Source organism: Ochotona curzoniae, unplaced genomic scaffold (genome assembly GCF_017591425.1).
Source record: "Ochotona curzoniae isolate NIBS_2020 unplaced genomic scaffold, NIBS_Ocur_1.0 contig_4797, whole genome shotgun sequence".
Lineage (NCBI taxonomy): Eukaryota > Metazoa > Chordata > Mammalia > Lagomorpha > Ochotonidae > Ochotona > Ochotona curzoniae.
This window is the reverse complement of record NW_024466390.1, coordinates 325,344-613,701: the sequence shown is the minus strand read 5'-3', so window position 1 is coordinate 613,701 and position 288,358 is coordinate 325,344. Positions and strand designations below refer to the sequence as shown.

Below are 288,358 nucleotides of genomic sequence, written 5' to 3'. Positions count from 1 at the left end.
AAAACAAAAACCCTATGATGTTGGATACTGGAGAATGTGAGCTGAAAAGAAAAGAAAATGAGTTGAGTGGGCTGCTATTGCTGCTGTAACAGATTCTTGCAATCTATTGACTTAAAAACCATAAGCATGTTACTTGATACTTCTGGAGGTCAGGTGTCTACAGCAGATCTCAGTGGATTCATTCAAGTTGTGGGCGGGGCCAAGTTTCTTTCTGGAATCTTTCAGGAAGGATGCACTTCCTGGCTCTGTCCAGCATAGAGTTCACCCACTTTCCTGGTCCATAGCACCCCTCTTCCTCCTAGGAGACCATGGGTCTTCTACTGAGTGTGTGCTGTTTCTCCTCTCTGCTTCTAAGGACTTCAGTAATTACCCTGGGTCCACCTACAGAATCCACGATACTCTTCTTGTTAAACATCAACTGGTGAGCAGTCTTCATCTGCAGACAGCATTCCTCCCCAACACATCGACATACCCACAAATTTGGTGCAATTAGGACTTTGGTGTCTTTGGGGGTTCACTATCCTGCCTCTGACAGGAGGAGTATAGCTTTTGGCAAGAACAGATCATGGAGTGAGTGGAAGACAAGGTCACTGAAAGGGTTAAGGTCAAGGAAATGCAAAGCCAGAATAGTGCAAGAAACATGTGCAAGAATATTGGAGTCTCTGGGAGATGGTGCGGTGGCACAGCAAGCTAATCCTTGGTCCTGTAGTGCAGGCATCCTTTATGGGCACCAGTTAGTGTGCCAGCTGCTCCACTTCTAATCCAGCTCCTTGCTTTGACCTGGGAAGGCAGTGGAGAATGATTCAATATCCTGGGCTCTGGCACCTGTGTGGGAGACCTAGAAGAAGCTCCTGGCTCCCAGCTGCAGATCATTTCCACTTCTGGCCATTGCAGCCATCTGGGTAGCAAACAAGCAGATGGGAGACTTTCTCTATCTCTCCTTGTCTCTCTGTGTAATCTGCCTTTTAAATAAAAATAAATAAATCTCTTTTTAAAAATATTGGAGTCACCAAGAATTACAATAGGAAGAGTATGAGAGAATAATAAGTAATCTGAAGTCAAGAGTCAAGAAATAGAAAGTTAGACCCAGGGCAGGGAGCAGTTATTATTTAATGAACTCTTGGGTGCCATTTGGTATTGGCAGTAAAAGAAGTTGAAATCAAGGTAGAAAACATTGGCCCAGTCCTGCCCCTATAAAAGAAGTTTCAAGGAAAGGAATAGAGATGATAGAATTTTCTCAAAACAGTTATCTCCTTGCAAGAATAACTTGAACTATAGGAACCATGAGGTATTGTACCATACTTTTCAACAAATTTAGGGATCAGCACAATAGCTTAATGTATTAATCCTCTACCTGCAGCACTGGTACCCCATATGGGTGCTGATTCAAATCCCAGCCCCTCTATTTCTCGTCCAGCTCTCTTACTGTTACCTGGGAAAGTAGTGGAGAATGGCCCAATGGGAGACCCAGAAGAAACTCCTGGCTCCTGGCTTCAGATCACCTCAACTCTGGCCATTGTGGTCATTTGAAGAGTAACCAATGGATGAAAGATCTTTTCTTCTGTCTCTCCTCTCTGTAAATCTGTCTTCCCAATAAAAATAAATAAATCTTTTTAAAAAAATGCTTAGGTTTCCATTGTCTTTGTGGATGCTTATAGCAACTATGTTATAGAAATGTGATTTTCCCATTTCCATAGACTGAAGAACCAAGAATTAGTTGGCAGTAGATAAGTGTAAATATCATCTCAATCCCCTGCTCATTCAGCTGCTCTGCAGAGTATCAAAGACATTGTAGGAAACACAATAAAGTATAACACAGACTATGAAAATCTCCAGTGGGAGACTAAACTCTTGGGTCAACAATTCTTTTGAAAATCTGATGCTTGGTAAGGATTTTTGTCCCCTTAAAAGGTCTGTAAAGGCATACATCAAATGGCACACGTGATTTCGCAACACCTCCAATCTCCCCTCAAGTCCCAAGGGATTTATCCATTCTTGGGAGTGAAACTCTTGTGCATCTGCCGAGATAAAACCACAGACAGCAGAACGCAGGTGGCAAGAGAGGGCCTTATTACACGTGCTGTGCAAATGACATGGGAAATCATAGCTATGAATCCAAAAGAGCCCTACCACCCTCACACTAGAGCAATCATGAAAACGGTGTGGAGCACATTGAAGAATGGAGAGGATGCTGTGAAAAAGAGAAGTGGTGAGGACAATTCAGGTAGAGAGAGGAAAAGGGACTGAGAACTTGGGAGCCATGTGTAGGAGACCATTAATAGACCAGATTGCCTGTGAGTTGGGGCCCAAAATAGCCTCCAAAATGTATTTTTAAAAGATAATCATGTCTCCAAGTAAAATGTTCCCCCCCCCCCGAAATTTATTAATATGGCAGATGGGTTTGTTAGGGGATGATGGTAAGTAAAAATAATTATTGTGATGAATTCAAAATTTCTACGTTTCTGGTAAACAGCTTAGAAAGGCGGCTCCATCTTCAACACACTAAAATAGGAAAAAGGTGTCTTGTCTATGAGAAGATTCTCATGCGATTGGACAGCAGAAATTGAATGTTAAATTTTTGCTATCTTTTATGAATCTTGATTTTCTTTTTTTTAAAAGATTTATTTTTATTATTTTTTTATTGGAAAGGCGGATATACAGAGAGGAGAGACAGAGAGGAAGATCTTCCGTCCGATGATTCACTCCCCAAGTGAGCGCAACGGCTGATGCTATGCCGATGTGAAGCCAGGAGCCTCTTCCGGGTCTCCCACGCGCGTGCAGGGTCCCAAAGCTTTGGGCCGTCCTCGACTGCCTTCCCGGGCCACAGGCAGGGAGCTGGAAGGGAAGCAGGGCCCATATGGGATAGAACCAGTGCTCATATGGGATCCCGGGCGTGCAAGGCGAGGACCTTAACCACTGCGCCATCGCGCCAGGTCCATGAATCTTGATTTTCAAAAAAAAAATGGGTCTATGAAGGATAAACAAAAGCATTTTTTTAATGACTGACATAAAAAATACTTCAAAAGCTGGTGTGGCAGCCCAAACCCAACCTCTGACACCCCCTCCCCCTGTATCCTCTCATTCTCTAGAAAATATGAGCCGCCACGGGGAAAGCAGTAAGTTAAAATGTCCAAGACGTTATGGCTGTTTTGACAGCATTAAAAGAGAGTCAAATGTTTTCAGAACGCTTGACATGAAATGGAAAACAGGTGAACGGTGATAAATCGTTCTGTCCACAGTCCTGAGTTGTCACACTGGCACCTGAATCTGAGACATTATAGGGAAAATCCTGCATACCACTCTTCAAAGGGCCGAACGCCATCCAAATGAGATCCAGGTTAGGAATGTGAGGACTGGAGACGTCCTCAATGTCAGATTTTCCTGGGCCAAATTCCCCTGGGCAATACCTTTGCAGAGAGTAATGAATATTGCAGAATCACGGGATGAGAGAAATGGAAGGGTTTTCACTGTCTGCATCTCTCATTCCTTCATTGATGTCTGGATTTCTCTCCCAACAGCCTTGCCCCTTCCTTTGAGAAGCCTACCTGGAAATTGTAGGCCGAGAAAGACTTACCAGTTGGATCCCCAGAGGGAAAAGACTGGCTACAACTGCCAATTTCCATGGCTTTCATACTCCCGGTGAGGTGGGCCCCAGCTGCCAAAGTAACACTACCATACAGTGGATAGCAACGGATACGACTCATGTCAGTAGTCTCAGATGGAGAGTAAGCATAAAACACAATGGAGGTTGGTGGTGTGGCACAGTGCATTACGCTACCATTCGCAATGCTAGAACCCTCTGTTCTGCATTCAGCTTGCTGCAAATGCATCTGGAAAAGTAGTGGATGGTGCTTTGCCCATCCCTGCCACCTGTGTCAGAGACCTGGAGAAAGTTCCTGGCTCCTTGCTTCAGCCTGGCTCCTTGCTCTAGCTGCTACAGCCACTTGGGGGAAAGCACAAGCAGATGGAAGATTTCTTGATCTCTCTTGCCCACTCTCTCTGCCTTTTGGAGAAATAAATCTTTCAATAATAATAATAATAATAAAACACAGTAAAATAAGTTGAGGTAGTAAATTTTAACATTTTACGTGTCTAGAAACAATTTAGCTTATAATATTTTAGGAGTAAGCATTTAATAATTGCTACACATAGTAAATAGGCTGCCATGAGCCAGTGTGTACTGGCTTCCAGATACCACTAACAGTGGTCTTGGAAAATGACCTTGGACCACTCCTCCCAAGTCCTGCACAGCGGTAACTCCTCCAGGTCACCACCCAAGCGTCCAACAACTTCTAAGCCTGGTGCCTCTTCCCGGATGCTCTCCCACTCCCATCTCTCTATAGTTCTTCCAACAAACACTATTCACAAAAACACAGGCCAGCTGGATTAATGACATAAACACAGAAAATAAAAGAACTATTCCAGAACAAGGAGAAACAGAGACAACTATTTTTTAAAACCGGAGCAGAAGGAGCTCATTAAAACTAACATGAGACCCAGAAATTAGGAAGCAAAACCAAAATCACAGGCTCCAGTGATTTACCTGTGCATAAGAAAATGTTTTGTTAAAAACACAGGAGAATGTACTCAATTGTGAGCCACATTCCACATAAAAACAACCAACAGCCAAAAGACAAATAAAACAATGCAAAAATGGCTCTAGGATATAAACAAACTGTCAGGACTATATATATATCGATAATTACCTGAATGAATATCTAAGATGTGCAGAATAAGATGGTGAAATACCCGTCTCACCCAGCATATTAATAAGTATTGAAATGTCTGGCAAAACCCTAGTGTTGGAGAAGGAATAGGAAACCACATCTGTGCCAGGTGAGGTCAATGTCTTGTGGTTGAGGAGAGAAAACCAAGATGAACTAAAATGCGTATGTCCTCTGAACCAGAAGTTCTGTGTTAGGTCTATTTAATGGAACAGGATTCTTGATTTCTTGTTTGTTTTGAAAGGCAAAGAGACAGACTGAGAAAGAAATCTCCCACCTGCTGGTTCACTTTGGCCAAACTGAAAAACAAGAACAACAACAGCAACAACAACAACAACAACAACAACAAAACCAGCAGGTTCCCTCTGCCCATCTATCTGCCTCTCACTATCTCTCCACCCTTCACATCAATTAATTAACTCAAAATGATATGTCCATAAACGTTTGAAGAGTCCTAACTTTTTCTGCAGGGAAAAAAAAAAGAAAGAAACTGATAGCAGCAGTTGGCTTTTCTGGAAGACAGAGTGGCAGCACAGGACCTGTGGTACTATGCAGTGGTTGTGAGCAAGGAGAGCAGTGCGGCTGGAGCAGCCGGGTGAGTGAGGGGCTAGAACAGAGTGTGGAGATTTCTTAGGCATGGGCTTGGGGAGGTGTGTGCCTGCCCAGGTTGAGACCTGTGGTGCTTGGGGGTTGAGGTTGGGCTACCGCTTAGGGGCAGTGCTTTTGCTGCGTGCACTGTGGGTTGGGGGGTGGAGCAAGGAGCTGGGGTGTGGCAGTTGAGGAGATGAAGGGAAAATCAATGATAAGAGAGAAAAGATCTGGGGTGGAACTGCGGTGCTGTCTGTTGGAATGGGAATAAGAGCTAAAAAAAAAAGTGAAGCCCGAGGAATTTGCTAATTCCTTAGCAGGACCACAAAGACAACAGGAATTTCTGGAGGCAGATTTGGGGTGGTTGCAGGGAAGGTTTTGTGAGAAAAGGAGTATCCAGCCTCTTGCTCAGGTCCATACTGTTCTCCCTTTACTCACTCCCACACAAGCTGCAGCTACACTCAGTCGCAGAATCAGCCACAATGCCCTTGCCCTTCCTGGCTGCCCAGAGAACTCCTCTTCATCCATTAAAGCCTGATGCTACAGCTCCAATGAACTGCTTGTTTTTCAACACCACACACAACCTGCTGGACAGCTTCACAGCCAACATCAGCTAGAACATGGCATGTGGCAAGCAAGTCATGGTCTTTTCCTTACTCAAAGGCTTCAGATTGTCCTCACTGAGCCAGGGGCAGTTGGTGCCAGGCTTTTGCCTGAAGGCCATGAACAGCATATCCAGTTACAGCTCAGAGGCACTTAAACACGAGGGCACTTGAAAAAAAAAAGGGGGGGGGTGATGAAACATAGAATTAAAAAACAAATTTATTTTGGTGCAAAAGAAGTTGAATTTCACACATGTAAGGCATCTCTCAATGTCGAGGGGGAAATGCATATTAAAAACCATACGTGAATTTCAAAATGTTTTACACCAAAATCACCTGGAGGGCTCAGGGGTATTTTTATTTGAAAGGCACCCTGACAGAGCAAGAGAAAGAAAGGGGAGAATCATCCATTTGCTGGTTTAGATCCAAAATGACTGTAACAGTTGGGGCTGGGTCAGCTAGAAACCAGGAGCCAGGAGCTGCATTCAAGCACTTAGGCCATCTTCTGCTCCTTTCCCAGGTGTGTAGGATGCTGAGCACCTTGAACTTCAATAAGCTGCAATAAGATGCAGCATAACCAGAGGTAGGTAGCTTCACTTGCTGCACCATAACGCCACCCCCTAAAGTTACCTATCCTGCCAGCTCTGGGACAGGAGGGTGGGGACACTGAGATTCCCTCTTCCCTGACTGATGTCCTTCACCCTCTTGTTCAGGTGCCAGCACCCGCACCGATGCTGCCATACCCAGGGGTGGTTATGCTGTGGGAACTGACAAATACATACACATTGGGGACAGACAGCAAATCCTGTAAGTAAACCACCCATTTGGAGAAATGTTAACAGATAAATCAGACTTCCTTTAATCTTCTTTATTTGGTCTCACTTTGAAAGTACACACACACAGGCACAGTTACTCTCACAGGCAAATTATCTAGGATGTAAATAATAAAGGGAGGTGTGGCACTGGTGATACTGGTGCTCCTAGGATGATGGGCATGAGCTCTCTGGTGCATCTGACAAAGCACCTTGCCCCGTCTTGCACAGGTGTATCCAGTTCAATGCAACCTGGACAAGCCTCCCTGCCTGCTTTTTGTTAACTTGATCAAGTTACAAGTTAGGACAAACACCTTACTCTTGCATTGCCATACCTGCAATGTCCCCAAATCCGGGAAGCCCAGGACCAATTTTCAGCAAAATACATATTCGTGCTCCCATCAGGCCCTTTTTCTGCCATATCCAAAATCAAGGAGAAATGAGTTTGGGTACCCCGAAGCAAAACCAGAAGGCTACCCGAGATGTTCCTAGATGCTCACAATGAGGAGATGAGCTGCTAGTCAGTCTCCAAGGCCACAAAGTCCAGGAGGAAACCTTTTGCCTTGGCCTTGGAGCATGGGGATGTCACCTCCCTGGTACGCAGGCCGTGTCCCTTACACATGGCATGGCTGCACTGGCAAGGCAGAGCTCGCGGTGGATGCAAATTCCATTGCAGAGGTTCTCCTAGCAACGTGGCAACAATAACAAACCCGCAGTAACCTTTTGTCGTGTGCTCTGCGAAGCAGCAGCATGGTCATTAGTCTCACCAGAAATTTCAAAGGCAATTCTGCAACAGGAGAGAGTGATTTGCCACTGGAGCCCCGACAGCAGAGGCCCCAGAGGCTCTGTGCTGGGCTGATACCTACCCACCAAGGCACCAGGTTTATCACTCCTTAAGAGCAGCACATACCCTAAGTGGGGACACAGGCTAGGGAAAGACAGGTGCTGGGAAGTTTCTGGTCCTAACCCTGGTTTAGGAACTACCTGTAGACCTTGGCCAACTCACTCACACTCTAAATTTTTCCTATGCTGCAACAAACTGCTTTTGGGGCTTATTAAAAATCCAGGTTCTTAGGACTCCACCTGATTTCTGAATCAGGAGCTTGTTCCAGAAATGTGGATTTAGCCACAGCAAAAGGACAAGCCTTCTGACTGATTCTGGAACCCTGCTGGATGATTCTGTCTCTCCAGCTTTGCTCACTTGGCAGCAGAGGATTCTGCGTCCCTGAGGACTGGCCTGTGTTGTGGATTGTGGGCAACGCCCTTTTCTCTAATAGATTTTATCTAGGACTAAACTAACCAATTATCTTTACTGTTTCTCATGGCTTTTCTCCTATTACACAAAAACAAAATCCCATCGGGGCAGGTGCCATGGCATAGTATGCTAAACCACTTCTTGTGGTGCCAGCACTGGGCACACGTTCATGTCCCAGATGCTCCACTTCTGATCTATTTCCCTCTAATGTGCCTGGGAAAGCGGAAGAGGATGGTCCAAGTCCTTGGGGCCCTGCACCTAAACGGAATCCTGGAGGAGGCTCTCGGCTCCTGGTTCCAGGTTGCAGATCAGCTCAGCTCTGGCCACTGCAGTCATTAGCGGAGTGAACCAACAAATGGAAGGTTTTTCTCCTTCTGTCTATAAGTCTTTCAAATAAAATAATTACACTGAAAAAAAAAACTATGTATCAAGGGGCCAATTCAATGGTTCAGTTGGCTAACCCCCCACCTGCAAGCTCTGGCATTACGTATGCGCACTGATTTGTGTCCTGGTTGCTCCACTTCCAATCCAGCTCCTGGCTTACAGTGCAAATAATCAATGGAGGATGACCCAAAGCTTTGGAACCTTGCACACAAATGGGAGACCTGGAAGCAGTGTCTGGCTCCTGGCTTCAGATCAGCTCAGCTCCTCCCATTGCAGCCACTTGGGGGTAAAACCAGCAGATGAGGATCTTTGTCTGTCCTTCTCTCTGTAAATCTGATCTGCCTTTCCAATAAAAATACATAAATTTAAGAAAAAGAATCTATGTATCTTCCCTATCAGGAGAACATTTTGCTTCTAATATGTCTATTTTGAGACAGTTAATTACCTACTTTATTCATGCATTTTTTTATTTTATTTGAAAGGCAGAGATAGAGAAAGGAAGACAAAGAGCCAGCATGATCTTCTGTCCACTGGTTCACTCCCCAGCAACAAGAGGGATTAGGCTGGGCTGAAGCCAGGTCCAGAAATTCAACCCAGGCCTCCAAAGCGGGTAAAAGGGACTCACGTATTTGAGCCGTCACCTATTATTTCTGCATCGGAAGAAAGCTGGGTCAGAAAGGGAAGATCGGGAACTTGAATTCCGGCCCTCGAATATAAACGTTTATACTCTACGCAGTGACCTGTCCACTGTGCCAAATGTCCTCTGCTATAGTTAGCATTCTTGCTTATTTATACACTTTACTGTGTGCATGTGTTTTTAAAGATTTATTTATTATTTTTTATTGGAAAGTCAGATATACAGAGAAGAGGAGAGATAGAGAGGATAGACCCTCTGTCCGTTGATAGACTCCCCAAGTGACCGCAACGGCCGGTGCTGCACTGATCTGAAGCCAGGAGCCAGGAACCTCCTCCAGGTCTCCCACATGGGTGTAGGATTCCAAGGCTTTGGGCCGTCCTCAACTGCTTTCCCAGGCCACAAGAGGGAGCTGAATGGGAAGTGGAGCTGCCAGGATTAGAACCGGTGCCCATATGGGATCCTAGCAGGTTCAGGGCAAGGACTTGAGCCGCTAGGCCACGGTACTGGGCCCCACTTTACTGTGTTTTAACATATAACATTAAATATTAGCATGTTAATATGTTTCAAACATTCTCAAATATAAATTAAAAGGCTCTAAAAGAAAAAAAAATTGAGATAAGATGAAGAATTAAATAGTTTTTACTTTATGTGCAAGACACAGGGAGATTGAGACAGGGATAGACAGAGATGACCCCTGCATTAACAAGGTCTGGATCAGAGAGAGAACTGGAATGTTAACCCACCTACTCCAATAGGGAACACAGCATTCCAAGTAACATCTCAATGGCTTCATTAAAAGCCTATCTGCAGGGGCCCGGCGGTGTGGCCTAGCGGCTAAAGTCCTTGCACGCACAGGAAACCCATATGGGCTCCAGTTCATGACCCTGCTGCCCCACTTCTCATCTGGCTCCCTGCTTGTGGCCTGGGAAAGCAGTCAAGGACGACCCAAAGCCTTGGGACCCTGCCCAGAAGAGGCTCCAGGCTCCTGGCTTCAGGTTAGCTCAGCTCCACCCCGTGCGGCCACTTGGGGAGTGAAGCAGCCTGGACGGAAGATCTTTCTCTGTGTCTCTCCTCCTCTCTGTATGTCTGACTTTCCAACAAAAATAAATAGAATCTTAAAAAAAAAAGCCATGTGCACTTTTAAGACTTTTATTGGTGAAAATCCTGGTTTAACACTTCATAGAACAGAAAGACCAAACACAACTTGCAGTGTTGATTATTTTTTTAATGCTTAGTTGTAATACTAGGGCAATTTAAAAAGTTCATAGAAATGTAATACAAAGATAATTTGTGCATGAATTCAAAAGTTTCTGAAAAAAATGCCTATTCTGAATTAACTGTGAACAGATACCATAATTTTTCTGTACCAAAATAAGTTTTATCTTTGAATTGTATTTCTATTTCATTAACCCTCTTTCTGAAAGCATTGATTTGTTTATTGAAAATAATTACAGAGAAAGGTGGGAGGGGACAGAGACAGAAAGATGTTTCATTTGATGGACACAATGGCCAGGGCTGGAGCAGAATAGCAAAACCAAGAGCCTGGAACTTCATCCAGGTCTCCCAAGAGGTGATGGGTTCCCCAGCACTGGCGCCGTCTTCGGCCGTTTTTCCAGCACGTTAGCAGGGAGCTGGCTCAGAGTAGAGCAATCAAGACAAACCAGTGTTCAGGTATAGGATGCAGGCTTCTGAAGTGGCTGTTTAACCCACTATACCACAATGTCAGCCCCTTGAGTTATTGTCAAGCATCCATTTCCAAAATGTTCTGTCCATAGTATGAATTCCTTTCCAAAGTGATTAATTTCCCACCCAATATAACACCATTTCCTCTTCACTTTACCTCCAATGGACACATTAAACATTTTTTAGATAGCCTGCTGAATGGTGTGTCTGCCACAGAGAAAGTCAGCAAATTTGGAACATTTTGTATTTATAAAATAATAATGAGTGTCTTTAGTTGAATAATGCCTCTAAGAGCTCTGCCGTGAGACAACTTACAACACTTTATGGCCATGGAGATCCTCATTGTCATTCCCCCATTTCATCAAGATTCTACTTTGATTTTTCTTTTAAGTAACCACATGAAGGGCGGCCTGTCATATTTTTGTGGATTTTCAATTCAACTGTTTTGTTACAGTGAGATGCCAGGGTTGCCTCTTTCTCTTCCTTGGGGCCTGTTCTTCGTGGATTCTGTCAAATGAGTCATTTTGAGTGGCTGTGCACGTACGAATGTCCCCTTCCCCCAACTCTTTCTTTTTAATTAAATAAGTCATTTTCTCTTAAGAATGTATCTTTTATCCATTCATCTTTCCCTTGGCAAGCCATAGTCAGGCATTACTTCCTGTAATTCACTATTGAAACAGGATCTATCAGTTCAGTTATGGGGTCGTGTTGGAAGAATCTCAAATTTCATCCAGTCAGCAGGAATTTACTCCTCAAACATCCCCTACATATAAGTTTACCAATACATTGCATATCTTCCAGAAGGATTTTTCATACTAAAGGAACCATTTTGATTTTTCATTACTGTTTCATGTAAGTTCTTTCAAGGAATTTTTTTTTTTTGCTGCAATAAATTTGCTACCAGATTAAAAAGATCTCAAGAATGGCTTCTATGTAGTTATGAGTATTTTGCAAGATGCTTTAAAATCTTAGGTGAGTAAGCATCACAAAATATGACACTTTATACCAGAGAAAGGCTCATGTTCATGTCTTGATTTCTTCATTTCAAATCCTGTTCTAATGCAGCAAAGCAATTCCTATGGAGAAGTTTTGTCTCATAGGTAGCAATAGTGGATATGAACAGGTAGAGTTTAAATAGATTTCTAAAACAGATTTGTATTAAAAAGGCAGATCAGATTTACAGAGAAAAGGCAAGACAGAAAGAAAATCCTTCCATCTGCTGGCTTACTTCCCAAATGGCCACAATGGCCAGAATTGAGCCAATCTAATACCAGGAGCCAAAAGTTTCTTCTGGGTCTCCCACGTGAATGTAGGGTCCCAAGCTTTTGGGTTGCCCTCTGCTGCTTTCCTAGACCACAAGCAGGGAGCTGGAAGAAAAGTGGAACAGCCTGGACAAGAACCAGTGCCCATGCGGGAGCCCAGCATGTACAAGGTGAGGGTTTAGCCATAAAGCCGTCGTGCTGAACCCAGCTAAAACATATTTTTTAAGAGAACTTTGTCAATCGCAAAAATTTGAAGTTGACAAGAGGATTGCAAAGATAGAACAAGAAATTCCTAGACACCCAGCATCACCCAGTTTCCCTGAATGTCAGCAAATACTCAAACAAAGTAACTGGCTGGGAACTACGCACTGCACTAGAAACTTTGTTTTGCTTCCCCAGTTTTCCCATGAACACCCTTTTTCTACTCCAGACCCAGTCCGGGATACTGTTACCAAATGATCACTCATCAATGACACATAACAGATTTTTGGATATCTGTTAAGACTGGAAGAATCAAGCAATTGTGGCACTGTGCCTCACCGAGAATGAGTGAGAGGCACATATTCCAAAATCCCTAAAGAATGGGTATATTCTCTTCTACTTGAGACGAGATGATCCAGCTTCCGCCTATGTAACCGCCACATGTGCAGTGAATACTGGGGAAACTGTTTCTTCTCATTTTACCTTTTTTTAAAAAGACAGAGCTATTGACATGTCAAGATACCCCAATTTTAGTCCTGTAGCAAATTCCATTCTCTGCTACAAAGTGGGTAATAGACTGCATCATTTCCTTCTCCCACAGTGGACACATCCTTCTCCAAAGCACAGCTCTACTCTGCAACCATACCCTTTGGGTGTCAGGAGAACACGTTCCATTCCTGCTAATATCATCAAGACCAGACAGTTGCAGTGTCAGTTTCTCTAGCCGAGTGGGACCACATTTTCCTGAATTATTGATAGCCAGGAAACAATTACTAAGCAGTCCCCTAATTAGTGGGCATGTGTGCATTTCCTCCAAGAACACTGCTGAAATCTCCACACTCTGTTAACACCATGGACTCTTCTGGCAGGGCAGCACTGGGAAAACTTTGGAAGGGTAGAAGGCATCCCCACAGAAGCTGCCGACTCCCCAGGATTTCAACACTGAAACTCGGAAAGTCCATGCATGAGAGATGCAACATTCTTTTACAGGAAGAGTAAATGAGGTTGAGGATGCTCTCCTGGGCTGCCCCTCCAGGGATCTTGCTTCCAACTCTTTCAGGAAGGCTCCCACACCAGTCCTGTGTAAGCACCTGCCACTCACCACTCAGAACTTAGCACAGTGAACGAAAGAGAATCAGCACAGCAGTGCTGGGGATGCTTCCAGAAGTTTGTGTGTGTGAAACTTCTTACAGAACTCACTTGTATTTTATGTCCATTTTGGTCATTTTCTTATGAACTTTGCAGCACCAATGCTTGTTTCACTTAAATCTTATCTTTTGGAGCCAGCAATGTGGCCTAGTGGGTTGAGCTGCCCATCTCACATCCCACATGAGCACCAGTTTTGAGTCCTGACTATTCCACTCTATCCCAGCTCCCTGCTAGTATGCCTGGGGAAACAGTGGAAAAAATTCCGTGTGTGGTATTGTAAACGCCTAGCTTTTGCCTGGTCCAGATCTGACTGTTAGGACCTTTGTGGAATAAACCAGAGGGTGGAAGATCTCCCTTTCTGCCTTGCTCTCTGTAACTCTTTCAAACACATAAATGAATCTTTTTAAAAATTGTATTTCTTTTAAAATTTATATTTTATGTATTAGTATAGATCTTGATTTTTATTATTTTAAAGATTTATTAATTTTTATTTGAAAGGCAGATTTTTACAGAAAGAAAGAAAGAGAGAGGCGGGGGGTAGGTCTTCCTTCTGCTGGTTCACTTCCAGAAGGCTGCAATGGCCAGAGCTGACCTGATCTGAAACCAGGAACCAGGAGCTTCTTCCAGGCCTCCCATGTGGGTACAGGGTCCCAAGACTTTGGGTCATCCTCCATTGTTTTTCCAGGTCATAAGCAGAGAGCTGTATGGGAAGTAGAACAACCTTGACATGAACTGGTGCCCATATGGAATGTCAGCACAAGAAAGTGGAGGATTAGCCAGTGAGCCACTGTACCAGCCCCAATTTTTAGTATTTTTAAAAATGTTTAATCATGAGAGGGGGGAAAGAGAGAGAAGAGTGACAGAGAGAGAGAGAGAGAGAGAGAGAGAGAGAGAAAGAGAGACTCCCACAGGTAGTTTCGAACATCCTCAGATATCTGCAAAATGACTAGGGCTTGGTTCAGGTCCACAGCTGGAGCTGGAAACTCAATTCAGGTCTCAATTCTGTGTGTGTGCAGGAACCCAGTTACTTGAGCCCTACCTACTGCTTCCCAAGGTCTGCCTCAGCAGGAAGCGGGAGTCAGCTGCTAGATGGGATAATGTCTTAACAGGTGTCTGATGTGCTAGGTGAGACACCCACACTGATATTTAAGCTGCTCTATGATAACCCCACAGCCTGTGCATACCATGATAATAGCTACCATCTGAGAATCGTTCGCTGAGTGTCTCTGCTGACTTAGGGTATTTATTCTACACAGGTGCTGTTCTAGATTTGAAGGTCATTAGCAATGATTATATCATGCTCCACTTCTAGACTTGGCTACAAATTACAGTGGCCATTTAACATAGTGTGAATCCCATGGTCTCATATTTGATTACCTAGATTTGAATTCCACTGTACCCCTGATTCCAGCTTCATGTTAGCACACACCCTGGGAGGCAGCAGATGATGGCTCAAGTCGCTGGGTCCCTGCCACCTACATAGGAGACCTGGATGGAGTCCCTAGTGTGCTGACTTTAGCCTGGCATACAGCCCCAGTAAAGCAGCTGTGGGCATTTGGGGGGTAAATCAGTGGGTGAGAGGCTGCTTTCTGTCCTTCTCTGTCTCTTTCCTTTAAAAAGCAGTAATAATTTAACTAAATAAAAATTAGAGTTTACAACTTAGCTAATATATCACCCCTATTTTCCAGTTGAGAAAACAGATTTGCATGACTCCTCAAAGTAGAAGTGAGGGAGTCAGGATCCTTAAGTAGCCCAACGATTGGCTCTCCAACCCATCTGCTCTTAAGCCTTGCCCTGTAGCACCCTTCACCCCACACCTTATCTCATTAGCACCTCCCTGCCAGGCAACAGTGGATCTGCTTCTCCATTTGTCTGGATGCCATCTCCCACATTTCTAAAGGACTGAGCGAGGGACCAGCTCCTTATTGCACAGGGGACCTGGAAGTCATGCCCATCATGATCACCCAGGCCCTGTTCAAAGGTGCCTCTCTTCAAAATTAGGGTTTTAAGGAATCAAAAGAGACCACATTCCATTCTTAATATGAAAATCTCAGGTTAAGCTTTTAAAATACTTCCATGCAGGCCCTGTGTGTCAGAGGCATATTTGAAGATAGGGTAACTACCTGGATTACCACAGCTGGAGTCTCTGGTGGGAAATGGAATGTTTTTATTGAAATTGTTCTTGTTTGGGTTTCAGGGGGAAAAAAAGAGAAAGAGAGCTAATCGACAATCTCGTGTCTGGTTTTAATCATAGCACAATCTTTATGAGAGAGGGGAAGGCTGAGAATTTTTTAATCTGATATTTCTCAAGAAAAATACATGTCCAGGAATGATACAAACTCATCAGCCTTGAAAGAAAGGCTAGGGGGGAGAGGAGAGGGAATCTTTCATATAAAAAAGACACAGGAAATTCCAAGGATGTTCCATAGGGAGAAGGGAACCACTCTATATTTCTGTTTGTTAAGTTTTTGCTGCTTTTTTTTCCCCAATGCAGTGTGAGGAGCTTTTTCTGTCCAACACCCAAAACTTGGCTTAGAAGAAATTGGACCATTCACCTTCTCTGATGGGAAAGCACAATTCACCAAATACATCAAAAGCTGCCACATGTACAATGACCCATCAACCCTCTGCAAAGTTATGTCCCTGCTCAATGTGTAGTTCCAGCTTAGAGCCCATGAGGCCATCTCTGAGAGCTATCACATGTCTGCAGGTGGCCTCAGAATGTCCATATTTCCATTTGATAGCTTAAGCACTAATTGGGTTGGGGAGCAGGAAGTCATTTGGTATGATGTCAGGGTTAGTATCCAGATTGAAAGGCATTGTCATTTCAGGTTTCACAACTCTGAGAATAGCTAAACTCTCAACCTTCCAATAAGCAGCAAAACTACAGATGTCTTCCTGGATGGCGATGTTTGGCACTGATGCACAGTGGGACACATTACTCATTGAACCTCAGCAGAGTTCAAGCACATTTCAAACCAGATGTGCTCACCTTAGTGTTCCTGCGAGTGTCCACGATTTCAGAATAAATCTGGTCTTCTTTTATACGCATCTGCATGAATTTTGGCTTTATTTTTTAACAGGCTTTATGATTCAACTACTGAAAGTGAAAACTAGTAGAGAAAAGAAAGGCCAATAGAAACTAAAACAGAAAAAATAATTTCTAAGGAATGAGATTTACAAAATGATGTACAACGGAGTTCCCTGATTGCCAAAGTGTTCAATCTCAAATTTGTTCAAAACTGCCTCGTTTAGTGCTTATTTGTGCTAGCTTTCATAGCGCAAACTAAATCACCAAGATCGAATGAGGTAAGCAGGCATCATTTTAAAGTTCATATTTGGATTGTGACAGCATTTCTTTTCTCATCCCTGTGGTCTTATCTCTTTCCAAAGCAAGAAATTGAACATTTTTGTGTGACTGAAATAGTCACATGTAAGAACCCATTAGGACTTAAAACTCCAACAACTTTGGCTTAAACTTTCAATTCCCTGAATCCACTGTGAAAAGAAAAAAGAAAGTTGGATAAGTTAAAATATCTAACATTGCCCAACTATGCTCCACTATTTCCCTGTGCTATAAATTATACATGTTTATAAGAATGGTAACAACTGCCTTTTCTCCAGTTTCTTAAGTTCCGTTGTCTACAGAAAGTGGGATATGCTCATCCATTATTTAAGTTGCTATTTCTATCACTGAATTGATACGTATTTCTACGCAAGCCAATGGACTGATGCACCCAGCAGACACACACACACTTCGATTTGATGTCCCACTTCATAATCTCTATTTACAATGTAAATAATCCTGTAAAAAAATAAACCTCAAATATCTTTAGCCAAAAGGATGTTCCCCTGTTTGGAAAGATTCTTGCCTTACTCTCGGTGTTCTCTGGAGCCTGCAGTGGAAAGGCATGGTTACTGCATCCTGTTTGCATCTAGACCGTCAAGCTATCCAGTTATAAAAAGTGGGAGCACTGGATGGGTACTTGGCCTGCCAGTTAACATGCCAGTTAAGATCCCTGCATCCCATGTCAGAGCACCTGGGTTTTATTCCTGCCTCTGGCTCCTGACTCCAGCTTCCTGCTAATTTAGACTCTGGGAGACAACGAGAGATGGCTCAAGCAGTTGTCTTCCTGCCACCCACTTGGGAGACCCAGACTGAGTTCCCAGCTCTCTGCTAAAGCCCCAGCCCACTCTGGCATGGCAGGAATTTGGAGAGTGAACCAGCAGATGGGAGCTCTCCATTTCTCTCAGCCTTTCAAGCAATAAAAGTTTATTGAATAACATACTGGGGATTTGCTCTTACCCTCTTTGTCAGTACAGTCTCACCTTTAGTAACTTTGGTTCCTGCTCCTGATTCCCCAGGTTTTCACCGACTTCCCAGGGTGAAAGGAGGAGATGGAGTGGAGGGGAATTGAAGGGCAGCCCTGGGCAGAACGGGAGGGCACACATTTGATATTTATGGGACAAGCATGCTGCTGTCCAGTGACACCCTCTAGCCTAACTTGTGCTGTAGGGCTGCTCAGACAAATTCAGCCAGGAGGAGAAATAAAATATATTCCAGTTGGAAAAGGAGGACAGCTGAGTTTTGTCCTGAATGAATTGGGTTAAAAAATATATTAAGTAATCTCCAAAAAAAAAGGCTGCTAATTACAAGTAGTAAATGACTTTGGGAAGATTATACCATAAAGCCAGTGTCATAGTACAGTGAGTTAGGCCACTGCCTACATCATCAACAACCCATACGAGATTGCCACTTCAAGTCCCAGCTGTGCTACTTCAATCCAGCTTTCTACCGATGTGCCTGGGAAGGCAACGAAAGACGGCCCAGGTATTTAGGCCCCTGCAAGGAGACTTGGATGGAGATTCTGGCTCCTGGGTTCAACTTGGCCTTGCCCTAGCTGACCTGTGTATTACTAACAAACAATTAGCTATTAAAATTTTTTAAATTCCCATTACAGTAGCATAAAGATGTGAAATACTTAAATCTAACAAAAATGTCTACAAGACCTTTACATTTACTTTATTTTTAAAAAATTATTTGTTTATTTTAAAGAGTTACACACAGAGAGAAAGAGTGTATGAGACAGACCTTCTTTCTTCTAGTTCACTTTTCAGATGCTCTTCATAGCTGGGACTGGGCCAGGCTGAAGCCAGGAGCCTGGAACTCTATTTACATCTCCCACTTGGTCCATCTTCTACCATTTTTCCCGATTCATTAACAGGAAGCAGGATCTGAAGTGGAGCAGCCCAGACTCAATCAGTTCCCATATGAGATGCTGGTGCCACAGGTAGCAGCTTAACCCTCTAAGCCACCCTCTAATGCCAGCCCAGAGACCTTTACATTTAAAACAAGAAAACACTGCTGATCTAAGTGGAAACCTTAAGCACTTGGTAATAATATCATTGAAATAAAATTACCATTAATGTTTGAGCTATACTTAACATATTAAGGATACTTCAAAAAGTTCATAGAAAAATATAGTTTAAAAGATAATGCAGACAGCATAATGAAGCAGGGCCACACAGAGTCTCAATTGAACTTTTCAAAGTTTATCTGATCATGGCCAGTACCATGGTGTTATCAGATTTGGCTTCTGCCTGCAACACTGGCATCTCGTATGGGAGCTGATTCATGGCCCAGCTGCTCTACTTCCAACCCAGCTCTCTGCTAATGGCCTGGGAAAGCAGTAGAGAATGCCCCAGAGCCTTGGACACCTGCACCCAAGTGGGAGGCCAGGGAAAAGCACCTGGCTTCAGTCTGGCACCACCTCCAACTGCTGCAGCTGTTTGAGAAGTGAACCAGTGGGTGGAAGAGATCTCGATCTCTCTCTCTCTCTCTCTCTCTCTCTCTCTCTCTCTCTCATTCTGGCTGGGCTCTCTTTCTCGTCTCCTCTCTCTTTCTTCCTCTTTCTCTTTCCTTCTCCTTTTTTTCTTCCTCTTTCTTTGTCTTTCTTTTTCCTTCTCTTTCTCATTTCTCCTTCTCTTTTTCCTTCTCCTCTTCCTCTTTTTCTTTCTCTATGTCCTTTTCCCACCAGAGTTGCAAGAAGTTGCAAAATACTTGAGCCGTCACCCCTGCGGCCCAGGGTCAGCAATGGGAGGAGGCTAGCACCAGGGCCTGGAGCAGAGAATCAACCCAGGATTTTGCTGGGATAGAAGGGCATCTTCACCACTGGGCTTAACACCCATTATTCAGCTCATGTCTGGTACAGGTGCAAAAATAACTCAGGGACAGAACACTTTCACTAATAGAGATAGAATAATTGAATACCCATTTGCAAAAGAATGAACTATACCTCAGTCTTGCACTGTTTATACCAGAATGTCTAGTACAAGAAGATATAAGCATCAAAACCAAACAATGGAATTTCTATACACACACTCTTTTTGGTCTCAGGCTAGGTGAAGAGCTCTTAAATACAGCACACACACACACACACACACACACACACACACACACACACACACACCCCAGGCAGGTGGAATATACACACACACACCAGGATTTTTTTTTTTCTTAACTTCTTTTACCAACTGCACAGGAAAGAATGGAATCAAACCAGTAAATTGAATTAACTGAAGGACCAGGTGACATATAAAAAAATGCAAATTACCAGGCCATCTCCTCAGAAACTATATCAGGTACCCTATTGGTGGAGCTCAGAAATGTATTTTTCTGAACAAGATTTCTCCTTCCGACCCCACCCCTGCACACACAGAGACAAAGAAGATTCCGATTCTATTCTGAAGTCAGAGAAACAGGTGACTGAAAAAATTATTATAATCCCATTCCCCCTTACTGAAAATTTTACTAAGGAAAAGAGCTGATCTTCTTCACACCAATGAGTTACAAGTGGAAATTTGTTTGGGTGCTCTAACAAAACTCTTTCTCTGACAAAAAGAAAAAAAAACAGTGCAAACATTGGCCATAGAAGTGTGAAGATATGATATCTAGAGCTGCAGCCCCTTTTTTTGTGGCTATAAGGAGTCACACTTAAGAGCTCCAGAGTAAAAAGATGATGTGTTGGTGCCACTGAATTGACCAAATTTGGCCCTGCTCTGCATCTGGGGTGTCTGTGTAAGAAGATAAGCCCCTTTTGTTCAGATGTGCTATTCCTCGCATCTGAAAACATCCCAATAAACACCTCACTTCATTCTCCACTGAGGTTCAAAGGAAGCAAATTTGCAAATTTGCAAAATCAGAACTAGTGAAATAGGAAACAGCAACACAGTTTGCAAACGCATCGTGGGAAGCCCTGAGAGCTATCTCTACTCCCCGGTCTTCTGAAATTTTGTTTAGTCTATTTAAAATGTGAGATCACAAGTATGCATGGGTCCTGTTCAGGAGGATCAGAAGAGGAAAGGTGAGAGAAGGAAAAATGTTCCTGCTTTCAATTCTGTGCCTGCAGGAGGAGAGGAATGGCACCTCTACATTGCCAGACTTAGTGTGATCTTGGGAAGTGGGCTGGGTTCATGATACTGCCCTAGGTCCCAGGGGAGAGGAATCATTGATTAATAGGCAGGTGGAATTTACAAAGAGCAAAGAGACTATGACCTCTATTTATGATCCTATGCCAACAACATACCTGTGCCCTTCCCCCTCCCCCCAGAGAATCTAGACTATTTTTTTAAAAAACATTTATTTTATCTATCTATGGGAAAGTCAGATATACAGAGGGGAGGAGGGTCAGAGAGAAAGATCTTTTGTCTGATGGTTCACTCCTGAAGTGACCACAACGGTTGGAGCTGAGCCAGTCCGAAGCCAGGAGCCAAGAGCCTCTTCGGCGTCTCTCACGCGGGTGCAGGGTCACAAGGCTTTGGGCCATCCTCAACTGCTTTCCTAGGCCAGAAGCAGGGAGCTGGATGGGAAGTGGGGCTGCTGGGCTTAGAACCAGTGCCCATATGGGATCCTGGCATCTGCAAAGTGGGGAGTTTAGCTGTTAAGCTACCACACCAGGTCCAATCTAAGGGTATAGATTAATCTTAATCTAAGGGTATAGATTAATCACAGCTTTTGTAGTTACTTCCTGCTGATTAAGGATGTAAAGCTTGCCTAGCCCAGGTCAAAACTCTTCCTCATCTAATGAATCCTTCTTATGAGCTAGAGAGCTTCCATTCACTATCAATTGCTACATCCCCTGAATCTTCATCATTATTCTGAGATGTTGTTGGCTTCTTTCCACGGGAGTCAGCAACGCAGGTGGTTTAATCAAACAGCCTGTGCACTACGGCCAGACAACACACCCACAGGTCCTGGACCCTGAAATCAGGGAAGCTGATGTGTCAGAATCCATCCTGAGATGAAAGAACATGCTGCTTGCCAATGCCAAAAGCCATTGGTGGGACTCTCCCTACAGCAGATGCTGTGGCCTGGCCTGGGGAGGCCTGTTAGATCTCAACTTCAACTCCAGATCTCATACACTTTGGCAGGTGCAGTGGTCCTGACCTGGGGAAGCCTGTGGCTGCATCTCTGCCCATATGAAAAAAAAAAACCTGAAGTGGCTCTCCTCCAACCCTCCAACCCCAGCAAGCAGGGGCGGCAACCCACTTGTCCCATTACCCTCTGGCAGATTCAATGTTAAAGAGTAGAAGCTATGCTGACACACTGGTATAGTTAAAACTGAGTTAGCATGAACCAATCCCAGACTCTCATCTAGCCACTGGCTGTTTCACCCCCAGAGATGTAACACTTGCTTCGGTACAAGGCAATCTAGGCAACCTAATACAGTTGGTATGCTCCCTGGGCTTAAAGCAAGAATATGAGTTAGCCTCATGGTTTTTATCTACTATGTGTCAATATTTACCTTTCTCACAATGCCTTTAAGGCATATCTACTGATGGCGCTATATCCAGACCTAAAGCATCTCTCTTGGGGTCAGTATGCAATCCAGGTCAGGTATGTGTGATCAAAGATACTTTTGAAGAAAGTTCAGAGGTGTGACCATTCTTGATTTTAATCTCAAAAAGTTAAAGTGGCACCATTGGGCTTCCTTGAGCTTTCTGTCATACTTCATTGTGGCTTGACTGTAGATGCAGCTACCCAGCTCGTGCTAGTGCTCCTGCACTAAACTCACCAAATCATGGAGTGGAAGCAGACTTCATCTCAGAACATTTCTATCAGGAACAAAATGCCAAAAGGAGTGGATAGAGATCTGCCCAGAGCGAAGGTAAAAGGCGCTTGTTGCTCACCGTTACAGCCACCGGCATTGCTTAGGCCTGAAGCAAGTCTCAAAAAAAGAAGATACAGAGGCAGGAAGTGAGGCTACAGAGCAAATAAACACAACTCTTTCTGTGCACCACCTTGGCTTAAATGAGGACAGCCTTTCCACGGTGAAGCCCCTCCAGTGACTCAAAGCCAGCACAGATGGGTTTGTCATCCTTCCCCACAGGTCAGGAAACATAGGCTTTGCAGGGCTGACAGCCTGGCTCATTCCAAAATCAACTGTCCTCCACTGAGAATACCCTGTCGGTTGTCAGAGAAGGCATGCCAAAGGAGAGAGAAGATCTCTCAAAGATAGAAAGCAGATCTTGCAAGATTGGAGGGCTTAGACCCATACCTCCTGTGGCTCTCAGAGACGTGAAGGGAGCCGGCAGCATATGGACCCCAGATGTTCGGAGCAACTTGCTCTCTCTCTCAGAAGAGTCTGCACTGGAACTTAGAGTAGGTCACAAGAGAAAGCACCTGTGTGCCCAGCCAGGAAGTGCAAGGAGCCGCTTCCTAAGCACAGAGTCAAGGGGCCAGCTTGAGTCTGGCATTCAAGATTTCCATTTTCTCCCCCCATGGTGGTGACACTCTTCCTGTCTCGTGATGAGGAGTAGGACTAAACAGCACAGGAGATGGAGAAGAGCTTTAGATCATGTAGCTCTTGACGTCCTTGTGGCAGAGACTTGGCAATAGGCTCACCCACGGACATTTTTGCAGTGAGGTGGGGCCATGTGACTGAGCCTGGACCAATGGAATGTAGGTAGAAGTGGTAGACATCACTTCTGGCATAAAGAACCTTGATCATTCTCCACCGTCTCAGTCTCCTGCCTGCTGGTCACACACATGAGGTCCAGCAGACAGCCCAGAAGCCCCAGGATATGCTGGCACCATCCACCGGAAAGAGGGATACTCCTGGAAGAGTTACACAGAGGACCACTTACCTAGAAGGATTCACCACCTTGGATTTTGCTTGGAGGAAAAAAGCTTGGGCTGTGCTAAGCCGTTCTAGACTTAGTTTAGGGTTAACTACTGACACCACTTGACACAGAATCTCAGTAAATCCTAGATGAAACACTGAGGGGCAGTTGGTCATGGGGAACGGGGATGACGGTATTTGGAGGAATGATACACCAGGATCTCCCATCCGTGCCACTCATGCCCTTGGTGAGCTCTTTGGGAGGCACCTCATTTGCCTCCCTTCCATCTGATCTAGTTTTTTTTTTAAGATTTATTTATTTTTGTTGGAAAGGCGGATATACAGAGAGGAGGCGAGACAGAGAGGAAGATCTTCTATCTGATGGTTCACTCCCCAAGTGGCTGCAATGGCTGGAGCTGAGCCAATCCGAAGCCAGGAGCCAGGAGCTCTTCTGGGTCTCTCATGCGGGTGCAGGGTCCCAAGGATTTGGGCCGTCCTCGAGTGCTTTCCCAGGCCACAAGCAGGGAGTTGGATGGGAAACCGGGCTTCTGGGATTAGAACCAGTGCGCATATGGGATCCCCGCAGGTGCAAGGCGAGGACTTAAACCACTACACTATCGCGCCTGGCCCTTCTGATCTAGTTTCTAAATAGTTAGACAAGGTTCCGAGGACTTAGTTTAGGCCTATCTCTTTTTTCATTTCAGAACCTACAGCCTCCAATACATTTCCAAACCCCAAGTTTACTGTCGTTTAATTCATCCATAGCTGATGGTTGCTAGGTGCAGAAAGAGTTGGTGAGTGTGCACCAGCTTATATTTTCATGATCGCAGTAATCAATGGGAACCTTTCCTCATTGTTGAAGTGTTTCATACAAAGAGCACTCACAGAGCTCTTATTCCTGAGATTGTGGTTATTTTAAATCAATATTTCCTGGTTTAAAAAAAAATGCTGCCACATGTTTACGTGTGAGTAAATTGATCTGAACAAATCTATGTCTGATGGTCAACATTTGCCTTGGTCTTTTTGGTGTTATTTTATTGTGAAAAAACTTAGCATACATTTACCATTTTAACCATTTTTAAATCTGCAAGTCAGTGACACTCATTCTGTTTGCCATGTGCAACCTTTGCTACTATTCCTAAAATCTTCACCCCCGACTGAAACGTTGTCAACCATTAAGCACTCTCCCTTTCACTTCCTCCTTTCCAGTGCCACTCATTCAATTTTTGTCTCTGTGAGTGCTTATTCTAGATAGTCTGTGCAAGCAGTCATAATAGATTTGCATTCTTGCAGCTGGTCTATCTTACTTAACATATTTATTCAAACTCCACCCAGGATCTATCAAAAGTTCTTCCTTTTCTCATTCCAGCTTCCATTTGCCCATGCCGCCTCATGTGTTAGAGGGTATTGGAGTTCCTGTGGGCATTTGAGGGTCCTGGTTGAAGGCAAATGAGGTTAGGAATACATTTCTTTGTGGTTTAGGGGCTTACATATATGTAGGATGTGGTTTCTCTTGAGTATAACTAGTTTAACACTATCATTTCAGCAGGAAATGCTTCTGACCAACCAAAGTGGACACTTGTTAATATTATGACTTGAAGGAGCTGCTGATAGGCACACTATCCAGCAAGAGAAATAACATCCGAAATTAAAGAACCGTGAACTAGTCAGTGAAAAATTATTTTTTTTAAGATTTATTTTATTGGAAAGTCAGATATACAGAGAGGAGGAGAGACAGAGAGGAAGATCTTCTGTTTGTTGATTCACTCCCCAAGTGGCTGCAATCGCCAGCGTTGTACCAATCCAAAGCCAGGAGCCAAGAGCCTCTTCTGGGTCTCCCACACAGGTGCAGGGTCCCAAAGCTTTGGGCCATCCTCAACTGATTTCCCAGGACACAGAGGCAGGGCATTGGATGGGAAGCGGGGTCACCAGGATTAGAACTGGTGCCCATATGAGATCCCAGTGCATGCAAGGAGAGGATTTAGCCACTATGCTACCATGCCAGGCCCATCAGTGATAAATTCTTACAAATGCCTGGTGTATAAAAGTGTAAGTGCAGAAAGCAAAAAGCTTTTCTATCAATACTAAACCCAAGCAGAAAGTTTCCCTTTATGTTTATATTTGATAATACAGCATAGACAGTTAGTAGTGCACCATGTACTTTCTCCTTAAAGAAAAAGATGTATATTGGTGAATTATTTGCTTATTCAAAAGTCAGTATCCTAATATGCCACCGATAAGGAGCCAACAACGTCTCCTCCTCTCACAGCCCCTTGGCCTCATAACAGCAGTGCATGCGATGCTCCCACAGTGGACTCAGTGGCCCCACAAAGATGTCCACATACTGATCCCTGGAACCTGTGATTGTTCCCATCTTAGTTCAAGCTACAGAGTGCCATGCATGGGCTGGATGCCTTACATTCAGGAGAGATTTGGTAGTCATGTTGCTGGTAGCTGCAGGCTTGAGACCAGAATGCAGTTAGATCTTAGGGAGGGATTTTTCTGGGCTGCATCCTTCAAATTTTTCCTTGCACGATCTAATTCCAACAAGGAAACAAGAGAACTTCTTGGAGATGCTTTGAAAGGGGCACAGATTTCCATCTGTGAGAGCTTTGCCCTCAGGATCTGATTTCTTTCCCCAAACCCCACTTCCTGCAGTCACCATGTTGGGCTTACAATTTCAACAGGTAAGCTTGGAGGATGAGGTCAGCAAAACAGCAGAAGAGGAGCTTCTGACCCTCCTCTAGGCACAAAGTCAAACATGAAGTCCACTCTGAATGAATGAGGGACATCCGTGGTCAACCTCAGCCTGTGGTCAGGAGCTAAAGTGATCCAGAGGATGGCAGAAACTAAGATGGGGGCACAAAAGGGGGCAGGGAACGTTGCTGCCCTATCACCTCATCCCTTAAGCTGGTACAGTGCCAGGAGGGCCACTCTCAGCCATAGATGACTCTCAGGGTGGGAAGAGGTAGTGTGGGGATGCTCAGAGGCTTTTCTTTGTTTTGATGTAGATCTCAGCTGCTGGAGCATCTGGAGGCAGAGCCACTGTGCCTCCTGCAGCTGGAGCCACCAGCTCCTCCTCCCTCTTGCGGACTGAGAGACGCTTTGCACTCCCCACACCTAGCCTGACGAAGCTGCTTGTGTTCCTAACTGGGCACTGACAAGTGCATGCCTGCACACCAACCACTGCCCATGTACCTCCAGTCTCACAGGACAAGGTTCCCACCTACTTTCATTGCATACACACAAAGAAGCGTTGTTTAACCCCAACCCCAACCATGGCTCTTTCACACCCACTGCTACCCCAGTGCCTGCAGCTACACCCCTGCTAGACCAGTTAATTGCTCCAGCTACATGTGTGCCCAGGTCTCCAGCAGATTCAATCCCTGAGTGTTTTTCTGGGACTGACACTTCTGGACATGGATCCAGATCTAGAGCCGCAGAGCCCCTCCTATAGGAGGAGGCCTTTCCCTATGCTTGTGCCAATCTGTGAAGATCAGCAGGTGTGGCTGCTGCTTCCAATGCAGACTGTGAGACAGGCTACAAGGAACATGAACATCAGGAAACCTGAGATGACCAGAAGAACTCAATGAATCCCTCGTACTGAAGAAGGGAACATCCATGAGTGGATACAGTGATGCAGCATGGTAAGGTGCTGCTTGTGACACCTGTAACCCATACGGGAGATCTGGTTCAAGTCCTGGCTGCTTACTTTATTTCCAGTTCAGGGTTTTGTTAATGCACTGAGAAGGCAGTGGGATATAGCCCAATACTTGGAACCCTGATGTTGGAGACAAGGTGCAGCCCTGGCTCCTGGCTTTTGCCTGACCCAGCATAGGTTATTGTGACTGGGAAATGAACCAGCAGATGAAAGTGCTCCCTCTCTCTGCCTTTCAAGCAGGTGAAAATAATTTCAGAATAACATTTTTAAATTGGGGACATATAAATTTCTATACAACGAATTCAATTATTTTGATGAATCTCAGAAACCTATATATAAACAACTCAAAAATCAGGAAAACTATATGTTGGTAAAATAAGAAGTTGAACTAAGAAATTGTAAAAGATTTGAACGAATTCTGGCTCTGAAGAATACAAGAATGCAAGAAAGATACAGTAGATAACTTCAACATCAGTCTTGATCAAGACAAAGAAAAAATAACTGGACTTGAACACAAATCATTTGAAACTGCACAAATGCAAGAAAAAAAAAGAATAAGAGTGGGAAAATACGTGAAATTTATGAGACACCATCAAGAGAATCAATATATTTATATACTTTCCGGAAGTAGAAGAAGGAAAAAGAGGGGCAGAGACAGAGAGAAAGAGAGAAAATATATATAAAGAAATAACAACTGAAAACTTTCTAAATCTTACAAGAGAAATCAACAACCACATTCATGAAGCTTAATGATCCTAAGAAGAGTTAACCAAAAAGATTACTGCAAGGGCCCAGAACAGCGGCCTAGCAGCTAGAGTCTTCGCCTTGAATGCACCAGGATCCCATACAGGTCCTGGTTCTAATCCCAGCATCCCGCTTCCTGTCCAACTCCCTGCTTGTGGCCTGAAAGCTCCTGGCTTCAGATTTGCTCAGCTCCAGCCATTGCGGCTACCTGGGGAATGAATCAATGGTCGGAAGATCTTCCTCTCTGTTTCTCCTCCTCTCTGTATATCTGCCTTTCCAATAAAAATAAATAAATCTTTAAAAAAAGATTACTGCAAGACACGTGACTATTTTTATTTATATGAAGGGAACAAATTTCATGTATTTCACTTACACAGTTTTAAGAGCAAGGTGATATTTTCTACAGTACCTTCTCTTTCTGTTCCTTCCTTTCTGATTTTTCTTTTCATTCTTACAATACCAAATAAATTTTCGATTGACTTGGTGATCACAAGCTTAACCTTCCACTGAATAAAAAACTGCAACAAATATTAAGTAGGGGAAAAAAGACTGTATCAAAGGCTATAAATGATAATCAAATCTCAAAATATCAATTTGCTCATATACATTACTTTTTTGTACTCTGTATGTTAGTTAACACGGAGAAGAGAAAACATTACTTTCATTTTGGGGCCTGGTTTATCTTACTAAGTGTAATGGCCTCCAACTGCATCCATTCTGTTGGATGTGGGAAATTGTCCCTGGGTTTCTGCCTGCTACCTGGTGGGCGTGGCCTAGAGCTCATCTGCCCTGGCCTAAGGTGTAACTTCCAACCCTGTATATGGAACATGGGCTCTGACATGATTAGAAGGACAACAGGATTAGGGGTGCCTTTTAGCTAATAACAGTGACATCATTGGGTGAAGGGACTACCTGAAAATGTGGTTCAACGCATAAATTCTCCACCTTTAAGCACTTGCATTCCAAAAGACCATTTGAGGAGTGGACCAGCAGATGGAAGAGAGTTCTCTCTTTGTCTCTGTGTAACTCTGCCTTTCAAACAAAAATAAATAATAATTTTTTAAAAAGTTTGTAAATGTGTAGTTATTGTATCTATTTGAGGTCATCTTATTAAATTAAAGGAGAGCTAAATGTAACTCTTTGCAAGCCTCATAATAAACACAAAGGAGAAATTTAGAAGAAGCTCAAAGGATGGAAAGAATCATTACAAATTATTGCTAAAGAAACCAAATACTGAAGGAAGAGAGAAAAAGAACAAAGCACATCCACAATGACCAAGTGCATGGTCGATGAGCAGTAATGGCTGGAAAGGAATCTTTTTTTCTAAGAAATGGGTCTTGAAGGTGGACTGAAATATTTGCCAAAGTATGTTGGAAAGAGATATGTTTCGTGCTAGGCTTGGTTATTCCATCTGTAAAGCGCAGAATAGGTGTCGTACAATTCTCAACAGCCCTAGCATCTTTGGCAGAGTGAATGAGCAGTGGCTTCTGATGGAAGACACCAGCTGCTTTTGTAGCTAAGAAAACGAAGCACTAACTTCCCCTCCTTAGCTGTGAGAATCCTAGCTGGCATCTTCCTCCAAAACCAGGCTATAGGATCCAACTTGAAGACCTGTTGCTTAGCAGAGCTGCCTTGATCACCTGTTGGATCAAGCGTTTCTGGGTTACTCACTGCAGCTTTCTACATCAGCATTTGCTCTATCTTCTGGTACTTCCATGCTATAAAGATGGCATATTTCCCGAAACCACATGAGCCAACCTCTGACAGCTTCAGGCTTCTCTTCAGCAATGCTTTCGATCTTCACAGGATTGAAGACAATTAGGACTTTGCCCCAGATTGGGCAAATGTGGCTGCTTCAATTTTTTCTCCAGACCACTAGAACTTTCTCCAAATTGGCCTTAGGTGGAGTGGAGCTTTTAATTTCCTTCAAGAGCTTTTCCTTTGCTTTCATAACTTGATTAACTAGTGCAAGAGACTTAGCTTAGGGCAGTCATTACTCAAAACCAAAACCCAAACAAGAAATACAACACAAGGCCTCCAGATCTTTCCAGTGGGAGGCATGGGTTGGATTTCTTTTCTCATCTTGTCCTTCGCTAGAGTGGGAATGCTGGTTGTCAGTTCTACAAGGCAATAGAAGAAAAGAGTCCTAATTTCCGATTCAAATGACTCCAAATACTGATTGGATGACTCTACAGACAGCTTGGGGATGTTTCAAGATATGTCCTCAAGGAATCAAGGAACAAGGCTGCAGAGGGAGGAGGAATTCAGGGTATACATTCCTACTTACAGTACGCATGAGTCAGCTTTATGTTCCTGCTATGAATCACCTGAAGCAGGCTACTTATGAACAAAAGAGATATTTTTGTTCATAGTTTGGGAAGTTCACTGTGGAAGTCTGGCAAGCCTCACTAGTTTGGTAATCTTGCAGAGTTCATTCAAAATAAGGAAAACAACTGGGCCCCAGCTGATCTTTGTAACCAACTCTTGCAAGAGCTCCTTTCCAATGCCCACTTCATGGACACTGTAACTCGATGAACTTTCCAACTCTTAGTCCTGTTAGTTTATGACTTTGGGATCGAAACTCCAGCCAGTGTGGGAACCATACCTTATGGGAACCATAGCACAGTGAACTCAGAATATACAGAATGTCTCCTCCAAGGATAATGGCAGGAGAGGGTCACCAATCAGAGAGACAAAAGAACCCCATGGGAAGGGTCCTGTGCATTTCCCTAAGCAGAGTGCAGATTCATGCAAGCCAAGTCTCTAAGGCGTGGGAGTCTAGGTCATGGGGAAAAGGAAGCTAGAAAGCAAACAGGGAGCCATATTTCACAGCTGGGTCACTAAGCATTTTCTGTAAAGTGATAAGTGGTATTTTTAAAAATTTATTAAGTGGTGTTTTTCTGAATTGAAGCACAATCACTCTTTTCAATTTAATTAATCCATTTGAGAGAGAAAGAAGGAAATATCTTTCATCTGCTGGTTCTCTCCTCAAATGCCTCCAACAGCCAGGACTGGATCAGGTCAAAGCCAGGGGTTGGAACTCCATCTGGATCTCCATGTAGGTGGGAGGGACCCACAGATTTGAGCCATCACCTGCTGCCTCCCAGGGAGTACTTCCTCAGGAAGATGGATTGGAAGTAGATCCAGGACTTGGATGCAGGGACTCCAATATGAGATGTGGACATCACAAGAAGCATCTTAATCACTGTGCCAGGAAACCCTCTCCACTAGCAAGTGTCTGAGACATTGTACATCACATGATCTATGTCTAGCAGCTCAAAGACACTCACACACAATGCATAAGTAAAAGTGTGTGCCTCTGTCCGAATAAAACTTTATTTATAAAAATAGCAAGGAGGTTAGAACAGGCAGCTAAGGCAGCAATGAGCTCATGAGAAGTTACTGGTGATCTGTTAGTGGAAGATGATGTCATAACAGCACAGGTATGCTACATAGTTGGAAAAGGAGTTGGGTCATAGGGTATGTCAAGAACTGTAGGAAGTGGAATCAGGGGTAATGAGGTAGCAGCAGGGAGGTTGTTACAGACATCTACCAACTCAGAGCTGGGGTTTGGGTGGAAAGAAAGCTCTGTGCAGTCCCATGACGGAGCTGGGCAGTAAACATAACCCTGAGTGCTCAGAATGAGGCCAAGCACATAGACAGGCACCGTGGTTAGCTATCGTCTCAGGCATGTCAGGGCCTGGCATGTCTGGTATAGCAAGATGGCACAGCACACTCCTGGAGGTCACAAGGGGCAGGGGCCTGGCAAACAGACAGCACCTGGTGCTCTCAGAGTCTGGCCAAGTCAGGACTCTTCCCAGAAAGCGAGGATGAACACCCATGAGCTGCTACACATCTTGGAAAATAGCCAAGACAGAACAAAGTCAGCCCTGGCCAGGGGCAGGCGCAGACCGTGCCAAGTGACCAGAGAAACCATGTGGATGGGCCAGATCACTTTTTAATGACATGGCTCTCCAGACAAGATGAAAACAGTGTGCTTTGGAAAGCACACTTGTGGAGTCAGCCTAAGAACAGAGCAGGTCAGGCTCTGGGTGGAAAGCCAGGGTCAGGAGTCGCATTTCAACTTGACCACCTTCCCCTTGGCCAGCCAGCCAGCCAGGGAAGGAGAGAAACAGGCAGGAGGCTGGCATGTTAGGGGAAAGCCACGGCTGTAGTGGAGTTGGAGATTCTGAATGGAAATGTGTGGCCTCACACTGAGGGTCTCATGACTTCTCTCTGGAAACATCGCATAAAGATGGTTGTTTTGTTCCTTGCTGTGTCTGATCGCAAAGCTTTTCCCTGCGGCTCCATGTACTGAGACAGTTGAGTGGAAGAGTAGCTGCCTCAGAACTTGCCACACTGAGGGTTGACAAAGAGGCAGTTGGCTCCCTAGTAACACTTCTCCTTGCTGAGATGTAAGCTCTCGCATTTGGCAGATCTGGAAAATGCTATTTTGATATGTGATGTGCTTTCTGGTGACTGTAATTCAGAAACAGACCATAAGGGAAGATATTCCTAATTGAGAAATGGAAATGTGATGCTGCCACTCGGGATTATTTATGTCCCTTGCAATCAGTCACATGATGTTAAGAAACATATTCAGAGTTGCTTCTAACATGATTTGGCGCAAGTGAGTCATTTCGCCATTTTCTTTTCATGTATTACAAGATTTCCCCCCTCATTTTCTTAAATGTACTTATCTGACAGAAAGACACAGAGGACGAGATTTATTTACTTGAAAGACAGAGTTACAGAAAGGGAAAGAGGAGAGACAAAGAGATCTTCCATGTGCTGGTTCACTCCCCAAATAGCCACAATGGCCAAGGATGGGCCACAGTCTGAAGCCAGGAGCCAGGAACTACTTCCAGATACACACACGGGTGCCAGTACCCAGGCACTTGGGCCACTGTCCACTGTTTCCTAGATACATTAGCGGGGAGCTGAATCAGAAGTGAAGCAACTTAGACTCAAGCCTCAGGATGCTTTACTCAGTAAGCCATGGCTCTGACCCTGACCATCAATATTTATAGAATTTAATTCTACTGAAGCAAAGTGCAACAGTAAAACCAAGCACTGCCCATCCTGTTAATATGTACAGCATTTCAAATTAATATGTACAATAAACCTGATATATTCCAGGACCGCAGCAAACCTTCGCGCTTTGTGAGAGCAGGCGGCAATCAGTCTCCCTTACCTGCTGCTAGGGAAAACACATCAAGTACATCCCAGGCATTCCAAGGTGGAAAGTTGCTGTTACATCTGCCATTTACATGCTATGGGCCCTGCCTTGGGTTGGAGGTGAAATGGCAAAGACCATCAGGTGTAAAAGTTAAATGTGGGTCTTCTTCCTTCTTATTGGTGCCATTGGTAAGAGGAACAGACTGGGGAAGAGCTGGTGAAGAGCTGGTGAATTTCAGTTGGGTAGAGGGGACCAGTAGTAAGGGGAAGGCAGGAAGGTGGTCAACTTGGTCGCCTTGCATTGCCCTCTGGTAAGAAGTTCCTTGTCTCTGACTATTTCCAGTTTGCTTGGTCTTGGAGGAGCTGGTGGGAGGCCCAGTGGGGTCAAGGCAGGCGATTGATTTATTATCACAGCTTCCCCCTGGAGACACAGGTCAGGCCCTCAAAGGTCATTTGCAGAGGGTGGGAAACCACAGGGCTGAGACATCACAGCTTCTAGCAGGTGGATGAGAATCGAACCTCACAACTGTTCCTCAGCCATTCTTGGCCAGTTGGCAGCTGAGGGAGAACTGAACCCAGAGACTCAGCATTGGGGAGCTGTTGGCTTTGCTGCCTGAGGAATCCTGAGAGGCTAAAACCACTGAGAACATCATCTGAGGGGAAGCACAGTGGTCTGTCCTGCACACAGTCAGGCCTGCTCTGCCATTGACAGGTCAATTTTCTGTTGGTAGAATAGCAAGCCAGGCAGCAGGTGAGGCAGTCTTCATTTCCCCGTATGTCCCTTGTCCATGTGCTTCTGCTTACTGTCAGACAGGTTGGAAGACCAAGGACCTCCTGCTCTGGACCACCTTCCCCCATCGAAATGCCTCCAAAGCTTAGCCCCAGGTGGGAATCTGCACAGTTCCCTTGGATCTTGATGGAAAAGTTTCAGTGGACATTCTCTCCTGACATCTTGGTCAATGTCCTTGTACACAGAGTAGCACAAAGGTCCCAGGTGCCTGTTTCAACACTGCAGGTGTTGGCGAACTGGCAGAAGAGAATGAATGAGGAGCATCCTTACATGTAGATGGTTAACTCACCACTGTTCTTGCCACATTGCATCCAAATCCCCTGAGGCATACTTGTTGTTGGCAGCCTTGGTGATAACACAGTAGCCATGTGCTGATACTAGGAACAGAGAGCTGTAGTTAGGTGAGATGCTAGCCCACCTATGTTAGTTCTAGTGGATGACATGCTTTGGGCCACACTAACCTACAGAAACAGTAAAAATGGAAATGACTCCAAAGTTGTCCTCCACATAAAGGCCATGTCTGCTCACCATGGACCACAGACACCACCTAGGAACCTCAGTCACTTCCTCCTATCAGTCTGTTCTCGTGCTGGCCTACTTTCCCGAGCCCCAGTTGACCCAGCCTAGTGGCTGCAGATGGGAGAAAGGAAGTGACTTCCTGTGATGAGAGGTTTTCCCCAGGGAGGTTCATGCAGCTGGCCACAGCCGGGGAGCCTGTCTGGGGCCCACACGTGCAGGATGTCACAATATGCCAAGATCAGCAGAGATAAGATCTCAGCATACAAAGTCTTCATCCTGAGGGCTGAGGAGGCGCAGCTGACAGCCCAAGCTGTGTGTCTGACTGCTTTGGCTGACAGAAGCCAACTGCACCTTGGATTAGAGACAGTTCAAGGCTACAGATTAAGGGCTCTGGGTCCTTCTGTTGATGGAACAGGAGTGGTACTCTCAATGGCTTGGGAAACAGAGCATGGTATTAATGAGCTCCAGGTGGCTAGAGTTGAGAGTTGTCACCACTGCCTGAGACCTCTCATCTTTGATTCACAAGCTACAGTGTTCACTTGTTGGGCCCCAAACACTCCCAGGTGCTCCGTTTTAATCTTTACAATTGGTGTAGGTGTCAAGCATAGAAATGTAATGCAATTAGATAAATAGCAGTTCCCAAAGGAAAGAAGAAAGCTTACTTGTAGTTTGGTATTTGAGAAACTGCTGCCTCTCATTGGCCACGACATTCAGTCTTCCCCTGACTCCTGTGTAGCTGTGGGGGAAGGGAGGACTCCCACTGAATGCTGTCTAAGCTCTCACAGCATCAATTTCAAGCTTCGTCCCAATAGTGGAAGGAGAAACATTTAACCCAATTGGAGAAATGTGAAGAAAACAACAACAACAACAAAACCCCTGCTCAGTTAGTGACCCACCCTGTGCTTTCTAATGTTTACAAATGGACTTCAAAGCTGCATTTTAAAAAATGGAATGGGGGCCCGACATGATAGCATAGCGGTTAAAGTCCTTACCCTGAACACTCCCGGGATCCCATATCGGCGCCAGTTCTAAAACTAGCAGCCCCGCTTCCCATCTAGCTCCCTGCTTGTGGTCTGGGAAAGCAGCTGAAGATGCCCCAAAGCCTTGGGATCCGGCACCTGCATGGGAGACCCAGAAGAGCTCTTGGCTCCTGGCTTCGGATAAGCCCAGCTCCAGCCGTTGCGGCCACTTGGGGAATGAACCATTGGACGGAAGATCTTTCTCTCTGTGTCTCCTCTCTGTACATCTGCCTTTCCAATAAAAATAAATAAATCTTTTAAACAAATGGAATGGGAGGATAAGTTTAGGGGACTTGTATTGGGCACAGCGGTTGAGATGGCATCTGGGACACCCATATTGTGTAGCAATGTGTCTGCACTGCAGTTCCGGCTGTGCTCCAAGCTACAGCTCCATGCTAATGTGCATCCTCAGAGCCAGCAGGTAATGGCTCAAGTTCTTTGATTACTGCACCCACATGGGAGGCCCACATTGAATTCCTGGACCCTGGGCTCAGCCTGGCATAGCCATGTCTGTTGCAGGCACTTGAATAATAACCCAGTGGTTGGGAGCTCTCTTTGTCTCTCTCTCTCTCCCTCTAAACAAAGCATATTTAAAATAAAATATAAGAAATACTTATTTTGGTGCAAAAGATTTTGAAACCCTGCATGATGTTTTTTAATATGCATTTTTCATAAATTTTATGGAGACTACTTGTATGTCTAAATTTTAAAAATGTGTGCATCAAAATAAGCATATCTCTTGTTTAAAATTTTTAAAAGATTTATTTATTTATTTTGAAAGTCAGATTTACAAAGAGAGAGAGGGAGAGAGAGAGAGATAGAAAGAGAGAGAGAGAGAGAGATATCCATCTGCTGAGTCACTCCCCAGAATGGCTGCAATGGCTGATGCTGGGTCAGGCCAAAGTCAGGAGCCAAGTGCTTCTTCTAGGTCTTCCACATGCATGGCAGGGCCTATTTGGCCTATCTTCAATTGCTTTTTCAACCCATTGCCAGGGACTTTGATGAGAAGTGGAGCAGCCAGGATGTGCCCTTATAGAGTGAACTTACCCACTAAACCACAATGCCAACCCCAAGCTTACATTTTGATTTTGTTTTCCATGAGATTTCTAAAATACGCTCATGCTTTTCCAGAAGGGAGCATGGTGATCTTCCTTGGCTATGGGCCAATGGAGGGCTGCCCAGGCACGATGGACAACAGCTGTCCCTTGTCCCAGTTGTCAACAGACCCTCCTTGCACACCCTCCATGTCCCCACACTGTGCCCTGCACCCCTGGTTGTGCGTGTGATTCTCTATACGCTTTCAAACACACTCTTGGCCTTCAGTGGGTGCTGTGCTGTCCACAAGAAGGACTGGGACAGTTGGGGGAGCTGATGACTATACCTTAACTTCCACCACAGATGTTTTCTGCATTTATTTCTCCCCAGGAGGACAAGAAATGCAAATAGTTCATTGGAGAACTTTCCATCCCTTGCTCTCCTATGCTAGTGTTGTGAAATGAGCCCAACATGGTTTGGGATCTTGTGAAGGGAGAAGACTTAGTTTGCATACTTCAAATTAAAGGGAAAAGCTCTAGAATATGTAGGAGGCAGGAGCTGGCATGTCACCCCAACAGCCACTGGCGTGTCACCCCAACAGCCACGACAGGCCCTCGGGGTGGGATCCAGGGAAAGCTTACTGGTTCTGACATTTAAAAAAAGTGGAAGAAGCAGTAAGAACACTTACCACACACACACACACACACCCCAAATATTAGAAAACATTGAGAAAATTGAAGTTGAGCATTGTTTCTATGCAGGTGCACTGAGGGTTCAAAATTCACAGCCTTTATCTCCACAGGGGGCCTGCTCTGGCCAGCTCTGGGTATCCAGAAAGAGGGGGGCATGTTGCTAATCAGTTTGCCTGCGGTTCCTGTCAGCCGCCTTCTACATCTGAATTGCTGGCACTCATTTCCTCAGTTAAGTTCAGCTTCCCCAAAACTCCTAGGCAAGCAGAAAACTCCGGAACACTGAAACCATGAATTCCCGGAGGAAACTGGACCACTGGAATCTTCCAGAAACCAATGATAACTGACCAAATTACAAGGCAGGCCAGGAGCTTCCTGGTGAGTGAGCATTGCTGAGGTCTTGGAATGTTTGCGTTTGACTGAGAACATTTGCATCTGGATTGAAAAAAGAAGGCTAAGGAACAGTCTCTGCTCTCCGTAGGAGGACAGCAAAGAGGGCCAGGGACTGTCCCCAGAGCTCAGAGGAGGGCTGAGGACTGCCAAGCAGGAGCCCAGGTTCTGCCCCTCAGCAGCAGCAGCAGCAGCAGCAGCAGCAACTAGTCCTGGCTTTTGCAATGACTTTTATGTGTGGCAGGCCATTCACAAGGCCACACTCACACTGTCTCCTCATCTGGTCCACAGCAGCTCTGTCTCACAGGGATTTTCAAGTGAGCTAGTAAAATTTCCTTGTTTTCCTAAAGTGGGTCAAAAAAGAACTGACTTCCTGTGACCCTAATTCAAGCCATGTGTGCATGGGGACGCTCAGCCCCTTGATTTTTTTTTTTTAACCTCCATGGGAGAGAGGGAGGGCTAAAGATGGTTTCAAGTGGCCTGGCAGCAGTTTGCCAGGCAGTTGTCCCCAGCCCACCTCATCTGTCTGCAATCCAAGCCTGGGGAATCAGGAACCACTGGTGGGCTTGGGCCCTGCTGTCTCTTACAGAGTGGTGATAAACACACATAAGGAGCAAAGTTCTGACTTGCCAGAATACTCATCCAGCACCCTTGGCCAATATATTATGGGTTCAAATCTGCCTGAAAGAAAAGGGAGAAGTAAGAAGCTGCAGGTAAATCCAAAAGGTCTGTTAGCTGCCATTTGGGAGAGAAACACGTTCCACTCATTGACACTGAACATCATTCTTACACAGGTGCACCAAGTGTTCAAAATTCCCAGCCTCCACCTCCAAACGAGGAGCAGAGTGCACTAGGAGATCAGGTCCCAAGCATTCTGCCTCCGGAAAGCATGTGACTAGCTTGCCACAGACATGCCACATGGAGCCTTTTCCACAGAAATATCCACAAATGCCACATTTCCTGTATGGCAGTTACAGAAAATGCTGCGTCAATCTTCCCACGTGATGCAAGGTGTTGGGCTAATGTCAGAAGTTTGCACATTGATTGGTGGGTTGCCTGTGATGCCAATAGGAGGAGCTGGCATTTACTGAGGGTTCACTCCAAGCCAGGCACTGAGCTCTAGGGCAGGAAGTTGGTGGGAGGGAGGGGGGCTTTTGTGTTACTCAGGAAACCCACATGGACCAGAGGAGCAGAGACAAAGAAGCTGAGTTGAGATAAAACATCTGGCCCACAGTCACATTACTCAGGGGCGCCAGGGATGGAATGTGAAGATGGGCAGTGTGACTTCAGGCTGGGCTTAGCCACATCCTGTCTTGTCCCATCTCAACTCTGGGCCTCCTCCGCTAGAGGAATGGAGGAGGAGCTTGACCTGGTCAGACTCCCACCTCATGGGTCATCTGTGCTTTAATTTTTAAGGTTTAATTTTTTTAAAAAAATTTATTCACAAGACAGAGTTAGAAAGAGAGAAATATCTTCCACCTGCTGCTTCACTCCCCAGATGTCCACAACAGCCAGGGCTGGGCCAGGTTACAGCCAGGAGCCAGTGATATCACCTGGGTCTCTCATGTGGGTGGCAGGGCCCCAAGCACTTGAGCTTTCACCTGCTGCCTTCCAAGGTGCTCATCAGCAGGAAGCTGGATCAAAAACAGCGCCAGACCTTCATCTCAAGCACTGTGATAGGAAATGTGAAGGCTTAACCACCCTGCCACGATGCCCGCCCTTCACTGGCCAATCCAACAGTCAGGGATTTGGAATTTTAGAGGCACAAAATGATTGAAGAGGGATCGGCAGAGCAGGGTCAGACACAAGGGGGTGGGCATTTGGCACAGCAGCTTCGGTAGCTGCTTGGGAATGCCCTTATCCCATACCAGAATCCTTGGTTGTGAGTTCTGGCTCTGGTTCCAATCCTGCTTCCTGCTCATGCACACCCTGGTCAGCAACAGATGATGGCCCCAGTGGCTGGGTCCTAGCCACCCAGCTGGGAGATCCCAGTGGAGTTATTCCACCTGGCCTGGTCCTAGCTGTTGCAAGCATTTGGAGAGTGAACCAGCAGACGGAAGATCACTCACTGTAATCTGCCTTTCAAAGAAACCAAATAAAAATAAAATCTTTTTTTTTTCTGAAGAGAAAGAAAAAAACAGCGGGGTTCACACTGTGCCCATGGCTTGGGCAGCTTGTTTGCAAATCAGCATTGACCAGCTGCTGCTCTGTGTTTCATCTGAGCAGTCACACAGATGAGCTGGGGCTCATAGGGCTTTGCAAGAGAGAGCTGTGTCTCATTGGTGGCCAATGATACTCTCTCCAGACCCTGGCCAGAGTGTGTGGGTGGCCACCCGCCATGACCACAATTACAAATCCCAGCTCCAGGCGAAGCAAAAATACAGTAGAAGATTGATGGGGCTCTGTGCGTGAGCAGGCATGTGTGCCTGTATACATGCATGTGTGTTTGTGTCTATGATCATATTCCTGTGTGTACGTACACACATGCGTATAAGCTTGGGTGAGAGTATATGTGTGCACACACATGTCTGACATTTGTGTGCATATGAACCTGTGTGAGTGTGTGTATGTGCACCCATGAACCTGTATGTGTGTATGTGTGCATGTGTGCATGTTTGTGTATATAAGTGGTTAGCATCATTCCCAAGGTCCTTGGGAGGATTTTGGCTGGGAGCCTCAGCCAGCGGGCAGCATAGAGCCCTCCACCACATCCTGCCTCCCACTTCCTCCTCTCCTTTCCCAGCTGGAGTGGCCCAGATGGGAAGTCTCTCACGACCCCGTGGCTTGGCCCAGAGGAAGCCTGAACTTGACACAGCTGGCTTTCCTGAGGCCTGCTAAGAGCATTTGTCCCTGAGTCGGGCTTCTCTGCTGCCCTATTTTTAGCCTCTTACTGTAGATATTCTAAGGGCATGAAGCTGCTCCAAGCCAGGGCTGAGGCCAGTAGCTGTTGCGTGTGTGGGGGCACAACTGAGCAGGGCGTCCAGTCATGGGCACACACACTTGACTTTCAAATGCAAAGGCAGGGGAATCAACTGCCTTCCACAACGCCTGCCCAGCAAAAGTGTTCTGACTTTGCCCTCTGCCTTTGAAGCCAACAGAGGATGGTGGCCTGGGAATCTGAACACATAGGACAGGCAGTGCAGTGGGACAATCAGGTCCACAGGCTGCAGCCTCCACTGTCGTCACACTCCCGGCCAGGCATGGCCAAGAGTCCCTTCCCCGACCAATCCTGCACCCTTACCTTTCCTGACAGCCCCTGCTGCTCCGCATCAGGCTTTGGTGTTTTTCTTGTTGTTGTTGTTGTTGTTTTTGTTTGTTTGTTTTTGTTTTTTGTGCTGTTGCTTCTGTGGGAAAGCTCTGGCTCACCTGCTCTGTAATCCTGGAGGTCTGTCTGGGTTAAGGAGTGGGCATTGTGGCCTGGTAGGTTAAGCCACTACCTAGGATGCCTGCACACTCTGCCCGAGGGCCTGGTTCAAATCCCAGCTTTCTCACTTCTAGTTCAGCTTTCTGCTAACATATTCCCTGGGCGGCAGCAGCTGGTAGCACAGGGGCTTGGGTCTCTGTCTCTCACCTGAATGAAGTTCCCAGCTACTGGCTTTGGCCTGACACAGCCTTGACTGTTGTAGGCATTTGGAAAGTAAACCAGCAGATGGAAGTTCTCTCACTCTTTCCCTTTCTCTCTTTCTTGCTATTTTCTGCTTCTGTTGTTCTTTCAAATAAATGAAAATAAATAAATAAGCAGTTTATAAAAGATCTAGTTTTAGAGACTGACGCTGTGGCATATTAGTGCAAACTTGCAGCGTTGGCATCCCATATGAGCGCCTGTTCGTGTCCTGGCTGCTGCACTTCCCATCCAGCTCCCTCCTTATGGCCTGGGAAAGCAGAGGAGGATGACCGAAGGCCCTGGGACCCTGCACCCACGTGGGAGACCCAGAAGAAGCTCCTGGTTCCTGACTTCAGATCAGGTTAGCACTAGCCCTTTCGGCTGTTTGGGGACTGAACCAGCTGATGGGAGATACCTCTGCCGCGTGCACATGCTATTTTCTGTTTCTGTTGTTCTTTCTCATAGATAAAAATTAATAAATAAGCAGTCAGTTTTATAAAGATCTAGTTCAAGTGTTACCCAAGCATTTACTGTCTTAAAATGGTTGGCATGTAACTGCCTCCCCCAGAAAAGAGAAAAATTGAAGTACTTGATCTCTATCTTGCCCATCTTTATGCTGCAGGTGGGTCAGGAAGCAGGTGTGTGAGGTGGAGGCTCAGACACCAGACTGAGGGTGCTGTTGGGGCCAGCCTGTCATGGGTGCACATATAATGTGTGTTCAGAAAAGGCTGAGATGACTGAATGAACGAATGACATGTAACAAAGAGATATTATCATTGGAGGGCAGTAGCCACACCTGGAAAATGAGCTAACTCATGTTCCTGATTGTCTTTGTTTTTGTAACTTGCTGTTTTAGTGAGCCTTGTCCAATCAAATCCACTTACATTTTTAAGCTTTATTTATCTTTTCCTTGAAAGGCAGTGTCAACACAGAGAGAAAGAGAGACAGAGACAGAGAGAGCTTCCATCCTCTGTTTCATCCCACAAATGACTGCAATGGCTGGAGCTAGGTTAAGTCCAAAGTGAGGAGCCAGGTGCTTCTTCCAAATCTTCCATGTGGGTGCAGGAACTCAAACACTTGGTCCATTCTTTACTGTTTTCCCAGACTATTAACAGAGAGCTGGATGGGAAGTAGAACAGCCAGGACTAGACTGGCACCCATATGGAATGCTGACACCACAGGGAAGATTACCTTGATGTGCCACTGCCCCAATCCCTAAACATTCCCTATTAATTCAAGATATGAGGGTATCCTGCCCCTGAGTCAGTTGTCTGGGCCAAATGCTACACGAGTGAATGAGAAACACGATCGCAGAGCGCTGAGCTGTACCTTCTCGGATGTGTCGTCAGCATCAGTCCTGATCAGCCAGAATGTTTCATGTGAAGTTAGCAGAGTGGACAATAGACTTTGAAAAATGATAGCCAGAGCACACAAGCGGGGAGTGGCTTTTGCACAATTTAGATGGTTACCAATCACTCAGAAAAGGCATCCCATGGAGGTTAGCACAGCTGGCCAGTGCTGAGTCACCCCTACCCTGGACAGGCTGGAGGAGGATGCAGCCAGGTCAGCAGAGGCAGGAACAGGCAGGAGTCGTTTAGGCCTTCAGTTGCCCTGTGACCCCTTCCACCCGACCCCTGCCACCTGTGGACACTGCACAGCAAGAACCTTTCTCAAGGTGAGAACATTTTCTCTTTCTTTCTCCAGGGTGCTATGTGGAATTCTTTGTTTTTTGATCAGCCTCCATGGGTAACTGGACATACCTGCTCACCTCACTGCTCTTGGATTCTGGTTGCTTGGTGGACACTACACTCTGCATCCCATAGGGAAGGAGTGTGCTAGGTCTAGGTAACCCAGGACTCTACCCCATGTGACCAGGGTGTCCTTGTGTCCTGAACTTGACTCATACCTGGAACGAGGCAGACGTGACATACACAGCACATGGCAGGTCTCTGGCAGTCTGTGCGGGAGATCAGGCCCTTGCGAGGGGCTCCAATACAGCAACTGCACCTGCCTGAACATGCAGGGCTAGATGGACCTCTGGAAGTGACATGGTGCCAGGTCTGGTTCTGTCGTCAACCAGGCTTCTCTAGCCAGAGAGCTTGCACATACCAAGGAGAATTCTATCTAAGAAGACCCCTAGCCAGCCCGAAGGACAGAATCAGTCACTTCTGGAGTTTAATACCCACATGCTGGGAGCTAACTCTGGATCCACAAGTAAGGGTCTGGAATGGGGTGGGGCAGGGAGCTGGGGTGCACTAACCCACTATACCCCACCCTGGAGCAAGCACCATCACAGTCATATGATCTTTGAGGCCACAGAACATGTCTTTTACCTCAAACTTGGCATGGTCTTGCATACTAAATGCCTATTGAAAGAAAGAGTGAGAAAGAGACAGGAAGAGAGGAAGAGAGGAAAGGAGAAGGATGAGAGAGAAGAAAAACAGGAAGAAAGAAAAGAGAGAAGGATGTAGGAAGCAGTTGGAGGGAAGGGAAGGAGGATTGGGTGAGAGACAGAAAGGGAGCAAAAAGTAGGAGAGAACAAAGGAAAGGGAGGAGGGAAGGAAGGAAGAAAGAAGGAGGGTAGGGGAAGGAGGAAAGTAAAGGAGGATTGAGGGAAGAAGGGAGGAAGAAAGGAAAGAAGCAGGCACTAAGGAAGGAGGGGAGAGTGAAGGAAAGGAAGGAGGGAAGAAAGGGGTGGGAGGAAGGTGGGGGAAGGAAATAGGCTGAAAGAAAAAGAGGAAGAGAGGGAAGGAGGAAGGAGGCAGTAAGAAAGGGAAGAAGGAATGAAGAAAGGGAAAGAGGGAGAAAGAAAAGAAGGAACAAATCAATCAATAAATTTAGGGATAGAGCAGATTTTCCATAATGGACTTTAGGGTTCTATGTCAGCATGACTGGGGCCAGGCCACAGTTATAGCTGCAGATGGCATCTTTCATGTGTCTTTTAAGGACCGGTATGGCTCTGCCAAGCAGGCACCCCACCCTAACTCACGCTCTGTTACATCATCCAAGCCACCAGTGTGGCTGTGGAGATGACAGAACCCATAATGCCACGTCCAAAGGCTCCAAGTGGAATCCCACATGTGTTTGACAAGTCTAACATCAAGATGATGGAGTGACTTGTCCATAAGTTTGACCACAGGGCAAACGTAGTGAATTATGACTTCAGAGCTGGGTAAGACTTCTCATTAGCCTTCATTCTACTACACAGAATCCCTGGCACCTCAGACCACTCCATACTGAATGTAAGTCAGTCTTAGAATTCAAGCTGGCCTGACGTCTGCTTCAAAAATCCAAGCAAACAAGCATGGACCTCAGTCCAGATAAAATGAATGCAAGCCATCAAGTGTGACTGGTAGAGGTAATGCTCTCTTCTAGTTTTCTCCAAATCCTTGCCTTGCCTTTTTGCTCCTGTCACTAGAAAACTCACACATGCTGGAAGAGCTAGCGGCAAGCTTTCCAAATACTTAGGCAGTAAGAAAAGAGGTTCATGTTGCAAGTTGCATGAAAGAGAGGTGCTCCCCCTGTCCATGCCAACCCCTTTAGCCTGGAGCTCAAGCCCCTGGCGCGCCTGGGCAGCACCTGTCCCTGTCGCTCTTGTTATCCATCTATGCATTTGTCTGCCTCATTAGAGACATAAATTCCTTGAAGCCAAGATTCACATCTGTGGGGAAAGCATTTGGCGCAGTGGTGAAGGGACCAAAACCCTTTTTCGAGTGCAAAAACCCTACATGCTATACCAAAGTGTTTGGGTTTGCATTCTGGCCTTGTTTCCTATTTCTGCTTGCTAAAGGCAGTAGGTGATGGCTCAGGTTCTTGGGTCCCTGTCACCCACATAGGAGACTCAGAATGAGGATTTGGTCTGACCCAGGCTTTCAGAGAATGAACCAGTGGGATGAGAGATCCTTCTCTCTTACAGAATTGCTTGTCTTGTTCACCTCTGATGCCCATCAGGGAACACACATTCAATCAATACTCAATACTCAATGAACCAGTACTGAATGATGAGTTCAAGGTAGCCTTGGGGTGATCAGTGCAGGCAATCCACTTGTGCATATCCCTTGGCCTGCTTTTCCCAGAACCCTCTGCTCTTACCCATTCTAATACTCTCTTCCAACTGCCCCCATCAAAGGATGCTCCCGGGAGAATCTGGATTGGAATCTGTGATTGATTTTTGTAAATTGCATATATCTCAAAGGCTCAGCAACAGAAAGAGAGATGAGAGACCTTCAACCTGCTGGGTGACTCCATAAAGGGCAGCAGTAGCCAACACTGGGCCAGGTCACAGCCAGAAGCCCAGAACTCCATCCAGGCTTCACAGGTGGGACTCAATCCCAGACCCTCCAATCTGGAATGAGTGTAAGCTAAACAGCAACCTAGCTGCGATGGCCTCAGTGACTTCCCTTAAACAGAAGACCAAACAGTCTCCAGCCTCATTCCAGCACCAAACAGTCCCCTAGCTCCCCTCCCACTGAAAAGAAAACATTAAGAATGTCTGCAGAAACAACAGGCAAGCATGAAGGAAGCTTGCTGAGAACAGCACGTCCTAGCCCACAGATGAGGGCAGTGATGTCCAGGCTCAGCAGCCCAGAGGGGAGCCCACCAGGGCAGATGGCACCCTGCAGGTGACATCCTTTACCTCCACTTGTTCTTCAGCACACGTATACTTCCCACTAACAGGGCATTCGGCCTCTGACTTTGCCTTCACAATCTAAAATTGTTCATAATATAACAACATTCCAGGGCAGGCATTGTGGCACAGCAAGTGAAGCCCCTGCGTGAGATGTCTGTATCTTATACCAGAATGCTTGGAAGTCCAGGCTCCTCCACTTTCCATCCGACTTCCTACTAATGTGCCTGGGAAGTAGCAGGTGATGATGAACCAAGTCTCTGTCACCCATGTAGGGGGGACCCACATGGAGGTCCTGGCCCAGTGCTGGTGGTTATAGGCATTCAGAAGTGTGTAGGTTCCTCATGTACATAATCTAGGACCTCCTGTAGGCTTGCTAATAAACAAGACAGTGAGGTCACTGGTTTTATGCATGCATTGCGGTCTAGAAAAAGAAAGTCAACTGTAAACAAGAGGGTAAGTGATAAAGCATTACGATGAGGTGCGTGCTAGGAAGAAAGCAGGCAGATGGGTGAGCTAGCGTAGAGTGAATGGTAAGGAAAAGGTCTCCTGGAGATGTTTATAATTACAAATAACTTAGGCAAACCTGCATGCCTCAGCAATGCCCCGTTCAACTGGCCAGGAGTCAGCACACCATAGTTCACCATAGAAGCCAGAGGGAGCACCCTTCTTAGAACTCAGTCCATCAATCCAGTGTGTGCCCAGAGTCTTTTCCAGGATGTTCCAGCATGCAGGGATAGGCAGTAGTTCAGCAGGGGCTCATGCCATTGTTGCCTTCTTCTGAGAAGCCACATGCAGATAATAGTTTTAAGCACTTGATGTCCAACCGTCCTACAACTGTAAAACACCAGCAGAGCAATCAAGGGACCCAGACAAGCTTTCTTTTAGTGGTTTGACCTTTGTTCTGGCCAACATAGCAACATTGGGGGAAATAATAAAACAGAAAGAAAGCATGGGAAACATGTTCTTGACTAAGTGGTGTATTAGAGAACAGGCACGGGGAAAGGGCAATGGTTTTGCCTGTAATGAAGATGGAATACATGGGATAATCTTAATAACATCCCTGGCTTTGCCTACCTTTAGTCTAGGCAGGAAATTCAAGGATAATATAACACTGTGCCATGTAACTAATGCTGTTGGAATAAAAGCATGCTCAGGATGACTTTTTTTTTAAAAAAAAAGATTTATTTATTTTTATTGGAAAGGCAGATTTACAGAGAGGAGAGACAGAGAGAAAGATTTTCCATCTATCTTCTGATTCACTTTCCAAGTGGCCACAATGACTGGAGTTGAACCGATCTGAAGCCAGGAGCCAGGAGCTTCTTCCGGGTCTCCCATGAGGGTACAGGTTCCCAAGGCTTTGGGCCGTCCTCGACTGCATTCCCAGGTTACAAGCAGGGAGCTGGAAGGCAAGTAGAACAGCTGTGACAGGAACTGGTGCCCATATAGGATCCCGGTGCGTGTAAGGGGAGGGTTTAACCACTAGGCTATTGTGCCAGACCCTTAGGGATGACTTCTGGCTTTGAACTTGGAGTTTCTGTTTCACTGGCTTCCAAAAAATAACTCCCCCCCCCCGCCCACCCTCCCTACAGCTCTTCATTTTCAGTCCTTGGAGCTGCATAAATATGATATATACAACCTGGCCTCAAATTTAAAAGCTGCAGGACATGGAATATGCTAAAAAAATCTGGATCCCAGATCTGCTTTGAATGCCACAATGTTGGTTTTTAGAGCACATTGGGAGCAAGTCACAGGTGGGTCTCGTCATCAGCTGTGTGTGAGCTCGGTGGAGAACTTGAGCTCTCAGACTACAAGGAAGATCGCAGCAGTACCTGCCCAGGGGGCTCTTGTGAGGGTAAAACATGAGACCACACATCGGCAGCACAGACACGGACTTCTCTCTTTGCCCGACCTCTCACTGAGTCAAGCTTTCTTGATTCTGGATAGAAAACGACACAATTGGGAACCCCATGTTCACGCTTGATGGATGAGCTGAACACGGGCTCCCCACCACCTCTTATGGTTTGGGGCCCTGTGCTGTTTCCTGGAGGTGAGTTGTGATCTGTAGCGACAGAGGGTCTTGGGTACTGGTTTGGGCAGCTCTGGACAGCCTGCTGGTGTGGAAGACTCAGACCCACAGTGACGCAGTCTGAAGAGGTCGCAGGTGTCTGCCCTGGAGGAGACGCTTCTGAACAGCCAACCAGCAATGTGATGCTGCTTTGGCTTGGCCAGGGGCTTTTGATCACAAAACCTCTGTCCCTAAAAATGTGCAGGGAACTCTGGGCTAGAGAAGGGTTAAAGGGAGGTCATGTGACCTCCTGGGTTCTTTTCCAGGCTGTGAAAGCAGCAACTTAGGCGGACACAGAAATGCAACATTTTGCTACAGGTATTGAGGGCAGAATAGCCATAGGCAGGTGTAGTGTGTAGCACAGGCCATAATGCGCACACACATACACAGAAAGGTTGTGCTAGTGTGTGAATTTCAACCTGGCATTACAAACAAAAATACCCACACTTGGGTGTATCAGGTTTTATTATCGGATTTTATGGGCTCCCTGTAGGCATCAGAGGCCACATGAAATCAAATGGAGATCTTGGACATGAGGTTATATTTTCACTTTTTACCTTTCTCTCATGTGAGTTTGACATTGAACTCAAGTCTTTTGACCTGACCGTGTGTGTGTGTGTGTGTGTGTGTGTGTGTTTCCCCCTTTTCCTCCAACTCACCTGCAAACCTCAACTGGTTGTTTCAAAGACTCTGGGTCAACTGCTTTTAACAGCTAAACGTTCAAGCAGCGGAGAGCATAAACAGGAAGCTGGTGTTTAGCTGGGAGTTCCCAGGAACTTTATACCACTGACCACAGAAGCCAAGACAGAAAGGAAATAGGAAAAACATTGTAAATACCTGGGTGACTAATGACTTTATGCTGCTCAGTTGGCTTTTCGGAATATGGAAAGGGAAGTCCCTGCCAGGCAGTGCAAAACCATACAAATGCTCCAGGACCGCCCGCTCGTGGATCAGCAGGACAGGGGTGTACACCGCGCGCAGTCGGTCGGTCGGTTTTCCGGAGTGTTCTTTCCTACTGTCCCTCTCTCCAAGAGCTTGTCCGTATTTGCATGCAAAGTGCACACATCCCAGCCCTGTGATTGTTGCAGGCCTGGCCAGCTTTGCTCTTTCGCTGGCTCATACAGACCGCGCCTAAGAGGATTTGCAATGGGGTTGGGCGCATTTGCACCACCTCGCCGCCACCGCTGGTCCCCAGGGGCCGCATTGTGCTCGGAGGGGCCGCCGCGGGGGCTGGGGCAGGCCTTTCTCTGCGGGCCCGTATCCCCCCCCCCCTTGGCCTCCTCCCCCACCGCCACGCGGGCTGCTCGCTTGCTCTGCTCCCTTGCTCTCCCCCGCTGCCCGGCGCATTTCCAATGCAAGGGAGCGCGCAGGGCTCGGGGCTGGCCATCTGCACCGCAAGATTGACAGCGAGCCCGCAAGGTCAGCTGCCTCAACAGCAGGCCACCCAGGCCTCGCGAGCAAAAACAGGGACATCTGCTCCCCTTCATTTCCAGCACCGGGTCTGATTTCACCCAAGCCCCCCTCGCCGCCCGCCCTGCGCCGGCTCCGGGGTGGGTAGCGGCTTGAGGAGGTGCCTCGTAACACAGAACCCTTCGCGCCAACCCGCCCCCCGCCATCCCGTCACCCCAGTCCCCGACTCCCAGGAGGCATGCAGCTGAGCCTGGAAGTGGGAAGGCGGGTGCGGAAAGCCGGGCTCCTCCACGTGATCCGGGGACGTCACATCGGGAGGGGCGGGTCGGCGCGGCGGCCTCAGGCGTCAGGCTGCGTTCACGTCCGCCCTGGCGCTGGCCAAGGAGGACGAGACCTGGAGGGACTGGGGTTTGGGTAGCAGGACCCTCGCCTCACCTCTAGGCAGGTGGTTTTAGGGGCTCCAGGCGGGAGAGCACAGGTGAATGCTCAGCCTGAACGAGCCCCCCACCCCTCCCCGGCTCTGAGCTTCCTGGTACACAGGCAGGTCCACAAGCTTGGTGGCTAAGACGGCCATACACAGCCTGCCTGGGATGTTGAATGGCCGGATTATTGCCCTCCCTGTCCTTTCACTCTGGTGCCCAGGGCTGAGACAAATGTCCCGCTGTGGAGTGCCCACCCCTGGATCTCGTGCAGACACAGGCTGCTCCTTAGTCAACCCTTTGGTGCTCGGCTCCAGCACCGTGTTGGAGTGGGGGAGGTGGGTAGTGAAGAGTTAGCCCTGAGCCCAGCTGTTCCCTTTGTTTCTCAAGACCTCGCAGACGTTAACCTGCGCCTGCAGCTGGGGAGCGGTTACCCGTTCCCGATACTCCCCACCCTCTCTCTTCCTGCCCCAGAGTCAGACAGGGGACTAGAGGGTGACTCAGAGAGGAGATCCCGGGCTGGAGACCAAGACCGTGGATGAGAGATTAAAAAAAAATCCATGCATATTTTGCAAATGTCTACATTGGAGGAATCTTCCAAATGTTCATGGGAAAACACTTTTTTTATGGGGGAAAAAACCTGCATGGATTTCAAAAAAATATTTTTTTTTTTTCCCAAAGGAACTTAATTACAGATGTCTACAGATACCACAAGAGAATCCAGAACTTAGCCTCTGGGGCTGGAGGTGTGTGAATGCGGAGGCTGGAAGAGGGTCCACCCAGATCCCTCTGTACCTCCTGCTCCCGTGTCTGGCTGCGTGGGAGAAGTCACTTCTCCAGCCTTTGCACAAGTCAAGGTTTTCCTGCAAAGGATCCTGTGGTTCTTCAGTCTCACCACAGGCAAAGTGCATCAGGGCCACTTTCTTGAAGCCGACTCTCCAGCTGTTTGTGGATGGATATGACTTTTTCTGCGTGTCTGTTGGACTGCTGGAAAATCAGCCTCACAACCCCACCCACCCCTTTTCTGAGGGACAGTCTCATCTGGGTTCCAGGAGGGACTGCCTGGCAAGCAGTGGATTAGAATGGGGTATTTGGAGGTAATCTGCAGTTTGGAGATTTAGAAACCGTCATCCATGCGATGAGTGTGAGGCAGGTGCTTCTGGTGAAAAAAGGGAGGGAGGAACACCAAGAGAAGCAAGTGTCTTAACCGAAGGAGCCTGCAAGGGGTCCTGCTTCAGTGTCAGCACACGGTGTGTCCTGGGAGCTGCTTGCAGGACAGGGACAAAGATACATGAAAACGTCACTGCACCCATTCTCCTGTTCCCTCAGTTCCTTCCAGGCTCCAAGAGGTAGAAGGAGCTGGCAAGGGAGAACCCAGCAAGATGAATTTGCCAGAAGGTAAGGGGGCTCCTTGCCTTTGGTTTCTTTGTGGCAGTGTGACCCTGGGGAGGGAAGGGACATTCCAAGAGCCCCCGGACCACCTGAAAGCATAGAGTGGCACGCCTTGTGCTTACTGATGATAGAGTTCACTGGTTTCAGGCTTCCCCAGGGATTTTAGAATGTCCCCTCCCTTCCCAAGGTTTCTCATCTTCATCTTCCACCTTCTCTGAAAAAAAAAATTAAGTCTGTCACACGCTGCCACAGAGAAACTAAAAGCAGGAAGCTGGATTGGAAGTGGAGTGGTGGGGACTCAAACTGGGCTTCTTAGGGGATGCTGGCACCACAGACAACAGCTTAAATAGCTGCACCACAAAGCCAATCGTAAGATTTTAGACTGCTCTTACAGGAGTTATGGAGTCTCCGCATGGGTATGCATTTCATCTGAATGCTAATAACTTCAGTTAGAATTTAAACAAACTCCAAATAGACTAGCTGAACTGATTGAGACTGGTGGTTAGTGGACAGGGACCACAGAGGGTTCTGGCCCGAGGCAGGTCAGTGCTGTCTGCTTGTGAGGTGAGTGCACTTAAACATCTCTAGTCAAAACGACAATGAGGCACCCTGAATCTGAGTGTGTGGAAGTGATTCTCCCATGTGTATCACATGAGCAAAAGTGTTACACTTCAACTCTGTCTTCCCCTTCGGATACTCACGGGGCAGTTTGCTAGATGAGATGTTGGGACTCAGTCTGTATTGAGATAGGATCTCAGATGTGCTCACTGCTCACCTGCGCCTTGAGCCATGATGTGGGAGAGGAAAAAAACGTCGCTTTCAAACCTTGGTGGTGGCATGTCCCAAATAATGCTTGCTACTAGCATTTGGCCATCATGGCTGGTGGATCAGCTGTTGGCTGGGGATTAGAAAGGCAAAAGATGAGGCCTCTGAAACAATAGCCAGTCTAAAACCCAGGCTGTGCGTTGGGCAACCCCACACTCCACCTGAGTGTTCGGGCAGCTCAGCTACTGAGGTGTGCTCTGGGAGCTTCCTATGGGAGTAAGTGCAGAGGACTTTGACACTTCTGTCTGGCTCCTGAGGTCTTCCTGGAGCATGTCAAGGCCATGGGGGCAGTGGGAGCATTCATGACAAATCTCAGGTTTATGGGGGCATTAGAAGCAGATTTCAAGCATCACGAAGCCAAAGTACAAATGCATAATTTCCTTCCTTTCTGCACTCCATAACTCCTGGCCAGATCATCCTGAAACATCTTTTATATAAGAGCTCAAGCAGCTCAGAAAAAGCCAGGGATCACTGGCCAAAGGTCGTGGCCAATTCTGTAAGTCATCCTTGCATGAGTCTTTGATCCATCTGGGCTGCATCTTCCTTGTCTCACACTCCTTCTTGTTGAATCATGTTTCCTAATGGATGTTTGCACTCCAGACTTTGTCCCTGGCTCTGCTGGTTTGTAACAGGGCGTAAAGGGACCCCCAGGCAAAGGCCAGGTTTTAGGACTTATTGATGCTTTAAAAGCTCTCATTTCACCTCTCTGTCTCGGCCAATTTTCCATATGCGAGCAAGCTCAGTCCCTTTGTGCTATGCACGTCTTTCCATGGTTTTGGGGTGGTGCAACCCACAGTCTAGGGAGTGACACATCCTGTGGGTTTCCCTCTCCCCTCACTTTGCCCAGCATGGACTGTGGTGACCACAGTGAAACAGGACCAGCCTCGTTGGATCCCGTCACAGTGGGACCCAGCCTGGAATGTACAGTGCAAATCCAGCAGTTAGATCCAAGATTCGGTCCTGGGCTTTCCTTTACTACCTTCAACCTGCCTCTGTTTTTATTTTTGCCAACCTGTATTTTTTTTAACTTCCTCCTATTTTTCTAATGTATTCATTTTTTAAGATTTTTTATTTGTATTGGATAGTCAGATATATAGAGAGGAAGAGAGACAGAGAGGAAGATCTTCAGTCCAATGATTCACTCCCAAGCACCCGCAATGGCTGGAGCTGAGCCAATCCAAAGCCAGGAGCCCGGAGTCTCTTCAGGTCTCCCATGCAGGTGCAGGGTTCCAGAGCTTTGGGTCATCCTTGACTGCTTTCCCAGGCCACAAACAGGGAGCTGGGTGGGATGCAGGGCTGCCAGCGTGATAGCTCAAGTAACTAGTGTTCCACCTGCAAGTGCCTTCATCCCATGCAGGTACCAGTGTGTGCCCTGACTACTCCACTTCCCATATCCAACTCCCTACTTATGGCCTTGGAAAGCAGTGGAGGATGGCCCAAAGCCTTTGGCTCCTGCACTTACATAGGAGATCTGGAGGAAGCTCCTGGCTCCTGACTCTTGGCTTCAGATCAGTTTGACTCTGACTATTGTGGCCATTTGGGGAGTGAACCAGCATATGGAAGATCTTTCTATAATGAAATATGGAATAATTCTGTCTATAAATCTTCCTTTCCATTAAAGTAAATACTCCCAGTGTCCAAAAATCACATATGATGTTCTTCATGGAAAAAAAAAAACTTTTGAAAATGATAGTTTTTAAATGGAATGGTACAAGGCCAGCATTGTGGTATCATGGGTTTAGCTGGTTTGGGTCACAGCTGCTCTACTTTGATTTGGCTCTGTACTAATGCACCTGGGAAAAGAGCAGAAACTTGGCCAAGTGTTTTGGTCCCTGCCACCCTTGTGGGGGATGGGGATAGAGTTCCAGGTTCGTGGCTTCCAACTGGCCCATCCCTGTGCATTGTGGCCATTTGGGGAGTGAACAAATGAATAGAAGATATTCTCTCTTTCTCTCTCTTTCTTTATGTGTACCCCTCTTGGCAACTCTGCCTATCAAATAAATAAATCTTTATATACATATATGTGTATATATGTATATATGTTCACAGTGTAAAACTTGATCTTCAGTTAGAGAATGTTTATTGAATTTATTTTATCACTAAAAAATTTCTGAACTAATATAAAAAATGACTATTTTCTTGATGTTAAAGTGATATGAGAAAGTTAAAAATGTTGAAAGTCAAAGAATCTGCCATAAACCTGCAGTTCCTTTGTGGCCTGGTAACCTTATCTTGTTATCTCCTTCTAACATATTATATAGTTGATTCTGCCTTAAGTAGGTCAAGGGCCGCACTGTGAGGACTAAGCTTATGTTGGAAACTTGCAAAGTGGTAGAGGATAATCAGGGAAGTGTTATGAAAATTATTACACATCTCAAAGACAGCAACTGAAAGTCAGCACCAAGCAATACATGGGGAATCCTAGGATGAGCTGAAACCGGTAATGAAATCATCTGGTTTGGGGACTGACCCACCCAGGACAGGCTGATTCTCTAAGAGAGCAGCTGTTTGCAGAAAAGTAGGCTGGGAACCACCTACAATCTACCTTGGACTTTAGCTCCCAAAACCCGTAACAGTGCAGGGCAGAACTGAAAGGAATGGCCACAAGCATCCCACTTTGTGGGGAAAGGCAGAAATAGCTGGTAGGAAGGAGGTAAGGTTTTGAAAGAGCAAAGATCAATACACAGCAAGCTAGACTCAAGAGCCACTGTGTTGGAAGGGAGCAGCCTACTGTTCCTGCAGGAGAGAAGAAAGTGGTGCTGCTGGTCACTGGAGGACAGTCCTACCCGAGGAGTGCCTCAACTGAGAGACATCTTTTTACCCAAGGTTGTGCTTTCTTGCTTCTAGGGTCCTACCACCTCAAGGTACAATGGCCTGGGGCATGCCACGATATCAGTGGGTTGGTAACAAGAAGTCTAGAGTAGAGAAATGTACATGGACCCATAGGAGGGTGTATAAAGGAATGAAGATCTTCACACTATGTAAGAACACCAACAGGAGAGAGTTACTAAACATGCAGCTAGATAACATAACTAAGCATGGAAGGCAGCCAGACCCTGTTACCCACACTCCCAGTGTTGGAGTAAAGGTGTAAGAATAGAATAGCACAGCAGTGGGGCATGGATGGAGGCCTCACATGAACCAATAAGCACGGTCTCCCATATCCCAAAGTGCATATGTGTGCACACACACACACACACACACAAAGAAAGAGGGAATGAGTGAGAATTTACCATCTACTGGTTCACTTCTCAAATGATTGCAACCACCAAGGCTGTGCCAGGCTGAAACCAGAAACTAGGGACTCCCATCTAGGTCTCCCACATGGATGGCAGGGACCCAGGTCATTGAGTCATCCTCTGATGCTGTGCAAGGTGTATTAGGGAGCTGAGTCAGAAGAAGCAAAGGAGCCACAACTAAAACCAGTGCTCTAATTTGGGATACTGCAATACAAAGCTGCAACTTAACTCAGCACACTGCAATGCCAACAACTCTGTGAACTTTTTGAAATACCCCTGCAGCTTTAAATCCACATTTGTGGGTCCATGTAACATCACATCAGGGCAAAGGGACCATTGTTCAATGGTTGTTGGTGTGAGCACATGACCATGACTTCTGCTGAGTCTGTCCCAGGCCATGCCCACTATGCAGCTACGGGCCAGACAGAGCAAGGGTATTGGAGGGGGCTCTTGAGAGCTGAGCTGACTCTGCATGGTCAAGACACCACTCTAGAAGATAACAGGGAACTTTTACTATGGTACTGCAGCTTCAGTGGGAAGAATACAGGAGTCTTGGAACCAAGATGTGGATTTAAGAGTGGGTTGGTCAAGTGACCTTCTTGGAGAACCCACCAAACATTGATCTCAGTGGGTTTTGAGATCCTTGTTTGTGACAAGAGGTAGGAAGTGCTACTTCTCACACAGCAGCAGCTTCTATGGAACTCCTAAGGAACAGTTCATGGGTGCTCCTTGCACCTGGAGCCAGTAGGAAGAAACAGGAGCCATTGACTCAGAATGAGGAGGGGTTGCTACGATACACCCCAATTTTGCAAGAAATCAGATTGAAAAGGGAATAGCAGCCAGGGACTCAGACCCAAGTGGGAGAAGAGTTAGGCTGTGACCACAGTAGAGGTGCTAGGAGCAGAAAGAGTGTTTGCTGAGAGGGAAGAGTCTACAGGAGATTTGGGAGGAGACAGCAACAGTTCTAGGATCTGTACTCTTTCTTCCAAACTCCCTCCTCCAAGTTCTCACTAGGAACACAGACTCACTCAGTATCTTGCAGGAGCCTTCCCCAAAGTGCAGAGAGCTGGATGGACATGCCGTAAGGAATAGAATGTAGTGGATGCTGCAGGCACTTCCCAGAGTCCAGCTCAGCAATAAAGAGCTTATTTCCCAGAGGCTGGGAGTGCTGTGAGCCTGCATTGTCTGCCTCACTTGAAGTACGGGGCCTGAGGGGTTCCAGGGAGCCCACTTCCTGCCAGGACCAACCTGGACTGCACAATAGATTGAGCAAAAAATGTAAGAATCAGACCCCTTTTCTCTAATTTGGAGCAATTTTATAAAGCTACCCTAGATCCAGAGGTCTATGTGGCTTGGCATGTTTTTTAAAAGATTTACTTATTTAAAAGATTTACGCAGACAGAGGGAATGAGAGAGAAAGAGAGAGAGCTTCCATTTATTGCTTCACTATTCAGATGATCACCACAGTGTGTGTTGGATCAGATTGAACCCAGGAACCTCTCATGAGTCTCTCAAGTGAGTGGCAGGGGCCCAAACCCTAGGGTCACCATCCACTGCTCTCCCCAGGCACTTAGCAGGAGCTAGATTGGAAGCGGAGCAGCCAGGCCTCGAACTGGTACCCATATAGGATGCCAGCATTGCAGGCGACAGCTTAGTAGCTATATCACAATGCTGGCCCCTGGAAGATGTTTGTACAAGGATTGTAGCCTGTCTTAATTTCTCTTTCCTTTCCCAGAAATTGATCCCAAGAGCACTGCTTTACAGACTATTCCCCTAGGAATGTGACCTGCAACAGCCAGTAATTCTTGGGATTATTACCCAATGAGACTATCTGCATTCATAAGGGAAACACCTTGTTCAAAAAAGCAGTCAGTTTCATGAGAAACCTCTTTCTAATTGTCAGTCTGTTCTGATCACAGAGGCAGTTAGGCAGCCAGGTGGGCCCCTTTCAAGAAACTGAATGCATTCAGTTTCAGTACATCTTGCTTCGAGTGCTGAATTTCCACCCTGATCCCTTCTCTCAGCCGGGAGTTTAGCACTGGGCACAGAATGTCCCCCATAGCCTCAACACAGGGTCAGAAGCTTTGTGAGAATCGGAACCTTCAAACACTGAGCTCCACATTGCTGGGGTTCCAGGCCCTCTTTGCGTAGCTGCTTGTTCACTCTCCAAACGGCCACAATGACCAGGGCTGCATCAGGCTGATTGCAGAAGCCAGAAACTCAGTCCATGTGCCCTGCTTAGGTGACAGAAACCTGAGCACTTGGTCATCTTCTGCTGCTTTCCCAGATGCGTTAGTAGAGAGCTGGGTAGAAGTGAAATAGCCAGGTTTGAACTGGTGTTCATATGGGATGCCAGAGTCATAGGCAATTTTTAGCTCACTGGGCCACAATGTTGGCCACCAAACTCTAAGAAATTTTTGTTGACTTAGGGCCTCATCTATAGCAATGATTGTCTAATCTCTGTGGAGGTTTGAGGAGCTTGACAAAGATTAGAAGTGGGAGTTGGTACATCCTCCGATGTTGTTTATTGGCTCAGATTCCACATATACCTGACATTTGGAAATACCAAGAACTCGAGTTTTCTGTCCCACCATTTTCAAGTTCAGACCTTGCTTCAGCAGTAGGAAGCAAGTCTTCATCAGGGGTTGGGGTGGCAAAGTGGTTCTTTGGAGTTTTCTCCTGTTCAAAATTTACTGATCTGAGGAAGCATCTTCCAGAAGTTTGCAAAACCTCTCCAGGTGAATAATGTCATAGAAGTCAGGAGTGCACACCTTGTCATTGACTTGAGTGAAGATTTTAGGATTTGGGACTGGCAGGCTTGGCCACTTCTTTGCACAACTATGTTCTGCATCAGAGTGTTTGATTCAACTTCTTGCCTTCACTTTTGACCCAGCTCCTTTCCATTGTCTCTGAGAAAACAGTGGAAGATGGCCCAGGTTGTAGGTCCCTGCCACCCATGTGGGAAACCCTGATGGCATTCTAGGCTCCAGGCTTCAGCCAGCCAAACCTCAGTCATTGCAGCCATTCGGGGAAGGAAACGGGGAGTTAAAGATCTCTTTCTCTCTTATGTCACTCTGTTTCTCAAATAAATAAATAAATAAAAATAATAAAGGAACTGAAAACTAATTTCCTTTTTCACATGATCCTTTTGAGGTTAAGTGAACCAGTTTGTTGCCTTTAGAGCAAGTGCCCTGGGTCTTTGCTTGCAAGAACAGAGCTGAGCTGCTAATTCAGGGTACAATGTTGTCACAGCACATGGTCACCCAGGACCATTTTGGTCATTTTCATCCTCATTCCTAAGCTCTACCTTTTTATAATATGGGGGTTCAGACAATCTTATTAGTCCCAGTAGGCCTGGTTGCAGGGAGAAATCCGTCTTTCTCCCCAGCTCTAAGATGCAGAGCCCCTGAGAACCATGCTTCCGCAATGAAGATGGAGATGGAGAGATGTGGGTGGACAGATGTGGTCCAGAGAGGCGGGGAGCACCGAGCAGTCAGCTGAGTGATGAAGCCGCAGGGCTGCCAGGGCTTGAGTCAGCACCAGTGATGTCCAAGCCTGGGAGTGTCCCCAGGGAGGTGAGGTCAGCTCCCTCAGACGCCCACACAGTAGAATCAGCCAGCACTGAGGGCGTCGTTCTGGGAGGAGACCGAACCCAATCCTCATCTATATTTGTTGTGATGTTAGCTAACGTGCCAGAGGACTTTGCATCCTCCCTGCCCTGGGCACTGTTAGCGCTGGTAATCCGTCTGCTGCAGCCGTGACATACCTGAGTTTGCTTCTTGCAAACTTCCAGGGCCTGGGAAGTCCCAGAATGTGGTGCTGGCATCTGACCAGGATTTCTTGCAGAGTCATAGAACCCTGAACAGTATCACATGTCGAGGAAGCACACATGGCAGACAGGGAATTCAACGTGAACTCATGATATCAGGGAAGGGGAACCAACTGGTTCCCATGATCCTAGATCTTAACCCAGCTCAAATCTTAAGATTGTTGTTATGGCAGTTGCCTTTTCTTTCTTTCTTTAATTTTTAAAAATTTACTTATTTAATGGCAAAATTACACAGAGAGAGCATTATTTTTTATCTGCTGGTTCATTCTCAAATGGCCACAACACCAAGGGCTAGGTCAGTCCAAAGCCAGGACCCAGGAGCTTCTGCCAGACCTCCTTCCTACGTGGGTGCAGGGGCCCAAGCATTTGAGCCATGTCCTGCTGCTTTCTCAGGCCATAAACAGGGAGCTTGATCAGAAGTAGAGCAGCCTGGATTTGAACTGGCTTCCATGTAAGATGCCAGTGCTGCAGGCCTCCCTTTACTTGCTACACCACAGCACTGGCCAAAGCAGTTGCCTTTCAATAGGAGCTATAAACCATAGCACCTGACTGTACTTCTAGCTCTGATTAGTCACCAGCTGGCCAACATCTGCCTCCTTGGACCAGGTTTGACTCCTCATATGTTTACAGGAGGAATAAGTTCATCGCCCCAAAATGAAATCACCACCTGAAGTTTCAGGCTTCTTCCCAGGAGACTCCAGAGCGACTCTGTGCTATCAGGATCTCATCTTTCTCATCATTTGGTCCTTGGCTGCCAGGACGATATCCAGATAGGGCTGACCCTCATTCATTCTTGGCTGAGTCAACGAAAGCTACGGCCGACTCAGTTAGCATTTGGGGACGGCACATGTGAGGCTTTGAGCATGCCACGGAGCTGAGGGTTGGCCAGGCAGCAGATCAAGGTTGAAGATGTGGAGAAAGTGACAGGGTATGGGGGAGGAGAGAATGATGTATAACCAGAGCAGTTCAGTGAAACACGGTTCAGGCTGATCCCCTGGGAGTGCAGGGTAGGGGCCAGGGGTTGCAATCTGGAGCCTCCCTAGCCCATCTGCACACCTCATGCTAACAATGGTGTCATTTGCCATCTGCTCCCCTCCCTGCCCTTATCTCTGTCACCTATGTTCTCCTTCCACCCCAGTGACCCAGGCCCTTCTGCTCCGGGGAAGCTCATCTGTTTTCTAACCTCTCACTCCCTGCCCCCTCCCAAGGACTAGCTGGAACCCGCCTGGCTGCTCCAGCCACACTAGTCCAGCACTGAGAATATGTGTCCCTGGAAACATAAAAGGTTTTGCTCAGATCCAGAGGGTCTAGACAGCTTTCTCAGATCTCTACATCTCTCTTCCACCCACATCTGAGACTTCATCCAGCGTGTATGTGAAAACCTGGGAAAATCAGACTGAGTTGATGTGGATGTCCATGGAGGAATAAAATGCAAGGGAAGGATCTAGGGTCAACCATCGTGGACGTCTGTGCAGACTGGAGGTGGAGAGTTCACACCATTTCATATCCATTTCCACCTCCCCCACGACTGCGGGGTGTGTCAAGGGAGTGTGCCGTGTAACATCATCACTGTTTACAGATGCTGTAAACATCTATAGGGGGATCTAGAGGTTGGGTAATCTTCATCACACTGTCAGGGTTGTCTGTTTGATGCCTATTTGAATTAAAATCTCTTCAGGACTGTGTTTTCTGCTTTGGGTCCCAGCAGAAGAAGGATGAAGGGAAGCAGCCAGGGATGACATGGTGTGCTTCACAGCTGATTTCTAATGGTGATGTCACCTGCTCCAAGACACCCTGTGGGACCCTCAGCTACCCTGGCATCTCACACCATGTAGTTCGCGTTGCCATCCCCAACTCCTACAGAGTTAGGGAGCATGCCTTCATCACAGGTTTCTGGGATCTGACTCAGGCACTTACAAATCCTGGACACAGGGGCAGCTATTGTGGCCCAGTAGATTGAGACGCCACTTGTGATAATGGCAGCATCCCATTTGGATGCTACCTCAAGTCCTTGCTGTTGTTTCCCATCCAGTTCCTTGCTATTGTTCCTGGGAAGGCAGGAGATGATGGCTCAAGTCTTTAGGTCCCTTACTACTGAAATGGAATGATCTGAAATGAGTTCCTGGCTCCTTGTGTCAGCTTGGCTCAGCCCTGGCAATTCAAGACATTTGGGGAATGAACCAGCAGGTAGAATATCTGTCTGTCTTTCTTCCTCTCATTCTGTCATTCTGCTTTTCAAATATATATATATATATACATATATTTAACATACATATATTATATATAAAATATATTTCAAATATATATATATTTCATTGCATTTTATGATACAGTTTCATGGGCTCTGGGATTCCCCCAACCCCTCTCCATGTCCTACCCTCCTCCTTGTTACAGTATTACAGTTCAAATCCAGTCATGATTTTATATATATATGCATATATATATATATTTTTTTTTTTTAAATGCTGCCTAGATGGGGCCAACAGGCTAATCATCCACTTGTAGCACTAACATCCAACATGAGCATCATTTTGTGTACTAGCAGTTTCACTTTTGGTCCAGTTCTCCACTAATGGCTTGGAAAAGCAGCAGAGGATGGACCAAAGCCTTGGGACCCTGCACCCAGCTCTTGGCTTCTGGCTTTGGATCAGCCCAGCCCTGGCCATTGCGGTCATTTGGGCAGTGAACCAGTAGATGGAAGATCTCTCTATATCTTTCCCCCTCTTGATATAATTCTGAATTCCAAGCAAGATAAATAAATCTTCAAAAAAAAAAAAGTACTGCCTAAATATACAAATGAATAGACTGATACATGAATGGTGCTTCTGTGTTAAAATCTTGATGAAGACATGTTACATCCCTCTTGTCTATGATAAATAAGCAAACCAGATTAATCTTGCCAATAACTATCACCAAACAAGATTAAATACTTGCAGGAGCAAATTTGAAGCTGCAGGTAAAATTGCGGTTCTCAGATTTTCTGAGTTCTTGTAAACTTAGAATCAATAAGGAGTTAGCTGTGTTCATGGCAGCCAGCCCTTCTACAGAGCTGCAACATTAATTAGGCCCAGACTTTCCCTAAGAGTTAGAAAGGAAGACACATGCCAAGCCTAAATAAAAATGGTACAGAACAAATACCTGTTGCACCAGTGATGGTACCTTGGGTGTTTCTTGAGGTATTTTCTCCTCCCTACTGGAGTGTTCATCTCTGAGGCAATACGCCATGGTAATAGATCCCACCAACCACATGTTACCAGCTCAAATACGTACACTATATGTATGACACATGAAGACCGAAAAATGGATCCTTTTTCAGCCAAAAGATCAGTGGGAGAATGACTGCTGAGTGGAGGGCCAGAATGTGCTACCTGTCAGGTGAATTAACCTTTGAAGGCAGATTGTCAACTCTTCAATAAAAGATGCAAATATGCCAAGGAGGTGGGTACTACATCTGTGCAGCCCACTCAGAGGATGAGACTCTTTTTTTTTTAAAGATTTATTTTTATTATTACTTTTTTTTATTGGAAAGGCGGATATACAGAGAGGAGAGACAGAGAGGAAGATCTTCCGTCCGATGATTCACTCCCCAAGTGAGTGCAACGGCCGATGCTATGCCAGTCCGAAGCCAGGAGCCTCTTCTGGGTCTCCCACACGGGTGCAGGGTCCCAAAGCTTTGGGGCGTCCTCGAGACTGCTTTCCTGGGCCACAGGCAGGGAGCTGGAAGGGAAGTGGGGCTGCCGGGGATAGAACCGGCGTCCATATGGGATCCCGGCGTGCAAGGTGAGGACCTTAACCACCTGCGCCACTGCGCCGGGCACGAGCATGAGACTCTTAAAGAAACTCACTCCAGGGCGCGACGTGGTAACCTAGCGGTTGAAGTCCTCGTCTTGCATGCACCGGTGTCCCATTTGGACGCCGGTTCTAATCCTGGCAGCTCCACTTCTCATTTGGCTCCCTACTTGTGGCCTGGGAAAACAGTTAAGGACAGTGACTCAAAGCTTTGGAACCCTGTACCCATGTGAGAGACCCAGAAGAGGCTCCAGACTCCTGGCTTCGGAATTGCTCAGCTTCAGCCGTTGCGGCCACTTGGAGAGTGAATCAGCGAATGGAAGATCTTTCTCTCTGTCTCTCCTTCTCTCTGTATATATGACTTTCCAATAAAATAAAGTAAAATAAATCTGTTTTTATTGTATAACTTTTATTTTTTGTATTTTTCACATATTTGATTAGGGTGCAAAGGGTAAAGAGCTTTGGGAAAGTGGATGAGACCTTTGTTTTGATATTTCTCTTTTTTCCTTCCTGTATCTGCGGGGAGGGGAGAGATAAGGGGAGAAGCCACACCTAGCCTCCCAGCCATCCCAGGGTCCCTGATGTGGGACATGTTCTGAGGGTCCTGCTGACATAGTTTTGATAGTTCAACAGTTCTGTGTTGTTGCTGATCTCACCACTCCAATCGCGACGAAATCTCTTCAGAATCCACTGGCTCACACAGTCCACCTGAGAGTCTCCATTTGCCCAGGTATTCACTTCTAACTCTTGGCTGGGGTAGTTGATGGATTTGTTCTGTCCTCCATCCTCTGCTATGGTACCAGTTGTCCTCTGTAGGCTACAGTGTACTGCCATGTCCTCCATGTGCACCTGAATATGCTGTCCACTGCTCCATCTAAGCCGCTGAGGAGGCCCAGATTTGATATACGCATTCCTCGGGCAGACCATGGAACTTGCAATTTTCTCTATAGTTGGAGTTCTGAGTCCAGCTATTATGTTGGGGGGATTCCCAAAGAAACTTTATCTGAGGTGATCCCAGATCTGATTTTTGTGAGTGCATGCCAATACAGGGTCCAGCACAGTCCATCACCAAAATCAGTCTACACACACTGTTAGTTGCAATTGCTGGGTTAGTTGTCTCCAACCCTGTCTTCTACACAAACAAATGGGTGTTGGAGTCCAGCCCGATACTGCCCACCACCACACTTAGCCCCCATGCAAACCTGTGGGAGTTGTTGCCTAGTCAGAGCAACCTGCATTGACGCCCACCAGGCCTGCCTCCTGCCCTGGGTCTCGTGCTTGCCAGTATCTACAGCAGACTGGTCCTGTCTATCCCACAACTCATTCAGCTCTCATACATGTCAATGAGCACTGAAGCCTAGTTCCACCCAACTAGCCCCACTATTCAGCCCACACATGTGCTGATGGGTGCTACTCTCTGTCTAGCCATTCCTGCCCTAGTTCTGGTCCTCATTCTCACCAGTTAGAGTGGCAGCACAAGAGGGAGGTGCCCACTGTTTCCCTACTGGGCTCACTCCCCCTCCTGGATCTTGTACTCTCCACGTGTTACTGTAATTTAGCTTGACAGAGTTTCCCCCCAAACAACCCCCACCCCCCCGGCTTATGCAGATACCAGTAGGTATAGTTCGACCAGCCTGGCTTGTCTCCAATCAGCTATATGCAAGCCTACAGATGTTGTAGCCCTGCCTGGTCTGGTCTGACCCCAATCCCAGCTCTCACCCTCACCAGTGGGAATACTGGCCCAGCATCCCCCCTGCATCCGCCCTACTGGACTTTCCCACTCTGCCCTGGGCCTCATGCATGCTGGTTGAGTACTGCGGCCCAGTCTGGTGTGGCCCACCTCACCTTGGCATTTGCCAGTGGATTCTGTAGACTGGCCTGGCCCAGCCCAACCCCTAGTTCCAGCACATGCTGGTGGGGACTACAGTCTAGCCAGCCCAGCCAGCCCCCAGTCCCGGCCTTAGTGTGAACTGGCTGGTATTGTGGCCTGAACCGACATGACCCACTCACCAATCTGGCTCTCAGGTTTGCCAGTGGGTGATATGAACTGGCCCAGCCTGGTTTGCCCCAAGACCTGAGCCAAAGGTAAGTCCATGGGTACTATAACCTGTCCTGGTCTAGGCTGCTCCCTTTCTTGGTTGTTGTGCTCACCTGTAGGGGCTGTATCCTGACAGAGGAGTTGCCAAACTCCTCTATCAGAACCTCTCCTAATACCAGATCTTGCTCACACCGGTGGGTCCATGGGCCAGCCCTACTTAGTCTACTTCCTGTCCTAGCAGGAACAGTGGCCCTTATTGATAGCCCTCAGCCAGTCTTAAAAAGAGAAAGAAAGGAAGGAAGAAAGAAAGAAAGAAAGAAAGAAAGAAAGAAAGAAAGAAAGAAAGAAAGAAAGAAAGAAAGAAAGAAAGAAAGAAAGAAAAAAAAAAAAAAAAGAAAGACACCCTAACTAGGTCAGACTTTGCCAAGGGAGGGACAATGGAGCCTAAAGCATGCATTTCCCATTGATTTCTATGCTGGGCTTGAACCTCTAGAAACAGATCTAAACTCTACACAAAACTGCACGTGCATAGAACCCAGAGAAGATGGTAATTTGTTATTTCTTTACATTTTTAAAATGTCTGAGTTGAAGAGCATGTTGTATGCCTTGCCGTGACACCTCCCAACCCCTCATCCTCCCAGGGTTCAACAGTAGGTAATACCCCCAACCCCAGGAATGACTGCACAAGTAAAATGCCACTCGGCAGTCTCAGCAGCCCAAGAGCTACTGTGTCAGTGGTGGCACACGTGGCTTTTGCAGTGACTTGGCTGCCCTGTAAGGAGCCTGGAGCCCCTGGCCCAGAACCGAGTCTGTGTGCACAGGGAGCAACACACACAGGACAGGTTTTTGGTGACTGGCCCAAACTGAGTCCTCCTGTGGTTGGGCTGGCTATAGGGGGGAGACTTTGTAAGAGTTAGGAGTTCTGGACAAATCAGTAATTCCATGTCCTTAAAGAGAATCCCTGATGGATTCATAGGCAAGTCTGATTCTGTAACATCAATTTATTTTTACATTTATGCTTTCTTTACAAATTATTTATTCATAAAGTAGAATTAAAAGGAAGAGATGAAGAACAAAGAGAGAAATATTCCACCTGCTGGGTCACTCCCCAAAAGGTCACAAGAGCCAAGAGTGACTAGGTTGAAGCCAGGAGCCAGGAGCTTCATTCAGGTCTTTCACATGGGTGAGTAAAGTGGCCCAAGCCCTTGAATCACGCTTCACTGCTTTCCTGAACACATCAGCAGGAAACTGGATGGAAGCAGAGCAACTGGGGCTCCAGCTGGAGCTCATTCAGGTTTCTGATAGTGAGGATAATGGCTTGTAGAACATTTTGCACCACAACACGGAGGAGTAAGTTTTATTTTATTTTAAGGGAAGACTCACATTCATACCAAACTCTATGATCGCGCAGCTATAAAGAGAGGCTTGCAAAATTCATTTGATATTCTTTCCGCGTTAAGTGGAGGGCTGACATTTGACTAGGCAATCAGAAGGCACAGTTCCCGTTAAGCCCCCAACTCCTTCCTCTGGCCACAGAGCCGCCTCTTCCTGGGCCCCAGGTACTTGGGTGCCTCAGACTAGACAGGTGCAGGCTCCAGGGCCTGCTTGCCTCCGACATCATGAAAGCCATCCCTGGATAACACAAGGAAAAATATGCACATAGAATTTGAGCTAATCTGGGAAGTTCTAAATTTAGCCTGGAGTTTTCTTCCAAGAGTTTGTTTGTAAATTGGTTTTGTGGAGCTGGAGAAAACATTTTCCCATAAAAACGTTGTAATAAACTTGACCGGGTAGAGTTAACACAAAAATGAACTATTCCCCTTGGACCCAAACATTTATCCTGGCTGTCACTCTTTATTTTTTTCCTAGGTTTTTTTTTTTTTTTTCCAAGCAACATCATGGGTTCAATGGACTTTTGTAGACTGGTCTGGGAGCTAGATCACCATGTGCAGTGGTTTGTCTAGGAAGTTAGTCCCACGCTGCACCCCCAATGCACACTGAGAAAAATTCCAGAAGTATAAAAGGGGAAAGCCTTTATGTGCAAGGGACATCCATGAGTGGGGCATTCATGTTTTGGTGAAGGGCCAACACTCAGTTTAGAAATCATTTGCAGCTGTAGGAGGCAAAAGGTGAACATGGTGGAGTTTGGAGGCAGGAAGTTGAATGAGAATACATGTTTGGGTGAAACAAAACAGAGAATGTAAGTCCAAGGAGACAAGGATCCCAGAACTAATACCACTGGAGGGCTTTCACATCCCAGTCCCAAACAAGGGGATGCTGGGATTAGCTCAGAAAAGCAATGACTTGGGATGTTGCGCCCCCTGTCCAGCATCACCAATGCCACGACCCCAAAGAGAATACAACTGTGGACTGTAAGCTTTCCTTCTTCTAAGCTATCTCCTCCCATTGTTTTTGTCCCCAAATGGCAGGTGAGAGCACTGTTTGCAGCCAGAACAAGGGATGTGATGGGATGAGGGCTGGATTACCCATGACTGAGAAAACACAGAAGGATTCCATATTAGAGATTGTCAAGGGCAGAGATCTTTGGGGTGGGGGTGGGGGCAGAAGGGGAAGAGAGATAGAGAATGAACTATGATTTCTGTCAGGGGGAAGCAAAATAGAAGGCAGGAGGAAGGCAGCAAGGGATGTATCAAAGGACATTTTCAGGAAGAAAAAAAGCAGTCAAACATTGGTACTGTCAGTCAAACACGGGCAAGGGTAGGGGGATGGATCGTGGGCAGAAAGCTCAGAGTGAGTTCCTCAACAGCAACAGCAGTTGTGGGAATGCCCAGAGAATGCCCCCACCCCCAGATTGCCAAAAAAGGAGCTAATGTTACTATATCCACTACCACAGGACTAGGAAGGTCCCCAAGGCCCTTGAAATTGTCCAAGAGTCTACTGAGCTTGGGTACCTCGATGGTCTTGGGTCGGCATCCCCAACACTAGTCCTAGCCCCAAGGAGCCCTGCTGGCCACCTTGGGGTCCAAATCACGTTTTAGTTTGAAGAAATAAAGAGGAATTCAAACTCTGTCTCTTGTTATCACAGGTGTCCTCTCATTTGCTGCCATTGGAACAAAATGCAAATGGCAGAGATATTTTCAGAGTGGGTTAGAAAGCATTTTGGGGGAGTCAGCTAATGCAAAGTTTCCACATGATAATTTACTTTTCCATTCAACCAAAATACGAAAGTAGTGATGGACAGGGATGCTGTTGGAAAAGAGAAGCAATAATTTGATATTAGGAAAATCAAATGAGTAAAATGGGGCTAGATCCAGGGTCTGTGGATCATCCCACTCATCTATACCTGGCATTCCTCAGCATCTGTAGGCCTGGGAATTAGCTCAATACCCAGTGCTTGCAACTAAGTTATATTCAGGAGGCATTCCAATCAGATGAGCTTGCTGCCCATCTGAACTGCTGGGAAATCCTAGCCACTGGGCCACCTGCCACTGCAGCAGTGCCTCTGTGCCACCGTGTCATCTAAGCTGGTGATGTTGGGCAAGTGTGGCTTGGACTATGTGGATCATAAAAATATATCAGTGCCTGGAAAGTTTAGCATGGAGAGTTTGGGCTCAGGTGAACCCTATGCCTGGGAGAAAGGCTGCATAACTTTTCACTGGTTCTCTTGTGACCCAACTCAGTTCAGAATGCAATTTGTTAGCTGGATAAACGGAACTGCATCCACTCTCCTGCCAAACATTGCTAGAACTTAGTTGTGTTCATGAATGTATATGATCAGGGTAATTTTTTTTCTTTTACATAATACTGATTTAGATATTCTGGGAAGCAAATCGTTCTGGATCTGAGAATGGATGCTGAAACAGTTGCACATTATTGATTTGAGAAGCAAGACAGAGAAGTATGGAAGAGAGAGCGAGTTAGAGAGAGATCTCCCATCTGTTGATTCATTCCTCCGAATGCTGGCAACAGCCAGGAGTGATTCAGGCCAAAGCTGAGAGCTTGGGACTCAAGTCATGAGTGGCAGGAATCCAAACACCTGAACTGAATGTTTCAGGGTCCATGTCTGCAGGAAGTGGAGTCAGGATCTGGAGCCAGAACTTGAATCCAGTCATTTGGATGTGGGAAGCAAGTGTCTTAACAAGAGTCGACTTATTGGCTGGCACAATAACTCAGTTGGCTCACCCTCTACCTGTCATCAATGGCATCCCATATGGGCACCAGTTAATGTCCCAGATGCTCCACTTCCCATACAGCTCCCTGTTTGGGGCCTGAGAAAGCAGCAGAAGATGGCCCAGTGCCTTGGGACACTGCACTTGTGTGAGAGACCCAGAAGAAGCTCATGGTCCCTGGCTTTAGATCAGCTCAACTTTGGCCATTGTGGCCCTGTGGGCTGTAGATCAGCAGATGGAAGATCTTTCTCTCTTTCTCACTATAAATCTACCTTTCCAATAAAAAGAAATCAATCTTTAAAAAAAAAAAAGAGTTGACTAGTTGGCAAAATAACCTGCTCCACTATTGTTTTTATGTAAGTTGAATTCATGAAAAAGGGGTGGAAGCTCCCACATAGTTGAAACAAAAATTGGACTGAAACCAGAGTGGTGAGTTAAACTGTGATGACTGTGGCCCTGTGAACTGAAAGTTAGACTTCTAATCCATACACAAGAACAGGACAATGTCATCAAGTTCTCTGAAGAGGTTTCTTAACCTCCAGTTTGATTCTTCAAGGGCCACTGGTCCAGGCAAAGAAATCCAGAATGTCTCCTCTGATGGTCCCCATGGATATTTGTGACTCTCTGTATGGTCCAGCACCACTGCGAGTAAAGCAGAAATCCAGTTTTGCATCTCATGTGTATGCGTGGGATTTACATTTATTTATTTAACTTTATCTTAAAAGGCGTACTCATTTGAAAGGCAGAGAGAGGGGGAAAAGACAGAGAATCTTCAATCTGCTGGTTCACTCCCAAAAGGATGCAATGGCTAGGCCTATGCCAGGTTATAGCCAGGATCCCAAAACTCCATCCAGGTCTTCTACAGGGGTAGTAAGGTCCCAGGCACCTGGACCATCTTCCACTGCCTATCCAGGTGCTCTAACAGGGAGCAGGATCAGAAGAAGAGCAGCTAGGACTCAAACCAGCACTCTAATAGTGGATAGCAGTCTAATGTACTATGCTGCGACACTGGCCCTCGGAACATCTCCTATCTCCAAATTATGATATGCAATCAAGGTTTAATTTGCACTTATTTATTTTCATTGTACTTGATAGATAAACAATACTCTTCCACCTGCTGGCTTACTCCAAAATACATGCAACAGCCAGAGGAGGAACCAGGAACTCAATACAGTTAGCAATTTTCTCCCTTAGTATCATAAAACAGTGAGCCTTTCCCTTTCACTTTGAAGTTTTTGCATGTTGAATCAAGAATCCTCTATGAAGGGACACTGGGTCCTTCCTATTTTTCACCAGTGTAAACAACATTGCAGCACATACCTTGTGCACACATCTTTCACACTCGGGTAGTTTTCTCTTCAGGGTAGTCAATCAATTTTTTCATAAGTGCCCCAAATTGGCCAGATTTTGAAATGTTTTGCCAAGGGTGGTTGTATCTGGAGAGTCATGATTCATGAGTCTGGGACCAACATCTTTCCTAGCTACTGAGCTATGGGAGTTCTCACAAGAACTGAAGACTGATCAGGGCTTGAACTACATAGAAGCCAGTCCTGGCAGATTGAAGAAATTATATGTAGGGAAAGATTGACTGATTGCCTATCAACATCTACATGTTCATCTACAACTCATCCATCATTCAGCTATCCATCCACCTACCCATCTATCCACCTGACCATCCAACCACCAATCCATCCATCTGCATTCACTTATCTGTCTGTAACCCATTCACCATCCACCCACCCAGCTACCATCCATCTACCCATCCATTCAAATCATCTGTACTTTTATCCACCCATTTACCATCCAGACATCCAGAAAATTATCTACCCTGACACCTCTCTTTACATCACCTATCCACCATTCAGCTGCCTGTTCTATGACACTACTCAGGAAAGCTGTTGTTCTGAGCATTATGCCCCTACCCCATAGGAGACCATTATACCTGTAGGCCATGTTGAGGGATTCAAACTTTATCACGAAGGATATCTATTGTTTTGTTTTTGTTTTCTAGTCTCAAAAGCATTGTATTTAAAAAGCATTAAGCATTAAGTTGAGTTTGTCTAAGTCAAAATGTTTGACGTTTGATAAAAGACAGGTGGCAAGCGTAGGAACACACCATTCACAACCATCTGGCTTAAGGAGAGGAATTTATTCCTGAGAGTTATATGTAGCCAAACCTTTGGAATCAACTGTGTTTCATGGAGGGAAATGTTGTTCAAACCTAGTTAGCAAACAGCTTGGGATCTACAAAGTTTGGGTGCAGCTGACTTATGTTTGTAATGCTAGAAAAATAAGCCTTCTTTTATAGTCATTCCTCAGTTAACTTGGCCTCAGAACTTCCTCACCTTGGTCTCCATACAGGTAGTTTCCTTTTCCCAAATGATTCTTCTTCCTTGTAGCCTGTCGAATTCAGGCCAATATTTAAGGCTCAGTTATGCCATTGGCCCTGAGAAACCATTTGATAGGTTAGCTCAAATGGTGGTATGTTATGTGCTCCTCTGGCATAGTGCATCTTTCTATTCTTTACTTAAAATACTTCCAGAAAATTCAAAGACCACCGCCATATGACTGGACAGATCAGGCCTTCTGAAGAAGCGTCATGGTCAATGCCATAGTCTAATTTCCCTGAAGTTAAGCAGTACACAGCCTGTGCAGCTATGTATTTCCACTATGATTGTTCTATTTTTTTAAAATTATGTTTATTTGAAAGGAAGATTTACAGAGAGAAGGAGAGATAGAGAGAGAGAAATCTTTTGTTTGCTGATTTACTCCCCAAGAGGCTGCAAATGGCCAGAGTTGAGCCAATCAAAGCCAGCAGCTAGGAGCTTCTTCCAGTTCTTGCATGTGGGTGAAGGGAACCAAGGGACTTCAGGCATCCTCCACTGCTTTCCCAGATTATAAGCAGGGATCTGAATGGGAAGTGGAGCACCCGGGACATGAACCGGTACCCATATAGGATGTTGATGATGACAGGTGAAAGGTTAGCCAATTGAGCCATCACAATGGGTCCTATCCCTGACCTTTACGACCTAGCAATCTTCATCTAACCACTCACCAGGGACAAGTCTCAGAACTGATGAGCAGCTAGGACCATTGTAGGGGGTCAGCCACCTGTTGTCAGGGAGTGAAAGCAGTAAGCTTTCTCTCCATGTGACTCAGGAAGAATCAGACATCAAAAATTTCATGCATCAAGGTAAGCCAACATCGCTGTGCCTTCCAGGCCTCCTCACCTGCAAGGGAGTCTGGGTAAAGAAGTTTCTTTATCGAGCCCATTGCTGGTGTTGGGAATGTGGGGAGGCCAAGACAGCAAGCAGTCCTGTCACAGGCTGGAAGAGAAGGCTCAGCTAACGCTAAAATGAGGGCACATGAATTGCCTTCTGCCCACTCAGCCCAGAACATCAACATGCCAATGCAGACCAACATATTTAGGGGTAGGAGGATGAGAAGGAATCTTGTCCTGTTTTCTGCAACAAAGATACATTGCTGAATAAAGAGACACCATTTCACATCTTTTCTCCCCAAGGATACACATGAGTTTTGAGACTTTTTCCACATTGTTGAGTATGGTCACCTCTGTAATGCTGACCCGAAAGCAGGAAGTCCTCATCCTGCCCCCATTACAGCTGTGGAGCAGAGTACCAGTATTTTGTGTGCAGAGACTGCTACAGACCATGAGCTACGGAAGCAGAGGAGATAGCGTGTCTCTTCACAAAGGAAGCTAAGAATTTACAAACAGTCGTATCCTGCTTCCTCTTCCCCTACCCAAGCATGTTACTGCCATAGTTTCAAAATGCTAAAAACTAAAAATCATAACAAATATATACCCTGCCCCGCCCCCTCCACACACATGTAGAATGCTCATGGAAAGAGAAAAGAACATGAGTTCGAGGATATTTCTGGACAGGCTCTCACAGGTTTGGAGGAAGTGGTGAGATGATGGTACCGGCTTTAGATGGCAGGTGGAAGCATTGAGGTATGCATTAGGTGAAGTTCCAAAAGAATGGACTCTAATGAATGCAAACTGACAGAAGGCTGGTAGAACCAAGTAACACAATCTTGCGAGATTGTTCATCACTGTTTGTTTGCTCTACTGCATGAAATAGCCAACATCAAGTCCCTTTCTTTTCTCCCCATGTCTTAAAACACCTTAGCAACAGGCTAATTAAATGATTCTGAGCAAATTGAAGATTAAGAGGAAGAGTCTATGGTGACAAACCCTTGGTAGCAAACATGCTCAAGGCGGGTGATCAAACATGTTTTGAGTTTTCCAGATAACTGAGGAATAATTTCTTCCAGTTGAAATTAAATGTTACAACCCAACAGAACTCAACCTGATCAAAAGGTCATTTGTTGAATGAGAAACTTGTTTGCAACAGGATCATCTTCAACTCATGGTTTCTCCATTCTGCTTCTCTTTTACATTCTTTTAACAAGAAACAAACAACTTTACTATGGTCATGGGCTCCTGAATACTCTAAGATGGAACTTTGATACATGTCTGGCTTTAGGACTCCTCCACAGGTGCCACAGCCAAGAGCACCAATGATGACACTTTTTGTGAGTGCAGTGAATACTACATTAATGAAAATAGCCCAGCTGATGTGTACACAAATGCTAATGGGATTCAATGAAACTTAGAGCCACTTAGATTCTCCGTAGACACCAACTGGCATTCTCCATGGTGAAACAACAAGACTCAGTTCAAGAGTTTCAGATAATTAGGTAGATGTGTTGGGAAGAAGGAAGAATTCTTACTGTTTTGGACACCCAGATATGAATTACACACCTCCAAAAATATCTAGGTTCTATAACCATTTGGAATGATCCATCACATATTGGGCACAATGTATGCAGTCCGGTGAAGTCCTCCCATGTGCCCTCTCCTCAGCTGGCAAACAACAGCGGGTGTTGCACCAGCTCTCAACCTTCTGCACCTCTTCGGTACTCTTGGTACTCTACACCCAGAAGAACTGTTCTCTCACAGTCACACATTAGTGAGCTCCTCAGGGTCTAACCTATCTGTCCTTCTTGTCCCAGGAAGAAGCCCTGCACACCTGGCTTAAAAGATCGAGCAGGCATGCTCCATACATTTGACTCTGCGCATAATTCTTATCTATCACTCTCAAAAATAGGTCCCTCAGAGGCTGTGAGGAATCCTGATGTGATTTAAAGATGGCTTAATTCCCCTCAACCTTTTAAACTCACAGATGCACAAGACAAAGTACTATTGATAAAATGATCAGCTTACTAAATGATAAAAACCCTATTTCTTTGGCAGATATATTTGTGTGCAATGGGTAAGCCAATACACACAGTTTTATTGATCTGTGAAATATTAGCCTTTGAGGAGCAATCAGTTCATCAGATTTTAACAATGCACTTTGGGCCACTATGGTAGCTATTGTAACTTTGCATGTCTGACAAAATGATCTGGCTCCTGGCTTTGGCCTGGCCTGGACCTGGCTGTTACGAACATTTGGGGAGTGAACAGGTGAATGGCATTTCTCTCTTTCAATCCATTCTCTTCTTTTCAAGTAGATGAAAGCAAACACCAGAAAACACTAAAAGAAAAAAGATGAGGTAAGAGTAGAATCCTGCTTCCTGGCACCTTGTGAACTGTAAACATAGCTGCCATGCCCACCCTCGCACACAGTAGAGAGTTCTACAGTCTCCTTGCTTGTAAAACAGAAGCTCAATTCATGTGCTGTCTGCCCCACAGCACTGTGGGAGCAAAGAAAACAGGGTGATAATGTAATTACATTCAGGTGCCTTGTCAGCAAAGGGCAGGGTCCCAGAAGCACTATGACAGTTTTTGTTAAGGTTGCTTCATGACTGGCATCTGCATTCTCCTGTGTCTGATGCACTTGGGGACCTGCTGCTCTTCTTTGGCTTCTAGCCAGATAAAGGAGAGATGGAGGTACTCACCTCTCTCATTGTCCTCTCTTAGGCCTAGCTCCAGAAGGCAGGGTTGCTACCGCCTTGACTGGCAAGCCTAGCTTACTACCCTGGCCTCTCCTTGCCTTTGCATCATGAGCCAGAGACCTAGGCAGACAAAATATCTCTTTTGCCCCTTTCCCACCTCCTCTTTCTCTGGCATGCATGATTGGAGCAGTTAATTTTAACCAATTCTGGAGTGAGCAGGAACCTGAGGGTTCATATCTAAGTGAGGAATGACTTTTGTGGGACTGCCATGGACAAGGTCACTGTACTTGCAGATAAGCTTAGGGCTGAAACTGAGCAGTTTGGAGTGAGGAATGGGAGGAACTTTAAGGGTCAGACCGAGGTACCAGCCCATGAAAGGCCTGAGCTTGAGGAATTAGCAACGACTGCCACTGAATACCATTCATAGGCACACACTAAAGCTAGAGCTAGGGGCCTGCTTGGCAGAGCTGCATCACAGTACCCACCAGTGAGAGTCGGTACAGAGAACAGGTAATGGGAGGCTGGCCGTGACACTAACCAGCATGTGAGTGAATCAGGTCTGGGGACAGAATCTGTGGGAATGTATGTGTTCTCACCCCTGTGAAATAGCAATTTCCATTGGCATGTGCAAGGCTGGAAACAAGCCTGGTTGGGAAGCTAAGTGGATGTACCAGCTAGGTTGGGGTTCCCTCTGGTGAGCACAAGAGCTGGAATGAGGGCAGTGGGCTGGGCTGGACGTGGCTGCAATCTCCCTCAGCATGGGTGTGGACTTGGTCTGGGGAACAACAGACTGGGCTAGACTTCAGTACCTACTGGTACTTGTGAAAGCCAGTGTGGTTGTGGAATGGGCTGGGCTAGGTCTCGGCTCCCACTAAATCATATGAGAGATGTGTCTGGGTGTGGACCAAATGTGCCTGGGCTGCAATACCCAACAGTATGAACTAGAATGGATGTGGGTCATTTGGGAAAGGTCACTGTTCCTGTCAGGACAAGAAGTAGACAAAGTCAACCTGGTCTAAGGGCCCACTGGTGTCCGCAAGATCTGCCACTTGGAGGAGATCTGATAGAGGAGCTTGGGGAGCTCCTTTGTTAGGACACAGTCCCTGCAAGAACCAAGGCAAGGAGCAGCCCAGGCCAGTCCAGGTTACAGTACCTGCCTGCTTACATATGGGTCAGGTCTGAGGGTGAACCAAGCTGGACCAGTTCATAACATCCACTGGAGGATGTGAAAACCAAGATGGTTGCAGGACAGGCCTGGTCAAACCACAACACCAGCCAGTTTACATTAGGGTTGGGATTGGGGGACTGGTTGGGCTGGGCTAGGCGGGAGCACCAACCAGTAGAAGCTGGAAATGCAGACAGGTTGGACCCAGCCAGGTGGATGTTAAGGTGAGGTAGAGCCATGTCAGCCTGGGGACAGTGGGTGCTGGGTGTGTGAACCCGGGGAGCAAGGGGTCCAGCGGGGCCTAGGTTACCCCGCCTGGGTCCTTGGGCCTGCATGTACGGTGGGTTCCGGGCCCATGAGCCCCAAGGATGGGTGGTGGGAGGAGTTCTTTGGCCCACCTGTGAGAACTCGTCCTCCTTAGTGGAAAAGGCAGGGTAGTGAACAGCTGGCCCAGATCCACATAGAAGATATGGCTCCCTACTGGGCTTACAGAGGACCCTAGCACCATAGCAGAGGAAGGAGAACAGAACAAATTGGACAACTAACCCAGCCAAATGATGACAGCAAATATCAGGTGAAGGCAGACTCTGAGGTAGACTGTAACAGCCAATGGATAATGAATGAATCCTTATCCGTGGATCAGCAATATCGACAGCGTTTCAGAAGTATTGAAATTGCTTGGTCAGAACCCTTGGAACATGCACCACATTGGGATGCTGGGTTGATATCAGGTGGCTGTTCCCCAGCCTTGCGTACTAGGATGGTTGGGAAGCTGGGTATGGCTTCTTCCCTTATCTCTCTCCCTCCCCCCAGAAACAAAAAGAAGAAATAGAAAAATTGGAAACAATGATCACACCCACTTTCCCCTAATCCTTGATCCTTCCCACCCTGATCAACTATGTAAACATTATTTAAATTTTTTTTAAGTTTAACGAATTCAATTCTAAAGAAGATCTTTTGAAAAGAATTATTCAAGAGTCACAGTGGTAGTGAGAGAGGATGAGAGAGAGAAAATCCTCCATCCAGTGGTCCACTTCCCAAATGCTCACAATAGGTGAGACTAAAGCGAGCAGCCAGAAACTCCATCTGGGGTCTCTAAATGAATGAGAGAAACCCAAGTGCTTAGGTCTTTACCTGCTGCCCTCCGGACACATTAGCCGGGAGCTGGATCAGAAGTGGAAGACCCCGGATTTGAACAAATGCTTTGATATGGGGATATGGCTATCTTGCCCATGCTCCTGCCCCCATACATACACACAAGTCAGATTTTTAAACCTCACCCTTTCTTCTCCAACCCCTCCAAGCTCGTTCTAAATGGGCTCAGTCTCCATATACTTTTGCAATTCAAATATTCTCAAGTGGGCGCCGGTAAGACCATGCAAACAGACTGCTGACATGTGGCCTGCTGTTGCTGTTCTCCTTTCCCGTAAGGGTTTCAGCGCGCTGCTGCTGTAATCATTCCCAGCTGGCATAGGGACCCGGCTCTGGAAGAGGAAGAAGCCAGAAATACGGCCTCACTTTCCAGCTGCGTGTAATTACGCTATCCCCACATCACAGGAAATGAACAATCATTTAGTCTTGACAGGTACATCCAGAAACTCACTCTCTTCCTTCTTTTCAACCTGCAAAAGCCTGGGGCCTGCTGAAGTGAGCTGATCGTCTTCAAGTAGGCCTCTGCCGGCGTGATGAGAACACTCAGAAGAAACACTGCCAATGGTCTGAGAAGCTGGGGAAAGGGGCTGGGGGGAACCATCTCCAATCCTTTCTACACTGGAGCAGATGCCACTTAGTGGGCCCCTGTGAGCTGGTGGGGTCAAATGTAGGGTGCCAGAGGTCCTGTTTGGGGACCTGTAGCTTAGCAAATGCATTTCAGGGTGAGCTAAAACAAATGTTGAATGTGCTAGGGGAGGGGGGGTTCTGTTTGTTTTAACACCCCCTCAGCCTAATGGATGTTCTCTGAACTGAAAATATTTCCATTTTCTGAATGTCTCTTTTCCCAAACCAGGATGTAAATGACACAAAATCCTGCTCCATTGGTCCTAAGGTTTGTAACTCACCAGGCACTCCCAGAGGTATTCTCCTGACTTGTTGCCACTGCTCTGTAATGGGGAGTGACAAGATAGACACAGGACATGGGGAGGCTGCCCAGGCAGCCTGAGTCACTGCACCCAAGTGGGAACGGCTGTACGGACAGCTGGTCCACCAGCTCCTGAGCCAAGGCTGTTTAGTCTATGTGGTTGAGGATTTGAAAAACAGCAACTTCTGTAGCTTAGCTCACTCTGTCCCTGGAACGGTGCATTTGTGGGTGTCAGTCTTTATCTCTGAAACAGAATCCAACTTTTCTTCTTTCCCACCTCCTCCTGTTTCAGAAGAAAAGAAAAAAAATGGAAGACTAAATGTGGAGCACATGTGCTTCTGAGGGATAGGGGAAATGAGAATTGTCCTTGGCTTGCTCTCTCCCTCTCCTTGACCCCAGCTCCGGCTAGCACTGGATTAACTCACAGCATTCAGAGTCCACCCTGCATCTTTCCTTGCTGCTTTCACTTCTGTGGCTTCTCTACATCTTCATGCTTTTCTGGTCTGTGAAAAATTTACTTCTGCAGAAAAGAATTTTTCAGGCAGAGAAGCAGGTGAGCGGGGAGAGTGGATATCTATGCAAGGGGCCCTGGCTCCTTCCACCATCTCGCCTCCTCGACCACAGTGAGCAGCCGTGACTCACGGGTGAGCTCATACATTCCCAAGCACCGTTTATAGGGGAATCAGGAGGCTGAGCTATTTGCAGGTGTCCTACATACTGAACGTTCTAATCTGAACTCACCTCTGCATTTGTGCTGGCATCTTTTGAAGTCAGGACTTCATGGGGTGAAAGAGAAGACTGCGACTTCATTATTATTATAGTTGGTTTCCTTTGCTGAATTAGCGTTTATATTTTCCCAGTAGAAACCCCCAAATTGAAAATATAGAGGTGTCAGCTAGCACCACTTTAGTTAAGGTTGTGTCAACATTTCCTATAAACCTTGTTTTTCTAGGGTTTATAACTAGACCATAAAAACTTGCTGCGTTCTGAAACTTGGCATCACAAACTTGGATTTTTGCAGAATTTGAAGAGGGGAAAAATAAGTTCAGCTGCTTTTGACATGCGCTGGTGCAAAAAGGGAAATGATTCTAAGGGTGCCTTTTCTGTTAGAAAGTCAGAGAGAGACAATTGTCAGTACAGGCTAATGGTGCTTGTTAATTTGGGGGGAATATGTTAATGACAAGGGCATTAAGCCCAAACCCACTAACCGTATATCTGTGGTGACCAGTTTTTGTAAAGCAGTTCACTGTGCATAATAATGTGATTTGAAAAGTCGGCTACACACATCTTCCCATAGCCAACCAGCCACACCTCAAGGGAGCCATTGTGACACCGGGGCAATGGGCTGATTCAAAACCAGAGCCTCACTCAGGGGAGCAGCCCTGCAGCTTCACAATCCATATCTTGCAAAGCTGCTCAGGATCCAGTGCCAACACCCTCTCTGGCTGTCACTGACTCACTCTGTCACCCATGGCTGAGTCAGTCCTCCTGTCTGGGACCATGAGACTATTCATCTCAGAGGGCTCTTGTGAGGAACCACTGACATTGTTATGCAGGTAACGTACCTCTATGACCCACAGGGCCAGCCCCTGCATCTGGTATCCATGGATACCTGTCCTGTATTGTTGATCATGTCATTGTGTACTCCCTCTTTCAGTTGGTTCATGGGAAAGGCCCTGGGCTTCCCCATGTGACAAGTCACAGCCATGTGACTCACAACCCTCCCTACCTCCGCCCTGGCCACCATTTCCTGTCCCCACAACTCTGCCCTTACCTGTTGCAGATCCCTAGTCATCTTGCAGAATGGAAAATGTTCCAGAGTCAGGGCTGCTGGTTCCCCACAAATACTAGTCCAGACTGATCCCAGATGACACCTGCTCTGCCACCTCTGCACCCCACCCCCACCACCTCCTGCAGCACAATGTCAAGTCCCTGGCTCATGACAGGGCTGTAATGGTTTTTGGTGCCTTCTTCAGGTTTTCTCAGAGATGGCCCCCACTTACTCACTGAGTCTGTCTGCCTTGTTCCCTTATGCTGTGTCCATTTGGGCACAAGCAATGTGTATGCATCATGGGGAATGCTCTGGCTGGAACAGTTGTCAGAATAAATGCAAGGTGGTAAGGGCCAGCTGCATGGGCCTGTGTCCTACGAGTCACACAGGGACCCTGTGTGCTTGGAAGGGACCCTACTTGGTTTTATCACTCTACTTTTGCTGTGTGGAATTTCTCAATAGCTTACAAATCAGGGACCCTCTACTTGCACTGAGTCTCATAGATGACACAGTCCAATCTGGCCCTGGGGACTTTAACCTGCAGTGCTGGAGCCAGTCTCTGTGTCACAGATATGACTGAGCACTTAGCACATACTGAGCACCACGAGGGCACCAGGGACCACATCAGAGAGCAAGATCAAGACATCCCTACCTCTGGGGAGAGGCTGGTGGGTGAGCATCATCAGTGATGGGTTGTACAATGAAAGGCAGTGTGGAACAAGAGGCTGAGAGGGTTGGGAGGTGCAGCTTCCTTTGGGAAGCAGGGGATGTGACCCAGTCTGGAGGAGCTGGAGGAAGGACATCCCCTGCCAGCACCCATGAGGGGCATGCTGGGGCCATGTGACATGCAACTGCAGGAGGTGAGGCGAGGGCAGTGGAAAGGGCTAAAGCCTGAGTGGATCAGAGAAGGCAGATTCTGCAGGCAACAAGAGATTTCTCTGCCGAAGTATGAGTAGGAGCACACCAGCAGACCAGTTCACAACACAGAAGAGTGGCAGGATCCATTCCAGAAGGCTTAATGTGACGGGTGTGAAAGGAAAGATCAGAAGATGACACTCCATCCCATCCCTGACCCCAATTTCTGTACAAGTTATGGACCTGCCTTCTGCCTTAGCCCCAGCTCACGGCTTCCCACTTCCTTTTGACAGCCTTGTGGCATGGTGACCTCAGTAGACTAAGAGACAGCTGGCTACCCAGGCCTGGCAAACATCTCCTGGGCTGCACATGGATTGGAAAAGGATTATTATTTGAGAGACAGATCAGATAAATACACAGAACTCCCATCCACTGACTTGCATCCTTCCCCACCAAATGCCCTCCACAGCCAGGGTGGGCCAAGCCAAAGCCGGGAGCTGAGGATTCCAGCTGGTTCTCCCACATGGCTGACAGCAGGCCAAGGTGTACACTGGCAGGAAGCTGGGAAGTGGGAAATGGGATGCTGAGACTCAAATGAGGTGTTCTGACTCAGGAGGCAGGTGTCCCAAACAGAGGCTGAACCACTGTGTCCATAGAAATGTTCGATTGTTGAAAGCCAGCATTGCGGAGAAGGGCCGGGTTCTCGCCTCCTGAGACCCTCACAGCCCCACACTCAGTGCAGCTGCATCTGTGTTCCTTGGCTGACCCGGGAGCCTGCACACCAATGAGCCCCTGAGGACGTTAGCTGAGTTAGTAAAACACCTTCGCAGGCAGTAAAAGGCGTCTCCCTCTGAGGTAAGCAGGCTCACTTGGTGGGAAAATGGAACACATGGTGCCTACAGCTACAGGCAGACCTAGGCTCAAGGATGGAATCCTAGATCAGGGGCACAACTAGCTGGCCCATGCGGGTTGCAGATGAAGAAACATGGAGGAAGGTGGACCTTTTTCAATTTCATTGTCACAAAACCTTCCCTGTCAATCTCAGATGGAATTCAGGATCAAACCAGAAAATTGGGAAAGTGCTTTGCACTGTCCAAGATCAAGGTTGGTATTGTTACCCAACCAAACAGCACTCTCCTTCATCATTCTCAAATCCCACGTTGACTTCAATGCTACCATGCTGCTGTTCAAATGATGGTGCCTAGGGGCTGGCATTGTGACAAACTGGGTTACACCACAGCCTTATGGCCATTGATTTGAGTCCCAGCTGCTCCACTTCTGATCCAGCTCCATGCTCTTGCATCTGGGAAAGTAGCCTATGGCCCAAGTGCTTGGACCCTGCACCCATGTAGGCAACTTGGATGAAGCTCCTGGCTTCATTCAGCTCAGCCTAGCCCTGGCCACTGAGGCCAGTTGGTGGACTCTCTCTCTCCCCTCTCTCTAACTCAACCTGTTAAATAAATAAAATAAATCTTTAAAACAAAATTTTAAAAGGTCACATCAAGTAATCTGCCCAGACTTTTACAATCATTCTCCTAGGGGCTGTTGGGACTCATGGCTGCTGGTATTTTCTGCTCTCTGCCAGGCAGACTGGATGGTATAGTCCACTCCACAGAGCCTTGTGACCTTGGCCTCTCAGAGCTTCCAATTCTTTATCTCCACAGACTCTGGTTGACGCACAACGCCTCAGGCAATTTTCCACAAGTTGGACCATCCAGTGATGCACCTATCTTTGGAGTTACAATCTTAAACATTTGAGCAAGATGCTCTGCCCCCTGGAAATTCCAATCTCCAAGTGCGGTTTACGCAAAGATGCTTTCGGGGCCTCCCCACCTTCTGCTTCTCATGGTTTTGTAGAACAAGACAGCCAGGTTGCTGGGCCTGATGGTGCGTCAAGGTCTTTCCGTGATTATCCGTGAAGAACAGTGTGCCATGGGTCACCGCCGTCCTTGGCAGCAATGAAGAGAAGCTAATGAATTCCATAGATGAGAAACAAACGCAAGGAGAGAGGCAAAAGCACTGGTTAAAACCTGAATAAACAATGGCACAGAAATGACCCCTAGGAAAGCTTTTATGGGGTCCTGTTGTGTAATGCTGGCTGGCCTACTAACTAGCATGTTTCCAAATAACTCAGACACAGCTGATGTTTCCCTGGATGGTGGGGGTGCTCTCAGGCGTCTGCTTTGGAACCTACCTGCGAGCTCATAATCACCAGCTCTCCTGGTCTGGCATCACTGGAACAGGGGAGCTGTGTGATCACAGAGAAGACACCTGCCTGCTCGCCAGCTGAGAGGGAGAATTGTAAGGCTCCTGAGAAGCTGAGAAGGCTTTCAGGTTGTCAGAATAGCAAGAGTGAGATGCAGAGAGGTGAGTTGTGGAAAGCACGGTCCATGGAGCCATCAGCTACTGCACACATGACACATGGCTACAGGGTCCTGAGGCCTCCCCTAAGGAGGGAGGTGCTCTGGTGTGCATCAGAGCGGACTGTACATATGGGCTGCTGCTGCATGCCAGAGCCAGGCCCCAGGCATGGCATGGCTACTCACTCTGTGCCCAGGAGGAATGTTAGACACTTGTGCCTGGGTTATTCTATGGAATGTTCCAGAAACTCTGCAGCTCAGTGTAAGACCTGCCCTTGGAACAGCTGCATTTAACTTTAGCTGGATCCTCATCCCCTGCCTTGTTGATTTCAGTGCCCTTTGACTACAGATAGAAGCAACAGAATGAACTCTGAAAGTACACCACTTGTCACATTATTTCTTGGTGCTTTTTGATGAAGACTGGGGTGGGGGAGTTTGGGACCGTGTTGTGTCCTGTCCCTCTGAGGTTTCCGCTCTGGGAAGAATTGTGCCTACCTTGAGTGATCGGGATACCTATTTATATAACTGGCAAAATTATTGGAATTTTCTTTTTTACGTCTGCATGCCACAGAGGTCAGAACCAACCTGTCCATTCTCAGCAAATGCACAGGAATTTCCACAAATCTTAATTTTACATCAAATTTACTCATGGGACGATGTTATTTTCTTATTTCTTTATTCTCTTGCTTCATGTTAAAAAAATACTTGCAATTACTTTCTTTTCTTGCATTCCACATCCTCATGTATTTTGTAGGACACTTCACATGCTTTGAAATATGGTAGGGTAGAAAGAAACTGGTTGCTGTTTTGCTGTTTAAGGCTCCTTAGGGCAATGTGAGGATCCTTCAAAAAGCTCATGGAAATAAAATTCCAAGATAAGTTTATTTTGGTGCCAGCAGAATTTTTAAATACATTCGTATGAATGGTTGTGAAAAGTTTATAGAAAATATCTATGATGAAAAATATGCGTAGATTTCCAAAATAATTTTTTTTTGCACCAAGATAAATTTATCTTCAGTTCCATTTTCCATAAATGTCCTGAAGCGTCCTGTGGGGAGTTGTACAGTTTTGGCCCTCCTCCTTCCCATCTCTCCTGCTTTGCTCTGCTGCCTGGCCCTCAACCATAATCCTGACCACATTTTGTTCCAAGATATGCTTGGCAAGGGAAGAGAAAGTCTTGCCTGCCCACAAGCAGCGCCCCAGGAACAGAGCCCTGCTGAAAAGACCACTCTTCATTGTCAAGTAGAATGGTTGGTCCTTTCTCTTAGTCCATTGCCACTTGTGGATAACTTTCCTATTCCCATTTAAGTCTTTTATAAATTGCATGTCAATTTTATGAGTGTAGTCTACAACCAAGGGAACAAAGAATAGTGAGTTTGTGAAGTCTGTTCTTGGGTCACTCCTTAGAAGGTCTTAGTCTTATGCCTCCAACCATTAACAAACAGACATTTGAAAGGTAACCTGTGTCATATGAATGCAGCAGAAAGTGCCCAAAGAATGCTTAGAAACTGATTTCAATACAGGCAAAATCTACCTCCTGATGTCATGCATATTCAAAATATATAAATTAAATACACATCTATAAATATTTAATCAGTTAGGTCAACCAATTCAGACAGAGTGTCCACAAAAAGAACATCCCTTCTAAAATGAATGGGCTTCTTCACTAAACAACTCAATCTGCTAGTTACTAGAAAGTGAATACATTTGACCACTGCAACATGAAGGAAGAATCCAGAGCATTTGATATGGGGACGAGCGAAGATTCATGTGAAATTCAAAGAATGAGCAGACGTCTTATTTAGAATGATTGATGGGCTCTGCTGAGGTGTCAAGTGAGAGGAACATATGCCGCCTGCCTTCTGTGCTTTGACTGCCAGATGGTGCCTACCTACGCCCCACCCGGGTCCTGAACTCTCTTGTTCCCACTCATGCTGACCCCTATCCTATTCCAAATACTCTCCAGATCCTCTCACCCATTCCCCACGGAAGCTGCGGAGAGGGGGGCCAGGAGGTAAGAGGCTAGAGTATGAAGAGTGGGTGTGTGTTGATTTTGCACATTATTGGGTAAAATCAAATACCTAAATTAGAATGACTTGTCTTCTAGGGCACTTTCTGGCAGCATCCAAATATCACGTACCTGCCTCTCCTATTGGAAGCTTGTGTTCTCGCTCCACTGCCAGGGCAATTCCAAGAACATGGCAGCTGGTTGGTACATATGTGTTGTGTGAGTGAATCAAGAAATAAGCGAATGCATGATGTACTCACAGACTAAGCCAGCCAAAAACAAGGAAGCAAAGTGAGTTTGATGTCACTTATCTCCAGGAGTCCAGGTTTCCTCTTTGTGCCGACGAGTCACCTCTAATAGGCATTTTGGAGCATTTGCTGAGGGGGTCCCATCCACCTTCTAATATTGTTACTTCTAAAGTAGGCCATTCTCTCTTCCAGGAGAGCTGTGCCAACACTCACTACCTCCTGGCCTTCTGATATAGCTCCTATATCAAACCCGACCCCCAGTGAAATTGGGGTCACATTCGTCACCATTTTGCCTTTCCAGAATTACAACTGATCTGATTATATAGGCCAGACTCTCTTCATGGTATACAGCCTCCTTGGAATCAAATTCTACCAGTTCTTATAAAGGAATGTTTTAGTGCCATATTCCCAAAGCAGTCTAGAAACAAAGTCTAAAGGTACAAGACAATCACTTAAAGGACTTAGTCTGGTGCAACTGTTATTAGGATTCCTATGCTATGTTTTCCTTACACATCTGTTTACACAACTTCATGTGTGTATTCCATATACAGAAAATTTCAGACCCTGAGGTTTTGTCATTTCAGAAACCACACTACTTAGCAGAAAGGATTTAGTGTAAGGGTGGGCCTAATAGGTATTGGAAGTCGGAACACACATGAGAGAAATCTTGCAATGACACAGGCACCATGAGCACAGGGTGTTGTACCCTCTCAGGCTGGGATGCAAAGGCCGGAATGGGGCCATGACGTCCTAGAAACCTATGGGTGGAGGGTTGTTGCAGTACTCAGGAGAGGGGCCCTTACCTGCGCCCTCTTACTGCCACTGTGTGGAGAATGTGATGAGGCTGGATGTGGGATTGGCTAAGAAGCTGGAGGTTCGAAACCAATTGCATTGCCAAGTGTGAAGGATTGTGTTGGCATAACCTTGACCAGAAAGGAATCAGCCATCACAGGCGTGTCCCTTGTCCCTCTGGTACTCTCCATCCCTGCCTTTGTGAGGTACACAGGTAGCTTTGTGAAAAGCAGAATTTCTCCAACTTCCAGGTCAGTCCCAGGAGCAAGGTGGCTCCCAAGAGCATGACCCACAGTTTACTAACCGACCCAGGGCTTTGGTTTCATGTTGCACCTTCCTATACAACCTCTGTTCTTAGTGAATACATCCTGAGTCTGTTCCAAAGCAACCTGAGGCAGGATTGCTACTTGCCTTTGAGTTTATATTCTTGACACTTTATTTTTAACATTAAACCTTGACTTTTATAGTCGATCGTTCAAGATATTAATGGTCTGGGATCAGAAGTGTGTAAGGGATTCCTTAATGTATTTGGATAAGGACAATTTTGGGGATTTGTTTTTTGTTTTTCAAAGAGAGAGAGAGAGAGAGAGAGAGAGAGAGAGAGAGAACCTTTATCAGCCATCAAGGGCTGGAACAAAGCCAAAGCTGGGAATTCCATAGTGAGTGGCAGGCACCCAAGTACTTGAGAAATTATCACTGCCTCCCAGGGTTTACATTAGCAGGAACTGAAGGCAGAGATCAAACACCCAGGCACGCTGATTTAGCCAGCACAGCATTTAGCCAGCATCTTAGCTGCTGTGTCAAGCTCCTGCTTATGAATGGGAAACACTTGAAAGAAAGTCCTGTGTGGACGACTTTATTGAGGGAACATAGTGGAAGACATAAGGTGGGAAAACAGGCACGTTTGGTGTATGGATGCATATACATGTTATGTAAATATCATTTTGACAAAGGTAACCTTTCTCTATAAATTTTATTCTTTGTGATAGATAATATGAGAACGAAAATTTGTGGAAAATGTAATTAACAGACAAAGTTTAAAGGCTGGAGTTGTGGCATATTAGGTAAAGCTACTGCCTGCAGTGCCACCAACCCCATATGATCACTAGTTCATGTCCTGGCTGCTTCACTTTCAATCCAGCCCCTTATTTATGCACCTGGGAAAGCAGTGGAGGATGGCCCTAGAGCTTGAGCCCTTGCCATTTGCATGGGAGAATTGGAAGAAGCTCTTGGTTCCTGACTTCCTGTTAGCGTGGCTTTTACAATTGTGGCCACCTGAGGAATAAATCGGTGATTACAAGATCTCTCTGTCTCTATCTGGAGCTCTTCTCTGTTTCTAACTCTAACTTTGACTTGCAAATATATAAGTAAATCAGAGCCAATGCTGTGGTGCAGTGGGTAAAGGTACCGCTTTTAGCACTGGCATCCCATATGGCAGCTGGTTCAAGTCCCAGCTGCTCTGTTTCCAATCCAGCTCCCTGGTAATGCATCTGGGAAAGCAGTGGAGGATGGCCTACGTGCTGGGACACCTGGTCTGGAGCTCCTGGCTTCAGACTGGTGTGGCCATTTGTGAGTGAATCAGCAAATAGAAGATTTTTTTTTCTCTGCCATACTGCCTTTCAAATAAGTCAATAAAATCTTTTTGTAAAAATAAATATTAAGGAAAAGTTTGATGCAAACATTTGAAATCCATGTATAGTTTTTCATGATATGCATGTTCTATGAACCTTTGAAGTCCCTATGTATTAACCATACAATAAAAATTTTTTTATTCCTTGGTGCCTTTATATTGTTATGTATATTAATAAATTCATAAATCAGGAAAAAGAACCTCTTTGGCTCACATTGTGTGAGTCAAAAGATGAGCTTAGACACAGACCCCCATTCTGGCTGTATATGCACATATCCACATGTCTCCACAAGTGGATTTGTAGTCGCAAACCATTCCTTCGAGGCCTGGATTTGGTTAATAGATGACTATTTCCACTTCCTTTAATGAACTTTAAGAAGACAGATTTCATGTAGCAGTTTGTTCTATTAAATCCAAGTCATCTCCTCTTGGCTCCCAAATTTATGGCCTCTAATTTCAGCACACCTCATATTTATCTCAACCATGAAAACCAGGGCATGCTGCTCAGGGTGACACATGATGTGTTGCATGGCTCTTTTCTTTCTTCTAGTCCCCTGGCCCCGAGGTGTTTGGAGACCTCGGTGGCGTGCTGGCTTTCCAAGGGAGTGGGAGGAGCAGAGGAGTGAAGTCAGCGAGCTACCTCTCTGCAGCTTCCGTGTGGCCCACAGGCTCTTTGCAGTGTGGGGCGAGTGTTGGGACAGTGAGGAGCAGTCCTCCTCATTTGTGCTCCTTCATTTGGTCACAGATCCGTTTGCCAGCAGCAGAGCACTCCCCACCCCGCCATGGGAGTGGCGGGGACATGTCTGGGGCTGGTATTGGTCTTCAGGGCTGAGGACCTCATGCCTGGAAAATCAATCAATCAAAGGAGAGATGCATTTGCAGCTAACTTGAAAGAACAGTCTCAATGGTGCAAAGACATGGCTGTGAGGAAAGAAGGAGGAGTGGGAGTATAGAGAATGAGGTTTACTAAGAAGCACCGAGAAAAGCCAGGAGCATGCTCTGGAGCTGGGCCAGGAGAAAAGTTGATTTGGGGGGCCATGGGGGCAGAGCTGAGGTGGTGGAGGAATTTCAATGGAAACCCTTCATTGTGCTTCTTAAATAAGAGGATACATTTCAGTGCCACTCTTGGTGACCATGTGGCCTCCAGAGGACAAACAAACCATACACAAGGGACTGAACATGTGCATTGAGAACACAATAAAGGTTTCAAATGTAAATAATAATATTCACATATTATTATGTAAATAACAATTTATAATGTAAACAATACACTTTCCATGCAAATAACAATAATAGTAAACAGAATCTCTAAAATGTTGAGGAAAGTGGAATGGTAGGAGGGAGCTTCAACAAAGTTCATGGGAAATGTGCATTATGAAAGAGTTGTTCATGGGTTTCCAAGACTTTTGGCATCAAAATTAGCTTGGCTTTCAATTACTTCCCCTCCACAGACTTTCTGATGTCCTCTTGAACATAGCGAGCTTTGAATAGCAAAGGGTATCACTATCAGTAGCATCCAGCATGTTGGACAAGGCAGACGCAGGAGGGATAACAGAGCTCCAATCTCAAGGCTAGGTTAGCTCCCAGGGGATTCTAGGGCACTGGCTAAGCTGATAAGCAAATCGACCAAACAAGGTTCTGCAAACATGTCTGGCAAAGATCCCAGGCAGCCCTGGGCTGCTCTTCTTCCCAGATGTCTCCAAAGCTGAAGCAGAGCCTGCTTTTTTTCCAGTCACTCTCTCTAGTCAACACTAACAGAATAATCCAACCAGAGCCCACCAGACCTTACAAATGGCTGCACCCAGCCCTTTCCTCCTTTACATTGAAGACCTCAACTCTTGTTCCTTGGTTAAAGATGAGAACCACAGAGGGTTGTCACACCCCTGGGTCTAATGGCTTTGCTAGTAACTAGACCCCATTCTGATCAGGAGTGTCCCATGGTGCTGAATAAGATTGGGCTGGGGTTTAACCCCTGGATCTGCGGGTGGTGACCTTGGAATAGGTCTTGGGCACATGACTTACTCTTTGTAGTCTCCCGTTTCTTCATCCACATAGTAGGACGCCTCAATGAAGCATGCCACTCTCAGGCAGAGGAATCACCCCATAAGAAAGCTCAGCATCTGGGTGCAGCTGTTACTGTGAGTCTTCTGAAGAGGAGTTGGGGAGCTGGAGGAGGAGGTAATGGAGGACAGTGCTGACCATGGCAGAGGAAGTGGGAAGGAGAAGATAAAATCCTGGTTTGGGATGAGGCCAAGTGTGCTACCTCTGCTTTGTGGAACTGAGCTCTTGATAGTTACAGCAAGCTTGGGTCATTCAGCTTCAGGATGCCCCCACCATGGCCAGCCAGGAGCTTATAGGCATTGTCTGATTTAAAAGCCTCCCCTTCCGCACCCCAGATGTACTCTCAGCTAAAGTGCTGAGGCCTGCAGAAGGGCAAGTAACAAGGAACTGCTCAGTTCAGTGTCAAATCTCAGGTCTATATGAAGTGTCTAACCCTCTACTAACTCCCATGATTACAGAGAATAAATGCTGCAGCTTAGAGGGCTCAGGAAAGCTTATTTGTACTGGTGTTGCAGCTAGAGAGGGGCTATTCCACTCCACCTGATGGGCACCAACTGGGAAGGCCCACCCTGCAACACATTCTTCTGTGTTCACAATAGATATCCGGAATTATACTGGCCCCAGCCCATCTTACTGGCTACTTCCTTTCCCCACCTGCTTCTGATCGGTAGAGGTCACAGCTGTTGCACCTGTTTCCTGCCCCTCTGACCTGGGGGAACCAGCAGTCTCCATCAGTTCACCCATGGCTTCCTTCCTCAGCTCCTCCTTCTCCTTGTGGCCCTTCAATCAGCACAGCTCTTAAACCCAAGATCCAGCTTCTCCCAGGCACCAGCCATGACACCAGATTCTGTCCCAGGCTCTTGGAAGGAACTTCAGATCCACATCGTTTACCCTGTAAAGAGAGGAGTTTCCAGTCACTCGGGACACAGCAGTTGACCTTCAGACATTAGAATTTGGTCATCGACGAGAGCGTAACCGTGGGTGCTTGTGCTAGGAAGCCTCGGCATTCGTGGGACGTGACCTGCCCTAGGAGTGTCTGGAGAAACAAGACCTCACACATCTGTAATTGAACAAGAGTAACACGATGTCGAGCTTTGCACGCACAGCGGCTGACGCAGTGCTTGGGAGAAAGTCTTCCTAATTGGCTGATTAGAAAAGGGCACCACCAAGGGGTTTTAATGACTTCACATCAGGTGACACTGTGTTCCAACCAGCTCTGCTAATGACTTCCCAGGTGTCCTGTTCCATGCCAGCACATGTCATGTTCTGTCCTCTTGGACAGATGAGGGAAATGAGCAAAGATGAAGTGCTTCCCAGGGCTACAGTGTTTAAGTGTGGGAATTTGAACCTGGCCATCTAGTTCAGAATTTCCTGGCTTCAAAGAAAAGTTTCATTCAAATATCTTACCCTTGTAGTTATTTTTTTAAAGACTTATTTATTTTTATTGGAAAGTCAGATATACAGAGAGGAGGAGAGACAGAGAGGAAGATCTTCCGACCGATGATTCACTCCCCAAGTGGCCACACGGCTGAAGCTGAGTCAGTTCGAAGCCAGGAGCCAGGTCTCCCATACAGGGGCAGGGTCCCAAGGCTTTGGGCTGTCCTCGACTGCTTTCCAAGACCACAGGCAGGAAGCTGGAATGGAAGTGGAGCTGCTCGGAATAGAACCAGCATCCATATGGGAACCCAGCACATGAAAGAAAAGGACTTTAGCTGCTAAGCTACTGCATCAGGCCCACTTGTAGTTATTTTTTAAGTGTAAGCTTGACTGGCATGGAGTTCTCTAAGAGTGAGGCATTTATAAGAGGTGGCACATTTTTTCATCACATTTACTGATGGTTTTCTTTTTCTTCTTCTTCTTCTTTTTAAATTTTATTTATTTAATTTGAAAGTCACAGTTACACAGGGAAAAGGAGAAACAGCGACAGAAGTCTTCCATCTGCTGATTCACTGCCAAGATGGTCATAGTAGTCAGAGCTGGGCCAGGTCAAAGCCACAAGTCAAGTCTTGTCTTACGAGTTCCTCACATGGGTTCAGAGGCCCAACCATTTGGGCTGTCTTCCACTGCTTTCCCAGGCCTATTATCAGGAAGCCAGATTGGAAGTAGAAAGCCAGAACACACAGGTGGTGGCCGTACTTGCCACCCCACAGCACTTGTCCCGTTATCAATGGTTTTCAATGCTGAAAGAATATGAAAAAAAAAATCAGAAATATGGGGAAGGAAGCTTTTTTGGATAACTTAATTTAGATTTAGTTCATGTATATGAGGAAAAAGTTCAATAGTTTCAGCTTTTCTACATCTTATCCAAGTTTGAGTATCTCTATAGAAAAATCTAGAATTTTCTACTCCCAGCTCACTAGACCTCTCAGCTGCTGGATCTTATTTTTTTTAAAATCCATTTTCAGAAATAGGCCACTATCAACAAAATACTCCAAGAACTGAGTTCCTTTTTAAAATTTGCTTGTGGAGCGACTCATAATGGCTGCCCTGAGTTGGTATAATTTTGATCCGATTTTCCCTAAGTGAGTAATATTTAAGGGGGGGGGAAACCATAAAGTTCTCTCTCCATTTTGTCCTTGGCACTGTGTTTCCCAAGTCAGGGAAGTGGGCATGTGTGCTCCATGAGTCACTAAAAGCATTGGCACTGGGGGAAAGTATCAAGAACCCTCCATGGTCTCTGAAATTTCTGGTCACATAGTTTGACTATCAATAAAAATGTATATTTTATGAGTACAATTAATGAAAAAGTTTGGGTTTTTTTTTTTTTTTGTATACCTACTCAATATGGAGTTTTCTATAGACACAGGTCGCCAAGATAGTCTGCCCCTGGAGTTATTCAGTAAATTATTAAGCGAGAACATGGATTAGGAGTGCTCAGCTAAATGCTCTATAAGGTCAATTACGTTCCAACACCTATTGAACTTCATTTAGAGCAAGACCTGACCAGCCTAGATGACAGGAATGAATCCAACCTCAGAATGGGGTGAGCGCTTGGTGCAAGAGTTCAGAAGCTGTTGGGGACCCTTGCATGTCATATCACAGTGACTGTGTTTAAATCTCAGCTCTTCTTCTGACTAATGTGCAACACCCTGGGTGACAGCAGGAGGTGGCTCAAGTATTCAAGTACTCGGCTCTCTGCCACCCATTTGGGAGACCCAGATTGAAATCTAGGGTCCTGGCTTAGGCTCGGCCACACCTCAGCTTTGGTAAGCATTTGTGATCTAAATCAGTAAAGATCCTTTCTGCCTTTCAAATAAATAAAAATAAATTTTAAAAGCTGCGTAAGACACAATTATGGATCTCTACAATATGCAGCAAACTAGAGGGCTATCATTCCACAGAACCCAGGAATAATCTCAGAAATATGAATTCTTGCAATAGACTCCATAATCCCATGGCAGAGTTATAAATCAATCACAGGACACATCCCACAATCTCTGAGTTAGCCTTGAAGAATAGCAAAGTCTGGGATAACGCCTCTCTCTATCTCTCTTTACTTGCATTTTATTTACTTGCATTTCTTTCCTAAATGAGGCACCCATGTGTGGACTTTGAGTTACCAAGCTAGGAGGATCATGTTTATAGCCATTAATTGTCACATATGTCACAGCAATGGAAAAAAAAATCCAGACTTGGAACCAAAGCTCTGCTTCTATCTGTCCACATTTTCCCATTGTTCATTTTAAAATTAGGGTAGATTCATGCATACATTTTTGAATCTTTATTCTCAGTAACAAATGACCACATCCCTCATAATTCATCCCAACACAACAGCTCTTGGGGACACCTCTTTCAAGAACAGCTTCTCTGGAGATTTCAACTCCAAAGAGTGTCCAGGTTAAGCTAAAAGGACACACTAAGTAAATAATGCCACTGTAGGACACTAAGAAGGGACTAACCCAAAGCAAAGCAAAGGACTCCCTTCGCTCTCTACCCAAGCAGCTGTGCATGCTCTCATTGCATTTGATGCTTACAAGCCTGGGTCATGACGTCAGGCAGGATGAGTAGAAGCCCACGTGTTGGGTTTTTCCTTTGCGGACACCGCTCCTGAAATGTGAGTAGCACAGGTGTGGCAGCTTCACTGGCAGCCTCTTGGGTCTTCATTCTGTGCCAGCCTTAGTGAGTCATGGAGCATTTTCCTGCCTTCACTAAAAGAACAAAATCTGTTCTATGGGGCACAGGTGACAAGTGAGATACCTCAGGGGAGAGATTTATCCCCACACCTAAATACAGAGCTGGATGCAGCAGGATTTCTGTTGTCTCTTCTGACTTTTCTCTAGGCCCCAGGCAGCCTCACATCACCCTCCTTCTTTCCTCTCCAGGTCTTCTCTAAGTCACACTTTCTCGATTCCAGGCAGCTTGTCTCACCAGGCTTCCTTTTCTGTCCTGTGCCAAGCTACTGAGCCTTGGCCCATAAAGTCCTCAGCCTGCCATCTCCCAACCCCATCATTTCTCTCTGCAAGATCCTGCCTTTGGAAGCAGCAAGCAGTCAGAAAGAACCAACAATTTCTCCTATGAACAAATGGCATTTTCCTGATTCTCATGTAGGTGTCATTTTTCTGACCCCTATCAAAAGGTATCTCTTTCACAGAAGGGGTCTTGCCTTCTGACAGTCAAACATGATCTGTGTGGGTCTATGTATGTGAAGGGTTGATGTCCTAGTCTGTTTTTGTTGCTACTAACGCGATATTGCACACCAGGTATCTTGTAGAGAAAAGAGACAAGTTGGTGCTCACAAGGCTGTAAGTCTCACCCCATAATGTTTTCCTCTTTGGTAGAGTCCTCAAAGACAGCAGTTGGCATATGGGGAGGATGTGCGAGTGCTACCCTACTTTGCCTTTGTAATAGACCCATTCTCAGGATAACCCATCAACCCATTAGCCCAGGCCCCTTTTAAGGGTGCCACCTGTTCCTACCTCTTAACTCCCAGCACGGGAATTACGTTTCAACGCGAGTGTCCTAAGAATCAAACCCTATTTAAAGCATAACCAAGAGAGGTTTGCATTGCCATTCTCTGCCTGGAGGGATTGACGCAACCAAACCTCACTTGTGTGTCTAAATACAGACGTGTGGGCAATTAGAGGGGATTAAGTTCTTACTCTGTTTCCCCAAGGACAGACCAAAGTGAGATTTCATGGGCTTAGAGTAAAGAAAACAGGAGTTTTCTCACCTAAATAGCACAAGCATGCGAATGAAGACTTTGTGCAAGCTCCCTAATTCTTTCCTGTCACATGAAAGCAGCACAACTTTTGCCTCTTCTCCTGCCCCTTCTACACTTGCCCCATCAGTGGGTCTTTCCTACCCTGCCTCCTACATACAAAAACACGGGAAAGATGTGTTAAAATTGTCTCGTGGCCAACACAGTCAAAGTGAGTGATTGATGGTTTTAAAAACCTATTTCTTGCAACAATTTTCTGCTCAAAAAGCCAGTTCCACTAGCTCAGCTCTGTCTCGAAGCACTTTCCATGGTAATATTGAATATCGCCATTCCCTTCCTCGGAACCTCATTTTTTACTTGATTTTATTGGCGCTGCTCTATTGGAATGTGTATGGCTTGAGCCCCCATGGAGAACTGAGCAGGTGTGAGTAAAGCAAAACATCTTTTGTTAATAGAACTACACCCTGGGAGTTCATGAAGACACTGTAATTTCAATTGCTTTTATGAAAATTCTGTGAATTCCCTTGTTGTAGATTTTGAACAGAGCTTGGGAAACCAGCGGTCTTTAATAGAAACCAAAGATATGGTTATTTCTATGGCTGAGATAAATGTCCTGCTTGCTTTCCTTGAAGAAACAAATCCACATATTTAATTAGAACGTGTATGCTATGGAAAATCATATTAAATGAGAGCTTAGTCCTGCTAGCTGACAAGGCAATCTCACTGTAAACAGCCTATGTGGAAAGATAATGTGGGGGTTCCCTGGTAGCCTCTTCCATCCACCTTCATTTGGATTCACAATGACTTCACAGCAGCACTGCCTGCCCCTGCACACACTTTCCTTTAAAATTAAGAAAATGGGCACAGAGTTCTCAGATCTGTCACCTTGAGAACTGATGGATGGATTCTCAGTCTCTAGACCTCTTGGATCAGCTGCCACAGAGAATTGAGGGGTGAGGTTAAAAGCAGATTTTTCCCCTGGTCTGGGGCCAGATGTGCATGGCTCAGTGCTCTCCCAAGCTGGAAGGAAAAAGGTAAACTCGATATATTACAAAATTGCATGTGTCATTAAAAAGATGTCAGAAGGCTTTATTTAAAACTTTATTTTCTCAGGTTGTGTTGCCCAAGTGGATCTTGGCATAGAGGAGTTCGACTTCAGAAATTCCGAGTCATAGAATGCGTTTCTCATAGCTGAGACTATTGTATTTGGTCAGATGCCACTAACACCTTCCCCCTACTCCCACCCCACCCGCTTGCTTACTGCAATGACTGAATTCCTACTAACAGTTTCATTTGGGTCTCTCTTGCCCATCAGGGTCTACTCTTGACAGGATCACTTATCTGGACCAGAAAAATGTAGAATGCACCATGGCCCAGGACCTCAGGGTGTCTGCGAAGAGGTCGTGGGAGTGAACTTGTTCACCATTTCAGGACCATTTGCAGAAGAATCCCCCAGTGGTCTGTTCCAGTGAACTTACCATCTGCCTTGTACTTGGCTGGAAACCTGGATAACTGAAGGTCAAGCTTTCCTTGGTGGAGAAATCTAGGATCTTGATAGAGGAGTCCGGAAAACCCACATGATCCATGCCTCTCTGGAGTTTTCAAACCTAATGTACTCTCCTGGAAAACACCTGTTCCACCTGCAATTAAGATGTTTTCACATCCCCTCACTTCAGGATGATCATTCTGAGAGAAGAAAGATGTGTTTCTGTTTGTTTTTTTTTTAAGAGCGAGAATTTTTATAGCTTCCATTTATTGGTTTAGTTCTCAAATGCCCTTATCACCCTCAGGTTGGCCAAGGCTGAAGCCAGAAACCCAGAACTCCATCCACATTTTCCACATTGTGGACATGCTACCAGACACTTGAGTCATCACTGCTGCCTCCCAGGGTATACAGCAGCAGAAAGCTGGGTCAGAGATGGAGTTGGGAATCCAACCCAGGCTCTCTGATATGATATGTGGGAGTCCGTAGAGGCGTTTTACCCATGGTTCCAAACACCCATCCTAAAAAGGAACCTTTTAAACTCTTTATGTTCCTGGCTCCTGAATGGGGAGACACCACAGGGCTTTTGGTGTGTTTTGCCCTAATGTCTCCATCACACGCGTGTGTGTCATTGCTGTCCTTTCATTAAATGCATCAGTCCAGATGGACTCAAAGAGGCTCCTGTGCAGCCCCATAAACATTTCTCAAAGTAGTCCTGATGGGCAGAAACAAAGTCCAGGCTTCCAAGAAGTTACCTCAGGACACAGAGACAGAGCCGATGTAGTCACATCTGTCCCCAGACACCTTGTTTTATTTCCACAGCTACATTACCTCAGCCTTTGCAGAGTCACCACAAGCAGTGCTGGAATTTAATTTCAGTCCCCTTGGCTGTAGTGAGAACATGTGCTAAGAAATAACAAGTGGGAAGAAAAAAAAAAAAAGGAGTGGTGCTTCATGATCAGCCATGACAGAGATCAAGAGGGGAGCAGGTGTGCCCAGTTGCTCTCACAAGGGCTATCGTCCTGCCACCAAGGGTGACTCTAGGTTGCTTATTATTGAACCATATTAAGAAGATGATGTGAACTCTAGGAAGGGATATGTAGTGACTCGGGAAGGAGAAATAGCCAGAAGCTTTTCACAGCCCAAGCTGTATGTATCATACAACTTTCCTGAGTCACCTGCTCACCTTCTGCTCAAACCCAACTCAACTGATGTAAGTATAGGAAGGCAAGGAACAGCAAGGCATCAGGAGTTACAAAGCCTGAGGACAAGGTGCAGGGTTGCCCTGAATGAGTCTGATGCCCTGAATGAGGTCAATTGCATTCTAAAGTCTCACTCCTCAGTGCTAAAGGAGATTAGCTGGCTCCCCCTTCCATTGCTGTCCCAGGTACATTAGCAGGGAGCTGCATAAAATAATAGAGTAGCTAGAATCAAACTGCATTCATACAGGATACTAGAGTTATAGGTATACCACTACCCCAGCCCCGGTGGCTCCTCCTTCCATGGATGGAGCCTTCCTGGATATTCTGACACAGCTGCACAGCTCAGGACAGTCCACTCAACTGTTTCTCCCACTCCGGACAGCTTGTGGGAATGGGCTAGCAAGGACCTGATAAGTTCCATCTGGGGAGGCAGCAAGGAGCCATGGTGTTGGCTTCACTTTGTACCCAGACTGACTGTGTCCCTCAGGTGTGGGACACAGCATACAGAATCAGCTGAATACCATGAGGAGTGAGACTGGTGGTCTGCCACTGTGTTCCCACCATACCCTTCCAACTCATGCCTCTTTATTGCTAATCACAAACATTCTAGATTTAATTAGTTCAAAAGTAAAAGGATACTTCACAAAGTTAATGGAAAAATGGAATTAGAAGTTTTAATCTAGTTGCCACCCCCCCCCAAAAAAAACCCCTAGAATTTATGTGTACTGGTAGAGTCTTTTCAAGTTTCAAGAAAAATGTGCATCATGGGATAAATCATGCATGGATTTTTAAAAAGATTTATTTATTTTTATTGGAAAGCCAGATTATAGTGAGAAGGAAAGGCAAGAAAGATCTGCCATCTGCTAGTTTACTCCCCAAATGGCTTCAACGGCTGGAGCTGAGCCGACACAAAGCCAGGAACTTGGAGCTTCTTCCAGGTCTTCCACACACAGGAAAGGCTTTTTAGCCCATCCTCCGTTGCTTCTCCAGCCCATGCACAGGAAGCTGGATCAAAGTGGAGCATCTAGGACATGAACCAGCACCCTCCTGGAATGCCAGCATTGCAGATGGACGATTAGCCAATTAAACCACCATGCTGCCACCAATTATGCATAAATTTCACCAAAAGAAAATCAGATTTTTTTGCACCAAAATAAACATCTTCAAATTCCATTTTTCATGAGCTTTTTGAAGTACCTGGGAACATGAACACAGTTGTTTAATAAAAGGATAGGCACACATGCCTAATTATCATACCACAAAGCTGAGATTACTGTAGTTAGAGTAAGATTTACTCATGGCTGCTTGGTGTTCACAGTTCTTGAAAATAATTGAATCAGTTATCATCCAGGTATTTAAACTTCTAGATAGTAAATAACAAAACTTCAGCAAGTGATCCCCTCATGTTAATGGTGAGATGAATGTTTTTCAGTGTTCAGTGTTAAAAAAAAAAAACAGGGTCCTTGGCCACACATGGACTGGGAATCATGACTGCTCAGTCTAGGTGAAGCTCAGGAGTGTGTGCTGTTTGGTGATCTATACCAGATTATTCTGATGTTTGTGTGGGAGGGTCATAGCCAAGGAGTCTAATCTGAAGGAGTCTAATCTGAACAACTCCGCTCTGCCAGTTCCCACCACCTAATTAGAGCTTCACTAGTTCTTCTTTCATAGTCAGCCAAAACAGTCTTCCTGACTCCCAGCTGCAAATTTAGTGAATCTGGACTTCTTTTTATAAATTTTATTTAGTTATCCTCACTCATTTGAAAGGTAGAGCAGGAACAGATGGAAAGAATGACAGAGAGAGAGCCTTTTATCCACTGGTTCACTCCTCAGATGCTCTCAATAGTTAGAGCCGAACCATCCAGAAGCTGGAACCTGGAACTCCATTCAATTCTTCCATATAGGTGGCAGGAGTTCAAATACTAGAGTGATGGCTCTGCAACAACCCCCTCCAGGATGGATGGTATCTGGAAGCTGGGTCAGAACATAGACCCTAGATTTCATATCATCAAATGTCATCCCATGTGACCTAAGCATCATCACCCCTGAGCCAAACTTCCAGTGCTTTCTGTGCCATCCCTTACCACTCTCACCTAACTGCAGAGTTACAATGGGCAGCCTGAAGGTTCCTCTCTGCTCCATTTGGGCTTATACTCCCTGACAGTTCCTTTCAGTAGATTCTCTGTGGTCCCACTGGGGGATTGCGGGTTCACTTCTCCTAGGTCCCTCACATGTCCTAGACAACAGAAGTAAAGGCTTCTCCCTCCTGGCATCTCCTGAGTGATTTCTACAGGGGGATACACCCCAGGCTTGGGGACAGGGTGGCTGTAGGGGCTTAGTGTCCAGATCGCATCCCCTGGGCTGCTCCCTTGCTTGGGAGCAATTAGTGCCTCTTCTTCCCAAGAATTCTTGTGTCTGTCCCATTGCTTTGATTTTGTCTGTACCCACCTGTTTCTTGGGATCAATGTTTCCTCCTTTCTCTGGCTCCTGAGCCTTGAGATCAGCCCTAATACTCCCACTGTCCAGCTGCAGAAGTCAGCCGCAATCCTTTAATTCTTTTGATGTTGGAAACAGCTGGAAACAGGCTGAGGGTAACCAAAGCAGGGGGAGCTGTGGGTTTTAGGTATGCAGTCTGCCCAACCATGAGGACCCTCAGCCTCACAGACCAAGACCTGGGCCAGTCTCCCTGGGTGCTCAGTGTCCCCGCTCACCACCCCAGCTGCTGGGAACCTCTCCAGAGCTCACCCTCGTTGGCCCTGCTGGTTTCAGCTCCTTCCACTCCTGGGGAGAGAAGGAAATTGGAGCTCTGCTAATGACAGATTTGTGCTGCTCCCCGCCCTTCTACCCCACCTCCTCAACCAAGCCAATAAAGCTCCCTTTGCATTTTAGAGAAATAAAAGAAAATTTCTTCCAGCATCAACATCTTCAGGTTTCAATCCAAATTAATTTTTTTAAAAAAGCAAACAAACAGAGGAAAAACAGACTACATTTGCTTCCTCCTGGGAGCCAGGGCTATTACGAAAGATTGTTCCACGCAACAGTCCCAGGAGCCATGAGCCTGGATGCATAGCACAGCGCAGGATCTGACCCTTCTGTGCCTCAAATGCTTCAAGGACTGCGGTATGGAGTCGGCACATCAATCCACAAAGTGCACCTGGAACAATGTCCAGGAGGGTTTGCCACTCACCCCAAGTCACCTAAGGACGCAGCCTCACTGCCTCCATTTCCTGACCCCTTGTATATATTTTCTAGTTCCTTCGGTAGCTGCTCTGTTCAATGCAAATTCTAAATTTTTTCTTCCAGCAGTCAAAGGCGACTTGTTTCTTAGTGAGCTGCTTTGTGATTTAAGAAAAAAGAAATATATATATTAACCCCACTTGGGGCAGGTACTTAACCTGCTTGGATATGGTTCCTAGCTCCAACTTTCTGTTAGTGCAGACCTGGGAGACAGCAGTGATGGGTCAAGTAATCAGATTTCTGCCGCTACCGTGGGAGAACCAAATTAAGTTTGCAGCTCCCAGCTTTAGCCCTGGTTCAGCCCCAGTCTTTGCAAGCATTTGGGGAAACTATCCGTGAATTTGTACTCTCTATCTCTCTTTTTCCATATATCTCTCTGCCTCTGCGATGAATAAACAGTGAAAAATTAACTCCACTGTGATTATATTAACTAACCTAAAATGCAAGCTGATTCATACACAAGAGGGAATGATATGCCAGTTAGACTGGGAAATTGCTTCTCTTTGGCAAGACTCAGGGTTATAGCAGTGCAAACATGAGAATCTTCATCAACCAGAGAAAAAGAAGCTAAGCCTCATGAGCCAGGCTACTACCATCCACAAACTGCATTTTAAAGAGTGACTGTACACTGGGGGCCTCTGGCGCACTCTCCTCTGAGAAGGGGAGCCCAGGTGTGTGGCCATCACCTCCCACACATGGCATGCCTCTGGCATCCACTGCACAGCAGCCCCCACCTTCCCCTGCCCACTTGGTTCCCACGTCAAAGCTGCCAGCACTGCTGTGCTATGGCTCCACTGTGGCATTTTCTAGCCAGCGGAGCCGCCTAACTAGGCTCTGGAGGTTAATGTCCCAGGAATCCAGTTTTATTTTTACGCTGCTCTGGTTACAAAGCTGCATAGTTTTGAGTGGCCTGTTCCAATCTCACTTCCTCTCTTCCCTTAAACTTGGTTACTTTTGTACACAGTTTGTTCAGGTTTTTTTTTTTTTTTCAGAGTACAGATTTGGTAGGAAAACACATACCAAGTTAGAGCACAAATGCCCATATTATTATCATTGCCCTGAACATACATTTTGGCGTATCTGCATAGTCTTTGTCAATGAACTTCAGGTCCTTCCTTGCTTTAAATCTTGAAGTGACCACAAAGAAAACTTAGATATGTTAAACTAGGCTTGGCCCAAACCAGTTTCTGTACATAGTAGATGATAACATTTGGCCCAAATCAGCATCTGTACATAGTGAACTGTGCCTTAGCCTCCTAAGTACACAAATCTTACCGAAGAATACACCCTTATAGCCAAGCAACGGAGCTTCAGCCAAGTACAGGCTGGCAATTGACAATCCCATGCTTAAACTCTAGCCAATCAGGTGGCTCCTATATGTCACTTCTGCTTCTCTGGCTACACATGGAAGTTATACACATGGTATGGTGGGGCCTGTTGAACCATCTTTGGTTTGGAAATCTGTCCCAATGGGGAACCTTCCTTCTGGTTCAAGTGAACTTTGGTAACTGGTCTCAGTTTTTCTTTTGACAGGTGTTGATTTGTTTGGAAATGGGGCAGTGTTGTAATGCCCTTTCACCCTAGGTAAGGTTGACCCAATGTTGACCTGGTTCTAAGATCAATTGAAGATATCATCTAGACTTCAGATTCTGAGTTACACATTGATCTTGCATTTGAACCATCTTATTTTCGTAACCTAGTTGTTCTCTATCACTTTCCCACACACATTTTTCCTTCCTTTTTCCACTCTTAAAGAGAAAGACTGATATTATTGAACCCAATTTCTTGAAAAATAAATTAATGAAAAAGAGATACCATAATATGACTTTAGAGAGATCACTTGATTGTTCGTTTATGTAAATATTTCACTTGTAACTCATAAAGTGTATATTATTTTGTCATGTGATATATGATCAATTTGTTCCCAAATCGTGACAACAGCAAATAAAAAGTTGTTCATTTAGAATATGTCACTTGGTATGAATTACATACAGCTTGAAATTCTTATTCTGCTGTTTGTTTTACATACACCGTTTTCTTCACATGTTATTTTTAAAATCACAATCATGTTTACTTACTTAGCAGGCCATATTTTTTGTGTGGTTAGTACATGCCAAATACTCTTCTAAGGCTTTTGGTGGTGTTATGCTCATTGTTTAGGGAAGGAAACTGAGGTACGGAGGGCTAATGTCTCAAGAGCCATGGAGCAAGGTTGTGGAAAGAGCCCTGAGGACAAAAATTGCCATCCCTCAGGACCACTGTGCTTCCCAAGGAGGAGAGACATAGTCCTACTGTGAGAAATAGTCCCACTGTGCACTGCACAGCTGAGGAAACAGGCTTGGGATGAACAGGATCACAGTCACAAAGCAGAAGAACTGAGGCTTTAACACACACACACACACACACACACACACACACACACGTGCACACACGCACCCTCTGACTTTACATTTTCCCGTCATTGCAGGCATCTAGGACTCATTAGATCTCCTTATCTCTTGAATGCTTGTGAGGCTTCGGAGGAAGGGGGAGAAAAACCTCAGTACTTTTCATTTATTTATTACGTACTATTCATAAAGTAATAATAATTGTACTGACAATATTATTATCTCTATTTGCAGCTAATATCTTATGATATATGGTTAATATTATTTATTATTCATTGACTACTTTGGGATTAGTCTATTTACCACTGGCTTCTTTTTTTTTTAAGATTTATTTATTTATTTTTATTGGAAAAGTGGATATACAGAGAGAAGAGGAGAGACAGAGAGGAAGATCTTCTGTCCGATGATTCATTCCTCAAGTGAACGCAACGGCTGGAGCTGAGCCAATCTGAAGCCAGAAGCCAGGAGCTCTTCCAGGTCTCCCATGCAGGTGCAGTGTCCCAAGGATTTGGGCCATCATCAACTGCTGCACCAAGCCACAAGCAGGGAGCTGGGTGGGAAGCAGGGCCACCGGGATTAGAACCAGCGACCATATGGGATCCTGGCGTGTGCAAACGAAGACTCTAACCACTACACTAACATGCCAGGCCCGATCATTGGTTTCTAAAGAGGATCCTGAAATAAGCATCAAGGAAGAAGTTTTTAATGAAAAGATATTAATTTACAAGACTTCTCAAGGAAATTCTGAGACCCGTGAGTACCTTTTGTTTCTCTTTACATTTTAAAACTCTCCTGAATGAGCTTAGCACAAGATTGACCATTCCTGATGGCTTTAAAGTTTCTTCCAATTTCTCTTTAAAATTCTCCATGGAGATAAAGAAAAATAAAGATTAAAAAAGTAGAAATGAAATCTGAAGAGTCCACGTACAAAAAGCCAGCCTGATTCTCCAGTGCCCGTGCCATTCAAAGGGGCGTACAGAGGAGCACATTTTTTCAATTAGAAACCACACACTCCACAGCCTGAATCAAAACACAACAGATGCCCCTGAGGAGATGGAACCTACTTCTGAGTCACCCCTTCTCCTCCTGTGACACACCTGGTCTGTGCTAACCAGAAAAACAGATGAATGCTCAACTTCTGCCTTCCACCCACTGATCGGCATCTCCTTTTGTGGTTTTCTCCATCTCTCTTTCACCATTCCTCTCTGACCAGAGTGGGGGTATGGCAGAAGCTGGGGTGGAGATATCGGGGTGGGGAGTGTTGGAGAAGCCATTACTGGCTCTCCGGATGAAACCACTGCAGACAAAAGGACCCATTGTTCTCTGCAGGACATCTAACCCTCCAGTCCTTGAGATCTGCGTGTGCCGAGTGACTCTGAACACTGGTTGAACTGGGATCTACCTGCCAACTGTGTCCTCCTGGGTGGAGTGCAGGGGTGTGCTTGCATCTGTCCCTTAGGAGCTATGAGCTGAACCCTGTCCAGAAGCAGCCATGAGGTGCCACATTTGGAAAATCAGGGAAGCTTATGCCTGGCTGCTCTGAGCAGATGTCGAGCAAACCACCAGGGAAGGCCAGGGCTTGGCTTCAAGGTATAACAATGCTGTGAGATTGCTCAAACTTCAGGGTTCCCCAGGGGTTGTGGCAAAGGGCAGGGGAAAGGGGGATGGAAGTTCAGCAGTACCTGCATGTCTATAAGGCTTTTTCCTTCCCTCTCATCCATAGCTCTTACTATAAGCACCATGTCTACATAACAGCAGCAAGAGCATACTTCAGGCGGGGCGTCTCAGAACACCCCATGAATCCAATAGATCAAACTAACACCTATTCTAGGTACACTTCGAATCCAGAAAGAAAAGGCAAATAGAAAGTCTCTAGATATAGTTTTTGTTTCCTAATGTATAGATTTCTTTTTTTTAAGATTTATTTATTTATTTATTTATTTTATTGGAAAAGCAGATATACAGAGAGGAGGAGAGACAGAGAGGAAGATCTTCCGTCCGATGATTCACTCCCCAAGTGGCCACATGGCCGATGCTATGCCGATCCAAAGCCAGGAGCCTCTTCCGGGTCTCCCACACGAGTGCAGGGTCCCAAAGCTTTGGGCCATCCTCGACTGCTTTCCCAGGCCACAGGCAGGGAGCTGGATGGGAAGCGGGGCTGTTGGGATTAGAATCGGCGCCCATATGGGATCCCGGTGTGCAAGGCAAGGACCTTAACCGCTGCGCCACCGCACCGGGCCCCTAATGTATAGATTTCAATGGTAACTTAAAAGAACACCAAGTCTAGATATTTTGTGATTCTTTTTCTTTCTTTCTTTCTTTCTTTCTTTCTTTCTTTCTTTCTTTCTTTCTTTCTTTCTTTCTTTCTTTCTTTCTTTCTTTCTTTCTCTTTCTTTCTCTTTCTCTCTTTCTTTCTCTCTTTCTTTCTCTCTTTCTCTCTTTCTTTCTCTTTCTCTTTCTCTCTTTCTTTCTCTCTTTCTCTCTTTCTTTCTCTCTTTCTCTCTTTCTTTCTCTCTTTCTCTCTTTCTTTCTTTCTTTCTTTCTTTCTTTCTTTCTTTCTTTCTTTCTTTCTTTCTTTCTTTCTTTCCTTCTTTCTTTCTTTCTTTCTTTCTAAGGAGAGACAGAGGGAAAGATCTTACATCTGCTGTTTCACTCCCCAAATGGCCAAAAATGACCAGAGCTGAGCCAGAGCTGACTCAATCTCAGGCCAGGAGTCAGGAATTTATTCTGGGTCTCCCACACGGGTGCAGGGTCACAAGGATTTGGCCCATCCTCCACTGCTTTCCCAGGACACAAGCAGGGAGCTGGATGGGAAGTGGAGAACAGGCACCTATATGGGTGCTGGCACTTAGAGGTGGACGATCAGCCAGTTGAGATAACACACCAGCCCCTATTACGTGATTCTTGAAATCCATTGCTCAATACTTTTTCTATAGAGACTGCCCCAATTGTCCTATCTCCAGCAATATTTCAGAGTACAAAGTTCAGCAAAGGAGACAGTGCGAGAAATTCCCATTCGTCCACACGGGAAGGTAAGCTATTGCTGCTTTCATTGTGTATCTTGGCCTGCTAATGATGGTGAACATTTCCTCATAGCTGTCTATTAATTGTACATCTCTCTTACGTGGATTTCAAAGCGAAGAAGGAAATTCCATGCCAGGTTTCCAGAAATTTCAACACCGTGAGATTCGTCTCAATGTGTGAGAGAGCTTTTCAGTTCCATGGGAGACGCTTCCAAGTTTGAAAACTGGGCAAAGTCATCGGGACTGGGTTTTTTTTTTTTTTTTTTTTTTTGCCTCGGTGTGGAAAGGTTAAAGTAAAGCAGATGTGAAACTCCAATCTCTTTTCTCATACTGTAGCATTTGTCAACCAAGGTTAACTCTTGAATGTCCTTTATAACAATGATGAAGAAACCATTTCATAGTCACGGAACTCACTTTTCATGTGCTTTTATTCAGAAAACAAACATCCAACATAAATAACGCAAGCATGAATGTGCCCAAAATGGCCCCACGGGCCTGCTGCCCTCAGCTTTGCACTGGCTCTGCCTTCCTCCCTGTCTCCCAGGGCTCTGGAGGGAGGTGTTTCCCAAACTTCCATCCCCAGCCCCGTTTAGTTCCCCTCTTGTGTCCTTCCTGGGTGTTATGTGCCAGGAGTGAGATTAACCTACCCAGAGGCGGTTTTCTAGCTCTTTCGATTTCACTTGGGCTGTGACGTTCCCCTGGGATCTCGGCTCGGTTCAGCCTTGGCCTCCCACAGAATGACTGGTCACATCGAGGTCAGAGAGAGAAAATGGGCGTTTTTACAGCTCCCAGATCACGGTCTGCTTATTGTCCTGGTGTGTTGGGTTAACTTGTTCTCCGTGGTTCCTTTGCTTACCATCAGGGGCATCCAACAGACAGATGATTCTGTCCCAGGACTTGTTTTTCTAGCCTGGTCTCTTGAAAACTCGGAACATTGTAGGTTTCAAATTCCTCCATAGCAAGGTAATAGTCTGCCTCTCTCTCTTTCTCTTTTTTTCTTCCTTTTATAAGAGTTTGTTTATCTATTTATTGAACAACTAAAAACACATCAAATTTTTACATTTGCTGCATAGCGACTCAAAATGCCCACAATCCTAGAGACTGGGCTATGCCAAAGTCAGGAGCCGGAAACCCACCTTGGATCTCCCATGTGGGTGGCAGTAACCTAAGTGCTCAAGCCATCACCACTGTGCTCCCAGCATCTGTGTTGGCAGGAACCCGGAGTCAGGAGTTAGAGTTGGGTATTGAATCCAGGCACTGCAATGTGGAGTATAGGCCTTTTTAATTAATCAATTTGAAAGACAGTGTTACATACTGGGAAGGAGAGAGGAAGAGAAAGAGAGAGATTTTTCCCATCTCTTTGCTCATTCCCTGAATGGTCACAACAGCTGAGCTGGGATCAGGCTGAGGCCAGGAGTCTAAGGACATGGACCATCTTCTGCTGCTTTCCCAGGTACACTAGCAGGGCGCTGAATTGAAAGTGGAGCATTCAGGACTCGAAATGGTGTTCGCAGGAGATGTTGGTGTCCTAGGTAGGTGCTTAATGCACTATGCCACAACACTGGCTACAAGAGATATCATCTTCACCACAATACTGAATGCTCACACCAGCTCTCCTCTTTAAGGGAGATATTTGCCACAGCCTGCACTCTTCCCCAGTGCCTTAATTCTCTCTATGTCTTCCACCTCTTTCCTTGCTAGCTCCCATGCATACTCTGGCCCTGGCTGATCTCTCTTCTCATGCTACCTTCACTTCTACCTCTATGGGGTAGAACCTTTTTGATCTTCAATTGTACCTCTCTTCTCTGTGGCCTCTTCAGGCTGCCCTTGAGCCCTCACTGCCAAGTTAACCACTGAATTCCCCATCCTTACTCTTGGAATGCAGACAGCTGCTTGCATTCACCAGCTGTACAATGAGAGACACTCCAGAGGAGTGTTCTCTATCACAATCATATTCATTGTTCAGGCAGCATGGAAAGCCTAGCTCGTGGAAAATGCCAGGCTAGCAGGTTGAGCAGGGAATGATGGGAGGATGGAGGAGGTGCTCTGCCTGGGCTGGGCTACTTGGAGTCAATGATTCCTTTGATCCAAGGTTGAGGAAAGGGCAGAGGAATTAGCTCATAAGTTGAACGGAAGTGGATTTTAGGGAAGCAAAGCATGATTTGAAAAGGCACCTGAAGCGTAGAGGGTGTCAGGATGACAATCAACTTCACAGACTACAGAGAAGGGTGCTTTCACCCCTGCATTCAGGAACATAATTGTAGAAAAGAGAAAGAGGCAAGAATCATTTCAACTCACTTCTTTTTTTCAAAACCATGATTTCTTGTGATTCCAATTGAAATTGCAGAATTAATGAATTACCACAATTCAAACAACTGTATCTTAGAGGAAAGATTTATGTTTTTACTTTTAGTTGCGTGTTGTCACAGGCATAAGGAACCTCACAATGAGGGATTTTGGAAGCAATAGTTTGGAAGGGCTGATGGAAGCCAGAACATGATGCAGGCCATTTTTAACATCAATTCTTTCATGCAGCTTTGTTTTCCTGGCCAGAAATGTAAAAAAAAATTAAAGAAAAAGACCTCACAGTTGTAGCAAATAAACTTGAATAGGGACAGGAAAAGCTAGCTCCCTTCTTAAGGGTAAAATAAGGACCTATTTTATCCAGGATGTTTCACAATTATTTTCTGGAAGTTGCAACTCAGTCACTTCTGATTCCCCAAATCTTCTCTTGGGGATCATCTGGCAAAGATAAAATAGAAGTGAGCGAAAGTTTCCTCCCAAACTTCCAAATGGAATTTTCTGCCACAATGTCAGGAACACATTACCTGAATTTATCTTGCAGGCAGACTAGATGATATTTTACATTTTCCTCTCCCTGGAATTATTTTCAAGAATTAAATCAAAAAAAGAAGAAACCAATTGTTAACAACAATTTAGCTCTCCCTGGAGCTGGGATTTTGGTTCTAACTCCCTGACGTATACTGACAAGCATTAATATTGTTGTTTGTCTCTGAAATGTTCAGGTTCCTTATTGAAAATTCCAAAACACCTGCCAAATATGCCAAGTGCCATGGAAAGGAAATTAGGCTTGAAAGTCTGAGGTAATTGGTAGTTTCCTTGATGTTCTGAAAATGAGATTGCTCTATTCTTCAGCCAAGTACCTCTCCTTTTGGTAACAAGAGACTTCAGGATGGAACATGTAAGGACTTTGTCAGGGGTGTCCCAGTGCTCATAAAGTAAAGTAAATACTCTAGAATTTTCACAGTACTTCCTACCTTCTTAATGGCGTGAATAATTCTCATAAATTGTTGGCTGGACAGGATTTTGGATGCTCAGAGGTGGATAACAGATCATGTTTTTCCTGCCAAATTCTCCCTATGAATCCCATGTTGCTGGAGCACCATTAAGAGCCAATTCTTATCGATTCCTTTTTAGTTCATTTGCACAGAAGAATTTTGACAGAACTTCAAAGACATTATGAGGGTTAGTTGCAGGCCCAAGGACTTGGAAAAGCAATTCTTGTTCTTCTAGACCAATGTTAACCACAGTTATGTAGAAACTCATGCTGCAGCCAAAAGCTTGGAAGCAATTGTAGTAGGCATCCAGCTGACTTGTAAGAAAGGCAGTGTTTTGATCTTTTGCAAAAGCTGAAGTATGAGATCATCAGGTTAAGACATTTTCATGCCTATGGAAGCTGACAAAGAAAATGTTATGGGGATAGCACTGTGATGTAGAGAGCTAAGCTTCTGTGTGTGGTCCTGGCTGCTCCACTTTCTGATCCAGTAACCTGCTAATGGCATTGGAAGGCAGCAGAAGATGGCCCAAGTGCTTGGGCTCCTGCACTCACATGGGAGACCCAGAAGAAGCTCCTGGCTTCCAGCTTTGGACCAACCCAGCTCCGACTGTTGTGACTACTTGGAGAGTGAATCAGCAGATGGAAGATTTTCTCTCTCTCTCTTACAAATGAATAAGCCTTTTTAAAAAAGAACATTTCAGGAATGACTCCTAGTGTCTTCTTAGATGCATTGTTCTTTTTTGTTTGGTTGTTTTAATTTTTTTCCCTTGTATCTTATTTTTAACTTTCTGATCTAATTCCATAGACTCTGGGATTTCCCTTTCCTCCTCCCCAAACTTCTTCCCCCCAACTGTTATCCCACATATTATAACAATAGCATAGACCTCCACAAGCAGTCATAAGTCCATCATTTAGGGTATCCTGATATTGTGGGTACAGACAATGGCAAACACTCCAGCATCTTATTGCCAAGATATATCCAACTACTTCATTTGGAGTCCATCTTTGATTTGAAAGTAGAGTTGCACACAGCATTGTGTCTTCACATCTGGATATGATAGTCTCTATTACACAGCTACTATATGTTCCCTTAAATGAAAAACCATAAAACAAAATCAACAATAGGAATTAGGTTTTAAAAAAAATACAATACCTTGGAGTTGCTACTGTATGATATATGAGTCAGTGAAGAATTTAGTAAGAGAAAAGAAACTATTTTGAAAAAATGAAAAGAAAAACAAAAATATCAAAAGCCATGAACTGCAGCAAAACCGGTATTGAAAGGGCAGTTAATTTTGTATTTTGCATGAAGTTTGCCTTATATCACAGAGAATATATGGTATTTGTCCAGAATGTATTGTTCTTTAGTGCTTCACTATTGCAAAGTTTTGTCCTCCAGGGATTAAAGAGGCTCCTTCATAGAAGATCTTTACAACCATTATGGTTTCTTCTCAACACATCCATGTTCTATTTAATACTACATTCTGGGGAGAATTATACTCTGCAGTAACATCTAGCCATGTGAAAGTAGGTTGGTGTGAACTTGATTTAAATGTTGCTGAAACTGAGTGGGTCTCTATGGTTCCTCTGATCAGTGATTTTAAACACAGAACACTCTGAGTGGTTTTAACTCCTGAAGTCCAAAACATATCTGGATCAAACCTTGATGTGTAAGTATGTCTCATCAGACTGGTGTTTTGATGGCCTCACTGAGAAAAAAAATACATATTTTGAGTATTTCTGTATTTATTTGAAAGGCAGATTGAGAAAGAGTGAGAAAAGAGACTCTTTCATGATTTAGTTCATTCCTCAAATGCCCCAACAGCCATATCTGGGCCAGGACAAAGCCAGAAACTCCACTAGGTCTTCCACAGCAGTGAAAGGAGCCCAAATATTTCAGACATTTTTCTCTACCTTCCAGGGCATATTACAGGAAGCTGCATCGGGAGCTGAGCAGCCAGGACTTGAACCAATGATTCAACATGAGATGGTGGTCCCTCAAGCGGTGGATCAATCTACTGCCCACAGTGCCAGTTCTCCATTTTTTTCTTTAACGAGCAGTGTTTTTAAGAGTGCCAAGCTAAATTCAAAGAATCTTGAGGGATATTGATTGGTGGCAGTGGGCAGATCAGTGTCTGCCTTCCCCTCTTTCTTGGGATGAACAGTGGTCTGCTCCATACGTACATTGACATAGGCAGCATAAAGCATGCCACCCTTTAATGAAATACAGATGAAGTTTAAGCTATTTTTTGTGTGGGTTTTTTTATGTGTGTGATTTTCTGATTTCTTACACATGTTGGACTGAACTCTTAAATCAGATAATGCAAAGACGTTTGCAGGAGAAGCAGTTGTTCCTCCAGTCACCTGCAAATTCATCTCTCTAGTGCAGATCAAGTTGTTCAGCCACTCTACCTTTCATGCACCTAAAAATATTCATACTAATGTCAGTCTACACCAACATCAAAAATATAGTTATTTTATAAAATAGTATCATATTGCATTTTCTGCAACTTGCTTTAGCATTTGATTCAGTTGGTTCACACAGACATGTTATTACTCATTTTGATTTTGAAGAACATCATAAATAGATACTGACTAAATTTGTATTAAGATATCTTAGAAAAAGAATTTTTTATCCTACTATACTTCTGCCCAATGTAATGGACTAAATTTTCACTTATTGAGTTTTTTTATATCCTTCAAGGGATAATTACGCATATATTATATACATTAATTTTCTGCTAATTTTTTCTTTCTAAGACGATCTTTTATTTGAAAGCCAGAATTTTGGAAAGGGAGAGACAGAGATTTGGCTCACCCCCCAGATGGCAGCAGTGGCCAGCACTAAAGCCAGGCTGACACCAGGGGCCAGGAGTTTCATTCAGGGCTCCCATATGGGCGACAGAGACACAAACACTTGGGCCACACTGCACTGCTTTTCCCAGGCCATTACCAGGGAGCTGAATTGGAAATGAAGCAGCTGGGACATGAACTGGTACCTAAATGGGACCTAAGCATCACAGGCTATGGCTTTACCTGATATGCTACAAATGGGCCCTATGGTGCATTTTATAATTTTGGTGCTGTTGTGAAAAGCACTTCTGCATCTCTAACTGGTTAACAGGATTACGGTGCCTTGGATTATTGGCCATTATCTACTAACTGTTAAGAGGATGAATTACTCACACTTGCTAGCTGTCATTTGTCAGACCTTCAGAGATGAAGTCTGCTTCCTCTCTCCATGGTGGAGTAACCTTGTGACTTTTGCAGCCAGTCAATGTGAGTGGACAACACATGAATACATCCAAGCAGATGTTTTCAACTCACGTGTGTGCTTTCACCGGGCCTCTGGAACTTCCGCCTCTTGCTTGAGACAGGGGCTGCCCCTTCAGCCCAGACACTGAAAGAATGCTTGGGAAGCAGATTTGTATGTCAGAACAATGCAGCCAGGTGTCAAGAATAAAGGGGAGTATTTCTTATTAACTTGCCAGTTTTGTGGATGTTGACAGAAGACACTTGCATCAGATACCAAAGATTTCATTACAGCAGAAGCAGCAGCCAGAATGCTGGTGTGTTTGTCAGTGCCTGCTGTTGTGAAGGGACCTAGGTGGGTGCTGATCTAAATATGTTGCATTACAGAAAAGAAGCCCTGAGCTTGAAATCCTGTCATCTTATTGGAAGCAGTGAGCAAGCCTGCTGTTTGGCTCTGCAGTAGAAATCACCTGCTCCCACTAAGTGATTGCCTTGAACCACAGCCCAAAATTCAGGCTCAGTGGGAAAGGAGAAGCTCTTGTAGGCTTGGAATGACCAACAAGACAGGTAAGAACAGTAGAGACCCATTGGGGAGCATCTCCCATGCTGAACCTCAGGCCTCGGGTCATACCATTGGCTGTTCCAAGCCTCTGTGATATCGAAGTTGTTTTCTTGAGCAATGAAGTTGCACAAAGAACACTCACTGAGGGTGCAACAGAAGTAATTGCCTGCTGTGTTGGCATCCCATATGAGCAATAGTTCCAGTCCTGACTGCTCAACTTCTGATCCAGCTTCCCACTAATGCACCTGGGAAAGCAGCAAAGGATGGTCCAAGGGCCTGGGCTCCTGCAACCACATGGGAGACCCAGATAAGAGTTATAGGTTCCTGGCTCTTACCTATTACAGCTATTTGGAGAGTGAACTAGAAATGAAATATATTACTCTATCTTTCATTATGCCTTTCAACTAAATAAATAAACCTGTATAAAACTAATGCTATTTCGAGATGATGCCATGTTGTAGCAAGCTAAGCCTGTGCCTGTAGCACCAGCACCCCAAATGGGTACCAATTGAAGTCCCAGAGACCCCACTTCCAATTCAGTTCCCTGCTTGTGGCCTGGGAAGGCAGTGAGGGATGGCCCAAATCCTTGGGCCCGTGCACCCACGTGGGAGACCTGGAGGAAGCTCCTGGTTCCAAACTTTGGATCTGCTCAGCTCTAGCTGTTGTGGCCATTTGGAGAGTGAACAAATGAATGGAAGCTGCTCTTTCTCTTTCCCCTCTCTCTCTATAATTCCATCTTTCCAATAAAAATAAATGTCAAAAAATAGTAATACTTTCTACAAATAAAGTGAATGGCCTCTTGATCCCAGCCTTTATATCTTATTTTTTATTTCATTTTACCCTAAGCATTCTACTACATCTCCTAAAATGATTTCAAGTAATAATTATTTTTAAAAATATCAGTTATGCAGTCGACCTTCTGGTATTCTGCTTGTGATGCCTGGGCTGGAGATCCGCCAGATACAATTTTGTCTGATGCCTTGGCTGTCTGGTAGCCTCTGCTGATGGGAGACAGGGCTATTCCTTGCTATCTATGTCGGGCGGGGGGGAGAGGTGGGGTGTTTCCTGTGAGCTTTCCATTCTGAGTGTCACCTCTCTCATGATGCCACGTGCCTCATTGCATTCTCCACCTCTACCCAGGGTTCTGTACTGCATTTCCAAGAGAGTCCTCCCCCAGCTTCCCAATATTAGGATGTGCAGCCTTCCCCTCTTCTCTCCTGCCCACCAGTCACAAGGTATAGCTGCTCTCTGTCATTGCCATCACTGGGATCCCAAGTTTTCTGGGCTGTGGCATCACAATTGTTCTTTTATTGAATGTTCTCTGTTCCCTCTCCAAAGGCCCACAAAGGGCCATGTGGAAGCTAGGAAGCCAGAACTCCAGCTGGGACTCCCACTTAGGTAGCAGGAGCCCAAGCACTTGAGCCGACATGCTGCCTCCCATGGTGCATTAGCAGAAAATCAGATGAGAAGCAGAAGTGCTCGGGCTCCAACAAGCATTCTGATGTGGGATGAGTATGCTCCAAGTGGGGGCTTATCCTGTTGTGCCACAACACCTGTCTTGAAAAATCACTAAAAGTTCATGTTTTACTTATGGCTTTCTCTTACCCAGCCATACCTTGTTCACAGCAAGTGAGTGACTGGCAAGTGTTGAATGAATAAGCACCTAAGAAAAGACTTCTTTATATATTTACGTATATGTGTATATTGTCCTGCCTTCAAATAAATCTATATGTGTATATACAAATTCAATAAATTCAAATGAATGTGTATGTATGTCTGTGTGTGTGTTTGTGTATACAAGGGTTGGGAGATGAAGAGAAGGAGAGAGTAAGAGCACCAGCCTGGAGCTCTATCCAGGTCTCCCACATGAGTGGGAGGGGTCTCCACTTGGAGCATCCTCCACTGCCTTCCCAGGTGCATTTTCAGGAAGCAGTGGAACAGCTGGGACCGGAACTGGCACTCCAATACAGGATGCCCATGTCACAAGTTGTAGCTTAATCCACCGTGCCACAACGCTGAATCCAACAAGCCTGCTTTTTTGAAAACAGCACTGATTCTGTCACAGGAGCTTCTAAATTCACACATGAAAAATACTTGCAAGTAACAAGAGCACACGGCAACAGCTCCATTTCCGATCAAACTGTATTTTGTAAGCCCGTGTGTTCATTTCAAAACTCTGACATCTTTAAAGATTCTGTCTCCTTAAATGCCTCTTTATGGAGCTTTAGAATTCCCCACTTAGTTAACAGGAATATTCACTTTGGAACACTGAAAGAGTTACTGCCTCAGGTTTTGTGATAGACATTATATCAGTATTATTTCCTTTTCCAGAAAATTAAAGACAAATTAGTGGGAGTTCTGCATCACAGAGCTTAATTCATGAAACTACTGTCAGGAGAATGCTCTTTATTGAAGTAGAAATATTTTCCAGGGTTTCAGGCTTCTTAGGCCTTACTCCTGCCAATCCCAAGTTTGCACTGGAGATCAAAGCTCGTCATGCCACCCTTGATGTCTCCAGCTAAGACATCCTCAGCTACTCCCCCAGGACTTAGTTTTGCTCAAATCCTTCATCCCTCCCTTCAAAACAGCTATTAGTCTGTGCTTACCTTTATAAGCACAAGACATTTTGCTTCTTTGTGAGTGTGTGTGTGTGTGTTTCACAAAGAGAGAACAGAGAATGTGAGACAGAGATCTTCGTTCCACTGCTTCATTCTCCACATTGTCTCAATAGCCAGGACTGGACCAGGTCCAAGCCAGAAGCCATGAAGTCAAACCAGGTCTCCCACACGGATGATATGTGAACTACCTCTATTGCTTCCCAGGGTATGACCAGTCAGGAATTTGGTCTCGGAAGCTGGAACCAGGGGTGGAACCCAGTGCTCCAGTGCAAGACTCAGGAGTCTTAACGGGCATCTTAACCACCAGGCCCAACACGTACACTATGTGTGTTCTTATTGTGTGTGGTTAGGGAAGCAATGATTAGGCATTTATGATCACAACTATCAAAAATCTTTTTCTTACATCCTCGTGGGATGTTTGGAGTAGCAATGTAAAGTGTGATAATAGGAATTACTTTACTATTTTTAAACCTTCAATACTACCCCAGTGTTGGTAGCTCTCATTTCTATTGTAAGTAATGATTTTATATATGTGTGTGTGTATATGCAAAACAGTTTCAGAATGGTTGAATGGTATTTCTTGAGAAACATTATACCATATTATACAGTTTAAAAGTGACTGAATATCCGTCCTGCCAGTTCATTTCCATTTATTTAGCCCATGTGAGTTCAGGTATAGATCTCTACCTACACGTGTGCACACATGCGTGTGTGTGCGTGACTGTGTGTAACTCCTGCTAATGGCAAAAATCTGTACAGAGTTTATAAGATCACACTATTTTGATCACAGTCATGCGATTTTAGAAGGAAATGGGGGAGTACAGAATTGCAGTTTGATTATACTGAGTTTATATATGTTATTAGCTCATATTTTATCTTAGTTTTTATTTCTACATATAAATGCTTCTTACCACAAATTTTCTTGGATGATGACTTAATGACAGGACATAAGAAATACATATATGTAGGAAAGCAGCAGCAGATACAAGTATCTATTTCAGAGAGTTAAAAATGACAATTTGGGGAAACCTGTTTTTCTTTTGAATTCAGTTTATTAAGAAGTTGAGGGACTGATGGCAATGGCTCAATTGGCTAATCCTCCCATTGCAAATGCTGGCATCCTGTTTGTGTCCTGGCAGCTCCACTTCCCATCTGGTTCCCTGCTTGTGGCCTGGGAAAGCAGTTGAGGACAGCCCAAGCCTTGGGACCCTGCAGCCATGTAGCTATTTACCTATATACCCTGTGCCTAAGGAGGAGACCCAGGTGAAGCTCCTGGCTCTTGGCTTCAGAATGGCTCATCTCTGGCCATTGCAGCCATTTGGGGAGCGGAGCAGTGGACAGATCTTTATCTTTCAGTCTCTCCTTCACTCTCTGTGAAATCTGTGTTTCAATTAAAAATAAATATCAAAAAAATGGTTGATACTGTCTTTGCCAAAAAAAAGTGTAACCCAAAGGAAGAAATAAATATTGAATTAATATTCACAGAAAGTTACTTAGGATATCTCTCTGGTTTTAAGATAGAAATTGACACTTTAAAGTTTAAAGTTTTTTTTTTAATACAAAATCTTAGATTTGATGAGAATTGCTGACTCTGGAAGTGGTCCTGAATGGAAAAGATGGGTGTGTGTGTGTGTGAAAATACAGTAAGAATAATGGAGCAACTTCCACAATTGTCTCAGTTCCCCAACCTCTTTACTGTTTTGAAAATCAGGTTTTACAGGTATGTTTCCTATCTTGCTTTCTGGCTCAAGAACATTTATCATTTTCTGAGTTTACCAGAAACTGGGGTGTGCTGAGGGCTCATTTACTTCTTACAAAATGTCGCTAACTCATTCCTGTCCTCTTAAATTTAAAACAGCTGCTACCCATTGGCAGGGACTAACTCTTCACCCCAGACTTGCAGGATTCCTGTACTACACTATTGCCAATAATCATCTCTGTCTATCAAGCTGACAAGGGGACCATGTGCTTCCATGCACATATTTCCTCTGTCCACATTGGCAGAGCTAATGCTTCCATGTTATTAATAAAACTCATGAGTGAATTAAAATATCAACCAATTGTTAGTACTAGCTAAAGCAAAAACATTTCGTTCTGCTCAAACTCTCATGTCATTTCTACATTATGGAGGTTGTATATTTTAGCGTCATCTTTGAATTACACTATTATATTTACAGAGAGAAGATAGTAGAATGGTGCAAACTAAATCTAAGAGGCAAAGAAAATTTGGAAAAAAACATTCTTTTTTCTTTAGAAATTTATTTATTTTTATTGGAAAGTCAGATATAAAGAGAGAGAAGGAGAGACAGAGAGGAAGGTCATCCATCCGATGACTTCCTCTCCAAGTGACCGCAATAGCCGGAGCTGAGCTGCTCTGAAGCCAGGAGCCATGAGCTCTTCTGCCTCTCCCATACAGGTGCAGGGTCCTAAGGTTTTGGGCCATCCTCATCTGTTTTGCCAGGCTACAAGAAGGGAGTTGGATGGGAAGCAGGGCTGCCGGGATTAGAACCGGCGACCATGGGATCCTGGAGTGTGCAAGGCGAGGACTGTAGCCACTAGGCCATCGTGCTGGGGCCAAAAAAAGTGTAACCCTTCTAACTTGAAGTTGGATTATGGTTTTGTTTTCAGATTGTGTTTTCACAACTTGGAATTTGCAATCTTCTCAATAATTATGCCTAAAGAAGGCAGCAATTCCAACTTTTTCAAGAAATGCTTCTCTATCTATATATGAATTTTGATGCACTACTAAATCCCTGGATTTTCAAAGATACAATATTTCTCCCATTTTATCTTCTTTTAGCATTGTTTTCTTACCAAAAATGAATATCATTGCTTTTGTTTCTCTTATATGTTCCTTCAGAACAACTGTTCCGTTTCTATCGAGACAGATTCATCTGCTCTCTGAAATACTAAAGATTATCTCCACGCCTAAAATAAATCACTGAGACAGTAAAGAATGTAAAAGGTACTTCATGTTCCACCGAGAAGGATCCAAACCATTCTCCTCCATGGTGGATTCATGGTTTCCTGCCTGATAAGATCTCATCCTGTGCAGGACTTCATCTTTGAAGAAAGCAAAGAACATACTTTCTCAGGGGAATGCTAGTATCATAATTCAAAAAGACAAATATACCAAGAAGTGCTGCTCCTACTCACCTGAGTCTCTGACTAGCAATATTCTGTTATTGTGTAGAAGAGAGAAAAAGTAATTGCTGAATCATTGAAAAGTTTCATTCCTATGAACAAAATTACAATGCCCTATAATTCATTTCGAATTCCTTTTAGTGATGAAAATTAACTTTGCAGCTTAATTTGACATTTTATAGTGTGAAAAAGATTTTTAAAAAATAAGCCCCTTGGTAGTGGGAAGAACATTTCCAGTCTCTTGCCAGACATCCCAATTGAATGGAGTTTTTTTTTTTTTTTTGACATCATTTGTGTTTCCATTGCCAGCTCTCCTTATCTCTTTCATGAACAGAGCCTAACTTTCAAGATCTGGGGTTTGGATTTGTTTTATCTCAAAGTGTATGCGTGAATTTTTTGTTGGTCCTCCTGCAGTGCAGAATTCAAAATGACTTTTTGCAAAGAATAGATTGTATTCCATACAGTAAAAGAGTATTCCACATATTGAACATTGGGAACCAAATAGGGGAATACATTTCTAAAACCTGAACACTTTGGCCAGTGCTCAGCTTATCATGGTATCCTCTCTTCTGTTCTTTGGAAATGAATTGAGAAGCTCCAATGCACTGGAAACGTCACAGGGCCCAGCACATGATCTCTGCCTATGGGCTTCATGATTTGGTAGAAGGGTCACCTAACAACAAAGTAAGTTTCGATGTTAAATGCTAGATGCTAAATTCTCCTCCTGAGGACTTGCATGGCGCTGGGATCAGGGGCTAATGAGAAGACGTAGCAGAGAATGTGATGTCTGTTTCCAAACTGTAAGAAAGCATGGAAAGATGAATAGAAAGTGGGGGAAATGTACCCCTGGCAGAAAGACTTCCTCTAGAGGAATGGGCGTAGAGAGCTTGGCAGATATCTATAACTGAGATTGTCTGAAGGACTTAGCCTTGGTACTGGCAGAGGAGGCAGAGGAGGGCTGGATGGGAGGCAGATTTCTTATGTCACATTAAGGTGTTAATGCTCCGGTCTGCTGGCAAGAAGGTTTAGGCAGAGAAATGACATAATCTGCTTTAAGATTATGAAAAAGAAAAGTCTCTGAGGCTCTGAGATATGCCTGTGGCAAGTCCTATGCAGTATGGCTTGGGTGGGGGGCGGTGGCGGGGAACTGTGAATGAGGAAGCAAAGGGAAACAGGCCAGGACGAAGGCAAACTGGGCTCAGTGTCAGTGTATCAGAGGTTACAACTGGTTATGCTGAATGTTCTGGAACTGGAAGCGAGGACTTCTCTCACCTACACTGGGAAGTCCCTGGCCCTGAGCTGTCTCCCAACAAAATGGGCAGTCCTGGATAAGTGGACTCCTGCAAGTGAAGGCAATTCATGGAGAACACAACTATGAATCACCAGTACAAATCCAGAAGCTGCATTTGGCAACTGGCTCCAGAAAACAGACCTGAGCAGTACACCCAGAATCCATCACCCAAAAGTCAACCTGAGTTAAGGACCCACAAGTGTGTGCAACATCTGCCATTGGAAGGAGACCTGATAAAGGAACTTGGGGAAATTCTTCGTCAGGATGCAGTCCTTGCAGGCGAGCACAAGAACCAATGCAAGGAGCAACCCAGGCTAGGCCAGGTTACAGTACCCACCAGCATACATGTGGGCAGGGCTGGAGGCAGGCTGGGCAAGGCAAGTTCATAAGCTCTACTGAAAGATCTGAGAGCCAGGACAGGTTACAGGAAGGACCAGGTCAGGCCACAACATCAGCCGTTTCATACTAGGGCTAGAACAGGGGATTGGCTGGGTCAGACTAGGCTGCAGCACCCACCAATATGAGCTGAAACTGGGCACAGGTTTGACAAGCCAGGTTGCATTACCCATTGGTGGATGTCAAGGTTAGGCTAGCCAGTCTGGAGAAGGTGGGTACTGGGTTCTGAGCTGTGTGGGAGGGGATCTGGTGGGGCCTGGGTTGCCTGGACCAGATCCATGGCCATCCTACCTGGTGGATTCCATGAGCCCCAGTGGCAGAGGGTCTTTTGGGGCCCAGATCACCAGGCCCATGTCCTTATCCTTTAATTTTGGTGGGTGCCAGATCCGTGAGCCCCAAGGGAGGGGCATCCAGTGGGGCCTGGGTCAGTGTCCTCAGGCTACAAGCATGATGGGTGTCAGGTCTGTGGGCTTCAGGGGTGGGGACCTCAGTGGGACCCTGGTCATGGATCCTAGGACCCACCTGTACAATGGGTGCTGGGTCTGTGAACCCTGGGGGAGGGTGTCAGGCTGGGCCTGGGATGCCTGGCCCGGGTGCTTGGGCCCATGTGCATACCACATCTGTGTTCCTTGGTTTCAGGGGCCTGGTGAGGCCTGAGCTTCCTGGCCCCAGTCCTTGACTTTACCAGCAGTGTGTACCAGGTCCATGAGCCCCGGGGGCCAGGGACTAGAGGAGCCTGGATCACCTGGCTATGGTTCTTGGGCCCACCTTTGAGAACTGGTCCTCCTCAGTGAAAAGATGGTGTAGTAGATCCACATGGAGAATATGACAGACAATTGAGACCTACAGAGGACACCTGCTTCCATGACAGAAGAAGGAGGGCAGAACAAATTGGACAATTACATCAACTAAACAATGACAGCAAATATCTGGGCGAATGGAGATTCTAAGGTGGACTGTCAGCCAATGGACATTGAAAGGGTTCCCTCATCCTTGGATTGATGAAATCAACAACATTTCAGAACTATCAAAATCACCTGAGCAGCACCCTCAGAGCATGTGCCACATCAAGACCCTATGTTGATATCAGGTGATTGTTCCCCATCCCCGGGCTTTGGGGCAATTTGGAGGCTGGGTGTGGCTTCTCATCTTGTGCCCACCTCCCCCCAGAAACAGGAAGGAGAGAGAGAAAATTTGAAAACAGTGATCACACCCACTTTTCTCTAACCCTTGATCCTTCCCATCCTGGTCAACTATGTCATATCATCTAAAATAAAAGAAAGAATCTGTCAGGCAGGTTTTGTGATTTTAAAATTTTGTTGGCTTCATTTTTAGGCTACAGTGGACTACTGTAAGAAAGCTAGTGTTGAGCAAGCAAAGATCAGTTAGGGAGCAATCAGGTGAGATTGAGAGCATAACAATTACATAAGAAGCCAATGGGGGGAAGAAATACTCTTCACAATTACAGACAAAACACAGTCTTTTCCCAAGTTGCTGCAATTAAGAAAAGGAAAGAACTTCAACCCTTATCTCATGTTACACCAAAACTTAACATAAAATGGATCACAGCCTGAAATACAAAGCAAAAGTTCTCTCATTCCTAAAAGAAATTGGGGGAGAAATGTTTGTGACCTGAGGTTAGCCCAAGTTTCCTGAGGACATCAGGGAATTTACAATAAGAAGGGCTGAAAAGTCCACAATGCCCAGTGTTGATGAGGATGTGGAGGAACTACAGCTGTCCTGTTTTACTGATGAGAATGCAAACGTGTACAGCAACTTGGCAAAAATTTCCACACAAACTTGGTCACGGTGTGGCTTCTCACAAAGCAAAGGATGCACTGTGAAACCCTCCCCATTCCAAGACACGTACCCAAGAGCTATGAAAACATAAAAATGTACCCCAGAGTTTACCATTGGCTATAACTGACAAAAAAGTGGCAACAACTCAAGTGTTTGCCAAAGGTGAACAGAAAAATACATTCTGACAGAGCCATCCCATGGCGTACTACTCAGCAATGCAGTATTTTAGTTACTGCACTTAACATGACTGCCAAGATATTCTGTTAAATGAGGTGATACCAGGTGCAAAAGGAGGTAGGATTATGTGAATCTGTGTCAATGATGATCAAAGCATCAAAGATAACAAAAGCTGGGAGAAACATTTTGGAATATTCTACAATCTACATTATCATTATACCATAAATATATGGATACATAATTGCACATTTATCATCTGTGTATTTTACTGTGTGTAAAGCACTCTCTCTCTTTTTTTTTTTTATAGATTTCATGTGTTCACAGACTTTCTTTTTTTTTTTAAGGATTTATTTTTATTTTTATTGGAAATGCGGATATACAGAGAGGAGAGACAGAGAGGAAGATCTTCCACCCGATGATTCACTCCCCAAGTGAGCGCAACGGCTGGATGCTATGCCGATCCAAAGCCAGGAGCCTCTTTTGGGTCTCCCACGTGGGTACAGAGTCCCAAAGCTTTGGGCTGTCCTCGACTGCTTTCCCAGGCCACAGGAAGGGAGCTGGATGGGAAGCGGGGCTGTTGGAATTAGAACTGGCGCCCATATGGGATCCCAGGCGTGCAAGGGGAGGACCTTAACCACTGCGCCACTGTGCAGGGCCCAAGCGCTCTCTTAAAAAGTGAAACATAAGGTGGCTCTGTCATGCAATGGATAGCACATTGGACTTCTAGTGACGACAAAAAGTGAAACATAAAAATAAATGAGAGGCCCAGTAATGGCTACTGGTGTTTATTTCCTTCAGTTCTGCTTTATTAAGAAAAGTTCTTTGGTATGAACTTCAGTTATTATGCTATTAAATGAGTCCTGACAGCATACCATGCTCTATAATTTTCATAAGTGGTCATGTTTTATTTCAAATGAAATTGGCACTTCAGCAAACAATGGGTCCATCACCAAGTCCATTTTAAGGAACTGGTCCACCTTTTTTTGACAAAGATAATATTTTTAAATGTCACTAAGCAATAAGTGCTGCTTAGTGAAAGAAGCCAGTCTCCAAAATACAAACATCATATTTTCTCTGATATGTGATAAAACACCAAAAATGTGTAAAAATGGCATTGATGTTTTATGAATTATATATTACTTATAGTCCTTGTTCATATTCCTGCAGAACAGAGCTCTCTCTACATTTTACTTGAACATTGCTGTTGGTGATACACCTGTTGCTCATAAAGTAAATCATAAGTATGTTGTTGCAAAAATTGAAGGGGAAAAAAAGCAGGGAAGGAAGAAAAGTGGAGGTTGAGGGAGGGAGGTACGCTTACATTAGAATCCTATCTATAAAATACATGAAATCTGATCTCTATATAGTAACAATATTTTTTAAAATAAAGAATATTTTTTTCAAAGATGTAGAGCCAGAAAAAGTAATTTATAACAGAAAATCCAAAGTAGCTTAGGGTAAAGATGATCGTGTCTTCACCTGGATAGTGTGTGTGTGTGTGTGTGTGTGTGTGTGTGTCTGTGTGTCTGTCTGGGGGGGAAACGTAGTAAAGGCTCACTTAGATAGATAAAGAAGACATCAACATCATAAAATGAAAAAGCGTTTTACTTCTTGAAACAAGAAGCTTCTGGCAGCATGAAAAATGTCCAGCAAGGAGAATGACATTTTTCTCAACTGTCAATCTCACAGCAACATCTCATTCTCCCTTGTCATCCCTTCGCAAAGCCCCACCAGGAGTCAGAAGTACAAACATCCCTCTAGATGAAAGTCTCCTTGACTATTTTTCAGTTGACATTATCCCCCTTTATTTTTTCTGTTTCTTTTTGTCATATTTTTTTTAAATTTCATTTATTTATTTTATTATTCCATAATACAGTTCCATAGGCTCCAGGATTTCCCTACCCCTCTGCATCTCTCCACCTTCATGCTAATTTTCCCCATGTCATACCCCATATATAGTCCTTCACAATCAGTCATAAGTCCATCATTCTGCTCTTTAAGTGTATCCTAATATTGCTGGCATGGACAATGATGGAAAGTCCAGGATCCTATTGTCAAGATACATTCAACAGTTTCATTGTAAATCTATCTTTGATTTGGAATTAGAGATGCACACTGCATTTATTTTCACATCCATATGTGATAGTCTCTACTACACATTTACTATACCTCCCCTTAAATGAAAAGCCATAAAACAAAATCAGCAGCAGAGAGAAAAATAGAAAATTTACAACAACATGAAGTTAAGTAACATGCTACTGAATGACCAGTGTGTATCCTCCCTTTCTTTGAAGTTACAATCCAACAACCGGTACAACAATGCAAGTCATTACACTGCTCAAACAAAATCATTCAGGCACTGACAACAGCAGGCACTGACTCCTCACAGTCCTGGGGACTGGAAGGCCTAAGGCTAAAGCATCAACAGGGTCAGTGTCTGATGAAGACCTGCTTTCTGGGCTATTAGATGATGCTCTCCTGCAGTGGCAAAGCAGCTCTGTGGAGCCTCTTGGATAACAAAGACCATCAATCCCATCCATGAAGACGCCAGCCTCCTGATTTGATCATCACTCCAAGACCCCTCCTTCTCACACCATCACACAACATGGAGCTGAGGGACATCGACCCAAACACTGAGACCCATGTAGATTGGGAATTTACAGACAAAAATAATGTTCAAATAACTAATTCCCCCATATAACTGTTTTCACCACAGAGACCTTTTGTTCCATGATCTCAACTTGCTTATGTTGAAAAGGTATAAAAGGCACTGTCTAAGGACACATGGTCAACCAGGCTCACCTGCATGATTGCACGTACCATAGAGCTTTTGGTGTGTCGTAGCTATTATCACTTAGGTTTGTGCATGTACACTTGATATTCACACAATGATAAAACCACCCAACAACATATTTCTCAGCACATGATCCTCTGATGAAGTAGTGTATGTCTTTCTTTTCTGCTTCCCATTCCCTCCCCTGGGATTCTACTTATACCCAGAAACAATGAGGGAAAGTCAGCCACCTCCAGCACTCATCTGCAGTCACTCTTGGTTGCCCCTGCCCTTAGGCCCATGGAGTCAACTCACAGATGTGAAGCCTCATCTCTCTAAGTCTGACTCAGCAGCAGAATGGCCTGGGATCCCTGCTTCCCTGGGCACACACACTCCTGAGGAACCAGTGGCAACACGCATAGTGTGTGTGAACACTCCTTGTCAGCCCACCTTCACCCACTGTCAGTCCCTCCTTCACCAGTGCAGTGGTTTCTGAAGTGTAGATCCTAGGCCAGCCAAGTCACCTAACAGTTTTTTTGTTGTTGTTTTGTTTTTGGCTTCAAGTGTGTCAGGTAACTCTTGTTTGAGAATCCTTTTTCTAGATTTAACAGCAATCAATGATAATGCAGATATTGGGAATCTATGTCTTGTAAAAACATGTTAGTGCATGTGATAGACACTTTACTGTGTAAACTCATTGAGATCTTGAGTGGGGGCATCAGCATCTATTGCACAGCATGCTAAGCCTCTGCCTATGATACCAGCATTCCATATACATACGGCTCCAGTCCTGGTTGCTCCACTACTGATCTAGCTCCCTGTTGATGAGCCTGGGAAAGCAGTAAAAGATGGTACAAATGGTTGGACCCCTGCACCTACCCTGGAGCCCTGGAAGAAGTTCTGGGTTCCAAGCTTTGGCCTGGCACAGCCTGGCCATTGCAGCTACCTGGGAAGTTAACCAGCAGATGAACAATTATCTCGTTTTCTCTCTTCCTCTCTTTGTGACTCTGCCTTTCAAATAAATAAATGAATCTTTAAAAAAACTATCATAAATCCAAGTGTCTTCATGGGTAGGGAGGCAAGTTTGGTGACACCCAGATTGGGTTACAGAAACATGAGAAACAACTGTGTCCCCAAATTGGGCAGCCTTGATGCAATGATGAATGCCACAGTGAATTTTCTCAGAACCTCCAGTTCTTGAATAAGAAAATTAGCTGTTTTCATGTATTCTTCAATTTAAAGAATAATCAATTTGAAATCAAATCACACACACACAGACACACTCACGACAAAGAGATAGATATCTGGCCCATCAATCAAGTCCCCACACGGGAGCCCCTGCATTCCATATTTGAGTGCCTGGTTCAAGTCCCAGCTCTGCTCCTGTGGATGTGCATCCTGGGAGGCAGCAGGTATTGCTCCAAATTCTCAGCTCTCCCCCACTATATGGGAGACCTGGATGCAGGTCCTGGCACTTACTTTTCACTTGGCCCAGTCCTGACTGTTTTGGATATTTTGGGAGTAAATCAGCACATAGAAGAACTCTCTCATTCTGTCCTTCTGTCTCCCTGTGACTTCCAAAGAAAATGAAACAAACAAACAAAAATTGTAACTTGGAACAAACCAAACACTTCTGAAAGCAGGGTGCCATTTCTAATCTAAAACTTCAATAAAATTAGACCAGTTTGTAAAAATAGCTTTTAAAAGTTTACTTTTGGGCCTCGCACAGTAGCCTAGCAGCTAAAGTCCTCTCCTTGCACATGCCAGGATCCCACGTAGGCACCGTTTCCAATCCCGGCTGCCCCACTTCCCATCCACTCCCTGCTTATGGCCTGAGAAAGCAGTTGAGGATGGCCTAAAGCCTTGGGACCCTGCCCCCGTGTGGGATACCCAGAAGAAGCTCCTGGCTTTGGATCAGCTCTGACCATTGTGGCCACTTGGGGAGTGAATCTGTCTCTCCTCCTCTCTGTATATCTGACTTTCCAATAAAAAAGTAATAACTCTTTTAAAAATTTACTTTGGCCAAAATTTAACTGTTTTAAAATGACTGGAACATGGTGGAATGAATGCATAATAAGAATTTGTCAAGCAAGGAATACAGGCTACATTAATTACCAAGGAAACCATCCCAGACCTTTACAACCAGATAGAACTGAATTAGGATAGAACCCAGAGAAGTTGTGACTTAGTTTCCCCAGGTCATCAGGGCTTTGGGGACAAAGTCGTTGGTGACAGCAGTGAGGTTTTTTGGCTTCTAGGTTCCAACACTCATCACCCCATCATGCAGAGGAACATTCCTTCTTCTACTGAATTCAAGACATTTTTCAAATACCCTTTACATGCCAGGAACTGCACTGGGTGCTGAAGACACAAAGTTGAGTAAACCAATGTTTCTGTTTCAAATTACTCCAGCTTAGCAGGGGAGAAGAAGGTACAAGCAATGACACATACCATGTGCGATTCAATCCAAGATGCCATCAAATGCAAACATACCATAACTTACATTAGTTTCTCAACTTTAAGGTATATTCTTTTTTCACATACATTTAAATATTTTAAAAAGTGGTAAAAGACATACATACATATTGGATCCTCTGTGGGGACATAGTGATGATCCAGTTACCTGATTTCAGCAGGGAGACATAGTGAAGAAGTTAAGGCTGAAACTCAAGTAAGGCTATTTTCAGTGAGTCAGCTAGCTGAGTCTTCTGGGGTTGCCATAACAATACATATAAACCCAACAGATTTACTTTCTCTCAGTTTCTGGAGGCTGGGAAGTCCATTACCAAGGTCCAGCCAATCTGGTTCCTATAAGGGCTTTTTTAGCTGGTTTGTAGACTGCTGCCTTTTCCCTGTGTCCTCACAAGGCAGGGGCAGAAAGTTTGGGAATCTCTCGTTCCTTCTAGGAGGACACAGCCTATTGCATGAAGGTCACATGCTCCCCATCTCATTTATCTTCACTTTTCCAAAGAGCCCCTATCTTCAAGTGCAGCCAAATCTGGGAGAAAGTGAGTTCAGTCCATGAGTGTGACCCAGGTGGGGCAAGTAGCTCAAGTTTATGCATTCTGTCTCATCCATGACCTAAGGTAGTTATAGTAGCTGTCCACACAGGGTTGCTATGAAGTTCAGTGTTGAGCAGTACTTTGGATCTGGACTTGACAAATGAGTCTTCTTAAGATTATTGAAGCAAGTTGCCAGGAAGACTGGAATACTTGAAGGCCTTGAAGATCAGTTCCTGGGACATTTTGTTTTTCTGCTCCATTGTACTATGGAGGTTCCTCTTTTCCTTTGGGGAGCTGCAGCTCTTTTTGACACGTTCTTTTTATTTTTTCTGCATTTCCTCCTCAATCCCCTAATCCCAAAGACACCTTTGTTCCTACAGCTTTATTCTCAAAGCTTGTACCTGGCCTGTACTTGATCAGGAACCCAAGGAACCATGACCTAAGTTCCTTGTCTCCACATCCCTTCTGCCCCATCTTGTTGTTGGGGCAACCTTTGTCCAACATCTTGTGTTTAAGAGAATTCATTGCCACCTTCACAGTGAGATTCCATACAAATAAGTCTTCAGATGGCCTGCTCTCATGTCTCAGAATTCCCAGAGAAAATTCACCCATCTAGCATACCTGCTAGCTTGACCCCTTTGACATCTGCTGAAGTCATGGAACTTGCAGGAATGCACACAGGCTATGTTGCATTATCATCCAAAAGGATTTACTCCTAAAGAACTCTTTTTCTTAGTATTATTGCTATTGATATAAAGCCCTGTTTTTAAAAAGTAATTAAGCACCTTGGCTAAGAATCCACTGTTTGAGTTCATTCATCCAGGCATGCCTCCTCCGAAATTTACTTTAGGGTAGGGTATGCGACTACAAGTTGAGGATTCAAGTATGGTCCCTCAGCAACACTCTCTCCTACTGTGGCAGCACTTACACATGGAAAGAGAAAAGAGCAGCTTGGGCAAGGCTTCTTAGAGCAGGTTCTGCTACACAAGGATCAGAAAGAAGGGGAGGGGCCTGGCACAGTGTCCTAGTGACTGAAGTCCTCACCCTTAACGTGCTGGGATCCTATATGGGCGCTGATTCTAATCCCAGCAGCCCCTCTTCCCAAGGCTTTGGGCCCATGTGAGAGACCCTGAAAAGTTCCTGGCTCCTGGCTTCGGATCGGCTCAGCTCCAGCTGTTACAGTCACTTGGGGAGTGAATCATTGGACTGAAGATTTTCCTCTTTGTATAACTGTCTTTCCAATACAAGTAAATAAATCTTAAAAAAAAATAGTGTAGCACATTAAGCCTTTGCTTGAGACATTTGCCCCCTTCCAGGGTTTCAGTCCCAGCTACTCCATTCCCCAGCCGGCTCCCTGCAAATGTACCCAAGAAGCATCATAAGATAATTCAAGTGCTTGGGTTCCTACTATCTACATGAGAGACCAGGATGAGTTCCTGATTCCCAGCTTTGGTATGGCCCAGACATAGCTGCTGTGGTCATTTGTATAAATCCGTTTAATAAAAAGGATGGGAAGAATGAGCTAAGTCATTGGATGGGGGAAAAGAAGTGATAATATGAGAAACAAAACACTTTGCACATGGTGTGACTACAGGTGTGTAACACAGTGCCCACCACAGCCCTTTAATCTCTGTCACAGGTCTTCCTCCCACAAAAATCCCGCATCTCTGCTCCACTGTAAGAACAAACCCACACATTCCTTGTTACTCTGCTTAGCTTAGCTCTTTTTTTTTTTTTTAATTTCATTTTATGACACAGTTTCATTGGCCCTGGGACTCCCCTAACCCATCCCCAAATCCTCCCACCATATTGATTTCCTCCATATTGTTACAATAGTACAGCTCATAACCAGTCTTGATTCCTTCATTGCAGGCATGGACCATGTAGAGTCCAGCATCTTATTGTCCAGATAAATTCAACAGTTTCATTGGGAGACCATCCTTGTTCTGAAAGTAGAGCTGACAGAATATCATCCCCTCCAATGAAAAGACACTACACAACTTCAACAACAGGAAGAAACATGAAAATTAATGACATCATGAAGTTAATCAACATGGTATTGAGTGACCAATATGTTAGAAGATGCAAGTTCTTAATCACATCCTGTAGCTACTTCATTGACAGTCTCATTGTTGATAAGAAGCTTTATAATGGGTTTTCTGTATTCTGTATACCTTCTTTTCTTGATGTATTCCTCAGTTAACTCTGACGTTGGCTAGGTCTTTTGCTCCTTTGCAGGAGAGTCTTTAGTAATATTCATTGTGCCTCTGACTCTTCTTTTGCTTGTGGTCATTGTAGTTCAAGTTAGCAGCTTCTTCTTAGGGCAGGTTTTTAAGATGTATCACCCACAGGTCTACCATTCGATTTTATTCATTGTGGGTTATATCCAGTTCTTCATTTGTCATCACTTGTGCCATTCCTTCCAATGAGTTTTACGCCTGGATTCTTGTGCTAGACTTCTACCTTGGTCTCCGTAGTCCCAGCTCCTGGCTCACCACTCTCCATCTCCTGTGATCTCATGCTGTGGCAGCACAGTTGTCTGTATAACCTTTCTCCCACTTCCAGTTTGCACAGTTCCCAGGATTAGGGAGACACCAGATATCCTAAATATATTGGTGGTACTGAACTTTCCAGAATCTGCTGGCCATTAGGTCTGAGGGCAACCTGGATCTATTTTGACCTAAAGGATGCCAAAGTTGGTATTGTTCTCCTTGTGAGACCAATGCAATGCACTGAGCTGGACATGAGTTTGTTCCCAGCTCAGCCCATGTGCAGCTCATTGTTGCCCTTCCAGTCCCACAGCCTTTGCCACACTGTACAAAATGACACCTGATGTGGCACTGCTAGAGTCTGGGATCTGCTGACCATATGGCCCAGGGGTTAACCGGACCTATTTTGGGTAGAATATGTAGGATGCACGTTGGTGCATTGCTCTGAACTACAAATGAATTCGCTCCCAGCTTAGTGCATGCACAGTCCCATCCCACAGCTTCTGCCTCCCTACACAAAATGCAGCCTGTGGTTGGGGGGAGGGGGGTCTGGGCTGTAAAATCCATCCTGTTCCTGCAATGCCTCTTTGGGGTATACTGCTCTGTCTATGCTCCTGGTCAAATCAAACAAATCAGCAGGATGAGCAGTTCTTTGCCTGGGTTCATTTGCTGAGTTCCTGGTGAACTCCTTTTCCCACCTGGCTGCTGGTCAAGCTCCAGCAGGAGTTTAGTTCACTGCTCACTGACTTCCACTGGGGTATCTGGTCACCACTGTCTGCTGCTTTCCCACCTCAGTCAGTTTCTAAGTGCCTTCTGTTGTTTACCTGTCCTCTCCTATTTCCTGGAATGTGCCCTCTCTGCTTCACCCTGGCTAATGATTCTCCATCTGCTTAAACATGTCCTTACCCTATTCTGCCATCTTGAGTTTCCATGTCTTCTGCTTCAAAAACTTCAATACACCTGGGTCTGGCTTGATGGCTCATGGCTAACTCCTCTCCTTGCATCAGCCGGGATCCCATATAGGCACTGGTTTGTGTCCAGGATCGCTCAGCTCTGACTTTTGCAGCCACTTGGGGGAGTAAATCAGCAAATGGAAGACCTTTCTCTGTCTTTTTTCTCTCTGTAAATCTGCTTTTACAATAATAATAATAATAATAATAAAAGTAAATTAAAAAAAAAAACTAACCCTTGAGTAGACCTGTTGTATGTTTCTTGGATGCTCTGCTCCAGGTGTGGGTTTAAATGTGGGCTATTCTCCTAGGTGTTTATGAAATTTCACTTTAAAAAGATTCCAGGGACTGGTATAATGGCTCAACTGGCTAATCCTCCCCTTGCAAATGTCAGCATCTCATAGGGTCACTGGTTTGTATCCCAGCTGTTACACTTCCTATCCAGCTCCCTGCTTGTGGCCTGGAAAAGCACCGAACATGACCCAAGTCCTTGGGAACCTGCTTCTGTGAGCGAGACCCAGAGGAAGCTTATGGCTTTAGATCAGCTCAGTTTTGGCCAATGCAGCCATTTGGGGGGCATAAACAACAAAGTACCAAGTTAAAGGGCTCTTAAAATTGTAATATCACTGTTTTTTTTAAGTGTTTATCTAAAAGTGCTAATTTTCCAAATACATGCTGTACAAGTACAAAAACCTGGTGAACAACACAAACTTTACAATCACTGGATGGTTATGACTAAAGCATTAAACCAAATACTATGCCAATCAGAACCCTGAAGGCATTACTTTCCCTTGAAAGAAGTTTATTTTTAACCAGCTTAGATCTCAAAGCTGAAGCTCTCAGCTCCTGTCATCTTTTCCTATGAAAATGAGCTCAGACCATTGTTTCCCATTTCATCTTTTTAGCGACAGTGGTCTGGCAAAAACCCTGCTTTAGTTATTCATCCTTGGTTCTGTGAGGATTTTACGTGGGATCCTTGCTATTGCCTCCTTACAGCTTCTTTGTTTTTTGTTTTCCAAGTTCTGTTATTCTCATTCTTTCATTTTAATGAACTTGTTGAATATACGTGCCCGGGACCACTGCTGCACCGCACACTATTTTCCTAATGTGTGCAGCAAACAGTGCGAGAATCCCACACACCGGAAGTAACAGTGAGCAGTGGTTTCCAGAACCCAACGGGACACTTTGGGACCACTGCCAGGCCGGAGGCGGAAGGGCGGAGCCCAGGGGGCGGACCCCAGGCCGGTGTGGGCGGGTCCCAGGCCGGACTGGGAGGAGTCCATGGGCGGGGCCGTGCCCGGGCGGGCAGGACCATGGGCGGGGCCTCGCAGGGCTGGGAAGGGAAGTGGGCGGTGCCCTGTCCCGACAGGACCGGGGGAGTGGGCGGGGCCGCGGTTAGCTGGGGGCGGGGCGAGGCTTCCTGAGGAAGCCTTTCTCTGCGGCCTGAGGCGCCCGGAGACACCTGATGGAGGGCAAATGGCCGTCTCCAGGCGTGGAGTTGGAAGGAACATGTTCCCTGGGCGGGGAGGGGGGTCAGACCTTGTCTGGAAAGACGACTTCACCAGTTCGGTGTCCTACTCCAGTCCCCAGAGTGATATCTTTCTTACTCGTTTAAACTCCCGAAGGGGGAGTGGGTGGGTGGATTCCATTCCCTTCGGGACGCTTCTGGGGTACAGTTCGCGAAGCGCCCCCATCCGAACCCACGGCGCCCTGTGCGCCTGCGCGGAGCGCCGCTGGGGGCGTGGCCGCGGGGCTCAGGCTGCCCCGCCCTCACGCCGGCCCCATGGCGTCATCCCGCCGTGACGCTCGCGCTGTGGGACAACTGTAAGTGGTGAGGCTGCTCCAGCTTCCAGGGCCGCTGCAGTGCCGGTGCTGGTGGTGGTGGCGGCGGCGGTGGCGGTGTCCACGGCCGTGGGGGACTTTGAGCGGGGGACGGCCGGGGAAGGCCGCCCGACGTGGCCGGCACTGGCAGGCAGGTGCCCGCCCGCCCGCTCGGAGCCGGAGCGCGCCCTCCTGGTGGCGGGAGGTAGCGGGGTTCGGGGAGACGAGGCAGCCGCACCCCGCGTGGCAGGACCGCTCGGGAGCCAGCCAAGGGGGGGGAAAGTTCAAGTGCAAAGTCCTCCCTGACCCCGCCCTTACTTGGTTAAGGGCCTTGGGTGGCTTCTTTTCCCCTTCCACTACCCCCGGGGGCCTTGTAGCTGGAGGTGCTAACTCCCTGTGGAGGGCTCTTTCAGAGAATAGGGGGATCCTGTGTCTGGGAGCCAGCAGGTGACCAGATAGTGGACACCCCGACACCCTCCTGCTGCCTCAGTTTCCTTTTTGTGCCTACTGGAGGCCGAGTGACCTCTGAACTCATCTCTGGTTACCTCAGAACCGGAGACATACTGAGAGTGGCATAGAACTTGTCAACTTGGCAGAGACCCTTTATAAAGAAACCTGTATCCCTAGGGCCGTGCAGGTCTGTGGCCAGCGGCCTGTTCAGTTGGGCCTTCCACTTCCCCCTCCCGTCTGGTCATGGACTTGAGCTGGATGACTGCCATGGACTGCGCTGGAGCAGCTGTGGATTGATGACTGGGTCATTTTCACAGTGTTCTGGTCCCTCACCACCCCACCACCCCCTCACCTTGTCTGGGGTTCGCAGACAAAGCTGTTGGCACACCTGAAACCAGCATGTTCTACTCAGCACAGATGCACACCATGGGTCTTAGGACTTGTGGCCGTGTCAGCGACATGGTCATGCCACCTGGCTGGTTAAATGTCCTGGCTAACTCAGTATGTTACCGATGATTCTTCCCAACTATGGCTCACACTTGTCAGGAACTATGAACAGGAGAACATTGTGCATGCTACAAGAAACTGTGTTAAGACAAGCGACTTAAGAGGTCCCATTTCTGTCCATTTGTTCAAGGGTGAATATCCTGTCATCCTGGGGGGGAGTCATCTTATGAAGAAGAGGCTTTGAGAGTTTTGTTCTTCCATGCACTAGCTTTGTGTGCCTTTGGCCGAGCTCTGAAATAGGAGTTGCTGTATTCCACTGTGGTTTTTACAAGGGTCAGATGAGCTAGATCTCAAGGGTGAAAATAAAATGTGATGGTATTAGTGAGGGAGTTGTGTGGGTCCCAGATGAGATGAGATGTGTGTGTGTGTTCAGGAGTCATATTCTGAGTCAGAACTAGAAATAGAGCCATGGGGAAGACAGCCTGTAACCTAGCGGGGCTCATGTTACAGGTAGGGAGACAGGTCACCGTGTGCAAATGCATAATAACATGGCTTCGCATAGTGACAAGTGCAGTAACCTAAAGGAAGATCAGCAGACAGTGGACATACAGGGAAAGCTTTTTCTAATAGGAGCCGGTTAGGATTGGCTGCCATGCGTAAGGAATTCTTTTGAACACTTGAGTTCCCCACCCCCCCCCCAACCTTCTGAAATAAATATCCCTATCTTTATTTTTCATAGTTAGGCTTTGCTTCAAGTTGCCCTGGTGAAGAGTGGAAGAGATGTAGAATTCATTCCAGGCAGAGACCAGATGAACTAGAGGGGGCATCTTGGCAGGCTCGGGTAGAGGAAGATGTGACTCTTAAGAAAGCTGGCTCTGAGGGAATGGAGATGGGTCTAAGCTGTGTTATGTGGAAATTCACTGCAGAGTCCTTGGGTGCAGTGCTGAGTGAAAAGGAGGTGAAGTGGCAGGTGATGGCCCAGGATAGGAGAGATGACCACCAAAGGTGGGGTTCATGATAAGGTTTTGGAGGTGATACTGACAGGACTTGTTGAGGAAAAGGGACAGCTTCCCCCTGGAATGACCTGAGGAGTGATGGTGCTTACTGAAGTGGAAGGATACCGAGAATGTGAATTGTGAGCCAGATGCTGGATCCAGTTTTGGACAAGTTTTAGCTAACCTGCTCAACACAGGACAGTATTCCTAATGCCAGTCATGATGAGAAATACTGTGTAGGCATAAATGGTTTCAGGCAGAGTTTTAGGTTAGTTTTATATCCATTCATCCATGTTTGCCTCATGATAACTGTATGTGGCAGGAACCTTGATGGTCTCCATTTGCCAAAGGGGGAAACCGAAACAGAGAGGTTGGAAATGGTTTGCCTAGGGTCCCCCAGCTTGTGAGGGGTGGAGCTGGGAATGACACTGAAGTGGTCTGCCTTTGTTGTCCATGCACTTGAACTCTGAGGCTGCCTCTAAATGGACATGTTGGGGAGACAAGAGTGTGAATGGGAATCTCAAAAGAGCGGCCCAGGTTAGAGATAGAAATCTGTGTGTGGAGAAAGCTGTCTTTTGTTCCTCATAAAAACCTTTTCAGTTACTGGAGCTGTGTGTACTGATCTTCCTTATGTGGCCACCAACGTAAGATCTTTCCCTCTGGTCTCTGTGCTGCGAGTTGCCTCTCATCCCTGTCTCGTGCCTGCCACGTAGTAGAGGTTAGGGATGACTGTATGTGCAGGGCATTCAGATAGGTTTTGGAAGTTCCAAGATGAATAAAACATAGCTCTCTCCCTGGATGTGCTGCATGTGAGGAAAAAAACCCGTGGGAATAATGCTAGAGTGGACAGCATGCATAAATAGATGCTAATGAGTTTGTGCTGTTCAGTTGCACCTCCTCCGCCCCGGCCCAAGACTTGAGAGGTGATAGGGCATGACATGGGTGAAGGGACCAGAGTGCCTAGGCCAGTGTGGGATGAATCTCCCGCCCCCAAGAGTCGTTTCCACAATAGAATTGTGATTGTGCATGTTTTACTACATTTGTATGAGTTTTCTTTGGCATCGTACCATTTTCACCAAAATGAAATAAATTCTCATATTTGACTCTCCTTGTGGAGTGATGAGTTTTTCCAGTTCTATTACCTCGGTGTTGACAGGGCTCACTGGTGAAATAAGAGAGTTGGCTTGAAACATTGCAGCTTACATCATAAAAGGTGCTGGAGGGGCTGTGTGCAGTGGTTGGACAGGTTTCTACCAATGTAAGTGGCTCACACCGAAGTCCTATGATTTTTAAGAAGTTGAGTATCTCTACTGATCATTTAAAGTTTAGTATTTTCTTCTTGGTCATGGAATATTTGGCAGTATGTAGCATAAGTGGAATTAGAGATTACATCTCTTATGTTTGGAACACTGTAGAACATAAACACTTGAAAAGCACGCATAAGAATAAACGATCTGATTTCTGTCTCAGAGCACAGCATAATTTGAACACAGTCATCACTATTTTATTATCTAACATGGGTATTCCAAATTTGAGCTATTAAACGATTATATGAAAATTTTAAAAGATTTAGTTATTTTTTATTGGAAAGGTGGATATACAGAGAGGAGGAGGAAAGACAGAGAGGAAAATCTATCCAATGGTTCACTCCCCAAGCTGCCCCAACGGCTGGAGCTGAGCCAATCCGAAGCCAGGAGCCAGGAGCTTCCTCCAGGTCTCCCACATGGGTGCAGGGTCCCAAGGCTTTGGGCTGGACTCGACTGCTTTCCCAGGACACAGGCAGGGGGCTGTATGGGAAATGGGGCCGGCGGGATTAGAACCGGTGCCCATATGGGATCCTGACATGTTCAAGGCGAGGACTTTAACTGCTAACCTATTGCGCTGGGCCCAGGATTATATAAAATTTATCATTATAGATTTTATGGTTCACTTCAGAGTTTTTCCTTAACAGTCGATATACGTTATATTCTGTTTTGCTTTTTAAGCTTTCAATGGGAGAGTTGATTTGTGTGACCAAGTTCCTCATCCCTCTGAACAGAACCCTCCCCACATTTCAACTTAGAAAAGTGACATCTCATTCTATAGCACACATAATTTTAATTCTGCTGTTGCAACTTCTCCATAATTAAGGGACTTGAGATGGTTAAAATGTCTTAATATGATGCACATACAGTTAATGCCTCTAAGAACTCCAGATACCCATGTACGGTAGTAAAAAATATGAGTATGTATTAAATGGTTCAGACTTTTTTCCCCACCCAGTCTCAGCCAAGATCAAGTGGCTGATTGATTGTATGAACTTCGGTGGAGCAGATGGGCATTATAGTCCCATTTGAAGACCATAGTGAATAGAACATTGTAATTAATGAACAAAGTACAGATTACTTTAAAATTTTGTATTTTTGCTAGCAAGTTTTAAAGCTGATGTAAATATGTGCAAAATATGTCTGATGAAAAGCAAGATAGCGCAGTGACATGCCTACAAGGCATTTCAATATAATTCTTAAAATTTCACTCCTGGCTATTAACTCTTATTTTTGCTCATTACCTCCAACTAATGTGTATTGCAGTAGGAGCTCGGTGTAAGTTTATTTTACATTGTGACTGTCCAAATGTGCTTCATTCATATAATGTTTGATTCATTTCATATTTAGTTGCTTAGAAATTAAAAACCTTAGGCTTAATTTTTTTTTTTTTTTGGCTTCCTGTAAACACAAGTGGCTAGTAATTTCAAAGAGTAGACTAAGCTTTAGTGACAGGTTAACCAAATTGTCACTTCAGTGGAACAACGCCAATAAGTCTTAGGAAGGATGAAGCACAAACAACATGTTGATGAAGGGATAATTTACTATAGCTATAGTTCTTCCTAAATTCGTATCATCTTAGAGCATCCCGTTTTTTTGGTTCCCATTGTAGAACTTCTGTTTTCAAGCTCTGTCATAAGCCACCAGTGTGTAGGAAGAAAAGAAAATGAGTTAAATACTATAGAATACTATAGTATAGTATGGGTCTAGCCCAGTAGATCACAACCTGGGACAGTCTTCTTCTAATCCACCTTGGGGGACATTAGGTCCTACCCACCCCATGGACGTTAGGCTGTCACGACTGTGTGTTGTCATGACTGTGGCCTTGCTTCTGGCTTCCAGTTGGTTGATGCTGAAACTATTACTGAACATTCCCTCTACACAAGACACCCTCCAGACACAGAAGGTTACCCAAGCCATCATAATTATTAGTTTTAGAAGTGATACAATTCTGGCGTATACAGGTTTGCACTATAAATTTCCTTGATTTTTGTACATATTGAATTATCTATGTCACTGTTACATGGTCCTTTGTATGTTTAAACTGTCCTGTTCATAGGACCAGCATAGTATGGTGGGTTAAACTGCAGCTTGTAGCTTTCACATCCAACATTAAAGTGCCAGCTCAGAGTCCTGACTGCTTTGCTTCCAACCCATCTTCCTGTTCATGGACCTGGCAGAGCGGTGGGGGATGGCCCAAAGACACGGGTACCCATCACTGATTTGAGAGACCCTGATGGAGTTCCTGCTTCATGGGCTTGAGCCTGTCCCACACCTGGCTCTTGTGGCCATTTGGGGATTGAATCAGTTGGGTGAATGGACAGATGGACTGACTGACTTACTGACTTTCTTTCTCACTCTTTCTTCCCTCTTTATCGGTTCCTGTCTGTCTATCTATCTATCTTTCTCTGTCCCTTTGCCTTTCAAATAAATGAATCTTTAAAAAAAAAAAACATTTTCACATTGGCTTTCACCTGTGGCTATAATGAAATAGTTATCCATTCTACTTTACCTATAAGGCCAATGGTTTAAAGAGAGTAAACAGCCTCCTCAAGGCATCTAAGCTCATGGTGTATTTAGGCTGTTTCTGTGGAGCTATGCTGCCTTTCTGGGTGTTCTTTGTTAATCTGTAATGTTTTTAATTTCTGGATTCATTCACCATACATAAACCTGGTCCATCTAAGCAGTCATATTGATACTCAGTCTATCATTTGAACACCATTTGAATTCCTTAGTAATTGTGTGGTTTTAAAATTCTGCTCTGAGTTGAGAGTAGAGACTTCACTGGGTTTTAGAATGTGTTAGTATTATTCTAAAATGTGTTTCTCTTTTAAAATGTGACTTCGCTTTGTCAGTCTGATAAAGGGGTATTCATGTTTGAGATTGGACTCTTATTTATACTCATTTTCTAATTTGAATAACTATTAGTTTCCTTAGACATCTTTTAAGTCAAATTTTGGGCTATTTCACTTATTCCTCTGTGCCAACACAAATTTCAAAATAGTGTTATAGTCAGTTTTTATTTTCCTCCTAAGATATTTAGGGTGTAATGTTACTTTAAATGAGCCTATCTTTTTTTGTGACATAGTAAGAACTGCCGATACTCCCTTTTATTGTGGATTGGGAAACTTAAGTTATGAATTTACCAGAATAAGTCAGTTTCAAGCATAGGTTTCTGCATTTGGGCTTTCAGATTGGACAGCATCAAGGCAGACTGTTTTCTCCATGACGTTAGTAAGGGAGCACTGCTTTCATCTGTGACTCTGGCATCCCATGCGGGGAGTGCTGATGGGATGTCTGACTGCTTTACTTGTGATCCCACATTCCTGCTGATGTGTCTAGGAAGTCACTGGAAAGTGGTCCACGTCATTGCGAGCCCAGCATGGAGTGTCCACACTCTGGCTTTGGCCTGGCCCAGATGTGGCCTTGGTGGCCAGTGGCGGAGCGAATCAATGGATAAATGCTCTCTCTTTCTTTAGGTCTTCTGCTGCTCTGCCTTTCAAATAAATCAATAAATCTTCAGCTATATTTTGTTTGAAGGTTATCTGATTATAGTCAATTCGTGGTATAAGTTTTAGTGGTTGTGGTTGGAAATGTTTTTTTTTTAAAAAAATTCATTTATTTTTTATAGGAAAGGCAGATTTACAGATTTACAGATTTCCATCTGCTGATTCACTCCTCAAATGGCTATGGTGGCCAGAAATGGGCTGATCTGAAGCCAGGAGCCTCTTCTGGGTCTCCGCGATATAGGGTACCAAAGCTTTGGGTCATCTTCTACTGTTCTCCCAGGCCATAAGCAGGGAGCTGGATGGGAAATTGAAAAACCAGGACACAAACAGGCGCCCATATGAGATCTTGGCGCATGCAAGGTGAGGATTTAGCCACTGAGCCATCGTGCCAGGCCCAGTAGTTGGAAATTTTAATTTGTGTAATGCATAAATGGCTGTTTTTGTTCCACTCATAGTCTCAAACTATGCACTGGGGATGGAGAGAGAAAACAATACCTTTTGCTGGCACTGTTGTATACTGGGCAAGAATGATTAGAATCATACTTAAAAGGAGAAAGATTCTCAAAGTTTCGTAAGAACAGATTGTCATGACAAATTTTTTTTTCCCTTACTTCCATGCAGAAAAATGTTAATGTCTGAGTTACCAGAATAGTTGCTGTCTTACTGGGGGAAGAAACCACCACTCAAGTGCAGCTGATGCAAAGCTAAGGAAGGCTATATTTTCAGAGTGTATCCCTCCACAGGCAGAGGAAGAGAAAGAAAGATCTTCTATGCATTGGCTCACTCCCCAAATAACTGTAATATCCAATGTTGGGCTGGTCCAAAGCTGGTAGCCAGAAGCTTCTTCTCCATCTCCCATGCAAGGACTCGAATCATCTTCTGCTGCTTTCCCAGGCCACAAGCAGGGAACTGATTGGAAGTGGAGCAGGCGAGACAGGAACCAGTGTACCTATGGGATGCTGGAACTGCAGGTGGACAATTAGATTGCTACCCCACTGTGCTGACCGCAGAGATGTTTTCATACAGGGCTTTGAGGAAGCATGGGGTTTTGAATTGGCTGATTTTCAGAAATAAAGACAACGTGAAGTTGGACCGACTTTAAACTTGGTGTCTGGGGGCTGCCTGGCATCGAGGGGTGAAGAAGCCGAGGTGGGATGGTGCCAGTTGGCTGACTGACTCGCCCCAGTGCTTGAGTGGGAATGCTGAGAGGATGTTAAGGCCCGAGTGACTGGGAACAGATTGAAAAGCAGTTGTGTGCTTACTGGTTGCCAGCTGGGACACAGCCAGAGTGCAGTCTCTTCCTTTCTTGAAGTTGGAGAAAGAGTGCTGCTGTTTCTCTGTGTTTACATCAGACATGTTTGCATGAGTTGCTGCGCTAATAAACCTGCTTTTGATTTTTGCTTTTCCTCCAAAACTCTAAACAATGAATGCAGCAAATAACACTTCTTTCTCTGAGCGATCCCAGTATTGTGTTTGTGTCCCAGCCGGCCTCAGGGATTATTTTTGTGTGTAGTTAAAAGGTCATAGGTTATTTATGAAGATAATACTTCAGAAGTTAGGAGAGAGCTGTAGTACTTTTAAGTCTATTTTCCTCTCGGAGTGTGTTGTATCAAGTGTCTGCCAGAATTAATCTTGATAGACGCCAGATTATAGATCTAGAAGTTTGGTGTTTTTGCTGTCACTAGAGATGCATCTAGACACCATTACTTTTTGAAAGTCGACTAGCAATTATTCTCAACTATCACAGAAGATGTAATGATTACATTGCATGTCTTTTATGTGACAAGGTAAGGCTGAATCATTCTAATAACCGTGAATCATTTTTCCACAATTACGGTATCATAGCACTGTTAATAGGAAGTATTTCAGTTTCATGTTTATTTGGAATATTTTTAGTTCTCAGAAATAAATAAAGACTCACTATCTTTAACTACTTATTGAAACTGTGATGCATATTTTTCTCAATTGATATCTCACAGTAGTTTAAAAAATATTTTGTAAGGGAGAGGCACAGAGAGACAGGCAGGCAGACAAGGAGAGCGCTCACCAGCTGGTTCACTGCTCTAAGGCCTGCGGCAGCTGGGGCTGGGCTAAGAAGGAAGCTGAGAGATGAGAGCTCTGTCCACAGCTTTCTCGAGGGTGGCAGAGGCTCAGGTGCTTGCACCATCCTCTGCTGCTTGCCATTTGCTAGAAGCTGGAATTGCAGGCAGAGTCGGGGCTGGACTTGGAAGGCAGCACTCGGTAAGGGATGAGGATGTTCTAAGCCGCAGTTGAACTGCTGCACACAGTGTCCCCCTCTGCTTTCTTTCCAGACAGATGGTTCTGAAGTGGGAAGAAGGTGCCCATTCATCTCTGATAGGCACATGACCTCTGTAGAGAAACTCTGGTCACTTTTAAAACACTTTTCCGTTAAAAAATGGCTTGCCACCAAAGATGGCTTCCCACTCCAACCTTAACTGGTTTTCAGAGAGTTCATGGAAAATGAGTGTTATGGAAAAAGTATGCATTAATTTAAAGGGCTTTTTTTTCCCACCAAACCAAATTTATCTGTTAATTCTATTTTCCTTGAATTATTTGGAGTACTTCATATGTTCTTTTTATGAAAACGTGTGTTTCAGCTTGTGCAGTTTGAAATGAATTAAGAAATTTTTACTTGTTTCTGTGAATGTAGTTTCACAGATTTACAGTAAAATTTGTGGCCTGATATTTTTGGGTAATATCCATTTTCTTCATTGTTTTTGAATTCCAGTAGTTTCAGAATTATTGTTATATCACATTCAGTTATGCTGCATTTTACTTAACATGTCTTTATTGTAGTGATTAGGGACTGAGCCCCCTAGCACTCCCATATTGAGGCACTGGCTCACCATGTGACAAGTTTGGATATTGGGTGCATAAGGATGTATGTAAGCTTTGGTGGGGTCCTGGTCCTGGGACCCTGGGAGGAGAGGAGGGGCCTCCAGAGCTCCCTGTCTACACGACACTGCACAGTGGGAGTGTCCATAAGCCAGGAAGGGTCCCACACCAGAACTTAACTATCCTAGCAGCTTCCAGAACTAGGAGGGAGTCCCAGTCACATTTTTTTTTTTACCACAGCCTGAACTGAGTGACATATTATCACTGAGATGACCTTCACGTTTTCTTTCTGTAGATAGTTTTTTACTTTTTATAGCAACTAATTCTTGAAAAGAAAAACAGAGATTTATGTTTACTCGAAAGGCAGAATGCTGGGCTTGTTCAAAGCTGGGAGCTAGAAGCTTCTTTGAAGTCTCTCACATGGGTACAGGGGCCTAAGGGCTTGGGCCATCTTCGACTGCATTCCAAGATCATTAGCAGGGAACTGGATTGCAAGTGGAGCAGCCTTGACTCAAACCGGTGCCTGTATAGGATGCTGACGCACGGGTGTTTAGGCATAACCTGCGATGCCATGGTGCCAGCTCTGTAACAATTATTGCTTATGCTGAAGTGTCTTAAATAGGACTCTCTAGTTTGGAATAGTTCTATTTTATTACTGGTAGTAATGACAAAAACCAGTATGGATGAGAGCTATAATTATAGCAATGGCAGGCAACAATGATGATTCTAACCATAAAGATAACTGTGAGAATGATGACAACAGTCGTAACGGTAAGAAGGGCACATTTTGTGTCCACTGTTGGGCAGAGTCTGCACATCCTAAGTGGATCCTTACAGCAGCCTTGAGAGGCAAGTAATACTGCCCTTTCTGCTTTAGAGAAGAAGTAGGAAGCCCCAGGATGTTGAATATCTTCTTTGTGGTCACACTGTAAATTCATGGGAAGATCTGGCACCCAGTAGGGAGGTCTTTCTGACTGTAGGATCTGCTGTGGACTGGATTCCACATGAATCTTACTTGGTGAAGACCCAGTCTTCAGTGGGAAGTACTTAGAGACTGCGGCTTGCACAGATACCAGGATTGATGGGATTATGTGGGTGGTGCCCTTGGGGTGGGATTAGTACTTTTGGAGCAGGAGACACCAGGGAGCCCACCTGAGGACAGTGGCTGTTCACAAGCCAGAAAAAGGGCCTCAGCAGACACTGACCCTGCTGGCCCTCCAATCCTGGCCTTGCCAGGCTCCAGCACTGTGAGTGAATATGTCACCCAGTTAGATGTCTGTGATTGTGGTGTTCTGAAATGACTGCGACATGCCCTCAGTGCTGTGCTACATGTACAGACTTGGTTCAGATCATCACTGAGTAGCCAACCAAACTGTGAAGATAGGCCAAAAGAAGTAGAATCAGCAGAGAGTTAGGATGGCGGTACCATGCTACTGAGGGCTCAGGAGTTCTGCATGGATTTGCACTTCAGCAGTCCTCTGTTGGCATGGGCATTGTTGCACAGTAGTTAAGTTACCCTTTGGGACAGCAGTGCCCCATATCAGAGAGGCCTGGGTTGGAGTTTCATTCCTCTTCTGATGCCAGCTTCCCGCTAATACACACCCAGGTGAGTTGCCTCACAGGCAGTGTCGCAGGTACCAATGTGGGAAACCTGGATTCATTTCTGGGTTCCCAGCTTCACCTGGATCCACGATGGCTGTTACTGGCTTTTGGGAGGAGTAAACCAGCACATGGGAGATCTTGATCTAGCTATGTGCTTCTTTTGATCCTTTTTGCCTTTCAAGAGTAAAAGAAAAGTGCGGGGGGTGGGCGGCGGATGGAGAGAAAAAAGAAGAAAGTAGTAAGTGATTGGAGAGTGGGCAGTAATATCAGCCAGAAGAAGTTTTTTTTTTTCCAAGAAATTTTTCTGTGAAGGGGAAAGGCTAATGAGGTGGTGGTAGGAGAAAGAAAGTCTGGGAAAGTTTGCTAGCTTTATGTGCTCGCTTGTCATATGATAAGAGAGATTTAGCACTTTTATTCATGGGGCAAAGTGTGATGAGGAGAGTGGGGCCTGGATAAATGAGGATGTTAAATCCCCAACAAGTACATGGCTTCAGTTCCAGAAGCTGGGTTGAAGGTTAGCATTGGACGGGTAGAGGGACAGCCTTTGTATTGCCAGGAAGTGGGTAAGAATCTGTGTGTGGTTGCAGATCAGTGAGGGCAGGGAAGCTGAGGCAGTCTGAGTTAATCACCTGTACTTGGTTTCTGTGGAGGAGATGTACTTGCCAAGCAAAGTGGGGTTAAGCCTCTGGAAGTGGAAGAGTCTGAAGTCCAGGAGAGGGAGATGAGTAGGAACCCAAGAAGTGCCTGAAGGACAGCCAAATAAAGTGCCTACCGAGATGAGAGACCCTGCATTTGCAGAGTCCCTGATCCTCTATGAGGCTTGCTGTAATATTGGTCTCTAGCCTGAGTATCAGAGTAAAGAAGCAGGTTATTAGATTGGCTTAGAGGTGTGTGTGTGTGTGTAGTAGGACAAGCCAGCAAGGATCACATGAGATTTACTCATTCAGTCAGTCAGGAAGTATTTGCTGAGCATTTGTCCTCTAGACACAGTTCTAGGTGTTGGGGCTATGGTCAACACAAAGTCCTTGCCTTTGTAGCATGATCCTTACGGGGAGATATGAAGCACGCACATGTGTGCATACACGGACACACCATTACAGATGGTCAGGAAGTGTCCAAAAGGCAGAATGCAAGGAATGGAGTGAGGCAGATGCTGCTTCACATCACGTGGGGTCAGAGAAGAAGCTCCTGGAGTAGTGACCTGCGTGAGAAGGAGACCTGACTGTCGTGAGACTCAGTAATGCACTTATCTGGAGGAGGGCCCCCATCCAGGATGACAGGGAGCAGGTGCCTGTGCAGGACCCTGGGGAGCGAGTGAGCAGGACAGTGGCCCTCATTACCAGGTCGGGGTTTTAGCAAAGTGTCAGAGGAGAGCCATTAGGATGTTGGCCGTGTCAGGGTTTTTCTGGGAGACATGATGGAACATGTGAGTTGATCTACTTAGAGAACAGGAAGCACAGTCCGCCATCTGTAGGCAGCAGGTTGGAGTTTAAATTTCTACCGGCCCGAGTGCTCTATTTGAAGAATCCTGGTGCTGCTCCTTTAAGCAGATGCCCAGCTCCACAATAGGCATTCTTCTCCATGGATCAACTCCTGACCCTAACCCTTGGCTGGCGCCGCACCCTTTCCTGTTTTTGACTGGGATCCTCACCCACTTCATTATTCATTCTCCCATTTTGCCCTCCCTTTGTCTTTCTGAGCTGATGCACGTATTGTCTTCCTGGCCCAGACTTCCTCTCCATCTAGGCCAGCAGGCCTTTATGCCACTGTCTGACTTCAGGCTTAAGAGAGTTTACATTGGGAACCCTATGTGTAAACCAGGTGAAAATGCAGGAAACAGAGGCCTGGGGTGCAGTGATCTGTCTGCTTGGGGTTGTCCTTTGACCCACAGAACAATCCCAAGACACCTCCAGAAATAAACAAACCTTAGCCTCCTAGTTTGCATGTGTGGTGCCTCTTCCTGCAGTTGGCCATCCCTCGATCAGCCCATGCTCGGCCTGTGCCTTCCTAGTCCTTGGAGCCTGCTCCAGTTATAAAGGGTAGTGCTGAGGGCACGCAGGCCCAAGCAGTAGCATGGTGCATGTCCCTAAGTGTGTGTTTGTGCATCTCCCTAAGTCAGTGTACACACTGACTGTTGTGTACTCCGCTCAGCTGAAACTTGCACAGGAAAAACTGACCTAGTTCTACTTAGAGGCCATGGATTCTGTCTGTCTCTCAGCAAGATCTTTCATTGGTCCAAAATAAGGATCAATAAAAGAAAAGGAGACCAGTGAGCCATACAAGCATTTATGTGAGATTCTTAAGAAATGGGATGTTGGGATGGGCTACTTAGGGGTAAGCTTCAGTATTCTGAGTGAGTGAATGGACCATTTTGTTGTGTAATTGTGAAACAGTGTTTTCTGGTCACAGGTACAGAATAGTTTCAGCGTTCAACGTGGGAGCCCTCTTAGGTGTTGTCCCATTGCTACTGTCAGTTATGTGGCCTCTATGAATGAATAGAGACAGCAAGCAGCAAGCTTTCTTTGCATTCTCCCAACTTGCCAGTCTGTCAATCCACTCATGCTCTTCTAGCTATAAAATGGGGCTACCAGCACATGATGTTTGTCTACTGTAAGTAGGTGCACTAAGGTGAAGGGTACCAAATGGCAGAAAATACCTATGAATCTTGCATCTCATAATGGACTTGTATTTGGAGTTTATGTGGAACACTTAACAATTCTGTAACAAAAGGGACAAACGTCTAGTTACAAGTGGATAAAGGAGGACACACATATCATTTATTGTGTAAGATTCCAGTTAAGATGTGTGCCTGTCACTCCGAAATGCCTGGATTTGATACTGACCTCTAGCTTCCAGATCCATCTCCCTGTCCAGGCAGGCCCTGGGAGGCAGCGGTGATGGCTCAAGTCATTGGGTTCCTGTCCACTTAGATGGAAAACTCAGACTGAGTTCCCAGCTTCAGCATCAGCCCTAGCTCCCTTTGGGGTTTTGGGGAGGAAACTAGTGAATGCTGGCTTGCTCTGTGTCTGACTGATTCATTCATTCTTTCTCTTTCTCTTTCCCTTGCTTCTTAAGTGAATACATTTTAACTATTTTTTTAATGAACAAAATTTATGAATGGACATTTCTTCCAACAGGATTCATAGATAACCAACAAGTACTTGAAAAGATGTTCAGTGACGTAACAACTCTCTCGTAAGCTGCCACTAGCAATTCTATTCCTAGGTGTCTACCTAAGATGAAGATATATGCCCTCACAAGATTTGTACATAAATGTTCACAGTGGTATGATTCAGCAGTGAAGAAAAAAGCAGTGTTTTATCAACTGATAAATGGGTATACACAAAATCTGGTATGTCCATACGATAGAATATTATTGTATGGTTCAGCATTGAAAAGGAATGAAGTAATGACACCTGCTACGACTACAATGTGGATGGATTTTAAAATATTTAATGCTGAGTAGCAAGACACCAAAGTCCATATAGTGTGTGGTTCTAGCCATACAAATTGTCCAGAATAGGTCATTGCATTGGGACAGGAAGTCAGGTGCTATAAAGGAAGGCTGGGAGGAGGGAGGTGGAGAGTAACTTGTGACAGGTGGGGAATTTCTTTTGTGGATGGTTAGAATGTTCTAAAGTCATGTGCGTTGTAAGGGTTGCATAGCTCTGAATAAAGCCTCGAGAGTAGTTTTCTGAGGGAGCTCTTTATTTTATATTCTGTCCAGCCAGCTGATGTTTTTTTTTTTTTAAAGATTTATTTTTATTATTTTTTTATTGGAAAGGCGGATATACAGAGAGGAGATACAGAGAGGAAGATCTTCCGTCCAATGATTCACTCCCCAAGTGAGCCGCAACGGGTCGATACTATGCCGATCCGAAGCCAGGAGCCTCTTCCGGGTCTCCCACGCGGGTGCAGGGTCCCAAAGCTTTGGGCCGTCCTCCACTGCTTTCCCGGGCCACAGGCAGGGAGCTGGAAGGGAAGCGGGGCTGCCGGGATTAGAACCGGCGCCCATATGGGATCCCGGGCGTGCAAGGCGAGGACTTAACCACTTGCGCCACCGCGCCGGGCCCAAGCTGATGTTTTTAATGCTTACTTAGACTTACCGTAAACTGTCTTTCCTTATAGCATATCCTATGTGTTTTTAACTTGCTCTGACATAGGAATTATATCACTGGACATCTTTTCATGTACTTGTTGGTTATCTATGAATCCTCTTGGGATTCATAGCTGTTATATATTGGGTACTCAAAAAGAAGGTATTGGAATGAGGATCGTATCTCAATAAAGCTCCCAAAAATGAACAAATGAGGTAATATATAGAAATAGCCTTAAAATTATTTTAGAAAAATACTATATTTATTTTAGTTTGAGTGGATTGACTTTAAATAGCAGGGTGACTTAGAGATAATTTTCTTTGCTTATATGCCTGCTGTCTTTATGCCCTGACTCAACTTTATAAGACCATAACTCAGCAATATAAAATATTGAGAATATTGATGGGTAAAATGAAAACTGCTTGGTCTACTTTCCTCTTTTAATAGGATTCTCTAAATCAGTTAATTAACAATAAGTAGAATATGCCATTATGGAATTAAGTTTCGGAATAATCCAATTTTATAGCTGGAAGAAACTTGAGACATCGTCTCTTCTAGAGAAATCATCTCTTCTAGGCTCTCATACTTTGTTTTGTGAGAAGTCAGCTCTGTGGAGAACAAAGATATCTTTGTGAGTCAGTTCTAGAACTGATCCAATGTTCTTTTTGTTAACTACACAGCCAGCTGAAGGCTCTAGGAGATCTCTGTTTTCTTCTTATCTTTTTTTAGAGAGTAGTCCAGTTTGTTTTCTCAATTTTTAAAAAAAATTATTTATTGTAAAGTCAGATATACAGAGAGGAGGAGAGGCAGATAGGAAGATATTACCCCCACTGAGTCATTCCCCCAAAACACTCTAGCAATGGCTGGAGCTGCTCCAATCCAAAGCCAGGAGCCAGGGGTTCTTCCGAGTCTCCCATGTGGGTGGAAGGACCCAAGGCTTTGGGCCATTCTTGACTGCTTTCCCAGACCACAGGCAGGGAGCTGGATGGAAAGTGGAGCAGCAGGGACATGAACCCGCACCCATATATGATCTTGGTGCATGCAAAGAAGATGTTAGCCACTCACACTAGGCCCTATTATTTTTCTCCAGTTTTTGGAAACTTGTAGCTTCCTTCCATCTTCTAAGCTGACAGTGGCTTACCCGTTCTGGGGCCTCTCTCTGGTTCTGATTCTTTTACCTTTCTTCCTCCCTGTAAAGGAGTTTTGGGATTACTTTGGATCCATTGACTGTTCTCTCTGTTAGCCCCATCTATGGGCGACCTTACTTTTATCTGCAACTTTAACTGCCACTTGCTATGCAGCATAGCACTGTCAGAGATCCCAGAGGTTGGGCTATGGGTCTCCATGGAAAGGCTCAGTGTTCTGCCCACCACAGTCTGTTACTTGCACACAGAGATTCGTGTCGGGTCTGTGCTTGATTTAGCCAGTGAGGTTGCTTCCTGCAGCTCCAGCAACCCATATGGACAACAGTTTAAGCCCCGGCTGCTCCACTTTCAGTTCAGCTTCCTGCTGTTGTGTCTGGGAAAGGGAAAGCAGCGGAAGATGGTTCAAATCCAGCTCTGGCCATTTGAGCAGTGACCTGGTGGATGGATTTCTTTTTTAAACTCTGCCTTTCAGTGGAAAATGGTTCAAATCCTTGGGACTATGCACCTATGTGGGAGAACTGGAAGAAGCCCCTGCCTCCTGGCTCTGGACTGGTCCACCTCTGGCCATTGTGACCATTTGGGTAATGACTGAGTGGATTTCATTCTGTGACTCTGCCTTTCAAATAGATAGATCCATACATACATACATAAGTAAATCCTTTTCTTTTAATTGAAAAGATTTGTTTCTAAATAGTTGAGATAAATGGTCCAAACCACAACATTAATAAATGAAAGTTCTGATACTGTAGCTTAGGGCTATATTTTGTATGCATATGTTTCAGGTGACATGATCTTTTCTATAAATGGCATTTGTTCTTGGTCTGGAAAAGTAGGATAATGAACATTATTCAAGTAGTGCATTTCTCTTTTATATTCTGTTGCACAAGGAGTCTTGAACAAGTTCATGCATTGTTTGTGTTATGAAAGAAGCTGGATGAATCACAAATTGTTGTGCACCAAAATAGTTATTTTCTTACAAACTTTTTGAAATATCCTTGTATTTAAGGTATACCTGGTGTTTTTATATGTATGTTAAAATGATTATTTTTGAAATGGTTACTGTGATGAAGCAATTGAATGTATTCATCTCTTTTTGTATCAAGAGCATTTAAAATCTACCATTAGCCAGGATCTTGAGTACAACGCAATATTGTCGTCCTCATGTTGCACTGTAGACTTTTTTTATGCTGCATGTCTACAACTTGTGCATTCTAACCTCTGTCTCCTCATTATCTCTGAGCTGCTGTTAACCACCATTTTGTTCTCTTGGTGTTTTACCTTGTTTTCTGTTTAGAGCATATATATATGAGCTTATGAAGTTATGGTTGTATCTGTGGCTTATTTCCCTAAGCACAATGTTCTCTAGGTTTACCCATGTTGTGGCAAGTGGCAGGCTCCTTTTTTAAACTGAATCATTCCATTGTACATCTGCATGCACATGCTTGCGAACACACACGTGCGCCCATACACATGTGCACACACCATCTTTTCTATATTCATTCCTCTGTCAACACATGATTGTTTTCATATCTTGGCTATTATGAGTAGTACTGCTGAGAGTGTACAAATACAGATACCTTTAGGAGGTAGGCATTTCATTTCTTTGGATATATACCCACAAGAGGGATCCTTGGGTGACATGATTTGAATGTGTTCCCTAAAGTGTATGTGCTGGAAGCTTAATCGAATTCATCTGTTAAGTGTTTCTTGATGGCTTTGGGAGCAGGGATTAGGGTTCATATGTTAATGGTAGTAGCAGGGTAGCACCCTCCTGGTGATGTGACTTGATGGGAAGAGGATAGGAGATCCCAGATAGGGTGTTTGCTCTGTCTCATCGTACAGTGCTCTCCATTGTGTGAGGGAGCAGCACAGGGCCCCTGCAAGATGCAGAAAACCAAGACCCTGGGCGACATGTTGATTCTTGAAGGAGCTCTGTGCTGTTTGCTGTGAGGGTTGTACCAGTAGACATTTCAACAGCAGTGCACAGGAGCTCCCTTTTCTCTCCGTCCCTGACTACCCGTGTTGTCTTTTATACAGCTCGCTCTTACCCAAGTGAAATCACAAAAATAGGCTAATTATTATGTAACAGCAAAAAAGCATAGTAGAGCGATAATATTGATTAATGCGAGGAAGTGTTGATTTCTCATTAAGACTTCCATTTCTCTTTCTTAGTTCCCTCTTATTCCTTCCTTATCCAGGCTAAAAAACCTCACTGAAAATTAGTATTCCATTCCTTCCATTTCTTTTCGTCTTGATGGTTTGCCCCATCTGTCACAACCTTAGGACTGGCTCATGTGCAAGATTTTAAACCTTACTGATAGGCTCAGTGCTGATCAGCGGCCCTTGCTGTCTGCTACCTTTCTCTCTCACTCTCCAGATACCCCTCTTTTTTCTCAGATCTCTGCCATCTCGGCCATTTCCTGTGCAGTTGACTGCAGCCAGCCATGCTTTCTTTGGGCAGCATCTCCCTTTCTTGGTTTTCCCTTTTCCCGTGCTGGTCAACCCCTTTTCTGTTTTGTGTTGATTCTGTCTGTTTTACCTGACTTCTGGAAGGGAGGTTTAGACCTCAGGGTTCAGTCCTTTTTCATTTTACTCAGCACCTTTGGTTTTGAATGCAATCTCTGCATCTAGGTGTCTCATGTCATCTTCAGTGCTGCTGGCACCTGGGGTTGGCCAGCTTTTGTTGTGGAGGGGGTGCCTTGTGCATCATGAAATGTTCAGGAGCATCTCTGGCCTCTACCCACTAGGTGCCAGTAGAACTCTCTCTCTCTCTCCCCCAATTGTGATAACCAAATATCTTCAGATATTGCCAAAATCCTGGGGAGCAACATCACCTGCAGTTGAGGACCCCTTATCTAGCCTACAGCTCTCCTCTGAGGATCAAGGGATAACAAACAACCTTTTCACATCTCCTCCTTAACATCTCAGGCATTGTCCCTTTAACTGGCCAAAAGAGGCTCTGCTTCTTTCTACCTCCTCACACACTCTTCTTGCAGCTCCCCTCACTTTAGATTGTTGTAGAGATGCTGCAGCTTGTGTTCAGAGTGAACCAAGGAACTACTGGTGAGTTTAGGGCCACAACCAAATCAGATTATTCACTGAGGCTAGACTAAGACTTGGAAGGGTGAAGTTGGGAAGGGCTACTGTGGTCATCCCACAGAGGCAGCTTGGATTAGCGTGGGAACAGGGAGGCTGCCAAGAACTGATGTCCTGGGTTCAGTTTTCACCATGAATATTCCGGAGATGAGGAATGGATTTCTATGTCCTAAAATTGATATCCTAGTGTGCTTTGCTTTTCAGGTATTTTTAAGACCTGTCGGAATAGGATTTTGGTAAATCAGAGTGAGACGAGAATAGCTTCAGCCCAGGAGGTTCCTGGTATGTTTTATGAGAGACCCAACAGGAGATAAGCAAGACAACTGGTATAGATAGGCCCACCTCCCAGTCTTCTCTAGGGCTGGGTCTCTCATTACAAAATAGATACGTGTGGCAGGGTAGAGTGAATAAATGGAAGCTGGGAGGCTGCTTTTCATTAACATTAGCAGCAGGGCATTTTGAGTTGTGAGGCCCTTGTCCAAAGCAAGGTGGCTATTGGTTTTTGGGTGTGTGCTATTGCTCTGCAGATGGTAGGATACTTGGGGTCCCTCGTCCCTCACAGAGTGACAGTACTGTGTTTACTTATTGTGACATGCATGGGAAATCCTCCCCTTCCCCCATTTCCAAGCCCCCTGTGAGAATTCCACATATTAAGCTGCTCACCATTGAATTAAGTTCCCCCCACTCGTTGGCCAATTCAGAACTTTCCTTTTACCATATCAAGTCAGAAAAAGGCTGTGGCATGCTAGGCCCTTAAAGAGAACACTAGTTTTGAGGACTTAGAAGGAATCCATCTGCATCTTCATGTTAACATTGAATTCCATTGCTGATGTATCCCGTGGGTGTCTTGTGTTTATGACATATGTCTCAGAAGATTCTGGACCCATGCACAGAAGGCATGGATGTCCCAGGGCCATCTCTGAGCACTATAAAACACACAGGCTCCAACTACCTTCCTTCTAGCCTTGTTATGTAAGGGAACTTGAATAAACCCCATGTGGCTGAGGGAACCTTCCTGGGCTGTGCCTTAGCAAAAAGGATTGGAGAAAGGCCTGGAACAGAGATTCACTGGCAGTATGTTATGTGTGTTTTTATACATATCATGCTTTTACCAGCATGATGATGTAATGGCTCAGGAGCTAAATCTTTTTCTAAAAAAGGATTTATTTATTTATTGAGAAAAAGTTATAGAGCGAGAGAGCAGTAGCCAGTGCTGGACCAGGCTGAAGTGCTCAGGTTATCTGCTGCTTTTCCCAGACCGTTAGCAGGGAGGCAGATTGGAAATGGAACAGCTCAGTCAGGACCTGGTGGCCATGTGAGATGCCAGCATTATGTGCAGTGGCATTACCTGCTGTTCCACAGCACTAGCCTAAAACTAAATGTTCTTAAATCATGTTTTTGAAAAGTGGCAGAAAATGCTACAGTGTTTGTCAGATTTGTGAAGTTTATCAAGCTCACTGTTTGATTAGTGAAAAACTCATCAAGGAAAAGACCGAGTTTTGAATATCCAAAATTTCAGAACTTTCACAATAGAAAAACAACACAACAGTTTGGGGAAAATGCTCATGTCAAGTGTGCCTATAGATTAATATCTGGAATGCTTTAAAGATTTCTCTAAAAGTTAACGAGGCAAAATATGAAGATGTAGTATGTAAGTGGTTGGAGTATTTTGTCAGCTAACAAGTAATACAGTTAGCAATAACAATGTGGAAACCTGTCTATTGATAATCAGAGAGAAGCTTTTTAAGCCAACGTGAAGTAACCCTTTCTAGTCTCCAGCAAGTACTGAAAATAAGGATTGTGGAGAGGTTGTCAGTCCTGGGCTGCCCATTCATTTTATGTACTGTCAACAGCCGCTCTTAGCAACTGCCTTTCCCTGAGCCTCCTGGATGGCTTCAGCTGCTTAGGTCTTATCCTCTCTTCTTTTTCTTTTCTTGCTTTTTTTTAAATTGTTATTAATATAAAGACAATCTACAATAGACAACACATGGAAACAACCCAGGTGCCTGTCAAAAGATGAGCGGATAAAGAAACTGTGGTGCATCTACTCCATGGAATACTACTGACCCATTAAAATGAATAAAATTCCTACCATTAGCAACCAAATGGTCCCAACTTGAGACCATTATACTCAGTGAAATAAGTTAATCCCAAGAGGACAAATATCATATGTTCTCTCTGATATAACGCAACCTTCATGCAAAATACAAAATCAGTAACCCTTTCAGTACTGTTTGTGCTACATCTCAGAGGGTTGGATATTTTTGTTTTCAATTTCACTCAAACAAAATTTTTGTGTTTTCTTATTAATTTCTTATTAATTTTCTCACAAACTCTTATGTCACACAGTAGCATCATTTGCCCTAGGAAGGTCTTCAATTTTCTTTTTTTCTTGTCACCATGTCTTATTATTATTATTGTTATTATCATTTTATGATACAGTTCCATAATCTTCTGGGATTTCCCTTATCCCCTCCCCAATTCCACCACCCAAACCTAGTTCCTCTATATCATCACTAAAGTATAGTTCTTCATACACATGTCCATCATATGTCCATCATTGTGGGCATGAACAATAACAGTCCAGCATCCTATTGTCAAGATAAACAGTTTCATTGGGAGTCCATCTTTGGTCTGGAAGTAGAGATGCATACTGCACTGTATCCTCACTGTATCTGGACATGACAGTCTTCATTATGCAGTTACCATACATCCACTAAAATGAAAAGCCACAATACAAAATCAACACAGGAAAAAAACAGAAATTTACACTGTCATGAAATTAAACAACATGCTACTAAATATGGTAGTTTCCATTACATGGTTACTATACATCCCCTTAAATGAAAAGCCAAAACATCAACAAAAGAAAGAAGAAAGAAATTAAGGACACCTTGGAGTTAAACAACATGTTACTGAATAACTAATGTGTCACAGAAGAAATGAAAAAGAAAATTTAAAAACTGGAGAATCAAGATGGCGGCATAGGGTAAAGACACGTTTAACACAGAGAGAAACATTTAATCAGGGTGAGGCAGAGAGGACACATTCCAGGAAATAGGAGAGGACAGAACAACAGCAGAGGGGTACCTGGAGACTGACAGACACAGGAAAGGAGCCTCTAAAGCAGGTGCAGGGTCCCAAAGCTTTGAGCCATCCTCGATTGCTTTCCCGGGCCACAGGCAGGGAGCTGGATGGGAAGTGGGTCCGCCGGGATTAGAACTGGCTCTCACATGGGATCCCTGGCGTGCAAGGCGAGGACCTTAACCACTACACCATCGCGCTGGGCCCTCATTTTCTTTTTATGTTCTCAGGTGCTTGAGTGAACTCTACTGTCATTTCCTTACTTCAGTAGAACATTCTTCTACATGGGTCTTCCATGCTGTTACAAAAATGATAATGAATATTATTAGCCCAGCAATATAATTATATACATATTATTTCATAGAATTGCTCTTTAATCAGTTAAGAAGCCAGAGGAGAAGAAATAGGCCATTGCAGGGTCATTTGTCAGTGTGTACCCACTGACCTTGCCTTGCACTTGGAAGCCCTTTCTGGCATCGGTTGCTTACAGCCTACTGAATATCTTTTATTACATTTCTGTAAGGCAGATTTTCTAGCAGCAGATTATCTCGACTTTTGTGCGTCTGAGAATGTCTTGGTTTCACCTTCAGTTTTTTTGTTTTGTTTTAGTGCTTTATTTATTTGTTATATATACTTTTGAAAGGCAGAGAGAAGATAGAGAGAGAGAGAGAGAATTCACGCGATTTCCTGTATCCATTGAAGTACAGTCAGGACTGGGCCAGACCCAACAAGCTGGCAGCCAAGAACTCAATTTGATTCCCTTTTGTGGGTAGCAGGGACCCAACTACCTGAGCAGGTAGGGATTTGAATCCTGTTATACCCTCTCAGGCTATAGACAGCCTGACTGGCATCTTAACTGCTAGGCCAACACCCACCCCTAAAATATATGGGTTTTTTTTTTGTGTGTGTGTGTGTATACCACCTTTTAATAGCATTAGGACCAGGGCTGTCTGATGTTTTATTTCATTGAGCACCATTTAAGGGCACTTTCCTTAAAGCAGACTCCCTCATAGAAAAGGGAATACAAAGAAGAGTGTGACCCATCTCTTATCCAAGCTGAGGTTCAGAACCATGGGGGTTATATAGTGTGATTCTGGTGTGAGAATCTGGAGTTCTGATCTTTATAAACAATAACATCCGTGCTTTCTAAAATCAAACCTTTGTACTCACTTTGCTGTCACCAGGAGTAGCTTCCTTCCAGTGGTGCCTCCTTGCTCCTTCCCAGTCCTTTACCTGGTGTGTTAGTCTGGATTCTTAGAACAAACTGGTAGGAGGATTCAGTCTCCCACCCTCCTCTCTCTCACTCATCTGGAGAAGTTTAGGAATTGGCTCACATGATTGGATAAGCTCCATCACATCTGCTTATTAAAAGTCAGCCTATTGTAAATCTTGATCATACCCCTGGAGACCTCCATGTAACAGTAGATTTCTGTTGGACCAGATAGCTGGGCAGCATCCTCTAGTAAGGATGACACATAAATTTAACCTAAAATCACACCTAAATTGGTGATTTATTTATTGTCAAAATTGTGGGGTTTTTTTTAAGAATAATGAGAAGTGAGTTATAACATTGTAATTGTAAACATTATTCAGTAGAATTATGTGCTGTAGTTACAAACATTATAAAATAGAATGTGTACAGTTGTCTGAAAGGATACTTTTCTTATATTGGTGAACTTATGAGATAACCCTATTAGGAAGTTATCTTAAAGATAATTTTATTTCAAAAAGTAATAACATTTATCCATTTTCATTCAAGCAAAAATAAAGGCTGTCCTGTGTTGAGTTTTTCAACATTTAAAGAAAAAAAAAAAAAAACAGAACTTCCAGTAAAAGTTCATGTAGATTACTTAATCTTATAGCCATAGTTTATATATAGTAGAGTGGGACTCTGTATTTTTCTGGAAAAATACATTTTTAAAATGTAGCTGTATTATTTTGAAATTGTTTCTCAAGATGGTAGAATTTTTTCAGCAATCATTATTCTATGTAAGTCCTAATTTTTTAATATGAGAAGAAAATCACTACAAGTATTGAAATATAGTTGGTGAGTTCAAAGCAGATTTCAAATGGAAGTTATTCTATCATCTGACATTTTAATAATCTACTGTGTACATATCCCAACCTTTTACAAGTACTGCCTTTCCCCCCTCTATTTAAAAGACCATTGTTCAAAAAAATCTTAACGCGACCAAGCCTGTCAAGTAAGTTTTGCCTGATGTACATTCATACACTTACCCCATGTAGATGCTGCTAAATTGTATATTGTTTTATTTTGTTTCATCCTGGGCCACAGTCTGAACCTACCTAAATAAAAAGGTAGGTTCTTCATGAAAAGAAAATCAAGCCCTCTGTTACTGTGCTATGGCATTCTCTGGCTGCTGTGAGATGGTACTGTAGACCAGTCGACTTCAGCAGCAGACGCGTATTTCTCACAGCTTCAGCAGTTGGGAATCCAGTCAGGGGGCTGACGTGGTCTTCTCAATACGTCTTCATGTGACTTGTGTGTACTGGGAGAGAGAGCATTGGGATGGGTAGCTGATGGTTAGCCTCACTAAGACGCACATTACCCACATCAGAGTACCTGGCCTCAATTCTGGACTTTGGCTCCTGACTCCAGCTACCTGCTGATGCAGACTCTGGCAGGCAGTGGGGATGGCATGAGGAATTGAATTCCTGCCACTCCTATAGGATGCCTGAATTGCATCCCACTTCTGGCTTCCACCTAAGCCTGACCTGGCCCAGACAAGCCATTGCAGGCATGTAAGGAGGGAAACAGTTGGGAACTTCTTCCCCTAGTTGGTTTCTGTGACTGCCTTATCTGCTCACTGAAATATAGTAACTCCAGAATCCATACTCATGTTTTTTTTGGCTATACTGAGGGATCCATGCCTGCAGGAAGTACAGATTAACAGAAAAGCATGGTATTGTTCCTAGCTGAGGTGGAGGAAAAAAATGCTGCTTTGCCTTCTTCTAGCTCCCATGCTATAAGCAACTGACCTCTTTGCATTTAGAGAATGCCATGTTTTTTAATTTCTGTGCTCATTGAGAGTGACTGTGTTGCTTGGAATGACTGTCACACAGTCCCGAGGTATCAGAGGGGCTGTACGGGCCTCTCAGAGACAAAGCATGTTGGAGAAGCTGCATCGCAAGTTGGGCCACAGCAATGCTGGCTGTGAGCTCACTGTTGGTGACTCAGCAGTGTATGTAAACAGCAACACGGGACAGAAAGTTGGCCCCCTGAAGAAGGTGTGGACAGCAGCAGCTCTCCAAGGAACCAAACTGCATTTTCCGCACGCACAACCTGTCAGTATCAGTTGCTTCAATGTTCATGGTGGTTTTTACAGAACCTGACCACAGTGGATAATGTGCTTCCGCTATATTTTTATATTTATTTTTTTATTTGTTCACTGAGTTTAATTGGCAATGACAGTGATTTTAGGTGTTTTGTGTTTTCCAGAATGGACTTCCAAAATCTTCGCTTTAATTTCACGAATTAGATGAATTCATAAAACCATTGTTGGGAGTCACTTGACTGTTGTATTCTCATGCATGTGCTGATACTGATTAAAGCTGCAGTCATTTACCTGTGAGTTTCCTCTGCACATGCAACCAAACGAAGTGATAGCTATCCCCTTACTTTACACTTTGGCTGCACAAATAAGATCATTTAGAATCAGAACTGATAAATACTTGCCGACTTGATCTAGATGAGAAGTCAGGCTTTATGGAATAGATAAAACACCTTCTCTGCTTTTGTTAAATTGGTGTCTTCAAGATAGTCCTATGCAGTGGCCCCACTGGAGACTGAGGGTCTGAGTTGTCGTCTGCTGCTCCTGGAAAAGTAGGTGCTGTTTGCACGTGCGGTATTAGTTAAGAGCACACAACAGTGGGTCGATGCTTGTGCAGCTGATAGCTGGCTGCATGGCACATGTGTGATACACACAGTTCAAGGCGAGCATGATGCAGCGTGACAGGAAATTGCAGTTACATTCAAACTTGTTTTAATGCTACAAAGAAATTACCACAAGATGCAACGTGCAGCACAATTGATAGAACAGGTGGGACTCTGGGAAATGGGCAGAAGTGGATGAGTCTCGGCCAGCTGACACACACAGATGTCTTACATATGCTTTGAGAAAGCTCCTAACTGCAAGTTTCCCCACCTCAGAGACGGCACTCTCAAGGTGATTCACTTGTTTGTGACAACTTAGTCATCTCCACAAGATCATATACATGGAAAAGATGGTGAAGCATTGCTCTTAACTGGTGTTACTCATTGTGCCTTCTTTCTTTCTGTTCTTCCTTCCTTTCTTTTCTTTTCTTTGCTTTTTCTTCTTTCTTTCCTTTCCCTTTTTCCTTTCTTCCTCCCTTCCCTTCTCTTCCCTTCTCTTCCCTTCCCTTCCCTTCCCTTCCCTTCCCTTCCCTTCCCTTCCCTTCCCTTCCCTTCCCTTCCCTTTCTTTCCTGCCTTACTTCCTTCTTTCCTTCCTTTTCTGAAACATTTTCTATTTATCTTACAATTTCAAGTAGCTTTTATCTGCTTTCAGTTTTAGACATATAATGACTGATAAAATTATTCCCTTAAATTCCATTTTTTGTTGTGTAGAAAATGAAAGTTGAAAAATGAGGGTAGGTTTATATATACAATCTGATAAAATGGATTATCCAAATTTAATTATAATACTATTTTCTGTTTTATTACAGAATTCATTAAAAAGATCCATCCTGTGTCTTATGACCCCACCTCTGGGAGCCTTGGAAGATAAGTAAGTAATATTTATTTTTTGTGAGAGAGATTTCAGAAACATTAATTTAATCTCAGAGGTTTGTAGCAAAGTTTGTGAAACACCAGTTTTGCTGTTCTCTTCAGCAAAATGTTAGTACCATATTTCCTTGGATCTTGATTTGGCATTTCTCTAATACCCATATTTTTTTATTTTCCAGAATATTTTAAATTTATTCTCTGTAATAGTTACAGTATGAATATTGAGAATAAGATACAGGAGTGTGACATACACTGAAACCTAAGGCATTTAAAGAACTCATTCAATGCAAGGTGATGTCCTAGATGGCACTCAGAAGCTAAAAAAAGGGGGGGGGACCTTTGGTAAAGCAGATCACATTTAAATGAAACCTGTATCTAATAGTCACATATCAATTCTATTTTATTAGTTAGGACAAATACACTATGGTTGCATAAGATAGTAACTTGGGGAAACCTGGGTGAAGTACATGAAGTACTATCTTTGTAACAGTTTTGTAAATCTAATGTTATTACAAATGAATGTTTATTTAAAACAAGAAGTCAAGTTATTGACTTGAAAATTATGTTTTAGAAGTAGCTTCCCTCTTTAGCGGTTTGAAAAAAAGTCAAAATTATCTACCAAAAATACAGATTCCATGAAATAGAAAATAAAGGAAATGAGTGACTGTACATTTTGTTTTTCAGTTTGTATTATAGGATTTCAATTTTTGAATGTTGGCATGAAAGATTCCCTTATGGTACTTGTGGGTTCTTTGTTTTGTGTAGTACTTTGTGGTAATGCAAGCAAGTCCCTCTAAGTGGTTCCAGGTATACCATTTTTTCCTTTCTCTGTAGTGCGTTATTTAGAGACGAAAAGGACAGTGAAATGACTAAGTTTTTGGAGAGCCTGTTGGTGTAGTTTTGTTCAGCTGCACCCACTTGAGATTCTAGGTCAAGTGCCCAACACAATTGACCTATTGTCAGAGAGTAGGAATAAAGGAGAACATAACTCTTATACAGCCAATTCTGAAGTTGAGCTAAAATAATACAGAATTGATTGCTGTCAGATAATGGAGATTCTCAGTTTCTAAAAGGGACTGTAGCTGGAGAGCTCTCTTCTGTTTCTATAAATATTGAAAGACCATAGATGAGAACTCTGTAGTTTGCTGCGACTGTTATGTAACTTTTCATTAATAAAACAGCCAGGCCTGTCTTATAAATAAATGACTTTCTACCTTTCTTGCCAACCTTAATGATTGCAGTTCAGTTTCATAAGGAAGAATCCAGCTATGTTACATGTGCGGGGCATAGACATGCAAAACAACAGGCCCATGCCTGCATGACTATTGCAGGATCATTGTCAGGCTTGAAGATCTCCATTTTACTTGCTAATTTCTACTCAGAATCAGTGCTGCCAGTCTCCTGTTAACGGGAGTTACATCCTTGACTCTTACTTGTGTAACATGATTGTACCAACCTTGGAAGGGAAATGTAGAGAAAGGGAGGACATTAATTTTTTAGGTCAAGTTTAAATTTCATTGATTAGAGCAAGCAAACTAAACCTTTTATTATCCTGTTATCAATGAGGATTAAAAGTGTTGCTTTTAGGGTCATGGTTACCATTCAGCTGCTACTAGGGTAATTGGGAGTAGCTAATACCATATTGAGCACTTCTGTATGCCAGGCATTTTACACTTATCTCATTTGGCCTTCACAGACACTTGTGAGACAGGTTGGCATGCCCTTTACAGGTGAGGCCGGGGCAATAGCAGGTGTGTACAAGGCTCAGCCTAAGACTGGGGCAGAGACAACAAGTGCTGACTGCAAGTGCTAAGAATCCTTAGGTCCATCATGTGGGCAGCTTCCAGGGAGCGCTGGCACGTTCCCAGGGACATGTGGTCAGCCTCACTTGCTAGGTATATGCGATCACACTGCATGGCTGAGAGCCGATTTCCCCAGAGGAAACCAGCTTTTACCTGGCTCACTGCATGGTCCCTAACCTGTCAGGAGTTCTCTGCCACCTGATTCATAGCAGAACACTCACTCATTGTATGCTTCATTGATCATAGGCCAAGAGTTGTTGGCAGCTCCAGGGAACAGGCTCTCAGCCTGCCTCCTGGTTAGTGTTAGACAACTCTAAGTTCTTAGCTGATGTGAGAGCTTGGATCCAGAAACCAGGACACCTGCCAAGAGCTGGGTAGTTGTGCCGCTGACAGGCGAAATGTGACTCTTTAGACTCAGTGCCTGCTGGCCAGGAGTCAGGAACAGAGTAGGCGAGCAACTCTGAAAGGTGGATTTTGAAGAGGTTTATGGTGGTTGGCTATGGCTCCAGAGTTTATAAATACCGCCATTCCAACTGCTTCTTGAAGACGCATCATAAAAATACATAGTCTCCTTTCCCAGAGTTGACATTCCTAGGGGTCAGTCCTTGGCCTTCTGTATCTGCTCTGTGAACCCATCATCTGTCTTGCAAAATCCATTGCTTTACCTCAGTCTCTTGTGAGCCCTTACATCATTTCAGCAGTTCTATCAGAAAGCCTTACACCATTCTGGGCTTGAAATAGACTGTTATAATCATCTCTCCAGGCCTGTCCCCGCCCCCTTGTTCTGGTATACCCAGTTGCTCAGGATAAAACCTAGAAGTCATCCTCCACTTTTCTCTTTTATCCTCAATATCTGACAGCCAGTGCATCTGTAAGATTGATAACTCTTCCTTGCAAAATGTACCCCAAGTCACCCCTTGCTAATCCCTTACTCCTGACCATCACTGCCCTAGTGGAAGTCTCCGTGGTGAAGCCACCTAGATGATAGTCTTCCAACTATCCTTCTGTGTCTCCTCCTTGCTCCTCTCAAATCAGTTCTATAAGTAAGTACTTTTAATCTAATATATTCACTTAGGAGAGAGAGAGAACGAGATTGAGTCCTAGTTCAGTGCTCAAAAGCCTTTAATAGCCTGGGCCGGCCCAGCCTAAAGCTGAGAGCTGGGAAATGAGTCCTTGCCTTCCATGGACGTGACAGGCGCTCAGTGATGGGAGCCATCACCTGCTGTCTTGCAAGGTCTGTTTTGAAAGGAATCTGGAGTCAGGAGCTAGAAACAGGGCTCAGGCATCCTAACTGTCCAGGTAGACACCCATTCCTTATGTCTTTTTTTTTTTTTTCTTTCAAATGTTATATGCCATTCTTCTGTCTTACTTATTCTGCTTTAATGGACAGTTGCTTTCACTGTGATATTGCAAGTCCGTTTTTTCTTCTTTTTAAGATTTATTATTTTCTTTGGAAATGCAGATTTACACAGAGAAGGAAAGAGAGAGAGAGGGGATCTTCCACCCACTGGTTTACTCCCCAAATGGTCGTAATGTCCAGCATTTAGCTGATACAAAGCCAGGAGCCAGGGGCTTCTTTTGGGTCTACTATGCAGATGCAGGGTCCCAAGACTTTGGGCTGTCCCTTGATGCTTTCCCATAAACAGGAAGCTGGATGGGAAGCGGAGCAGCTGGGACATAAACTGGTGCCCATATGGGATGCTGGCATTTGCAGGGGGAAGACTAGCCAATTGAGTTATTGCACTAGCCTTGCAAGTCCATTTTATAATCAGCTAATTCCACACCCCCCTCCCCCGCCGAAATCCTCACTCTCATTAGTTCAATGTCCAACCTGGTACAGAGGTCAGTTTCAGAAAGCAGAAGAGTACACATCTCAGCTCCTCTGGCATGGACAGTGGTTGGAAGGCTCCCTAGAAATATTGTTGCCTTAGCATTGCTGGTGTCTGTAACATGGGCTGCTGTCAGGTGTACAAGTGCCTGGTGATTCAGAGCTACTGAAGGATATAACCTAGAATCTGTGGGTGAAAAGTCCTGAGAGGGACCGAATGCTGCTTGGCTCAACCAACACTGAGTCAAACACTTTGGCAAGGATTCTGTGGGCACGGAAGCAGCTGCCAAGTTTGGACAAGAGTTCCTCATCACGGACAGCTTACACATGAGTGCTCACTGCATACCAACATGCTGCGGATCGAAGATGGTCCACGGTAGAGGGCGAACACGGCGGTTCCCAAGGACTTCCTGATTCTAAGGTTTCCCCACGTTTGGAAACTTCTTGGTGCAGGTGTGTATCTCTACAGAGCTCTCCTCTGTGTTCTCCCCTCTGAGCAGTGTTGTGATGTTTCTCCAAGCACCTCCAGGTGTGGGCTTTACACAACTGAGAGCTGACTTGGAATCTCATTTCCACTTCCATCAGCCAGGTCCTCATCTGAGGAATCAGCTGTGAAACTGTTGCTTTTATCGATCTCACTTCTGTTTTTGTTTTCACATTTTCTTTTGTCTGAAAGAAATAGCACATATATGGAAAATCCCTTCTCGAGTTTAGTTCCTAAACCCAGCATTCTCTAAATCATGGAATAAAAGAGTTGGTGCTAGTTGGAAACAGCTTGCGATCAGAATTGCTGGAAATGGAAACTGTGCTCCTTGGTACTTTAGGGCCAGCGACTCCTGGAGAAGTCAGGAGTGTGTTTGAGAGCAAAGCAGTTGTCATTGTCTCTTCTCTCAGACAAGGTGAAAGTATGATTAACATAACAGAACTGTTAGGTAAGCCATGCTGTAGATAGACCTGTCCTGCAAATTCACATTGCTTGTAACTGCTGAGCTGAGCTACCTAGAATTGCTGGTGCAGGAAAGGATCTTCTGGCCTGGTTTAAGGTCCTTCTATGTAATTGCTTCCAGAAGCTGGCACCTGCATCACAGAATAATACAAGTTATGCTGACATCAGGTTCTTCAGTATTGGCCTAGCCCAGTGTGTGGTGGTGGAGCTGGCCACCCATGTGATCTCCGCATCCTGGTGGGCACAGCCAATCCTCCAAGTCTGTGCAAGATTGGCACCAGAACTGGCCCTCCTCCCCTTAAGACCCAAATCCTGAGATGCTTCCATATGCCTGGGATAAATGGCATGGGGTTTGCCTATAAGTCATGTTCACCCTCACCCTGTACACTTTGAATCCTCTTTAGTTTACTTGCAGTACCTAATACATTGTCAGTGTTATCGAACCACTGTCATATTATAGTGTTTAGGGAGGAAGGATGAGAAAAATGTCCATAGAAGTTCAGTACAGAGTCATTTTATTTTGCAGGTATTTTTATTGTACAGTCAGTTGAATGTTGGCCTGTGCAGAAGTTACAACTGTGGAGGGCCAACCGCCCAGTGAATGTCCCTTGGTTCACTCCCTGCAGTCAACAAGCCTAAGAAAGGCTTGAAATCCTTGACACACCTTGTGTCATCTCTGTTCCTGAATCTTCTCTGGGTTCCCGACTTTGCTCCCCTTGCTCGTCCTCCTTTCTGTAGAGACCAAAGGGATTGGTTATTACCTCGACTTCACCTGCACACACTACTGCTCTGCCCTATGGCCTGTGGTCTGGATCATCTCCTGGGCTGCTTCTGTCTTGACTCAGACCAGCGATCCAGGTACCAGGAGGGCCAGAGAACATACACACACTGGTGCCTCTGGCTAGAAGACCAGGGCCCTCACGGCACACGGGCCAGTGTCCGTGATCTCATGCTCACACAGCTGGGACTACTTTGTCCACCTGGCCTTAGCAGAGAGCTCCTGTGTCTACAGGCTTTCTAAAGCCAATGAACTGAACTAACAAATGAAGAGGGGATAAACTACATTCTCAAACGTAGTGCACAGAACCAGTAATTGGAAATAAAATGAAGGTGGTGTTTAATCTGCAAGCAGCACATGTTCAGTTATCTGGCTCACTACTACTAGTTATCTACACTAGTCATCCATTTGATTTCCTTCCTGGTAACAGCAGACATGCGCATAGCACTTGCACATTCTGCATGCCCAATGGGCTTCAGCTCATTTAAACCGTAACAATAATCTTGTGAGGTGTACACTAACTTTAGTCATACACCTCAAGTTACACAGCTTGTTGATATTCAAGTCCAGGTGCATAATAACTACTTGTTAATTTGATCCTCGGACTCTCAGTTCCAAGAAGCCTGGTTTCTTAGTGCACTGTAGGAAAATGGATATAAATTCAGAAGCCAGTGTGCTGATCCAGGATTCCCACTCGTAATGTTTCTCTCCCGGTGAAATAATTACTGAGGAAAACAGAGATATATGTGCAGCAATTTGAAGAGAAAAATTATTGAAAACAATGCAACCAGTGGGTAATAGAGGAGCCCAGGGCACTCTCTCTGTCTTGAATGTGTGTGCAGCAACCTGGATCTAGCTCTACATTTTGTTGCAGAAGCTCTGTGGCAGAGTCCAGGGGTCCATGTTTTTACCAAGTTCCCAGGTAACTCTCAGGTTGCTGATGCATGGAGCCCGCAATTGCAAGGGGTGCCAATACACTTGTGCTCTATGTTAAGAAGAGATCGGGGGCAAGGTAGCAGGGGGCCTGAGGTGCCATGCTTACTCCTTCATGTTCAGATGAGCGCCTATGCATAGCAGACCTCTGAGGAGACCTGCCAGATGTAAACAGGACTTGGTTACTTTCCGACTGATGGATTAACAAGTGACATGTGTTTTCATTGTTATGTGTCTGACATTTTTTCAGTTCTCCACACTGAGCCTGGGTAGTTCTGTAGCTAGCACTTTGATTGTTGAAACTTTTGGATAACTGTGGATTCAAACTTGACTCATGACAGTCCAATCTCGGAGGAAGCATTTCCTTCCTGTTACCCTCAGACAGGTTTTTTGTTCAAATCCACCATTTTCCAGTTATGGTTTGGTGGGGACTTAGGCTATGGTAGCTACCCCTACATAGATAAATAAGTACTAGTATTTTTAACAATCAGAGTAGTAAAAGAGTTAAACATTGCGGGTTAGCTGGGGAAAATCCTGCTTGTCATTATTTATTGAAATTAACAGCGCAGGTTGTTTTACATGGAAAAATCAGTTTCTTTGTGTTTTGCTCCGTAAAAAGCTAAATATGAGAGAAGTGTTCTCCTGCCTTCTCTTTTCTCAAAGAGGTATGCTCAACAAATTATAGGGAGAGATCAGATCTGCGTTCAGCCCCTAAGGATTACAACTTGGTTCTAAAGCGAGGTGCTTGATTCTCACTGCGGAGCAGCCAGGAGTGCAACAGAGAGACCTAAACAGGAATGTCTGAATCATTTAAGGCATACAGTTTTGTTTTGTTTTGTTTTTGTTTTTCAAGTGTTGGAAATTAATCCTGTGAAATACTGAGATGTAAGTTTATGTAGAGCTTTCAAAGTTGAATTAAATAATGTATACATTGCTCATCATTATTTTTTATAACCCATGTTGGCATTTCATTGTTATCAGTATTTAGAGCATGGCCATGTAAATGTTCCTAGACAAGGGATTGCATTTATCTGACCATGGAGGAGTTACAGGAGCTAGAATTACCATCAAGCCATGAGCATTTCTGAACCTAGGTGAGCAAACAGGAAATAGCTGGGTTTGTTTGTTTTTACATTGGAGCAAGCAGGACAAGGATTCTCTTAGACAAGGGAAATAGGCAGAGGGAGCCCTCACACTATCCCGGGTTCCTGCTTGAAGGCGTTTTCAGACTAACGCAAGCTTGGGGAACACAACAGGAGTCTGCCCGTCTGCCCAAGTAGATAGCAGTAAAAATTGAGGAAGTTGTGAAGAGGCAGGGCTTTCTTGAGTCAGGATTTCCTGAAATCTACAGCAGGCTGTCCAGGAAGGCAGCAGAAGGAAGGCCCAACTGTGCAGGCACAGGGGACTGCTCCTGAGAAAAGAAGCATTTTCAGCCTGATGTAAGATTGGGATAAAAGAAGCCCCTAAAAGAAACCAGAAAACAGCGAGTATCAAATTGATTCACAAGGAACTCAACAGCCTCCCAGAAGATACCCAATGCTCTTGAAACAAATACAACAAAATCTGGCACTCAGATGCATGGAACTTACAGTGAAGCAGACACACACATCGTCAGAATAAAAATGGTAGGGAGAAAAATGTCAGCCCATGGAAATAGACCCTAAAGTGACAGAAGAAATGGCGCTACCAGACAAGCATGTGGAAACCGCTTTCAAAAACTGATTCATACACAAGCGTACAAGGAGAGAAACAAAAAAGGAGATATGAAAAATAAAATGTGAGAGCATCTCAAATACAGAAACTAAAATAAAAGTTTTATTAGATGTTCTAATTGCAGATTAGATCTTCGAGGAGAAAAGAGCAGTGAGGATAATGAAGAATTGAAGATAATGAAAATTTGAAACAAATTTCATACGTAAGTGTATATATGCAAACACATGTACCTACATGAATCACCTGTACTTTACCATCAGTAAACAACTGGTCATTGAAATCTAAACTTTTAGGCAAATATGAAGAACCTAGAAAAGGAATACAAGAAGGAAAATAGAACAGTATCAGAGGACATTCACTGCCCAATTTTCGGACTTCCTGCACAGCTGCTGTAATCAAGGCAATCTTGGCATCGAGACGCACAAATTGATGAGATTAATGATTGGAAGTATCCCCATAAATGTGTTATCCTTGATTTTCAAAAGTGGTGCTAAGACAATTGAATGGGGGGAAAAGATCGTCTTTGGGGGATGTGCTGCGTAATACAAGTAAAGCTACCGCTGGAGAGCCAGCATCCCATTTGGTTTGAGTCCCTGCTGTTCTTCTGTCTATCCAGCACCCTGCTTATGGCCTAGGAAGGAAGTAGAGGATGGCCTAAGTCCTTGGGCCCCTGCTCCCATGTGGGAGATCCAGAACAAGCTCCTGGCACCTGGCTTCAGACTGGCCCAGCTCTGGCCGTTTTGACCATTTTGGGAGTGAACCGGAGCATGGAAGATTTTTCTGTGTCTTCTTCCTGTAACCACTCTGAAGCACTGGCTTTTAAAGAAAAAGAAAGGGATATATCAAAACAAAACAAAAGACCACTTTTTTTTTAAAGCACTAGGACATACATTGTGATGTAGCAGCTGAGGCTGCTGTGTCTATTGCTGACACTAACATCCCATATAGGTACTGGCTCTGGCTTTGGCCTGGCCCAGTCCCAGTTTTTGCAGCCATTTCAGAAGGGAACAAGCAGAAGTAAGATCCTGTGCTCTCTTTCTGTGTATGTATATGTCTTTCCATTGCTCTCGCTCTAACTCTGCCTTTCAAATAACTCTTTAAGACGTGCACAAAACAATAATGCAAAGGCAGTACAGCTAGTACAGCCATGGAAAATGTGTTTAACGTCTCTGGATTAGATGTTAGAAAACTGCACATTAATACTGTATCAGTGTTATAGCTAGATACTGTTGATAGGGTAGGCAAACTTAAAAATTATGAAAGAATAAATTCTGGCTGAGACTTGGACCACTTGGAACTTTCTGATATTGCCAATAGAAATGTAAAATGATAACCCCCTCCCTTCTTTTTTTTTTTGAAAAGAAAGAATATGAGTATGGGATTTTCTCTTGGAGTTAAGTATACTGCCATGAGGCCTGCCAGTATTTCTGACAGTTTACTTATAAGAACACATGTGCCCACAAACCTGTACGTGCGTGTTCTCAGCAGCACTATTTGGTCATAGCCTTCAGCTGGAAAGAAATGTCATTCACTGGTGAATGGGCTGACACTGGTATGTCACTGTGATAGACTACCAGGCAGTGGCCAAAGGACATGGGATATTGATGGATTTGCCCAACTTGGACAAGCCACAGAAAGACACCCAGTAAAGCTAGCCAGCCCCAAAGCAGTACAGATCCTGACAACACCTAAAGTTCTGGCATGTTGTATCAGAAATGCCAAGAAAGACAAAAAGTAGGTGAGTTGTTGCCTGTGGCATAGGGTGGGCTGTGATTAACCTTAATGTAGTGCAAGGAAGCTTTCTTGTATGAGGTATGTGTGATACACCTTGATTTAAGTAGGTGATTGTATGGTTTATAAATTGCATCAAACCCATTGAGAGTACATTTAAAATATATGCTTCTAGGCCCAGCACGGTGGCCTACTGGCTAAAGTCCTTGCATTGAAAGTGCTGGGATCCCATATGGGTGCGGCGGCCCCACTGCCCATCCAGCTCCCTGCTTGTGGTCTGGGAAAGCAATCGAGGACAGCCCAAAGCCTTGGGACCCTGCACCCAAGTGGGAGACCCGGAAGAAGTTCCTGGATCCTGGCTTCAGGTCGGTGCATCACCAGCTGTTGTGATTGCTTGGGGAGTGAATCATTGGAAGGAAGATCTTCCTCTCCATCTCTCCTCCTCTCTATATATCCGACTCTGCAATAAAAATAAAACAAATCTTTTAAATATATATATGTATATATATATATGCTTCTTATTCTTTTTAAAATATACTTCAATAACTTAAAAAAATCTCCAGAAACTTCAAAAGATACTGTCACCGCAAAAGATTAATTTCTCTGCAGCACTAGAATACCTTTGTGTAAGGTTAAAACAGTCCGTCTAGAACATCCATTTGGGTAAATGAAGGTGTGTAATAATAAGATGCTGAGTTTGCCCTCCTCAAACAAGGAAGAAATAGGCGGTATATTTTCTTGCCTGTGATTGGATGGGTTGGAAAGGGACCAGTCCATCCTCAGATCGCATTGATGCATCTTTCCAGTTTCTGTGTTTGCTGTTTGCTGGTGTTCTTGTTTCCTAAGTACCCACCTGGAAACCTCATTTGAATCAGCATCTCCTGCAGAAGGCTGTGGTGCAGTGACTAGCAGGTGGTGGAGAGTCATGTAGATCAGGTCACCCGTGAAAGACAAGCAGTTGGCTGGAGACTCTTCTCTTTCTGTTGGCTGGAGGTTGTGCTGGTTCAAGCAGCCACACGAGGTCAAGAGCTGCGAGCCATGTATACGGAGGAAGTCCAGGCCAGCCTGGGTGCCTGCGTGACCTTGTGAGGTTCCCTTTTCATGTCACCAGGTATTGCGAAATGGAAAAGAATAATACGTGTCTCATTTTTAGTTCTGTGTTTTTGAGTCTCTTCATTATTGTACAGAGTTTATATGCTGACATAAAATGAGAAACATTTAAGATGTTTGTATTTTTCTCTACAGTTTGGTTGTATCCTATGGCTATTGGTATGTATTCTGAATCATAGCAGTTGTTAAAATGGTGTTACGATTGTATGCCAAGTGTTCATCTTGACCAGGAGTGATTTAGGAGAACATCAGCAGAATCCCCAAGTTACTCTTACACTTTTGGTACAAATGATTAATGAATTGATTATGGCTTTGTTTTTTTAATGGACTCGTTTATAATCTACTTAATCTACTTGAAGTCTGCTAGGGAATTTTAAAACATTTTTTGAAGGGCGACAGTATTGTGGCATAGTCAGTTGAGCTACTCACATGGGCACCTGTTTCTGTCTCGGCTGCTGGACTTACCATCCAGCATCTTGCCAGTGAGCTTGGGAAAGCAGTAGAGGACAGTCCATGGACTTAGGTACCTGCACCAATGAAAGGGAGACCCAGAAAAGGCTCCTGGCTATGGCTTGGCCTAGTCCCAAATGGCCTGCCAGTGTGGCCATTTGGGAGATAAACCAGTGGGTGGAAGTTCTCTTTCTGTGTCTCCTTCCCCCCACCCCCCATAGTGCTTTTTAATAAATAAATACTAAATTTTTTTTTAAGTCTTACGTCCTACAACTGCTTCTCATTGCTTTCTTGACTGGTTGCCATGTTAGATTTTAAAAAGATAATTTTTTTTTCCCCTTATTGCCCACTTCCAGATTTTTTATTATTACACCAGGGAGAGACTTGAAATTAAAATATAAATTTTTGTATCTGATGTGTGCTGCAACAAAGCATATAAGGTCCAGAATATGTGTGGGATTATGGAGTGATTGGCTTTTAGGGCAGAATTTTGGGGCCCAACCCTGTGAGGCAGTAAATGTGTAATGGGGTTTTCTGGGGTGTCACTGTCACGTTACCATGTCAGGGACACAGTCAGGTTTGTTCAGTGCCTGACCTCTTGTTTCTTGGAGTCTGTGTTATTCCAATCCTGAGTGTGCCTAGACCCCCACCCCCTCAAGGGTGCCTCAGTTCCGTGCCCCGTCTGATGAAGGGCCTGACTGGGGTGCTCCCAGTGTTTACAGCAGGCACAGGAAGTCCAGTGAGGGAAGCCAGCCTTAGCAGGTCGCGCCCACCCCTGGCTTGGAAATAGCAGGAAAGGACAGTCCCACACAGTTGTTAGGGCTGATCTCCCTCGGGACACAATGCTGTTGCTAAGTCATTTGTCAAGATAGAAAGCTCTTTTTCTCCCCTCTTTGGCAGATAATTATGCAGCCTGATGACCAAGATGTAGGGTGGGATTCAAGGGACAGCATAGCCCCTAGTGGGGTGGGGCTTTGGACATGTGATCCTAGCTGGAGAGACATGGAGGCCTGTCTTCTAGCTTTGGTTCTTTTTCTGTGTGATCACAGCCAACCATTCACCTGAGCTGGGTCTCAGACGGAGCTGTTAAGTGAGGTGGACAGTTCTCTCTTCCTCTCCTCCCTCCCCTCCCCTTTCTCTTACCTTCCCTTTTCTTTCTTTCTTTCTTTTTTTTTTTTTAAGAAACATTGAATTTATTTTTATTGGAAGGGCAGATTTACAGAGAGAATGAAACACAGACAGAAAGATCCACTGGTTCACTCCCCAACTGGTTGCAATGGCCAGAGTTGAGCTGATCCAAAGCCAGGAACCAGAAGCCTCTTTGTGTCTCCCATGCAGGTGCAGGGTCTCAAGGCTTTCAGCCATCCTCTACTGCTTTCCCAGGCCCCAAGCAGGGAGCTGGATGGGAAGTGGAGCAGCCAGGACACAAACCAGTGCCCACATGGGATCCCTGTGGATGCAAGGCAAGGACTTCAGCCACTAGGCTACTGCACTGGGCTCAGGATCCTCTCTAACTTAAAAATCTCATGACTGACCAGGACAGCTAGGGGAGGTTTTCACTTGACGGCATCTTTATTTTTAATTTTGTTCAGCCAAGAAGTCGGCTTAATATCATCTTAGACTGTCAAGAGGAAGAAGTCATCTGTCTTGCTCCTTTACATAAGGAGGATTAGGAGAGGGGATCCTATGTGGCTTGTGTGTGTATTTATGCTCTGACCTCATATTAGGTAAGTGACATGCCTTGACGGATTGTCCCATTTGCAGCACCTGGAAGCAATCTGGTGCTAGCGTGACTCAGAGGAATGAAAATGTTCACTCACTGTTTTTGCTTTCCCCCTGAGAAAACTAAGGACGACACATTTATCTAGGTTTCCAGAGGTTCGTCACCGTTCTCCCCCACCCTGGGGACACAGATGGGCCTTGAGCTGGAACAAACTGCAGTCTCACGCATGGTCACAATCCAGCACCCACAGCACCGGGGAGGGAAGAAAGAGATTTGCTCAGGCCCATGCTGCCCACCCGAAGAAGTAAGGCTGCTGCTACGGAGAGCATCCAGAATTCAACGCGGGGATGATACCTTGTGATATAACACCATCTCCCATCAATTTACAGAAAACATTTTTCTTGAACTTTAAATATACCTTAAAGATACCCCCCTACCAATCCTGGGCTCCCACACCAACATCTTCTTTGAGGTGAGGGTTTCCTGTTCAATCCTGTGTCCTACCTTTGGACTAAGTGGCTGCTTTCCTTATATTTGATTTGTTGTGATGCCTTTGATTTAGAAGTAAACCCACTTGGCACTTGGAGGTTGTCCAGGAAGGAGCTGACCTCGGGCAGGGAGGAAGGCATGTGTGTCACCCAGGCGCCTCAGCCCCAGGGGACTGCTGCTCTCAGGGAGTTACTAAGAGCTTTTAGGGACTGCTTGCCCACCCCCCCCACCTTTATTGGTTAAAATGGAGATGGTCTAAAGGAAAAAAAGGATGAAAAAGTTAGAGTTCCAGCTGTGAACTGGAAGGGGAAGTTAGACTTTCAAAGCTGTACTGATAGGGTCCGGAGAAGAAGTTAGGAAGAACTTGGAAGGAGAGGTTTTTAATTACAGCAGCTCTCAAGACATTTAAAATTGTAAGAGTGATTTAGAAATATGCAACCCATTGGTCTTTAGGACAGTCAGTAATTCAACTTTCTAGGTGTGGTTTATTCCATGTAAACATGTAACAAAATTAAGGGGAAAAGGTAAAATCTTTTTTTGTTGTTGTTGTTATAAAGCTGTTTTGATTTATGGCTTCCTGGGCTTTGGAAGTCTCCTTGTGCTTTGATTAAATACAGTGAATGCTTTTACAACTTAATAAAAGCTCGGGGCAGAGACTTTGCTTTGGGCACCGTCAGGGATTTTTTAAGTAGCGATTAGTGATGTCACAAGGCTGATGATTGAAAGTAGTTTGTAACAGAAGGCCTTAATGACGCTACTAAAGAAAGACAACCGGGTTTGGGAAATTTGGGATATGTTAACTACTAAGTAAACATTTTCTACTGAAATCAACTATGGACCTGAGATAACTTATTATGGTGCTATTTTATGTAGATGACATTTAAAAATTACATGTAGAGGATTGAATACTTTCCTTTAAAAGAAAATAAAGCAACAAAAGCAACATAGCTTAGACTGCAGTCCTACAGGTGCCTGTCTCCTTCACTGCCTCCCCTAGAAGGCCAGAGATCGGAGAGTGCCCTGCTCAGCTTCCAGGAGTGCAGGATATGACAGGTCAGACTTGACTCATTCCAGTAGGGCGACAGGTAGTCTCGGACATGTCCTTGTATTTCATGTTCGAAGCTCATGTCTGCATTTTTGCCCATAATTGGAGGCCTCTTAAAGGATAAAAGACCTAAACCGAAAGAGGCCGGATTTTGCTAAAGAAGACATCAGCTGCTGGAGGCAACCTAGAAAGCCTGAAAGTTACGTTTCCTTTGCTATTTTTGGAGTTGTACTGTTGGTTGTACCAAGCACTGTGGGATTACTCCTTAAAGAAGACTGCATGCGTTGGAGATGGTATTTTGCTGAAAAGAGACAGCTCATTGGGTGGGACTGTTCCCTCTTCCAGATGGTTCTAAAGCTAAGCTGATGATTTGCCTTACCTTTGCCAGCTCTGTATTTGTTTTCATTCATTATTTTTTTTTAACAAACTGATTTTATCTTGATGTTATACCAATGGAAATAATTAAATATTATTTTAGAGTGATTTGCTAAACCTATCCCATTGGAAATGTCGTGGTTTTCTCTGTCACGTTTTGTGACACCCAGCTATGTCCTCCCCATCTGAGTGTGTGTGTGTGTGTGTGTGTGTGTGTGTGTGTGTGTGTGTGTGTGTGTGTGTGATGTGTTAACTAATATCCCTGAAGCCTTTCCCCTCTCCCACAGACAGATATGGTAAGAATGCTTTATTCCTTGAGACCCTGGTCAGAGATCTCTAAAGGAGGCGCCGACAGTCTGCACACATCACACCCGCATCTGCTTTCCCAATTCACAAGTAGGAACATTTGAACTCACTTAAAAAAAAAAAAAAAGGAGGGAAATGTTGGCCAAGAATTAAATGCTCCAAACTTCTGGCTTAGAATCAGTGTTGGGGGGAAACTTTTCCATAGAGTTAGATAGAAGATGGAGTCAGAATTTCTGATGTTCGCCTGTTATTTCTTGTGGAAGGAATGCTTTCCCTAAAGACTGGCTAGGAACAAGAGGTGGAAACCAGGGCAGGGAGACCTTTCTGTTTGGTCAGCTTTATAGGAGCTGTGCTTCCCTCCTGATGGGGAGGTGAGTCTGCCAACTCCTCTTCCTCCAGCACCTCCCCTTCCAGCCCCTGCCTGTTTCTTTGGAATTTCCACTTGGGACTTTGTTGGATAAGGCTGTGATGCAGCACACATGTGGCCGTCAGAGAGGCTAACGCTGTGTCTGGAACAGCACGATGTTATCATGGCATTATGAATTGATGCTGTGCTCACTGTGTGTGTGTGTGTGTGTGTGTGTGAGCTGGCGCCATATAAGGCTGTCCCTTTTCCTGTCTCCCATCCCTGTCGGCTCTTGGCCTGTCTTCACAGAAGCGGGCAGCAGCGGGACTGCATTTATCACAGGCCATAGGAGGAGGCACAGACCATGGAAAGGGTTACTATTCCCATTTCCTGTGCAACTCCCTCTGATCTCACAGAACTGTAATTCCTTCCTTGATGTTAAACATTCCCGGGCTCCTCCAACCTCTTGGCCTGCGTTCACAGGCCAGATCTGTCCCAGGTGAAACTGGAGGCCAACCTGCTGATTTTAAGAGGCGAAACTGCTCTTTCCTTCATGAGGTAGGCTAAATGCTCGTTCTTTGGCAATCCCAGGAGACATCCTTTTTGTTTAAAACATGGAAACAAACAAAAATGATGTCTTAGTTTTAAAATTAAAAATTTAGCAGCCAAGGATATCGTCAGATGAATTGTGTAGATTTTTGTTTTGTTTTCCTGATTCCTAGTTTAATGAACTAATGTTTAAGTGAAATCCAATTGACCTTTTAATGATAACATTCTTTCTTCTTTTTAAAAACACACTTGAAAAATGGATTTTGACTTCAAAAGGATGCATTTTGATGCTGCAGTCTCCCCTTTAGCCCATTTAATCAGTAGACCATTTTTGTTTCAGCAGACCATTTTAAGATGCCTCACATAGAAAGGAGTTAAGCTGAAGCCGTGCAGGTTTTCTTCGCTCATTGTCAATTTAGAACCTTCTCATTGAGCACAAGGAGAAATTATTTTATCTCCTTTTTTTTTTTCTGGTTTTAAAAGCATGTAACAGCTCATTGTTATTCCATAGTTAAAACATAATACTTTTTTTGTAGTAGGCAGAAAGATGTTCAGCTTTGCCTTTCAGTGTTACGCGTCAGAAGATGTATTCGACTCTGAAGCCTACACGTGAGTCAGCAGCTGTTCATGAACTGACAGGGACAGAGCGCACCTGTGCCAACAGTGCCACCCTCTGAGGCCAGCAGTTCTGTGCACATGCAGCTGTTAGGCGACACATTGGCTCATCTTACTTATATGTTGGCATGTCCTCACCCAGCAACTTGGGAACATGAAATTTCAGTGACAGAAATGAAACTGTCCCTTTGAAAGAGTTTTAGTAGGTAGACTATTTGCATTGCTCTATGCAGCGAGGAAAAAAAAATGATGCACCTTCATCATGTGGTTTCACCTAGAGGTAGGCAGGTAAATATTTACGTTGTTTTTGTCTGAATCTGTTTTGGAGAGTCAGTAATATTACTCACCTGCATAAATCCCCCAGTGCGTAATAGAGAGCCAATTCGACAGGCAGCCTCCCATCATGGGTCACAGAATGAGTGAATGAGATTGCCAAGTGACTTTGTAGTCTTTTGACTGTTCCATCAGCATGTGATTGTAAACATGTCTGAAAATATTGTCCTCATCCTTCCTGTTAGTTTGTGATGATAGATGCTTGTAGAAGTCCACTTGTCATTCAACAGTTAGTTCCCTCACAATACTCTCTTCCTGAGTCCCTAGGTGAGCTATACCTGTGACACTGCTTTGCTATAGAAAAAAAAAATTGGTATAATTGTCAATTCCTTAAATTTTAGAGTCTATTTAAACAATTCTGTATAGAGTCTGTTTAAATGATTCCTTAAGCAAATAAGCAATTCATTGTCCTAGTAGCAGAGGAACACATTTTCTTCCATGGATTATTTTGACAAAGCAGAGAACAGGTATATCAGTCAACAAATATTTATAGAGTGCTTATTTAGGCAGTGTTGTGCCTCAAATCATGAATTCGCCAAACATGTATACAGTTTTTTTTTTCCTGCCAGTGAAGTCTCCTAGACTCTCAACAAATAGGAAATATGTCCTAGTTAAGTTAAATGATAACTTAACACATATTTAATGTGATAATGTGCTCAATGAAAGACATGAACAAGAATCAAGGTATGGGACCAGCGTTGTGGCTTAGCAAGTACAGCTGCTGTCTGCGATGCAGCCATGGCATAGGGGAGCTGGATGGTGTCCCAGCTGTTCCACTTCCAATCTAACTCCCTATTACAGACCATTGAAAAGCTGTGGAAGATGGCCGAAGTCTTTGGGTTCCTTCCATTCACGTGGGAAATCTGGAAGAAGCTCCTAGTTCCTGGCTTGTGCCTGGCTCATACTTGGCCATGTGGCTATCTGGCAAGTGAGCTAACAAATGGAAGACATCTCTCGCTCTCTCTTTCTGTCTCTCTTTCCTTATCTCTGGTGTTTTTAAAAATAAATGAAAAGAATCAAGTTGGCTAGCAGAGAGATGCATTGTTTTGCCTCAAGTTAGAGTGGTGACAGATTTCATGGAGGAAGCTTGCAAAGGGGGCATTAACTGTGTGGTCGTAGTTTGGATATGGAGGAGGGAAGAGGCTATCTGACATTGACAACTAAGGGCAGTGCTCACCTCACTTGCTGTTCCCAGCAGCAACATCAAGCCTCACCACAGAGTGGAGTCTTCTTCCATCCATCATTATCTGGCTCCTGTATTGTCCTGATGTGGAATTCAGGAAAGCCTCCACCCAGGATGCATCACCGCTCTTGGAGCTGCCGTAAGGACCACTTGGGTAGGAGATTCTCCCTGCTTTCTGGAGCCAGACACAATTCCAGCCGAGTGGCAGATAAGAAGATACTGAGAAGTTCTCATCCGTGCCTACAGTTTGGACATGAAGACCCTGTCTGGTCCCCATGGCAGGTTTAATAGCCATATTTGCAGATTTGCTAATTTTTTTGCACAAAGTTGTCATGATGTTTAATTTGAATTTTTGTAAAGGTCCATTTTATTTTTATTTGAAAGGCAGAGTTACAGAAAGGGAGAGTGAGAACTCTTCTGTCCAGTGGTTCATTCCCCAAATGGCTGCCATGGCATGAGCTGGGCTGGTCTAAAGCCAGGAGCTGGGAGTTTCTTCTGGATCTCTTACCTGGGTGCAGGGCCCAAGAACCTGGGCCATATTCTGCTGTTTTCCCAGGTCATAGCAGGGAGCATGATTGGAAGTGGAGTTACATGAACTCAAATCAGCACCTACATGGGATACTGATACCACAGGTAGAAGCTTAGCTTGCTATTGTTGCAGCACTGACCCCTATAATGAAATTTAAAGCATGAGTTTATGTTGGTGCAACACCAAACTTGAAAACATGCACAGTTTGCTCATAATAATATTTTCCAAAACAAACTCATATTTTCAGTTCCACTTTTGCTCGTAGATTTTGTGATATCCTTGGGTTATAGGTTACCATAATAGCAGTTTATTGCAGTCACTATAGACACCATAAATGCACAGCAGTTTTTCATTAGCTTCTTAATGCTCTTTCATAATAAAGCAAGTATTAATATTTTAATTCTGTTTTTTGGTTTATAAAGCCAGTTAGCACTTGAGTAGGACATATATTGAAACCTTTGTTTTTACTTACTCAAAGAAAACAAATCAGTGCATTTAATTTTAGAGTCAAGCTCTTGTATCTAGCTGTATTATTCTATAGGGAAAGGAAAACTAACAACGCTATGAAACCATGTTTTCTAACATGTATTTCTAATATTGCCATATCCAAAATACAGTAAGAATCTCTTACTTTTTTATTATTAGTATTTATTTATTGGAAAGGCGGATATACAGAGAGACAGAGAGGAAGATCTTCCGTCCGATGATTCACTCCCCAAGTGAGCAAGCACAACGGCCGATACTATGCCGATCCAAAGCCAGGAGCCTCTTCCGGGTCTCCCACGCGGGTGCAGGGTCCCAAAGCTTTGGGCCGTCCTCGACCGCTTTCCCAGGCCACAGGCAGGGAGCTGGAAGGGAAGCGGGGCTGCCGGGATTAGAACCAGCGCCCATATGGGATCCGGGGTGTGCAAGGTGAGAACCTTAACCACTGCGCCACCGTGCCGGGCCCAAGAATCTCTTACTTTTAACCAGTTTTTCTTTTTTGCCTATTGCAGATTTATATGGCCTTGTGCAAGTCTGCAAATCCGTGTTATTTGTTCAGCTCTGTGAATTGCCTCCCAGAAAACAGTGAACGGGGGGGGGGGGGCTATAATCGACTTGCTTCCTATACTGTGTTTTCATAAAGACCTAGAGTTTTTCAGTTTTTTACTAGCTGATTCACAAGGAAAAGATCTGGTGCTGAGCTATCTTTAGTTTTAGGAAAGGTGGCAATAGTCACAGTTTTATGTGTTGCTATTGTGTTTAACCCACTGTGTCCCCAAATTACTTGAATTTACACGCATCCACCCCTGCATTCCTTTGTTCACACTTCCTTCCTTTCTCCCGTTCTTTTTAAAGAACATTTATTCAAATTTCCTGTAGAGTAAATTTCAGAAATTGCCACTGTGAAGTTCTCATTTGGGCATGCTCAAGCATACACATTTGATTTATTTAAGGTCTGCTTTTTTCCCCCTTAATCTGCCTGTTTTTTCCCCCTTAATCTCTGTTTTCTTTGGTATCATTTGTTACTGGTCACTTGAATGTCAAGTTTGTTAGCAAAGGAGGTCAAGACGCTCCTCTGTAAGGGGGTTTGAGATGATGTCAGAGTCTCTGAGTCTTCTGTCTTCTGAAGCCAGGAGTTAACCTCTGCAGGAAGAGATGGGTGGATTGGAGGAGAAATGACACGCTACTTTTCTGCTAAGAAGACTACTATTTTGCATGAGTTTTTCCATTAGTATGAACCCATTTTGTAGCTGAACAAGCAAAGGGCAACTTAAAAGATCTCTTAGTTGAGAGAGTCCCATATTTTTCTAAGTACTCCTTTATCCGTTTTTTGTTTGTTTGCTTAATCTTTAATTCTCTTAAAATTCATTTGAAAGGAAGAAACAGGTAGATGATGAAGAGAAAATACTTCCATCCACTGACTCACTCCCCAAATGCACCATTTACTGACGTTGGGCCAGGACAAGGCAACAAGCTGGGCACTCAGCCTAGAGCTTTGCCCTAGGATCTGTATCAGCAGGAAGCTGGACTGGAGCTGGTACCAGGAATTGGCTTCATGTGCTCTGATGAGAGTTGTGGTTTGTTAACCACCTGAATCCATGACTGTTCCTCTCATCTAGTGTTTTTGAACTCAATTTGTGTAGATAATACTAAAATTTTCAAGCCATGTTATTCATAAATAAATCCACCATAAGAAGTAAAAGAAATCTCACTAGATAAAACTGATATCCCTTGTCCTCTCTGCCACCATGGCATGTCTTGCATGTATTTCTAATATTGCCATATCCAAAATACAGTACATATGTCATCATATAATCACTGTATAGTTGGTTCAAATGCAGTTTAAGCAAATAAATGAATGAAATTGTAGGAGTTACACTTCACAATTTCAAGATGTACTCTGGATGATAGTGATCAGGAAAACTTGGCAATGCTTTAAGGATAGCCACATTTATCAGTGGGATGGAATTGAGTGTCCAAAAGTAAACCTTGTAATTTCTCATTCATTGATTTTTGGAAGAGCTGGGAATAAGATACTTAAATAGAAAGAAGATTATCTTTGCAACAAATTGTGCTGAGATAATTCGATATTCACATACAGAAATCAACCACATGTGATAATGAACTCAAAATGTGTTACAAACTGCAACTTATGAGTTGAAACTATGAAACTTAAAAAAAAAGTAGAAAACTCAGTAATGTTGGTTTAGATAGAGAATAGATAGGATACCAAAAGCATAATCCATAAAAAATTGGTAAAGTTGACTTTATTAAATTTAAGCATTTAGGCTTTTTAAAAATGTATTTAATTTTTTATTTGAAAGACAGAATGGAGACGATTGGCCAGCCTCATCAAAGCGTGGCCTAGCGCTCCATTCAGGACATCAGCTGCTGCCTTTCTAAGCGCATTAGCAGGATGTTGGACTGGAGGCTGTGCAGCCCAGCACTCTCATATGAGAAATGGACATCAAGTGACAATTTAAGCTGCTGTTCCACAATGCTTGCGCCCAGATTGTATGCTTTAATGGACCTTGTTAAGAAATTTGAAAAGGGCCCGGTGTAGTAGTCTAGTGGTAAAAGTCCTCGCCTTGAATGCACCAGGATCCCATTTGGGTGCCGGTTCTAATCCCAGTGACCCTGCTTGCCATCCAGCTCCCTGCTTGTTGCCTGGGAAAGCAGTAGAGGACAACCCAAAGCCTTGGGACCCTATACCTATGTGGGAGACCTGGAAGAAGCTCCTGACTTCTGGCTTCAGATTGGTTCAGCTCCAGTCATTGCAGCCACTTGGGGAGTGAACCAGCAGATGGAAGATCTTCCTCTCTGTCTCTCCTCCTCTCTGTATATCTACGTTTCTAATAAAATAAATAAATAAATAGGGCCCAGCACGATGACCTAGTGGCTGAAGTCCTTGCCTTTAAGGCACCAGGATCCCATATGGTCACCGGTTCTAATCCTGGCAGCTCCACTTCCCATTCAGCTCCCAGCTTGTAGCCTGGGAAAGCAGTTGAGGATAGGCCAAATAGTTGGGACTCTGTTACCCACGAGAGACCTGGAGGAAGTTCCTGGGCTCCTGGCTTCGGATCGGCACAGCACCGACCGTTCCAGTCACTTGGGTAGTGAATCATTGAATGTAAGATCTTTCTGTCTCTCCTCCTCTGTATATCTGTCTTTCCAATTAAAAAAAAAATAAATCTTTTAAAAAAATTAAATTTTAAAAAAATTAAAAAGACAAGCTGCAGTCTTGGAGAATACATTTGCAAATCACATTTGATAAAGGACTTGTAACTGGAACATACAAAGAACTTTAACTCCATCATGTGGCAAGAAATCCTGCTGAAAACTGAGTGAAAAAAACTAAATTTCATAAACAGCAAGGCATGTGAATATGTGAAAATGTGGCTGACATTCTAATACAGGAGACAGATTGTATTACCCACTGAGACAGTTGTAATGAAGAAGACAGCATAGTGTCTAGGATGTGGAGCTATTAACTTTCAAGCATAGATGATAGCAATAGAAAGTGATAATAATAGCTGCTGTGTGTATGTGTGTGCAGGAAGGTACTTTAGGGAATTGTTCCTGCAGTTGGGGAGATGTGGAGAATCTCATGGAAGAGACCAATTGGCTGTCGACTGAGTAACGAGTTGTGGTTTGAGGCCAAAACCAATGTTCTAGAAAAACAGGCGGAACCTATGCTGCAGGTGAAGCCCAGGGCATCTCCTGGGAGGTTGTTCTTTTGTGTGCTTGGGCCTTCAACTAGTGGAATAAAGTCCACTCCCCCAGGAAGTGACCCTCTGCATTACCTAATGTCTGGGGATGGAAGCACAGATCTCTAAAAGTCTCTGATGGACATAGCCAAAAAAAAGTTTCACCAAAAAGCTGAATACTTGCTCCCAACGATATTGATACTATTTTTATAGGTTTTTAAAATTGATATTGACATTATTTTTTTCAATGCATCCTTAAAACTAACAACTCCCTATCTTAGAACCTATCCAAGAGAAATGAAAACACATATCCACACACACAGACAATTGTCTGTGATTGTTCATGACACCCTTGCTTGTGACAGAAGACACAGTCTGTCTTTCAACTACTAACTGGGTAAAGGGAGTGTGGTAATGTCTAAGAATGTCATGCATCAGTCAAAAAGAAAGAGCCTAGTGGTACTTACCTTGGGACAGCACCAGAAATACTATCATCTGTGAAGTGAGCCAGACTCGAGACAATAAGAAGATTTCTCTTTCATCGAAATGTTTAGAAAAGAGAAGCTAACTCAACTGGGTATTTGCAGGCAGGAACAGCGATTAAGTGCATATGAAGTTAAGTAATGTTAAAAAAATCTTTTATTTCTTTTATTTACTTGAGAGGTAGAGTGAGGGCATGTATACAGTTGTGCGCTCTCATCTGTTGTTTCACTCCCCAAATACCTACCTAGAGCAGCCAGGGTTAGAGCAAGGCCAATGCTGGGAGCTGCAAAGTCCACCTGGCTAACTCACACATGGGTGGCAGGCATCCAGTTCCCTGCACCTTCACCTGCATCATCCTAGGGTCTGCATGGACAGGAGGCTGGAGTTAGGAGCCAGAACCCAGTATTGAACCCATTCCTTCCAGTGTGGGGCAGGAGCAACTTAGCCAGCACCCACCCTGGACTCAGGTTTGAAGAGTGATGGAAATATTCTAGAGCTGGATTGTAGTGATGATTGCACACCTGCATGAAGTCACCAAAACAAATGTTATGTATAAAAAATTTATCTTAATGTTGTGGGAAAAGAACAAGTGAATTAGAAAAACCTGGGACACAATGGAGTAAGGATAAGTCATCTTAGGAAAGCCCTCATATTTTGCTTGAGGTAGGTCATGAATTTTGCTTGAAGTTCTCTAAGGAGATCCCTCCTGAGATGAGCTGTGCTTTCCAGTATTCATAAGATCAAAATTTATCTTCACTTTTCAAAAGAAAATTGTAGCCTTTTACTTACAGTGGGATGGCAGCCACCCTGTCCGCAACAGTATCTTCACAGTGAGTAGCTGAGTACTCTTCTGCAGAGCTGTCTCCTAGGGCTCCCTTCACTGTCATGACTGGATAGCCACAGGATTGAATGAACACAATCCTGCTGAGTGAACAGGGAACAGCAAGGGCAGGGAAAGGTTGAGTCCCTCAATTACACTCCTGGCTAATGACTCAATCCAGTGAGTGACTGGACTAGATAGACTAGCAGTCCTGCAGAAGCTCTGGATGAAAATGAGTAGCAGTAAACTTAGCAAGTACCTGGACTCCAGTTATGCTCTTATATGTTTGTGATGGAGGCGTTAGATGAGCACCAGGCAGCCCAGTTTAGAGACAGTTGGCACCATCTTGGACAGGTTGGGGAGTCTGAGAAATACAGAAGGACTTAGATGGGACCACTGCCGCTTGTTAGTGGACCTGTGGGCTGATGCGTCAAGATTCTGCCTGAAGAATCATCCTGGCTTTTCTGCAAAGTCTTGGCCGATGGATCATTCAAGGTCAAAAGAGATTAGCTTGAAATGATGGGTTTTTTCCTTGTGTATAAATTTTCATTGTTTATAAATTTTCTCAAAATTTATGACACATGGCTTGTCATAAAATATTTCTAAATTCAATTTATGTGTCAAATATAAATCACATAGACTTAAAGTGTATTTCCTCTAGTTCCTTTTTAGAGATTTGTTTTTTATTACTGTGTAATGAAGTTTCTAATTTTCATCTATTAACATTACAGTAAACATCCAGGTGCCAGGCATTTATAAAAAAGGATATTATACACTTACATACACATGTATTTGGCTTATCACTGTATCAACAGTGTTTACCTGTTCCGTGCTGTGTCATCTCAGTACGTCGGCATTTTTTATGTTGCATTGGGAAATTTCGGTTCTAGCTGCTGAAAATGTTTTAATTCTGTGTTTGTGATCCTACTGTTGCTTCTTGAGAGACATCTTAAAGAACCAGTTGTCAGATGAACCACAGGACAGCCTGAGCATGAATGCTTGAACTCAATTGTATATGTTCATTAGTTTATATAACAAGAAGAAAATGATTGGTTAGAACTCCATAACTTTGCCGAAGTTCATTATGTCTGGGAAATGGTTTATTTTCTAATAATACAGCGAAAATGGGCCTTTGCGTCACTAGGAAATGATTTTACCTTGCAATGAACCTTGTAAAGTATTTCTACAAAATGAGTACGTTTAGGAGTCTGCTTATAGTTAGAATGTAGAAGTGAATGACGAGATATTCTGCAACATCTCAAAAAATAAAACAGCTAAATTTAAAAATCATTATAATAACAGTATATTGCTTTATTATACTTTAATATTATACTTTACAGTATAATATTACAGTATTATACTTTGTAATGGAAAACAAGTCTTTGACATTGCTTCTCTAGGTTGAGAATTTGGGCAAGTCGCGACTAAGTGATTTTTCTGTTTTTGTTGCTTTAACTGATATACCTGGATCACATTCACCAGGTGTGTGGACTACTACACAACCCACACAGGTCTGATGCCTGGGGAGACATGGAGGACTGGGTACGCATGACTTTCAGGCCTCCAAAATTTCTGCTCCAGACAGACTTCTAAGAAACAGGAGGTGAATGTTGTCAGTGTCTTTGGATTCAAGCCCACACAATGGCACCTCGCCATTTCCACCACACCCTGTCGAAGCTGTCCCAGAGCCCTCTCTGTTTCAGTGAGAGGGGACATAGCCACAGCCTGTCAGTGGGAGAGAGTCCAAGAATTTGTGGACATCTTTAATCCTCCAGCCCATCATAACCCTCTGGATGCAAATGATTTAAATTCCTACTTTTTCAGAACACCTTGTCTTAAACCTCAGGCTTCCAATCCAGTATCTTGTCATGTAAATCAGTCCGAGACACACAAGAAGCTCTTCAGCTCTGTGAGCAGGCATGTTGTTTGACACCAAGAAGCAGGCAGGTGTAGCACCCTCGCATCCCACAGTGTTGAACCCCGTGATTTGTTCCCCAGACTGTTCAGACTGAAATCCTGAGATTGCTACTTCCCTTGTTAGCATAGGAGTCTCCCCAGCACCAGGCTTCACCCTCTGGTGGGCAACCCATTCTCGTTGTGCTTTTTCTCAAGCAGCTGGTCTTGTTGGCCCCAGGTCCCTGTCTGCCTGTAGAAGTTTAAACTCCAAGAGCTCCTTTCCATTTGGTACTATTTCTGTCCCTGTCCATCCCAGCTGACAAGATGCTTTTAGCAGTTTGTGGGCTTCGTGTGTAAGGAATCATTAACGCACTCCACTAGGGAAGGGGACACATCCACATTGATTTTTCTTAGTGTCCTATCTGCAGAGAATGAGCATGAAAACCTGTTTTGTTTTTGTAAAGAACATAGCCTGGCTCCTTTATATTTGCTCTAAATTCATCTGATCTGATCAGGAACTAGTGTTTTGTTTATCATTCTCTGTGCATAACTTATCCTGTGTGGCTGAAGAAGCCACACCTGGAGCCTTCTGCCTGGGTGTCTGCTTAGTCAGATGTGCTCCATTGGGTGTATTTCCCGTTTTGGGAAAGGGTCAGTGTTGCAGACCTTCCAGCACACTGTGAGAGTGATGGTCATTTCTCCATCCTTTGCTAATGATTTCTCTAATGTCACTCAAGCCTTTCACTAATGGTCCTCTCCTGAGCGTCTTAGCTCCTGGTCACCACCTGCCTCCAAAGCCAAGCTGTGCATCTTTAAGATTTTGCTGCAGAGCTTCACTTGCATGTACCAAATTCTGTGAGTTCTCTGAATCTGTTGTTTACAGTGATTTGAGGAGATGATCAGTAGCTGTTTTATTAATCTGCACAGTTTGGTGCAGACAGACTCAGAGAGTGGTTATCCTTCTTGTTTATAGGCAGAGGCCACTTTGTGGTGGTCAGCTGCAGAGTGGGCTTTCCTCACACTCTGGACACCATGACAGAGGGGCCTCACAGGGAACTGTCAGCCAGAGAACCTACGGGGAACTTCTCCAGTATGATATTCTGCATTAGATAGGCTGGGATGACAGTGGTACACTAGATAGGACAGGAGTGAAGTAAGGCACCCAACAGCATAATAGTCAACCTAATCCCTGACATGGCTCCCGAATGCCTCATGAGCAGGTGATTGACGCAGCACAGATATGCTCGACAAAGGGATAGTTCATGTCCTGGGAAGGTAGCAGAGGGATACTATGAGATTTCCATCATGTTGCTCAGAACACACCATGTAAAACGTAGGAATGGGTTATTTCTAGAATTTCCCATTTGTTGTTTGTGAGTTATTGGTAGTGAGGGGTTAAATGAAACTGTGGACAACAAAACTGCAATTCGGAAGGAACTAGTCACGCTACTTAATATGAGACGTCCTCTTCAAGTAGAAACCTATAATTGGAAAGAAATCTCATGTAAGCACTAATCAGTAAGGAAACTGGCCTTGAAATCAACAAATGATAAAGGAATTTCCTGAACCCAAAAGACCTGATATTTCATATGAACTCTGTAACAGTGCTTTAAAATATTTGAAGCAAAAAAAAAAGACAAAACACAAAGAAGGAATGGATAATTTTAACATTCCTTATAGATACTTCAGCAACTTTTGCTCAGCATTTGTTAGAGTGAGTCAAACAGGTTCTAATGGCCCAAGTGTTGCTTCAAGGGAACAGGGTGAACCATCACATAGACTTGCTCATGTATGTGATCAAGTATAACTTAAAGAATGGGTGCTTCTGCTTGCTTTGCTTGCTTCTGAAGGGTCTTTGTCTACGTGGGTAAATTGTACTCCAACTACATTGACGGTACTATACATGAATATAGTAATATTTAAGTATGTACAAATACTGTTTGTATATAATGCTTTCCTTTGCCTTGCTGTATTTTATGCTTAAAGAAATTCCAAGGAGTGTTCACCTTGACAGATTTTATAGTTGTGTATATTGGGTGCAGTAGGGGAAGGAATATATTTTTGTAAGAGATGGCATTAGCTTCATGTATGTTATGCATTTCGCTCAGAAGTTAGGTTTAAGAAAAAAAAAGGCACCAGAATAAAGCACTTCAGACAGAACAAAGTTTTTAAAATCGTTCTTACTCTCTGATTTTAGTGATGTGTGACTCATAAAAATAATTAACAACAGGGAAAGCTTGTTTATCTAATGTATTTGCATAGCCAAAACACCTCATTTAGTGTCACATCATGGACAATGCCCTTTTGTGTGTCTTATGTTTATTTTTGTTTGAAACAATGATGTAATTGACTTAATTTGTTCATCAACCTTTAAACTATCAGTAGATTTTTTTACACAGTAACAAAATGAGTGTTGTTTTAGCCTTATGATTTTTTTTTAATGTTCAGTTGGTGATTTACCTACACGATTAGAAGTATTCTGCCACACTAAATCAAAGAAATTAAGGGTTACTTGCTCAGTTTATCTCTTCGTTAAACATTATGTGAAGACTCCCAGAAAAGTCGTAGCCTTTCATACTTATAAGTGAAATTCTAAAGCATATTTTAATTATTCCCTGATTTCACTGCACCAGGATGCCAGCCTGCACAAAAATTTGTGATGCGGATATCTGTGAAAGCAAAGAGTACCAGGCAAACTGAATTTCTGGAAATGAAAGTGCCCCTTGAAGTGAGACTGTGGCAGAAGGTATTTGCATGGCACAGGTGTTAGCTGAGGATCAAGCTTGCTCTATTTTAGAGAAAGAACTACTGAAATTTCAATGATCCCATAGTCTAGCCTGATGAGGGCCATCAGACATGCAGCTGTCTTCTCCTGTGGGATGTTTGCTGAACTGTGGGGCAGTCCGGGAGACAGGAAAGCTGAGCTATAAATGCATGGCGATGTACTCGGCAGTTTCACAATGTCTAGGGCGCAGTCTCCATGAGAGAGATTGGTGTTGCCACAACAGTAACACCACAAGGCTCACCTCGGATCCATCCACAAGTGGACAGGGTCTAGCCTCTCTTCACCCAACCTGCCTATCTAAGTAGAACAAAGATGGAGCCTCGCTGAGACAAATTAGCCTTGTCCTCCGTTCCCAGAATTGTTAAACACAGAGTGACAAGAAGAGACATTAGAAGAAGCTCAGACACCTAGGAATTACCAAAGAAGGATTTTGTAATTCAAGAGTTTTTAACAAAAATTAAAGGGACAGACTAACAGAATGGATGAGAAGGTAAAAAATGTCAACTTGGGATCTGCAAAAATCAGGTGAGTATCCTAAAGCTGAAAATACAGTATCTGAAATTAAGGTTCAATTTGAGTTTAGTGATAAAAAGGATGTAGTAAAAACAAACAAACAAGTAAACAAATAAATAAAGCTGATGAATTCAGAGGTAGGTCATTAGAAGAATATACAGAGTAGACCACAAAGAAAAAGGAAAGAGAACAGAATTAAAGACATAGAAGTTTGAGTTGCTTCATCTAATATACATGTAACCGGAGTCCAGGAAGAAAGGAGTGAGGTCAAGTCAGTATCTGAAATGGTAATGTCCAAGAACTTTCTGAACTGATGAAAGACATCCCAAACCGGATGTTCCAGAAAACCTGAGGCCCAAGTAAGATGCATGTAGAGAAAGCCACACTATGCTATGTCACAGTGACATTTGAGAAACCAAAGACAAATCTTGGACCAACCAATGCAAACATTTCCTGACAGGTGCGATGGTCAGATCAATGGCTGCTGGGTGTGCAGAAATTATGAAAACCAGAATGGTGTCCTCACATTTTAAGTATAGAGAAGAAAAATACTGCAGCTTGAAATATGAATTTTTTAATAAAGGCAAAATCATGTTTTTAGACAAAAGATGGGAGACCTTCTCAGGCTGGCTAGACATTGACACTTCACAAGTCATTTAGACTGAGAAGTGAGGTCCTATGGAATTGCAGAAACTCAGGGCAAGAAGGAAGGACAGAGACCAACTCTTTTGTAAATATAAAATTTGGGCTTAAGGGCTGGTGCTATGGCATGGTGGAAGCACCCCCTGCTGCACGAGTAGCCTACGTGGGTCCAAGTCCTGGTTATTCTAGCTTCCATCCAGTTCCCCTTGTTGCCCTGTAACATTGGTGGAGGATGGCCCAAATGGCTGGGCCCTTGCACCCATGTGGGAAACCCAAAAGAAGTTCCTGGTTCCTAGCTTTGGCTTTGGACATACCCAGCTCTGGTTGTGTTGGCCATTGGCAGAGGGAACCAGTGGATGGAACATCTCTGTCTCTACCCCACTCTATCTCTGTAACTCTGCCTTTCAAATACACACACACACACACATAAATGAATATATACATATAAATGTATATATGCACACATGTGTATATATGAACGAATATACATAAATATGTGCACACACATATATACATAGATGTCTTTATATATACATATGCACACACACACATACCCGTAAGAAGTTCCTGGATCCTGGCTTTGGATCGGCATAGCATCGGCCGTTGTGCTCACTTGGGGAAGATCTTCCTCTCTGTCTCTCCTCCTCTCTGTATATCTGACTTTGTAATAAATAAATAAATCTTTAAAAAAAAAATAAGCAGTAGAACAAAGTAAAAATGGGTAGAAGTGGTTAAAAAGGTATTTTAAGCTTGGGCAAGAAGTAGTAAAAATCAGCTGTAGCAGGTCAGATTTTTCAGTCTCTTGGGTAATAGCTTTAAGTAACCTAAAAATTTTCAACAACACTAAAGGCTAACAAAGGAAATAAAATGGGTCAATAAAGAACTGATTCATCAAAAAGGGAGGTAGAATGAATAGATAACTAGAAGGACTGTGGTGGACATGTGGAACGGTGAAGCAGGTTAAGCTGCTGTTGGGACCATCTGCATCCCAGACAGGAGCCTTGGATTGAGTCCTGGTCCCCCTACTTCTCATCTAGTTCTCTAGTGATGCTGCTGGGAAAACAGCTGATGGCCCAAGAGCTTGAGTTCCTCCCACCCACATTGGAGACTCTGATGAAGTCCCAGACTCCTGTGTTGTATCTGACTGGACCCTGGCTTTGATGGATATTTGGGGATGAACCAGCAGATGGAAGATCTCTTTTTCTCTTACTGTGTGTCTCCACCTCTATTATTCTGCCTTGCAAGCAAAATAAATCTTTAAAAAGAAAACAAAACTAAGCAAAAGATGTTCTTACGTTAATATCATGCTCATAGCCTTTAAAGTAAAAAAGTATTTGGAAGGCTAAAGGGAGCATTTCATAATGATAAAGGAGTCAGTCCAGTTGGAATACAGAAACTTCTGAAGTTATATGTGCTTAACAGTATAGATTCAAAATTTTTTAAAAAAAAATTAAAAGGGGAAATAGGGGTTGGGGAATGACTGAACTGGCTAACCCCATACCTACAAGTGTAGGCATCCTGTTTGGGCACCGATTTGTGTCCAGGCTGCTCCACTTCCCACCCAGCTCTCTGCTTATGGCCTGGTGAAAGCAGTGGAGGAGGACACAAAGCCTTGGAACCCTGCACCCACATGGTAAGCTCCTGGTTGCCAGCTTCAGTTTGGTTCAACTCTGGCCATGGCAACCATCTGGGGAGTAAGCCAGCAGATGGACCATCTCTGTCTATCCTCCTATGTAAATCTGCCTTTCCAATATAACTTTTTTTTTTTAAAAAAAAAAGGAGAAATATTTAAGTCAATCAGCTTACTAGTGAATTTAGCAACCTTTTTTTAGTCATTAATGGAAGAAACAGATTTTTAAAAATCAGCAAGGTTATAATATAGGATAAAAGACTTAAAAAAAATTGACCTGTAGCTGTTTATGGAACATTGTCTAACAACATGGAACACACATTTTTCCCATACACGTGGATTTTTTTTTTTACCAGAACAGAACATATTCTAGGACAAAATGCAAATCTTAATGATCTTCAAAGTACTGAAGTCATGAAATAAATGTTCCATGTAGAATTAAACTAGAAACAGATAATGTAAAGGTAATTACAAAGTCATCAATTTGCTTGAAAATAAACAACTTACTTCGTAATAATCTTGAGAGAGTCAGAGTCAAAGAAATATAGTAAAAATTAGAAAAGATTCTGAATTCTATCAAGCTCATGAGGCATATAGTAATAATTAGGAAAAAATGTATGGCTTTAAATTCTTATGTTTAAAATTTAAGATGAAAAAGTAGTGATGTAATTTTGTGTCTTAAGAAGCTAGAACTCAGAAAAGGCAACAGAATTTTAGAATAGACATAACATAAAGTTGACAAATCTAAAAGTTCTGTATTTGAAAATATTAATAAAATTGACAAACTCTTACCAAGGAAAGTAAGAACGTTCAAATCCACATGATAAAATAAAAAAAGAGGCATCACGAGAGAGCCAGGAAATAGCTAAAGGATAAGAACATATCATGAACAGCTTTACTCAGATGTTAATACATTTTACAGCTTATATGAAATGAGCAGGTGTTTCGGAAAATGAAACTTACCACAAATCTCTTGAATAAAAGCACTGACTGCTTAGCTATAAATCGTCCCCATTTCTAGTAGCATTTTCCAACTAAATTAGATCTCAGTATTAAGCCTTGAATATCCCTAGGCTGTGGCTTGCTATACAGATTCTTTCACTCGCTCTTGATTTACTATATATTCTTGCAGTAGAAGTTTGGGGGAGCCAGTTAATCACCCACTTTTCCTTTTTCCAATTTCAGTCCCCTTTGAGAAATAGATTGATACGAAGATCAGAAAAAGAATGTTAGTTTCATCTGTGGGGAAGGGAGGTGAAAGAACCCATGCAGGAGCAGCTTAGCATGAAGCTGGAGTAACTTAGCTTGCCATGTTGAGTTTTCTGAAGATGCATCTGGCGTTAGGCCAACAGGTTCTAGGAGAGGGTAAGAGACTGGTGATTGTATGACTTTCACCTTATCTTACAAACCAGTGAGTCAAAGAGAGAGAAACAGAGAAAGCCAACCTGCATCAAGCTTCTCTCTTACCTGGTTTGTCCCAGCAGCCCTGCCTACCCAGGTCACATGAAACCCATGGGTAATGCACCACTGACCCTTCCCGTTCATGCCACAACTGCACCTTCTACTCTCTTGTAAACGAGTTCATGCAAATTCTCATCTTTTCTTGTGATTCTTCCTCCCTCTCCATTCAGAAATTTAAATTTGGTTTTCATAGTCAGTGCCAACTTTTTGTTTTTTGTTTTGTTTTGTTTTGTTTTTATTGTTATTGTTGTTTTGGTTTAGTTTTGGTTTTGCCACCATATCGAGAGGAAATATGGAGTTTTAAAAATTGCCCCCTTTCTTTGATAACTCCTTCTCTTCTGAATCTTACACTACCATTTCTGACTATCAGAAACATGACTTTGGAGATGATTATAATCATATAATGTGGGGGAAGAATGATGGTTTAAAGCCCAATGCAAACTTTGTTGAGGAAGTTGGAGTGGTGTCCTGGAAGTCAACCAGTAATAAGATCAGGAAAGGGGAGACAGTAAGATAATGGCTCAAGTACTTTAGGCCCTGTCTTCAGCTTGGCCTAGTCTTATCTGTTAAAGCATTTGGAAGTGAACTGGCAGGTGGGAGATAAGCTCCCTTTTCCTCTCTCTCTGTTGCTCAAATAAAGCAGATAAATAAATAGTTTTAAAGAGAGTAGACAAGAGTCATCTATTGCATTGACTTGCTGTAGCAAGAGAGACCACACAAATACTCCGAAGGTGAAACTGCTTAAAGGAAAGGAGTGCATTATTGTTTCTTTTTCCTGACTCTTTTTAAAGACTTTATTTGAGGCAAACTTACAGAGAGAGAAAGAGAGAAAGAGAGAGAATAATCTTGCTTCCATTGATTTACTTCCCAAATGGCCACTATTGCTGAGGCTGAGTCTGGAGCTTCATCCAGGTCTCCCTGAGTACAAGGACGCTAGGACTTGGGCCATCTTCCACTGCTTACCCAGACACATTAGCAAAGTGCTGGATAGCAAACAGAGCAACCAGGACTCAAACAGGCACCCATATAGGATGGTCACATTGAAGGTAGCAGCTCAACCTATTATGTGACAGCCAACCCCCATAGTTTTTCTATGTAAGTTCTAGAACATGGTATCAGAAATGAAGGAAATCTTTGGATTTGTCAGTTTCTTCAGGTTGTGGTTGATACATACAGCAGATGAATCTGTTGCCAGCCGTGACATCCTTTGCTGGTAACTGAGTAGCTATTAGTGCTTGTTGTAGTTGTCAGTGCACATAACTGATTGGGTAGCTATTCGGAGTCTCACCATCAAAAACAACCTTCAGCAATTTTTTAATCATTTTCATCTACTGCCATAGCCGTGGTTTCTTTCCATTTTGACTATTGGGGTAATATAACAGGTCTCAATGATTTTTGAGTCTTCTCACATCAGCTAAGTGTGTTCTCTATTGAAAAGCCTTGACTCCTAGACAGCAAAGCCCTGTGTGTTGCTCAATCTAGTGATCAATGTGAAGATTTCAAGGCCAAATCTTAGCCCTCAGCTCTCTGCTGTGTTTATCCATAACGCATAGCCTTCCTACATTTTTTTCCCCGTGGTAGTTAACCCTCTCCCAATTCCCAGGGCACTTTGTATCATTCAGGGCACTTTGACCTGCCTTGGTATAGGTTTTCTAGGGAAGTGAGATGATTTTTTTTTTTTGAGAACTGTATCTTACTCAGTTTTATCTATCCTTTCTTCTCATGACACTGACTTTGACTCATGCCAGCTGAGTTTTAAATAATTCTGTTCTAACCAGGTTCATATATCTAATAAGATGTTTTTCAGAATTTTTAGGAGATGGATGTAAAAATATATGAAGGGAAAGTATTATATCTCCTGATTTAGAAGCCTTTGAGTGCAGCCTGAGATTTTTATTTTAGGTTCTTAAATTATACATAGTCTGATTGATGTCAATTTTATAGGAACTCATATAATTCTTTTTATAGTCTTCCAGGTACAATCATCTAATGGGCTGCTACAAGCTAACTATCAATTCTTTTAGTTTCATGATTTTCATTATGTTTGTTTTCAGATAAAGATGAATGAACAGCATGGCTCATCCAACACTAAAGTCTTGACGTTAGAAGACATCTGCTAAGCCAGATTGCCTCTGGTAAGTTAGCTTTTATTGCTCTTAGCACCAGCTCGAGATAGATTTAAAATGCAAAGAATTAAGTCCGTTACCCTGATCATCTCTCAACTCTCAAACTTCTCAGAACATAGTATAGTTACCTTGGATACTGAATTATTCAAAGCAGTGAAAGCATGATTTCTTACCAAATTCCACATGCTCATAAAATACAGTGTTTAAACTTGTAGTATTATTTTGGAAATGAATGTTATCATAATTCCAATGTGCCAAATCTGATGCTCTCAAAGTGACTTCTCCATTGGGCCAGTATCTTGTATTTTAACGTCTTCAGCTTTTCTAAGTGATGTATGTGTTGCCATTAAAGGGAGTATTTTTGTCAATGAACTATCATTTGAGCCTTACTTAGTTATTAACTATTTGTTCATAATCCAGCTTTGCATGATCATCTCTTTTTAAAGGTTTATTTTATTTTATTTGCAAAATTATGGAGAGTAAGGGGAGAGAGAGAGATCTACTGGTTTACTCCCTAAATGGCTAGGTTAGAGCAAGGAGCCTAGAGCTCCATCCTGTTTTCTCATGTAGGTGGAAGGAATCCAGTCACTTGGGTCATCTTCTGTTGCTTTCCCAGGCTCAGTATCAGGGAACTGGATTGCAGCTGGTGCAGCGAGACTCAAATGAGTACTCACACAGGATGCCAGCACTGCAGGTGGCTGCTCAACTCACTGCTGCAATGCCAGGCCCTGCAAGATCATCCTAACTAACCTCACCTCATGATCATCTCCTAATGGTATTTCTATGTTTATTTTTGTCTTCCCTTTTCTGTTCTTCGGATAAATCTTCTCACAGAACATGGTTTAAAAACCTGCCATTCCTTATCCTGGTATTCAAAGCCTCCTGCCCCGCCTCTACCTGCTTGAGCCTGCTGAACTTCCTGCACCTGCCTGTGTGTGCCCCTGCCCACATGCGTGCACACACACACACACACACACACACACACAGTTGGTTGTTCCAGGTGTAGAAGCACTATGCATGCCTTTGCTGGAGACTCTTGCTGCTTGCTCCACCAGGTGTCCTGGCTCTTTCTCACTCTTGCTGGCTTTTCCGAATGCTATGTTTACTCATGCTTACAGCACATTTTGCCATGCTACTTTATGGTGTATGCTTACATCAGTCTTATCTCCTCATCCTGGGTTGCAAGGACTATAAAACCAAACACCGTGTCTAATTTTTGTCTCCCACAACATTTAGCCTAGCCTTTCATCGTGCATAGTAAATATTTCTTGAACAAATCTCTAGTGTTCTTGGCTGCTTCTGCCATCACTCCCTCGGTCTTTCATCCTTATGTATACACTCCATATTCCTGGCAACTGTTCATTTCTGTTAGGCACGCTTGGCTGCCATCATATCTTCGGAAAATACTGACCATAATGCGGCAGACAAGATAAAGTCTTATCCCGACCTAGGAATAAACTGTATTCCAAAAGCTCATGTCTGTTGTTTGGAATGCAGAGAGCATTTCCCCCACCAAAACTGTGTTATAAATAGTGGTTAGGATCTCAGCCAGCCCCTTCTAAGACTGTTTAACTTATAGGCAGCCACCACATACAACACTATTTTTGTAAGACATAATAGCCCTGTATATGGCAGTGCTTCTCCCATGCTTTAGCAGCAAGACAGGCTAATTTCTGGACAAGGAGAGTGATATGAGCACCTTCTCTGGGCTCTCGTCGTGGCTCAGTGTGTTGGATGGTCTCCCTGCAGGAGAGTAGCATTTTGGTTTTCAGTACATGCATAGCAGATACTTCCTGCAGGTGACTGGCGCTCCCAGGTCATCTAAATTAAGAGCAAAGGGGTCCTCGCTGTTCTGGTGCCTGCCACAGTGGATTAGGATTATAAACAGGGCACCCACACTGTTCTTTCACATGAGTGGGCCTCTTGTAAGTCAGCTATCATCACATGAGACACTCTTCTGCACACATAGGGGAATTGAATATGGAAACATGGAAAATACATCTGTCTATAGGGAAGGAAACATTGGTCGGAACCGCCCCCTATTTGACAACACATCAGTTTTCGTGAACTGCTGATTATCTTTTCCGCACAGCATAATGATGCTTCCCAAGAAAAACATGTCAGCATTTGCGTATACAATCCTGGAAGCTGAGAGATTAGGTTGTCAAGCTGTTAGAGAGAAAGAAAAAGAAAAGAAAAAGTTCATACATTTCAGAGAATTTGATTTCCCCAGTCATCACGAATACCAAACGTCTGTGACTGTCTGCTTTTTGCTTAAGACTGTTGTCATTGCCTGGGATGAGGGAGTAGGACTAAAGATGTGACAGGAAGTTTGCCTTCCCTTGGGAGTCTGAAAGGGAATGAAATGCCAAGGAAATCCTCCAAGTGAACACAGGGTTATTCATTGCCAAGAAAGGAATAAATAAACTTCACATTATCAGAATGGTCAGACCATATGAATGGCCATAGTTGCCAGGACAGTTGGTGAGGTTTCATAGGACTGGGAAAGGTGCTAGAGACATGACAAGCAAGCAGCACTGGCTGGAGCAGGAGGGTCAGTTCATGTTGGGTTAAATGGTAGAATGAGAAATATCAGGGCTTCAGCCTTGGGAGTACCTGAGGATTATCCACATACGTTTAGAGCTGCATATGCCCTGCAATGACAGCCAAGGATGGCAAAATAAAATTTCTGGGTTGAGAAGCACAGGACTGTTTCTTTCTTAAAGGTTCCCTAGTGATTCTGATCCTCAGAGGAATGAGACAGTTGGATCACATTTTGGAGAGCCAAGGGTGACCCCCTGAAGAGGTGAAGCCCTCTCTCTCACACAGTGAAAAGCCCACAGGGGTTTCTGAGAGGAGTGACCTGATTGAATTGCTACTTGCCAAGACAAATATTTCCTGCACTGTGCATGAATGGAAGATTGAGCATTCTCACAAGTGTTGGAGAAGATGATGTCCTCCTGGGCTTCAGCATGGTTTGTTTTATGATCTGAGTCTTCAGCTTCACTCTCATGAATTGGATCTCTTTGCTCCTAAGCCAGCAACTTACAGTCATTTCAGCCCGTTTGCATTCGGTGCAGGGAGACCATTGTCTACTCATGTACATTCCTGTCTCATAATATTAAGTGAAATTTACGTGTCTGGTGACCATGACCTTTAACAGAACCTTTTGAGGCATTTAATGACTGCCCACATGTACCACTGCACAGTGCCCATCCTACAGAATGGCACCGGCAGTCAGAGGCACACAGACATGACACCATTATTGAGATGCACTTTAGTAACAGTTAAGCCAAAACTTGAAGTCACATTCTAAATCACACTGTGGGTTTTCATATTCTTAGCATTGTATTTGGTATCTATTTCATTTTATGGTTGCAGGCTCACAAGAGCCTCCCCACTGTAAGCTCCCCTTGCCTTTCCCTGCAGTGGATATAGCCTGTCTTCCCAGTCAGGCTCGTCCCCTCCTCACGTCCACCCAAGGGTATCCCACCCCATCTGCAGAAGGAGAGCCTAGCCTGCAGAGGGGAAATTCAAAGAAGGAGTCCAAGTGTCCAGGCTCTGTGACCTTGCCTGGGCCAAAGGCCTTAGTGACTGTTTTGCTGCTGATCCCACATCCCCACCCGCGGGACACGACACCTGTGGAGGTATCCATACTTAGGAGTACCAGATAACACCTGTGGCTGGCAACAGTTACATTCACCTGTGCTGAGTTTGGAGGTCTTGTTTGGAGACAACACTGAGCCACACGAATCAGGCAGCAGAGAACAAGTTCAAATCAGGAAGTACAGATGTGACCTGCATCCTTCGAAAGCACACTCTACATCATGACTTTAAAAACAAGACAAAACAACAACAACAAAAAAACACAAGTATTTTCTCAGTGATTCTACAATAGTACAAACACAACGATGATTTCTACTCTGGCTTTCTTGGTCTGTGACAATGGATTTTTTTGTTGTTGTTGTCTTATGCATTCTCTTAATCTCCACATCTGTGGAGTTATTTTTTTTTTACACTTGATCTTAGTCAAAAGGCTGAGAAGCAGTGTGTGCACTTATTTTTTTAGCTATTTCCATTTTCACTGCTGTTTACGTGGCTGGTTTGCTTAGACCTGAAAGATCCCGCAGGAGAGAAGAGGAGGAGGAGGAGGCTGATCATCCTCCAGTGCCCAGTCTGTTGCCACATTCTTTGATGTGTGTGTCATAAATGAGGGGATCAGGGTTTAGAGGGATTTTAAAAACTGTATCAAGGTCAGGCCAGAGGTAGAGTCTGCAGTAGCAGTCGACAGTGGCTGTGTTGTATGACCACATGACTTTTCATTTACGGGGAGACTCTAGTACAAGCCTCACCTCTGTCACTTCTGGACCTACACAAGTTCAGTGCGTCTGAGCTCCAGTGTGCTTATCTGTCCTGGCCGGGGAGGGACAGCAGGAAGACAAGAGAGATGCCTATAAAAAGATAACGCATTCCAGTAAGACTTTGATAGGTAGAGATTTTGTGAGAGTTTTGTTTGTTTGTTTATGTTTTTTTTTTAATTTCAAAGAAAAACCAAGCTGAATAAGTATATGAGCTGACTCGGACAGTTCTGGTAGTATCCCATCTCCCTTCGTTTCCCTACAGAGCCTCCAAAAATAACAGCAGTCACCTTGGCAAGTCCCAAACATGGCAATGTACCAGACAACGTCTTTGGGCATTTGCTGTCTCACCCTAGCACACAGTGACCTGGCAATCAACACGTCAGGTGCCCCTTGGCACTTACCAGAAGCAGCCATGGGTTCCTGTGCCAAATCAAGAGGTCTGATCCCTGAAAATATAGGAAAAAATGTTTCCAGCCAGCGAGACCTTGCCTGTAAGACTGCTGAGCAGCAGCATATTGGACAGGAGTGATGTTAACGGCTTCAGAACAGGTTTTCCTATATTGTTGGATTTTAGAACAAGCCATCTCTGTAGGGCTATTTTCATAAGCCTGCTTTTCATGCACATCTCATGGTTTCTGGGTGGTTCTTATAGGTAACAGAATAATGGATACTGAGAGTCAACTGTGAGCTGTTATAACCTACTAAGTTTTCTTTCATTAAGAGGCAAGTTGGAGTGGGAAAGAGTGAATTTTTGAGATCAGTTCCAAGAGTGAGGCGGCAGTGAGTCTGAGAAGCACGAAGCTTGTAATTCACACTAAATCTTTACCATGCGACGCTGCATGCCTCTTCTAGGCTTGGCATCAACCACCAGACCTAAAACAGCAGTACTGAACTTTAGCTATAGACCCAAAACAGTGGACACTATGGATCTCAGATCCCTCTGGTGGGTGTGACCCTTCCACCTCTGCCACACTTCATACAAAGAGGGTTTCCTAGTCCTTGAGTGCTGAACTAGAATGACTCCTAGTGCCATGGTCGCACCTGCTTCCTAGTTAGGGCCTCAGTCAAGTGAAGTACAAGGGGAAGCAGAGCTAGAAAACCAATGCGAAGAGATCACAAAAAGTCCCTTTGGCCAAACTTGCTCCCTAAATGTGTTTTGCTTGGCGTGTACTCTTTTCTGTTTGGCTTCTTTTCAGAACACCAATTTGTTGACACCCGATTGTTTTGATTAGTAAGTGATTTAATATATAGGTAAGCAATTATCTGCACAGATCCAGACTTCTGGATTTGCGTGAACACCAGAAGGTCTGGCAAGTTCAAACCTGCCCTCTGGTGTGCTGTGACCTACTGGAGCAGAGCAGAAGCTACCTCTGTTGCATGTGAGGCTTTGTTTTTGCATTTTCAGAGCTGCATCCTGGCTGCTCTTTCTCTTAAGCAGAATTAAGAGGAAAGTTCAGTGTTACCTTCACTGTCCGAGTTACACCTGGAAGTAATGGGTCCATAGAATCCTGTGTTTCAGTAGAAGTGAGGAATGTTTGTTTTGCAGAACTTTCATAGCCAAGATCCCAGACTCTGTGTTTTCCAGTGACAGAGATGGATTCTTAAATCTGCAGTCCAGCTTCTGGCTCGGACAGCTGTCCTCTCTCACAGGCAGCAGGGAAGGCTCCTTCCTGCCTCCTCCCTGCTTCTGGAAGCCCCAGGCATCCTTGCCCTGACCCCTAATCTCATGACTGTCTTTCCTCTTCTTGCAAGGAAGATCAGTTTTACATATGATCCAATCAAGAAGAGCCACATCCCGCCTGGTAAGAACAGCAGAACCAAGTAAACAGGTTCTTCCGTGTACAGAAATCAAAGCAAAATCTCATCCCAAAATGAGATATTCCTTTGAGATAAGTCCTCTCACTTCCCTTTTGGAACCTTCTAAGAACTCAAGGTTAGGGCAAAGGTCAGATTATGGGTATGTTCCAGAAATGTTTCAGAAGACGTAGCCTTATTGTTGTCATTTTGTTTTGTCCGGGCTGCCACAGAACTATCCCTAGGAGAGAAAAATAAATAAATAAAATGGAGAAAATGAACGAGACCATAAGTTTTACTGATTTGTTTTTCAATATAAATTTTGATATAATGATATCAGAAACATTTAGCTTGCTTGCTCTTTTAAATGAGTTCATTTTTGGCAAAGAAGTGCTGCTTTATAGTTTAATTCTTAAGAACTGGAACACAGAGATGCAGTGATGAAATCACCAGGATTCTTTCAATTGCAAGGAAAAGAAAAGCTGGCTCACATGAACTTCTGAGAATAGAGATGGTCTCCATGGTGTGTGAAACGATGTTTTCCAGAGGTGCGACTGACTTCTGGGACAGCCACAAGCAGAAACTCAGGTGAGCCCATCTGGGTCTCTTTCAGCTCTGCAGGTTTATTAGTCTTCAGACCAATAGGTGGGCAGTGGGACCTCCACTAGCAGCCGTTCTGCCTTGTTATTCTCAACTGAACAAGAGAAAGAGGCCTCCTCAGTCCAGATGTCCAGAGGTCAGCCTCAGAGAAGACTTGGATGGAGTCTGTTTGACTCCCTTGTATGGCTCCTTGTACACTTGTCTTGGCCCAGGAAGCTGGGCTCACTGCCCAGTGCTGCGTGTTTACCCAGCACTTCCCAGTGTCCAGGAGCCCCACTGGGCTCACAGTGTGTGAGAGAGGAAGTAGGGGGACAGGAAGCTGTGCTCATCCCAGCAACACCATTACAAGCCGCAGTCACTAACCGTGGTGTGTGAGACAACTCAGAATGCTGTTTCTGTTTGAAGATGGCAAGTGAAGAAGTATTTTATTATTTTCCCTGTAAAAAAAAAAAGAGTGAAAAGAAAAAGATCAGTGGAAAGAGAAATAAATTCTAGTTCTTCATGCACCACAAGGTGAATGAGAGAGCCTATCTATAAATTCTACAAAAAAGACATGTGATGCTGTGACCGAGACCAGAGGCAGGTGAGCACCAGAACACCTGCTGGGGAAGTGGATGATGATGTCAGAGACTACGAGAGGGCATGAGTCCGGGGGCTAACACACAGGTCAGGTTCTGGCCTCTCCCAGACCTGTGAAAGTAAGAGAAGATGAAACTGCTGTGAGAGAGTCCAGATAAGGATCCAGGGGCCGGGAAAGGCGAAGGTTGAGTGCAAGCCTGCCCTGCCCTCAGAGTCAGGGGGAAGAGCCAGCGGCACGCAGAGTCCTCAGAGCAGGAACAGATAGATTTTCCAGCATCGCACACAAGCACAAACACCACAGTGCCCTAGCAGCATCTACAGCACAATTTGGGCCCAATTTGCAATAATCTGAAGGGATGGAGTTTGCAACGCAGTCTCTGAATGTTTTATGTGCATATGAAGTTGCATCACTGTGGAGAACAGGCTGTTCGTGTAGAAGGCTCGTTTCAGTGCCTCTTTCAGCAGTGAGGAAGACAAGGTCTTTCTGGGATGCTGTTTTCAGAGGAGGCTGAACCATACAGATTGATCTTAAAATTGCCCTGAGTTAAAAATGCTTTTTTAGAATTGGAGAAATATTACTGTTACTTGATTGTCAGAAAATATATTTTGATGAGATCTGTACATTAGAATCTCCATATTACATCATGGTTCTTCAAGCATTCGGAATCTTGCCCCATAAAAGTGCTAAAAGCAGTAAAATTCTGTAGTATGGACTACTTCCTTCCCTTTTGGGGGGTGGGGTTAGTTTCTAAATAAAATGAAAGGCAAGTATCTTTCCCCAAAAAGAACGTGTTATTTTATTCCTTACTGTGCTGTAGTGAAGCCAAAATAATATAGAGAAATTTAAAAATGAAAGCAAAAACAACCACATTTTCCTTCCCACTATAAATATTGGGTAAAGATGCTCAAGGTATAAAAAGCAGACAGACCAGCCCTTGGCAGCATCTCCAGGCAGTGAGGGTCTGTGCAGACTTAGTGTGGCAGCCTTCCTTTGGCTCAGAGACAGCAGGACTTGTAACTAGAATTACAGACCTGGAATGTGCCCTCCTGCTCATTTTGCAAATGACTGTGCACCGACTCATGATTGATCTCCGGCCACAAGGTTCGTATAGCAAAGGCTGGCTGAGAGGCAGGGACCTCCAGGCCCTCAGCACAGCAATCTTTGCCAAAGACTCCTGAGGTTTATTCCTGCCACCATCGTTCCACATGCCAGGCCTCATCTGGGATTTATTGCATGGGGCCCAATTAGCAAATTGCAAGGTATGCTTCATCCCCTAGAGCCGAGGAGACATCTCGGGTTTGGAATCCTGACAAGTGACAGGAGAAACTTGGCTGACGGGAGGCACTGCAGAGTATCCTCAGCTAGGGTGGAAAGTGTCCCTTGATCAGACTCTGATCTCATTCTCTAAGAGGAGCTGACCCTGGCTTCCAGAAGATTCTTCTTTGCCCATTTCTTTCCAAGGTTGCACCTGTCTGGACATTGGGGAATACACCATCTCTGTGGGAGGTTTTGCAGACTGTTTCCTTCTCCCTGCCCATGTGGTTTGGGAGACTTGAATATTGTTTTAAAGTCAGATAAGCCTAGTGCTTGTAGGTTTAGAGCAATGCTATTGTCCACCAAAACTTAGTTGACTTTTGATGTCTTCTTTTAGTTAATTTTAGTTAATTTTGTATGCTAGTAATAGAATGACTGCATGTGCTACATTCACAAAGGCCATCTTGGTTTATACCCTTTTTCTTGGCTTATTGAGTAGTGCTATTCTTTTCCATGAAGAACTCCCATCTGGACCATTGTGTTGTTATTCTAGCTCATAAGCACATTAGAAGAACACCAGGCCTGCTTTATTTCTTTGCTTCCTTACCTCTATTTCCCTCTCTCGGTGTACTGGGAGCTCTTGGAGGGCCACCTGGATGAGACCACCTGATGTACAGCAAGGCAAATCCCTCTGGTACCCAAGATAGACAGAGCCGCTTTTGGGCAAAAAGCCTTTTGCTCCCAATCTTCTCTCTAACTGGACTAAACCCAGAGGCACCAGCTCCGGTTTCCCCGTGCCCCAGACTTCTAGAGCCCCTCTTGCCTCTACCTCCATTTTCAAACCTTTCAGTTTCATGGCTGTTGACAGTCTTTCTTCTAAATCTTTGACAAATGTCTCATTACTCTAATATTCTAATACTCCAATACTTCTCCTTCCCCATGGACCTTTCATTTGAAAACATGAGAAACAGATGTGCAGTCAGCACACAGCTCTTAGCATTGAGTTGCATGTGTTTTGACAGTTGTACACAACCACATGAATGCTGCTGAAAATGAGATGCAGAACAGTTTCTTTGCTTGATGCAGGTGCCCCTTTCTGAGCTCCAGAGGCAGCAAACCCCCTCTCACATCTATCACCAGGGACAAGTTTTGGCAAACCATATTTTTATGAAGTGTTTTGTGACCCCATGACACAGCTACCTTTCCATCTTTTACGTAGTCTCTTGCCTCCTGTTGCTTGGTTGCTCTTACATATTTTAGATTTTCTTTTCCTTCCTTTTCTTTTTTTTTTCCCCCTGGGTCAGTACTTGTCTTTGAGATAGCAATTTTTGTGTTATTCGGTGAGTGGCAACTGTTTGTCATCAATGGCCCACAAAATGAACAACAGCTTACTCCCTGTTACCCTAGGCCAATGCAGCAGTGTGTTGAAAGCATTCATGAACAACAAGTGACTATCCACACCCTGAGCTTCCAGTCCAAGTCCACCATGCTGTGCCAGGGGTAAGAATGTGAGTACCCCTCACCTGCTGCTGAAAACAAATCAAACAAAAACAGCCTTGTCAGTTACTTCCACAGATGCACTTTTGGGAGAGAGTGACTCACAAGGCCCTAGCTGGTCCAAGGCAGAAAAGCTCGGAAGTATGACGTCTGGCCTTTTCCAGGCTACTGCTTCCCTCAACCAGGGAGAACAGCATTTAGATGCAGAAAGTCACAGCTTTTATTATGTTTCAATAACAAATATATCATACTCCTTTCTTCACATTGCATCTTTCTTCTTTAGATCAAACATTCTTTTATATTTTCTGAGTTGAACACTTCAGAATCTGAAGTTGGGAAAAAAAATGGCATTGTGATCTGCATGATAGAAACATTCAAAGCAAAAGCAGGTTATGTTCTCTAGATTCTTCTGATAAAAGGTAAACTACATCTGGACAGGGACATGTGTAATTTAATTCTTCAAAGGAAAAGGCATCATCAGATCTTTTCAGGGTTGAGCCCTAGAGATTCTAGCCAGTAGAATAAGTGCTGCAGTGGTGGAATGGCAATACATAAGCAAAAAAGTGTAGGGCTAGAAAGGAAGAAAAAATTGTCATTATTGGCAAATGATTTAACTGGCTGTGTGGAAAACTCCTAGAACTGTACAACCAAATTCTTGGAGAGTTTTTAGCAAGGTTTCTGGATGTGAAATGAACATAGGAAAGCTCATTGCAAACTTTTTTACACCAGCAACAGCAGAACAGAGAATGTAATTTTAAAGAAAGTTTTTTTTTTTTACAAATAATTAACATGCCACATAATCCTGCCTAATTTTTCTGAAGTATGGAATTCACGTGTGAGAGTAATGTTAACAAAACGACAGCCTATGTTCTGATTGTTCCGGTTTTTCTCCTGATGGGTCCAATATCAGGATCTCTCTCCACATTTGATAACCAGGTCTCTTCAGTTGACTCTGGTCTGAGCTAGTCTCTTGGTCTTCTCTGGTCTTTCATGAACTTGATCACTTTCCATGGATAGGAGTAAGGTCTTTGGTAGAACGGATAGGATGTTTTCTCATGATTTTATCCCACCTTATCGGGGTGAGTGACATCATCATGACTTAACTACAGGTAACCTTAACCTTGGTCACTTGGTAAAGGCAGAAAGATTTCTCTGGAGTAACATTGCTTCAATAGCCCACTCTTCTTAGGACTATGTCTCAAGACAGGTGGCAGGTGCTCTTCCAGTCAGAGATAGCCTCTCCAGTGAATATATGTTCTATTTTTTAGTCCCAATCTGCTCTTGGTTAGGTGTAACCATCCCACTCTTGAATTAAGTGGATTAGTGTCACTTCTGCAGAGATCTCTTGCTCCATTTGACATAATCTCAGTGCCAGCAGCAACACATCACTGCCAGCTGGAACATGGCTTGTGCTCATGTCCTCCACTCAGAAATTTAATTCCTTTTTCATCTTAACTAAGCCAGTATTACACATTGTAACTGTAACTTCAGTGATTTGAGGTGTGACAGCCAGACTGGAGTGAATTTCTTTTCCTTTTCCACCGTTTCACACATTGAAGATTCTTAGTGTAGATCTTAGCAATCTCAGCATAAAAGTATTTTCTTTTCTTATGAAGTTAAATGTTTCCTCCTTTTCACTTGAAAGGAAGCACTTCCCAACTTCTCTTGGGCGTTTCATAGTTGCCAAACATTGATCCCCGTTTTATTGTTTTTAAGGAACTAATTAATATTGCATTAGATCCTTGGAGTCATAACAAATGCATAATTATTACAACACAATTCTCATCACTTTTCAACTTAAAATTATATTAATAGAAGAATAATGTGGTCCATATAGTTCCAAAGTACAATTCCAAGAATATCATGCTCTCCTTTCTTCCTTCCATCCTTCCTATCTTCTTTCTCCTCCCTCCTTTTATGCTTTGGGACATTGTGAAGTATAAGGGGTTGCCTGACACAAGCACGTTCATACCCCAACAGTTGATCCAGTGACTCTGGGGGCTACTAAGTGACTTATGGGTGGGTAGTGTGGACAATGCAAGTGGACTGGAAAGGAGGGTGACTGACCACTGTGGGTGGCTATAGATTGGTGGTGTAAGATTTCATCACTCACAATGGCTCACAGTTTAGAACCTGGGAAAGTTTTATTTCTGGAATTTTCTGTGTACTGTTTTGAGACCATTGTTGACTGCTGGCTACTGAAACCTTGAAAAGTAAAACTGTGAACTGTGTACAACAGGAAAGGGGAGCGTTTCCAAAAGCACTGCACTTAGAGTTTACAGTTCTCACGTGCAGTGTGTTCAGAAAGTGAGTGTCCAGAGCCAGCTGTCCCTGCCCGGGCTGGCAGGGCACACTGACCAGCACCAGCCCACATGGCACACTGACCAGCACCAGCCCACACAGCACAGCACACTGACCACCACCAGCCCACACAGCACAGAACACTGACCAGCACCAGCCCACACAGCACAGCACACCCACCACCACCAGCCCACACAGCACAGCACACTGACCAGCACCAGCCTTCAATTGTCAGGCTGCCCAGAGAGTTCATCATTCAGCATGACCAACTTAAATCTGAATACTTCTGTATCTTACAAAACAGGTGTCTCATGGATTATTAATGCATTTTGATCTGATTTGCATGAAAATTAAAAATCGAATCAAGTACGTCTGAATATCATCTTAGCTTTCTCATTGCATAAAAGGATTTTGTTGTTTCTGTTGATGATCTGCCATCACCCCAGCACCTTTTGAAACAGTGTCTTCCAGCAACACGTTTGACACACTTTCTAACAACATGAAACTACAGACACTTATACACAAGCTCATCATGTTAGTTTTTTAATGAGCTTTTTTGGAATTAATATTTAGATTTTAGATTGTAAATTCACCTTTCTCATGTTCAACTAATAATTAGCTTATCAGTGACTGCATGATGGCTATTTTCAGTGATAGTTTTTGTTATGCAAATGTTATAGAATAAGTCAATATTTGGCAAAAAAGAGAAAATATTTTAAAGGATACAATTTGCATAGCAATACAGCACAAATAACTTTTAAATAAATCTAGTAATGAATGTTTAAGATTCTTACCATGAAAATTCTTTTCTTTTGTTATTATTATTATTACTTTTCATGATGTAATCTCTTATGCTCAGGGATTTCCCCTCTCCCGTCACTCCCCTGTTTTATAACAATATCATAGTCCTTCGGCAGTGATCACAAGTCCATCATTCTATTTAAGTTTATCATGACATTGTGGGTATAAACAATAAACAATAAGTTTTATCATAAGACATTATATATGGGTTCACACCGTGGCAGCAGTGAGTAGAGCTGTTACAAGCTGTCATCCCATATGGGTGATGCTTAGAGTTCCAGCTGCCTCACTTCTGATCCAGCTCCCTAGTAATGGCCTGGGAAGGCAACAGAAAATGACTCAAGTATTTCAGTCTCTGACCAATGTGGGAGACCTAAAAGAAGCTCCTGGCTCGTGGATTTGGCCTGGCTAAGCTCCAGCCATTGTGTCCAACTGGGAAGTGAACCAGAGATTGGAAGATCTTTTCTCTCTCTTTTTTCTTCATCCTCACTCTGTGTGTATATATGCCCTTCAAATGAATAAATGTTTTCACAAAACAGGCATTAATCAAATTGAATGTAAAGAAACCCCACCGTAATGAGTTGAAGACTTAACATGGCAGAGATGTTAGTTGTCTCAAATACACATTTCACTTCCCTAATAGATCTTGAGGGTTTTATCATTTCTATTATTTTATAGTATTATTTTAGTCATATTTGATATTGTGATTTATGGATTTATATGGAAGACCAGTCCAAAGATTACAGATATCCGTGTGCAGAGGATAAGGACATTGGATGAAGGCACGGAGAATTCAGAAGCATGCATGTACATCTACAGGTGTGATTTATGGCAGAGCTGGTATTGTAGAACGCTTGGGAAACAGATGGTACAGGGGCAGCACAATATGGAAGAAAACCAAGTTGAGTTCATACTGGCACCATAAACACAATGTCATAAATTAATCATTACGATATTTAATTGCAAAGCTGAAATGTACAAACTTTAGAGGCATAACTTAGGACACAACTGAAAAAGAAAACAAAAGTCCCAAGAGAGTTAAAATACAATCAGAAGAAGCACAAAAGAAAAAGATTATGCAGAAGAAATGCTAGAGCTCAGCAGCGAGAGAAGAGCCAAGTCAGATATGCATTTAAAGGGTGATGAAGCACTCGAGTTCAAAGCACCAGTGTTAACAACACTTCACAAAGTGCCCCATTATTAATATTTCTCATCTGCTGAGTTACATACCAGAAATCATACAGTGATCCATAAATTAAATTATTTTAATTAGCTCTCTACTGAAAACTCAATTATTCCATCCTCTGCAAAGAACAGACCGTTGGAAATCAGTTGTTTTGAAAAGAATTTGCTATCACTTTCTAACTTGGGGAAAGTTTATCAAAGAGGTTTAATTAAGATTGATCAAATGACTATTAGACTTGTTAATTCTCTTACTAAGGAGTACCCTACTTGATACAACATATTTAGTTGTTAGAAACGCTACTCATTTTAATACATATTTACCGATGTGCAATTTTTAGAGGAATCATTTCTTAACATCTGTTTTAAGTATGTTTTATGAAAACCTAGCATCTATAAAGATAGTTCTACGTAGGGAAACTGGTCACCATGTAATCTAATTGACAAAGTCAGTCTTTGTTTTCAAACTAATTGACATTATGCATCTGTCAGTTCAAGCCAACTTGACTTCTAGATTCAATGTAAACTTATGTCCCCTACCAAAATGCATATGGTGTACCCCAGTTCCAACAGATAAGGCGCTGAGGATTGCCACTTGTGTGCCTGGATACAATAGACACTGTAGCCCTCAGCGTTTCTTTGCTTTGTGTTCACCAGGCTGTCTTGCGTGTAGGTAATAAAGAGCTGGAAGAGGTCAAGTCACACGTCAACCCATTGATATCTTACTGATGATAACCCAGCTTAATATAATATGGGCCCAAATGCTACGTTTTTTTAAATAAAGTGTCTATGAGACAGGGAAAGAATAGGGCTTCACTGTTGTGTTTTGGTTCAAGAAGTTGCAGAAATTGCATTCTAACAAAAACTTGAGCCAGGGAAATAAAGTCTGACTCAAATCTGTGTAGTGAAACGGCATGCTGTGTGCTCAGGCCTAGAGAAGTTGCTGGACCTCAGGGATAAGGAAAATCCCTCTGGAGAGACATGCAAATCAGTGAGACATGTTAACAGGGAAAATTACGTTGCTTTTGAACTTGATTCAGTGCTAGAAAATGGAACATCCTAAATGATTTTTAAGAAAAGACGAGGGAGGGTCCAGTGCTGTATAGCCTAGTGACTAAAGTCCTTGCCTCACATGCGCCAGGATCCCTTATGGGCATCAGTTTTAACCCCAGCAGCCCACTTCCCATCCAGCACCCTGCTTGTAGCCTGGGAAAGCAGTTGAGGACAGCCCAAAGCCTTGGAACTCTGCACTCACATGGGAGAACTGGAAGATGCTCTGGGCTCCTGGCTTTGGATCGACGCAGCTCTGGCCAGAAGATCTTCCTCTATCTCTTCTCCTCTCTGTATATCTGACTTTGCAATAAAAAAATAGATCTTAAAAAAAAGGATAAGGTAACTTACAGATTTGTATGTTTGGCCTTTCAAATATATGTATCCCATTTTAAACTTTGAAGAATTGCAGAATTATTCCTTTCAGCCTTTTTTTCCCCCTCTCTCTCTCTCTCTCTTTTTTTTTTTTGTGTGATGATAGCAGAAGATGGATTTCCTTCAAGGGAATGGATTATAAAACAAAGAATTGTTTACTCCCAAAAAGGGACCAAAACCACAGAAGCGAGGAAATGATGAGAAAGGTTAAGAAATCGGCGTTGAAAAGGAATTGGAATTAGCAATGACCATCAGTGTTGAAATGCACCATACAGGGTACATAGGAAGAGGGTGGTGGGGGTGACCAGCTGAGTAAAACAAAAGAAAGGCTTGAACAGGAGGAGAATTGTGACTAAAAAGAGTATAGGAAGACAGTTGACAGCAAAGCATACAAACAAAAGACAAACAGAGGCAAGCTGGGGGCAAAAGATTCCAAAAGGGGCAAATAGAAGCCAAGGTTAAAGGGACTACCTTTTAGAAAAAAAGATAATAATGAGAAATTTAATCCATCCAACTTTCATATCATCATAAAGTAAGAGTCAGAGGAACCAGATAATAGTGATGAGCAAATCCAGTTGGGGGTGCCAGGAAGAATCAGAGAACGAAGAACAGGAATAGCATTACAGTGGGTGAGGTGACTCTCCTGCACTGCCCCGGCAGAGTAGAGCTCTTGGCTCTCGGTGAACAGGCAGGTATGACTGTCTGCTGAGAAGTCAGACACCCGTGTTTGCTACCCTTCTCTTCGTTGAACACAGCATCATGACTGTGTTGGCCAGAAGCCAGTAGAGTTGACTTTGGAACAGTTACAGCCCTTTTCCTAAAGGGACTCTGTGCAACCGCAGGCTGGAGTGATGATTGTCTAACTCTCATCTTGCCACATCCTATGAGATACTTCCTGATCTCAATCCCAGCACACATGCTCTGTCCATTCCTTTATTTTACTGCCAAGTTGTCTAGTCCTTGTCCCTTTTTATGTTTTTTGGAAATTCTTGTCTTGTCATAAAGATTACATATTATATATTATACATAAACCAAACAGAGAGAGGGGTTCTGCTGGAGTCACCCTTAGAGACAGATATTTCAAAGCTGTTCCCATCAGTAATAAACTGGCACCCTGTTAGAAAATTTTGGAATAAATTTAGCAAAAGGTATGGCATATCTCCACAGTAAAAGCAAGCATATGTTAAAGCTATTAAAGTAAGACCTGAATATGTGGGGAGAGGTGCTATGTTCCTGGATTGGGAAGACTCCAGTGGGTGGCACTTCTCCTTCAAGTCATCAGTGGTTTCAACATAATCCCTTGGGCTTGAGTTTTTAGTTTTGTTTTGGAAAAATTGGCCAATACTTAAAGCTATACAGAAATGTAGAAGATTAAGAGTACGACCTTAGAAACAAAGTTAGAAACCAAGTTGGGATTGTCTTTGGGCTGTGACTACAAAGTTAGACTCACCAGGACAGTGTGGTACAGCCATAGGGATCAACAAATAGATCATCAGTTCTGCATAGAGAGCTTTGGATAGACCCTCACCTACAGCTGATTCCCAACAAAGATCCAAAGAAACCCAGTCCTGGAAGGAAAAGCAATAAAAGAAGGGTTTTTTTTTTTTTTTTGATAACTTACCTTGAAACACCTGCATAGCCATATGGAGAAAAAATTAACAGTTTCTATCTTCACCATACATAGAAATCATTTTGAAATATGAATCATTACAAAATGTAAAATATAAAACCACACAGATTTTAGAAGAAAGCATCAAAGAATATCTTCATAACCTGGGAGGAGGCAGAGATTTCTTAAGATGCAAAAAGAAATCACCGTAAGAAGAAAAAAATTTATAAATTAGTTTTTAGCAAAATAAAAATTGTGTTCATTGGAAGACACCAAAAAGGACAAAAAACAATCCATACAGTGGGAAAAAATATTCACAAAAATAGATCATATAGGTAAATAATATAACCAGCTTTAAAGGGGAAAATGATCAATCAGAAGCAAGAAAAGGAAGGAGGAGAACAAGTGATTCAAAAAATTGTTATGTAATACCAAAACCATATGAGAGAAGGTACCCAGATAGTTAGTAAGCAAGTACTCAGCATCATTAATTACCAAGTAAATGCAAGTTGTAAGATAAGGTAATACCCCCATGTGGCTGGAACTAAATAGTTAGATATCGAGGACCATGAGCAACTTGTCTTCTTGGACATTGTGTAGGGAAATTAAATGGTTCAGTCTCTAGAAAAGAGTCTGGAAATTTCTCCCAATGTTAAACATATGCTTAACCTCATGCCCCGGTGGTTCCTTGGTAGTTACCCAAGAAAAATGAAGAACAAGTTCACACAGAAAAAATGTTTATGATCAGTGCCTACTGTGTGTATGAACTTTTCATAAAACTGAAACCAACTCAAATATCATCAAGGACCCAGTATCATCATAGTTAACTTTCATGGACAGAATGTTGGATGGCAAAACCAATGTAACCTAAGGGTACTTCAAGTATGATCCCAAAGACCTGTGAAAAAGCACGTGAATTGGGGATAGCTATGGTAACACGCAAGTGGTTGAGGAGAAGGCATGCGGAAAAGGGTTGAAATTAGAAAGGGAAGAACCTTGAAAGGGACTTGAGTTAGGACTGACGTGTTGTTCCCTCAACTGGCTAGTGGGAAAATGGGTTCATTTCATCATTTTTCTTTATACACATTTCATCATTTTTCTCACACACATACAGAAAGTATTATTTGATACATATTCAACATTTAACAGATGTTTCTTGACAAGCAAAAAATGTAGTCTGTAAAACATTTCATTAGCAACAATATAATACGCAAAATGTAAGAAATAGCTCTTTCAGGTATTATTAATTCAGGCACTCATCCCAGTATTTATCAAAGGCCTGAATCTAGTCTAATGCTAAATATGACATTAGTTGAATCTATATTTAGGGGTTTCAGTCTCAGTAGCTGTATCTTAAAAATGAATTGAAATATACTGAAATTGAAAGTGATTACGGCTTATGCAGGGTAAAATAAGGCAGGGCTTTGGAGTTTCTCCAAGATTGTACCATCGCCATGTAGAAGGAGCAGAAAGATTTTCACTTTCATGAAAAGCTGAATGAAATCCTCAGGAAGACACCAAGTGATTTTTTTTTCTGTTGGAGTGGCTCTCCTTCACCAGGCTTCTTTTAAAATAGAGAAGGACCAGGCAAATGAGAGAGCCCAGCTCTGACCTCCCTCCCCTCACGCCAGTCCCATCCAGCTGCCTTCTGAGGACCTAGTGTTATGAACTGAACTGATTATTGACCCAACATCAAATTACCTTACAACCAGGTCACTGAGAATGTCTCCCATATTTTATTTTCTTCAAAAAAAAAAAGGCTATGAAAATAATTCTCCCAGGATGTTATGGTTAACACCTAGAGTCTTTTTTATTTTCTTCTGTTGAATTCAAAACATTTTCAAGGTTATTTATAGATTTGGCATCTCAACTTATCTTGCAAAATCTGTGAATATTTTTCACTAAATCACCTTGCCAGAGAATGAGGGCTGACCCAGCAGCTGTAATGTGATCCTAAATTTGTAGCTTAAAATTAAAAAGGCTTACCTTAATCCCCTATTCTTTTGTAAGAGTTCAAACATTCCTTTGGATGCCAAATAATAAATTCGTAGTGCTCTGTATCCACCAAGATGACAGCCTGGTGGCTTATATGAAGTGCTTAAATATACACAATTGCAATTCCAAAGCCTTATTGCTTCATTCATCATAGGACATGCCAGAGGCCTGCAATATTTTGCAAGAAAAGCTACTTGACTTGCATGCATTCCCATAGGAATGAGCAGGAATATCATGCCAGTTTAATCCTAAATATGGAAGGGAGGGTTCCAAATGACATTTAATTGTATGATTTATCTTCTATCGTAAGCTTTCTAGGGCACAAAGTAAGATCCTGTCCTTTCATATCACTTTTTATTTTTAAAGAGTCTGAGCGATGATAAAAAAATCTAAGCTTAAGAAGTGTCAAGTGATTTATGATATTTCATTTATTTTTCAAAGGATTGGGGTGTCACCAGTAAGCCTATTAGAATTGTAGGTTTAAAGTTCCTCGATTTTAAAAAAGACCAGCTGCATAAACAAGTGTGCAAGTGTTGTAATCTAATTCTGTGTGATTTTTTTTAATACTTCAAAGTGTCAAAGGCAGTTTTTCTAAGGTCATAAATAGCTGTTTATGTCATCATGATTTCAAATGTTCAAGTATATTTCAAGATCTACCTTTAAAGTTTTAAGAGTTTTTTTTTTTTTTAAATGTGGTCATTACAACCTCAAGGCATGTTTCATGTTTCCTTCATCTACATTGGTGGACACCATCAGAAATGGGTGTGGAACACTCGGATACTGCTTAGGAATTTTCAGAGATTAGATCATCTAATCCCTTTTTAAGAGCTATTTCCATATCACACCTTTAAGTTTGGGTAAAATAAAAATTTACATGCAGCTATAACAAATATTATAGAGATCTTCCAAAAATTAATGGGAAATGCTTATTCTGAAACAACAAATTATTTAAAAAAAATTAGTTTCTCTTATCCTTGAAAGAGAGAGTGGAGAAGATCTACTGGTTTGCTCTCCAAGTTCCTATAATAGCCAGGACTGGGCCAGGCGGAAGGGAGGAGCGACTGACTTCATCCAAGTGTCCCATGTGGGTGACTGGTGCCCAGGTACTTGAGCCAGGATAAGCAGTAACAGGAAGCTGAGCTGGAACTGCAGTAACCGGGACTCAAGCCAGTCACTGGGATACAAGATGCAGGGTATCCCAAGGGGTGCCTTGCCCACTGTGCCAAACACATGTGCCATAACTGTAAAGCTTTTAGGATCACAATAAATTTTTCTTTCTGCCCTATTTTTATACAAAGCTTTTGAAGAATCTTTATGTAAATTCCGTGTCTTCCTTCTTCCCAACAGTAACATCCAGGATATTAATGTTGATAAAATCCAATCCTCCTCAGATTTCCCTATTGTTTTCTGTATGTACAGTTCTGCACATTTTTTAATCACATGTGCAGTTTCAGGAATCAACCAGAGTCCAAAGGAACATTTCTGTCCTAGGGACTCATCATTTATGTCCTTTTATAACCTCCTTCACCTAATCTTCCACCCCATCCCTCACTCCTGGAACTTACTAACTCATCCTGTTTCTACAGCTTTCTCATGTCAATCATGTTGAGGAACTAGAGTCTTACAGTATTTTACCTTTGGGGATTGACGTTTCGTCCAGTTTAATTCCCTTGAGACTTACCGAATTTGTTCAGTATACAATTAGTTCATGAAAATCTATTTTGCATTTTAGTTGATTCACATAGACAGAGTATGACAAGATGATGTAAAATAACCAAATAAGTGATATTTATTTAAAGAATTGATGAAATTAACCAATTAGTTAAAACGGCTGATGTGTTTTTTTTGGTCATCCTAGTGAATTTAATTGAATCTTTTCCATATCTTAACATATAAAGAAAGATCAGATGAATCACTGTGTGTTTATTGAAAATATATTTTCAGGACAGGGGGAAATTGAAAAAATATTATTGGGGAGAATCAAGATGGTAGAATAGGGTAAGGACACGGTTAAACAGACAGAGAATCATTCAATCAGGATGAAGGAAAGAGGACACATTCCAGGAAATAGGAGAGGACAGAACAACAGCAGAGGGGTACCTGGAGACTGACAGACACAGGAATGCAGCAGACACAATGGTGTGGTGCTGTAGTAACTGATACTCCAGCAGCATTCAGCTAACGGCGATCTGAACTCCACCAGCAACAGGGTGGGAAGGAACTTTCACTGGGAGCTTGGGAAATGAACCCAGACAAAGAACTGTCCATCCTTCTGGTCTGTTTCATTTGGCCAGGATCAGAGACAGGGCAGCAGATCCCAGACAGACAGTGCAAGAACAGGGTGGATTTCACAGCCCAGTCAGCCCCCGAAAGCTGAATTGGGCGTCATTTTGCATAAGGAGGTAAAGGCAAGGAAAAGGATTGAGCGTAAACAGAGCTGGGAGTGAACCCATTTCTGACTCAGTGAACTGCAGCAACACAGCATTTTACGGCTTCCACCCAAGACAGGTCTGGGTAGCCTTCAAGCCTGACAGCCAGCAGATCAAGAACTATAGTAGAGGCACATGAGGCACCATTTTGTACACTGTGGCAAAAGCTTAGGACTGCCAGGAACAATAGGGAACTGTGCATGTGCTGAGCTTGCGAGAACTCACTGAGTTCTGGGGATTGCACTGGTCCCACAAGAAAATAATACAGACTGTGGCATTGTACAGGTCAAAATAGGTCCGTGTGGCACCCAGACCTAATGTTCAACAGGTTCTGGCAAGATCAGCACCACCAACAACCTAGCCAGATAGGACAGCTGGCGTCTCCCTAATCCTGACACCTGCTCCAACCGGAAGTGGGAGAAAGGTTGTACATACAGCAGTGCAACCTCAGCATGATAGCACAGGAGGTAGAGACTGGTGAGCCAGGAGTTGGGGCTACAGAGTTCTTTGTGGAAATCTAACATAAGAACCCAGACCTGGGACTCACTAGAGGGAGTGGCACAATTGGCTGCAAGCAAAGAACTGTGTACCAACGGCAATGAATAGAACTGTAGACCTGTGAGTGACACAGCTCAGAAACTTGCCCTAAGGAGAAGACTCTGATAACTAGAAGTACAATGATCAAGAACAAAAGAAGAGACAAAGGCAAAATGAATATTACTAAAGCATCCCCTGAAAAGGAGCAAAATCCTATGCCAACCACAGAGTTAACTGAGGAAGACATTGAGAAAATAGGGGACACAGAATTCAGAAAACTCATTTTAAAGGTTCTGATCAACAATGAGAAGTGCATACAAGAGTTCAAAGAATTTAAGGAACATGTTACACAAGAAAGACCAGCAATAAAACAAATCAAAGCTGATATATCAGAAATTAAGAACACAGTAGAGCAAATTAAAAGTGCAGTGGAGAGTCTCCAAAATAGAATGAAACAAGCAGAAGAAAGAATCTCAAAACTGGAAGATATTGCCTGTCACCGGGGGAAGCAAACAAAAAGCTGGAAACAGAGCTGGATCAGGCCAAAAAAAGTATTCAAGAATTGAAAGACACTATTAAACGACCTAATATAAAAGATACGGGAGTCCCAAAGGTGCAGAAAGAGAAGCTGAGTTTGCAAATGTATTTAATGAAATAATCAAGGAAAATTTCCCTAATCTAGAGAAAGAATTGGGAAATAACATCCAGGAATGGGCACAGAACTCCCAACAGGCTTGATCAAAAGTGATCTTCAGTAAGACACCTGATCATCAAGCTCTCTTCAATTGAACATAAGGAAAAAATCCTTAAATGTGCACATGAAAATCAATTGACATATAAAGGAATGACAATTAAACTCACAGGAGATCTCTCACAGGAAACTCTATAGGCAAGAAGAGAATGGAGTGACTTATTGCAGATTCTAAAAGCAAAAAATTGTAGCCCAGGATAACATATCCTGCAAAACTTTCTTTTGCCTTTGAAAATGAAATAAAATTCTTCCACAGTAAAGAAAAGTTACAAGAATTTGCTTCTTTCAAGCCTGTCTTACAAATGATACTTCAAGATGTTCTCTTGACAGAGAAGAGGAATAGCACCCAACAAAACCAAAGGCAAATGTGAAGAACATCCCAGCAAAATGACAACAGAAGACTAAATCACTGAACAACCCATTCCTAAAATGGCAGGACCAAAGAACCACCCATTCATATTAACCCTGAAAGTAATTGGCTTAAGCTGAATCAAATGTCATAGATTAGTACACTGGATTACAAAAAACAAAACCCATTTACTTGTTTTCTAGAAGAGACACATTTCACCAACAAAAATCAGCAGAAACTTTATCTCATGGATTCTGATGTTTTCTGTTTGTTTCATCTCTTCAAAAAAGTTTCTTGTGATTAAATTATTCAGTGACTCATAGATCATACAGTAGCATCATTTTCTTCAAAAACATTCTTGATTTTTTTTTCATTTCTTCAACGACACATTAATCATTCAGTAGCATGTTATTTAACTTCATGGTGTTGTAAATTTCTTTCTTCTTCTTGATATCAATTTTGTTTTGTGGCTTTTCATTTAAGAGGATGTATAGTAGCTGTATAATGGAGACTTTCTTATCAAGTAACATGTTATTTCACTTCATGGCATTGTAAATTTCTATTTTTCTTCCTATTGTTGATTTTGTATTGTGACACTTCATTTGAGGGGATGTACAGTAGCTGTGAAATGGAGACAAACATATCCAGATGTGAGGATACAATGCTGTATGCATCTCTACTTTCAGACAAAGATGGACTCCCAATGAAACTGTTTATCTTGACAATAGGATGCTGGACTCTCTGCCATTGTCCATGTCCACAATGATGGACATATGACTGTGTATGAAGAACTATACTTTAGTAATGATATAGAGGAACTAGATTTGGGTGGTGGAGTTGGGGCTGGGATACGGGAAATCCCAGGAGACTATGGAACCGTATCATAAAATGATAATAATAAAAGAAGTTTAAAAATAACGAAAAAATCATTGAGTACTACACCTCATTCTGGTAAAAACTGAAAACGTGAAGCTGCAAGGCAAATCTTTGCTCTGATTCTAGCAGATTTGCTCCTTGGTTGTTTGGTTTTTCTTTCCACTGTGCAGCCTAGGGTTGTTGAAGGAGCTCCCTTTCGTATGCTCTGTTGTTACCAGAGGACCTCACTTAGATGCTTCTAGAATGACTTCCTTGTTTTCTTGAAATTTCAGCTGAGTGTAATACTCATGCTTCTCTACTGTACCCCTTCCAAATGCATTGTTCCTGTCTTCCCTGGAGGGAAAGGCATGGGGCAGTGAGTATGAATCATAGAGTATTTGGCTCATCTGGAAAGTCTTCCACAAGGAGGGTATATTGAAGTAGAAGGGAAGCAGGAGTTAAGATGAGCATCAAAGAGCACTTTAGACAGAGTGAAGACTGTGTTGTGGGAAAGAACAAAGCAAGAATGAGGAATTGGTGGCCAGCTTTGTGGTCTTGCAGCCAAAGCCTGTGTGTGTAATGTCGGCATCCCAGATGGTCACTGGTGCAAGTCCTGTCAGCTCCACTTCCAATCCAGGCCCCTGCTAATGCACCTGGGAAAGCAGTTGAGGATGGCCCAAGTGCATGGCCTCCATACCTGTGTGGGGAACTGGATGAAACTCCTGGCTTCTGGTCTCAGGCTCATCCCTAGACATTGAGACCATTGGGGGAGTAAATGAGCAGATAGAAGATTCTCTCTCCCCTCTGTAGCTCTGCCTTTCAAACACATAAATAAATAAGTAAATAAATAAATACAACTTTAAAAAAAAGAATAAGGAATTGGATTAAGCCAGTGTTAATACACATTTTTAGCTGTGGCCAAAAAGGCACAGACTATTGAGTCTTGTCAAAAGTCAGACAATAGAAGAGACAGGATTTGAATGTAGATCAGCTGCCTCCAGTGCCCATGGCCCATCTCTCTCCATGTACCGCCTGGGGTGGACAGAGGTGGGCGGACAGGAGTATGTGGGTCTGGGGCCCAGAGACATCTAGTATAGTGATTAAAATTATACAGCCAAAGAGTTTGTTTTCTTCTGTGTTGGTGTGATAAAGCAATAGATATGGAGAAGTCATCCTAGGCAGAGGGTTTCGAAGGAGTCATCTTCCCTTGAGCTACTCCAGCATTCTGTGGTCCAGGAGACCCAGGAAAGGAGAAGGAGCAACCAGGGGCTTCTGGATCCTAGCAGCTGAGAGACAGTGATAAGGGGATAACAAGTGACAGCTCTTTGGCTGCCAAAAGTCTCCAGCAAGATGAGGACCAAGCAGCCTTCATGGATGACTTTGGCAGAAGGATTGGAGGGTTGGTGGATGTTGTACAGCTCAAGACCTTGCTGCAAAAGAATGGAAAGTGGGGATGCTAAGAGAGAACAACAAGGGGACATTGAAGATCATTTGAATGGGGAGGCTCCTGGGACCAGTCCTGGGAGGTGGATTCAGGGCAAATGAATTCTTTTAAAGAGAGGCTCGGGTATAATTAAAAGCCAGTGCAAAAGACCTGCTTAAAACAGAAGCTAAATATGCATGCACGAGAGCAAGTACCATCTTCATGTTGTTAGGGAAGTAGGAGAGAATAACACAAGACACAGACTGAGGGTGGACCTTGGGGCAGAGGAGAGGTTTCCCCTGTGTGGTGTGAGGACAGCAGTGGGAGGCTCTGGACCGCCCAGGGGCTAGCTGTGATACGGGCAAGGAGGACAGCTGCCTTTCATCACTTCTGCTCCAAAAACTGCAGGTGAAAGGCAGTGAGTGACAAAAGGTGTGATGTGGAAGTTTGAGAAACTGCGGGGACAGCTTTTGGTGGCAGTTGATCAGGTGGCCTGGCTGGCTCTTGTGTTCCGGAGCTCTTGAAAGTGGATTTCTTAGTTGGCCACAGGGAGTCCTTTGGGAACAGGTGCAGGGCTGGAAGCATGCAGTTTCGCAGGACAAAGAAAAAGCCTTAACATGTTATGCTGCAGGAACTGTGAATCTGGTTTTATGGGTTTTTTAAAGTAAACATGTAATGATTATTAAAAAATCAATTATTGAAAGAGGCCTCTTGTACTGAACAGGTTATCTTATATTCATATCTACTTTAGATGACATTTTTTTCCCACCAGCATGATTCCTCAGCTTTTGACTCCTCAAAAGCTTGAAGGATAGGGCCACCATCTGATGCTCTGTGTGAGCCCAAAGGTATTCAACAAAGAACTAGGGAGAAGACAACTGGTTATTCTAACTGCACTGGTACTGTGGGATATTTTTATAAAAATCAGTAGGTAACTCATTTGAAATAACAGTGACCTCTTTTTTAACCTGCCAAAAGAATTACTTTCCCCTTTCCCAATTAAAATGTTTATTTTATGTGACTGAGAGTGTGACTCATAATTGAAACACGCTGTATATTTCTTTTTCATAGTTCTTTTAATAATGAAACTTTCTATTTGATTGCACTGCATTGCCTTAAGGGTTTGATGTTTTTAGTAGTGATTTTTCTGGAGGGTTTCTATTCAAGAATATGTAAAACTGTTATTACCAAATATTACCAAGAAGTAATATTTTCCAACTTAACTTCTCTAAATGTAGAATTTGCATAACATTTCTTCCTATAGCTCCTTTCAATACCAGCTTTTCTCTTTCTCATGCCTGTGGCCTCAGGTGGTCCTGCTCCCCACCCCTGTGCGTGCCCTCTGCCTCCAGGAAGGCCTCACATGGCTGAGCTCCCAGCATATCCTGATCAGAACCTACCTCCCTTCTTAAGAAGGGCCCAGCTATTTCATCTTCACAAGCTGTGAGGAAAACAGATTCACCTGCCACGACCTTTGTTTCTGTCAGGACGATAGGTCCCATATTTGTTTGTGCCCCTACCATACCCGTGTGCATATACTGCAGTGTGGTCATCACGGTTGAAGGAAGGTATGATGTACTGGCGTGAAAGCATTTTTTCAGGTTTAGGACTGTGTTCCGTAGTGATGACCATGGCTGTATAAGCCACAGCTGCTTCTGAAATACCTTTACCATCTCATGAATCTGGGGTGGAAGCACCCTTCTATCAATAACACCATCTCCTACGTGTCAGAAAGTGGTTTACCATGCAACACTAAGAAGTGTTTTTTGTTGTCTTCTAGAGAGGGATGCATAATACTAGGGTAGCTTTCTAAAGTAGAAATAAATGAGTGAGGGTGAGTAGGAATGAAGACCAGGCACAGAAAATTAAAGTGGAAAGCAATTTTCTAAGACTTGTTATTATTTGGAGGGTTTTGGATTCTGATTTTGAAATAATGATAAATAAGCTCTCAGCCCAAAATCAGGCTATATTTTTTTCAGTTAAAAAGTTTGGATGTATTTGAGGTGAAATGTAATACGCCTATTGAGCATGCAAGTACGGTAACGATTTAGTAGCATAATCATGAGGTTTATGTGAGAAGACACTGAGTGTTGGTCATATGATAATTGGAAACAAACCTACGTATTTTTATGTATTTGGAGCTGTATATAAGTTTCATAGTACTCAAGCCATGTCATGATTTAAAGAAATCTTAGTACTTCGTTGTATTATACAAGAAAATTAGAGTGATGTGTTTATGGGTATTGCTAAGGATCAAAAATAATATATAAATTCTTCAAAAATTATACAAATAGCTTTAATGGTATCCAAGTACTACTGGGTTTTTTGTCATGAAAGTTTGAAAAATCCATCTTTTCTAGGTATGTTGAAGAAAGTACATTTTCTCTTCTAGAGATATTAATAGAAATAACCAAAATCCTCATACAAGACTAGCAAAAGGTATTTTTCAGGGGATTTTTATACATGATGCATTTGCCTAAATTTCTGGATTTGGCTCATAAAATCTACTTTTAAAAAATCAACATTAGTGCATTCAATTTCCCAAAGTGCATTTTATAAGTGAAATTTCATAATCGTAGAATTTATATCTGCTCTATAAATTCAGAAACAATATTTCTTTCAGAAAGTACTTTGGCAGACTGAATTTCAGTGTTGGTTGTTTGAAATAACGTTGATTTCACCATGCACTTGGATAAATTTTTTTATACACAGCGTTCATCTCAGCCATTTATTTGAAGCATAACCAGGAGATAGATATGAAATTAATCAGGAAAGACAGGTGAGCTATTTTCACTTGCTACTTGCTCTCCTTAGAGTTCTTCAGAATAGATGTGTTTAAGAACCAATCCAAGGTATGAATTTTGCCGTGCTTCCCTCTTACCGTTAGAGTGACATTAAATTGTACAAGGAGTCCTTTGAAAGGTGAGGCCCTCTTGAACACACCACAAGTTGGGCCCCATGCCCAGATCCAACACTATAAATCAACTAAATTTCACAGACATCTATAGAACATTGCATTCAAAAAAAGCACAATACTCATTCTCTTGAACATTCATAGAGCATTCTCTAGTATGACCTGCAGTTAGGCCATAAAAGGGGCCTAGCCTTGTGGCTCAGTGGCCACCTTCCATGCCAGCATCCCATATCAAAATGCTGGGTTGCATCTTCCTTGCTCCACTTCTGATCCAGCTCCCTGCTGATGTGCCTGGGAAGGCAGCAGAAAATGGGTCTCATGTTTCAGCCACTGCACCTGCATGGGAGACCCAGGTGGAGTTCCTGATGCCAGGCTTTGGCCTGACCAAAATATGACTGCTGTGGCATTTTGGGAAGTGAACCAGTGGGTGGAAGCTCACACTTTCTCTCCTACTCTCTCTCTCACTCTGCCTTTCAAAACAACCAAATAAATAATACAAGCCTCAATATATACAAAATGCATTGAAGTGACACAAAATATGTTTCTCTGGTCACCACAGAATATAATTACAAATAAATAACAGAAGCAAATTTGGGAAATTCACAAATATGTGGTAATTAAATGAATAATAGACTTCTAAACAGACTAGTAAATAAAAGAAATCACCAGAGATTTTAGAAAATAGATTGAAATAAATTAGTCTAAAACATTGCAAGCCACAATTTATGAAATCCTATTAAAATTTTTCACTGTTCACAGAGAACTTTGTAAATGCTTATATATTTTTAAAAGGATCTCATCTTGATAATGTAATCCTATGCCTTAAAAAAGAAATCTTAGCAAGTTGAAGGAAAGAATAATAACAATCAAAGTACACATACATGAAATAGAAATTAAGACAATAGAAACAAAGATAAAGCTGATTCTTCAGAAAGATAAACCAATTGATGAATTTAGACTGTGGCCAAGGAAGAAGGGAACACTCTTTACTAGGGTTAGCAATGAAAGGGGTGCGGGGGGGGGGGTCACTACTGAGCCTATGGAAATTGGAAAAAAAAATTACAAAGACTTGTCAGGAACAATTGCATACCAAATTATTAGGTGACTTCGGTGAAATAGAAAACTGATTGAAGGACAAAATAAAAACTTATTCAAGGAGAAGTAGAAAATATGAACTATGATAAGTGTGGTGATGAAATTATCATTTTTAAAAAGGGTGCCTTTCCCCACCACCGAAGAAAAACCTTGGCCAGATGGCTTCAGTGTTGAATTATACCCAAAAAGTTATAGCACAATGAAGACCAATGCTTTGAAAACTCTTTCAGCAAATAGAGGAAGAGGATCACTCTGAACTCCTTCTATGAGGCAGATATTAGCCTGATAACAAAACCAGACAACAAAAGGAAATACAGACCACTGACCTTCATAAACATATGCACAACAAACTATTTGAAAAGCAAATCTAATCACATTGTAAGCTAAGACCAACTGAGCTGCAACTGAAGAATGCAAAAAAATGGTTCAACATATTAAAATCAATGTAACATATCACATTAATCAAAGCATTTGATAAAAACTCAAGTCGTTTTTACCATGAGAACACAGCATGCTAGAAACAGATGGGAGGGGAGCTCCTTACCCTGACATAGTACATTGGTGGAAACCCCACAACCTGTGTGAGAGTGTGAAAGCCTGGAAACTTTGATGCTGAGAGCAAGAACAAGACAAGGCCATTCAACAAGGCCTGCTTCTGTTCAACCTGGCATTGGAAGTTCAGCCCAGGAACAGTAAGAAAGAAAAAGAAAAGGAATTTAAATTGGAAAAGACATAAAGTTCCTATTTGTAGATGATAGGGTCATACATGCTTAAAAGTTTTAAGGAATACACTAAAAATCTGTTGGAGTTAATAAATAAATAAGCACAGTTGAATGGCACAAGAGGATAATAAATATTTATTATGTTTACAGATAGCAACAATGAACAATCCAAAAGTGAGACTAAGAAAATGATTATATTTACTGAAGCATCAAAAGGAGTATTACTCTGGGATAAATTTAATTTAAAAAATTCAAAACTTGTAACGCTGTAGACAAAACTGTCTTGGAAAAGTTGGCAAATTCATATTTTTCTGTTCCTAAACTAAACAAAAAAGCTACAGTGAACAAAACAGTGTGGTATACTTGCATAAAGATAGACCTGTAGATCGAAGGAGTAGATTTAAGAATGCAAGAATTACAACTCACATCTATGAAACACTGGTCTTTATCACAGGGTCCAAGACAGTCCCTCTCTGTCGGTCCCCACTCTGTCTCCCACTCCCTCTGACTGACATCCTGAACCTACTAAATATATTTGAATGGAGTCCCTCCTAAGTGGTCTGTCACTGTGCCAGGAGGCTGTCGTACCCTGAGAACTCAAAGGATCTGACCCCAACCTTACAGAGCCTCTCATCTGTTGGAGGTATCAGACGTTACCTAAGAAAAACTTGTGTCATATCCGAGTACTGTTGGCAGAGCCCTGATGTGGTCTACAGTCTGAGAGGTGACCAAGAGCCTTGTGGACATGTTGTGATTTCAGAGGGCTTTGGGCCTGGAAGGGTGTGTTCTCCTTTGTGTTTGGAGAGCATCACCATGGCTCGTTTCACTAGAGAAGGCCAGGATGGAAGTAGGGGACTACAGCTACCAGAAATGCTCAGTGGCATCTGCAGGGGCTGATCAAGCAGCTTGCACCTGCAAAGTAGCATTAGGGATGAGATACAAGCAAACATGAGGGCTTTTGAGAAGACACAGTGGGCACAGGCTGGTGCACATAGACATGGGGAGTCAGGCAGAGAGGCCCCCACCCCACAGTGGGCTTTGCAATTTGTAAGCCAGAGCTCTTCCTCCAGATGCGCCTTATAGATAACTCTGAATGATGTGACCAGAGTTCTTTATCTCCAGCACAGTCACATGTTGTATAGCATTGTGTGATCTAATGATACCAAACGTTTGGGAGGAAAGCACATGACAGAAAGTTAGACGACTTTCTTCACGGATTTTCTGGATGAATTTTGTTCTGGGTGTCTCCTTTGTCCCAGTCTGCCTCCTTGGAGTCTCAGCATAATGTACTTGGCCCAGTGCTGTACAGATCGTCTGTCATGTACGTTTCTTCATTTGGATGGAAATAATGAAAACAGACCCCGAAATCATTGGCTGGCAAATGACTGCCTTCCCATGTGGGATATCTGGAATGAGTTCAGTTTTAGCATTTTCTTATTTGCTTGGCCAGCCAAGGTGCTTCAGATGTCAAGTTCTTCAATGATGTTTCCATCCTGCAATTATGTGCGAGCAATGGTCTTTTATTATAACTTCTAAAAGCAATTTTGGCAGTCTAACACTGCACTGAAATATATTTTAAAATTTATGCCCCCTGAAATTTTTCAGATGACCACCAAAGAGTCATGATGCCAGACTTGGATTTGGGAAGCTGGCACAGAGAACCAACTGATAGGCGGAGGCTGGAAGAAGACCTGGTATGCACATAGGTTGGGACTGAATTCACCCTCTGTGATAATAAAGGCATCTCCCTGGGTATCCGTACATAATGTTAATACATGAATGATAGGCAGATGAAAAAGCTGTTAATACCATTTATATGCAGCAGCTGGGAGTGGGTGCAGCTAAGCCAGGATCCTGGCACTCCACCTATGGATGATAGGAGCCCAGCGACTTTAGCCATCATCCACTGCCTCCAGATACAGTAACAGAATGGTGGACTGGAAGCCTAGAGTGGCCAGGACTCAAACCAGGCACTCTGATGTGAGATGTTGGCATCCCTGGCAGTGAGTTACTCCACCTTGCCACATCTGTCCCTCAAGAATGGTTTTTACATGTATAAGTTACTGGTGTCAAAAAAAAAAGAAAAAGATAATACCCTATGGCACATGAAAATGACAGAAAATTCAATTTTGATGTCCATAAAGCTTTAGTGTAATTTTAGAAATGTCATTGTTATTGCTTTTATATACAAGAGGAGAATCAAATAGAAATGAAACTGTTTACTTCCTGACATTTTATTGAGAAAAATTTTCCAGTGCCCATGTCTTGGAGTTATTGGTTATTTTGCATTAAATGAGTGAATCCTTCTTTGACAAAACATGCACGCTCGCCATAGAAAGCATATGAATTTAATCAGCTGTGACTGGAGAACTTGTGCCTTGTTTTGATTTAAAATAAGTACAACTTTCCACCTTGGTTAAAATTCTGTTGAAACTAGAATATAAGTTGATGAGAACTCTCGATTCAGGACTCATACTGTTGACTAGCTAGGTATAGGCATGCCAGAAATTGTGTGTTCTCCCAAAAGAGTAGGAAGGTCTAGATTCCTCTGAAATCTTATCAAGGGCCAAGTGTATGTTTGCTTGCACATGTGTGTGTATGTATGTGGAAACATTGAAGGATTCCTGACATTGGTTAAATAATTTGTATGAAGATCTACTCTGCCCTGGATTACCTCTCAAATCTTGCTAACTCTTTCATTTAGATCTCTGTCTTTCAGAGTAGATTCATTAATAGCATTGTTTTAGAAAAGCTCCTCTCCAAGTTTTGGGTATGGTGGGAAGAAGACAGCCAGTGACCGTGCCTGGAGGAGTATGTCAGGGAAGATGCGTGTTAACTTTACTGTAAGTGTTGGGAAAGGAGAATCAAAGTCAGGAAATGGTGTTCCTGCAGAGCTTTCTTTTCCTGAGTTTTATGCTGATTTTGAAAATCCACCTTTAGCTGAAGACATTATGAAATGGAAAATATATTGGTTTTAGACAACATTGAAGCAAGAATTGTGGAGAAATTATATATAATGTTTCTCTTAAGGATACAGGTGCTATCTGCTAAATTGCTGTGTGAGACAGTAGGCAAATGGGCCTAGTGCATTTGATTTGGCCAGAAAATTATTTGTTGTTTGTAATAGCCACTATGAAATTGGAATGAGGAAAATACAGAGAGTGCTTGGGGGAAAAAAAGGCTGCCATTCTGTTCGTTAATTACTATTTGAAAATAAAAAAAAAATCTATTTATTCTTTTTTAACAGAAATGTGCTTTGAAGTAGTTCCTACTAGAGCCCTTCCCTCCCTCCCCATTTTTAGAAGTTATTTACCATTTTATCGTGAAAACTAGTGGTTTTATAGTTACATACACAGTTACACATTTGCAGAACACATACATTTGCACACCTTTATGTACCCTTTGAGCCCTCAAAATAATGCTGCTTATAATTTGCTGTTTCTCTGTGGAAGTGCAGTGTTTTTTCTCTCTTTGCCTAATATGTCACAACTTGCTTTGTTTATGAGTTTCCATGGCCCTGTTTCCCTGCCAGTGTTTGGTGAGAAACACCTGTGGTTGAATCTGCACATGTACCCTTTCTGTTCTCATTGCTGATGTTGTTTGATGTGAGCCATCCACAAGGTGCAACAGGAAGATACGGTAGAAACCTAACCCGCACCCCACACACACACTCAGTGTCCAGTGTGCCTCCCTATGCATTCCCTTCCAGTAGCTCTGACCCTTGCAATGACTTGCCTTTTGAAATCATCCTATTTCAATATTCCTTTACGTACACTAACACTACCCTTACCCCCATCATTCATGGGAGACCCAAATGTTGACTGAACTGACAGCGGCAAAACAGCTGATTTTTGTCATACGGAGGCGTAAGATTGTGCAGCAAACATAAGAGGAGACTTCCCTATTGCTTCTATTTCAAGTTTAGGCTTTTTTTGCTGTGTGATGGTATAAGTGGACCATCTGCAGGGGGCCAGTCTTTGTCATCATTTTAGATCTTCACAAGTAGAGCTTGCACATCCCAGAAGTCCCTTACACAAAGCCTCATGGTGTCGCAGGACACCACCTCCCACCCACAGCTGCCTAGGTTGGCTTCTCTTACTGTCAGTGTTCTGAGTACAGACCTGGGTCATGGGAGAGCCCAGGAATGAATGCACCTGCTGCTATCATCTCCACTCTAACTGGGGGACTTGCAGCTGCCGTCTGTGATGTCATGTTTTAATCTGGAGCCACCTGAGTTCTTTTGATTCCCTCCACTCAGCTTCTGGAAGAGCAGAGCCTAGGGAGGGATTACAGATTGGGGAAATCTTCTCTCCTGGAATTTACCTGGACCTGAGAAGATATCCTTCCCACTCCCATAGCACTTGCCCTTGGCCTGTCCCCAAAGCAGGTCTTGTTTCATGATTGAGTTCTTTACACAACTCGGATGCTAGAATCTCAGCAGACAGGTGATTTGCATATGTCTGCTTCCATCCCACAGGCTGCCTTTTCAAGAACATTGATTACATGGTTTCCCATTTTGATATTGTCCAGATGGTCTAATTTTGCCCATGCTTCCATGTCATGTCAGCCGCTTTACATATTTTCACCTGTATCAGTTCCTGTACACTAATAAGGATAAATTGCCGTGGAATATACATCATGGTAAAACCAGGGTCGGCTGGTAAAGCAGCTCCAACACACATATACACGAAATGTTGTTCGTCAGCTAATGTGAAAATTAACGATATTGAGTTACAAAGTGCAGCTTGATGCGGAACTGTAAGGAAATGGGTTATGGAAACATGGCCAAATATATGAGAATGAAGGACTAGGAGAGCCCTCCTGATCACATCCTCTGCATCGGGTCCTGTATGTTCCCCAATAAACCATTCTAGAAATCCTGGCAAGGAAAACATGGTCCTCTCTTGACTTCAGGATTCCTGTTTTTCCCATGTTTCTCATGTGTTAATGCCTTAATGTCAGTTACTTTCAGCGAGAGAACAGTAGGAATTTCTATTCCAGGTTAACTTTCAAATTTAGGGAAATTTTAAAAAGATACCTTGGGTGTATGTCACATTATCTTACATTTCAAGAAACACTTGTAGTTCCTCAGCAACAGAGTCTCATATACCAGTTAGTGATTGCTTACTGGCAGGACTTATGAGCAGGCACTGCACAGAAAGTTCTAGAAGTATCTTTTCAACCTACAGCTGAGGATACAACCAACTCATTCTGAAATGGTTCTCAGAAAGTCCTGAGAAATTTTTAAAAACTCAAATGTAAGTGATTCTCTCCACATGCTGTTTCTCCTTGTAAAAAAAAAAAAAAATGTTGTTGTTTTTACTCCTCCTCTCCTACTTAACTCTTCTTCCTTTGGTGATTTCCACTTACTTATATTTCCCTACTCACGAGTCCAACACAGGCCCGGAGGGGCTTCCTTGGCCCTTGTTCCCCTCCTGCTGCCCATTCAGACCCACCACTGGCTGTTGCACGCTGTGTCCTCCAGCATGTATGAGTGTACAAACAAGTCCCTGAGGGTGCCTCTCTGTTGGGGTGCTTACAGAACACACACTTGTTCCCAGTGCCCAGGCACACAGCTTCCTTACCACCTCTCACCCTGGCAAGGGGCTGGAAGGAGGCAGGAACCCGATGTGGTCGGAAACAGAACTTCTCTCACCAGACCATCGTTTCCCTCAGAATGCCAAATGTAGCTTGATTGTTGAAAACTTCAATAGAAAAAGAAGATATACCAGAAATACCTTCTTCTTTTATTTACTTTCAGATTTAAATATTTTGAGTGACAGTGAGCACAGGAAGCTTTTGGTAGCAGAACACAGGGGGAAACCCTCATTTTCTGCACAAAGACTCCATGTCTGCTTACAGACCCCCCCAAAGTTTCCAGTTAAGCTTTCCGTGTGTGAACATCAGGCATTCGAGTGGCGACTTTGTTCCATTAAGCACAGTGGTGTGGATGAGCAGTTTTGCTTTGTGTACAGGTACAGCCACTCTGAATAGGCTCATCCATTATCAAAAGGCACCCTCATATGTTTAGTCAGGGTCACAGTGTTCAGTTTAACGGTACTATGATAATAATCACCATAATTAGGCTCAGATTTGCCTTCCTTCCCAAAAGACAAGACTTTCCTCCCTCCAAAGCCTACTTTAGACATGCAAATGGCAGCAAAGTTAAATGACATGGCCTTTGTAGACTGTCTTTTTTTTTTTTTCTTCTTGATCTTCCCACATAGTCCCCTTTAAGGATTCAGGGAGTAGTGTTAATGTACTAGAATAATCTAAAATAAATAATCTAAAAAGTAATAAAAAATAATCTAAAATAAACCACTTAATATGGAAAAGTCCAGAACTGGGTTCATGCAGTTCACCTGACCCTCAGCTGGTTGCTCCTCAGTCAAGACAAATCGCATGAGACAGAGGAACAAGATTTCATACTGTGACCCCACCCTGGAACACACCTGCACATTTTGCAATGCCTTGAAAAGGGGCTAGACATTGTAAACAGGCTTTTCTTTTTTCAAATATGTAAGAATTCCCCTTTTTTCCCCTCTTCCCTCCTCTCCCCACTTCCTCCTTTGAGCTGGTTTGTCTTTTTCAATTAGGAAATCACTTTGTCTTCCGATTTTCTTAGCAGGAGTGTGCTGGTGTCAGCTAACGGGTCATGCTCCACCAGCAGCAGACCCACTTCCTTTTGCTAAGGCCCTACGGTTTCTGACCTCAGACCCATCCCCCTTCACAATCCTTGAAACCTGAACATTGGCTTCCATCTCGTCTTCAGATGTATAGTGTCAGGTGAAAGGCGGTGTTGGCTTACTCAGTTGATGTGCAGACAGACGTGTAGACATGCGAGGCTCTCAAGGCTGTTGGATGGGTGACCTCCAGATTCCCATGCAACTGGTGATTTTGATGCATTTGTATTCATTGTGGGATAATCTGACACTTCCGGGAAGGATGATTCAGTGGCCTCCAGGAAGATTGTAAATCCACCTGGGGATCTTGCTGTGTGACTGTGTTGTCCTGATTTAGCCTAGGTGTATACACATGGACGAAGATGTACACCCCTCCTCTGTAAGATCCAAAAGCTGAGCATGATCTGTCCATCCGGGAGTTCATATGCATTCAGTTCATGTGAGAAGATTAGGGATGAGTCAATGCTGATATAGACATTCTGACAAACACATGAAATGAAAAAGAAGATCATCCTGTAATCTGCTTCCATCTGAGGAGGGAAGAGGAGGGAGTAGACAAGGGGTGCTTGATAAGTCCGTGGAAAACCAGAACTTAAAGATGTTTACTTTAGTGTATTAAATTGTTGGGTTTTTTTAAATCTCTGCATGTTCTTTTTGCATTTGCATCCCCGAAGCCCTTTTTGAAGGCATCCTATGCTTCTATGCCTTAGTTCATGTACACCCCAGCTATTTCTGAAAGAATACCCACTGGAGTTACTGCTTAGAGGAGTACAGTGAGAGGTGTGGCTTTGCTTTTTTTTTTTAATATATAGGTAACTGAGCTTTTGCTTTTTTGTCAAGCTTATATAGTTTTCTAACTGAATGTAAAACCAGTGCTAGCACTGTTTTTTGAACACTAGCAATACAAGAAGATGGTTAATATATAACTACCTTTTTAATGAATGATAAAGATTATATATGGACTATGATTACGTGTGTGACAAACATCAAAACAAGGGTGGGTATATGTGGGCTGGCCATTGAGATGCCAGCTGTGACAGCAGGTATTTTATATTCTAGTGCCTGGGGTTTAAGTGCCACCTCCACTTGGAAATGTAACTGTCTGCTAAAATATACCAGGGAGGCAGCAGGTGATGGCTTAAGTGGCTGGGCCCCTGCCATGCACACAGGGAAAGCTGGGTTGAGTTCCTAGCTCCTGGTTTTGGCCTCCCCCATCTCCAGCTATTGCCAGCAGTTGGGAGCTGATTCAGCAGATGAGAGCTCTGATATGTCCATGAACGTGTCCGTCTCTTACGGTCGGCCTTGTAACTTAATCTAAATTTAAAACAAAAATGATAGGAAACAAATTGGAAAGCAGTACAACTAAACTTTTAAAATTCATCATAGTAGAAGTATGTTAGAATATTGACATTATGAGGTTGTTATGTGCAAATTCGTTAGTAAAGTAATATTTTATTAGTAGAATCGGATTTTTTCTAGTTCTAGATTTTTCTGCTGTAAAAGTGTTTTAAATAATACATATTTAAAGGTACTTGAAAATGTTGGAAGACATTTTTCTTAAAAGATGAGTTTTGAAATTCATGCCTTACAAAGATTCACAAAACAGTTGCATGGTCATGAGAAAAACTGCATGAATTTCTTTCTTTTTTTTTCTGCATCAAGCTAAACTTACATTTTCACTCCATTTTAAAGATTTCTTTTATTTTTATCACAAAGATATATATAGGGAGATGGAGAGACAGGAAGATCTTCTGTCCAATGACTCACTCCCCAAGTGACTGCAGCGGCTGGTGCTATGCCCATCTGAAGCCAGGAGCCAGGAACTTCCTCCAGGTCTCCCACACGGGTGCAGAGTCCCAAGCCTTTGAGCTGTCCTCTTCTGCTTTCCCAGACCACAAGCAGGGAGCTGGATGGGAAGTGGAGCTGCCGGAATTAGAACCGGTGCCCACATGGGATCCCAGCACTTTGAAGGTGAGGACTTAAACTGCTAGGCCACTGCCCCAGGCCCATCCAGGAACTTTTTAAAATACTCCTCTGTTACCTAAATACTGCTAAATTTTTTAAGATTATCATAGTGACCAACAGCTTTTTATTTCCTGTTCCTTTTTTATGCTTGTTTATTTTTACTTTTTCATGTTGGAAATACAGACTAAGCATCACTAAGCTGAACATCTAAAACTGCTCCAAGTTTCAGATTTTGGAGCATTTCTGATTTAAGAATTAGAAGTACTCTACTGGCAATGTTTGTGTAAATACAAGCATTCTAGAATCCTTGACACCAAAACTCCAAAATCATTTTAGGAATCATAGGGCGCTGCAAACACTACTAGACAATTTAAAGGAAGTTCATATTTAGTCAATTATCTGTCATTGTAATTATGGAAAAAGCATGTTAATGGAAAAATCTGTACTCCAGGGAGGGTAAACATCTGAATACTAGCAATTCAAGGGAGAAAACAGAGAACGGAAGAAAAAAATAAGTAAACGTCCCCTAAAGTAATGGAAGAAAATATCCCAGAACCTGCAGTACGCACAGTCTCCCACAGACACTTGGCAAGCAGTTGAAAAGCAGGAAGTTTCTAAACATTATTTTCCATAGAGAAAAAGTAAAAACAAATGGTACTTCGAGGATCACAAACTACTGTGACTTTGAATTTTTTCATACTCGCCTTGAAAACCAGAGAGAGTAGAACAGTTACTGTAGCTGTAAGCCTGAGATGTGCTACTAGGAAAAATTACCCATCAAACATGTTTGTTTTTAGAGAGAAATTAATGGTAAGTCTTCCTTCGTACAGGACAGGGATAGAGATTGCCTGGCCACGAACAGTCAACAAGTACAACTACAAGCATGTTTTTGACAGATAGGGAGATATAAATACAAAAGAATCAGCTGTAAGAGATTGCAAGTGCTTATCTCCAAGGCGGAGGATATGCTGATTATGTTTTGAGAATTAAATGTATAGGAATAATTCATATTACTGTGATCAAAAATTATGCGTTGAAGTGAGAGATGGCCGTAGCTGAGTCTGAGAGAACAGATTGGAAAATTGTGAGACCAAAGGTCAAGAAACAACTTAGAAGGCTGTTGGAATGTGAGCGTGCTTGAGAAAGTTCGTGGCAAATGTGTATTATGTAAAACCCAGGCACAGAGTGCTAAATCAGTTTACCTTTTATTTCTATTTTTTCCACAGATGTTTTTGAAGTCCCCTCACACAGTGAGAATGTGACCTGTACAGTAGTGGGCATAGAGCAACGGTTCTGAAAAATATTGCAGGGGCACACATCCAGTACAATGGTGAAGACACCCCTTGGGACACTCACTTCTCATATCAGAATGCCTGTGTTTGAGGCCTAGCTCTGCCTCCCACTCCAGTTTTCTGCTGATAAGCACCTGGAGAAAGAGCAGGTGGTGACACAAGTGCTACAGGCTCTGCCACTCATGTGGGATGCGTCCTGTCCCAGCCCTGGCCATAGCAATCAGCTGAGTAGTGAACGTAGTGAACAAACAGATGGAAGGTTTTCTCTCTCTTTCTCTTTCTCTTTTGCTCAGGCTTTCAAATAAAGAAAGAAATCCCCCAAAATTGTGAAAGTTCAACTGCCCAATCAGTTGGCTGGAACATGATTCTGAAAGTGGAGGTCGGTGTAATCTTTTAAGGTTTTGGGGAACTGCTGTGTGTAACCAGTGAAACTACCTTCACAGTAGGTCTAAAAATATCAGGAAAATGGGGCTACTTACAAGGTTTCCTCAAGTCTAAGTACAGAAGGAGTTTCCATGGAAGAGCCTTAAACCAGCCTGTCTCAGCAGCTCCCTAAAGCATTGTGCTCTGTCAGCGGATGACATTCAGACACACCTGAAATGAAGGAGATACATCCTCAGCCACTTCACGAAGGAAGAAGATTGCCAAGCAATATGTTATATTAATTCAAATGTTAACCTAAGCATGAAAAATTCACAAAGGGGATCAAAGTTTATTCTGTAGATTAATTTTTAGCTTCCTTAAATCCTTTGATACCAATTTGAGAATTTTATTTTTATTTGTTTCTTAAGTAGGACAAGATTAATATGAGGATAAAATTTAATTATGTTTGAACAAATGCTGACTTCTGCTACTTGCCAGGAATTATCGATTGTAAGCATCTGTTATTTTGACAAGAAAGAGCCTTAAGGTATTTGGGTTCTCTTGATCTTGCACAGCATGAATTCCTTCAGTACTTAAAAGAAGTAGCTTTTTATTGTTTGTTTTAAAAATTGTATTCATATGAGATCCTGGGAAGGAACTTCTGGCCGCTTGGTAAACTCCCCTATTGCCTGCAACAGTTGGGATTTCACTGATCCAAAATTGGGAGACAGGAACTCAATTCAGGTCACCCACATGGGTGACAAGAACTCAGTCACTTGAGCCATCACCAGTGCCTGCCAGGTTCCTCATGAGCCGGAAGCTGAACAGGACTGGGGTATCCAACCGAGTTAGTTTGATGTGCAGTGTCCATGTGTGGACCAGCATCTTAACTGCCAAACAAAATTGTCATGCTAGAGGTAGCTTTTTTAAAACCATGAAATGCAGTGCAGCCACTTTGGAGAGTAGATAAATGTACTTAATATGCCACCTAGCAAGAAAGGTGGTAACATTGCTCTCTACAAAAGCTTCATCACAGACATCTGTATTCTTTCATGTTAACCAAAGGGTGAGAATTCAGATGGCCCTAGTGGGTACATGGGTAAATGAATTTGATATGTTTGGTTAAAGATTCATTTGCTTATTTGAAAGACAGTTACAGAGATAGAGGGAGAGACAAAGCTCTTTCAACTGGTTCACTCCCCAGTGGCTGTAATTGCCAGGGCTGGACCAGGCCAAAGCCAGAAGGCAGCAGCTTCATCTGGGTCTCCTATATGAATGACAGGGGCCCAAGTACTTGGGGCCTTTTTGTACCACTTTCTCAGGCACATTTGCAGAGAGCTGGATCAGAAGCAGAGCAGCTGGGATTCAAATTAGTGCCCATACTGAATGCCAGCATTGCAGGCTGCAGCTTAACTCACTACTCCACCATGTCAGCCCCAGTAATAAATTATATTTTCATGATGGCAAATATTCAGCAATAGGAAGAACTGAGCTACTTTTACACACAATAAAATCATATTCATACACACATATATACACACATATATGTCTTTCTCTATTTTGTAATGGTATGAAATTCTAGAACAGGCAAATCCAGTTTACAGTGACAGCATTGGTGATTGCCTGGGGCCAGGTCCGAGTGGTTTTAATCAGGTATGGTGAAGTAGCAGCATGATGCCTGCCCTGGAAAGATGGTTTGCTTATTTGTATCATCTCAGAGAAACGGGCACACCACACAGCGCATGGCTACCCAGTTAAGCACTAGGATGAGCCAGAGGGATAGAAAGAACAAGGGTGTGCATGGCCCCGGTGGCTTCCGGGGAAAGCCAAGGCAAGGCAGGACATGGGACAGGGCAGAGCAGACACGTTTGAGAAGACCAGTAGAGTTATGTCATCAGACTCATCCTGTAGACACCTGGCCAAGAGAGGGATTCACTTGCTATGTGTTAGGGGAAGGAGGAAATTGGGGATTAGATTTTGGGTTGAGTGTTCCACGTTTGAAGAGTGGGCTCATGAGGAAATCTAGGAAGAGTGAGTCCTGGCAGGGAGTCCTCTGTGCCTGGCTAGCACATGCCCAGGATGTCAGAGCAGCATGAAATCCAGGGCAAAGAAACAAGCAAAAAACCATGACTTACACAGAAACCACCATCCAGTATAGATACACAGGATGTATATATGTCAAACTCACTAATCAGATGCATAAAAGGGGTGTGTTATATACAATTATAAATTGTACAGCAATAAAACCTGTCTGACAAGCCAAAAGGCAAAAAGGGAACCGAAATGTAATAGGTACCCAAAACTGTGTAAAACCAACCAGGAACACTTATTCTGAATTCTGCCACTGTTGCTCAAATGCTGCCCAAGTGTCAGATGTGGGAAGCACAGAGCTGCAGATAACGCCTCAGATGGCAAGTTCTTCCCACATGGCTCCACCACTTTCCCTGGGTCATGACCCTTCCTATGCCCTCCAGGAAGATGACCAATGGAAACAAAGATGGCTTTTCACTGACCGTATGTGTGAGGACCACAGCCTCTCCTGAGGTGAGATACCACAGAGTGTCTTCAGAGCAGGAAATGAGAAGCTGCTGTTTCACGGGCTGGAGTTCAGCATTCCATGGCACAGCATTCCAACCACTGGGGAAGGTTCTGCCTCATGTCACTGTGGCTTACACATGGAGCCCTGGTCCATCTCCTGCTCCCACATGGGGTTGGCCCCTCTAACGCCTACTCTCCGGCTCCTGAAACTAGCTAACACTCTCTCCTCTCTTCCTGTGTCTCCCAACTTCATCTCAACTCTTCTAAATCATGTTTCCCTCTGACTTTGTTCTTCCTTATTCTCTCACTGACTTCCCATGAGTTGTAGTACTCATGTCCATCTTAAGCTTGTACCACCAAAAGGCCCAGGATCACAGCAGAAGTGAAACTAGGGGAAGGCCAGCCGGAAGAGCAGCTGCCTAGCGCGGGTGGGACAGTGCCACCATCCCAGTGCATGAAGGAGAGCTCGTTACTCATGTTGTTTCTTACTAAGAGTTTCACATTTCAGACTCTGCCAGCCATGTGTATTGTATTATGACATTTATCTGGATGATAGCGTGTCGGCAATGGATGGCGTGTTTACTCGCTGGGAAGTTTTTTCCTGGAAGCAGTCTAGACTACATCCACATTACAGGGCTGTGTGCACAGGCCCACGCAAACTCATACTTCCACAGAGCTCACACAGCGTGGATTAATACCACCAGTGAGCTTCCGGATTTGACAAGCGATTCTCTTAAGTTTTTCAATGTAAGACTCCAGGCAAGACAACATTACAAAGACAAGGCAGTGTCTGCTGAGGTTTCCTCAACAGAGAACACATGGAAATTTTCCATTTCTGCCCCCAGCAAGCTGTCACTTTCTCAAATAACCAGTTCACCCAATTTTCACTTTTAATCAGCTCAATTTAAATATGGCATATTAACTAAAATTAAAAGCAATTACACAAGAATGATTTGGAAAGTAACGTTGTGTTTGATTTGGTTCTAATTGCTGGCATTTGCTGTTTGCATCCTTTAATTATTCGTTTTTGACAGATTTCTCTAATTAATGTACTTTGCAGGAATTCGAGTAAGAAAAGTCAGGTTGTAATTTCCGGCGACTCGGAACCTGGAAAGTCTGCAGTCACTGCCTGTGCTTCCACATTGACTTATTGTAGGAAGTTTGGGATATTTTGTTATTTTTAAAAAAATACATTTTACTTTTTTATTTTATGAGGTCTACTTATTTACTTATTTTGAAAAGGTGGATTTTACAGAGAGAGAAAGATCTTTCATCCACAGATTCACTCCTGAAACGGCCAGAACACCTGGAACTGAGAGGATCCGAAGCCAGGAGCCAGGATCTTCTTCTGGATCTCCCATGTGGGTGCAGGATCCCAAGGACTTGGGCCATTCTCTGCTGCATTCCCAGGTTATTAGCAGGGACCTGGATCAGACGTGGAGCACCTGGGAAGTGAGCCGGTACCTATTTGAGATCCCAGTGCTACAGGCAAAGGATCAGCTTGTTATCCCACTGCGGCAGTCCTTGACATAACATGATGTTTAAGTTTACATGATGGCCAGAGGTTTAGTGGTTCCTCTAAACAAAGAATTGAACAAATAGAGACCGTAATCCAAGCAGAGAATGGGCAAGGGCTAAACATACTAACCTGAGGAAAAGATGCTCAACTTCTATCATAACAAAGTAAATGTTAAAAGGGTCGCAGTCATTAAAGCTGTAATAGTACATAATTTCCACCAATTGGCTTGAAAGATTTAAAGCCTGATTTTGTGTGACTGTTTAATGGATATCTTTTTCTAGCTCATTTATATAACAATCTACTAACCAGGTCAGCCACAAGCTGCAGCATGGTTGTTATTTAAATGTTCTCACTACCTGTGAGGTGTGTTTATTGTACAGTTTATTCCTAGCTGCAGTAGAACGGAATGCAGCAGTACTGGTTGTGACAGCACCACACAGTTATGTCTCTAGGAGTGAGGTTCCTACTCAAAATACCAAGGTATCGGGAATACAGTTAGGATTATTTTAGTGATGTCCCTTTTCTAACACATCTTAGTGTTCTAGAGCCCATATTTTCTCTTGGGTGCATTTGTTCCTTGAGGAGACTTCATGACCCATCCAGGGGCGTGCAAAGGAAGGTGTACTGATTTCACGCCCTCCCAGCCAGGGCCCCTTTCTCATGAAGCAACAAGGAACCATGCTGCTCTGTGACCTCTGGCACACAAAAGCATATCAGAGGCGTCGCACAGATTTTTAGACCCAGGCATTCTGACACGGGAGGGAGACAGGTGTCACTTACCTCACTTTTTGTTTTAACAGCTGTGTTCATTGAGAGCCTCTGTTGTGGTACAAGTTAAGCTGTTTTGTGGGAGCCAGCATCCCTTATGATGAGGTGCTGTTTCCACTTCTCTGCTCCAGTTTTGATGATCCAGCTCTCTGCTAACGTGCCTGGGAAAGCAGCAGAGAATTGTGCTTGGGGCCCCTGCCAACCAAATGAGAGCCCTGGATAGAGTTCCAAGCTCCTAACGTTCCTAGCCTAGGCTGGCCACTACAGCCTCTGATGAGTGAATACACAGATCTCTCTCTCTCTCTCTCTCTCTCTCTCTCTCTCTCTGTGCTTTTCAAATGAAAATTAAGAAATAAATGCAGCCCTGACTTTTGTGATACTTGAGGTGTGAACCAGCAGATGAGAGGCAAATGAATCTCTCCCCCTCCCCCTTTAACTCCCCTATCCCTTTCCTGCCCAGATTCTCTCTGCCTTTCCAATAAATTTAAGAAAATTTGTGAGTTTGTATAAGATTGAATTAAAAGATATGTTTAATTTATCGCAAAAAAATTGAAATGCATTCAGTTTTTTCATAATGCCTCACATTGTCCACGAACTTTCTGAAGATTCCATATGCTTAGGTCAAATGCCTCTGCACCAAAATAAAGGGTTTTGCTCCTCAGTTTTACATGAAAAATTTTTTTTGAGTATCCTTGTATTTTATTGCTATGCAATACCCATATGGACAACATGAAAAATATCTAAGATGGGGAAAAACATTTGTAATTGCATCACCAACAAAGCACAGATGGCTTCCACCAGGTGTTCTCTCTGATGCCTCAGTTTTTTCTTGGGCTGTAATAGAGTGTGTGTCATTTAGTGAACTCATCCAGTGCCTTGTTTCATCATTTGTTATGTTGCTGCATAATCTCCATAATCGTGTTTTAATGACTGAGTTGTACTTCATGTAATGAATGCATGCCAGTTGTCTTATGTGTTGTTAAGTGTTTTGGTTACCTCTGGAAAAGTCTGTGAACCGTGTTATCAGGCGTGGCGTTTTCCGGCAAACGTAGCTCTGCCCACTGGGATGCAGCTCTGTAGAAACAGAGACTCAGGGAAATCCCCTGGCTCCAACACATCCCCCCCTCCTCTCCAAACCCACTCAAGAGTCCTCCGTGCAAGCTCGCCTGTAGGAAATGCAGAAAGTTAAAACACCAGTTCTCAACAGCTCCGTCTGTTTTTTATTACCTAGTTACATAAATATAGAGCCCTTGAAAGGAGCTTTTAACTTAAATTTTAGCTTGCTCTAAGATGACAGTTTCCACTATTTTCTAATGAATGTGTTTGTGCTTGGTTATTTTTCAGGACAGTTATTATTGAAGTCCGGCACATCAGAATGCAGAATCCCCCGTCAGTACCACCCAAGGGCCAAGGTAAAAATAAGCCGGGCTGAGGAAAATGCTAACAATATGCATATTTCAGTAGGGATGTTGAAAGCCATTGCCCTCTCATCGTAAAGTGACTCATTTCCTAGAATTGAAAGTGGAGGCTGGAAGGACACGTGAAAGCTCAGTTCCCCGGTGAGCCAAGGGAACCTGCCTGATGCCTGAGTTAGAAGGAGGCGTCTCTCTGACAGCTGCTGACCACAGAGCTGGCCCATCCCGTGCTAGAGTCACAGAGCCCAGCCTTTCAGCTCATAGGCCACTGGCACTCGGAGATGTGTGAAGTACTGTTTCCACAGAAGCAGAGTGACACAGGTGTTTTGGGTTGTCAACGAATATATACATACAGTATGCAGACTTATCCACAGTGTTGCTCTCTCTGGTCTCAATCCATGCTCCCACATGGACTGAAAATACTCAATGGAAAATTCTAGATCTAAAAGTATGCACTGTTCTGAGTAGCATACTGAAATCCCACACTTTCTGGCTCCTTCCCACCCCCAGTGGGAATCACCCCCCTGTGCCCATAGATCCACGGCCATTAGTGGCTTGGGAGCCATGTTAGCTGTCAGCACTCATTATAGTACTGGTAACTACCCACAGTTTCAGGCGGCCTCTGGGGGTGTCGGAGTGTAGTCCCTTAGGTGGGGGAGGATGCTGCTGTGTGTGTGTATCTATGCATGCATGTATGTGCACATGCTCCTATGTAGAAAATGCTTGTTTGCATGTGTCTTTGACCCCTTTCTTGCCATAGCCATTTGAAAAGAAGCATTTAAAAAAACCATTTCTCCTCCATATAATTTCTAAAAAAAAATTTTTTATTTTATTTTATTTTTATTGTAAAGTCAGATATATAGAGAGGAGGAAAAACAGGGAGGAAGACCGTCTGTCCACTGATTCACTCCCCAGATTGGCCGGAGCTGAGCCAATCTGAAGCCAGGAGCTTCCTCCAGATCTCCCATGCAGGTGTAGGATCCCAAGGCTTTGGGCTGTCCTTGGCTGCTTTCCCAGGCCACAAGCGGGGAGCTGGATGAGAAGTGGAGCAGCTAGGATTAGAACTTGCTCCCATATGGGATCCCGGTGCATACAAGGTGAGGACTTTAGCTGCTGGGCTGCCATGCTGGGCCAAATTTCTAAAGATTTTTTTTTTTTAAATCAAGGTTCATTTAACAGGAACTTTCTTGAGCTTTATTAACAAAGAGCTGGACTCCTGTGATGATAATAAATGATTCGGTTATCTTCACCATAAAGGATGTGTCTTTAGGGGGGAAATCCATCTTCCTTCTGCCCCTGCCTTGTCTCTTCACACAAGAGAAGTTTTGTGTGAAGACATGTGTGAAAAATGATAGTTCTAATGATGCCCAATTGGGCTGCATTAGTGGAAGATGTCGCTTTCAGTGAAGGAAGCAATTTTCTTTAGCAAACGAAGTGTGGCTGATCTGCTTGGATCTCCCTGCTGTAGCAGAGAAGTGTCCCAGCTCTTGAGATGGGGCCTAGAAATCGGGGTCTTCCACTTAGTAGTCTAACCTTAGGTGCATCACGTGACCTCGACTTCTTCACTGTATCTATACAATGCAGGTACTACCTACCCTAGTAAAATCTCACTGCCTGAAAGAGATGCCTGTCACTTCAGCCAGCTCCTGTTGATTGCACGGTAGACACTTGAAAGATAGCAACTGTTTCTTTTGGTGATTTCTGTGAAGATCTGGGCTGGCTTTGCCTTCAGTGTGGACAGCCATGAGTGTACCTCCCACTTGAGATGCTGGATGGCCTTAGAAGGCCATGGGTGAACCAAAGAAGGGGTTCCTGGGGAGTAAGCAGGGAGCAGGACCTCCCCACCCCACACCTTGGCTTGATTTTGATCCAGGCACTGGGCCTTAAGGAGAGCAGTGGTCCTTGAGGGACATAAAAAATTGGGCCGTCACGCCAGGATCAGAGAGCAGGTGAGAATGGGAAGAGGGGCAGGCTCTGAACAAGGGCATGAGTCTGCTGTTGTTCTTCTCCAGAATGCTCTTCAGCCCTTTAGGAGGGCGGCCATGGCGGGGAGGCTGCCATGATCAAAGGTATACACAGTCACCATTCCAGCTGGCATTCTCTTCCTCGTCTGAGCAGGCCAGGGAAGGTGGAATCCGCTAGAGGAGAGAATAGCAGACCAAGGATGAAAAACCTGCACTCCTTGTCCCATGTCTGCCTCCAATCAGCTGAGAAACCTCCGTCTACCTATTAGAAAAGTCAAGAGTACTACCACATCGCTTTCTGGGAAACAAAGCCCATTCCTATACCACACCTCTCACCCACCTTCTGGTCGGGCCGCTTCTGTTTTTGCATCTACCTCTCTTTCACAGTAGCCTAATCATTGATTTGGCCATAAAATGAGGCCTCTCAAGCCTACCTTGATATTCAGTGGCTTCAAACACTGGCTCATCAATCACTGCTGGGTGGAAGATGCTTAAACCCCAAGCCTGGTATTTGACAGAGAAAGATGTGACAGATAATATCTAAAAGACCTCAATCAATCACAGGCCTCCTGTGAGATTCACTCTGCCCTGGAACACCACATCCTTCTTTGTTTCTTTCTTTCTTTCTTTCTTTCTTTCTTTCTTTCTTTCTTTCTTTCTTTCTTTCTTTCTTTCTTCTTTCCTTCCTTCCTTTCTTTCTTTCTTTCTTTCCTTCCTTCCTTCCTTCCTTCTTTCTTTCTTTCTTTCTTTTAGATGTATTTGTTTTGGGGGCCAGGACCATGGTATAGTAGGTTAAACTGCTTATAGCAGTGACATCCCACATGGGCACTGGTTCTAGTCCTGGCTGCTCTACTAACAGTCAAGCTCCTTACTTATTAATGGCCTAGAAAAGCAACAGGGGATAGCCCAAGATCTTGGGACCCTGCACCTATGGGGAGACCTGGGCGGAAGCTCATGGCTCTTGGCTTTGGATCAGCTTAGCTTTGGACATTGCAGCCATTTGGGAAGTGAATCAGCAGATGGAAGACTCATTCTGTCTCTCTTTCTCTGTATATCCTTCTCTCTTCAATCCTACCTTTCAAATAAAAATAAAAACTTTTTTAAAAAAAGATTTGTTTTTTAAAAGGCAGAGTTACAGAGAGACAGGAAGACACAAAGAAAAATCTTCCATCCCCTCCCTGGTTTATACTCTAGGTGGCCAAATTTAGGCCAAACTGAAGCCAGGAACCAGGAGCTTCTCCCAGGTTTCCTACATGGGTGCAGGGTCCCAAGGCTTTGGCCGTCCTCATCCATTTCCCCAGGCCACAAGTGGGGAGCTGGATGGGTAGTGGGACAGCCAGGACACAAACTGGGGCCCATATAGGATGCTGATGTCTCTGGTGGTATCTTTATCTGCTATATTACTCCAGCCCCACCACACCCCTTGTTTCGTTCAATACACACAGTAAGTGAAATATAATCTTTGATCCAAGTATTAAGGGGAATCGATTACTTTTGTCAAGATCACTCAGTAAATGAGTGACTTCAGATTTTGAACCTAGATCTTCCGCTGTGCCATCTGTAAACTTATAAATAATGTTCCAATAGTTTTCGATCATTCTTTTTCCTCTCTGACCAAACATATCTAACTTAATCATATGCTTGAATGTTAATGCTTAAAGGCATTTTTAAACCAAAGTAGCCAAAAAATCCTATCTTAAATTATGAGAGAATATATAAGTAAGAAAAATCATACATACAACAGTATGTATGGAATAGACCATTATTTGCTGACATACTCATTTATCCATTCAAATGTTTTGTGTGTGAGAATACTACTAGTTTTAGCAGAAAAAGAAACTCAGCTTTATTAATTATGAATGTGTTTACCATAGTCAAATATAATCATTTATGTGATGAGAAGTTTGCTGGGCACATACCATTTATTAATTCAGTGCTCATTGATTGGTTTGCCACACCTTGGATGACAACCTGTAAGTTATAGTGGTTTTGAATTCCTAACCTGGAAACACATGCACACTATACACACTTATAAATAAAGTTCAGGTAGAATGCCACCCTGAGTGGTAAGGCTTGAGACAAGTCTTGGGCAATAACACATCACCTCCTCACCCGGGTTTTTGTAGTGGGAACTGGCTTAGTGCTGACCAAGGTCATTTACACCACAAGCCATGGTCACGTGTTGTGAGCACTCCTTAGCAAAATCCCATTGAAATAGCAGGCACATATGCAGTTATCTAGGTCCAAGCCTGCCTCATGTTACATGGAAGGAAGTGAGATCCAGATCAAAGGCCAGTGGCTGGGAAGCACAGCACGTAAGACCTCTGCTGAGCACTTCTACATACATAGCTGTCAACCTCAACCAGATAGAATTGAGACAAAGCATATGAGCTTAAATCCAAGAAGAGCTAACAGGCTTGTAGGCTAAGAAAACTAGTGAGAAATTCTAATTCCTTCTAAATGTGTCCTAATTTCAGGTAAGGAGATTTAACATTGTAATATCACTGTAGGATAATTTATACTCTATTTTAAAACTTGCACTATAATTTGATGTTATCATTATGCCTTTCTCTGTGGCAAGAGTGCTTGTAAAATCTCCAGTGGTTTTTTTCTCTCTCATGCTTACAGAATGTAGCAAATTGGGTTGAAAGTTTTCTTCTATCTTCCTTTTTTTTTTTTTTTTAAATTTTGAACGAATAGAAATGTAAGGATATGTATTTTGGATTAGAAAAAGACTGAATCATAATCAGTGATAAAAGGCATGAAAACCTAAGGCCAACTATAGTTATAACATCCACTTGCAATTTGTTACAAATATGCTCCACAGTGATTAAATATGCAAATGAGGGGCCAGCACAGTGGCTTAACAGGCTAATACGCCTCCTGCAGTGTCAGCATCGCATTTGAGTGCCTGTTCATGTCCCAGCTACTCTACTTCTGATCCATCTCCCTGCTTATGACCTGGGAAAGCAGTGGAAGATGGACCAAGTCCTTGAGCCTCTGTCATCACGTGGGAGACCTGGAAGAAGCTCCTGGCCCTTAGCTACAGATCAGCTTAAGTCTAGCCATTACAGTCATTTGGGGGAATGAGCCAGCAGATGAAAGATCTAACTTTGTCTTTCTCTCTGTAAAGTATATCTTTCAAATAAAAATAGATATCTCTTTTTTTAAAAATTCAAGTGAACTCACCAGAGCATAGCACTCACAGGGGTGAGTCCTAGTATCATATGGCTGACTAATAGGAGCAGTTGATGTTTTTGCTGTACAAGGAAGGAAATATCCTCTGCAGTTGATGCCAGCTGAGAACTGGAGTGTACCTTGGATAAAGCAAGAGGAATCTTAAGTTCCTACACAGTTGGTATAAATATTGACCAAAAGTGTGCCTTTTAAAAGATTTGTTTATTTTTATTTGAAAAACACAGCAAGAGAAAGAGAGCGAGATCTTCCATCTACTGGTTCCCTCTAAAGATGGCCACTGCCGGCCAGGGCTGGGCCAAGCCTAAGCTACGAGCCTGGAGCTCTGTCTGTGTCTCCTGCATGGTGCAGAGGGCCAAGCATTTGGGCCATCTTTTGCTGCTTTCCTGGATTCATTATACTGGGGCGCTAGATTGGATGGGAAAAGAGGGAATTGGACCAGTGTCTTTATGGGGTACCAGAGTCGCAGGCAGTGGTATAACATACTACACCAGAATGCCAGTTACAAGAAAGATGTCCTTGTCTGCTTTACTGGAATCACAGAAACTCCTAGTGAGCCCTCTGTGCACTTCAAGATTTGGGTTTTGCCATTTCCATAAGCAAATTGGCTATAGATAAAAGGGACGGAACTCACCTGTGCCATATGACATGCTTTGTTTAACTTTAGTTTGCACACTGTGAATGTTATTTCTATTGAATAAGAATAATAAGCAGGAGGCAGAGAGAAAGATAGGTTATTTTTCACAAAGACACAGTGGCTCTTAGTGGCCCCTCTCTAACCACTGCAATTAGCTAAGCATGTGCTGTGCAATTGTAATTTACCTTCAAAACCTGTTCATTATTCAACTAAAAAACCACACCCATTGTTGTGCTGTATGTGGCATTGCCCGTGAAATTTTATGGGAAAAAAGCCTAAATTGTCTTATCTGATAAGGTATTTTGAAAATAAGTTGGGACATGAGAGGATCTTGGTGTCAGGTTCTTAGTTCTTTTCTAAAGTTCTTCATGAACTTCTTTAGCAGAGTTTAAAGCATGTTGGCATATAATGTATTCTCAGATAGGTGTAAAAGAGCTTTGAAAAGGCTTCACACTGTCAGTTTGTATCTATCATATCATGTGCTGTGAAAATGTTTTGGTACTGTGTTTTGATGCAACACCAAGCCAGAGCAAAGCCAATGTTCTTTTAACAAATGTGCATTGCCATTGAAAAGTCAGTGAGTAAGGAGCCAAGATGGAAGAACTCAGACTAAGCCAGGTCCGTTCCCTTACACCTGCTGAGATGAACGAACCCAACCACCTTGCATGCAGGAGTCTTCCTCTGTGGAGATGGAACCTATAAGCAGCATCTTCTCTTGCTGTCTGAGCATAACTTGGCTTTGGGGGACCCTACATGAAAGCCCTGTTCTTGAGTCTCCCTCCTGTTCTTGTTCTTTCCCTCCTCCCCCCAGCTCCCCACCTCTCTCAGTGTGTGAAGGACCACCTGGACAGCTCACTTTTGATCACTGTGTGATCTTATCTTGGCTTTCCATAGAGAATGGTTATTCCATCACAGTTAAGTAATTTCAGCTACCCTTTGTTGTCAGTGGTTGTGTTCTCCATAGTCCCAGAGAACACTGGATTATCAATTACTGCACTGAAGGGCTGTCCCAAGTTGCAACGTGCTTGGCAGAATCCAGTACCCGACCCTGTTCTTTGTGTGTTTCTGTTGTAAAGATATTTTATTTGCTGTATACTGCTGATTCCTTAACACTGAGCTCATAGACACAGTCCTGGAGCTCATGTCCAGTATGGCCTTCTTATGCTTAGGAAAGGACCATGGCCAGCACTAACAGTGAAATCCCCCATAAAACAAACTCTCTCTCTCTCTCTCTCTCTCACACACACACACACACACACACACACACACTGCAACGCCACATGGTGCTAAGGAGAACATGAGGAGGGATGAAGGCAAGGAAAGCAGGGTGCTGCCTCATGCGACCTTGGCTGGGACTCTGCATGTCAAGGGGCTCCACTGTCCTGAGTGACCATGGCACGTGGGTGGCACATGGCCATCCATAATCATAGACATCCCATGAGCATTGCTTTGGGGGTTACAAAGGAGCTACAGCAAGTAAGCCAATTCACAAACACACAATCTGTATGTAAAGAGAATCTGTGATGTAAGAACATAGTTTGTATAACCTTGAACTCAGAAATAATGACTTTGCACATAATTAATACTATAAATACAACGTGGTAAGTATATTATTTGAAAGTGAGCAGAAGTGTCTTAGCTGAGTAAAGCTACAAAGAAAACTAGTATTATCAGTTCTCTCTCTGCACATGGACTCCACAGTAGCAAAGGAGAACCACTGTAACTTGATGCTTTTCCATTTGATGGACAGCACTACTTGGCGACCTGATTATTGGGGAGAAAAACCACTCCCTGAGTATTACCAAAATATTATGTTTCCAAATATATGAAATTCATATGGAAACGTTTTGACATTAACAAGTGGTGTAAATGCTGTTCTTGGACTTCGGGTACCATTTTATGCTGCAGACCACATACAAATTGACATTTAGAAGCTGGTTTTGGTTAACTCCTTCGTGTTAGAAATTGGAACTTTCCTGTATAATAACTTCTGCAAAATACCACTGAGCATTATTACCATGCCATGCTGTTGACAGAAGAATAAATGGAAAACACACTCGTACCCTTGCAGAACAAAACAGCAATGACCTGGGTGGCTTGAAATTCAAACAGACCTTCCACCAAAGGAATTCTTATTGCAGGATGAAATGTTAGAGCTTAAGATACTCTTATTAGTAAATGCAGCTCGAGAGTGGGTTATTTGAAAAAGCCAGGTTTCCACCACTTTAACATCAGGCTGACAACCAGATAGCATGGAGCAGTGTTGGGTGGCCATTGGGCACCAGTCTCTCAGAAGTTCCAATTAGCCATGTAAATATATTTCATAGCATCACATGGCACTTAGTCAGAACCCCTGCTGCCTTTATGTCATTAACATAAGTGCAGGTGCAAATAGGGTTTATGTACTTTGATAGAAAACAGTTGGAGACATTTCACTGTGGGACACCCAACTTTCAGATTGCCTACATCTGTTCAAATAATGTCTCCAGTCCTGGTGACACGAACACAAGGGTGGAAACATCTGCCCCAGAGACCGTTTGCCATATAGCAGATGCTTGCATCTTGATTTATGCAGATGGTTTGTGTGATCACTTGCGCAGGAATAAAAGCCAAGTGGGCTGACAGAGGTATTTACAGTACTGTATGAGCCAAAAACACAGACTAGGCATGTTTGTTTGTAAAAGGCTAATATTAATAGGAGTGGAAATTCATAAATCTGGCAATGCCTTTAGAAGAATAAACACATTGTTGTTATCTTTCAATTAGTTGGCATCAAAATATCCTAAAAAAAAAAATGCTTGTGTTTAAATTCCCAGAATCCATCTGACATTGAAAGCAGCAACATTTATTCTCATTTTGTTAAGTAACTTAAAATGGTTTGAATGCATTTTGTACTAAAAGCCCTTTAAAAACACTGCTCTGTGTTTGAAAAAGAAGCATATACTGCCAAGGGAATCTTGTAATGATATCCCTTAAAAGCAATGGGAAACATGAAAGTCATCAACTTGATCATAATTTCTAAAGCTTATAAAGTATTACATATTTTACATTTTCAAGAACTTGATTAATTTTTTAAAAGTTTGTTTACTTTGGAAGAGTTATATAGAGGGAGAAACAGAGATCTTCCATCTATTCCAAATGACTGAAAAGGCCAGTGTCGGCTCAGGCCAAAGCCAGGAGCCAGAAGCTTCTTCTAGCTTTCCCAAATGTGCACAGGAACCTAGACATTTGGACCATCCTCCACTGCTTTCCCAGGCATGAGCAGGGAACTGGGTGGGAAGTGGAGCAGCCGGGATATGAACCCACATCACAGGTGGCAGTTTGGCTCGCTACACCCCAGGAGTCCCAAACATCTAATTACTTCATCTTTTACTCTGACATTGCCTTTTAGTGACATATTAATTACGATTTGTATTTTATTTAGGGTGAATGACCTTTTAATGCTTAGTAACCCAAGTTCTGTTCTATTGATCTATTATTCTCAAAGAGACAAATGTGAGAAAGATGTAAGAAAAAAAACTAATAATAAAATCAAGACATTTCCCATTTTAATGCTCTCTTCTCATTCACACATACACACACAGAGAGTGTCAGAAGACAGAAGTGAAATGTTGAAAAGTTCTCAAAGTTTTTGTTTGGGGGCCCCTGAGCACTCTTAAAACTTCTGGAGACTCTAATGAGCAAATGTGAATGAGGATTTGAACTATCCATGTGTATCAAATTCATGATGAGTAGAAAATAAATTTGTTGGATTGAAAAATAAGAATATAAGCTTATTATACACTAACGTAAATAATTTCATTTAGTGAAATTGTGTTTTTGAAAACAAACAATTAGTGAGAAGACAGACATTGACTTGGGTGGTGGTGTTTTTTATTATTATTTTTCTTTGAAGACAGCTGGAGCTTCATATCTGATCCTTCTTGTATAAGTGGTTGTGATGTTTGAAGAAAATCCAGTTTTATACTCTCTACAAAGGGAAGAATTATTTCTATTGTTATTTCAGATCACTGTAGATACTGTTCTTTGATACTTCATCATACCAAAATACCCTGCTTGTCAGTGGGAACTTCTTAAAATGTAGCTGTTAATGTGAAATTTAAAACAATGCCAGTTTTCTTCTCCCACGTAGCAACACCGACACCAAGACCCTGCCCTGTGTTCTTGCAGAGCTTACTCTGAGAAGCCCTGCTGTAGTCAGAGAAAACCACCACCAGCACAGATGAAGAATTAGCATCTTGCTCAGACTCCTCTGGGTGGGCAGGGGTAGAACCAAGGCCAGACACCTGTTGCCCATCTCACATGGAACAAAGGTGACTTTTTATCTCTGAGGAACCTTTAACTTCCCCTCCCTCCACCAACCCCCACTAGGAGGAGAGAACCCCACATCTAAACCAGGCCCCACAGCCCCGATGTCCTCTGAAGGAGCAAGGCTCACTGCGGTGGGAGGAAATTAGCAATCTGTTAGACTTTCTAGACTTTTGTTTTCAGTCATCTCATAGAAGCTGGTGGTTTCAGATTAGAAAAGCACCTAGGAAATGTGTATGATGGCTAAAATTACAGAAGACCTGAGTAGTGATTGGTGCGGTTTTTTATTCCACTTCTGCTCATTTAAACACAAAACAAGGGGGAAAAAAGTATCTTGCCAGTGCTTGAAAGTGTCAAAAAGTGGACTGTGCAGTTGTTGCTTTGTAACAATCAGAATCTGATAGAAACCTGGCTTATTTCCTGTGGCTGTGCTAAAGAGGCTGGCTACTCATACAGGAAGACCAATGTCTGAGTGTCAGGGTATCACAGATCGCCCTGTGTAGGTTTCATCACTGCCTCTGCTTCATGCAGTTGAGAGGCAGAGAGAGAGAGAGAGAGGACTCGTAATCACTGCTTCACTCCCCACGTGCCTGCAGCAGCCAGAGAGCCAGAAACTCCCGCATAGGGGTGGTAGAAACTGAGCCGCCCAAGCTGTTGCTGCTGCTTCCGCCTTCCAAGGTCCATGAGGCAGGAGACCTGGGTTAGGAGCCTGAAGCAGGTGGGTGAGCCCATGCACTGCCTTGGGGGGACAACTTGGGCCACACACATGCACCCAACTTGGATTTCTGGCATTAAGATAGTGAGAAAGTGTGGTCTTGCTCTCCTGACAGTTCCGCTCCCCTACTGGCAAAGGAGAGTCAGAGAGATCCTGCAATGGATCCCAAGGCACTCCCCGGACGTCTAAGCAGAGGAATTGCACAGCATCACTAGGGTTTCCATGAGCTGAAATGGAGAGAGGATCGCTTGGATGCCAGATAGACCCAAGTTCAAGTCCAGCTGTCACTCCAGGCAGCTCCATGACCCTGCGAGAAGTAGGAGCAGGGGGAAGTGAAGTGTCAGGTCAGGGGTACAGTCTGTGTCCTGGCCAAAGTGCTTTGGTTCTGTGCTTCCTAGTAAGGGGTGGGAGGGGAATGGACATGGGAGAATGGAGGCAGGAAAAGTCTGCGTAACCTAAAGTAGGGACCAACAGGATGGGGATAAGACCACAGCCTTGAGTGGACATGAGGCCTGTGCAGGGGGCCACAGGGGGGCTCTCCATTGTATTTCCTGGTTCAACCATTAGCAGCCTGTTTACTTCATAAATAACACTTGGGTAAGACTGCTAGGGATTGAGCTGGCAGTGAACTCGGCAAGCCCTCCACACACCCCCACCCCCTCCCTGCCTTTTCAACTGTTACCTGTCAGATATGTTCCCTTGAGGACAAGACAGGCAGAGAAAGATAACAGCCACCTATAGACAAGGCCTGGGTTAGACCTCCCGGAGAGCTGGGAGCCCCCCACCCTGGGGTTCAGAGTCTACCAGGCCAGCCTGGGGCAGGGGAGTGGAGTGGAGAACAGGCTTGTGAAACCTTTTTCTAAGATGTGCTTTTATTCCAGGCAGGACTTGATGTGGATTCACGTATTTACTTTACCCTCACTCATCCTCTCCAGGAAGGATTTATAAACCTATTTGTGTAGTGTAATCAAAAACAAAAGGGGACCCAGTGTAATCACTCAGTGTTTCTAAATCCTCACCTTGCATCTGCCAGGATCCCACATGGGTACCAGTTCATGTTCCAACTGTTCCACTTTCCATCTAGCTCCCTGCTGTGGCCTGGGAAAGCAGTAGAGGATGGCTTATAGCCTTGGGACCCTGAACCCACATGGGAGACCTGGAAGAGGCTCCAGGCTACCTGTTTTGAATCAGCTCAGCTCTGGCCATTGTAGCCACTTGGGGAGTGCACCAGTGGTTGGAGAATGTTTCTCTGTGTCTCTCATCCTCTTTGTAAATCTGACTTTCCAATAAAAATAAATAAACCTTAAAAAAAAAAAAGGGACTGTTGAATGAGTTCCCACAAAGAGGCCTCTCTTTTTCCCATGCAGTTCATGTCCAAAGTCATGAAGGAGAGACAGAGTTCTGGATGTAGGGCAGAGTTGGTGTCTTGGAGAGAGAACAGGAGTAACCTGGACCAGCCCACTGAGAAACACAGGGAAGCCTGTTGGGAACAAGTAAAAAGATGATGGGTCAGGCTTCCAGTCCTGGGTCCAGGGTCCCCATGCAAATTGCCACAGGAAAATAGTGGAGGGTGGTATTCCCCGAGGGGAAGCTCTGGCACCAAGTCTTCGGAGAGCACAGACATCCCCACGAGGCAGGCAGAAGGCAGGGGAACTGCAGGACCACTGCATTTTTTGATCACCAAGCAGATGGAGAACTAACTCCTGCTTCTTCCCACACTGTGACCCTGAATGTGTACATAGCTGGTCAGCTCTGCCAATGTCTGTCTGGTTATGTCACAGCCTGTCATATCCAGTGCTCTTGCTTTTCTCCCACATGTGGTGAGTATTCTAGGTGGCCTCTCTGCATGAAGGAGCTGCCCTTGACTAGACAAAATAAGGAACCATCCAGGTGCAGGTGCACAAAAATGAAGGGATACTTTATTCCTTAACAACCCACGACCTTCCAGCTCTGTGCCCTCCTTCATACACCTTGGACACAAAAGCTGAGGAATGCAGCAGCTGGCAGCCAAGATGAATGATGGAGATTTGTGATCCAAAGCTGTATCAGAAGTAAAGATGGAAGGCACAGTCGTGTGGCTCTTTTGTTTTGAAAGTGTAGGTTTCTGTATCCCTCCAAAATGGTCCCACAGCCAAAAGGAAGCCTGCTTGGCATTAGGGCTTGTGAAGAACGTCTGGGCAAATACAGCCTGTCACTTTTGATGGCACTGCTGGAGTGGGATTAGACACGTGTGTCCTCGGTTCAACATTGGCACAACATGTCCCTCCTGAGGTCAGAACCCTGGCTCTGTGCTTTTCCCACTCGGGGAGAGGCATTCTTCACCCCGTGTAGCTCCCCAGGCCAACTACTGTGGAAACCCGAGATTGCAAAAGCCAGGCTCTGTCCTGGCCTTGGCTGGTGAAGCTTTGCTAAGAGGCATACCTCTGCAGCCCACAGGAGCTGATTTGCAGGAGGTGTTTCCATGGGATCACGGCTGATTCAGCAAATGCCCACCTTTCCAGTAATCTCATTCACTCTTTTTTGATGAAATTTTAAAGATTCTTTTATTTATTTTAAAAGTAGAGTTACAAAGGAGAAGAGAGATCTACCTGCTGATTGCTTCTCCAGATGGCTATCACATGGCCACAGCCAGCCCAGGCTGAAGCCAGGAGCTTCATCCAGATCTCCCATATGTGTGTAGGGGCCCAAGCACTTGGGCTATCTTCCACTGCTCTCCCTGGCACACTAGCAGAAGGCTGGATGAGAAGTGAAGTAGCCAGGACTTGAACCAACGCTCCTACAGGATGCCAGCATTGCACACCATGGCTTTACTTGCTATGCCACAGCAGTATCCAAAAAGCTTTTCAGACTTTCTCTTTACTTCAGACATTAATGCTGTGGCCTCAAAAGAATAATCAGTTACCCAAATTTGACAGAACACACTGTTATTTTAATATCTTGTTACCATTAATACCTGAGGCAATTTGGCTTTTAAATTCTTTCCTGAAAAATGTCTGTTTCCTCTTTAATTCATGATGTATTTGCATATGCAATTTGTTTTCAGGGTTTTAGTTCCTCTTTTAGTTCCTCCTAATTCTTCCTTTTCATCCTCATGCTATCTTAAGCTTATTTTTTTCTGCTTCTCTTTCCTCCCTTTCCCTCTTCTTCCTTCCCATCTGCAAAGGCAGAGAGATCTCCCATCCCTGTTCACTCCCCAAAAGCCTCCAAAGCCGAGGCTGACCAGGAGAAAGCCAGGAGCCCAGCAGCCAGGTCCCCTAGGTGGGTGCCAGGGACCCAGGTACTTGAGCCTGCTACCTGCTGCCTCCCAGAGTTCTCATGAGCGGGGAGCACAGCCATGCCTCCAACCTGAGTCCATACATCCTTAAGTGGCAACCTAACCACCTCACCGAAAAGGCCCACCGCTTTAAGTTTTTTTCTTAATGATGTCCTTGTCCCAACCCCAGCCATTGCCCACACTGCCCTCCAGAGGCAGGGCCAAAGCTCTTAGCGTTGGTCACAGGGTCCCTGATAGTCAAACACCTCTGAGGGAGTTGGCTTTCCTCCCTGGAATGTTCAAGAGCAGCTGACGGGGGCCATACCCATACAGACTGACTCACAGTCACCATGCATAACTGAAAGGAGCCCTTGGACTCTGATGGGCCAGGATTCAAGTTCCAGCACTGCCATTACCAGCTTCAGAAATCTTGATCTGGAAAACCAACAATAGCAGGGGGCTAGTGCAGTGGCTAACCCTCCACCTGCAAGCACCAGCTTCAAATATGAGCAATGGTTCATGACCAAACTGTTCCACTTCTGATCCAGCTCCCTGCTTACAGCCTAGAAAAGCAGTTGAGAATGACCCAAAGCCTTGGGCCCTGCACCCATGTGGAAGACCTAGAGGAAGCTCCTGGCTTCAGATCATTTCAGCTATATCCATTGAGGCCTCAGGTGGAGTAAGCCAACAGATGTAAAATCTCTCTTTGTATCTCTCCTTATCTCTGTAAATCTTTTAAGTGAAAATAAATCTTAAAAAAAAAAACTGACGAGCTGCTAGCTTGGGCTCATGTGGGAATGAAGTGTCAAAACAGCCAGAGCCAGGAAGCCAGGAGCCAGGAGCTAGGAGCTTCTTCCAGGTTTCCCACATGGATATAGGGACTCAAAGACCCAGGCCACCCTGCACTACCTTCCCACACACATTAGCAGGGGACTGGATTGGAAGTGAAGCAGATGAGACTCCAACCAGTGTCCATAGGGATTCTGATGCCCTGGGTAGAATCTTAGTTTGCTAAGTCATGGTGCCAGCCTCATACAGTATTCTTATCACAAGGATTATATTTAAGTCAGTATAGATAGTAAAAGTCTATTGATCAAAAAATTGAGGGTTCCCATTCCCATTTGGCAAGCAGACTGTCCATGGCCTGTGTTGCAAGGAAGGGGCCTGGTGTTAGGGGAAGGAGGAATTTCGCCGAGTGTGGCTCTGCCGAGCAGAACAGATGTGCCGAGGAGAATGGACCACACGAGACTTAGGATGCCAACGAGCCAGTGGAAGCGTGCTCACTTGTCCTTTCCTGGAATCCGAGTCTGAAACAGGACAACGCTGGGAGGTCTTAGTGGCTCAGACATGTGAACCAGTATTGCTGTTTGCCACCGTGAGCCCTTAGAAACAGAAGACGTGTGTCCATCACCCACATGCCTCCCAGGGCAACTGCCACCATCCCCGTGTGCTCGGTGCAGCCTGCGGAGATGGCATACAGTAGTCAGTTGGGCTTATGTCACTTGCAACAGGCTGAAGCTGTAAACCCCTTGCTCACAAAGTGTTCCTTTTATACCAGACTTCCCAGTGACATACCCTGTGTGCTGTAACCACCTCAGAAACGAGTCAGAATTGCAACTGCAATAGCTGTCCTTTATGGAAAGCCATGCCAGAGGGAGAATAGACATCTAGGAATAAAACCAAAACTGGGGCTCAGGGGAACAGGAAGAACACCTAAGCCATCAGGGTCACACTTTTGACTGCTCTTCTCCTGGGTCCTTGTGGCGTGCCCCTAGACCAGGGACATCCTCTTCCGCCGTGTGCTTTCCTCTTCAGGAGCAAGCAAAGGCCCAGACTTTTACCCCCTTCCCCCACTAGAGGGAATGACAACAATGGTCATTCTGACAACTGGTCAGAATCCTACGTCAGGGAAGTGGCAAGTGTAAAAGCCACTTGGAAAATCTGCCTTCACCTCCAAGTGCTATAATCCCCCACTGATTCTTTCTGAGATGTCCATGTCCTCTAACCACAGTGGCCATGTTTGGATAAGCCACTCCTAGATCAAAGGTTATTTTCATCTCCTCCCTAAAATTCAGAGATATTCTAACATTTAGGGAGTCACAATGGCAACTTTGTATGTCATTCCTCACCTCAACTCTTCACATTGGAGGAGAGGACAAAGAAAAGGAAGGTTCTGGCTTTGAGTAAGAAGGGAAGAGATCTGGGCTGGGTGGACTCGGTGACTCATTTCTGAACCACCTCCAGCCTCGTGTTTCTGTTTTTCTAAACCTGCAAAAGGCACCCAACAGTAGATATTTGCAGGATCTGGGTGAGGACTCAGTTAAGAGGGCCTGGCCCGCCACATTCCAAGCCCTGCTAAGGGCCTCGTCACCTCATGGTTTTCCCAGTAATCCACAGTGAGATCAGGTTCCTGAAAACCATAAATGTCTTTTTTTATTTCAAAATCGTTATTTTAATTCACTTACCATGCAAAGACCAGCTCACATTTAAAGTCATAATGTGAAGCATCCTTGCCGAGTCCCTGTGCAAAAAACGAGTTCAGTTTCTGCCCTTTGTGTCTCCACTTCATAAAAGTCCATGTTTAGTACCTGCAAGTCCTGAGTGTCTCTTAAACCCTGTTCCAGGTAATTTCACAGGATTTCCAAAAATTACGAATGTCAGTGGAACCTTCCTGTTATTATTTAGTGCCCAGTTCCTCAGGCGTAATTTAGGAGCTACAGGTGAGGGTTCCCTCCCCCCATCACACCATTTGTAAAAGGCCTTTGGAAACATTGTAGCCAAATAAACCACTGTGGTAGTTTTGTGGCCAAGAAGTCATAATCTTAGTACCTAAGCATTTTAAAAAGCATACTGACATTTTTAGCCTCTCCAGGGTTTCCTGTTGTTCAGACTAATTTATTAATAGTAAAAAAAAAAAAAAAAAATCAGCTGTAGTTATGCTTGCATAACTGACCTTCCTTGCAGATCTCCACCTCTTGTGGTTAAGAGACCACAAGTTCACTCCACTTGTCCTCAGGGGTGATGAGGCCTGCACCTGTCGGGGCCTCGCCTCAGAAGATCACAGATCTGTCAGATCATCAAACCATCAGCCAGTGCTGGGCCTCAGTCGTCAAGGAAAACAATAGCCAGGAGCTGCTTTCTGTGTGTCTGGCTTGACACGGTCATCAGACAAATCCTCATCACAAAGATGCCTCAAAACATAGCTGTGAAAAGGTGATCCGGTGGGGACCATCACTGTGGTGCAGCATGTCAAGCTCCACCTGCACAGATGTTGGTGTCCCGTAGATGAACCTATTGAAGTCCCAGCCGCTCCATTGCCAGTCCAGCTCCCTGCTAATGCATCTGGGAAAACAGTAGGGGATGGCCAAAGTGCTTGGGCCTCTGCACCCACATAGGAAACCTTGAAAAACTCTGGGTCCCGGGCTCCTGGCAAAGCCCTGGCTCTTGCAGTCATTTGAAGGGTGAACCACAAGATGGAAGACCTCTCTCTCTAACTGTAACTCTGCCTTTCAAATAAGTAAATCTAAAAAAAAAAAAACTAAAAATAAGATTCAGTTGAAGAATGTCACTGAAGTACATCAGGTTTAATTGCCATCTGTGCCGATGTTGGCATCCCCTGTGTGTGCCAAATGGAGTCCCAGCTGCTCCACTTCCAATCAAGCTCCCTGCTAATGTGCCTGGTGAGGCAGCTGACGCTGGCTCAGGTTGTTGGGTCTCTGCTACCCACATGAGAGACCCAGGTGATACCCTGGCTTATGGCCTGGCCCAGCCTTGGTCATTGTGGTCATACAGTGAGTGAACCAGTAGATGGAGGATCTCTCTCTTCTTTTTATATAACTCTGCCTTTCAACTAAGAACATCTTTTTTAGAAAAAAAAAATCATTGTAGCAAACTTTGATTTTTTTCTTTCATTTGTTCAGCAAGTATTTCTGTGCACTCCTAAGCCAGTTTTAAGGGGCGTTAGTGGGATATAAGCCCCTCTCCCACTCCTGACTTTCTGGTATCCTAGTCCCTGAACCCCACAAAGGCTAATCTCCCTTTTCTCCCTCAACCACAGGCCACACAAAGGTGCTGAGCAAAAAAAGATCAGCCCAATATACCCACTGACTGGATTCTGAGTCCTGCGTGGAATGGTTTTGCAATGACCAGACCAGATGATTCCACAGGCCCTCTGCAACCTGTGGGATGGACATACCCCACCCCCTGTGACAGGACATGTGTGTGTGAACCTGCCGTCTTCCCATCCAGACAGTGGTGTTCAGGAATCTCCCATCTCTGAGAGGTTGTCCTGGCTCATCCTGCTTTGGAAGTGCCATGTACCATGACATCACATGTTGGGTGACTGAGTCCTCAACACCCTTTGGATACACCTCTGAGCAGCTCCTTGAGTTGTTCCTTCTGTTTAGAGTGCTCTGCCCTCTCTCTGTTGCTTTGTATTTTTTTTTCCCAATGTACCTGTTTGTTTCCCTGCCCTTAACCATCCTCACAGATGGACCCGATATCCCCTTCCCTGTTGACTTTCACCCTATGTGTGTTAATGCAGAAGCAGGTAGGTCTGGGGAGGTGGAGTTCCCTGATCAAGCCATATCCCTTTTGCTCCAGACAGTCTTTATGATTAGCGTCTGATTTTGTGGATTCCTTTTTTCTTTGTATTTATTTGACAGAGTGACACAGAGGCAGGTAGATAGAAGAGAGAGAGAAATGTTCCATTTATGGCTTCTACTCCTTCCAAGTGACTACAACAGCCAAGATTGGATGGGCTGGGCAGAAGCCAGGAGGCAAAAACTGCACCCAGGTCTCCCAAGTGGGAGGGAGGCTGCAGGTGATGTGTCGGTGAGCCGACACATGGGGATTGCTGCACAGGGACACTGAGGGGAGCGGAGTGGGTGGGCAGGCCTGTCAAGCCTGAGACCCTCAGGGCTGTCCTCAGTGCACAGCCCCAGTTGGCCTGCTCCTTTCTGTGGGCCTGAGGCTTAGGCAGATGAGCCACAGTACATCAGCTTTCTGTGTTTCCTCAGTAGCACCCTCCCTCTGACACAGCTATGTAGGGTCTATCTAGTTCCCTTTCTTTCTAGAAACCTTAAACTATCAGCTATCACTTTGTGACACTCTGCCATGAGCCTCTGGAAGCCCCTTCCTGACTTGCGTCTTTAGGGACCTGCCTGGAACTGGTTACTACAGCACATTTCCTCCAATCACTCCCCACGCTTTGGAGCTTTACTCACCCACTGGAGGTCCTGTTGCTTTGGTTATACTCCCCAGAATCTTGAACTTCCCCTGTTTGGGTTGCCTGAATCCTTGGCAGCACTCTCTTCAGTGGCTGTTCTCTGTTCTCTTACCACCTCACCTGTCCCCTCTTCTCAAATGATTTATTTCATCATTGGCACCAACAGCCCATTTACTTGCTGTGCAACCAAATGATTGGGATTCAGGGGAGGGGGCTCCAAGGATAAAGCCTCTGTTTGCTTTTGCATTTTGAAAATCTTGAAATATTTAGTGATTCGTAAGCACTGCCCTCCTCCCGCCCCTTTACAAAGCTCTGTAGGCCACGTGCATAAAGTAGTTACCTCCTGGATCATATTATTGACACTCAACAAATTCAGCAGGTATTTATGGAATCCCTTCTCCCACTGGATGCTCTTCTAGGCCCTGAAAGCAGATGTATTCAGCCCAGCATGGGAAAAGAGGCCATCAGTGCTAGATGGCCCAGGAGTTCCAGAGGAAGTTAAAGCCAGCAGAGTTAGCTGGGTGTTCATTCTGACAGATGCTGGGGTTTAAATAGAGTGGTGAGACAAGCACACCAGGGGAGAGGCCCTGTGAGGCAGGGATTCTGTAAGAACTAGGGATTCAGCATGAGGACCATGGGGTAATGAGCAGCCAAGCCAGGCTCTAAGGAAGGGCATGCCCAGCATGTGTAAGGAATAGCAGAGGGGTTGTCACTGTTGGCAGGTGGGGAATAAGAAAGCTGAGGCCAAGGATCGGCCCTGATGCCTGCCCCCAAAGACCTGTGAACTAAAGACTACTGCAAGGACTCTGGGCAGCTGAAGAACATGGGCCAAGAATGCATGAGCAGGCTGTGACACATCACCTGCCCCATGTCTCAAGAGGGTTCTAATGGAGGAAACAGCTCTGGAGCTGGCTCTTCCCATTGTGCCTTTTTGCTCAGTCAGTAAAGAAGTAGCGAGGGCTAGAAGTAAAGCTGATACTGTGGTGCAGCAGGCTAAGCACATCCCATGGAGGAGCAACAGTTCAAGTTGTGGCTTCTCTGCTTCTAATCCAGCTTCCTGCTAGTGTGCTTGGGAAGCAGCAGGTAATAGTCCGAGCACCTAGGAGATCCAGATGGAATTGTGGGCTCCTGGCTTCAGCCTGGTCCAGCCCCAGCTACTGCAGCCATTTGGGGAAGTGAATGAGTGGGTGAAACACCTCATGTTCTCTTCCCTCCTCTCTTTGCCCTGCCCCCCTTTGTATCACTGTACCTACCAAATAAATAAAACTTTTTTTTTAAAATTTGGAGCCAGCATGGTGGCACAACAGGTTAAGCTACCACTTTAAATGAAAGCATCGCATATGGATAACAGTTCAAATCCCTGCTGCTCCATTTCCAAACCATTTCCAAACCACCTACTAATGGCCTGGGAAAGCAGTGGAAGATGGCCCATCTACACAGGAGATCTAGATGAAGTTAGTGGCTCTGTCTTTGGCCCTGGCCATTGCAGCCATTTGGGGAATGAACCTGTGTTTGCAAGAATAATCTCTCTGATTTTAACTTTCAGAAAAAATATTTTAAAAATTATTTTTAAAAAAACTATGCACGAATCTCTTAGCAACTTTTCTTGTGTTGTGTGTAAATATACAGATGCTTATTAGGAACCTAACTGATAGGCTTTATCTCAAGGTCACCAAAACCAATCATTGGTTTTTGGCTTTCTGCAAATCCTGCTCATCCCAGCTGCATGGCCTTAGTAAGAACGTTCTGTAGTTCTTTCTCCATAAGAGATGAGAAAGCGAGGCTTACAATGAAAACCTGCTAAAGAAAAAGGCTGCGAAGGCAGAACTGAGGAAGTGCAAGCTCATGGCGCAGGAAGAAGCAAGCACTGCTGCCCCTTATGTTGACTTCTGTGATACTTGTGACCAGGGAGTTTTCCTCCTAAGCTTTCTGGTAGGAAAACGAAGAAAGAAAGCAGCAGGCCCTGCCCTTCCGACCTGTAGCACCAGTCCTGTCATGTCATAGCCTCAGCTGAGCCACTGGGTAAAATGGGTCAGAACAGGCCTTTTCTTCCCCAAATGCTATTCGTTTTTTGAAAACAAGTTGGTGAGCATTTAATTCACTCCAACTGTGGCCACACTCCTTTACTCAGGAAATGTTAGTGTGGCTGACAGAATCAACTTCCTGCCAAAATTATCAGTTTAGTAAACTGTAGGTCTTACAGTCAAGGTTGAGTCATCTGGATTTGTATGGTTTTTTTGTTTTGGTCAGTTTCATCAAATTTGCATGCCTGATCCCCCAAAATTCATAGGTTTTGTTTTTTTAAGGCTTATTTGAAAGTAGAATGGCAGAAGAAGAGGAAGAGAGATAGAAAATGAATTTCAACCTACTGGTTCATTCCCACATCAGCCTGGGCTGCATGAAGTTGAAACCAAGGACTTGGAGCTCCATCCTGGTCTCCCATGTGGATGGCAGGGGCCAAGGAATTAGGCCGTCTTCTGCTGCTTTCCCAGGCACATCAGCAGGGAGCTGGATCTGACTCAAGCCAGTGCTCTGCCAGTGGGGTGCCCATCACTGCAAGAGGAAACTTAACTCACTGTATCACCATGCCCACCCCCAGCAAGCAGTTCTTGGACCCCTGTCTACAACATTCAGATGTTCCGAAAACAAAACATTGTATCAACAACTGACTGCCAGCCTCATAGCAGGGGCAAAATCCTGGACTGAAATACTACTATTTAAAAACTTTTTTTTTTATCTCATGTCACTTATAAATGCCCATATGCTCAGCGCGAGGTTTACTTACCGTGTTCCCTGACGGCAGGTCTGCGCATCTAATTGAAAGGGCCGATGGGAGCAGAACACATCCCAAGGATAGTGTTGGTACCTGCCACTTATGAAGCGGGAGTGGAAGGAGGTGCCCGGCAGCGGGAGCCGAAGCCAGGCAGCCAGGCCTTGCGACCTGAGGTCTTGGGGACAGGCTAGATGGCTCAGCCCACTGAACAAGGGTGCCAGGGTACCTCCTTACCTGTTCTCTTGAGGCAGGAGGAGTTGGTGTTAGGCCAGGGCAATGGACCTGGAAAGAAGGAGCTGTTATTCTGTTAGTCAAAAAAATGGGGGATGGAGGCTCCAATTACTATCCCAGAGGGCTTTTTCCTCTTTCCTTGGGATTCGTGTATTTTTTTTTTGTCTCCACCTCTCTATTTATCACCTTGTATCCTTTGGTTTTGACTTTTTCTTTTAGATGCCACATCAGCCTTTTAAATAAGCAGCAATTTAATTGCAAAAGCACATAAACAAGTCTGAAAGGTGTGAGAAGCAATTCACAAGTCGCAGGGGAAAACAAGGACACCAGCTGGGCATTTAACCCAGAAGCACATCACACTGCCAGGGGGTCACAGGCGGTGGGAGTTCCCTCCGCTTCCCCCCCTACACACACCATCACCACCAAAGTGGTGACAACCCAGTGTAACACAAGCAGCAGTTGTCTCATGCTGGAGACAGAGTGAGAGCCACCAAAGTGAATGCTATGCATGCCTCACACATCCCAAGCTTCAGATTCAACTGAGAAAGCAGTGCAGGTGTGGAAAGTATATGGCAGGCTGTGCCAGAGGGAGAGCTGGCAGCTTGTGATGCTGGGGGAGGCTGGAACGCAAGGTTCCTCATGAGCAGGGCCAGGTCTTGGCCATCGGCAAGCTCTGTGATTGATGACAAGTGGCTGGGGCTCCGAGGGAACTCCAGAGGAGGAGGACATCCTTCCTTGGGGGAGACGGGCAGGGGTTGACTTGAGTGGGTCTTGGAAGGTCATCGGCAGGTGCCCAGAAGAATGGGAGAGGATAAGTAGATCCTGCGTTCCTGACAGAACCAACAGGCTGAGGATTTGAATTCCCAGTGACCACTCAATATCGTTGCAGGTGAACCCAGTGAGCCTCCTGACATGGCGCATGGTGGGAGAGGATCCAAGAGCAAGAGACAGTTCAGAGCCATTGCCCCAAAGATTGCACCCCGAGCTCTGCCCCCTCGGGTGCTGCCATGCCCCCCACCAGCACTCACCTCCAAGCCCCTGGGGCTGCCCACCCAGAACTACGCTCTGATGCAGGTCTCTGGCCAGGACGGGACCTTCTCTCTTGTCGCCCTGCCCCCAGTAGCTGCAGCACTGCCAGGACAGAAACCCAGACAACCCCTGGGCCTGAAGCTGCCCATCCCGCGGTATACAAAGTCCCCAACCAGTGACAGAGGATCCAGAAAGACACCCAGCCTAAGCCCTCCCAAGAATCACAGGGCCAAGCCCAGGGCACTTCAGCGAGTTCCTTCACTGGAGCCAGACCCCACCATTCTGGGCATGGCCACAGCGAGTGCAATGGACAGCAATGGAGACCCTAACCCTCCAGGCACCAACAGATGTCCTGCCACCCCAGCCCTTACTTCTGTCAAACAACCCTTTACCGAGACCCCCAGGGAAGCAACCCTGACAAACAGGAGAACATCCCGGAAGCCCCCTGGTGTCACCAGTGGGAAGTGTAAAGCGCCATCCAACCTGGGAAAGTTTGTGACAATGTCAAGTGCCATGCCATGGGTGCCAGTCCCCAGGGGCAAGCTGCCCATTGTGAGAACAAGGACAACCACAGCAGCAGTGGTGGTCTCCAAGCTGGAGTCAAAGGCCTGCCCTGCAGAGCATCCTTTCCTGGGACCCCGGGCAGACTGTGAGCAGAAAACGGCCAACCCAGAAAGGTACCCCCAGGCTGTCAAAGCTCTGGTCAATGAGATGCCCACGTCCCAGGTGCCCAAGCAAAGCCTGGGTGAAAGAGCCTGCTGTGCAGCCCCTAAACCAGACGTCAACCACAAAGCCAGACCAAGTAGTGGTGCAGCCAAGAGGCGAGCCAGAAAGCGCAAGGCACCCGAGGACACGGTGACATTCCAGGGGAGGAGGAGGAAGGGCAGAGATGGGAAGGAACGAACAAAGCCAGACCTGCAGGAAGCCCGAGACCCCAAGCCCGGAGCTGTGACCAGGTACCGGAGCATCATGCCCAAACCTGTCCTCGTGCTACCCACCCTGGCCCCCCTGGCATCCTCCATGACTCTACTCCAAGCCCAGGTTCCCGGCAGCCTAGGACAGGCCGCCATGTCGGACGGCTCACCCATTTCGAAATACCACTCTCATCACAGCAGCCTATCCACCAGACCAATCTCCGGGTTCCGGAATGGCCTGTGCGGTGTGAAGAAACCCTTCCACAGGTGCCAGGTCTGCAGCCGTCACTTCCAGTTCAAGCAGCACCTGCGGGACCACATGGACACGCACTCGGCCAACAGACGACCCTACAGCTGCCGCCTGTGCCGCAAGGCATATGTGCGCGCAGGAAGCCTTAACACGCACATGCGGCTGCACCATGGCGACAGCCGGCTCAAGAGGCTCATGTGCTGCGAGTTCTGCGCCAAGGTGTTCGGGCACATCCGCGTTTACCTGGGCCACCTGAAGGAAGTGCACCGGGTGGTGATCAGCACCGAGTCTGCCCCCAGCGATCCACAGCTCGGGGACGCGTCCAAGAGCAAGGATACAGAGGCCGTTGTGCGTGGCCCTGCGGCCTCCCTGGACAGGTGAGCACTGGACAAGGGAAGTGCCCCAACTGAGGGTCAGAAGGGTGAAGACTGCAGTTCCGGGCGGAAGAGTTTGTAAAAGAATAAATAATCCTTGTAGGCTCTGTGGTAGCCAATCTCGTTTCTCTTGGGTTTCTGATCTGGTCAGCCAGGCTCAGAGCCCTTTAAAGAGTGTGGCACGGAAGGGAAGAGGGAACGGACGAGTAACCCAGCCATTAGTACACCTGCCTCCTCCGCAATCCCAAGCCCGAGTTCAGGCTCCTGCCTCCTGACAAATGCAGACCTGGGGAATCAGCCAGGTGGCCCAAGTAACGGGGTTCCAGCACCCTGGTGGCTTTAGCGCAGTTCCAGCTGCCGTGGGTGTGGGCGTTTGAGCTCTGAACCCGTGGATGGTAACACTATCCCTCCCCTTCTTTCTCCCCACCTCTCCTTCCTCCCTGCTTCCCTCGGTGCTCCCACACCACTCTCCCCACTTTTCATCAACTAAATAGTAAGTCTATTGAAGTATACTGTAAGTTGTCCTGCGGGCAGTTGTGATAGAGTATACTTACATCAGAAAATGAAGCTGTGGGTTATTACAGGCATTTCCTAATAGTTTACAAGCAATTTCTGCCCTTCACTTTCCCTGCAAGTCACATTTGCGGCATTTACATCTAAACAGCATCACCTGTCCTTGGGCCCCTGTGGCAAGGGATCTGTTGCATTGAGCACACAGCTCCAGTGCCCAGAGCTGACCCCCTACCCCTGCACTTTCGGCCTAACCAGGTTCGAATCTCCCATTTGCAAGGCACCACTTCCTGGCAGGGGGATGAGCAGAGAGCAAGCTTGGTGCTGCGTGACCATGGCCTAGTCGCCACCCGGGCAGCCAGTGTTCCATCCCCTCCCGTTCCTCCGCACTTTCTCCTCCCCTTGAGGTGTTCAGATCCCTGGGGCTAAGGGCAGAGAGGAGGAGTTGTGCCCACGGCATCTCACGGCAACTGTTTCTGGCCTTTTCAGGGAAAACAAGTGGAGCGCGGAAGACCTTCTCAGCAGCCAGGGCGAAGAGGTCAAACTGCAAATCCGATGCGGCCGCTGTCAGATCACCGCCCAATCTTTTGCCGACATGGAGTTTCACTTGCTTTACGCTCACGGGGAGGAGATTCAGGGTGGGCACCAGGAGGGGATCTTAGCAGGAAGCAGAGGTGCCCGAGAAGAATTGGTTAAACAGCAGGATGCCACTGCGCCCCAGGATCAGACACCGAGGCCTGAAAGAGGGGAACTTGCCAAGCCCGAGGAAGACTATCCTACAGCAGTCCCCCAACTCTGCGGGCAGCTCCACCTGCACCATCAGCACAGAGCTGAAACCCTCCCGGGCAAGGAGAGCACCCAGCCAGGAACCAGTGAGCCAGCACAGGTCCCGGGGACGTCCAGCTCCCACTCGGTTCTGCTGTGGTCCAGTTCTGGCTTCCACTGCATCCTGTGCACCCAGACGCTGGTGCGGAAGGAGGAGCTCCTTCTGCACTGGGCGCGCCAGCATAACTGCGAGGATCCCTCCATGCTCTGGGCTGTCTTAAGCGCCTGCTCGCGCCAGGGCGTGATGGAGCTCTCCAGCCCAACGGGCAAGCAGAAGGTCCTGGAGCTCGGCTGACTCCCACCTGCTCAGGCCTTCTGGGGAGGTCACAAGAAAGCTGCACAAGGAGTTGGGATCCCCATGATTGGGACAGGAGTACTTTTTATATGTGGTTTTATTTTCTTATGAAATAAAACGTGTCCTTAATGCATAGTTTTAGCCACATGCACCCTGGTTTTTACAATGGATTCTTAACAGCATAGTCTATTTCAGAAGAAATAAAAAGATCTATAGCTGGAGGTTAAAATGTCGAAGATTCTAAGGTACTCTTCAGCTGCATATGCCCAGGAGTCCCCTGGCTCAGAGCTTTTCTGCCTCCGTAGATGAACAAATATGAACAATTTCCAGGGAACAGAACCACTTCGGTTCCAACCATGATACTGAGTTAGACAGTGAATATTGGCATATTAAATTCTCTGATCTATTTTTATAATGTGCTATAGAGTAATGGGGGTTTTTTGGTAATGGTTTTTTTATTTATTATGATTTTTTTTTAATTGAAAGCCAGGGCCACAGAGAGGAGAGAGAAATCCACTGATTCAGTCTCCAGGTGGCTACAACAGGCGGATCTAAGTTGATCTGATCCGAAGTTAGAAGCCAGGGGCTGCTTCTGGTTTGTTTGTTTGTTTGTTTGTTTGTTTGTTTTTATGATGTTTACTTAGTTGATCTGGGTGGGAAGGATGGAAAGTTAGTTGTGATCATTGTTTCCAAATTTTCTGTTTCTTCCTGTTTCTGGGAGAAGGAGGGAAATAAGGGAAGAAGCCATATCCAGCCTCCCAACCATCCCAGAACCCGGGGAAGGGGAATGGCTACCTAATAGCAACCCAGGGTCCCAGTGCTGAGGGTTCTGCCCAAGTGGTTTGGATAGTTCCGAAATGCTGTCGAACTCTGTGATCCAAGGACACGGAAACACTTTGAAAGTCCATTGGCTGACACAGTCGACATTTGCCTAGGATTTTGCTATCAGTGTTTTGCTGGAGTGGTTGTCCAATTTGTTCTGTTCTTCCTCTGCTATGGTACCAGATGTCCTCTGCAGGCCCCAGTGGGCTACCATATTCTCCATGTGCATCAGGGCATGTTGTATACTGCTCTGTCTTTTCCACTGAGAAGGCCCAGCTCTCGAAGGCAGGCACAAGGCCCAGGGCCAAGCGACCTGGGTCCCACCAGACCCCCTGCCCCTGAGGCTCACGGGCACAGTGCCCATCATGCAGGCGGGTCCAAAGACCTGAGCCAGGAGACCTGAGCCCCATGACACCCTCCACCCCCAGGGCTCATAGACCGGCACCCATTGCCCCTAGACTGGCTTGGTTAACCTTATCTCTGCATCCACCAGCAAGTTGCACAGCCTGGCTCAGTCAAGTCTGCCCCCAGTTCCAGCTCCTGTTGGCAGGTGCTGCAACCTAGCCTGGCCCAGGCAGCCTGGGGCTCCTGATGTGGGTACAAGTTCCTGAGGACTTGGGCCAGTTTCTGTTGTCTTACCAGGCCATTAGCACAGAGCTGGATTAGAAATTAAACAGCTGGGACTACAACTAGCACCCACGTGAGATGCCAGTGCCACAGGCAAAGACTTAGCCTACTACACCGCAGCAAGGCCCTAGAACAATAGTTTTGATAAGATCATTTACCATAACTTAAAATCCATGTTTTCTAGATTTAGTCCTTCCCCTTCTCACGTTTTCGATAATTTTGTTATTTTCTTAAATGCACATTGAGTACATTAGACAATAGGTGGCAAGTTTTATAGCTATAATTCGTATTAAAATCATAGCATTTTTTGGGACTTTGAACTAATAAAAACTTTTGGTTTAAAAAAAATGGTATTTTCAAGTCTTTGGCACCAATTTAGAAGGGGAGCCAGATTGTTCAGTCTAGATGTGTAGGTGTCTCCACTGTTTCCCTTCCTTCCAGGGCTTTGCAGAACCCAAGCCGTCGGTCCTTGCTGCCACAGTGCCTCACGCGCACAGGTTGTCTTTGAAAGTCAAGAGTAAATGGTTGGTCTTCTCCTGGGAAACCAGCAGGAATCACAACAGCAATGGAGCCTGGCCCAGTCATTGACACCTTTTCCTGTACTGGAAGAAGTGACTTTCCAGAGGAAGAAAACACATCCTAAAGGAGCAGCTAGTAAGTCTGAAGCCATCTTAAAAAAATGTTTCTATTTCAAACGCAGAATTATAAAGAGAGGAAAAGACAGAGAAAGAAAGAGATCTTCCATCCACTAGTTCATTCTCTGAACACAATGGTCAGAGCTGGGTTAGTCCAAAGCTAGGAACCAGGAGCTTCTTCTGGGTTTCCCATGTGGGTGCAGGGGTCCAAATACTTAGGTCAGCTTCCACCAGTTGCCAAGTGCATTATCAGGGAGCTGGATCAGAAGTGGAGGAACCAGGACATGAATGTACCAATGAGGGATGCCAGTGCTGAAGACAGAAGCTTAGCCTGTTATGCCATGGTCCCAGCCCCCTGAAGTCATCTTTATAAGTCTTAGAATGTAAGGACAGGAATGGAAATCTCTTTGAAGATTTTACCATCACCTTCTCAGTGGATCACACACTAACCGTTTCACAAGTCAGAACTCTACTCTGTGGTTTGGACAACTCTGATTAGTAATGGGATTACCATGCAATAACCATATCACTCAATGAAGTTCCTAGTTTATTGTCATGTTGTTTTTTGGGGGGAGAAGGGGGCAGGGAGAGGGCAGGGAGGCAGAGAGGAGATTGGTTTCAAATGTGTTACAAAACTGGCAGCAACCAGAATATTGCTGGGATTCATACTATGACATTTGAAATCAAGCCATGGAGGCAGGGCTCTGGTTTGTGTCCTGGTTACTCCTCTTCCCATCCAGCTCCCAGCTAATGTGCCTGAGAAAGCAGTGATAGTTAGCCCCAAGGATTTGGACCTGGAAGTGGCTTCTGCCCTCCTGGCTCAACCCTGGTCTTTGTGGTCATCTGGGGAATGAAGCAGCAAATGGAAGGTTTCTCCGTGGGTGTGTTTCTCTCTGTAGCTCTGCAACTCTAAATTGCTCATTTTTTATATTCTTTAAAACATGACATTTCAGAGCAGCAGCCCTGGTGGCCTCACACGCTGTGGGCAACTCTTCATGGTACTATTCCATGGAGAGAAGGGGCCACCAGGAAATCACACTTGACTCTTGCAGTGCCCGCCAATGTGTGGCTCCACCTGGAATACAGACATTGCTTACTGCCCTCGACTTGAGCTCACCTTCCTGTGTCACAGTGGGGATAGTAGCCCTTTGCAGTTTGGTTACTTTGCAGTAAGTATGCTGGGAAAGAGGAGGTAGGAGGAAAAGCGAATAATGCAGCTCCAGCATCTTGGGATACAGCTCAGAGCATGCCTGGAATACCCTCAACTGAGAACCACATAATCATCACTACAGAAAGCAAAATTCAGCCACTGCCTTCTTCTGACCCCAACCTGCCCGTCCCCATAGCTCCATGACCCAACCTACCCCACAATTGCAGGAACCCGTGGCTGGTGGACTTGACTACCTCACAGCCTGGGCTGTCAAGCTTTCGAGGGCCGACTGGAGCCCAGAGCCCTCAAAGGTCCAGGACCTTATCCAGACTGGCACACAGTCAGTCCTTGTCCTCCGCTCGCACTGACAAAGCTGCTTCTTACCTTCCAATGCAGAACCAAACCTGCAGCTGGCTAGCTAGCAAGGCAGCCAGGCACAGTGGGTCTGGGACTCAGCACACAAATGTTACTTCTTGAAAAATTGTCCAAAAAACTTGATTTTTTTCCTCTTTGTGTTTAGCCTTAAATTATTTCATGCACAAGTTTTAGACTTGTGCAGTTTTACTGCCTGCCAGTTTTATTCATGTCCCCTCGAGTTGCATTCTCTCGCTCACCCTGAACCACTTCCGAACTGCACTCACCAGTGCCTCCTCATAAGGAAAGCTGTGTCCTCAGCAGCATGCCATAAATAATGAGAACTCCTGGGCGCCTTCCATGGCCTTCTGAGGCTGCACGTTCCTCCTCCCCTCCCCAGCCAGCCAGCACCATTTTCGCTGGGGCCCTAGTGACATAATCACTGCCCACCTCCCAAAAAAGGTTCCCCTTTAAGTATTTGTTGAAATGCTCAGATTTGGACCCATTGGTTCCATTCAGACCGTTGACATGCTCTGCTTTAGCTGTCTGCTTCCCATTCTCCCCTTCATAGGAAGCACCTGAAAAAAGGCAGCTGTAGACAAACTGGGATGGGCTAGAACATGGTTTGGTTTGGGTTTTACCTTCAACTTTCTATTGACATTCCTGATATTAACAGCTTAGCTAGGTTGCAATGCAGTCTAGAAAGCATGTGCTTTCACTTTTTCTCTTCTGACTTGGGGAGGTGAAATGTTCATTGTATCATGTTTGATCATGATGATGGTTACCACCATCATAAAAATGCAACCGCGGGGGCCCACATGGTGGTGCCTTGGCTAATCCTTCACCTGTGGCTTCAGTATCGTCTTTGGGCACTGATTCATGTCCCAGCTGCTCTACTTCCCATTCCGGTCCCTGCTAATGCAACTGGGAGAAAGCAGAGAATCCCACAAGTGCTTGGCCCCCTGCACTCACACAAGACGCTCAAAAACTTCTGGCTTCTGGATTTAGATCATCTCAGTTCTGGCTGTTGTGGTCATTTGGTGAGTGAACCAGCAGATAGATTTTCTCTCTGATTTTGCCTTTCAAATAAAAATAAATAAATCTTTTTTTAAAGTGTAACTACCGTTTTTGGGCATATTTTAAATTTGTGTTTAGCATGAGAAACATGGCAAAGTTTTCATGCTTTTAAGTGTGATGGTGATACAGAGTGTCACTTAATCCTAAGGATTAAAACAACAACAACAACAGAAAAACACTCACCATTAAAACGAAAAAGTTAGAGCTGACAAGTAAAAGCAATGTAAAGATGACTTATTCTAAACTCTAGTGAGAAGCTAAGCAGGCTTTTCTTTTTCATCATATTTGCTCACATCTCCCAAATTGTCCCACCCTGTTTACATAACCCTGCAAAAATCACTTACAATAGAAAGTCAATTCTTGCCTGTGTTGATGCATTCCAACAATAACAACAACATTGTGAGTTGTTAGCAGCATAAAAGATCATGTTTGTGATAAGCCAAATAGCCAATAGGTGCTACTCAGAAAGAAGAGAGCTTAATCTCTTTGGTTAAATACAAACTTGACTTCTACACAGAAATTTCAGGAAGGATCCTAGTGTCACGCACACATATCCAGGGACAGAGCAAGGAACTTGATCTGATCACTGCCTGACATGACCAGCACATCTTCCACGGAAACGTGGCCACATAAAAACACACAGCTCCAGCCCATGAGCTGTATCACCTCACCACAAGCCCTGAGGATATCTGAAAGTTGTATTTAAGACACAAGCATGCTGTCTTTTCCCAGTGGAATCAGAATGCAAGCAATTCATTTGTCATGATTCACTGAGCCAGTGAATTGAGTGAACTACATTACTTTAAGATGTCAATTGTAAAGTGTTCTGTCTTAAAGGGTGGCTGGGGGACAGGAGGAAGACAGGAGCAATGGTATGAGGACATGGTTAGTGAAGCCGTCAGGTGAGCGAAGGCCCGCTGAGGCCGTGGGAGCCTCACTTGAGTGTCCAGGCAGCTCCCTTCCATTAATATTTTGATGGAGAGAAATTTGGAAAGTAGCTACCAAAGACACACCTTTGTGCCCCAGAAACCTCCCCCTACCTTCCCTAGAATGGGCTGGTACAAGGATAGTCCACTGCAGTATTATAACAAGAGAAGATTGAACACACATGGCCTTAAAGGTGGTCAAGAAACTGGCAGTCAACCAACCAACCACACAACAAAGTACAACATTGCCACGTGAAATAGGCAGCTAGCAGTTGGGGGCTGAAGGGTGCCAGGTGTAAGGGAAGCCAGAGGCCTGATGACAAGGCTGTGGAGGGCTCTGATGTGCTCTTCTGAAAGGGAGAAGTAGGGGAGAGGGAGGAGCTGTATGTGCACTTAAACACACATAGAAATTCAAGGGCAGCAACTCTGTAGCGTGGGGAACTGGGTGATGGGGAAGGCGGCAAGGATGTTTGCTTGCTTTGGCAATTGTCAGCATGTTTGTCGGCCTGTACTTCCTCTCCATATTTGAAAAATTGGCTTTTCTATGCCTAGCTTATAGGTCATGCAGTTAGCATCCCGACAGACCTCAGCCCAAAGTGGGCAGCAGGGAGAGCTGATTTGTCCACCAGCCTTGGTGCCCCACCTGGACCCTGCAGCCTGCCTGCATGCCCCCACCGAGGCTATATCCCCCTCCACCCCCACTAGTAAGAATGACACATTCTCCATCCAGGGCACACAGCCAATACATCTGTCCATATAAAGAGGCCCCCAGTTGAGACAAATGCTTCTTTTCATCATATCTCGGTTTGTCCTGTTCTAATTCCTGGGATAAAGCTCATTCCATGATCCGCTAAAGAAAAAGTACAGCTTGAGATGCATGCTATAGACTCTATTCCGACCCCTCCTACCCTATCCTGGCCTTTCAGGACTGTCACCCGAAGCCCTCAGCTCTCACTTCCCCAGGACTGAATGAGCATCTCCCATCCCTGCCCACAACATGCACTAGAGGCAGCTGGGAGGGGTCGCCAGTGCTGGGGGTTCCTGATGTGTCATGGTCAAGGAGTAGGACATCAGCTGTCCCTCCCAAAAGGTCCTGGGTGGCATATATAGCAAGACCTACGCGATTACCAAGTGACACAGCTACCCACCGGTGGGTTCATCTCACTACGTTGTTGAGTTTTGCACACTGTGAGGATTAGTGCCAATTGTTTGAGTCTGGGTTCGGTGTGAAATCGTTTCCCACTGCCCCTCCTGATGTAAACATAATAATTGTGAAGGCAGTGATGTCCTAAGAACAAAGCCCAGCAGCCCCACTGCCCACCACACCCAACTCCACAGCCCACCCAGACATATTCTCTCTCTTTCTCTCTCTTACACACACACACACACACACACACACACACACACACACACACACTACCCTTCTCCCACCCAACAAGAGGTCCACATCTGGCAGGATGTTCTTACCATCTGGGGACCAGTCCTTCCTTCTTCCCTTCCCGGCCTTCCTACTATGCTTTCCTGGGTCCTGGAGCACTAATTGGTGCTTTCCATCCAGTTGCAAAAGATATAGCCACCATCACAAAATGCATTGCTGTCTCAGACAGCCTTTTAATTGGCCTCCTTGTTGACAAACCCACACCTGCTAAGAGTAGAGACAGGAGGTCAGAGATCACACAGCTGCCACCCAACATGTGTGTGCACTGCACTTGGGATCCAGAGAGGGCATCAGATGCGGAAGCCATCGGGCCATCTGTGGTGGGTAAGTCATTTAGAAATAGCAGAAGATCCCCTAGCATCACAAGAAACTTAAAATGTGTTCAGCAAAACCCAAGACATAGCCAGCATGAATATTCTTTGAAGTCAGGATGAAACCACAGAGTTTCAGCCAGTGGCCAAGCTGAGGGAGGATTAACTGAAAGAGCCGCTTTGCCTGATGTGAGATTCGTCTTCACCCACCCCAGGAAGAGAGATGGATGTTCCCTGCCTTCAGCTGTGTCCGGCTTGAGTCCAGGAGGCTCTGCCACACTGTGAGGTTCAGATGGATGAAGTCTTTCCCACTCTGAAGCTAACACCTGCCAGTGGTCTTATTAAGCATAATCTGACATGAGGGCCATTCTTCAAAAAGTCCTTGAAACTGGAAACACACAGAAAATGTCCTCCCCTCAGCCTTCCATGACCAGCATTGTGGTACAGGGAGTTAAGTTGCCACTTGCAACACCAGCATCCTGTATCATAGGGCCAGTTTGAATCCCCACTGTTCCACTTCCAATCAAGCCCTCTGCAGATTCTCCTAGGAAGGCAGCCTACCACTCATTTACCACTCATCATGGGATGATCTAGATAGAATTCCAAGCTCCTGGTTTCAACGTGGCTTAGCCCCAGATGTTGTGTACATTAGGGGAGAGAATAACAGGATGAAAGACCTCTCTGTGTGTGTACGTGTATGTGTTTGTGTGTGTGTGTGTGTGTGTGTGTATGAAGTTGAGCCACCTACCCCTTCTCCCTGCAGCCTGCAAGCTCCATGCCCACTCCACCCCCACTCCCCTCTCACACCCTACAGCATGTGGAGTGTTCATGGAGAACATCTGAAATGAATGTGTACCACAGGAAAGGCAACACATGGATTTCAAAATATATTCATCCAGGGGCCAGCCCAGTGACTCAACCAGCCAACCTTCCATTTGCAAGCACTCGCATCCTGTATCCTAGCTTCTAGTTTCAGATCAGCTCAGCTCGATCCAGTGGATGGAAGATCTCTGTCTCTACATATACAACTTTACATTTGGGGTAAATACATAAATGTGTAAAGGAAAAATGAATGAACCCCAAGAATAGCTGCTTAAGCCAGGAAGGGAGGGAGATCTTGGCAACAGGCTTAGGTGGCAATAGGGCCCTGGAATTCATTAAATTGAGGAAGCAAGATAGATAGCCTAACAAGGTCAGAAAGACTGGCAGAAGGATTTCTGTGTTTTTCCAATGGATAGGAACCTTGATGGCCATGTTGTCAGGAGGGCTTTGTTGAGGGCAAATCCATACCCGAAGTTCCTCCACTCAGATGTTCCTAGAGGAAGGGAGCAAGTGAGAAGAAACATGGAACCCTCCTCATGCCCATGCAAACCCTTGTCTGAATGCAGATTCAAGCTCTCCGACCTTTGCCAAGATGATTGCCTGCTCCAGCAGGTGCAGGAATTTCTGTCTCTTCACTTCTTTCAATAAATTCTGGTAAAATCATCTTCGTATCTAGGCATTTACTGGCCACATTCTTCACTGTCATAGAACAACCATCCAGTGATCTCTTTGAATTGGTCCCTTCGGAGAGGGGTTATGGAAAGAGAAGAGTCCCCTGGAAGCACTTCACTGGCGCTCAGCACAGCTGTCCCTTCTAGAAGGCGTACACCTTGGTGTCTGCTCATCAAGTGTGACTGTGAGCCTATCCAAAGAGCTGAACTTAATCAAGCTCTGGGACCGTTTGTAATGAGAGAGGCAAGGCCCTAGGTGAGACCTTAGGTAGCAAGATCTATGCCTTAGTGTGGCTGTTTACTCAGCTGTCCCTACAGCCTAAAAAGTGCCCATCTTTAGCCGGCACTCCCAGCCCATCTGCTGATGTATGGAGAAGCCTCACTTTGACCAAGGTCAAGGCCATGGGCTTTTGGCACAAGACGCTGCCGTGTAATCCTGCTTTGGAACTCATCGATGTTGGACAGAATGGGAGGAAAGCTTTCCCCAGAATCACTCGTCACCAACAGATGGAGTTTGCTGGTCTGCCATCCCACACATCACCCTGCCAGCTGCCCCTTCGGGTCAAGAGCAGGTAGGATGCGCCTGGGCAGAAACAGGTCAATATTTGCAAAGCAGAAACAGAATTTCTACCAGGTGTGAAAGAGCTGCAGGAACTGAGCAGACCATGGCTTTTTGCTCCCAAGGCTTCATCAGGCTTTCAAAAGTGTTTCAAAAGTTTCAAAAGTTTTGGGGACTGGAGCCCCTAAAAGAAACCCAACCCCACCTCTGGGATCCCTTTGGACATTATCCAGCTATGGTTGTCATCCTTAAACGGATGGCTTATTAGTCCCATGTTGCCCATTTCTTCTCTGGCCTGCTGGGCAACTGTTCATATATATGTTTGGAGATGCATCTTTGGATTTAAAAAGAGGGGGATGATAAATTCCACCAAAAGCCACATTGACTCAAACATGGCCACTTTCTAGACTGGAGGAAGAAAAGGAGGGGGTGATGGCCAAAGTGACCACAGCAGGCAGGAAGCAAGCCTTATCAACTCCACCTTATTTTAGTAGGGACAAACACAAGAATAACCTCAGAACCGGAGCTGTATACACCTGCCACATCCTCTGAGTTTGCAGCAAAGGGGCCAGATCCAAGACAAATATGTGACTGTGCTTATGGGAAAAGGAGACCATGGCAGATGGGTTGGTCTCATCGTGCATTTGTGCAACAGGATCGGTGTAGGGGAGGAAGCACAATTTAAAAATAAAACCCTTGGCTTTGAGAACTGGACTTGTAAAAGCATAGGTTTCTATCTTTTTTCTTTCTTTTTTCCCATCTCTGCGGGCTCTGTGAAGTGGGCAAGTACAAACTCCACATACTCATTACAACATTTCATGTTACATCCAAAGAGTACAATTAGAAGTCACCCTTACGAGGCACCCAAGTAACCACATGCCAGCAGATGCTGGTGGCAGCTTGTGGATTCAAATATGACATGCACCCAGCTGCCAACTCATAGGATGGATGCCCTGGTGGCAATGAGATGCCACACAGAGATCATGAGACACAGCAAATAGGTAGCCCTGGGAACAGGGACTATGGGCACCTGCCTGCCAGGTTTCTGCTAAACCACAGGCTCATAGAGTTTTTCTTCCTCTGATGTCTATTCACAGAGCTGGGAAGCTGTGAGGCACATGAGATGAAGATGGCCATTCTCTCCAGCGACCTTCTTTGCAAGAGTGGTGGAGTGGACCTGGGGGCTAATAGGCAGGGCTGGCAGGCATGGCTGGCAGGCATGGCATGCAACTCCTCACCTCCACCTTGGGGTGGGATGAGGGTGCATTCCAGGAATCCCAGCTGGGCAGAGGCTTCCCTGAGGCATGGGTTTCTCTCCTATGGGAGAAAAAGACTCGCACAAGAAGTGAAAGAAATGTAGGAGGCAACCCAGGGCAGGGATTGAGGGCAGGAAGTTTTGGGGGATCTAGCAGGCTGGGAAACTACCAGAGTGTTGCCAAGGGTGGGTTGCCCTGGGAAGAGGGGAAGACTGGAGTCCCTGCTGGAGGTTAAGCTCAGAAAATGGGATTGGCACCCAGTTCCAAAGCTCCCTTTTGGGGTCCAAATCACCCACAGGTATGGCTTCTTGCTCTGAGTGGCAGGCTTGGCATCACTGTTTTTCCGGTTGGCAGAGCGTACCCCGAGAAATGCCAGGGAAAGATGGAACCTCCTGACCACTCTGGAATATTCCTGTGACTCACACACAGCCTTGGGGAGGAGCCTAGAGACTGAGCAGGAAGGTGGGGTCGTAGGGGTGCCCAACACATCACTCCCACCACCCGCACCCAGGCTTCCTGAAAAAAAACGGGGGTGGGGGGGCATGGAAGCCACTGCTAGTCCTGTGCAGCTGATAGGGATCTATGCAGCCATGTCCACTGCATGCTGGGCTCCAAGCTCAAGCTGAGCCCTGCCCTCTGGTACCTCACAGCGTTTTGTGGTCGACAGGTAGCCTCAGAGAGTCCGGGTGCACAGACAAGGGTGTGACAGGGCTGCCAGTTGGTGGGGCTGGCTCTGCTACCCAGCCAGAATCTCAGGACGGGGGTAGGGAGCTAGAGCAGAAAGAGAGAGATTGGGGAGCGGCTCCACGGGCTCTCAACACCAGAGGACCCAGGTCCTACAGCCCATGAACTCTGGAGGTGAGGCAGAAAGTGAGACATATGCTGGAGGTGTGGCAGGAAGAAGCAGTGGCCGGTTGAGTGTGGCTATGGGCAGTGCCAGGGAAGGCTAGGGACCAGCCCCAGCCAGGGAGCTACAGAAAGGGGCTGGCATCTGCTCATGTGAATGTAAGCCTGAAGGAGGCTGAAACAGCCCCCACGCCAGGACAGGTGTGGTCAGTTACCTGGATAATGACCCTGTACAGGAACCTGTAGAGCGAGCCTCTCACCAACTGCAAGGCAGACCCCATCACCTCATGCATGTATCGCTCGCACTGAGAGCCAACAGCCACAGTGAAAGACAGCCCAGCCCAGGCTCTCTGTGCTAACACGTGCAAACACAGACACCTGCCCAGACTGTGGGTCCAGGAGCAAGGTCGGTCACCACAGCACATTTGTAATTGTCTTCCACCCACCCAGGGCTGCAAGAGCAAATTAAATCAGCTTTCCATCGGACTCACCACATCCCCCCAGCCCAGGACCCCCATGACAGAGCCCTGAAATAGCTCCCTCTTCTCTGCTTATAAACCCAGGATAAAGATTCAGCAGGGCTCTCAACCATGGTCCCCATCCTGCTGGCCTTGATCTCTCCTTCCTGCTTCCTTCTGGCTCTCTCTTTCTTCCTGGTCTCCTTTCTTCAGGCCTGGGATCTCCCATGCTGTTCTAGAACAGACTGGGAGAGCCTCTGGCTTCCCATTGATTACAGACTGGGGACATCCAGCACACACCTGCCGGTTTCCTCTTTGTTGAGCTTGTCACTGGGCAGGATGAAGGGCCTAGGAAGGCAGTGCAGAAATTAAGAACTTAAAAAAAAAAAATCCAACTCTGGGGCTGCCATTGTAACTGTGACTCCCATTGGGCAAAGTCACCACCTGTGACACCAGCATCCCTGTGGGCACCCGTTCAAATCCCAACGGGTTCGCTTTCAGTCCAATCCCTGCTGATGTGTCTGGGAAAATAGTGAAAGATGGCTCATGTGTTCACATGGGAGACTTTGATGAAGCTCCTGGATCCTTGCTTCAGCCTGGCCCTGAACTGTCTGTTGGAGCCATCTGGGAAGTGAATCAGCAGAAAGAAAATGCTCTGTGTGTGTGTGTGTGTGTGTGTGTGTGTGTGTGTCCCCTTATCCCTCTGTAACTCTGACTTTGAAAACAAATAAACAAATAACTAAACCTTAAAAAAAAATCCCAGCTCTGCCACTTAACTGCCCATGAGATCTCCTTCCCTCTCTCCCCCGTCCCCTCTCCCTCTTTCTCTCTCCTTTCCTCTCTCTCTCCTTTACCTTCTCTCTCTTTCTCTCTCTCTCTCTCTCTTTCCCTCTCTTCTCTCCCACTTCCTCTCTCCCTCTCTCACTCTCTCCTCAGGCACAGTCCCTGGCTCAGTGGCTCAGTGAGCCAGTCAGGATCAAGGTCCCGGCAGGTGATGAGTCCTCACTAAATTTCAGGGACTATCATGACTCGCCTCTGGAGAGTGGGGGATGAATGGGCCCTCTTGCCGAAACCAAGCCGAAGCCACAGGCAGAAAATGACGGGTGCTGCTGCATTATTTACGCCCGGCCACTGTGTGTGTGTGCACAGTCTGTGGTCTGCCTGGGAATGCGCTGCCTGCAGTGGTCAAAGGGACACCTATCTTGAGTTCACAGAACAAGCCTGCTCTGCGTTTTTTAGTTGAAATGCAGTTTCTTTCGCAGAGGTGTACTGGGGAGCCGCTGGAATGCCAGGAATAGCATCTGTGAATTAAATCCAGTTCCTGGAACCCAGAGGGACAGCAGCCAGCTGGAGAAGGCAGCTGGCTGGGCGGGGAGCCACGCACCCTGCAGTGCATCTTTGGGCACCAACCTGTCTTCATTGGTCCTCAGATCTGCCCACTTTTGGGAATGGTCAATAGGGGATACCTCCCCAGTTTTCCCTCCAGCCATGTCAGTGGCAAGCGCAGATTTTTAACATCTCTGCATTCCTCTGGAAGGCTATATCATGCCAGTGTCCTCCTTCACCTGCTCATAGCCTTGAGCACGTGTGTACCCACCTCCACATCATTCAGCAGTGGGGCATCGGTGTGAGAGCTGCCACTGCATCCATTCAAACAGGAACATCCAGGAAACCGGAGGCTTAGGGGCCCAGAGGAAATCCAGAGAATGATGAAGGCATTTGTCCAGGGCCGGCACCATGGTGCAGCAGGGTAAGCCTCCACCTGCAGCACTGTTGTCCCAGTGCCAGTTATGGGTGCCAGTTCAAATCCCAGCTGCTCCAACTTCTAACCCCGCTGTCTGTTTATGGTTTGGGAAATCAGAGGAAAATGGCCCAAGTCCTTGGATCTCTGCACCTGCATGTGAGACTGGGAAGAAGCTCCTGGCTCCTGGTTTCTATCTCAACACCAGTTGTTCTCAGCCATTTGGGGACTAAATCAGCAGTTAGAAGATCTCATCTGTCTCTCCTTCTCTTTTTGTAACTCTGCCTTTCCAGTAAAAATAAATAAATGTTCAGGAAAAAAAAAAAAAAACACTTGTCGGGTTCCCCGTCTTCAACGTGTCATCATCACACATGGGCTCAGATGTGTTCGAGGCTTTGGCTGCCTGGGCCGGGTAGCGGGGCCTTACAATTATTTAAGTAGCTGAAGGGGGCACCACACAAGAAACTTGGCCTTGCCACACCTGGCTCGCGTGCATCAACCACAGCCTGCTCTGCCCAATAAGAAATGCTCCCTGCCTTGCTTTCCCCCACACCAGTAGGGATCTCTGCCTGGGCTCCAGCAAGCTCCTGGCTGCCACTCCCACCCTTATATTGGCTCTCTGCAGGCAAAGGGGAAGAAGAAGCCCCAAGCTTAGCTGGGGATGAGCAAGGCTGTATCAGGACTCAGCCAATGGGGAGGACTCTTAAGCTCAGCCTCTGCCACCAATGCCTGGAACTTTCTAGAAGCATAACCGGAGGCGGATAATCACCAGGGCAGCTGATTTACAAGAGGAGGTGCTTTCTCAAGTTGAAGGATTGAGCCAGGTGCTCTAGCTCTAGGGCCTGGACAGCAGCTCCCAGCAGTGGGGCTTCCTGGCTATCCAGTATCCCTCAAGATGGTCCCTAAAAAGTGGGTTCTGTAACAAGGATGTTTGGAGATGACTGTTTGCTTCTGAAGAGCTAGAACCACATTATCTTGTGCTTCATTCACTCATCATATGTTTGCAACCGCCAGGGTTGGAACCCAGAACTCAGTCCTGGTCTCCCACAGGGGTGTGTTGCAAGACCTCCACAACCGGAACCACTACCTTTTGCCTCCCAAAGTACGAGTTAAAAGAGGAAGCAAAGGAGGGACTCAGAGCTAGACACTCTGAGATACAGGTATCTCAACATCTTAAGGGCTGTGCCAAAGGCCTTTTTATTTTAGAAAAGATTAAGAATGAGACTGGCATCATGGCTCAACATGCTAATCCTCCACCCTGTGGTACCAGCATCCCATACAGAGACTGGTTAGTACCCCAGTTGCTCCGCTTCCTATCAGCCCCCTGCTTATGAAGTGGGAAAGCAGCAGAGAATGGCACAAATAAAGCCTTGAGACCCTGCACTCCCCTGGGAGACCCAGAAGTACCTGGCTTTGGACCAGCTCAGGCTCTGACCATTACAGCCATCTGGGGAGTTAACCAGTGGATAGAAAATCTCTCTGTCTCTTTCTCTCTGTATATCTGCCTTTAAAATAAAAATGAATAAACCTTAAAAAAAAAAAAAGACTAAGGAACCCTACAGAGAAGAAAATGGCTTAAGGTACAGCATTTCCCTGGAGTAGTTCATCACAGCATTGTTTTCACGACATCTGGAAGAAGCTGGATTATATTCACATCCTTGCGGTCAGGGCCTGGGTTTCTTGGTTCCTCTGAGTTGGGCTGGGCTAGGCTCAGGGGGCAGGGTGCACTATCAACCAGCATTTGGGGCAGAGGAACTATGGCTGCTGCCAGTGCTTGAGAATCTTGGAAGCCTTCCTTCTACCCGCACGCCCACAAGAAACTTAAATATGGGGAGTTGGGAGGAGGTGGGGAATAATGTTCTGGTCTCAGATGGAAATCAACAGCTGCTGCTGATGTGTTCCAGAAGCCAGCATTCTATTGTTCTCACAGGTATCTGGTGGGAGGGGGCAGGAGAAAGAGAGAAAGAGAGAAAGGGGGGGGGTGGCTATGTACAGATCATTATTTCTAAGTACAGCACCTCCAGCCTTGGCCATCAGGTGGCGAGGAGGTCAGTTTGCAGCCAGCTGTCCAAATTTGACTATGGATTCCCTGCGAGTCAGCAAAATTATGTCAGGAAGTTTCTCTTTGGGGTGGGAGTAGGGACCAGAAATTTCACACTATGCATTCCAAGGAGTTTGGGCTGGGATTCCAAAAAACATTCTCCAAGCAAGAAAATCTCATTCTAAAACCCTTCCCACAGCATTCCCAATGCCACCCAGCCAGTCTCCTGTGGAAGTTCCCAGAACCCCAGGTGCAGAAAGTTCACATTTTCAGCACCTTCCAGCATCCACCTAGAGGCAAAAGTGTGTTGGGAATGTGGGACCCTCTGAACCCGAAATTACACCTCCCAGCTAATCGATGCGTGCATTCCAGTTTGGCAACCAGGTCTTGGGGGTGTATGGCTTTATCTTTCTTCCTCTATACCTGGATGAAAGTTTGAAGTGAAAAGGAATCTGGAAAATGGAGGCTCCCAGCCCAGCCCTTGCACTGAGTGAGGATGATGGTGCAGTGGGCTTGTGCTTCTCTCATCCATGAACTCGAATCCTTAGCTCTGCCTTAGCAGCAACTGCAAGAAGAGTGACAAAGTCTGGCCTGGAAGGAGGCTGGGAGCCCAGGGATGAAAGGCAGAGTCTTCAGGGTGGTCCTGGTGCCTGTCATCAGTGGGCAAGGCGATTGTCCCCATCCCAGGAGCAGATGGGCAGGAAGCCCTTGCAATTGCTAGGCTGCTATTCCTACTTCAGTGGAAACGAGCTGCTGCCCCACCTTCATCCCTGGAGGCGTGGGCCAGTCACATCTGGGCACATTATGCAGATGAGCATACCAGTCTGCCACGGAGAACTTCAGGGGCCATGCTTGATGTTGTAGCAAAGCAGGGGTTTGAGTCCCAGCTTTAATCTTAACTTCCTGGTAATGCAGACTCCATGGAACTGAGGTGCAGCTCGAGGGCTTGGGTTCCTAACATGTCCTAGATGGATTCCCTGGCTCCTGGCTTTGGCCTGAGCCAACCATGGTTGCAGCAGACATTTAAGGATGAACCAGCTGATGGAAGATCTCTTTTTTTCTCTCTGCCTTTCAAAAAGATGAAAATGAATAAATAAACTTAAAAGACAGAGAAACTGATTTTGTTCACATAATTTTCTAAATCCACACACAGGTTTTGCACTGTAATCATTTTGCATGGATTTTTTTTTTTTTGAAGTTTCTTCATGGTCCTGCCACTTAAACGATGTGCAAAGGAACAAAGCAATCTAAAATTTTACAACATTTTAAAAGATATATTTGCTTTTATTGCAAAGCTGGATTTACACAGGGGAGAAGGAGTAACAGAAAGAGAGAGAGAGAGGTCTTCCATCTATTGGTTCATTCCTCAAATGGCCATAATAGCTGGGATTGGGCCAGTGCAAAGCCAGGAGCCAGGAGTTTCCTCTGGGTCTCCCGTTGTGGGTGCAAAGGCCTAAGGACATAGACCCATCCTCTTTTGATTTCCCAGGCCACATTTGGGGAGCTGAATAGGAAGTGGAGCAGCCAGGACTGAAACTAGCACCCAGATGGGATGCTGTTGCTACAGAGGGTTGAGCCACTATGCCACCATGCTGGCCCCATAATCTAAGTTTTCTTAAATTTACATATGATTCCTTATAGAAGGAAGAATCAGAAAAATTTGAATTTGTGCTTCCGCTTTGCAGTGCCATGATCCTGGGTGTGCTCAAAAATCTCAATGTATGTTCCTCTCAACATACACATTCCACGATGGTAGCCATTGTCCTACCCAGCCAGTTGGTGGAAATCTGAAAGGTTCTGGAGTCAGCATGGACAAGTGAGCACAGGATGCACTTGGAGCAGACGCTGGAGGCCAAGGGCTAGCGCTGGGTTTCTTCATCCCAACCTCAGAGTCGTCCTCTATGAACCTGAAATATAGGAACCTGCAAGAACTTCCTGTAAAAGGACAGAATTGCAGCAAAATTGACCAGTGTGTGTGTTGGGGTGGGGGCGGGAGAAGGGCTGCCGGAAGTATTCTTCTGTGCTCCTCCAGCCCAGGCCAGGCAGAAAATGGTCCCTGAGGTGGTGGCTGTTCCCCAGCCTGAGCCCCCGGTCCTGCTGGGCCCTGGGGTGTTGGGTTGGAATCCATACATGGGGTCGCTTACAATGCCTGCTCCTAGAACATGCACCATGATGATACTGGCTGCAAAAAGTTTGCCCTGTGGCACTTGGAGACTCTCCAGTCAGTTTCTTTCTCTCCCCCCCCCCCCTTTCTCTCTCTCTCGCTCTCTCTTTTCTCTCTCTCTCTCTTTTCTTATCCGGCTTCCTGGCTTCAATAACCACTCCACCAATTGGCTTTTGTAAATGGCAGATGGAGGAAGAAAAGTTGTGAATAACAGTTATGGGAATTAGGTCACCCTAACAATCCTCAATTATCTGCAAAGCTCTTATTTCATCCCATTGGTTCAGCAACTTTTGGCTGTAGCCATGCCTCTTGAAGGTAGAAGCAGAGAATAGTAAGAGGAGGCAAAATTGACAGGTGGGCACAGTCAAGGTGACCTGTGGTTCTGGAGGCTGTGCTGTCCTTTCAGACGCACAGGACCCATAGAGGGACCCATTAACAATGGGATTACTGAGCAGCCATGTGCCCAACCATCCCTACTGCACAGCACAAGCTCTGCC

General features: G+C 44.5%; 1 protein-coding gene across 1 annotated transcript; it reads left to right on the top strand.

Annotated features, from left to right (window-relative positions):
* The first annotated feature begins 133,728 nt into the window (after positions 1-133,728).
* On the top strand, positions 133,729-270,179 carry ZNF438 (zinc finger protein 438). Its single transcript, XM_040988071.1, has 7 exons — positions 133,729-133,768; positions 161,056-161,117; positions 196,375-196,455; positions 228,526-228,614; positions 243,393-243,460; positions 266,656-268,336; positions 269,333-270,179. Exons 5-7 carry the CDS (start codon positions 243,424-243,426, stop codon positions 269,961-269,963), a joined length of 2,349 nt encoding a protein of 782 aa, XP_040844005.1. The 5' UTR covers positions 133,729-133,768; positions 161,056-161,117; positions 196,375-196,455; positions 228,526-228,614; positions 243,393-243,423; the 3' UTR covers positions 269,964-270,179.
* Positions 270,180-288,358: the final 18,179 nt, after the last annotated feature.

Excerpts from the sequence above, each read along its gene's own strand:
- ZNF438 (XM_040988071.1), top strand. The coding sequence starts at position 243,424 with ATGCAGAATCCCCCGTCAGTACCACCCAAGGGCCAAG. Across the intron at positions 243,461-266,655 it reads AGTACCACCCAAGGGCCAAG|GTGAACCCAGTGAGCCTCCT; the intron begins GTAAAAATAAGC and ends ATATCGTTGCAG. Across the intron at positions 268,337-269,332 it reads CCTGCGGCCTCCCTGGACAG|GGAAAACAAGTGGAGCGCGG; the intron begins GTGAGCACTGGA and ends TGGCCTTTTCAG.